The 288,358-nt window shown below is 41.2% G+C and overlaps 1 protein-coding gene and 1 non-coding gene across 2 annotated transcripts; both read right to left on the bottom strand.

The window, feature by feature from the left end:
* Window positions 1-49,657: 49,657 nt before the first annotated feature.
* FGFRL1 (fibroblast growth factor receptor like 1) lies at window positions 49,658-229,741 on the bottom strand. Its single transcript, XM_063304587.1, has 7 exons — window positions 229,661-229,741; window positions 228,256-228,361; window positions 143,750-144,022; window positions 65,953-66,033; window positions 55,406-55,690; window positions 52,942-53,295; window positions 49,658-50,478 (listed from the first exon to the last, which is right to left on the bottom strand). Exons 2-7 carry the CDS (start codon window positions 228,323-228,325, stop codon window positions 50,069-50,071), a joined length of 1,473 nt encoding a protein of 490 aa, XP_063160657.1. The 5' UTR covers window positions 228,326-228,361; window positions 229,661-229,741; the 3' UTR covers window positions 49,658-50,068.
* On the bottom strand, window positions 76,424-76,528 carry LOC134499401 (U6 spliceosomal RNA). The gene has a single exon (XR_010068125.1). It is a non-coding gene; the product is annotated as a U6 spliceosomal RNA (small nuclear RNA).
* Window positions 229,742-288,358: the final 58,617 nt, after the last annotated feature.

Below are 288,358 nucleotides of genomic sequence, written 5' to 3'. Positions count from 1 at the left end.
AATATATGACTAACAGCCGTCGATTGGCTCTGGACCATGCCCAGCATTTTATGCTTGTAGTTCGTGCCCAGCATTTTATGCTTGCTATTTCCTGGAAAGTGGTCAGTTCCACTCAATTAACAAGAGGACATCTTGTGCAAACTTCCTCTCCAAGTCCTAATGAAAGACAGCCCTGAACTGCAGATGATAGAAACCAGCGATTGAAGAAGACAGTGCCTTTCCTGGCCTGCAAGGATGTTCTCAAGAGGAAGCTGTCTGGCTGCCATGAGAAACTGGATGCCACTGTTGCAGCCAGGGTGGTGGGGTTTTTTAATGCCCTTCCTTAATAGCTCCTTGCTTCCTAGATGCCCAGACTAAAGCTCCAAGATGTGAAGATGCTGTTCTGCCATTAGCACATCCGGCGAAACTGGCTGCAGCAATGCTCATAGTCCACCTTAGCTACACCCTTGTTAGGAAGTACAGTATGTCATCTCCTTTCCTTTTATCTTCTGAAACTTGATGTCTCAAACTAGCGGTCCTGTTTGACATTATACATCCTTCCGAACCACCTGCTGGGAAATGCATCAAAGCTTTTCTTGTCAGTTTGCGTAATGCTCCAGGTCTCTGCAGCATCAAGCAAAGTTGATACCACACAGCTGTTGCAGAGTTTTATTTTTTAGTTTGCAGACATGTCACCATCTCACACTTTTACCCTTCAGTTCATCTGCAAAACTAAAGTTCACCTTTGGTTGGTCTAGAGTTTGATGTCATCAGACAGAACAATAGCATTATCTAGAAAATCTCTCCTGGAGATCATCAAACCCTATGTTAATACTGAGGAAGGGACATGGAAATGAGATGCAAAATGTCTGGAGGAAGAGACCAAGAGTTAAAACAATATATATTGTTTTATGTACCTACAGTATGTGTTTGTGTGTGTGTGTACATACATACACTTTTTAAATTACTCATACATTTTGGCAAGGAGAAAAATGATGAAACCAAGTAATTTTTTTTAAATGCATAATTTTGGATATCTAGATCGTCATTATTAAACTGCACTACCTTATACTTTTTTTCTTAAATTCTGAATTGTGCTCTAGAAGAAGGGTTATAATCATAAACTATATTAATGAATTATGCAATATATAATATTTGGCTCATTGTCAGTATTATTGTGCTTAAGAACATAACCGAAAAGCAAGTTTTGTTGTGTTTAGTGAAATTTACTTCCCAGCTGGGATAATCCAGCTGAAGTGTACATAAGTAGTAAATATAGTACTGATATTTATAGATAATAATGCAGTTACAACTTTCTTCATCTTTCTAGGCCGGGCCATCAATTAGGAAATGTACTATTTGTCAACAAACAATTTACATTTTGCAACTTTATGTACATTACCAAATACTCTTTTCACAAGCTGCTCTGTTCACACAGATTTTACTTTCCTGTTTTGTTTTTACAATGTCAGATTTTATACATTTTTATATACTGCAATCATACAACCAGGTAATAACTATTTTCTCTCTTAAGTTTATATAACAATTTCTTTTTATTCCAATAATTCTTTTTCTGCATATTATTCAAGATAGAACAAAAAAACTTTGTTTCTTGATCTTCCCCCTAGATATGAGTGTTTATGACTTAGTTCCATATTCTCAAACTCTTGTTAATCCTTTCCTTTATTGAAAATACGTAATTTGGATTTCATTTATAATTCACAACAATTCTAGTGGTTCCTCAGCAAAGCAGATATGATTTTACCATCTTCATGAAATAATTCATTCTAAAATATATTCTAAAAATACAGTGAATATAAGATTATATCCACTCCTGTCAATTAACTTTTCCAAAAATTATATTTTTCAATTCTTGGATCTAATTTTATATTTGTGTACGTAGGAATTAAGTATATACTATTCAGAAGTAATATCTTAAAAATATATCTGATGGATAATAACAATAATATTTAAATGTTAAAAGAAATGTTTTCATAATTTAAAAAGTACATATTTATATGAAAGCTCAGATACATATTTTAACTGAATGATGTTGACAGATTTGGACTAGTGAAATATTTTTAAAAACTAGAAGAAATTAAAGTTCTATAACATAACAAGTTAATATTAATTTTTTCTCTGTTCCTCATGGAAAAATATGTATTTTTTCACTGTTAGCTTAATTGCAATATTTTATTGTTTGCTTTTGAGCATGAAATATGTATTATAAAAGTATAAGTCCCAAAGGATTTAATGGAAATTAGTCTCTTCCTGATATGTGTGTATTTGTGTGTGTATGTACACGCACGCATATGTGTGTTGGTTAGGAGTAAAATTAATTGTAGTTAATATACATTAATAGATAACTCTTTAGTAGAACCAATATTTATAGTCTCTCTCTATTTAAAACTGGTAATATAAAATTTATTCAGTACTATGAACATGGAAATATCCAGAAATCCATGTCTCTCTATGGCCTCACGAAATTCTTAACGTTTCCTTATAAGCATCAGTTGTGAAGAAATAGGCTCAGAGTGCTAAACAAAAAGTGCCTTACTGGGGATATTTGCAGACCACAATCAACACTTTTCTAGCTGTTCTGCAGAGATCCTCAAAGAACTGTCTGCACAATCATGGGAGATCCACACAAGGCAACAATATCCCCAAGAAAGCAAAATTGTCTTAATCATCATCAGTCTTTCATAGTCTTGGAGGAGAGCCTTTCAAGAGAACAGTAAAAACCACTTTTCTGCCAATTGCAGGCTTGTCACAATCATGCTGTTGCTCTTTAAAGGCAAGAGATCCATGAATGTTCTGAAGATGTACTTTTGTACAAATCTGAAAGTAAAGATGATCAAGAAGTGGCTGTTCGAAGGGAAAGTTCTAGAATTTGAATGGAGAATTCTAGAATTTGAATGGACCTTTCTAGAACTCCCATGAATCTTAGACTGGAATCTTTTCTTGATATCAAATTGTTAAGGAAGAAAATATAAAATATTTTATCTGGACATACAGTAGGTCATCCTTAAACTATGAATATATCTTTTTTTTTTTAATGTGGTCCAAATATTTATGACTCTGGTCACAGATTAATGTTATCATGAGGAAGACTTCCCATATTTGTGGGGGTTCCTCTGAAATGTGTGGGAGCCATTCAGGAGCTCAGAACAGCCCATTAATTTCAGTGGAAATTTCATTAACTATCAGATAAATAGATGTCCTTTTGTTAAATTATTGTGAAGGCTTTATTTTTGCAGTTTCAGTTTTGGGATTTAAAATATATTCATAGTAGCTGAGAAGAAACATTGGGCCCCTAATATTTCTCTTCTTTCAACTCCTTAATGCCCTTTTAATTAGAAGTTATTAGAGGGTAACAAGTTACATGAAATTTTAAAACTCCTAAACAAACTTTTTGGCAAAAAACACACAATTAGTAATAAAGTATGAAAATTGTCTTAAGCTATTTAACTTTATTTTCCTTAATTAACGCTAAAATAACATTTTTTCCCTCAATAATTCATGCATATGACCCAAATGAACATATATCATAAAATGCAGTACTTATTTATCTGGGAATAAATTGAATTCACTAGATACTCTAGGTCTGCCCTATCTGACCAGATAGTTTCTTTTTTAAAAACCAGAATAAAAGGCCATAAATCATACACACTTAAACAGACACATTCTTATATAGCAACCCATCTATCAGAAATCAACAAACTTTCTATCAATTAAAGCACAGACCTCTTTGTGGATGTTCTCAAATTAATACGGGTGGGCAGGTGAATCCTATTTTGATAAGAAGTTATAAATGGATGTAACAGGGCTGTGGATTCCTTTCTCTTAATAAAGCTCAATGGGAACAATTCAGTCCAACATCTCAGATGAAGCTTCAGTTGAGGCTTTTGAAAAGTTAGTGTTCTCACACTTTTAGCATTTGAAAAAGGTAATATTTTGTTTTTTATGTTGCAGTGACCAATCCTTTCACCTTGAATAGCTGATGATATTTAAGCAAATTAACTTTATGACTAGAATTGAAAGAGATGCCAAAAAGAAACATGAATTTATATCAAAAGTGCAAATGGTATGAAAGAGAGAGATTACATATATAGATAGATTATAGATAGGTTCATTTAGAAATAACTAGTGTAATTTAAATACAAATGCACTATACACTGAAAATGGGAAAGATGTGAGCAGAGAAGCCATCAGCAAGTTGCAGATCTACATTTCTCCTTTCCTGATTGTTCCTAATTTATTTTTTAAATTGTTAGATAGTTCTTTAGTAAAACTTGGTGCTCTATAAATTGCTCACATGATCATATGATGCGCAGAGCAGAGCTTTGGAGAAGCCAGATCTGATCCGTATGGAGATGACCAGTAATCCAGACTCTACTGAAACAGGTTGCACAGTCATCAAAATGTGTAGGGATTAAAGCTAGATCTGTTAAGCCCTTCCTCACTTCCCCAGGCTTGTGAATATGACTGTAGTCTATAATGTCAATATAACTACTGAATTATTCATCTTCTGGCCGAGTTTTATTCTCATCCGTATTAAAGAGCTGCCAATCACGTTTGCATACCCACCAAATGTTTTGGATTCAGCCGGTCAAGTTGTTCCCCCAGAAATGCTTCTGGAGGAGAACTAGTTGTCTCACAATAACAGCCCAGAAGTGGAAGGAGAGAGAAAGGCACAAACATGTGCCTTCCTGCTCTTTGGATGCATTGTGCAAGTGTCTGAGGCAGAGTTGTCTGAGGTAGAAGAAGTACGAATGGCCAGGATATATAGCAGAATTTCTGGCTACAAGCCACCAGAAGCTACAACATAGTCTGAAGATTGGGTGCTAGAAGAACCGAAGAACGTTGAGGGGCCTGTCAGTCACTGAAGCCAGATGATTATTTATCTCCTTTCTCTTTTATTTAAAATAATGGCCAAAGAAAGATTTCTTGTGTACAAATTTTCCAAATCAGTTTAGAGCAGGGTTTCTCAACCAGGGTTCCATGGCACCCTGAGTTTTGTGAGAGGTCATCAGGGGATCCCTGGGAAATCATGATTTATTTAAAAAATTATTTCAAATTCGGGCAACTTCGCATTAAAGAGGTACGTTTCATTCTTTATTTTTAGTGTAAGAACACTGATAATACATATATACAGGCCTACCCATGAAACAATTATAAAAGTGTTGTAACTTCTGACCTACGTTTGAGCCTGAATGTGCAGGGGTTCCCTGAGGCCTGAAAAATATTTCAAGGGTTCCTCCAGGGTCAAAAGGTTGAGAAAGGCTGGTTTAGAGGAATGAAATGAAGGGCCTTTGCTATCCAAAATAGCCCTTTATTTGCAAGACTTGCTTCAGAGCTGAAATTAAGTCCTTTCCTATCCAAAGCAGTTTATTTTCAAAAACTGCTCTAGTGTCCAAGGCGATGCTTATTCACAACCTTATCTTACTTTCAAAATCTTACTGTTCCACTGTGCCAAAGAGAAATCCAGGCAAAAACATCATGGACCTAAATTCATATTCCATGGAGGGCAGGAGATTTATAGAGCTATCTGGAAAAGCAACAAAGCATGTTGCTTTGGCGAAACATGTTCCTGTGAATTCTCTAGGTATATTCTGTGGTACGCTTCAGGATATAAAAGGGTATATGCATCCTGACAAATCCAGAATGTCAAAAGAACATCAGTCCTTCTAAGCAGTAATAAACCCTTGGTTCATTTTATACCACCCACTGACAGCCAGTACAGGGAATGCAGAACTACATTTTCAAGGTTATCGTATGTAATTCACAATTTGCTGTGAACTAAAATTGCAGTAAATGGATATTTGCACTCAGTGAAACAGAAATATGCCTAATAAAGCCTACGCACAAAACTCAGTCATTTTATCCACTGCATTGAGAAAAACAGCATAGCTGCCATCCAGAAACATTGATCACAGCCTTGATTCTCTCCCTCTCTCTCTCTCTGTTTGAGCACTGCTGACAAAGGAAGTGCCTGTGGATCATCTCAAGGTTTCCTGAGGATTCACTTTTTGAAGATGCCCACAGAAAATCACACAGACCTGGAGGGTTTTGGAAACTAGTCCATCTCATTCAAGACTCAGGGTAGAAAACTTTTGTCTCTGACAAGGCCGCTGCAACAACGGCCAGCACCCAGAGTAGACCTCTGCAGCTTCAACCAAATTAATCAAGGGATAAGGAAATGGATTGGCCTCTCATTTTGCGTATCTACCACAACAAACAAGGCAAAGAATTTTCCTTTGATTTCTGGTAGCGATCTATTAATATTTTGAAACAGAAGTGCAAGAAGAAAATATCTCAAGAGAAGACTAGAAATCCATATAGTCAGATTTGTGGAGTAGATATTTGCCCTATTCTAAATTCCAATTGTTTTGTGAGATTGCAGTGTAAACCAACCTTCCTTCCTTCCTTCCTTCCTTCCTTCCTTCCTTCCTTCCTTCCTTCCTTCCTTCCCTCCCTCCCTCCCTCCCTCCCTTGTTAACAATAAAGCTATTTCCATCTCGTATTACCTTGAGATCAGATATTCATCAAAATAGTACGCATTTTAAAATTAAGTATCTTACATTTATTTGCTATTCGTAAATAATCCACGCTCCAAGTAAGTCTAGATGTTTTGTCTCTGACAAGGCGTCTGCAACAACGGCCAGCACACAGAAGTTCCATTGCCAGACTAGGCAACAGCTTCAGTGCAAGCACTGAAGAAGTTGCCTAATCTGGCAATGAAATGTCTGCAAGAAAACAACAAGGCTCAGAGAGCACTAAGTCTAGTATCGTACTTCTTTCACTTTGGGAGCCAATCCTAAATATTTATAGTTATGCAATTTATTACACCTCTTTTATGAATTCATATCATTTGCTTTAAGATGGGAATGGGGGATGACTACCTAGGTATTCTCCATAATAATGTTGAAACTTAGGCATGTTCAGCTGAGGAATATGCACATAACTTTCAGAATTATAATAATAATTGTGCCTATAATAATTATAGTAATAATCTATAATTACTGGGTTGATAATCAAAATGCACAAAGTATTCACTTTAGTCTTAGTATAATGAAATGAGTTTATAATAGGCATTGGATGATAAGAGCATGTCTACATTTTTATTTTGTAAATTATTTTGGAATGAATGTCAAAATATGTCTGAAATGGTCAATTGCTATTAAATGCCATTCTTTGCAATAGAAATGGTGGAACGTTAATTTGAATTTCATCAAGAATAACTAACAAACATTTCTAGAACTTATGAAAATGTCAACATTCCTTGATTTGAGTGGTAATATGTTTTGTCAAATCAAACAAGTATCAGAATTAGTCATGTTTAGGAAATTTTACAACAGTTGTTGGAAAGGAAACTTTAATTCCCTTAAAATACTGTCACTTCCATATTTTATCTGGGCGGAAATAATTTGGAAAGAATCTACTCCTAGAATTAAAATGATGTGGGGAATAGCTATAAATATATATATATAATAAAGATAAAATCTAAACAATAAGCAAAGATTGAGCAAGAAGCTTTCAAGTGGGTCATGTTTAATTTTGGATAGGAACGTGTCTCAGTATTTCAAGAAAGGCACAACAATCAATTATAAAGATAAAGACAATTTCTTTTAAATGTTTTCTTATAAAAAAGTTGGCCTCCTTTTCCAGCAGTTAAGGAACAGCAGATTCTAGTCATATAAATAAAATCTGGGGGTATCAAATATAAATAAACCATATGGCTAAATTCCTTTAGTAATTCCTGGGTATAAATATTCTTGAAATCTTATAGAAACTAAATACTTAAATTTTCTTTATAGCATAGTAACATGACACAGCATTTTAAAGTTGTAGAGCACTATTGGGCTATAACAAATACAAGATTTTACAGCAGCAATGACCTCAGATGAAGGAGTTAGGAATTCTCCTTTCAGCCAAGATAATGTCAAAAAGAACTCAAAAGATATTTTGAGGTTGAACATGAACATGACTGAGATCATTATTTAGAGTGGGGAATGAGGTAACACAGTTTCTTTGAAGCTGTACCTGGTCTGCAGTACAGAACAAGTCTAAATAAAATGAAACCAAAAAGATTTCATTGGGTGTCTCTACATGTTTCCCAAAATATAATGGTGCCAGAATTAGAGAACGTTTTTCAGAATGATCTTAGCTGGCTTTAAATGGATTGGAGGGATGAGAGAGGAGCACTAGAAAGGGAAAAGTTCGTTTCCCATTAGAGGTTCAGAATATGTCTGCTTCTCATAGCAAAATTCACCATATCTGTTAATTAAGTAATATCACATAAAATGATCAAAAGTTGAAAAAGAAGAAAAATGATGTGGAGCTCATTTGATAAACTTGTAACGATGCCACAGAAGAAAGTAATCTCTCTTGGTCCAACGTTTCAGGAAAGGAAAACAGCAATATTAATAAGGGAAAAACAATCCTTAAAAGACCATGATATTTAGATATTCTTAGGATCAAATCCTTTTGAAAAATAGATGGAAATTCTGTATGGTTAATCTTCTTCTTGATCTTGCTTCAAACATTTATTTAAATGTTGAAAAATGCAAATCAGGCTATGAAATTTCATTGAACTTGACAAACAAAAAATTCAAACCATGTATTTTTAAATTTTAATATGTTATCATAACAAACATTAGAGAAAAAAATTAGGTACAGCTTGCTCCCTTCTCACAAATAAAAATAATAATAATTACAATTACATTACATTCCTACCAATATGACTGATTGTAAGTTACTATTGTTTCTGTCTTTCTGTGTAGTTCTTTTTGGCCCATTGTAAATTAGAGGCACTAAATCTGTAACATTTATATATATATGATTAAAATAACACCCTTTCAGTTATGCTACAAATATACCAAACACCTCAAATTTAAGTAAAATAGGTTTTCAACTGTAATCAATTATTTCCTGAAGGCAAAACATAGTAATTCATGATATGGAAGAATGGTAACTATATCATTATCAGTTCCATTTAAAATCAGTCATGTTTGCCTTGGTTTTCTGTGGACTTCCTTCAAGGTTGAAGGATAGTCCCAAATTTCTAATGAACTCAGAATAAATTCTATTCTGGCCTTTTATCTGTGCTTGTGGAAAATATCTCCAGCAAGTAGTCCCTTACTCTGAACAACTCTTGAGTTCAGCAATATCTGGAATATTGCTTTCCATTTCAAATTTACCTCTCCTCTCCTGGATAAATGCAGAAAGAATAAAGTGGAAATCTTCTGGAAGATGGTCTCTACTAAAAGCTTACACTTCATATAATTCCCTAATGAAGATGAAGATGATATAAAAGAAAACTGCTCATTTTGTGATAAATTGAGATTAAAACCTTAAGAAGCGTATCTTGAAGTGCAGTTCTAGATCCTACTTACTAAGCTATAAATCACAGTTCAAAAGTAGATGCTTATAGATTAAAGCAGGGTTCTACAATCTTTATGAGTTAGGGTCGCAAATAGATCTTATGCAAGGGATCCCATGTGGATGGACAAGGAAGAGAGAAGCAGAACGCTGGTATGTCTAGAGTAAAAAAACCTTTCACATTTTGTTATTTTCTCTACACAGTTTTTCATAACTTTTTTCACCTGATGCCACCTTCAAACAAATATGTCCATTGTTAACTTATTTACTAGCAGAGGACTGGCGGAAAGAAAGAAAGAAAGAAAGAAAGAAAGAAAGAAAGAAAGAAAGAAAGAAAGAAAGAAAGAAAGAAAGAAAGCAAGCAAGCAAGCAAGCAAGCAAGCAAGCAGGAAGGAAGGAAGGAAGGAAGGAAGGAAGGAAGGAAGGAAGGAAGGAAGGAAGAGAAAGAAAGAAAGAAAGAAAGAAAGAAAGAAAGAAAGAAAGAAAGAAAGAAAGAAAGAAAGAAAGAAAGGCTTTCTAAGTGCATCATCTAGAATTTAAGATGTTTAGAATTCAGACTTGGACCTTAGCTTTATATTCACTGTGGTTTTCTCTAGAAACATGTTCCTTCCATCAATTCATTTTATGTATGTATCTGTCTGTAGTTTCTGCTTCTATGTGAATGTGTGTCTGCATATATAAAGAAGAGAAAATGCTTTTTTTAAAAAAAACATTAAAAGGTGACTTTTTATTCTGATCAATTTAGACAGAAGTAAAACTGAGTCTTAATGTTGGATCCCTTGTTGTGGAATACACTCCTGCCCACTCGGAGGTATAGCTGACATGGGCATTCTTTCAATGTCACGTTGATTGCAAGCCTTTCCCCATGTGTTTTAGGGATAGGAGCATAGTCGTCCAGTTGTTTTGTTTTGTTATTTGATCAATGTTTCTCTAAATTGATGGTATGTTGATGTATTTCAAATTAGAGAAGTTGTTTTGTCTTTAGGTTGATCTGTTTTATTAACTGTATCCTGCCATGAAATCTATTAATAAATAGCAAATTAGAAATATTTAAATAGGTAAATATATAATTCCTAAGGATAGGGGAATTTTTTTAGTCTGAATATAATTTTAACTATTTTCCTATTTTCAAAAGTAGAGCTGAGATTTACAGTTCTCTAGATTTCACAGTGCAGTTGGCCCATCAAAGAAAATGCATGCTAGGGAAAAATCAGCACAAAAATGTACATATTAGTGAATATATGCTTCTATTCTGGAAGATAGTTGCAAAACCTATGTACATTTGGCAAAATTGGAAGCCAAAGTGGAGCAATGCATATACTGTATGGTCATAGACCAAAATATCAGTTATACAAACCAATTTTTTTTTTTAAAAAAGCCCATTAAAAAAACAAACAGTGAATAAAGTGGGTAATGAATCACATTTCAATAGCGCTAAGTCAGTTGACAGACATTTCCAGTGTTAAACCAAAAGCAATCTTATGTCAATTACAATCCAAGAAAATTTGGCCATGCTCCAAGATCTTTCTATAGATTTCTATAGAAATTACTGTCCTTTTTCAGGCTAGCCCAAGCAGTTAGTTACCAAGAGTCATACTAATTCAATACAGAGGGCAGCACAGCCCCAGATGCAGTGCTTGACTCAATCGCCCCATCAAAACAAGGGAGAGAACTTTAAAAAAAACACCTTTTAAAGTTCAGCAAATGAAACTTTTCAAAAATAACAAACTGAAGGTGACAGATTCTTACATTGCTATTAACTACTACTACCAATAATAATAAATTGATATTTATTAATAGCTATGACAATATTAACTCCATGAGTTGTATTTAAAAGCATGTTATTGGAACAAATAAGGAACAAATGAAAGCATTCTTCTCTTCTCTTCATATTACTTAATATCAAAGCAGTCAGAATAGTGCTGAATATTATGGAAACAGCATCATTATATAAAAACTCTTTAACGTAACTATTCACCCTCATCTTGAACCTAAACATATAAAAGCTCTCTATGAAAGAGTGACTACATAAATCTGAGGTGCATGTGTTTTCAGGCCTTGGGGTTCTGCCTTTTTCTCAGATTTCAGTGAACAATAACTTAAAAATCCCACTGCTAAAATTTATACATAAAGAGATAAATTTGTTTTAAAGAAAACATCATCCAATAGCATATTGTACAGATTAGTAACTCCTGCAGAATTTGTAAACAGGTTAAAGAGTGTTGGTTTTGGCCCTTTGCAGGTATGAAATCATTTCTTAAAGTTTGGAAAAATAAAGAAGAGATTACGAAAGATCAATAAATATCAGTATCCACAAATTACGAAAATATCTAAGTACAGCTAAGAAAAGAACTAGTTTCTGGATGGAATTTGGTCCCAGAACATTTTCCGCTGCAAACAGGTCAATTAACTACGATTAATGTTCCACTTTATGACGTTGGGATTAGAACCAGATATTATTGGCTGAAGCATAGCATGGTAGTCATTTGTATAATCACATATAACAGACTCAACATATCTATACATGCTTTAGTTCTCAGGAACATAAATTCTTGCTTATGTAGACAGAATGGCTTGCAGCCATAATAGCCATAATAGCTTTATTAAATGACTTCCACTGAGTAAGAGCGTTTATGTAAATTATGTGTCAGTCTGACATGTCATGCTATTTTGATTTCTATTGCAAAGTTAGGAAAATTAAATAAGGAACTTAACAATTGGTTGAAATTAAATAACTAGCCTAAAAATTGGTTGCAATGAATTGAAATCTCAATTGGAGAGTTGAAACTCCTACTGGAGAGTTCTGAAATTCTGAAAAACATTTGTATTGATTGTTTTAGGGGACACGTGGAATCCTTATATACTGTTGAACCGGAGATACAAATTGCTCTGGGAAAAAAAAACCACTTTGATTTACAGTAAAATACATTGCGAGGATCGTAGCTAATCGAGGATTTAAACCTGATAAAACTCTACAACCATGTGAGAAACAAGAAAAAGAAATGGAAAATGAGATCTATGGATATTTCGAACGTTTCAGAAGATAAACATAAAAATCTGAATGTTGAGAACTGGGCACTTAGTAGCAAAACAAAAATGTATCCAAGGCAAACATAAATTTGGGAAGAAAACTGATATTAAACATGCCGTTTAGTTTTATAAATGCAGCAATCACTTTATGCAAGCAGAGGGGAAAAAAAGAGTGGGTGTGCCTTCATTTTTACCCCAGAGAGCCAGAGAAAGTAGACGAGTTCTCTGGGTAATACTGGAGCAAGATCAGTGGCAACTTTTGCCACCACCCAACACAAACATTTTGCGTTTCCAGTGCAGCCTCCAACACTCCTCTCATTTGCACACAGTAGCCCAGCCAGAATTCAGCTCCTATTCCTCGAACCAAGCCAAACTAAGAGCCCAAATGCCCTTGGGATTCTACAGAAGATCTTTCTTAGCATACCATTCAACTTACAACTCCTGGACCGTTTCTGAACTCAGACAGATCCTAACCAGCTTCTTTCCTCTTGACCTGAAGATCTTCATTTCAGTATTTCAGAATGGGGGCACGGGCATTTAGTTTACTCGTGTTGATTTGCACCTCCCAGTCCAATGCAAACTGAAATGAAGAACTGCATGGATCAGGGAATAGTGCACAAAATTAGTGAAAAATATATAACTTTATAAATGGATCTCAACACAGATAAGCAGAGAGAGATACCCACCATAGATAATTTTTAAAGTCAAGTAGCAACATAACGCAAAAATCAGATGAAATAAATGAAAGAATAGGAACGTACGCAAACTGTGAGTTTGTCAATGAGTGATAAACTGCGTATCAGAAATATTCCCTTTCTTCTTTTGATGGAGTAACAGAACTGAGCTCTTTGGTTTACAGATTCGCAGTAGTTTACAGATGACTGTCGTAGAGCTTTATCTGTGAAGGAGATTTTTCATTCCCAAAGATATTTTAGCAAGACCAGGGAGGAAGATTTCAATATGTTCTGCCTTCATTCTAAAGGAACTCTTCAAAATATAGGATTTTGAAGGGAATATTATATAGCCTTACAACATTAAGGACAAAGGTTTTTAACAAACTTCTAACTACATTTCACCCAACAATACTGACTGTTATAAAATGTTAAGTAAAAAGTAACCAAAAAAATAAAAATAACATGGAAAAGTAAATAAATAAAGTAGTGACTATATTAAAAAAGACAAGCCAATACACCAGCAGTTTGGTTTCTATACTATCTACAGAGAAATTACTGGAATAAGTTAATGGTCCAAGATCAAAATATTATGTAAACACTTAAGAACTGTAGAAGTATACAATTTGAGTATAATATAATAGATAATAGATAATTTATCTACGAGTAATATTTATTGTATATAGTAATAAGCAGTAACTTTACAGTAAACAGTGAAGAGGCTAAAATACACTACAGAATAATGTATATGATTAGATTTTATTTGGAGTAAAGAATAATTTCTGTTTTCAGAATTAATCAATTAGTCTCAAGGTGCTTGAGTCTTTTGCACATTTTTAACATATTGGAATGTGTTAATGTAAAGATTGTGACTGCATTGAATGGGATAGCAAATTAATAATAAAAATAAGGTAATAATTTAAAAAATATATAAATATGAACTGATTTTGGAATAATGCAACTTATAAATCCAAACTTATATTAGCTTATATTGGAAGTTAATATAAGTTTGTGGTAAGTGACAGGGTAAAACAATATTTGAATTTTACATGAATGAGTTATTTTTCATTAAGACTTATCGATATAAATGTGGTACTATGCTCTCTTACAGCGCACAAAATCTTAAACATTTCCAGATGATAAAAAATCTGTAAATCTTGATGCCATGTATTAACTGAGGGCTTTTTAAAAAAAAAAAATGAATATTTTCAAAGCGTTCCTGTCTTGTAATTTCTGCTAATATAAATCCTGAATTACACTAACCTCCCAGATGATTCTACAGCTTATTTAAATAAGATCTTTCATGTTTTAGAAGACAACTAAAACAAAAGCTAAAAGTGAATATTTTAAAAAATTCACTTCCTTGTCTCAATGGAATATCTCCAGTAAAAATGGATCTAAGGAATTACTTTAAAAAAGCTCAGAGAAAATTGTAACCATTTCTCTGACATAGATCTTATCATACCCATGTCATAGGATAAACGGTTTTGAAATTCTTACACTTTGTAATAAATCATAAGGTGCTGATCTTCAATAAAAACAAGCCCCTTGAATTCATATTATTCGTTTCCATGGAATCGTTGATCTTAAATATGGCCAAGTGCAATATATGAATAACATGTAACTAATGCCTGAACTTTAAAAATACTTTGTCATCATTAATAGACCCAGGAGAAAAACATGTAAACTTGCAAAGTCATTTCTTGCAATGCCTAAGTCATTGAGTCATTTAGCGTTTTGCTGAGCTGAAGAAAAGTCCCTTCACTTCAAACAACTCCATTTGAAATACCTTCCAAAAACCACGTAAAAAGCAAGATGGGAAACAACATAAGCACAACTGAGAAATTTATCTCTGTCATATCCCACTGCTGCATGGGACAGTTCAGAGTTTCCGCCTCCTTTTTCACCTTCGGGGGGGCCAAATGGTGTCATTCTTCAAGTAGAGCTAGACAGCAAAGGCCCACCTTCAAACTATGTCCTGAAGTGTTCCCTGGCTCTGCTCCATCCCAGATTAAATTTGACTCACTAAGCAGATTTCCTGTTGCTTTGTAACTCAAAGAACAAATTATAGCATAACAAGTCATGCTGTTCTCTGTATCTGCAGGCACAGGCAAGAAAGCACCAACTGCCTTCTGCAGTGGAAAACTCAAGTGGTTATGAGAAAGCTGACGAGTTTCCTCCATCTATAACGTGTGAGCATAATAATAGCAGAGAGTGACAACTTAATGAGGAACATGCGTTCAAACTCTGCTCTGGAGACTTTGATGCGGCACAATTGCTAGCACACTTTCTCTCCGACTGCAGGCCAGAACAGTGGGGGGTGGGGGATGGGGGGACAAAAACTGAAGGCGTGGAATTTTGTTTCAGGGGTTCTTAGCAAGGTCCATTCATAAATAACATTATTCCATGCTGTTACAACTGCAGTGATATATTCCATGAGAATCAAAGCTGTGAGTATAAATCCATACACAGAGTAAGTGTCAGGACAGTAAGATTCTCAATCCTAGTAAGGGTAGCCATAAAACATTGTGCGGTCTTCCCTCTTGCTGTGACAGGATCTGAAAATGAAATTGCTCTCCTTCCTCATTCTGTGGAATATTAAATTATCTGGCTTCCAGCCTTCGTCCAGGTTTTCAGGAACAGAACTCTCCAGGCTGGTTACTTAAGACTCTTGAACAAGCTTTGGACCTTGATGGTCATTCTGGCTATCAGCATGTTTGGTGACCCATGAGCATATGAGGGTCGGTGGGAAGAAAATGCATAGAAGTTCCACAGGAAACAAGATTGCCATGCAAATAACTATCACAGAAGAGATTCTGTTTTTTTACTTATCTCCATGAGAGCTTTGGAAAAATCTGAGTGTAGAAAGCCAAGGGGTAGACTTAGCTCATCTCTACGAAGGGGCTGGGGAGAGAGACGATCACAATGGGTGTCCCTGGATAAAGAAGTACAGTAGAACCGGATGTGTTCACACACGTGTACACATGCACCCACCCACCCACACAAACCTCATGATTCATTGGCCACTCTGAGTTAGATAACCATTTTGGAATGAGAACCACACAACTCGTACAAGAAAGTTCCACTCAGGCAATGCATAAGATGTACGAGAAAAGATTTCCATGCACATGATACACCCTAGAAAAGTCATACAGTATAATTGCTTTAATTGGGGGGAGGGGAGAGCGGTGGTGGAGGAGAAGCAATTTGAACAAGTCACTAGTGCTTCTTAAAGTGTCTCTGCAAAAAGAACCAGAATCTTAGTTGGCCATACTCATCGCAATACTTGGGGGTGGAGTTATGTAGCAGACCACCCTCATGGATTGAATGATAACTCAATACCATCTTATAACCAAAGACGCGGAACAGAACATGACATTTGAAGGATTCCCCCACCACCACCTTGCAAAACAGTATCTTGATTTTCAAATAACTGTGTCCAGGGATTTGGAACTGTATTGTTATTGTTTTTATTTTAAGTTGAGGTAGAAGCCTGGGAAGGTGTTCCCTTTCCTCACCTCAATGAAAATATTGCCCAGCCTCAAGACTGCTCTTAACCCTGAAAAAGAAGTTTCTGTTGACCATAACAGGAGCTTCCCTTCCCTTGAGGACTAACTGTGCATGGGCAGAAGCCAGTCATGTAGATTTCAGCAAGGAGGAAAGGGTTAAATCCCCTCTTAGGCCACCATGTGATCCCTGCAGTGCTGCCATCAATGCATGTAGGCCAATCCCAGCAAGGAAAAACAGCAATGTGACTGTAAAAGGATGAAATTGGTCCGGGGCCAGGCACAGCCCCAGAATCAGATTTCTACGTCACGACTATGTTCTGAACTTTGCAAGGAAGTAGACGCAAGAAACGTAAAGACTCCTTCAAACTGAACATAACTCCATCTCCATGTTACTTTATTGGCAGCAATGTAGCAATGGTTTGCCACTGCCTTCTTACAGAATCTTTTTCCAACTTCTCAGACTGGCCTCCAGCCCTCTCCTCAAACTGTGGTGGTCTCCCATCCTGTACTATCCAGGTTCTTAACTTCTGAGAACAGCTACAGCACTTTTTGTTAATGTTTTCCTTTCTGCTGAGCTACCAACATTGAGACTTAGGTTAGGAATGGTCTGAGCTTGCATTTCAGAAGAACTTTTGACCGATACCTCCCTTTTTACAAATCCAGAGAGTCTACATTTCAGGACAAGGAAAGCTGCCATGAAGCTCAAGAGCCTACAGAGATGCTTCTGCTTACTTGCATTCCTTACTCATGGAGGGAGCAGAATTGGTTACTCTCTTCCCTTAATCTGATTGGGAAGTACGGAGAAACACAACAGTCCTAGGACAGCCCTTGTGTCATGTCCCTAGCAAGACCTGGAATCCTTGTCTGCATCGCTAGGCGTCTGCCTCTGGAGGGCGGGGCGGGCAAGGGGCTTCCCTGGAGGGCAGAATCCTCTTTAAGCTTTGCACGAGCTGATAATGGGACAGATTAATTTCCAGCACCACTTCTCTTAGAATGTCTCCCCTGTCCTGCCATTTGTGTGCCACAAAGTCTGTGGCACCTCACAGGGTTTCTTTATGAGTGAGATTCACACTAATCAAAGCTCAGTTAATATTTTGCACCTGCCGTTATTCACCCAGAATGGGCTGTCACACAGTTATCTCTCTATCCTCTATCTAATTCAGTTTATGGGAAAGCAAGAAAAATCATAATACCTGTAGCACACCGTAGTTCTTCAGAGACTTTGAAACATAAGCCTGACACATTTCATTAAAATGTGTTACTGATTTCATGTATATACCCAAGAGAGAAGAACAGTCATCTCTGATGATCCAGCACCCGTCTAATCAGTTTGGGGATAAAATTTCCTTGACCCTTAACTCAAAAGTGTCTTATTGCCTCTGGCACCTTTAAACCAAGATGAGGCAGGACTATCTGGTTCTTTGACCACCTTTGGTGATTTCCTCTTTCACCTCTTTCTTCCTGGGAGAATGAAAATTTCTCCCTGCACAATATATTGATTGTTCCTTGCTTCAGACTCTGAGTTTGAATCTCCCTGCCCAATCTTTGGTGAGTTAAATCCCATGACAGGATTACAGCCTCAGTTTCTAAGCAACTCAGCCTCCTTCAACAGTCAACCCAAGTCCCAATCACAGTATCTTCCTGCTCAGGAAAAGCTCAAAGCTCGACTTCTAGCAAAACACACCATCCAGCCATGCTGCTCAACCTGTCTGCAAAGGGTTATTCTCAAGAAGCACAGCATGTTTAGTGTTGACCCTGACACAGAATGAGTTAGCAAGGAAATGCATAACATTAATATTTAGTAGGTGTTACATCTAAATTTGTTACATACAAATAGAAATGTAGGCAGTTGTATACTTGCATGAGCCGTACATGGATCATCTAAAGGTCTGTGGTTCTTGGGCAAACCAAATGACCTCTTTCTACAGATAGTAAGATCAAAGCACTCAGTTTAGATACTCCAGCTGTCTTTCCCATTGGCATTTGACATGTAACGGGCCATTTGAATTCAGAGGGTATGTAAACATTTTAACCCTTGGCAGTGGCATCTGAAAAACATGCAGGCAATAAATGGACGCTCAATTCCCTGGGCGGGATACCCGCTTGATGCCTCTCCTTTGAAGTCCAAGGAACGTCGCCAGCTTTTCTAAATGACTTGAATGGAAACTATCTGATAACAATGTGACTCCTTGCAGACTGAAACACTGACATTTGGAACACACGCCTACTCCTGCCTTCTCCTTGGTGTTTCAGAAAGGAGATGTACGGTTTCTGACTGAGGCTAACGGAGACCAAATGCAGTCATTCCAAAAGGTGATTTATAAAGCAAGTTAAGCAGTGTAAGCCAGATTCTTGGAGGATCTACACAAAATGAAGTCACTGTCAGTAAATAACCCATTGTTTGACAAGCCCTACTTAAAGACTAAAGTTGAATTTATTGTAGAGGAATGCTTTTGGAATGATCTGTGTGGTGGAAGACATGTCAAAGATGTTACACTGGACTGGGTCATCTGCATGGATTTTTTGTTTCCTGAAAACATCTCCAAACAGAGTAGTGTATAAATACAACAACCTAGCAATGCACACTAATTTTCCTTTTCATATCCAGCACAATTTTTATGCTTAGAATAGCAATTCCTTTCATGGTTTTATATAAGTCAAATGGGGTAAAGGTAAAGGTTTCCCTTGACGTTAAGTCCAGTCGTGTCCGACTCTAGGGGGCGGTGCTCATCTCCGTTTCAAAGCCGAAGAGCTGGCATTTGTCCATAGACACTTCCGTGGTCATGTGGCCGGCACGACTAAACGGAATGCCGTTACCTGCCCACCGAAGCGGTACCTATTAATCTACTCACATTTGCATGTTTTCGAACTGCTAGGTTGGCAGGAGCTGGGACTAACAACGGGAGCTCACCCCGCCGCGCGGTTTCGAACCGCCGACCTTCCGATCGGCAAGCTCAGCAGCTCAGCGGTTTAACCCGCAGCACCACCGCGTCCCCTCAAATGGGATAGTCCAGTCAAAAGAGAATGAACTGGGCAAACAATTGCAACGAAGAGAAACGTTCTGAATTCAGTTGCCATCTATTGTACTCAATGGTGGAGTTGAGGGACTTAAATTGTAGATTTCCAGAGTAGCCTCCGATATATGATAGACATAACTTCACTATCACCTCTTTTCACTAGGTTTCTGTCATATGCGATGTCATGCAAATTGAGCACCAGCATGGCATATTTAAAGCATTCCTCCTATGCCACATCAATAATCAATAAACAAGAGTCATCTAAAATAAGACTCATTTTATTGGCAGCTTATTGATTTGTGAACAAAGGAGTGGGGAGAAGTGTATTACTCTGAACCAGGGACACAATTGTTTCTGGAACTTGGACCATGACAGCTTATCTTCTTTATCTTCATGCTGCACTAGAAGTTCAAAATAAAAATATGACCCCTCCCCCAGAAGACTGAGTTCTAGTAACTGCCTCTTTTGGAGGGAATAAATAATGCTCTCTCCCATAATATGCATGGAGTTTGATTATATCTATTTTACTATTATTACTATTTTAATAGAGCAATTTTTTATAGAGCGAAGTTTTGACATTTATCCAAAGTCTTGTTGTTATAAACACTGGCACAGTTTCTGTAGCAACTCCCTTTTTTTTGCAGGATTTCAAAGCAGCAAATTAGCTACCAAGCTTCCTGGTCTTATACTGTTCACTTTGTAGTGATTTTACTTTGCCTTCTTAGCTAGAATTATGCCCCAAAGAGCCTGCTTCAACTTCCTGTTCAGGATTCAGCCAAATCCATGCATAACTGCATTACTACGTGTTTCATGTCTATACGCACACTCACACAGTAGCAATGTTCGCAGAATTTGTTGAACTGGTTCACCATATTTAAGACTACTGTGGTGTGTAAACAAAGCCATTGTGGTTACCTTGTGGTTCAGTGTGTGATGCAAACCCCAAAAATTGAGAAAACCATAATTAAGTGAACAGTGGGTAAGTGAATATTGCTTTCAGTCTAAAGAGGGAGGGAGGGAGTCATAGTTGCCTAGAGTTACTCCAGTAATTGAGGTGATAGATGATAGATAGATAGATAGATAGATAGATAGATAGATAGATAGATAGATAGATAGATAGATAGATAGATAGATGAGAGAGAGAGAGAGAGACTGACAGACCACAGACAGACAGACAGACATGCAGATAGGATTATGTGGCCATTACTATACAAAAGATTTGCAACTTGATCTTGGAACTAAATTCCACTTCTGCTGTGTCCAAGTAAATCCATGTGCTTTCTCATGCATCTAACTACATCTCTTGTCATCTGTTCCTGGGATGGCTATTCTTTGAGTTTCCTGTGATCATCACCAAAGACAGCTTGAGTGGTTCACAGGTCCTGGAGATCTGAGGAAGATGTATTTGAGGGAAGCTCTTGAATGTCTACCACACTCATCTGATCGGAATATAGCTTATCCTGAGTCCAATGGCTTTTAATAGAATATACCTTTAAGATGCTTGAGGTTTTCAAATAAATGCAAAATTCAGGGATTGCCTGAGGGATGCTATAAAAACACTGTGGAACTGCTGAGCTTAGAAGCACTTTTGGGTTGTATCTTGAGGTTTTCTAGTACAGTAGTGAAAGTAAAAGGGTCAAAATATGAAGACTAGGTATGTGGCAATTTTGTGACCCCACAGAGCAGCTAGACATCCAGCTACTGAAGGATTCCAGCCATCTTAGTTTACTTTTATTAATTACATTTTTTCACTCGTATCTCTTAGGATTCAAATACATCCTAGAAGATGTGTTTCTGTAGCTGAAACCTGTTACAATCTCAGATGTCAAATAGGCAGAACCTAGGAGCCAAAATTGCTTCTTCATTCTCATCAGCCACCAAAATCATTCTGTTGGTATAATTTATACATTTCTTCCAGTTTTCCAAGTTACCAATATCTTAAACTTTTTCAGCATGGGCCACACAGGACTTTAAGAATACTCCAGAACTGGATGATCTTTTACGCGTGTATGTTCATATGGGACGCCCTATGGGTAGAAAAATGTGTTATAAATCAAAATAATGAAAATAATATTTAAAAACCTGGATTTCTGTATATAGGATACAAAAGGTCAAATTTGGTTTTGACTGGTGGTAGCAGTTTGATAGGATACCTGAAGTTATGTGCACAAGTGATTCACAGATCTTTTGTTCTCATGGGAAAGAGGATCTTCACACATATCACTCTTAACAAGATGCATAGGTTCAACATAAGAAACAGTTTGTGTTCCTCCTCAGTTCTTTCTCTGAACCTTTGTATGGAGAACTTAGAATTCCACCTCCTGCTTCTTCTTTCATCCCGTTAAGGAACCATTCAAATTGACTGTATAGCAAATCACTGCTGCTTCGTCTGTGAAGGCCCTACCTTGACCTTGATCCATCCCTGATATAGAAGAAAACAGGGCCAATTAGTGTACACAGAAAAGTTTATGTCACCTTTTAATAATGTATCCTTGTGCAGCTTTCCATGGTCAGGAGAAGAGTCCAATCTCAAGAACAATCTGGAAGATCTTATCAGCCCTACATGAGGACTGTGATTGATCACGCTGGTTGGGAATGATTGGGATTACAGTACACATGGAGGGCCATTGGTTGGAAAGGCGCTATAAATAGTCTTTGAGCCCAACATGACTTCAGCCAAAGCTTGGTGTGTACTCCAAGGACCTACCCAGCAATTTTGCCATCTGGTGTGTGAGAATTTCTTTCCAGTCTGTCTATCAGACGCTCCATTATTTTTCTTTTCCTCATTTGCTGAATGAAATTAAGTGTGGTATTTTTTCCTTGTCAAGGTCATGGAGGCAATCATCCTCTCAATTACTATTACTGTCCTCACTCAGATATTTCAACAATGTTGCTTGATGCCAATCCAACTGTTCAACTTTTGTGTCTTCAAAATTGCACTCAAAGACAAGTGCATTTAATCCAAAGAGACCTCAATCAACTTTTGCTATATTTGTGTTTAAAAGGCAGTGACAGCCCCTATTAACTATAAATAAAGCTGTTACTGCTATCCTAAGTGCTGGGGAATGTATTTGCATTCAGACACTACGGTCAGTAATACAGAAGATATTTTACACTGACAAATGATCTTAGGGCAACATGATCTAAAGAGAACAGTGAATGGATGTTAATATAAAATACTACTATCATCCAAAGTGTTTTGATTTTGTTTCAGAACAATAGGAAATATAAAAATATTTTATTAAATGAGCAGTTTAAAAGTTACAGCAAATAACACTTTATCTTCAGTTTAAATATCCAGTGGCAGGCACTGGGGCATAATTTCTTATGATGTGACAGATTAAATTAAAACTAAGAAGTTATTTACAACTTTAAAAGCCACATTTAAATTTTAAAAAATATGTTTTCAAAACCTATTTTTTGAAAAAAAATAAAAAGTAAATAAAAACGATATGGCCAAAATCTCATGTTAAGATGGAGAAAGTTTGCAAGAATTGGCTCTCTCTTGTGATCCTGTTCATTTGTTCATTTTATTTTTTTATAAAATTTTGGATCTCAATGGCTGCCATCAAAAGGAGCTGCAGTACCATGATCCTCCAGCTGATCTTCTCTGCAAGAATATTTTCCAGCAATAACTTTGTTCCAATTTATAGTTATTTCAGTGTATGGAAGTTTGTGTGAGAATCTCTTGAAAATCGCCTTTAATTTGTAGCATGTTAAATTGCTTGGTGCCCAGTGTTACATTGTGGATCAAGGCCCAGGTGAGGAAAGAGAAAAAGAAAAAAAGAAAAAAAAATAACTGAGTAATTATGGAAGCTGTACATGGAGTAGAAATGTTAGATTTGAGACCCAAATCTCATTTCTTGGGACATACTTTGATCTCCCCAATCATCTCTAAATTTGAGGGTCATCCTGATAAATTTTATGTTTATTTCCTTTTAAGGGATGCTGACTCTACACTCACATGCTAGGTGGCCAAATATTTTTATCCAGTCATACAATTGCACAAAACTTTTAATCAGATATGTTGTTTCACTGTTTTATTGTTTTCCTCTTTTCCCCCAATAATGAATTGTTGTCTTAAACTCTTTCTCTTTTTCTATTGTAAAGACTGGTCAAAGACCATAATAAAGATATTTGATTTGATTTGACCCAAATGTCACTGATAATGAATTGATAAATGGAAGTGTTTTGATGTCAGAAAAAGTAAGCAGAAGAGCAGCTATTTTACTGATAGCAGGAATGAACTTACAAAGTGTAGGAAGAAGAGCAGAATTTCCAGCACTTCCATTGTAGGATTAGAGGCATTAATCCCACTGACAAAACTCTCTTAAGATGTTTTTCCAATTAGAATTTCATTCTAACTGGAAACCGTTCTTGGATTATAACGTTATATATGGATTTGTGCCATATATTTGATCTATAACTTTCAGTATTGACTTAATGTGTTGCTTATTGTTTATAGTTTGGTCAATGATTTGTACTGCATCAACTAAGTGTATTCAGCTTAAAGTTCCATAGAGATATTTGGGTTTTGTTTAGAGATAGGATAAGAAATGCTCTACAATATAAGCCCTTAACAATATACTAGAACATACTAGCCTTTATGATAACTTTGATCCATTGTTTAACCACCCATACTTTATTATTTCCACCTTATTTTCTGTTTTCTTACATGCGTTGTATTTCTTTTTACTTACAGTCCTTCTTCAAAAAATACTTAATTATAATAAAAGAGATGTTCTTCCTCATATTGAACTAACATCTGCTTTCCTGTCACTTAAGGCCATTCTTCTGTGCCCTACATTTGGAATTACAGAAAATGGGTCTTAAGTTTGTATTATATGTGTCAGAATGTACGTAATGTAGCATTCACATATTTCCATTGATTCAGTCTTTAAAAATCAGTTACAACCACTAAGGGCTGTGCAAAAATGTAACTTGAGTGCAACTGTTTCCATGAAAAATGTTATGACTAAAGCTTCTAATGTAAGACAGCTTGGCAAAGGACAGGCTTCCTGTCGATTTCCTAGATCTCAGTGAAAAGTGGGCCAATCTGGAGGGTGAGATGTAAAAGTAAGACACTTGCCCTGAATTCATTTCAATATTATGCCTTGCGTTCAAAGATCTATTCCTTTTATGTGGTAGCAAGGCGATTTTACATAATTGGACAACTGTGGGTGAAAAGTCAACTTGAATAGCGTGGGATATAAATCCAACAAATAAAAAAGTCTGTGGATAAACCTCAATATTCTTAATGCATGATCTCTTTTGTAAGCTGTTGCACAAGCCCAAAGTGAGACCTGTATCTGAACTCGTTGATGATCACATTTCATTAATCCTTGTGAACATGCATGCAAGACCTCATGCACATATTTGCAGAACAAGGCAAGCAGTTGTTTTCCTCTCAGCTCCCAGTTCTTTGGATGCAGAGCCAAGCGAGCTACCAAGACTTTGCCTTCCTTATACCATAAAATAAAGGTAAATGCTGCAATGATCAAAGAAAGCATGTAATTTTGAAGAGGAATACAGGGCAACGAAAAATAGCACAACTCTCCAAGATGGTGAAGGATGCTGCCAAGCAAATAGCTTCTGACTCTACCAATCAAAAGACATGTTCATTTCTCTTCTTCATTGATTGGCTGTGGTTAGAAGAGGCACTAGAAAATACAGGAGTATCTCAATGGAAATCTTGACATCTGAACACTCATCCCCGCATTGACATTTAGGGAAAAAGGTAGAGCAATTGAGTAATGAAAGCCTCATGAGGAAATATCCAAGGTTCCATAAACTTAAATTATTTGGCTTGGAATAGTTTCATTTCAAAAAATGTTGTCAGAGTCTGAGGAATATTTGATCTTCAGTTATGATCTATTATACTAGTGCTGCCCTCTGGAATCACATAACCCTCCCAGAATATGCTTCAGAAAGCAATCTGGCTCTCAAGTCAAAAATGTTCAAAATAAAAGAAACACTCTATGAGCCACTCAGGGAAGATGGTAAAAGGATAACAGGTGACAGAGAAAAGGCAAAAATACTCAGTTCCTATTTTGGCTTAGTCTTCTCTGAGAAGGGTGTATGCATTCCACTGGGTTGAGCTTATTGAAGGAGGAGAATTCCAGCTCATGCTTGATCACAGGGAATAGTTATTGACCCAGTTCACATCTCTGTAGGAATCTGTGGATAGTGTCTTCAAATCTCTACCCATTATACTTGAGAAATCCTGGAAAATAGATGAACTACCAGGCATCTGGCAAATGTTCTCCCTGTCCTCAGAAAGTTGGGGAACAATAACTTGGGGATTGCAGACCAGTGAACTTGCTCCCTTCCCTTCCCTTCCCTTCCCTTCCCTTCCCTTCCCTTCCCTTCCCTTCCCTTCCCTTCCCTTCCCATCCCTTCCTTCCTTCCTTCCTTCCTTCCTTCCTTCCTTCCTTCCTTTCTTTCTTTCTTTCTTTCTTTCTTTCTTTTTTTCATGTCTAGTTAGATAGAGTCAGACTTGGGTTGAAAATGATACTCAGTGGTTCCCCATTGATATGGAGTGACATATCAAGGGGAGAGTCAAGAACATGCTTCAGGGCCTTACTCATTGTCATAGATGAAGAGGTAGAGGAATAGAGAATGCCTCCTAGATTTATTGATGATACAAACTTCAGAAGATGACTCAGCAACTCCTCTGCAACTTTGGAGTGGGTCTGAGTTGACTGATTTTTGTTTTGCAGGCTTAAGAGGCAAATCTTAAGTCTTGTAAATCTGGCCACCCCCAATTAGGTCAGATTGTTTATCTGGGGAAGAGAATGTTAAAGGGTAGAGCCATGTAGAGCCATGTTTTGCCCCTTAGCTCCCTCCCAGTTCCCTAAAATAAAACAAAAAATTTCCATAACGTTACCAACACACACATGCCCTAAAAGGGAGAAACAACATCCAAATTGATTTGGGTAACATAAAGGATCATAGGGCAGCTGATCCTAGGAAAAGGCACAAGAGATTTAATGATTTATTGAGCTGCAGTCAGTGTGGTCTCTGTGGATGAAGGTAATAGAATCCTAATTCTAACCTTTATTTTTTTTATTATTCAATTTTCTGTTACCGCCCATCTCCCCCCAAAGAGGAGGACTCTGAGTGTGTGCAGGGGGAAAGTGTAAAAAAGGGTAAAAAGCCAATACATGTTTTCCTCCTTGAACAGGTTTCCTTGAAATGCCTTGCTCTTTTCTCATTGCTGGTGGTGTCTCATGCATATATACAGAATATGGAAAGAGTAGACTGGAAATGGGTAAATTTCCATCACTTGATCAGTTAGCATTTTGTTAACAAAAAGTAGGGGGAAGTAAGAAAGCCATTTTAAATCGGGGAGGGGAGGATAAAGAAGTACCCCTTGTTTTTGTACGTGTTCCACCGTTCAATTACTTCTGTTTCTTTGTGACTTTGTGATTTCATCAGGCCTGCCTGACACAGTCCCTATTTGGCACTAAGGCGCAACCATCAGCAATTGAAATATCTTTATAAAGGTTGGTGAACAGCTCTGGGTTACCATCCTTTAACTTTTCAAATTTTTGCATTCAGTTTCCAGTAAAAGCACACAACCAACTGCTATCAGAAACTTTCCTTACAATTTACGGACCCTTTGCACTTTGTAGCTGAAGATCAGACAGGAGGGATAATATAGTAAAAATGTTCATTATAAAGTCTTTTTATTTCCTGCAGACAAAAAAAATATAGATCGTACTTTACTGTTCATATTGTTTTGCTACAACAAAAATAAGTTTAGTAAGTATATACCTCTAAAATATGTATGCATTTGTCATTTTATTTGGGGGAAATAATTTAATAAGATTTGTTTAAGTGCAAGAAGATGCTGAATTTTATACACCCCCTCCTGGCCCCAGCCCCCAACTCCAAAGTATAATTTATCTCCTATAATTCCCACTGGAGATGGAAATCAGTCTAGCAGATTTTATTGAAAAGCATCCACTTTCATGAGCTTCTGATTTTTTCATTACTCCTTTACGTTTGGAGTCGGTGAAATCCTTGATTTTCTGATAAATGTGCACTGGAAGGATGCTCTACTGAGGCAGTTTACATCAGCACGGAAGCATATCTTTCATTCTCTTACCTTTCAAGTCAGCCTTGGAGAGCGGTACTGCATTCAGGGGCCCAGTGCTATTTTCCCTTAAACGTATTATTAGTTTGTACAAAGTGTTTTCAACTAGGTGTTTTCAACTAGGAATGTGCCTAGAAAATATAAATATAAACATATATATAAACATATATATAAACATATATATAAACATACATACATACATACATACATATATATATATATATATATATATATATATATATATAGTATTTTCCCTACTGTTTCTCATTTAATTGGATGAATTTGCTTTCAAAATCTATTTCAAAGCAAAAGAGAATTTTGGTGAATTTTTTCCAGTGGTGGGATGTAATATTTTTGCATTTACGCATCTGCAAGGTCATGTCCGTGTCTTGCCATTCACTGTACAATTGTCTCTCCAGAGATCTGTAGCTGCCCTGCCTTCCTATTCCTCAAATAGATCTCAAGGGATCTAATCTTATCAAATGTGAAGTGCAGCCAGCCAGAGAGGGTTCTGAGTGATGGAAAAACGGGTAACAGGAAATAGTCACCCCCTTCACCCACTGTCACAAATAGCTCCAACAAAAGCCCAGAATAATTGCAAAGAAATTCTTAAGCCTTCTGAGAATAAATCTGAGAAAGATAAGCAGGGAAAGAAAAATGTTCAGAAACTTCAAAGTACTTTATTTTGGTCAGCGATCAGACTGACATACCATAAAACTTAGAAATAAAATAAAATAAAAAGATAAAATAAGATGAATCAAAGAAAGGGGAACTTAAAAGTCTAGACTGAGCGCAGCCAACACAGATGCAGCTTTCTTAGTTCAAGTAAACCACTCTGAACACTGAGGCTACAGTATAAGGCTTTAGTGAATACATTGTTGTAAATATAGCTAGAAACAGATAGATAGGAGGGATGACGGTTATTGTTATTACTAACTTTGGAGCAAGTTTAACCAAGTCCAACAGTTCCTAGTGAGATCCTGTTGAATCTTGTTGGCCATGAAATAGAACTTGGTGGTGGTGTAAGAGAGTGCATTGGTCTGATCAACTAAAAAATAACTGAGATGAGAAGAGTCAGGACGGCCTACATATTGAGTTATTGAAGGTGTAATAAAGTTGTGTAAGACATCTTGATTGGCTTGATGCCTGGGCTGTTGCCTTAATGGTGCCTTAATTGACTTACGGTGACAAAGGTATTCCTGAATGGAATTTTCTGGAATCTCCCTTCCAGCATTGCTGTTTGGAGGGCTTTACAGCATGTGAGTGTCTGGCTCCTTCAAATTTGATGTGGTGATCAAATTAAGATATCTCACAGGCTTTGAGCTGGTAACATGGTTGCCTGAGAAGACCTCGGCAAGAACTAGGCTGTGGTCAGTTTGATGCTCCATACCAAATACTTCTTATCTGAGGTCCTTCCTGGCCAAGTCAACCCCTGCTGTAATTGGTGCATGAGGAGAGACGTCATAATGGTGCACCTTGTCTTCCAACTCTTTTTTCCCATTCCGAGATAAAGGGGTCAGCTCACACATATGGGACAAGCCTACATGGGAAATAACAAGCTTTAGCCAAAATACAGCTTTAAGTAGTCCTAGTTCTATACAAAGAGCAGCACCAAGGTACCTGAAGAATATTGCTCAGCTTTTGAGAATCTGGAATAATGTCATGTTCACCATTTCAATGTGCTTGGTACATCGTAACGTTTCGCATGTCATTAACTTGATGTGTGTTTCATCTCTGCAGGGAGGACGGTTCCTGCTTGGGGAATACTTATCTCTTGGCTGCGGGCTTGGAATGTGTTTGGGTTATCTCATGTGTTCAAGGTTGCTTTCCCAGGCTTGAGGAAAGACGGTTACAGGCACCTGGGCTGGGTGGTGGTGACTCTGCTGGTAGGGAGGCGGGGTTACGTTTGCAGCCGAGGGTTTTTAGTCTGTATTTGGCGCGCTTTCTGTCATTCTCAGCTTTCTCTGTATTTGCCTTAGTTCCTGTATAAATCAGATTTCATTTAGCAACTTCTTGTGAGACTGAGTGTTTGGGCTAGGTAACCATTACAAATAAACACTGAGTGACACTCCGTAAAAGAGATGGTAAAAAGAGTTTTACTGCAGCTGGAATGAACTGGGAACCTCAAGAACAGTAAAAGGTCTTAATATCTGACACAGATTTAGAAGCAGATTTAGATTCGCAGGCCAGTGTCCATGACTTCTTAGGGAACCCCATGATTTTGGTGAACTGGAAGATGCAACAATACAATGTTACTTTTAAGCCTCTGATAATACATTTACTTATTCAATTAAATGTCCTTGCTATGCTAGAATCAGGGCATCTGCAGGGAAGGGGGCAAAAAAGTCAAGATGGAGGTTGTGACCACATGAAGCACCACCCCTTTTTGACATGTGTTGCATGTGCACTGCAGATAAAAAGAGACAGTTTCAGCTGCCATCTTGACTTTCTTGACCACCCCAGAAAACCATGCCTGGAACCCTTTTTAGAGCATGCTGCTCACTGATTTCATCCCCACCTATAAAATGTGCATAATATGTTCCTCCTTTGCAGGAGTATGTGGCAGTGGATCAAAAAAGTCAAGATTGGCAGCTGTGACTGGGCTGTCAAGGATCTGCCCCTTTCTTACATGCATTGCATGTCTGACACACATTAAAAAGTACGGGGCTTTGTTTGCATTGCTGCAGCCACCATCTTGACTTTTTTGACACACACCCCCCCAAACGACCCTGCTCCTTTGCTTGAAAGAGGTAACATATGCAATTTCTCAGACAGCAGAATCAAGACTTTCAGCTCTTGCTGCAGTATAAATAACAGTTGGAGCTGCACTTCATCCTCACTATGGCAAATAGCTAAATTTACCCTTGATGTAATACTCTGGGCTGCAAGAAGACACCCAAGGGATGCGCTTTAGCCAGAAGTTTGTGAAAAAGGGATTTGCAAATGAATATCCCTTTTTAGTTAAGTGAAGCATCCAAAGATCACATCAGAGGTTACTTAATCATAACTTATTATTTTATTGTTCCAAAATGTTATGGTTACTGATAGGCCTTGGACAGCTCCTCGTTAGAAATTTTGGAAAGGTAGATTTGCCGCAGACCAATCTGAGCTAACTCCGGAGTTAACTTCACTGTTCACTTCTTCTGCATCTCCTCGAAAAGCCTGCCAGCTTCATTCTTTTATATAACCGAAATGTCTGGCACTTGCACGCGGTACAGAAAAAAAAGTTTTTGCACTGCCAAGAACTGACACTGGTTAGTTTTTAATGCCTTGGTTAAAAACATCTCGTTTTCTCCCTGTCTGATGAGAGAACTGAGATTAATACAAACACAAATCAACCCTGATGTAAATTAGCTCAGTGATTTCAAATGTCATCTTCCATTCTTGGAACCATAATGACCTCTCACAGAATAGCGTCTGATTGACACCAAAATGCTAAAAGGGTTTTCTTGGGATCATGTCCTGCTGGATTGCAGAGAATCTTGCTGCTTCCAGAGATGCTCTGAGCCGACGTAGATGACTATAGAGAAATATACAGTATCGACCTCCTGGATTGTTTATTTTCTTTTTTTTTTAAAATAGGACATGCAGGTCTTGGTGGAATAATTAAAATGGGACAAGTCTCAGGCACAGAATCCTGAACCTTTTCCTTGCCGGCCTTTTCCCCACTCTCAGATGGTTTTTCCTTTCTGTAATTCAAATGTTCAAAGCAAAATACAAATCCAGCTTTTGCATTACGAAGATGAATTAATCGGTCGTTTGAACAGAACTTGGATGCAGAAAAGTTTCATGGCTTCAGAACTTTCCATTCCGATATATTTCCTAGATCTGTCCCCAGGACCCACATCCAGTATTGAACTGGCATAATGTGGAAGAGGTTGTCATATACCTGAGACGGAACGAACAAATCTCTTCTGATTTGAAACCTTTTATAAAGCTCCAAGGCTAATCTGTTGCTCCAGATCTCTGGCACCCTGCCATCAGACGACCATAATTGACCCAATGGTGAGTGGTGAGACCCTGAATAGAGGGCCTCTTAAGCAGTGCAGGGCCAGTGGAGAGACCAAGGAAACGCTGGATAAGGATGGATCTCAGCCAGATTGTGAGCGTGATTATTGGGAATTTGGATGAAAACGATAGAAGTAGGGTGAGCGTGTGGTTCAGGTCCAGAGATGAAGACTAACAGTACAGTAGGGGATGGCTGCAGTAAGTCATGCTGGATTCAGGCCTAGGGCTGCAGTCTTGCTTGAGAAACACTGATATTGCTAGAACCAGAAAGGCTGACCACAGGGTCAAGGTGGTGCCTTGCAAGAGCAATGTCATCCCTCCAACCTTTAGCACAGGACTGTCCCATCCCACTCTCCAAAGAGCTAGGGCGTTGGGGTTTGCCTGATCCTATAGTGAAGGATACACATATGCATGGGCCAGTGCGCAGAGTTCTTCTAGAAGGCCTAGAGGAAGGAGGAGTCCCAGATGCATCTTGCTAGCTGTGCTCCAAGTATTCTTGCAGTGAACGAAAAGGAGAAAAAGGTCTTAAAGGGACAGGTTGCTACTAGTAGGATCAGACTCCCCCAATAGGAACAGATTCCTAAGTCTGCAGACTAAAAAAGACTGTGCTTCCCTTTTCTCTCCCCTTCTTTTGTTGTCTTCTCTGGTATTGAAATTTAGGTTTAATGAATCCCATCAATCAGAGACTTGGCTTTTTCTATTAATACTTCAAATAATGACAATACCATATAAAAACATAGCAATGTGGTGAGCATAATGTCCTCTTCTAGCAAGGGATTAATTCAGTGAAGAGAGAGAGGGAGGTGGAGAGACTGTTAAATGCATGGAAAAGGAAGTATTCCAAAATGGTAGGAAAAGAACATGTTTCAAATAACTCTGGGTATTGTTGGTAACAAAGAGTGTCGTGGCTTTATTTTAAGTACTGTAAAATAGGAAAACTATTTTTAAGCTGTTCCTTTTGAGCAACTAAGACCAAGAAGACTTTGGTTAGACTATAATTAAATCCAGACCTCTCATGAAGAATCTTCATGGTAGACCATGGAATTTGTTTTATGAGAGTCCATTGTATGTCCCTTCTAAATATAACAAACAACAGAAAAATGCTAACGAAGAACATTGTGAAGTTACAAAGCAATTATTACTGTCCATATTGTTTTATTTTGCATATCCTTCTTTGCTTAATTATTAATTATTTTTATTTTCATATGATGCATTTAACTGCAAGACTGTTCTGACACCGTTTATTCAGATTGTTACTGTATGATGTCTGCTCCCATTTTCCATCTCCATGCTTTTCTTTTACTGGAAAGAGGACAAAGTAGTCTAGCTCTGCTCAAACTGGAGCCTTCAAGATTGTGACCCTTAATGTTGCTGGCACTGTGAAGGCTGCCTGTGATGTGACAAAAAATGTGAGGCATTTTTGTGCTCTTCCTGATTCACTGTTTCATTGTTCAACCCATGAAATCTTGATGAGATAGGATGGTTTGGCCTTTGCACAACCAGTTTAAATGTGACATCTTCTCCAAGCAGATGTCGTGTGCTGGCAAATCTGTTCTGGAAACTGATCGCCTCCTGCAAAATTGGCTTCATCTGCTCATGTTGAGGTTCTGGGAAAGAACAGTGTGGGTGCCATCTTGATCTTTCTCCAGTGTGTTTGATTCATTGCCCCACTGCTGAGCACTGAAAGTTAGTGGGTGGGTGGGTGTTTTCTTTATTACTTTTTGGAAGTAAAGCAATCTATGAAATGCTGCTCAGTCCATTTTACAGTCCCTTTGACATCTGCAGTCATTTTTGGAATGTGATGCCACTAGAATTAAAATGTAACATTGAACACATTTGTGGACATCCAGTCTTCAACACTTTAGCAGCATCCTTCCAACAAATACAGAGAAAGCATTCTGAATAGATGTATAGCATAGAACCCTCTATATTATTATTTACTGGCAAGCAGCGTGCTCCCTTGCTAAGACTTTTGTAAAAGTGCACCGCTGTTCTGGCAGTGATCCTGCCTTTAACAAAGTTGTAGTGTTTAATGCCCAGTGCTCCAACCCTGCTCTGGGCACCTTAAATTGCAAAACACCATGTGTTTTCCGATATTTTCCTTGGAAGATTTTCCTTGCAGCCAGAGACTGAGCGCCTGGGTTGAATAAGCTAGGGTACTGCCATTTCAAGACATTATACAGATCCCCACATACTTTTGTGCCCTCTCCAACCCTGCCCATGAGTGCCCTACCACTTCTCTTGACTGATGGCTGCCCACCCAGCCTTCTTCTGCCAGCCACTGGCTCCAAAGAAAAGCCAAGTTTTCTGCCACTCCTGCAAAAAGACGATGAGGGAACCTGAGAGGATCCTGCAGCTCCCGTTAGAACCAAACCTTCTTAACTACACACCAAACTTCAAGAAGGTCAAAAAAGCTCTTCTTCTGTGGCAGGAAAAGCTATTTTTACATTTTTGAAAGTTTAAACCTGCTCTGAAGTTGGATTAGCAATGGCAGATCCCCCACTAAACTATAGGAATCTAAACTAAGGGTGGACAGCTGTTCTTGGCTGGGAATCCAGCTCGAAAATACACTTGATGTACATACACGGTTTCTTGGCTACTCCATGGATGCCCATCTGTTCCGATGGCCCAGTGCCTGCTTAGCTGCTGGTCAGTCTTTTGCCCTTGGGTAATATCCTAGAGTCCCGTGATGCACCGGCTGGGTCCTGTGGCAAGCAGGGTCTCCTTGGAGAGCTCTTTTCTTCTTTGCCCGGTGAACATGGCTGTAGCCCTGTCTTCTTGAACTTCAGTCCCACCTGTTCCCAGTGAATCCCCTGGTAGAAGAACAAATGAACAATAAAAGCTCTGGAATCCATGGAAACTTGTGGCTGTCAGCAATCCAGCAGGTTCTGTTACACTGCATTCTTGAAATACACATGATTACCAGTTGGGATAGTCACATGAAAGTATCCGCCTATAGTCAGGCCCCGGGACCAACAGGACAAATCAAATTTCAAAGGAGTGAATGCAGCTGACACTCAAGACCCCACTTGTAGAGGCTACTCAAGAAGAGTAAGTGAAAGCCAGCGAGGAGAGACCTATACCTAACAGGGCTTTTGGCATAGCAGAAACATGACCTTAAGTTATTGAGGCTGACATAAAAGAGAGTGAGGAGAATTAATCTACCTTTAAAGAATGAGACATGTTAAGGATGAAGCTATTTTGGCCGTTCAGGAGCAGATCCAAAGCCCATCAAAGGTAACAGAGATAGCACTAAAATGACTGGGCTTTGAAGAAACCAACAGACAACCGTGCAAATGGTCAACTTAAAATAAACACAGGACGCTTCATGAAGTCCCTTGCCACTGCTACCTCAACAAGAGAGAAACAGAACTGCCTGGCGCTTTGCGGGGCTTATGTTTACTTACAGAGCTGCCATGGATTCAGGCTTCCATTCCAGCTGGGAATTTGTTCCCTTCCCCCACCCACCCACCCACCCACCCAGCTCTCTTCTTCTGTGCCTAATGTGGCTGCTTTCCTTTGTGTTACTTCTGTATGTCCTACTGGAAACGGTGGTGGCATGGCAAGGCTGTTCCCAGCGATAACTGCAGGTGGAGGTCAAGGAAGGCAAATTATGAAGTAGCAGGGCGCTATAGTGATGCCAATTCCAACCCTTTTGTGCGTGCATTGTGATGTCACCTGGAGGTTTGAAAGGAGCAGACCTGGCATTGTGACATGCACTGCCATCTTTTCGATGAAAGCATTGGATCCTGCCAATGCTTTGGGCTGTTTCTTTGGCCAGCTGCATCCCACCATGATGACAGAAGAACTGGACATTTGTTAAACTACGTTGTGGCCCATAATAAAAAAATCAGACAATGCTTTCTTTTAACATATGCATAAACACTGCTGTATATGTGGAATTAAATTTATGTACAGGAATGCCTAGTTCAGAATTCGCAATCTATCCTGTTTGGTCTGCAGACTGCAAGAGTTGATACTGTCATTCTAAACAACCAGAGGCACCCGTTAGACAGGACTTCAACCGTGTGGTCAACTTGACTTTTTGATTCCACCACCTACCCCACCCACCCACGTAGACACCTCTTGTGAGCAACATGCCCTCCTGGAAGAGTCAAGTCACCTCCCTGGTTGTATGCATGACAGAAACCAAACACTGCATTTCACCGCAAGCAAATCTTCAGGAGAAGGGATCATGGAGAACCAGGTCCAGAAATGAACCCCATAAAAATGTAATAGCAGGACCCAAAACAAGAAGTTTGTGCTAGAACATCCTCCAGTGTTACTGAGTTGAAGCAGTTTGCCATGGAGAAATGGGCCAAATTCCTACAGACCTATTTGAGAGATTGATCACCAATTACGGGAAGTGTTTGGTTGCAGTTGTTGTTGCTAAAGGTCACTAAATCTAAGAGGTGATAACTTTTTCACACTGCGATATCATTTATAAATCTCTAATACCATGGAAAATCAAAGTTATTCAGAAATTCAAAAAAATCTGAAAGGAGGAATTGTAGCTCCTCTCACCTTCCATGATTTGGATGCCAATACTGGGGCAAGTCAGAGATGCAACATTAAGATCCACATTGCTTTCTGCTGGATGCTTTTCACCTTTTGGGTCTTGAAGATGCCCAAAGCAGCAAGGATGCCCAAAACAGCACGCATCTCTTCAGTCGCTCCTTGTCTTTTTTGGCTGATAAAATTAACCAAAGCAGGACAGATTCCTCTCTGCAGAAAGTGGATGGAGTGCTTTGAAGCCAGTAGTGGACAGCTAGGACCACTGAATGGAGCAGAGCTTAACACAGCGGAGAGGCCGTGCACAGAAAAAGAATATTATCTTAAATAGCTTTAATGAGCACATTAGGGAAACATAGATTATTGATCTTACACACTCAGCCCTCCCAAGCATAAAGAATCACATGCTTAGACAAAGTAGGTTTAAAAGTAAAACAAGTCTTACTGATTTTTTTATTCTTGGTTCAGTTACATCCATCTTCAGTGGAAAAATAAAGGTTCTTTGTTTCTTCTGCTCCCTAAACTTAATGAACTCTTAGCCCTCATAGCTGCTAAATGCTGCGTGCAGATAGGGGCAGAATCCTTCCCTAGGTCCATGCATGTGGCCAAGATGGAGGGAGCTGCAAAAGCATGCTGTCTCCTCAGACAGTGGAAGGAGGAGGAAGAGGGAGAGAGAGGAAGTGGGAGTGGCAATAAACAGCTTCCTCACACATAGAGTCTGCATTCTAGAGTAACTCATACATATGCTAATGAGGCATGCTGATTTGTTAACATCTCCAACATGCTTGGCTTAGCTACATGGCCTTAATTGTTGTTCCTTCTTGTTTGATAAGAGGTGCAATAATCTGAACAAAATTAAAGATATTTTCTTTTGTTACAGGTGGCTTGTAACTAGGCCAGGATCCTGTTTGGTAAAAGCCTGCTCTTCCTTGTTTGATTAACTTGCAGACACAGAGGTTGAAGATCTGGGGATGCAAATAAACAGGATTGACAGACAAGCACGCTGCATAACAAGTGACCCCAGTTCCAAAATGACAGAGACACTTGAATCCAAGGTCCAAAGACCTCGGGCCTAGTCCATCAACCTTAGTCCCCAAGGACAAGTTCAAAGATAAGTTTGCAACCTCATTTCCAAGCTCTTAAATGCATGCAATTCACACTTCAACAGGGACTCCTGCTTGGGATGAGCTCTAGAAGGGATGGAGTGCTTGGCTTAGGTCCATGGCCTTAATCTTTGAAGACAGACTAGTTTGCAAGAAGCCCAACTTAAGGCTTTGGTTACCAAATTATGAGGAACTTTGTTTGGAGGAAGTTGCTCAGGGCGATTGCTGATACAACAGTACTAACCGATTTTGTTACTGTCCCATAGACCAGGGCGGAGAGATCCCTTAAGATGGCAGCCGAGGGGAGGTGATTGTTGTTGGTGGGCACAGCAGGAGGCGGTGTGTGCATATCATTTTCAGTCAGCAGATGGAGAGGTTCATTGGGAGGGCTGAGTAGAATATTGGAGGTGTACGCCAATGGGGAACCAGAGATTGGCAGGGGTTGGAGTGGGGCAGCCCAGTGCAAAGAAGTACTGAGAAAGAGAAGGTGGCATTCTAGCACTACGGAGATGGGTTCTTGTGTAGGACTGCTCTCCAGGACCAGCACACTTCAGGTCCACCGTTTCTGGACAGCATAGCAGGCCAGCAGGACAACTGGTGATTGGAGTGTGTAGGTACTCTGACACTGTGATGAGGAGTGGGAACAGGATCAGGTAGAGGTGTGAATGTCAGACCAACCTGAGCTCTGCACTTCTGCACTTGTAGCCAAATGGAACTGATCATTTTGAAGGAGTAGTTTTCATCTGCTGGCTGCCAGGTTCACCTCTGAATGATCTGCTGGACTATTTGCTGGTCTGCCTGCAGGATCATTGGACCTTAGTTTGCCCTGGGTTGGGGATTGGAGATTAGGCACCTAGTCAGCTATCAGCTCCCACTGGCTTGGTGACTAGCAAGGGGAACTCAAGATAGCTGGTCCTTGGTAGTCTTTGGTATAAGCGGGAGGGAAGGAAAAATGCTGTTAGGCTATCAAGATTCTGATATTATAGCCTACTGTATATCCTGACCTGGTGTACCTCAATGGGCTGACAGGTAGGCAGAAGAATATTTGGGGTACTGCTAGAGGGATAGGTTATTGGTCCATCCCAGGTGACTAATAGACCCAGACAGATTTTAGACAGAGCTTGGCATTTTCTTGGGGATCTGGTGAGCAGTTCAACCAAGGCCTAAGGTTCTGTGTGGGTGGGTGTTGAGATCAGATTGCTCTATATGGCCTCTCCCTGTTCATTGCTCCCTAGTTTTCCAAAGAGCTCTAGGAGATGAAACAACGGAAGAGTGCTAGGTACCTATAGTACTGCTGGAGAAAGATGAACAGTAAACCTGACCAAACATGTGTAAGACCCTCTCTTAGGGAGTAGAACATGGGGCAACAAAACATACTTATTTTTCCACTCTTGTCACAACTGCAGATGCTCCAGCTAGTGGCCCTGTTTAATGTGGCGTGTTCCCTGCTGGGGAGGGAGGGATCACTAGAATATCTTCAGAGCCACTATGAAGAATGTGCTTGGTATCTGATGAATAAAGTCACTCAGATCTGCTTGGAGTTGGAGAGATCCAGTTGAGTTGACTAAGGCATAGTTTTGTCCTGTTACTTGGGAAGTGGGCTGGGTCCTTGTGACTGTTAACCTGACCACCTTTTAGGTCCATGTTTCTCCTGGCTGGCAAAGGCCTCCTTAACATGGGATTAGGGGGCCATGCAACAGAGAATTCATGTCGTCCTGAAGAAGCGTTCACTGGACCCAGCAGTCTTGGACAATTTTTATTCAATCTCTTATCTGTTTTCTTTGTGGAAGGTTGAGAAGATGGTTGAGTTGTAGCTTCAGTGTGCCCTGGAGGAATTAGATTAACTGGATATGTTTCAGTTGTTTTTTAGGCCAGCATAGATTGCACTTGTTGATGACCTCTGGTAGAACCTAGATGGGCATGGGGCAACCATCCTGGTACACCTTGATCTCTCCATGGCTTGCAATACCATCAGTGATGGTATCCTTCCAGACTGACTGTGGGGATTGGAAGTGGGAGACAGTCAGTTCTCCTTTCTCCATGGTCGGTTTCATTTGATGTTGACAGTGGGAGAGAGGTTGAGTCTGAAACCCTGGTTTGTGGGGTGATATAGGGCTCAATGCATTCTCCCCTCCAGTTCAACACCTACTGTACATGAAGGCACTGGGTGAGACCATCCAATACAGGGTCAGGAGCCATCAGTAAGCTGATGATACTCAGCTGTATATCTAAACCACTGGTGTCCAATGATGCTGTCAATCTGCCTGGGGGGTGTTGGGCTCTGAATGGGCAGGGACAGGCTTAATGAGAGTACTAAGGACTGAGTTACTAGTGCAGTCTGCAGTGTGGAAGCAACACAAGAGGTAGTTCTTTTCTGCAGATCGAACCAGTGGCCCTTAGCATGTAGCACAGCTCTACAAAATGCCTCCCTGTGGATCTAAATGCAGATTCATAAACAAATAGGTCTCCCTTAGGTAGCAAAGTTGTACAGCTTAAGTTATTTCAGGCTTTAAAAGTCAAACCAATATTGAAACTGGGTTAGAAAAATAGTTGGGATGGGGCCATTAGAAGACACTAATTTGGCCAAGTTTCACCCTTCAAGGATTCCACCACAATACGTTTTTGAAATATTCTTACTGCACCTCTTTTAAAGCAGAGCTCATGGGGATTAGAAAAAAGTCAGCAGAGCCACCTTCAAATTGTCCAGGGAAGAGCCAAAAGAGAATTTGTACTGAACCAATGCAGGCAGTGCCTTGTTCAAATTTAAAAAGTAAAAGCTACGAACACAGTTTAAAAAGTAAGTGCTTATTATACCAGAAGTAGAACCTGCACATTGGGTATTATGCCGGAAGAGAAACCTGTGTAGTGGCCCTAACACCATGGAACATGCTGCCCTGAACATCTGATTGGCCCTGTGCTCAAAATGTTGTTGTTGTTGTTGTGATGGGCCTTTGAAGGTTGAAGATAGCTAGACAGACAGTGAGACAGACAGTCATTGTCTGTAGCAACTTGAGAAGTAATAGAACAGCCATCAATCATGTGAAGCACTCTGAAAGGTTATAAAATATATTGAAACCACCATTCTCTGCTTTGAAACAGGCTCCATTTCAATTAGCAAGTCCACTTCGATAGGGCTCTTTGGTTGAACTGAAACATTCTTTCAAAGCCTTGCTGAGCCCTATAAATAACAAACTGATAGAAAGAAAAGTCATAGAATTTTCCACCTATGCTCTAATCCAATCAGTGCGGCAATTTATGCTGCATGTCAGGGTAATTGAACCCTAAGTTTGAAGTCCATGTTCTGAGACACAAGATCAAAGCAAGTCTAACCTCCCAAGTCTGGTCAAAACTGGGAATATTTGCAGGCACGTACATTCTCTCATCAGTTATGCTAGGAATGGGTGGAGGGTGGGGGTGGCAGGAATGTCACCAGCGACAGTTCCACGTTCTTTACGTTCATTCAATGAACACTTTGACCAGGCTTCAGAAGGGCATGAGACACATCTTGGCAACCTTCAGATGAAATTTTACAGTGTTCCAAATGGGATTCCACAAATCTGAGATAATTTACTGAGTAGGATTAGACTCGGCGAGGGAGCAATATCTCCCATTGTGTTGAACTGTAAGAACTGTCACTCCCTGGGCAGATTTTATGATTTTTTTTAATCTATGGGTGGGGGGTGGGGGGGAATCTTATATCTATCAGTAGTCTAGGTTCTGAATATCTTCAGGTGCAGTTCCATTCATAAAAACCCCACACCACATCCACCACTTGCTTGGACTGTCAAATTCAATTCGGTTCAGAGTTGGAAATTTTCCAAGGAAAGGGCAAAATAAAGCAATGTCCATAAGGAATTGTGCCTGTGGATTGCAAATGGGAAAACATCACACATCCTTCTATTTTTTCTTGAGAGTGGAACAAACACTGTCACACTAATAAACATCTTGGAATGATGATGATTAATATTAATTGATTATGGGCTTTTAAAAACTTTCAGGCATGCTAATGGATTTCAGTTGTGGCTTAATTTGTACAGTGCTCTGTGTCTTTTGATGCCACTTGACATCTTTAGAAATGGATTGTTTTTTTCAATTTCAATATTCATTATTGATTGATGATGTGCCATCAAGTCGGTATTGACTCTAAGTGACCACATAGATATTCCCCATGATGATCTGTCTCTGTCCTGATCTTTCAGGCCTTCCAATGGTGCAATTTCAATATGCATTTCATTATAAATTTGGTTTCTGCTTCATGTGAATAATTCACTTATGTGCAAAAACAACAGCAAAATTTAAATTCCTGGGATTGATTTATTTAAGATGTAGTTGATATTCTATTCAATAGGTCAGATTCCATTCTCTTCAAAATTATTCTCTCAATTCTCAAATCTACTCTGAATTTTACTAACAAGTTTTCGTTGAACAAGGAAGCTACTCTGTATTTGATACAAAACACCCAATGATGTTTTAATAGTAATCAAAATATATGATAAAATATGCATTTTAAAAGAAAACGTATTTGAGAGAAATGTATATTAAAAACACATCATTATGCAATTAAATATTTACTTAATTGCACTGTTGTTGATTTTTTTTAAAAAAAATCATAGAGCAGTCAGGATGAAGCCAACAAATGGATGTTCACATGAAAAAGCGACATAGATTCAGCCCAGGATCAGCAGCATCCTGCTTGTGTGTGTGTGTGTGTATCAAAACTGGGAGTTGCATCTTCCCAACTAAAGCCCTGGCCCTTTGTATCTGCATGTGGCATTCATGCACACAGAGAAGGGGCAGGGCATGGATCATGATGCCGAGACTTGTCACCTTTCAGGCCCAAACCACTCAGGGCCACCTACACAGTGCTGGTGAGCAGAAAGATTCTCAAAGATTTAATGCCACAAACCACCTTTGACTTTTAGGTTATTTAGTTGAATAGATGCCCCATCTTGCTTTCCACCATAACTTGCTGGCGTTGTGTATGTGCTCTGCTCTGGAATGTCCCAGTTGTCTTCTGAAATCCTGTAGAGATTAACACCGGCTTCTGCCCTTGCTCTTTCTAGATAGGTAGTTGGACAGATTGAGAGCAAGCTCATTGACTAACCAGCACTGCCTGTCCTCCAGCTCATTGGGGCAGCTTTATGTTTGATGCAAAGAGATGGAAGGATGGCAAATTCATTTTCAACCTCTCCCAATCTATGAAGTTGTCTTTGATTACTCTCAAGCCTACCAAGGAAATGGATTAAAAACAGGGAAAGAGAGCTCTTTATAAGGTCTTCCTTGGCCCTGCAACCTATAAATCTTTAAATGCTCCCTCCAGAGAAAGAGATTGGCATCTCGATTATGAAAAATAGATTTTCTGGCCTGAGATGCTGGGGAGAGAGAATACTGTGTTGGAGTAAGTCTCATTCCATTCCCCAATCTACAATTTACAGATGTTGGTAAGTGTTTGGGTTTGTATCACAAGCAGGTTAGGTCTTTCAGAAATATTTTCCAGAATGACTATCAGCCATCCTCCTCCATCCATATTTTATATTTTATATACAGGTAGTCCTCACTTACTGACAGTAATTGGGACTGGGAACTCTGTTACTAAGTGATGTGGTTGTAAGGCATAATGTCATGTGACCACGCCAACTTATGATGGCAGTTCCGGCAGCCCCAGTTGCCATCGTTAGGCGAATCCCACACAGTCACAGGGTCCCACAGTCGCGTCACCATGTGGACATTGCAATGGCTGCAACTGCAAGAACCTGTCATAAGTCCCCCTTGTTCAGCACCGTCATAACTTCGAATGTCACTGAATGAGTGGACATTAAGGGAGGATTACCTGTATTTTATATTTCTATATATTTTATCAGATTATAGATTTGTTGATGTAACAAAGCGAATAGTAACATCCTCAGAGTTCTATCACTGAACAACTGGATTGTTTATACATATATGATTTTGTAATATAAAATTGCAACTACAACAAAACTCCACTAGACAAATAAGTCTATTGCTGGATGCTATTGGCATGCCTTGTGGCATGCTTTCTGAAATGTCACCTAGTGCCAACTGATTTATTTTCTCTGAATTCATCTGAATCCTAAATGAAATTGTCTGATTTGGCCTAATTAGAGAGATGCCCAAAATTAAGCATTGCGTAGCCTTAGAAAGTAGCTTCAGACCCAGTAGAGAGGGCATGCAGAGCATCAGAACCACACTTCTTTAAGGGAATCACAGGCATGTAAAAAGGGGAAGGGGCTTCGATCTTGCAGTTATGGCCTTGAATTTTTGTCCTCCCCCAGAACATTCCTGTCCAGTGGCTTCATTTCCAATAGCTGTAAGAGGATCTGCCTGCACAGAAGCCTCTCCTGGCACTTCCGGTGGGGTATTGGAAGCATTGATCCTGGAAAGTAAGAAGCCATTGGCATAATGGAAAATACCACAATGGAGAAAGTGACATCTTTTCTGTAGATTGCTGTCCAGTTCCTTTAAAAGCTAATCCTGCTTTTCCTGCATGTCGCAAAGGGTTGGAGAAGACCCTTGTGATCCCTCCCACAATTCTGAGTCACAGTTCAGGGTGAGATAACATACATGTCTTTTGAATAAACAAACATGTTTTGGATATGTCAAAAGAGGACATGGAGTGAGGCATGTGGTGCTTGCCCAGCCAAGTAAACATTATTATAGGAGTTTTTCTGGTTAGTATGGATGTGAAACAGATGCCATAACCCTGGTTTTTGGACTGCACCTTGTAATTAACTGAAAACCAGTCATTATTAATCAGCTGTCCTTACTTACAGTTCTTCTGCAGCCTTTGTAATATTAAATTCATGGACCAAGGTTGGCAGATGGGCAAAGCAGCTCAGGAGCTGTTGGTGTCTGTGTGTATTACCAAACCTAACCAAGACTGAGCTGAAAATGATGCTTGTTAGTGGTGGGGGATGAAACGTAGGAATCTACCAATGCATGCCCTGAAATTTCTGTTCAGCTTTGTCAGTCAGTGCTTGTTATCTAGCATCACCTTTTATCTTTCTAATGGGCTTGTTTCACTCTTACTTCCAAAGCAGGTGGCAGCAGATGACCAGTCTTGTTTGGGCTTAGAAGCTACACGGGGTCAGCCTTGGATAGGAGATGACTTGGAACGGTAGGAAATAATATCCTAAATGAGGCATGGGCAAACCATTTCCATGTTGTTGCCAGTAACCCAAGCTGGATTAAAAGTTCTTCATACATCCAAAACAAGAAGTAGCACCAGTATTTGGTTTAAGGTGAAAAAGGAATGAAGAAATTGTTTCTAGAGTGGAAGCCTCTTCCTTCACTCTTCCCACCCCCACCCCACATTTAAAAAAAGACTCTGAGTATCCATTACCAGCCAAAGTTATACCCACATCCCATTTGTGTGAATTTCCAAAATGAAACAAGATTTTTCTGTCCCAGAAGACTTTATTTTCCTCCACACAATGAATAACGTAGTTGATTCTAAATCTGTGGATTCTCCGCTTTGTTTATCCACATAGCAGAAGATTACTTGTGTGATGATGTAAAACAGTGGTAGGGGATCCATTGCAAAGTTGCAGCTGCCATTTTGGCTTTCCTTGACAACCCCGCCCCTCAGAAGCCCTTGATTCTAGTCATTATTTTTACATGGTGCCGTTGTAACATTTTATAATGGTTTAAACAGAACAAGAAGAAGGGGCAGGCCAAGAATACGCTGGCTCGACACCATCGAAACAGATACCAAGGTGAACACCCAGCAGTTGAAAGAAGCCGTGCTTGGAAGGGCTGCATGGAGAGCTCTCGTCCGTAAAGTCGCCAAGAGCCGGACACAACTGGATGGTGAAAGCAGCAGCAATGGTTTAAAAGGCATACGTAAATCAGCACCATCTCTTTTATACACATATTTCCATTCCTTCTGGTTTTCTATTATTACTTTAATACATTGTATTAACTGCACAATTCAGTTATTTCACATATTCTTTTAATTTTCAACTTTTCAATAAAGCTCTCACCTTGAGAATGCTGAGAAATACAAGATTGTCAAAACAAACCTAAGAGACACCTCAAACATAGACACCAAGTTCATTTTTACCATCCAGACCCTACTGACAAGGAATTTAGGATTGAAGTTCGACCTGAGGGATACCCTAATGCCCCTTCTGGGCCTCGAGCCCCAATGTAACTCATGTTCGGATCTCCATTACGGATGCCGGCGGCTTTCAGCAGTTTCCTGGGTCTGTAAAACAGTTGTGTTGTGTTAAAACAAAGGATGGTGCACCTGTTGCCTTGCTTTGTCACTTTGGGTGAATGGCAGACTATGCCAATTATGTTATTATGCCATGAAAGGAAGGGCGGGACTCCTGCTCAGTTGTACACAGGTTCTTGGCATCTCTGGAGCCAAACAACATCTCAGAAGAGAAAAGACCAACAATGTCAAGGAACACAATCTATGTGCAGGGAAGAGCCGTTCTAATCGTGCATTTTAGCTTAGTTCAATGAAATGCACTCCCTGGTAGCTGAGAGCTAGGGACAGAGCACTTAATATCGACAAACCAAATTATAAATTCACTTGCTTTTTCACTTAGAACAGTGGGGTTATTTCTGAGTAACATACAGGCTACCAAGCTCCACGTGAGCTGGCAGGATGAATCTCTGAGAGCCAACTTAGGAATATTTCCTGCCCCGTTGGCCAAATTGGAAGTGATGCAAAACATATGTCCTTCCACAAAAGCTTGATGGAATTAGGATTACTATGGAATTATTAAAACAGAACAGCCAGTTTGTTATGTACTGGAACTCTTCCCCATGATGCTTATTAGAGCTGCTCATTTTAGAATAAGACATATCCACAGCAGATTTACCTCAGAGGTGCAAATAAAAACTGAATGGGCACACCAATATATTTATACAGGCTGTGTTCCTACAACATGCCTAACCTGATTGGCTACTAAATTCAACCATTTTCTCAATTTGCACAATAGTTTGAACCATATGCTAAAAATAGGTTGGGTTAGTCACCAAACAAATACTTAACCGAGGGCAACAATAACCAAGCCTATATTTCTTACGTACAGTAAATGGAGGGCAATCATATCCAAGCTGCAAAAATCTAAATGAGCACAAGATGGCAGGAAAGAGGTAAGAATTTTATATGCATGCCTCCTGCCATCTAGTGGCCAGTTTGATCTTTGCAGCCCAGAAATTAAGTTATGACACCGCAAGAATAAGATTCTCAGAGTGGTTTCTCTATCCAGATTTTTTTTAAAGGAAAAAGAGATCAGGTGATAGAAACATGAACAACTGGATTGTTGTCACTTTCAGAAGATATTTTATCTCCCAGGCTCTTATGGAGGGAGCATTTCCAGCCTCTCAACCATGGCTTCTGTGTGAACTGGCAAACAGGTCATTATTTCCGCTAGACATGAGAGGAACATCCATTCCTCCCAGAATGGGAATCTCTCTCAAGCTCTAAATACCAATAAAATAAATATGGTACTTCTATGCAAGTGTATCTCCCAGATCTTTAACCAGGTTACACGTGTTGGGGGAATACACCAGTGAGTTCTTACAATGGTTCCCCCCTCCTCCTCTTCCTCTTCCTCCTCCTGCTCCTTTCTCCTTCTCCTTCCTCTTCTTCCCTACTGCCAAAATCTTGCCAAGTTCTCCAACAGCCTTTCCTTTTTTGTAAGCTATAAGATTCTCAGTGGCAAGAACATGCAAATAAATCTCTGTGTGCAGATCAAAACCATCCAATCTGGATAATCAAGAGTCTAGTGGACTGATTAAATATTAGATCAGTGCAGACTTCTCAGGTGTGATTGCACTGGTGACCCTTCAGGTAAGCAGACAATTTGTAGGCTTCTGGGTAGACAGGCAACCAACAGAAGTAGCAACCCAACAGCCGCTTGGAGGTCCCACTGGATTTCACTGGATCTTCTCCCTTTCAAAGTAGAATGGTTGATTTTTGTTCAAAATGCTTTGGTCAGTGCTATTGGACTGAGGTTCCAATTTAGACTATCCTTAGAACTAAGAAAAGTGGAAAAATGTCCACAAATTACTGTCCGGAAAAAGTTCAGCAGTAATTCAGAAGAGGCTGATTATTCAAGCCACCATTGTTAACTCAGGCAATCACTTTAGGCATGAAGACTTGATAAGGCAGTGTGTGAATAAAATTTATTTACTTATTCAATCAATCACACCTTCATCAGGGTTCCGTATAAGCTAACAAAAATTGCATAGTTGTTACTTTAATTAGTTTTTGTGGATTGCTCTGAACACCTACAATTCAATGCTCATTTATTCTTGTATTTCTGACCTTGCTATTACCATCTGGATTCACCTCTGTTCTTCCATGTACTTTGGTGCTTTCTAAACCTATAAACTGATTAACAGAGCAAGAAAAGCTGCGCTTTGTCCATTAACTTTTACTTTAAATTTCACTGGGAGTCCACCCTAACAGCATTTCAAAGACTTTCAGGATGTGTGTATGCAAAATATAATGGTACATTTCAGTCATAGCCCCTAACCCACTGCCTTGTTCCTCTGCTGCAGGAGGTGAATGGTCAGGGTGACTTGGCCACTTATTCATTGGCAAGCCAATGAGTAAAGCTCTCCAGGTATGGGTCTGCAAAGGACTCTGGGAAATTCACTTAGAAGCAGACTCTGACTGAAATTCCATCTGGAGGAAATCGCATTTCCCCAGCAATAAAACACTGCTGAAATCCTGGAAAAAGGCAGCCTAAGTGCTACTTTGAAAAGATGAGAATTGGATGGCTGTTTTGCCTCCCTGCATATCTATCAGGGAAGAGGGGATCTTCTAGGAATCCTGTAGCACAGCAGTATTCAGTTTAATGGAAGATGCATTCTTTAGGCATCACCATAAAATTTAGCTTTCCCAAGCAGAGTAGTAATAGACTGTGAAGAAAGTAGTAATCTGTAGTAGTATTCTTAATCTCTGTGGAATATTTAATAGCTGCAATCTCATGAGTGAAATCCTTAGGCATCGGTTATTACATTACCTCTGCAATTCTCATTTATGTCTGGTTCTGCCATATGCAACCATAAGGCTATTTTATTTAAAGGCCCCTCTTGTTACAGTGACAGAGCCCTGCTTGCTTGTTTATCACACTAGAAAACAAACAATGGCTTCTTTGAACAACACAACAGCAGCAACAACCCCACCAAGTTGTGTTGGACAAATTTTCCTTTGGACCATGGTAGCCTAAGAAATGATGAGAAATAATCTACAGGTGCCCATTTCTAATCCTGATGATCTCAAAATGATAAACTAGGTACTGTGACGTCATGAAGCAAGCTCCCCCTTTTTGTACTTGTCTCACAATAATGCATGCAAATATATAAGGGGTGGAGCTTGCATCAAAATGTCACAAGTTGGTTCACCACCCTAAGGATGCCGACGTCACAGACCCCATTATAATTATGGCCGCAAACAGGACATTTGAGATGCTAAATAAAGCCCTGTTACGAATTACTTTCCGCATATTTTAGAGCCTGCTATTGACAGCAACCTGGGGAAAAAATCATGATCAAAGTTATGGATAGATATGCTTACTTTTGAAGAAAATATACATTTTACAAAATAAATTAAATATACACGACTTTTGCTTAAACTCTATATAGAATTTTTTAAAGTTTAGGTTCTTTTTTTTTTACTGAATTTACCTTTACTCCATTTTAATACGGTCCATTTTTGCCCATTTCTCCCCTTAGAATTTAAATGAAATATGCATGAATTAGCAAGCTGGATTTCCTCTCTCATCTTTCTCTGGATCTGCAAGTGCCTATTAAGGAAATTCATTCTTCCCTGAAGACAGATGATATTCTTTTGCTTTCAAACACTTCAGCTGATTTGTGCTGTCATGAAGAGGTTTTCTGCTATAATCCATGAAAATCTGAAGATGAGGTTTACACCTCAGAGAAGGGAAGCATACTAGGCAGGGGTGACGCGGGGGTGTGTGTGTAAAAAAATTAAGATGGTGGCCTTAAGCAGACAATCAAAGCCCCACCCTTTTCAAGGCCACCATCTTGGCCACTATCTTGACTTTTGTGACCACCACCCCCCGACATCCCTGACACTAGATTCTAAAAAAATCAGGAGTTCCAATTCTTTTCATCATTATCATAATTAAATATAAATATAAAAGTGAGCTGTACATTGTTCTTTGTTTCGGGGGCAGCCGGGGAAAAGGGAAGCTAAGCCCTTCCAAGGTTTGCAGGAAGGCTCTCTAATGAGAGAGTCTTGAAGAGCTTGGTTATTGCTAACTATAAGGCAGCATTTCTCTGCTTCACAACTTGAAACGCACCTACGCACACGCACGCACCCCCACAAACCCACCCACCCACCCATCCATCCATCCATCCATCCATCCATCTTCTCTGTAAGGCCACTCAAATGCTCCCCTTTTCGCTGGCACTTTGGCATTGTGCTGCTTGCTTTGAGTCCCTCAGAAGGAGACGGGGTTGGGATGAACCCTCTTGGCCTTGCACCTGAGCAGGGATCAGAGGCAGTTTCCCCCCTCTTCCTCTTGGGGTGACAACCAGATGAACTGGCTTCTAAAGGAGCGTCTTTGCCATTTGGGAATTCCTTCATTACTCCTGGTCACAGTAACCACACACCCTGACACCACATTCCTCTCCAAATTACTGGTTTGTTGGGCTGGGTCGGGATGGATTATCTTCCCACACCCTGGCAGTCTAAGCTGATGCAAAGCGATCTGGATGCGGTATCACAACATTCGAAAATGGTGGCCTTTTAACATGGGTAATGAATGTGCTGGTGCTGGTGTACTTTGCCTTCCACGTGTGAATGGGTGTGAGTGTGGATGTCTGTATAAATCTTTGGATACATTTTGGAAGCTGTGTTTGGAGCCAGGACTGGCCCTTGGGTCAGCAAGTGCTGCTGCTGGGCTACATATTCCTCATAGTTTATGGAAGACAAACAGTCTTTATCGGAGACCTGGGCCGTGCAGACCCGGTCCCGTGGCTGGGTCCTATGTCCTGGAGTTGCAGCTGGAGGCGAACATGGCTTCTTCTTGGCTTGGCAAAGCCAGAGGACGATTGTCCCAAAGATGAAAACAGCTCCAGCCGGGATTCCAATGATCACGGGCCATGGTAGACTGCTGGCAGAAGAAGGAGCCATCGGGTGGCTGGGGGGCTTGGGATCTGCATGACATAAAGAACAAAAAAAAGGAAAAAAAAGAGGAGAGGAATTAGAACCAGGTCAGGAAATTTCAGAACAGCAAGCTGGGTTTGGCATCCACTACCCTGAATTATTTGACATATTTCTTTCAACCATTTCAAATCAGACACTGAAATGGAACTGAAGAACTTGGAAGAAGGACTGAGAAGCCAGACAGCTGAAATAGAATTATGTGATCTCATTATGCAGGACAGCAACTCAGCTTAGATGTGTCACCAGGTTTTTGTCATGGCCAGATTGTGCAGACAAAACTGCCAAAGGTTCTGGGGAGGTTGTGGAGACCCCAGGATGTGCAAAAGGTTTCACACACAAAGGGCTGTTTCATGTGTTCTGAACTCAAGAGAAACTGCCTGGGTTCAGAGAGTTTTGTTTCAAAGTCAGAACCAAACATGCTCCCTCTTACATGCAGACAGGGGTACTAAATCTACAATAGTGATTTTCTGCTTTGGGGTTGAGAAGGGAGGTGCCCTTACCCCTTTCTTTGCCTTACAGTTCTCATCACTAAATACACTCAAGGGTATTCCAAAAGTTTTGCATGTCACAACTATGCCTTTGGAATCCTACGGAGGAAAACCATCTGGTTGAGTTACTGAGAGCAAGGAAGAGGTGAGGAAAAGAGAGTTAAGTATGCTTCTCTTCTTTGGTCCAAACAATCCATCTTCAAGCTTCTTTTCACCAAAAGATGTGATTGTTCAAGGTCAGTGGCAGGTGCTTGCATATAATGTGTAGTTCGTCCCTAGAGCCTTTGCCTCCAGTCAGAGCAGAAGCAGAATCCAATGTTACCAGGTTTGTATATACAATCCATCTTCCCTTCCGCTCATATGTCATGCCCCCATGTATGGGGTTTTACATGAACTTCTTGGAGGGGAGGGAAATTTCTCTATATTTATGCAGTGTCCCCACAGGTGGGTAGCCAGAGGTTCAAACCCTTTGCCAAGAATTGATCCAAGGATATTGATAGCTCCTAAAGCTGATGCACCGTATATAGTCACTTGAAGTGTGAAGGTTCATGAGTTCAATTTCTGGTAGAGGTTTGAACCCCACAGAAGAACATCTGGCTACCCACCTCTGAGGAGTCCCAGTAAGGATGAACTGGTCATGTGGTGCCTCCTGGTGGTCACTGTAATGGAGCATCCATTGCTAAAACCTTCCAAATGACCTTCTTTGGTCTGGGTAGAAGGCTAAACAATTTTGAGGACAACAAACTTAATTTCCACTCCTAAACATTGCTTTTTCCAGGTTTTGAATAAAAGCAATGCCTTTGTTTTCACATACCAAGCTCATGGGACAGATCTAGGATCAGATCTGTTCCACTAACAAGAGCCATTTTTACAGTAATGCTTTTAAGTTCTGAAATTTAGGAGGGCTGCTTTATTATCACAGATTCCTGTTACCGGAAACAAAATTGAAATGCGGGAGACAAAAAGCCAACTAAGAGACATAAGAGAATGGCATAAGAAAATAAGCAAGGCCTTAACTTCTCTCACTTACTCTTCCATTTCTGGCAATTTTGTGTTTTAAGGCACTAAGATATGCTATTCCGTTCCGTTCCATTATTTCTACTGTAAACTTTTTTTTAACCTGTTCAATCGTGTCCGATTTTCAGTGACTGTCTGGACACATCCCTGCAGTTTTCTTGGCAAGGTTTTTCCAAAGTGGTTTGCCATTGCCTCCTTCCTAGAGCTGAGAGAAAGTGACTGGCCCAAGGTCACCCAGCTGGCTTTGTGCCCAAGGCAGGACTAGAACTCACCGTCTCCCAGTTTCTAGCCTGTTGCCTTAACCACTAGACCAAACTGTAGTCTACTGAAGGGTGAAATACTAGGGATGTCAAAGAAATCCAGACAGATATTAATCTCTGGGGCCAATACGGGGATTGAAGCCCAAGGCAATTAAAGTACAAAGTCTGCAAATTTTAGCTTGAAATTAGTTTTAAAATGTGTGTATTTCAAATGCAAAAAGGCATACATTTCAGACAGCTATTTAAGCATATATTTTAAAAAGTTGCATGCAAAACTGATAATGACTGGGCATGCCAACCCATACATAGTTCCCTTTTTAAGCTGCACCACAAGTAGATGCTGACATGGACCAGATTTAGCTTGATCTGCTCACCGCAAATGTTGATGAGTTTCTAATTTCTGTTCTGCAGAAGACGAATAATTACCTTCCATTTTCCAGTCTAAGTTTTTTGTAAGAAGCATCTTTCGGAATAATTGTGGTACCTGAAAACTGTTGTTCTCCACGTTAGCTAGTGGAAATGTTAGCCAGTGTTAGTTTGAGTGAAGTTGATTGGATACGGGTGATACAGGCTCAGAGCACAAAATCCAGTTACAAAGGCCATGGCCATAAAGTTAGGAAAACGAAATTAACAAATAAACACATCGAAGAAAGACTGAATGGTTAATAGATTGAAACGAACATCTCACCTGGCAACACGGTGAGAAATGCACTTCGGAAGCTGTATCCCATAGTGTTTGCACCTAGGCAGATGTACATGCCAGCATCCTCTTCCTTGGCTCGCGTGATCATAAGTTTGTTCAGATAGGAGCCATCAGGACGAGACCAAACGTCCCCGGTGGGCAGTACTACAAACTTCTGCCCGCCGACATCAATGGTGGAATTGTATCTGTTCTCTGTGCCATACTCCACTCTCTTGAGCCACTGGATCACAGGTTTCACATCACTCCTCACCTTACACTGGAATGAGGTTGTTCCTCCGTAGTCTACGGTTGTGTTCACAGGGTGTGTTCCAGTAAGAATTGGCTTGGATCGTGTTCTCTCTAGAAACAAGTACCAGCAATCACTTTCTCTTCCTTATGGGTTGTCTAAACCTGCCATGTGAGGGAGCATTTAGTCCTTCTCTCAGTGCTAAAGAAATCAGATCCATCCAGAAATTAAGTTTCAGAAGAATCCACAAAGTTTGTTAACCTTCTGTAGGAACTGTAATCAATCCATCAATTAATTGATTGAATTAATTCAGTCCTTTCTAAATTAGAAGCTAGTATCGCTCAGTGGCTTTTTAACACATTACAAATGTTAACCAGCATCTGTATAACCAACCTCTCTTCCCTCCCCCTGTCCCATCAGTTTAACAACTCCATGCATCTGATGAAGGTTGCTGTGCTTCACAAAAGTTTAGGCCTCTTAATAAAAATACATTAGTCTGAAAAGGTCCCACTGACTCCTACTTCACAGCAATAATGATGGCAAATTCAAGTTGGATTTATATTTTGCTGGCAAAAGTGGTTCCATTTCCTATATCCTGTATCTGGTAGGACAATTCCCTCATGGACCATAGCTTTGCTGATCTTTGAAATGAAAGCTAAAAAAGATGTACCAATTTAACAAGGATTGCAGGGCCATTCTAGCAAAGAATGCAGATTGTAAGATGTGAGCCTGCCAATTGCATCAGAATGGTCGTGGAAATTGTGAGGATTAAAGCTGGAAAGAGCCACATTTTGACAGGCAGAGGAGCCAGACAACAGCCCAGGAGCTCAGACAGAATAGCCAGAACATTTGAGAATAAATCTCTTATGTATCCCTCTGGAAGTTGTTGTTTGTAATAACCTGTCAGTTCTTTTTAATAGCCAAAATCTGGCAATTTATGCCCGTTTCGCAAAGGTTAACAAAAAGATGCTATTTTTCTTTATCTTGATGAGAACCAAGAGAAATCGCAAGAGCAGAACTGTTACAAACACTGCCTGGTTTTGATGAAAGGAAAATGCTACATCATACGTGAAGCTGAGACTTGATTCATTTCCCTATTTCTGCTCCTGGTTTTAATGTAAACACATGTTTTTACTGCTCCACACAGCTGTATCTTTATCAGTCCCAGATGTCTGACAGGCTTGTATCATCTACTCTCAACAGGATTCCTCCACATGTGCTTTTCATTCACATTTTTATGTAACTGAAAAAGTTATCATTAACGGGCTGTTTCAAGTACTCTGATTGGATATTGGCTTGTGCGTAGAAAGTTTTTTTTTCCTCCCCAGCTTAGCCAGTGCAGTTCTGGGAACCCAGCACATCCCTCTTGACTTAGACTGGACTGGGGGGGCAGGGGGGGGCAAGGTAGCAGTTACTTAAGCACAGATCAGGAATGCCTGCAGGGGGATTTAAAAAATGCCAAAATGGCAGTCCTGCTTCTTTGTTACAAGCACTGCACATGCCACTTATGGCACCTGTAAAGAACAGAGGTGGTGCTTTGTCACATGGTCCCAGCTGACCTCTAGACTTTTTTTTCACCCTCTCCCCACACACACCCCTGCTCAGGACTGAGCAGCCATAATAGGTCCTGCTCTCCTGCTGCAGAGACACAACTGAAACTGACCAATCAACTGTGAAGGCTGTTGAGGTTCTAAGTCACTCCAAGTTCCTTGTGTGTCTTGGCTGGATCATTCAAATCTTTCGCATGTTTTTTTTCTGTTGAATTGCAGCCAGTTGAGGGCCCTCTGACAAATGTTTTAAATGAGCCTATTTCGTTCCAACCTTCTTCCCATTTTGTACATTATTGATTAAGCATGTATGCTGCCTCTTATCTTATCAATTGTTGACCCTCTTTCCACAGGCATACCTGATCAGAAAGCAAAGGCTTTGATATCTGTTATATTGTAATTCTGGCCCAAGAGACAGCTGTTTCTACAAAGCTTGCCCACCTTTTCATATCACGCAGTATCCACTATGCTATTTACATCTCAGAGTTGGGCAGAGTTTAAAATCATTGGTTCAGGTTGACTTCTGATCCCTCAACATGTTTCCTCAGAAGCAGCTCCCCTCCCCTGCAGATAAAATGGTATGAGTCTTGATGCCAGACAAATATGTCCAGGACCAGAGGTTTTGTCAGCCTGTTGGGCAAAACCCTTTCTTGCTCAGCTGTTGTTCAATACTTACGGATCACTTCAACTTTGTAGGTGGCGTTGATTTCCCCCATTCTGTTGAAAACACGACAGGTGTATTTCCCACTGTCCTCGGGCTTCAGGTTCTTCAAATTTAGCGTCCATCTCTTCCTTTTGTTCTCGCCAATCTCCTGCGACGTGAGAGGCTTGCTGTCTTTCAGCCAGCTGATGTCTGGCCGTGGGTTCCCACTGGCAACGCATTTCAGGCGGATTGAACTCCCCACCGGACGGGCTATCACACGTTGCCTCATCTTAGCAGGCTGAGTAAATCTTGGTCGAGCTGTCAAGGAGGGCATTGGGGAAAAGATTCACTAAGAAATATGCCGTAAGCAGAAAATCTAATAGTGAAGTTTTGTCTAGTCCTTAAGGCAACAGGCTAGAAACCAGGAGACTGAGAGTTCTAGTCCCACCTTAGGCATGGAAGCCAGCTGGGTGACCTTGGCCCAGTCCCTCTTGCTCTGCCCAACTCACCTCGCAGGGTTGTTGTTGTGGGGAAAATAGGAGGAGGAGGGAGTATTAGGTATGTTTGCCACCTTGAGTTATTTATAAAAATGATAAAGGCGGGATAGAAAATAAATAAATACCAGCCATTTGCCTACTGTATAACATGGGACAGAGTTTTAGAATACAAAGCCAACATCTTTCTATTATAGCTGAATATACATCACACAGTACACACATACACAAACCCCTTTCTTCTAATAGAAAAAACAGAAGGTTACACCAAACACTGCCTCGTATCTTCTGCTGTGTTGTTGTTGTGGTGGTGTACTATGATTTCCTCCTTATTACAAATTTCCTTCAAAAAATTATGGCCCAACTTCACCCAATTCCTTTTAGGGAAGGGAGAAATCTAGATCTTTTGCTTAAATGTAGTTGCACCTTTTGAATAAACTGCTGTTTAATATCCATGCTGAAATAAATTATCTTTATATGAATTTAAAAAGTTCAATAATATTAATTGGGCTTAACTTGATGAAAACGCCATGCAGGCCCAGCTTTATTAAAATAGATGAAATGAAGTTTTAACATGCAGCTGAACAGTTCTGTCTTCAGTAGTTTCACTCTAAGGAAATAAAATAAAAATGTCCATTGCCAACATTTCTTTACTTGCTGACTTTAAAACCAGCATCGAATAGCTATAACGTTGAAACATTAAAGGAATGTGATTTTAAAACAAAACAAAACACAAGGCTTACACAAATATTTGTAAATACAGTGGTTCTTGGTCGATACCTATATTTCTAAATTCTACAAGAAAATGGACATAAATAATTTGCTTCATTGTACCTATAAATGAACACAGCTTAAATAAAGGTATATTGGGGATATTAAATGTATGGGTTAAAAATATTAAAATGTTATCTACAGATTTGAGATTAAGGTTGATTCATCCAAAATTGTATTTAGGCATATATTGGACTCCCCAAAGAAACAACATATTTGAAAGGATGGACAGCAGATTTTTTTATGCTGGAAGTGTAGAATTTTGAGGGCTCACTGATCTATATGATATGTATCTTTTTGGGATGGTGTATTAATGTATATAAGCAGCTTTACAGGAAAATCTCTAAATGTTAAAGGTGTTAATCTATTGTTGAATTATATACCAAGCTTTGGAGTTTGACTGTTTATCAGAAATTGTAGTTTTATTGAGCATGGGGGTTGGCTAAAAGAATTGTATTAAGAAATCGGAAAAGTGATATTATTCCAGATGTCAAGGAACGGTTGTCGGAAATGTGTGATCTATCTGTTTTAGAAAAGGCAATTATTTTCTACTAATCAAAGAATGCAGCCATATGTGTTACTATGGCAGAGATTCAATGATATCTTACAATCTTATCTTCTATTGTTCATATTATAGAAATGAATTTATTGGTAAACCAGTGGCTATCGATAAGCATAAAATATAAGATAGGTATTTTTTTTCTTTTCCTCCCTAGTTGGCATTTTTAGTTTGTACTTTTAATTTTTTTTTAAAATTATCTTTTTCTTTAAGGCTAAATATTGTTTTGTTAAAAAAAAATAATGAATGAATGAATGAATGAATGAATGAATGAATGAATGAATAGACATTAAATGTGTGAGTACATGTGACAAAAAATATTCACTCATTGGAAATATTCCCAAAAGGTATTAAGCGATTTAGAGAGAAATTGTATATATTTGGAAATAGGTTCCCCTGAGATCTGTGGCATCTGTGGGAAACTGCAGTGTCACCAAGATGAGTCACAGTGACATCATCAGGTAAAAGCCATGATTATGTACCTGCATCACAATGTCTGATGCAAGTAGGCAAGTTGTGGCATTTATGTGACATCATTGTCCATCCCTGTAGACCTCCTTGAGTACACTCTATGAGTTCTGCCATCTTTTATATGCATTTAGCCTCACATGAACACAATGATCATTCTTGAACACAACAGGCCCTTTTTCTGAGTAGACAGACATAGAGTGATCCTTTAACAACAGACATTCTGTTCAAGAAGACCAAGTACTAGGCAATTAGCTTAGGCCTCAATGAATAAAGTACAACCTGACTCAAGTCATTGCTTTGAATTGTTGATCTGATTCATAAATTAACTTGATTCAGACGTTCAAGCTGAATCAGAAAAAAGCAATTTCTGGGCCATCAATCTGTAGACATCCAATCCAACAATACAGATCAACTCTCCAGTTCAGAAGGTCAATGTGTTTCACAGATCCAATCAAATGAAAAAAAAATGTGCCTTATTCCAAAACTGCTGTATCTTTCCTGTAACTTGGCAGGTTTCTTACCAAATGACAGCCCTATAAGATCTACGAGCAATAACCAGGATTAGGGAACATTTTTTTTAAAAAAGCTTCAGAAGATTCCAGTCTCTTAGATATGAAATTTGGCAAGCTTTATCCTTGCAGAAGGTGCCTACATCTATCATCTATTTCTGTCCAAAGGATGGTAGGGAAGCAAATGGTATTCAGTAGATCCTAGATTTTCTTTCTCAAGAGGGCCAAATTTAAATTCTTCCTATTTTGGAGGCAAAGAATAATTTTTATTCAATGCAGCGGACAGAAGATTAGCCCATGTTGGTCCAGTGTTCTACCACTTTCCACTTCTCAGCATCTGTTAGCTGGAGTGACTGTTTCATTCATTTAACAGTAAGGCCATCTGTGTCTCCAGTCTTCCAAGCAACCCTTATGATCTTGTTCTGTCAGGTTTCTAGCCTGTTCACTGAGCTGAGATGGCTTGGATTATTTTGAAGAAAACAAGGGAAATCCATCTGTATTGGATTTATTAAACCTATCATCATCTTTCAGCATGGCGGGCCATGTTATCTCACTGTGGTACTTGTAGAAGCTATTTTCCCTAAGTGGCACCACAGATTGTGATGATGGAGGATCATCTCAGATTGTGATGTTGGAACTGATCTGCAGGAGGCCATTAAGAGAGATGGTTTGATATGCTGGAGTTAAGGTGTCAACTATATGGTGATGGCTGTTTTCATCAGGTTCAAGAGCAGCAGCCTCATCTCAGCCCCACTGTCTGACAGCTGTGATGGGCCAGATAAGAGCAATTCTTCTGGATGAAAAAAGATGGAATTAATGGAGGGGTCTAAGATTTGGAGGAGAAAAAGAAATGCAGAACTATCTTTAGGCCCTGTCCTAGATCTCAAAAGAAACGGTAGACAAGAATCACCACTAGTCAAGGAGTTTGAACTGAAGCAACTATTGAATTTGCTTTTGAAACCTGTACTGTGTAATTATTTTGACCTTTAAAAGTTACATATTTATTACAGTATATGCTTTGATAGCCTAAGAGCCTTTTCAACACCTGTGCAAGTTGCTATAAAGGTAGGAGTTGGAGCTAAAAGTAGAAAGGTCAGAAGGAAATTAACATGTAAAATAAATGCAACTTGCATTTGTCACTACTGCTTACAATTACAAAGGGCAGATATGTCTGCCAATTTAGAACAATGCTTTATGTATCCAATGATAATAATTAACTGAAATAGTTACCAAATGAAACTTAGTTTTGAATATAACTTGAACCAAGCAAATTAAATTTTAGGAGGTTACTTTCTCATGCACAGATATATCTTCAAGCTATAGCCTGCATGGATATGATATCTTAAAGTTATAGAAAAGCAGGGAACTTTCATCACATTCTAAACAATTTAGTCTTCCATATTACATCTATACACTTCAGCAATCCTATATGTTTTGTTAGAAAACCTAACCTTCAATTCAAGCTTGAAGACCTAGATTTATCTGCTAATATTCCTCTAGGAAGGAGGCAATGGCAAACCACTTCTGAAGAACTTGCCAAGAAAACTTCAGGGACTTGTCCAGGCAGTCTCCGAGAATTGGACACAATTGAATGAACCAAAAGAAAAAAAAATCCCCAAGTAACTACACCGTGCAATTTGCTCACCTGGACAATACTTATATTGATGTCAGTTAATTACTCCTATGCATCTATGCATGTTAGCCAACACAACTGAGAACAACTGTAAAACTCCTGAAGAGGTGCCTCAGAAGACTTCTTCCTTTTAAGCCCCCCTTAAGGAAACTATCCAAGATAATGCAAGAAACTGTAATGGTCCGAAGTCTCAGTTTATTACCTTTAATAACTGAGATGCAGTGAAGTATCTCTGTATTGTCTATCTCCCAAGCAGTGTTTTTCAGCAAAATGGGCTGAAATGCTTGGAATAAATAGATGAATAAATTATTTTGGAATTAATGCAATGATTGACAGTGCAAAGGGCTCAGAGGGCTGCTGTCATGAGTGCCGTTGAGCTAAAGTCATCAGCGCCATCTCCCCTTGGGGTTGGAGCTGAGGCTCGGGTCGGGTGGGGTGGGCGTCCATGGCTCCGGGAGTCCGCGGTGCCTCTGGCCTTGGTCGGTCCTCCTCTGTCTCTTGCCGCGCGGCTCGCCCTCCTTGCCCGCGCCGCTCCGGCCTCATCTTGCTGGTCTTCTCGCCGTCTACTCCTCCCGCGGCTCGTTGTCGTCCGGTGGGGCTCGGCGAGGCTGAGTTTATGACTCTCAGCTTTATGTCATGCGCTGCCTACCTCTGAATAACACTCAGACACTGGTTCGCGGATCAGGCTCTGGTTTATTTGCAGGGCAGGTACAGCGTTGGTAGAAAAAAGCTGAGAGTGACAGGAGCGCGCCGGTGCGGGGTTTAAATACCCCGCGCCGGTCAGCGCCCCCTTGCTCACGGTCACGTCACCCCCCTTTGTCCAATACGTTGCCCTGCCGGTGGGTGAGGGTTTCCGGGATCGCCCATCATCAGGTTTCCCATTCCTCTGCTGATTGCTTTCAGCTGGGCGATCCCCGTTGTATTGCCGCTGATGGCTTGGGTGTGCTCCGTGATCCGTTTAGCTATTGTTTGTTGGCCGTTAGTCGTTGTGGGTTGATGGCCACTTATCTTGTACCCCTTCACCTATTTCCTTGCCATTGTCATGTGTGCCATTGCGCTGATGACTTTAGCTCAACGGCACTCATGACAGCTGCTGAGTTTTTCCTAGATAGAGTGGCCTGGCAAATACCGTCTGCAAATGGGTGATTGCATTCAGAGCATTTGCAAGCAATGGGTTGGCAGATTTGGCCTATCTTGGCCCTCAGATAACTGTGTAAGACTGATGCTCCTTCCCCAGAAACAATGTGGAAGTGGGAAAGGATACATGTACCTCTCACTGTGTGAGTCGGTTTTAAAGCAGAGACTTTTACTCTTAGCTCACCCCCATTCCCCTCCTGATCAGCTCATCCCAATCTTCTCACACACTGACCTCATATTTCAGATGCATTCAAGGGGGAATCCAGCTCAACGTCTCCCTCTGTTATAGCGTGCACCCAGAAACGCTTTGAGCCCAAGCGAGAACAAATGCCCCATCTCCACCCCACCCCAACATTCTGGGTGTCAGCCACATCAGGAGATTTTATTTCAATCTCTTCTTATGCTTTGCACAGAAATGCTTTGCTCTTTGCTCAGGGGCTTTCATGTGTAACCTAATGAACAACTTAGTGGACAGCTGGAGCGACAAGTGTGACATCCTACCTCTTTCTATAGGGATTGGTGTGCAAAAGGGTAGGTCTTCCCCTGATGATCTTGAAAGGGGAGGCAGCAGAAACACTCCACTCCAAGACGGTTTGTCAGAACCCTGCAGTGTTTCAGCGTCCATCAATTTGCCAGCTCATGTGACCTCTGAATACCAGCACCCAGATTTGCAGCACGTGCATTTACAAAAGTAAAAATCCAGTCTACATTAAATAATCTTATTAGAAGACTGCAATTAAGATTGCTGAATTATAAAGGATATAACCACAGGGAGACAGTCAAGAGGAGCTTCTAAAGCAGTGTTTCTCAAACTTGGCAACTTTAAGATGTGTGGCCTTCAACTCCTAGAATCCCCCAGCCAGCATTGCCAGCTGGAGAATTCTAAGAGTTGAAGTCCACACATCTTCAGGCAGGCCCCATTTTTGAAGCATCCTATATGGATGACCTCAAAAATCTGCAGAAAATGATGTCAGGAAAAGAACTGGCAATCAGATTCCATGAACAGCCTCACTTGTTTTACACTCACAACTGATCCCTGTTGATTTCCTGTGAAAGAATCTGCTATCCCATTTAACATCCAAAGTTGAACAAAATGAGCTTCATGCCAAAGGGAATTTCTGAAGCAGACAGACTGCTTGCCCCACTATTAAGACTTAACATGTGTCTGTGACACTGTTTAGCATGAAGATTAATCAAAAGCATTTATTTATATTGTAGTTATTTCTTTACTCATATAAAAAGGCATGTATTCCCATCCTTAAAATAGACACATACTAAATTTAGCATCTTACTGAAATTAAGGTAATTAGATCCCAGGACAGGTAAACCAATGAATCATATTCTTCAGATCTAATTACTGGTCAGGAAACAAGTTAGCTAGCCCAAAGCCAGCAACAATGACATCTTCAACAGGTAAAAACTCACCTGACGTCATTGGGCAAGATAATCCAAAATTTTGGTACAGCCTCTGAGAAAGCCCTATCTCACTAACTTGACCATGCCTTCGTCATAACTAGCCAGTCTGCATCCTACACAATAATTTCTAATGCTACTTTCCTTTCATATAAAATGACTATAATTTTCACATAATCATTACTCCAGAATCACAACCCACATAATCATAATCCATTCAGAAATGAATCTATAAGAATAAATACGGTTAGCACAAGAACATTAAGAGCCCCTTAATTTTCTGCTCCCAGTATATCATCCATCTCCCTTATTATTAACCCATTGCCTCGGCAGCTGGTAGCCTGTAATCAACCTTGCTGCTAATGTAATGCCAAGTGGGGGAAAATCTTGGTAATGCTTGGACAAGAGACCAACAAATCCGAAGACAATAAACTAGACTAGAAACTGGAAAAGACATCTTGGTAGAAGGCGATGGCAAAACATTTCTGTACTGTTGCCAAGAAAACTATATGTCCATGTCTATGAAGTCACAAGAAAATGAAGTAGTAAATTCTCTCAAAGGAGAATTTACTACTACATCTGAATGTAGTGATCTTCAGCAAAAGTGGTCTACAGCACACATGGAGTGTTGGATTTGAACTGGGAAAACCCAATTTGAAAAATTTCATCGCAAATTTTTGAAAGTCTGTGAGATACTGTAGATGTGTGCCTTCTCAAAAACTCTCAGTGCTATCCTACCATGTCAGGCTCCTGTGAGACTAAATTAAGTTAATCATCCATTTATGTGCGTCCCACACAGACCTTTTGGTAGGCTGGAACGCAAGCAAGCAAGCCGACTCCTACTTCTGAATGGATATAAAAGGTCTCAGGTTTCCTTTTGCTCCATAAGAACGGAACACAAGCTTTTCTTGCTCCTGTGAGAAGAAGCATAGTTCAGCAGTGCCCTCTGAGCTCCCTCTGTCTTCCTTTCTCTCTCAAGCACTTAGTTTAGTCATTGTCTCTCTCACTGACACATAAGAATCAGGAGGTAAAGCTATACCTCTGAAGCTGCCTTCTTTCCTTTCTTTCTCTCTTTGAAATAGGCTAAGCGATTACCATTGAAAGCTGGTCTCCATTCTTTGGTGTGATACACTGAAACCAGATCTCCACTTAAACAGTTGTGAAATCTCTCTCTCTTAATAATAAAAAAGGAGGTAAGAAATGAGGGGAAAGAAAGCACAGGGAAGGAGGGAGGGAGGGAGGGAGGGAGGGAAGGAAGGAAGGAAGGAAGGAAGGAAGGAAGAAAGGAAGGAAGAAAGGAAGAAAGGAAGAAAGGAAGAAAGGAAGAAAGGAAGAGAAAGAAAGAAAGAAAAGCATTTGCAGGGGAGGGGGTCTGTTTTCAGCAAATGCCTGTTCCTCCATTTATGCCTTCTATTAAAGCTTTGCCAGATCATCTGAAAATTAAGAGGGACTCTGGTACAAAGCACCTCTGTTGGTTCTTGGCTGAGGAGTTCCCTTACATGTCCTCAGGAGCTTGCTTTGTGAATATAGACAGCTTACGTAAGTAATATCAACTGTGCCTTATACCAAGGCTTGGAAAAATGTAAGGCAGCCAAGGGAGCGTGTGCTAACTTTGCTCACTGCAACGCACATAAAAAGAGGTGGAGCTTTGGTCATGTGGTCACAGTTGCTTTTAAAAAAAACAATCTGCTTGGGCTTCTGCAAGCAAAGTGGGCAAGGGGCAGTTTCTGACCCACAAAATTTGAGAAGCCCTGGTGATACGCAGATTAGAATTTAACCATTAAAAGTAAGTGGCCATATTCAATTCCTTGCCCTACCCGACCTCCAATGGCGTCATTTTTTTCCTTCATGGGGAATGGCTCACCCAACTTTATTTATTATTTTGGGGTGCTGCAACACCATCATGTTTGAGAATTCCTACATTACGAAAGTGTTTTGGGGTTTCCCTTAATTTTTTTCCATAAATTCTTTTGGAACATCAGAAAAACTCAAATGAATCTGGTGCTCCTTCTTTCTTCTGGGTAAATGCCCCATTTTGGTGTCTACAAGCATGGGAAGATTCAGTTTAAATATAGACAGAAGGAGACTGCAGTTGCGTTCTGATTGAATGTTGGTCATTTTACTTCTGGACTTGAAATATTTTATAAGAAAAATATCATTTTAAGCAGGGAATGTGAATGTGTTTATGTGCATGTCTGCCGGTTATACTAGACAGCTTCAGAAGCAGAGAGAGAATAGGGATTTTTAAAAGTCTCATCCACTCTGGATTACTTCTCAATCAAAAACCTCCTTTAGTTGGATTTTTTTTTGGAGGTCCCATAAGAGATGGACTAAACACCAGTTTCCTTGCACCAGATTCAGACACAATCCTGTTGTCTAAAATGACAGAGTGAAGTCTTAGACTGAGATCCCCAGTTATGCAGGAAGGACACACTAGGGACAGTGAAGGTCTGAAGGAATCAGGACTCTCTTCTTCATTTGTAGGAACCATCACTGGCAGGAGATACATAAATCAATCACCACCATAGCCTGGTGGGACCCATAATCTCTGATTAGTGAGCCGATTCATAGATGACTGGCTTAATTAGTTAACAAGAATAAAAGATGTACTGTAGTCCGCTTAAGTAGCTACAAGAGACATGATGTAACAGCTCAGTTCATTTTAGAAGGTTAACCTCATGAGAAGCCAAGAAGGCTAGGCTATAAAAAGGATGCAGCACATTAACAAAGCATGCCACATGGATTCGATAATGAGCCATTAATTTCCTGCATTAAGGGAGCCGTTCAGACTAAAGGAAGGTAACACGCTGAAAAGAAGAGGTAGTATTGCGCATTTTTACTTCTTTGAGCAACAAAATAATTTTGGTGCTTATCTACACTATTACTGCTATGCCCACCAAACAATTCACACAATTCTTGGTTTCATGAAACCCATGGTTTAACTTAAAATTGCTGTTCTGAAGGTTTGCTGAAAAGCACGCAAGGTATATGCAAAAGAAACTTGAGGAAGTTCACTTTGAGTATGGCTTCTCAGTCTTCAGCAGCAGAGAGAGTCTGTGGAGAAATTCAGTCAATCTTCCTGTTTCATGAATGCCCCAGATTTCTTTGCACATATCTGGTCACTGCCCTGCGCAGCCAATGGTTTGTTTAGTTCAAGCTTCTTAAGCAGGCATTCTCACACATACAGGAACAGAGGCAAACTGGTGTTAAAATGCCACAAAAATACAGTTGCTCTGACTCAGGAAGATGAAGGTATCCCAAGAATGCCAAACTTCTGCATTGAGAATGTGAAATACATCAATACAGATACAGCAGAAGATATACGGCATACCTAGCACACAGTCTTTCCCTCACAGTAACAGACAGAGCAACTACCTAAGGATGCAAGGAATTCAGCTAGCTTCCCTCCATCTCTGGGAAAGCACCACAGAAGGAAGGACATGGGAAGTCATCTGCAAGGAGGTGACAGGCAGGCTGAACTCAGCCCATGGGCTGGTGGGTCCTCATCCCGGCACAGGCAAAATCCCAGTTCATCGGGCTCTTTCATGCTCAACAGTGGCAGAGCTGGTAAAAGGCAAAACATCCATGCTTACCCCAGAGCTTCCCAGAATGATCTTCTGATTCACTGTTAGGATTTTCAGGTCCCGAACTCTCCCTTCCTGAGCTGGCATCATCTGAAAAAGAAGGAAGGAAGGAAGGAAGGAAGGAAGGAAGGAAGGAAGGAAGGAAGGAAGGAAGGAAGGAAGGAAGGAAGGAAGGAAGGAAGGGAAGCCGTGGAGAGAGAGGGGGGAGGGAGGGAGGAAGGAAGGAAGGAAAGGGATGGAAAGGAAGGGAGGGAGGGAGGGGAGGGGAGGGGAGGGGAGGTGGAAAGAAAGGGAGGGAGGGGAGGGGAGGGGAAAGAAGGAAGGAAGGAAGGGGAAGGAAAGGAGGGAGGGAGAAAGGGGAGGATGCCGAGGGGAGGGAGGAAGGAAGATATATTAGTTTTTAAAACTTCGTAAAGTAGTGTTTGGGGCCAGTAATAAGAACATATTTTATTCCATTCCAACAGAGTTAATATGTTCCTTGCCTGTGCAGTTTATTTCCTGTTTTATTTTTGTTTTTTATTTTTCAGCTGGCTTCTAACATGATGGGAGATTAATTAATGCTTCCATTAATAGCAAACTGAAGCCCTTTTGTTTATGTTTGTGGCTTCGTGTTCCCAGGGAGAAGATGGAACTGTTTTACACTCCTTACAAACGATGGCATAAATCAAAATTACAGCAGAAAAGGTAATAGAAACTTCTGGGAATCAGTCATACTTCTCCACTTTAAAAAAAAAGTCAAGGAATTGAAAAAGTTGTTTATTTTGAAACAAATATTGCCACTTTACAGATGTTTGCTTATTTGGGTTAAGGATGGGTCAAAATGGAACCATTGCAGCAGAGCAACGAAGGGAAATGAAGCATTAGTAATGAATGTCACTTAAGGAATGACGGATAAGTACAACACCAGGGTGGGACCGCAGATGTATGGCTGGACTGCAAAGAGAGGCCCAAATTCAGGTAATCTCAAGCCCACCCTTGCCTAATCTACTTCACAGAGTTTCAGAGAGCTACTTGCTAAAATAAAATGGGGAACGGATTCTACCGTCTTGAGCTCCCTAAAGGAAACAACAAGAGACCCATACATTAAGTTTTGCTTTCCTATTCCGTACCTCTTTCCCCTCCTGGTTCCAAATTAACCACATTTCTAAATTATGTTCTGAAACGGACCACTGAAAAATCTAGTACCAAAAAAGACCACTGTATTCCTTGTCTTGAGTGTTTGATGAAGAGGAGTCTCCATCCAACCTGGCACAGGACTGATATTTCTTCCTATAGGTAACTCCAGAAGTGTGGTTTCCTGGCCGCACTGATGTTCTCTGTTCAAATGCTAAGTTCCTTCTGAAAACTTGGTTTCTAGAATGCAAGCAGATGGTTTTCCTTCTTCTTTTGAAATACTCTTCAAGTTGTGCAAGAGCTTTGTCTCACTGTCCTGGCTGGGGCCTGCTTGCTTGTTTATTTATTTATTTGATTTCTATAGCCGCCCATCTCAACAAGTGACTCTGGGCAGCTTACAATCATAAAAACCATAAAACAGTTAAAATAATTAAAAACAATTGAACAGTACAAAATAAATATATATGGTCACCAAGTAAACAATGCATAGATGTTAGTATAGCCAAGAAATGGGGCCCTTTCCCCCCCCCAAATCTCTCTTATGAGCTACAAAGTAAAGTTGATATTAAAACTTATCCATCCATCCATCCATCCATCCATCTATCTATCTAAACTCCACCCACCCACCCATCTATACTGTTCATAATTCATGGGCTGCTGAGGCATATGTAAGACCTGGATTTCCATCTTACAGTGTATCTTTGTTGGACTCAACTGGTTCCTAGTCCAACAGTAAAAAGCCATATATTTCACTTGTTTGTAAAAAGTGCATACAAGTGTCTGCGCACAAGTTCTTCTTGCTTCTGGGAACTTTAACTATAGAAATTCTCAATTGCATTGAGAATTTCCTCTTATCCAATGTTACGCCTGTAAGGCCCCTTTTACAGACATTTCCTTGAGTTTCCAAACCTTGGTTTGGGATCTGTTCCCATTATGGCTTCTATATGAAAAAATAAAAGGTTGAGAAGTGGCAGAAATTTGCGTACAATAAATGAATATTAAAGCCATATCACCTATCATGGAAACAGCTATTTATTTTATTCAAAGTTAATCCATAGCCAATCATTCTGACATCTAGTAATTGAAATGCAGGACATGGTCCTATCCAAGCTTTAGCGTTCAAAATTCCAACAAAAGACAAACCGAGACATTGATGGATACAAGAGACAGTCGTGCTGCAGAAAGAGCATAGGACTTGAAATCTGGCTTCCAAACCCCAACTGGCCACAAAGCCCACGTGATGATCTTTGGCCCATCTTACCTCTTAGCTTATGCTATCTTACAGGATGCTTGCAAGGATAAAAGAAAAGGACTACGTTCTTCTGGAAGCAGCTTGAAGCAGAAGCTTTCAAAAGCAGCAATTACTATCAATGTGGATCCTATAATAAACATACCACAACATCTTCTTCTTAGGAGTAACTGACAAAAGATGCTTCAGTGCACCACAGCATCAAATTTCAGCTTCCTACCCAGGACATATCTGGACTGTAGTTTGTAGCAAAAGGACACATGGTAATAACATGGGAAATGATGCTTATGAATTTAGAGCCAAGCCCTAATTTTTTTACAGGGATTGCTATCGAACCGATGCTAAATGCTCTCAGACTTCCTTGCACATTTTCAGCAGAGGGTTTGTCAATCACTACTTAATCCTCCACAGGCAGGTCTTTTAAGACTGGCCTCCCTTCCTTTGTCTACAGTCTCAAGTTACAGTGTGTCCACCAAGCATCCACACCCCCCACCTGAAATTCCACTCATGCACGCCACCTAATTGGCATTCTCAGCCATACTTGAGAGGTTGCCAAGCCTTTCATGTGAAGCTAAGTGCGGCAAATGCACCAGATCCTTTGAAGATGCATCTCTGCTTGTTACCCAGCCAATTCTTCAAACTGCATACAAGACTAGTGAAAACTCCACTCCTTGCATTCCCTCCCCCCAAAATATGAAGGGGAGTGGCTGAATTAAAGAGAGAGAGAGAGAGAGAAAGTAACTTCATCGGACTTTTAAAATGTCTTGACTGAGAAAACGCATCAGCCTCCCAAGGCCAAAGACATTAACTGTAGCAGACATAGATAGTGAAATAGAACAGCTGATCTTTCTTCCTCATTCAACAATAGCAAAAGAATGGGCAGGGTCTACTCTTGATCTTCATACTTCCTTTATGCATTGCAGTAAATACTAACTGCTCTATCAACCTCCTAAATTAATATCTGCTTACATTCACTTCCTAATTTTGCAATCCATATATATAAATAGGCATAGTATTCAGCTATTGATCACTGATAGAGCTATCATCCATTAGTCTAACGTCTTTTAAAGGCATCAATACAAGAGCTTAGCCTGCGTGCTAACTACCTATTGACTGAGTCCACACATTGCACTGAGGCATTCTTTGATTAATCATGGTTTATTGAGTTTATTGGTTTTTATACATTTATATTTATTAATTTTTTATCTTCCCTATCAGCACCGGCATGCCAAAGAATTAACCAGAAATTACAAGTCACCATGGTTGGTTTCACACAACACAAAAAGCCAAAACTCTCACTCTTTCCCTCATATCCCCTCACTAGTCATAATGTTATAAACTTCTGTCCTTGTTTTGGGTTGCTTCCACTGGGCTAGTTTCCTTTCTCCCAAGGAAATGCCAGCTGGCGGCTTGGATCATGCCCAGATCTGGTGTTTTTGCCACCCAATCCTATCCATACCACATTCACATTTCATTTGGTCTACACATTCAAGGCATCTTCATATCAGCTATACTTCTCTAGTCAGGCAAAAGAGTAGAGGTTATCTTTTTTCTTAATGACTGAGCTGACATATTGCATTGCTAAGCTAAATTGTGCCCGTTCCTCTTGGCTTAATGCAATGTATGCATCTAGTCCTTACAGTTCATTTTTCATTTGCCATTGTGTGTAAACTAGGCTACGGACTGTAGCTTAAATGGCCACAGATTACCAGTTTTAGGGTTCTGTTCTTGTTGTTGCTATTGCATCTTCTTTTCCCTTGTAGAAAATCTACTAGTAATTTGTTACTGCTTTTATGCTTTTTGTAGGGACGCGGTGGCGCTGCGGGTTAAACCGCTGAGCTGTCGATCGGAAGGTCGGCAGTTCGAAACCGCGCGGCGGGGTGAGCTCCCGTTGCTAGTCCCAGCTCCTGCTCACCTAGCAGTTCGAAAACATGCAAATGTGAGATTAATAGGTACCGCTTCGGCGGGAAGGTAACGGCGTTCCGAGTCGTCATGCTGGCCACATGACCCGGAAGTGTCTATGACAACGCCGGCTCCAAGGCTTAGAAATGGAGATGAGCACCGCCCCCTAGAGTCGGATTTGACTGGACTTTACGTCAAGGGAAACCTTTACCTTTACCTTATGCTTTTTAAATATCTTGTAAGCTTTTCTGAATTCTTTGAGGATGGGAAAATCAGAAGAGAAATAATTTTTGAAAATAGAGATGAGACAAGACCAGGAAATTTGATGTCTCTTTTGCCAATTCTAGGACCTAGCAGCAGAAAGGGGAAATAAATCTTACTGAATAATTAAAAGTGATCCCATGAAGATCAGTAAGAGGCAGAACATCCTGTCTGAAGAATCCTGCTACAAATGAATCTGTGCAAACGTGACAGAGACATGCTCTGTCTTGAGACAATGAAGAAGGAAATGGGTTTGCCAGCTCTCCCACCTATACTCATGGTGTTGTTGTTGTTTATTCGTTTAGTCACTTCCGACTCTTCGTGACTTCATGGACCAGCCCACGCCAGAGCTTCCTGTCGGCCGTCAACACCCCCAGCTCCCCCAGGGACAAGTCCGTCACCTCTAGAATATCATCCATCCACCTTGCCCTTGGTCGACCCCTCTTCCTCTTGCCCTCCACTCTCCCTAGCATCAGCATCTTCTCCAGGGTGTCCTGTCTTCTCATTATGCGGCCAAAGTATTTCAGTTTTGCCTTTAATATCGTTCCCTCAAGTGAGCGGTCTGGCTTTATTTCCTGGAGGATGGACTGGTTTGATCTTCTTGCAGTCCAAGGCACTCTCAGAATTTTCCTCCAACACCACAGTTCCAAAGCATCTATCTTCCTTCTCTCAGCCTTCCTTATGGTCCAGCTCTCACAGCCATATGTTAGTACGGGGAACACCATTGCTTTCCAAATGTCCACCACTCATGGTGGCAACAATTCCTGTAAATTCCTTACATAATTAGAAATAAGAAAAGCTGACAATCAGTGCAACAAATAGAATCTAGAATAAACATCCAGGACCTGGATCATTTGGACCTTCTCGTAGGATCTCCTTGGTCCTGATGTGAAGTATAGTGCCTAAACTGATGGGACTCCAGCAAGTTGTATCACGTAACACGTCCTGTTACAGTTTCTCTTCGGAATGTGAAGATGGGGGGAAAGTTGAGTAAGATTTTTTTGTCTTTTGCAATAAAAATAAATTTACTTTGAAAAAGAAAGCTAGGTTGATCCACAAGGTAACTTGCTGGAAAGTCTGGATGAAAGAGTATATCCTGCTTCTTTTGGAAGATGTAAGAATTATCAGGAAAAACACCTTGGTTTTCTGAGAGACCTTAGTTCTGACACTCACAAGAAGGGTTAGTTAACTGGTTAATCCAGTATCTGCAAGAGAAATGAAACCTCTTAAAAGATCTGAAAGTTGGTAAGCCAGAAACTTCTAATATATTTGCTGTAAGCAGGGAACGTCAAATGTCCAGACTTTGTATTTTACAGTACCAGACTAAGGTTCCTGATTTAAGCTTGCCTGGTAGAAAATCCAAAGTTCAGTGACTGCACTAAAGGACCTGAGGGCAAACTCCCCTCTCTTCCCATATTAAATGTATTTTGCTGTATGAATGGCTCCATTCATTCCAGTGGAGAGGACTGGGTGGTCCACTGACAAGAACCTTGGAAGGCAATCTCCGATGAATTTGTTTCCAGAGATCCTTGAAACATTGCCCTAGAGATCCATGTAGACCCTCCTCAGAAAGCAGAGTTACAACCCTAATCCCTCCCTAACAGACATTTCTATTCCAAACAGCAGAACAAATTCCACATGGGTGTAAAATATCTGGTCTTAAGTAAATCTAAATGAACATATTTACTAGGTATGTTTGAGCCTGGTTCAGAAAGAATTTGCATTTGACTTTCTGAGCCTGTTGTGCTTCAGCAAGGAGTGGTTTAAGCCAGTGGCAGGTTCCAATCAGGGCTCTGAACAATAGTCCAGTTTATTTAGCTAAAAATGTAACCACAGCATTTCTCTGTGGTCCGCAGCAGCATTTTTCTTTTGTAGAGCATTGAGGCTTATCATGGCCCTAACTCCCTACATCTGGTTTGGGAGCATTTGATGTCAGGGGTCCTGAAAGCTCCATTTCAGAGATGGACCAACTTTGCATAAATAAACTGAGTGACCTTTGAACAGAAGCCCAAGAGCTGAGCACACTTCAAAGCCAGTGGAGGAGGCTGAATGGAGAATGAAGCGATCATCAACCCCATCCATACATCATTATGCAGCTCAGAGGAGATCTCTTTGGAAGAACAAGGGACGAGAATGAATGAAGAAATGAATGAGAATGAAAGGGTGGGCAGAATGTGAGATAGGAGAGAAAGTGATGTGACCTGGCCAGGCTTGAAACATTATAGTGAGCATTTCATGCAAGGACAAAAGAAAGATGGAAGCAACTCCACTTTCAAGATCTCTTATCAAATTCCCAAGAAAACCCAGCTTCCAGTCCAGAGTCAGATTGTTTATAGGCAGTCACCATTAGACATACATTAAGCCAAGATTTTCAGAATCCTTAGGAGACAAAGGAACCTAAGAGAATATACCTCTCCAGTACATGCTTTTGAAAACTTGAACTTGTTTTAAATTTGCCTACACAAAAAAAACATGCACCTCTGTTTATGCAGCTGTCATTTTTAAAAATCTCTGCATCAATAGCTTATTTCAGAATATTCACAGAGACAAAAACATCCCTCTGCTGGAAGAAAGGTAAATGGCCTATATATCCAGAGTGAGGCAGAAATAAAGTGAATCATTCAACTAAGAAAGTCACTGAAGACAAACCAAGCTAACTGACTTCTCATTCTTGCTTTTTCTAAAGCCATTCAGAATAATACAACAAATGCTACAAACCAGTTTTTGGCACCTGATGGATCAGCTTCTTTTTACAAATTGAACAAAGCAAGTAATTGCCTATGCTTAGGATACTGATTAGCTAGCTATTATAAGATTGTGCTGGAGTTCAAAGGGACATAAAAAACAACCAGGTAACTGCCAATTAATGCATGATTGTTAAGTCAACGGAGGACAAAAAGAAAGCGTAATAAAGGCTAGAAATTCAAAAGGGTGAATTTAAATCATACAAACAGCTTTGGTACTTCTCTATCTTGGAGTTTAAAAATTGCAGTACAGTGGCAGCATTTCCCCCTTAAGGCAAGGAAGGACCAAAGCAGTAGGCGTCATTCTCTTAGGAAAATGATGGAATTTTATTTAACGTCCCATATCATAAGGATGGAGAAAGAACAAACTCTTGAACAATAGGTACAAAATACACCAGAGCAGTCAGGAGCTCTGCATTTCGGTAGATTGAAATGAAGTGGACAAGCTTCTCAAATCTTCTTCTAGTCACTGTGGTCAACCTGGGGAGTCCACAAGATGGTTAGGCTAATGGGCACATTTGGACCTTTTAAACATCCAGCATGAGCTCTTTCAGAAAATGGTCACCGTGGAGAGGCTTGCTGATTCACAAAACGGCTGTCAGGATTGCCACAGCTAATCACAAAGCATTTATCAGTCCTCAAACCTGATGAGGATATTCCTTGCTACCCCTTTCAACTCCCTTTCTGGATCCCATTAATCATCTCTCAAGCTTCGGTCCCTCCCAACTCTATGACTCTACTTTGGTCATTTTGAACGGGCCACTGGGCACATTTCCAAAGAAAGCACAGAGGAGCAGCTAACCATTTTGTTTCCTTTCTAAGAATGCCCGAGGAGCTGACGTTCAGCACGCCAGATTCCAGTTAATTTTTTATTATTAAAGTAATTTATTTTTTGGAAAAAAAAATCAGATATGGCAGAGACCTTGATGCATGTCAAGCAAGGTGGCCATTAAGTTAACTGGTCTGTGACTTCACCACGTTAAAAACTCCAGGCGGACACTGATTGAAAGCAATTCTCCAGGATTTCAGAAAGTGATCTTTTGGGGACCCAAACATAGCACGCCAGCGATTGAACATGCAAAGGACATACCACTGAGAAACTGGAGAAGGGATTTCCATGTACACTGCTTTAAAATAAAAATATGGCCCACTTATACACACACATACATGTAGAGTTGTGCTGGCAATATGGCGTCTAAAACTGATGTATATCTCTTTAGTTAGGTGTGGACAGATTTCAGACTGAGAGTACATGCCAAATCTGAGATCTATCAGAAGGTCTAGATCTACTGCAGGTCATGATTCCTTCACGATGCTGTGGACTTCTGTAATAAGGAGACTCGTGACGTTTTGGAGTATCCAAACCTCTTCAATGTACTGAAGTAGAGATTGGGGTTGCAGGGGAGATGCTCCTTAAGTAAACTGCCATAAAACCAGAAAAAAAATAACTTTCCCTGAATTTAACTTTGCAGTTAACTGATGCCTCTTTCATCATTAAAATGTTGGAAATATATTGAGCAAAATGTTCTGTGATTTACTTAGACAAAGACCCAAGCAGCATCTTTTCAGTATGAAGTTTCACATGAAGCAGCAGATGAATATTTTTAAAATCCTAATAATGCCACTCTTTTTCTTTATTAGTATCACATTTCTTGCTTCTGGGATAGTCATCAGTTTCACTAAACATTAAAAAAAAAAACTTTTCTCCTAAGAGACAGTGATGACTACAGCTCAGGATTATATTTTAACTGCTGAACTTGATTAAAATGGATATGGCATCGGTATCCAAAAACAGCCATTTGCAAAGCATAATCTCACACCAGTCTGACGAACAATGATATCTGAGACGTATCTTCTAGTGAGGCACAGAGAACATGGGCTACAAGTGCCAGAAATGCTCAGAGGTGAAGCTGGGGGTGAAGAATTGTTAACATCATTTTGAAAAAGACAAACACTATTGTTACAGATATAATTTCACTGGCAACAACATGAGAAAAATTCTTAGCTAAATGTCTCCACTACAAATCCTCAATTCCTGTTCAGTAGAACTTTGATTACTAAATTTGAACAAAAATAATGGCTTTCCTGATCACTTATCAGTTTTACAGTTCCTATGGCTTATTCTTTTGATCATTAATATTGCTGTTTCTCTGCAGGGAATGCTTGCATTCTAATTATCCTTTTGTTTGCAATGTCCCACTCATTTACACAGCAATGGCAAAGGACATTATCACCACAGAAAAACAACAGAATGTCTGCATGAAAGAATTATTTTTTTTGACTGTGACACATTTTTTTAGGGTGGTAGTAAAGCTTGGTCCTCTGAAATTCCAAATCAAGCTTCTTAGAAATAGATAAAGAATAGGTTAAAACAAGGGTTGTTCAGGGACAACTCTGTTCTCTCTCTGTTGGCCCAGGTGTTGTTTTCTTTCCAATTCTGGAGCATTATTTGGAAAAACTGGGGCTTCGCTTACCCATTGTCTAATAGGTTCATGAGAATCAGGCAAAATCTAATTCAGATTGTCAAGTCAATTTGGAAAGTCAGTCTGATTCTGACAGTTGGGAAAAGCCTATTCAATTTGGATATTCAAACAGAATTTGGTGGCTTTGATTCAGATTTCTGAACTGATTTAGAAAAAGCCTTCAGAGACATCTGATTCAATGATCTGAACTGGCATTCCAATTCATTCTGGAAAGAAAAATTGATATGGAGGTTTAATTGTACTCCCTTCCAATAGCATGCATAAATGGAATATATACACCACTCTATTATCTACTATGGGAAAAACATACCTGTCCATTGGTAGCTATAACTTTAGTTTTTATCAGACTAATACACAATTTTCTAGGAAGTAAGACCCTTACGAATGAACGCTCACTGACTGCAACCAAAATTGGAGCTTGGCTTTTCCGTTACATTTGTTTACAAACCAAGTGCTTAAAGTGCCTATAACTTTTTTGCTTCTTATCAAAACTGAATGGAAGGTTCAGAAAATTTAGGCCACTATGGGTGACATGTGCCAACTTTCATAGGCATCAGCACACAAGTTAAACAGTCTCTTGACCACAGTGTTTCCTTGTTCCCACCACTTCTGCAGCACACCCAGTAATCCTGTCTCTGGTGTCGCTGCCAAATACACACAGACACACACCTATCAGTAAGAACAAAATGAGCCAGGGGATGGATATGGCTTATAAGGAAAAAAGGCAGAATGACATATTATTTACAATTATTTATGCAGCCATCGTTGCCCAGGGCTCATGCTAATCTTCCCTGTATCGTTCTAATCTGAGCGTATGTGCTGTTGAAGCAAACCTGATTTATCCATTAAAAATCCATGAATGAATTAATTGTAGGAGGGATCATTAATGAGGAAGGAGTAAGTAAAAAATAGAAGCAAAACACCAGTACAATTGAAAAAAAAATACTAACCTTAAATAGTAAAATAACAAACTTGGAAGGGAGGGAAAGAAAGATGGGATGGAATGGGAAAAGATAGTAAGAATATAAAACAAGGTTACTGACTCAAGAATGGGAGTAAGGGGGATGAAAGAATAAAGCACTCATTCACATGAGAAACTCTGGTGCATTCTCAGTAATGTTACATTCTAAGTAAAATGTAGATTATAATTATCAGAGGTTGTCACTAAGCCAATGGCACAATTGTTTCTCTAGGAATTCAGTGCTCTTATGGGAAGTCAAGTACTAGGTAGGATTAGATAAGACACTTCATACAAGATACAAACAGCTTGAGTTATGATAAAAATCTACCAAGACTAAGAATCTAGCTCTTTATCCATATAAGGCCCAAAGTTTACATCCTGAGTTTCTCTCTCCTGTCATTTTTCTGTAATGGATGGCTTCCAGTCTATTTCTCATGCTGGGTGATAGGCTGAACCTGCCTGTATTTACAAAATGTTCTTCATAGTCCCAGACTCCATGGGACTATGGTCCCATGCCTTGCCATCTCCAGGATTCAAAATAATCTCTCAAGGGGAAATATAATCTCATAGAGGGACTAGGAGGGACTTTGGAGACCATGGTAGTCCAATTACCTTCCCACTGCAGGAATCCACTGCTATAGCATTCTTGATTCTGTTTCAACATCTTCAGTAAATGAGGGCCCATCTTCTCATTTGACAGTCTGTTCCATTGTGAACAGCTTTACGGTTAGGAATGTTTTCCTTATGTTTAACTGAAATCTACTCTGTTGTAATTTAAACCCACTGTTCTTGTCCAGTTTTCTGGAATAATTCGGAACAATTCCACCCCATCTTCTACATGCCAGCCCTTCAGATCCATGAAGACAACTATTACGTCTCCCCGCAGAGTTCTAAACATACCCCTCCGACTATTTCTCACACGTTAATCCTTCCAGGTTTCTTATCTTGGCTGCTGGACCATATAAACTAACATTAATGAATAGTCATGGAAAAAAAATCTCTCCTTTGGTTCAGTATAGAAAGGTCATAAAAATATACAGTGAAGTACTAGTTCTCCAAACCATACATACAAATCCTTTGAACTAGAAGTTCAAAGTAGTGTCCATTAACTGTTGGCACTGACTAGAAATACATCTAAATAAAGTATTTCTCAGTGTAACAGAAACTTACATAATTACATTCAGTCAAGTTCTAAGTGTACTGGTTTAAATAAATCATATGTATTTAAAGAATGAAAATGTGGAAATATGTTGTGTGTGTTTGTGAACCGCTCAACAATTGACTGGAGGTGGGTCCAAGCTGGAAAGATTTCAAATCTTTTCTGCCACGGGATAAGATGCAGAGGAAGGAACCCCTTCTCCAAGGAAGCATTTCCATTGGCTACAGGCAGTTGGATGCACGGTTCTTTTGCAGCAAACCTCTAACCCAAACCAAGAGTTTTATCGGACTCATGTCCAAATTAAATCACCCTCCCCATTTGCTAAAGCTGCCTAAACTATGCTCGGCCAGTCACTTTTCTTCTCTTTCTCCCATTCTCCCCTGGCTGCTTCTCAAATGTCTCTCCTGGAGACATTCTGGATTAGACAGCCTCGTATTCTACTGCTCATATCTTTAGAGAACTTAAAAAGATGCAGCAGCTGCTGATGCAGAGAGGGACAAAGAGCTATTTAGAGTAGATGTTATACCCACATATACTGTACAAGCATAAAGAAAAGAAAAGGGAATGTAAGGGAACGTAAGTATAAGGGGCTGGAAGGAAAGAGATAAACAAAAGAGAAATGCATTTTAAAACTATGTAAAAAAGTAAAAGAAACCCCCTTTAGCTTGGCCTCAGGGAGAAAAAGGTTGCTCACTCCTGAAATTGGGGACGAATCTAAATAGAAATATAAAACTTAAATGGAAAATCTTCTGTTGAGCTATCAAACAGAGGAATTTAATTGCAAGGTAACCCAGATGTCCTCTTTATCTCTCATATGTTCCTCAACCTTAAGAACTTTAAGATGTGTGGACTTCAACATGCTGGCTGGGGAATTCTGGGAGGTGAAGTCCACACATCGTAAAGTTCTCAAGGTTGAGAAACACTGTGTTAGACAGAATACCCTGAAGTAACAGGAAGGTGACTAAAGAAGGCCTTTCTGGATTTGAGGGATGGGGGAAGGGAGAGGGCTCATAAATGACATAAACTCTACTTAGATATTTACTCTATGATTCTTCTCCTATGAATGCTGAGCGCATGATGGAAATGGCTAATTAAAAATGGATACTACAGAATAACAAAGGGTGATTGATGTGAAAGGTCAACCCTTGGAGAACATGTTTAGAAGAAGGATTGAAAAGAGCTTCCCACATGGTATAAAATAACCAGTTTGAATTTTGAGCTATAAAAATGAGAATTCCACCTGGTTATACATTAATATTTTATAAAGTCCAAGACTTTAAATTGTATCTCAAAATGCATAGGGTAGCAAAAGGGTTGCATATCTGTAAACTCCCTTGATGGAGTTGTCCATGCATGAATTCTCAATGCCAATTAATAAAGATTGGGGCAAAGCACTTCTGTGAAACAACATACTGCAAAATGCCAGGGGTTTTGCAAAAAAAGATTGAGAAGACAAAGTTAAAACATTGCTTGCATATTTCAATTAACAGAATAAAACTCATCTATCATCAGATCACCATCAGTTTTTGCCTTTAGTTGTGTCAAGTCTTTATTTATCCTCTAGAGCAGTATTTCTCAACCTTGGCAGCTTGAAGATGTGTGGACTTCAACTCCTAGAATTCCCCAGCCAGCAAGGCTGGCTGGGGAATTCTGGGAGTTCAAGTCCACACATCTTCAAGCCGTCGAGGTTGAGAAACACTACTATGGAGGAGCATAGACTTTAAACATACACACACACACACACAATTTTGAGCCCACCCAAAATAGAAAAGGGAACTTTCATCTAATTTTAAGGATATAGGAAGGGGTTTGTTTTGTTTTGTTTTGCTCAGCGGTGAGGAATCAGGCACAGTTGCTGGTCTATACCCATGCCAAGTTCTGATTTGCCTTTGCGCACTCTGACACTACCAAAACACACAGCCCACACACTTTTCAACAATTGCTTGGCATGACAGACCAAGGTAAGGTAAGCAATGCCTGGTACAAACTGATTATTAAAAGCTGAGATTTATGGCTATGAGAATAAGAGGAAGGACACAGCAGCTTCTTCAGTTCCTTATACTAATTCTCTTCTACATCTGCTGGCCGTAACTTTAGCAAACATCAAGGAGAGGAGGAGGCTTTACTGAATTAAAATATTTAGCATACTGGCTAGTCATCATTCCCTTTGAAACCAATATCCATCTGGGATTTGACGGGCTGGAGCTGTGGCAGTCTTCCAAACCAGGTCCCAAAACAGTCCGGAGGGGAACCAGATTTGCTGCAGGTGGATGCCACGAATGAGGGGGTCAAGCACTTCATCTCTTAGGACATAACCTCTGACAGCTATCAAGCAAGATCTGTTGCTCATTTAAGTAGCCCCAAGCAATAACAACAACAATGACCTTAATACAATTCTTGGTGTTGAAATCAATAACTGTTCTATGGTCGTATTCATTTTTTTAAAGAGTAGCACACTGATTCAGATTCAGACCACTGGGTGCCTTCAGAAACAAAGAAATTAGATCTGAGTTTCACGTAGGAATTTATAGTCTCATTTCGGCTGGAAAAATAGCCTCAAAATAAATTCTTAACTATATTGGGGCGTTCGGAGAGCAGGATGTAAAGATAGAATGTATCTTTACAAGAATGTAAAGATAGAAACCCCAGCTGTGTAATCAAAGCCCCACCCATTTTATATGTATTACAACAAAAACTGGACCGGGCTTCCAGCAGGAAGTCACATCTGCCATGATGACTTTGTTACCCTTTCTGCAGATGCACCTGTATCTGATCATTGTTCCATGCCTATAATTCTGTGGCACTGCACCTCAAATGGGAACATAACTACACATGGGAAAATCATATTTTCTAAGGGACGCGGTGGCGCTGCAGGTTAAACCGCTGAGCTGTCGATCGGAAGGTCGGCGGTTCAAAACCGCGCGGCGGGGTGAGCTCCCATTGTTAATCCCAGCTCCTGCTCACCTAGCAGTTCGAAAACATGCAAATGTGAGTAGATCAATATGTACCGCTTCGGCGGGAAGGTAACGGCGTTCCGTGAGTCATGCTGGCCACATGACCCAGAAGTGTCTATGACAACGCCGGCTCCAAGGCTTAGAAACGGAGATGAGCACCGCCCCCTAGAGTCGGACTCGACTGGACTTTACGTCAAGGGAAACCTTTACCTTTACCTTAAGATGTGTCCCCTGACCTTAGCAACAGATACTTCAGTACACAATATCAAGGAAGCATCCCTTTAAGAACTCTGATGCCGCCTATGTTATTGCTTTGTTTGAGAAAGGAAAGGTGTATCAATAATCTGCCTAAATAATTTTATATCTTGACATCTTCATTTCTTAATTTTGTTTTACTCCTCTGTTAGTTTTAACATGAGGAGCTCTGGTCTGAGGTCATCTAGGCTCAAAGCACTTGTCCCTTATTGAATGTAAATGCAGGCTTTATGTATGCAATTTACCCACCACCACTGCTACCTCATGGACTCTAGACAGTTTACAGTTGTTAAAATTGTACATATTTGTTAATTTAGTAAGAAACACCTTCCCTCCAAAAACTGTACACAGTGTACAAAATAAAGTTGTAGAACAATGCAAACTAAAACACCCTAATATATATATAAAAGATAACACAGTAACAGTATCTGTTTTGTAAGATCTGATTTGGTGCAGATCTTATTCCAGCTACTTAATCTCCAGAGAGAGAGAGAGAGAGAGAGAGAGAAACAGGTTCTTGACCATTCTCTGGAAGGCTGTAAGAGTGTCGACCATTCTTGATTCAGGGGATAAGCTGTTCCAAAGAAGGTGAGCATCCCCAAACAATGCCCAATTCCATGTCTCTTCCCATCGTACCCCTGATAGAAGATCTTCAACAGGTGTGCTCTATTCACATGGTCACCAGCATATCCAGGACCTGGGCCATACAGGGATTTCAGGTGATAACCAGTAATCAATACAGCTTTCATAGGAATCGTGTCATGGGGCAAAACCATGACTGTCCGGGGAATACAGAGGCGGTAGATTTTTGACCAGCTGAAATTTCCAGATGATCTTCAATGGAAGCCCCATGTAGAGCAAATTGCAGTAATCCAACCATAACCATAAACTCCAATATCTTGCATGGCCTATTTTAAATATGACTATTGCTAACCAGACTCCAGAAAGTGGAGTCCAGTGTCTAGAACTTGTATAAAAATTGTGGGTGAGCATTACTAATGATCAAGGCTGGCATTGATAAAACTCACAGTCATATTTAAGAAGCTAAGAAAAATTACCTTGGGGAGGGCCAGCAATGGATAATCTCCTGGTCAGTCCCTAAAACCTTTACTGTCCTTAAGTCCTTTAGTAAATTGTCCTTTACCAGTAAATTGTCCTTTACTGACAATTCTACTTTAAATGTATTTGAGAAAAACTTGAGTGACATTTCAGCCTCACTAGAATGAGAGCACATCAAATGTACATTAAGTACATTAGCATCTGTCCAAGACAATAAAACGTAAATCTGAAAATAATGCTTGATAATTTAAACACAGTGACAAAGGCCTTCTTGCCCCAGCATTTTCCAGAAAGAGAAGCCATTTAATTTCCATTCCAGCCACAGTATAACAGGTAATTGAAGCATCAAAGTATTTTAGCTTAATAGAATTACACCTGGCAAAGGGGAAAAAAACCCTCCTTCCCTTTCTCTTAATTTATTTACATGCCTGAACTTTTTATACTTTCAACTTCTGTGCAAATTAAAGACAAACATACCATCTAGCTCTTTTTCTACTTCTAGATTATTTTTGTGATAGGAGCATGGACTGCAGAAAATTCAGAAACAATGGAAGTTAAAACTGTGAAGGAATTTGTGAACCATTTCCTAACTATCAAACTGAAAAAAGGCGATCATCAAATTTTGCAAACAGCAGGAAGAAATACATTCTGTGGGTTTATAGTCATAACTGTATTTCAGACCACAAAATGAAAAGAAGAGTTTCCACTGGTAAGGATAAAAATGATATTTGGAGTTTAGTTTTTATTTTAAAAGGAACCTATGACATCCAGAACACAAAAATGGGAGGGAGGGAGGGTTTAAAACTTCATAAAAAAGGGAAGGATGGAGAGAAGTTAAAATGGCAGACTTTAACATGTTAGTTCTGGTGTCCTTGTATAGAGGCAAACCTTATTTTCATTTATTTATTATTCACATTTCTATCACCGCCCATCTCCCCCTAAAATACATTCAAACCTTATATCTACTATATGCACCCAAGAATGCCCAGTTGTTCTCAGTCTAAAGCCTACAAATGCAAGCTTTAAAGTAAGTCTTTCTGTTCAGATCTGGAACTACACAAAAGTGTCACATTGCAAGAATATTAAGAAGTAACAAGCAAGTGACGTTGCTACAAATGCTGGAATTCTAAAGCTAATCTGGAGATGTAAACCCACTGTGACGTCACCAAGTGTTCTTTAATACTGTGTTCTAGGGCAGGGTTCCTCAACCTTGGCAACTTTAAGCTGTGAGGACTTCAACTCCCAGAATTCCCCAGCACAGCTTAGAGTTGCCAAGGTTGAGGAACCCTATTCTAGGGCACCCAAAACAATAACGTTACTCTGGAGTGAGGACGTCTGCAATAATCACAATTGTGACAGATCAACAAAAGTGTCCAAAGCACTTCTTAGGTTTCCAGGGCATCTTCAAGTAATCCTTAAATCATGAAAAAACTGGAATTCTTAGAATATAAAACTGAGGGAACTAACACAGAACCACAACAGTAACAACAAGAATTAACAATAAGGAAGCTACACAAAATGGAATAGAAATACCAGGTTCAAAATCAGGATAAATTTTGGATAGGATAATAAAAAGTAGATGATTCTTTGAGGATTAAGGCTGGATTAAATTCCCCTGACTGTCCTAAACAATGTCTAAAAGTTTCCTAACAAGAACCCAGTTCAACAGTGAAAGCAGAGGAATCAAGCAGAAGCTCCTGAACCAAGAAGAATCAATTTGATATCTGACATCCCAGTCCCATACAGCCATGCATGCAAATAAGATCTGTGACACTTCCAAGACCCAATTGCTGGAGCATTCTTGGATGGACTTTTTAATCATGGCACTCAAAGTTTCATTGAACTTCTCCAATAAGCTATTGGTTTGGCAGTGGTAGAGGACTGGTATAAGATGCTGAACATCACAGGCAATCCATAACTGCTCCATTACTCTGATAAGAAGTTTGCTACTGTATCAGTCTGGATCTCCAGGAGCTACACTATCTGGTAAAAATGTCAATTAAGTCCTGACTAACACTCCGAGTATTTATCCAGCTTCACAATATTGCCTTGGGCTATCCAGTAGCATAGTCCACATCAGTAAATCCATACTGCTCTCCTCAAGATGTTTTGGGCTATATAAGCCCATGATGTCTACTGCCATTCTCTGGAATGTAATGGTGCCTTGCTGTTTACCACCTTCTGGCAAGCATCACTCGGATCTCTTGGATCTTGAATTGGTTCTAGTTTTCCTCTTCTTCTTGCTTGACTCCTCTGTATTGCTCCTGAGGACTGCTCCTGGTATCTCTGTAGGTCTCTTCCTTCCTGTGGGTCTATTTCTGTCTATCCAACTACACTAGGGACTCTGGATGGGCAGGTTCATCATTTGCTTCCAGAAGTACTTGCCCTTTCATCTTGACAAGTCACTCAGAGCCTGGACCTGAACTTGGTCTCCTTGGCTCATCCCTTTGTCTCCTGTAGGTACAGTATATTCCTGGTTTCTAAGGGAAGCTCTGAGCAATGCCTTCCTGTCAGGATCAGGAAGACCATCTTGGCTGACTCTTGATCCTTCTCTCATGCTAGAATGGTCTCCATATGTGTTCTGTTAATTCTCCTCCTCACAGGCATGGCATAGGGATGGTCTTCCATCACTGAAATGCCCACTTCCCTTTCCAGCCTTTGCATTGAAAAGGAGAAAAATAATTTCTCCCCCATCTCTAGCAAACAGCTTTTCTCCATCTTTGGCAAACAGCATTTGCACTCATGGTCCTTTGACCATGTGTTGATTCTGACAAGCAAAGCCTATACAATGGAGATCATGGCTCCAATAACTCTCTAGTCATTAAAGAAGCACCATCCACTATTACTTCCACTCACTTCATGGGTGGAACATCGTCCACAGAGAATTTAGGAAAGTATGTATGTATCTACAGTATGTATGTATGTATCTATACTGTATATATAGTATACACATATATAGTATTTATAGGCTGCTAACTCCCAATGACTCTGGATGGTTTACAATGAAAAATAAAAAATGCAAAGCACAAAATACAAAAAGTAATCATGAACAGCCTCAAAAACAACATGTAATCAAAAAGAACCCATCCAGCACCCTTCATCTGCCTCAGACCCTGGGAGAATAGCCAGACCTTCAATAGCTTTCTGAACATCATAAGAGTGGGAGCCATCTGGATTTCTGGGGAGATGTCATTTCAGAACGTAGGTGCTATGACAGCAAAGGCACGCTTCCTTCCAGAAGGTCCCTCAAATAACCAGGCCCTATTATGGGGGGGCTTAGTCTTGTCCATGAGTTTAACACTCAACCTGATTTACTTGGACCTTCACTTGTCAGGGAATCTGCCCCCAGTGATGGGTTGAGAGGTGCTTGACATAAGATAACTTAACTGGTGCTTGGTGTGCGGTAGGCATTGAGTTAACCCTGGCTGGGCAGGGGTCCTCTCACCTCAAGAATTCCCTGCATTATGTGTCTCAATTATATCTTGAACAATTCCTAATTAATTTAAAAAAGCAAAAAAAAAAAAGAATTCCCTCGGAAGGGTTGGGGCAAATCCTACATTTCAAAGTGAGCATCTCTCATATAAGAAGTGGATTCCAACTTGTGTGTGTCTGACTCTGGCATGAAAGGCTGGAATGTGTCAGGATGGTGAATGCAGGCTGGCTTTTACAACTCCTGGTGTAAATAGAGCAGAGGGGTTTCCACCAGTGTTGAAAAAGACCAGGTTTTAAAGCCTCCTCACCCTATCTCGATAACTGCAATACGAGGTCAAGACTTATATAAGTGTTTCTAACAAACTCTTAGATTAAGAATTACTAAGGCCACACCAGGCACTAACAAGGAAAGCAGGGTTAGATTTGCAGGCTAAATTTCACCAGCCTTTGCTTCTTTCACAATTGTCCTTCACAGTTGGTCCAGAGAAGACACACCCAGCCACAGGATAAAGGGTCTTAATGTCTCTGTTTGACCTCTCTCCATCCCAAGGGACAGCACCAAGAAGATCAACCACATCGAGCTACTTTATGGTCTTTATTTTCCTTAAGAACATTGCAGCATGAAGAATGCTTCTACTTTGTTCATTTGTTTTGTTTTCCTTTGCTTTCCTCATTCCTTTTAAATTCTGCAACATGTATTTTGAACTGTAAATCTGACACCAGCAAGGCTCTTCTCTTCACTAATAGTAAGCCAAACAGTGTGAATATCTGGCTGAAAAAGAGGCATATTAGAAAGGCGGAAGGAATACAAACAAAACACTTAAACCTTCCCATCAGTAACAAATCCTCTACTTGTTAGTGTCTGTAAATGCTATTAAACAAAATAAAAAAGCTTACGGAGGTTGGTTGCAAGGGTGAAGCAATCAAACATCCAAAGTGGATGGGGTCACAGGCGGATTCACCGAATGAGTAGTTGGGATGATGACTTGTTCTGTAGAGAGTCACACTTCCCTGTACAAGGATCAGGTTGTCAAATGGTTGCAGCTTGTTCCTGGATTCCCAGGGGTTGGCTATCGACTAAAGTGCCTATTATCAGCTTTGAACAAAACCCCAGCTAGGCCCATTGCAGAAAACAAGGAACTTGACACCATGTTGTCTGTGATCACACTACTAAAGCGTACTCCAGGTGGAGCTTTTAACAGGTGTTCGCCCATATTCTTGACCACTTGTTCTGAAAGCTCTGCATTTCATTTCCAGGTTCAGTTCAAAGTGCTAATCCTTGTATTAAAATCTGGCTTCACTTGGCTCCTGCAGTAGGCAGGGAGGGAGGTGATTCTCCTTCATCCCACCTGGCATGCTGCTCTTCCAGCTTTCATCTCAGACGTGTAGTGTGACATACCCTTTCTCAGACCCCTTTACCTGCCCATCACCTAAAAACACAACATGCAAATTGTTTCTTTCTTATTGCTCAGAATGAACATCAGAATTCATCTTCAATACTCTGGTTTGAGTTACCTACTGGACATGACTATCCTAATAGTGCCATTTTGCTGTTAACCAATTTAATTTTAATGTTGACATTTATTTATAAAAACAACCCCAAACTCCAGATTCATGGGAAAAAAAACCTATCCATGTGGTCACTGACATGATTGCACATAATCAGTCCATCAAGACTCCAGATCCACTTGCTATGAGAAAATTGGAAGAGATGACACTGCTGAATGTGTGTGTGTGTGAATTAAATCCAGAATTAATTAACCCTAACCTTTCCCACTTCCTATTCTAGCCAAACCATACTACACTTTTACAGAATGTGCTATTCCTCAGAAAGAGGCCTGATCTGGAAAATTTCTCAGGAGACTAATTCTTATCACACTGGTCAGACTGATATCTGGGGAACACACACACACACACACACACACCCTCACTCCTGACCGCTTGGTTTTGAACTCAGTTCCTACAAAGGTCTAAAACCTTAAAAGGGCAAAGAAAGAAACTCACAGAGAAAGGCAAAGCTGGAACGTTAAAATCAAAGCCCTGCAATTTCAGATTGCAGCAGGAACCTGAAAGAAAGCATTGCCAAAGGCCTGCCTTTTTCGATTTCTTTTCTTCCCTTGTTCTTCTCCTGGTGTTCTGTCTCAAGAGGGTTACATTCTCAGACCTGAATACTTCTAAATTAATTGGCTGAGAGAGTTTTCCCTCCTCCCTTCCTTTCTTCTTCTTCAGCTGAGATAGAAACTTGTAAGCCACTCCATAATGAGTCACTGTGGGCTTGTAAGGCAGGAGGGGGACCAACTACAGAAGAGCAGAGGACGGGAACCCCAAGAAGAAGAAAAGAAGCTTGTACTTACCACAAACACTCCATGGGGAAGCCATGAAAAGCCCACCAAAGAGAAGAGAAAGTGCTTAAAGAGACAACCCCCCTTCCCGCACCGTCCAGCACCTTTTTCCAGCTGGGTCGGTCTTCCACCAAACTTCTTTGCTGCCACTTAATGAGCTACAAGTTTTCTTTTCTCCTGGACAAAAAAGACTTTTTTTCTCTTTCTTGAGCCTAATCGCAGGCAAACAAACCCCAGCCATGAGGTCAATTCAAATCCCGTTCCTCGTGTTTGATGCTAAGAAGCAGGAGAAATGCTACCAGCCAACAAAATGCCCTCTTGATGTGAATTACATCATGATATCAGCTCCTTGAGGCCACATCTGCTGCCTTATTCTCTGCACTGCCATTGTGATTTCTACAGTACGTTGAAAAGGCATTTTAACGTTGTTTAGGTCCTCATCCTGTCAATGTGATAAAACAGGGTCTTCACTCTCAACAGACTACCTCCATTAGCAGGGTGTCTAGGGTGGGGGGTGGGCACAGCTACAGCTTTGTGCCTTCAAGTCAGTCTTGACTCCTGGTGACTGCCTGGACAAGTCCATACAGTTTTCTTGGCAACATTTTTGAAAGTGGTTTGCTCTTACCTTCTTCTTCCTGGGGCTGAGAGAGAGGACTGGCCCAAGGTCACCCAGCTGGTGTCATGCCTAAGGTGGGACAAGAACTCAGTCTTCTGGTTGCTAGCCTGGTGCCTTAACCTCTGTGGGGGAGGGGGTAACAAAAATCAAGATGGCATCCATGCCCATGTGATTGAAGATCTGCAAGGTGAGGCCTTGACTGCACGGTTGCACTTACCAACTTGACATTTTTCATTCCCCACTCCCTGGAGACAACCCTGGGAGGCAGCTAGTAAATGCAAAATGCCTCATCAAAACCAGTCCTGTCTCCTCTTTGCCTTAACTAGCAAATCCATGGATTCTCTGCTGCAACTATTGCACAGCCCTTGAAAATGCCCACTGCTCTTGGAATTAGCTGGGCTTCTAAGGAAATGAGCCCGTGAGAAAAAGGCACCATAAGCTGCATTTTCTATCCTTGCAGGGAGCATGAAAAGCAATTAATGAGCAACCGCAAGACAAAAGCCGTTCTGAAAGCAACACATGACACTTTTGTGCCTTCTGCATAATTGTGTTCATTTCCGTGACATGGAATACCTTTCTGTAGCAATGGGTAAACAAGACAAAGCGGAGAATGGAGCCATGTTTTGGTTGGAGCCAAAAGAAAAGCAGAAATCAAAAGGCAATGTCCTTTTGGTAATAGGATACAAGGGACAGCCAGCCAGGCACTTTCTCAGGTTGCCTGAGAGGACAATAGGCTTCTCTCCTGAGTCTTCCCTTTAACCGTTCCAATTCAATATGGAGCAGCATGATTTTCACAGCTTTTTTCCATTTGTGCTGGAATTACATTGAAGTATGCAGCCATTGTGAATAGTTAAGAGCTATAGGATCTTTTGTTGCCTTTGCTACAAGGAACTAACATAGCTACTCTCTCTAGATGTGCAAACCTTGCCATATTAAAGAATAAAATAACAGAGACCATATTTTGCTGTGCAAACTGGAAAACCAATACAAAATGCAAAACTGTGCCTTAAAGAAGTGAATTGCAATTTACATCCCATGACCCAGATTTATTTATTTATTTGTTTGTTTGTTTGTTTGGTGCCTTCGAGTCAACATTGACTCCTGGCAACTGCCTGGATGAGTCCCTGCAGTTTTCTTGGCAAGATTTCAGAAGTGGGTTGCCCTTGCCTGCTTCCTAGAGCTGAGAGAAAGTGACTGGCCCAAGGTCCCCCAGCTGGTTTAACATGCCTAAGGTGGGACTAGAACTCATGGTCTCCTGGTTCCTAGCCTGGTGCCTTCACCACTACACCAAACTGGCTCTCCAGACTCACGCAATGTAGCTCAAATACAACAGATTACTTATCATCCATTGGAAGCTGAATAATCCATAGCATACAGTCCACACACTCTGGCCCTTTTTATAAAAGAAACATCAAGCTTAACCTCAAGTTCTGTATAATAGCCAGGAAAGCAAAGGAAGGGCTCTCAAAAGTGCAGGAGATAGGAACCAATTTATAAGGATCTTTATTGAACTTCTAGTTCAATAAAAAGGCTATAAAATAACCTCAAACAGCATATTTATTCCTGAATCATACTGATAAATTATGGGCATGTGATGGAACTTTGAAAAGTAAACAAGAACAAAATCAGCAGGATTGACGATAGGCTTACTTCTGTATTGTCCTAGATACGAACGGAAAGTATTCCTTAGGCAGAAAACAATACTCTAATCAATACTCAACAATCTAATCTAACAATACTCTAATCAGGCAGAAAACAATACTCTAATCAAGGAAACACCAAGGAGGAAACCACACCCCCACCAAAACTGGCAGGGAAGCTACTGTATATAAACAGGCAGCAAACCCCACACTCACTCGCACTGATGATGTTCCCTACTTGGGTCATGAAATGTCTGCAAGCCAACAACCAAGCTCAGAGAGCACCAAAACTCCATAGTTCAACCCTGAGCTACAGATATTCTCTTCCATGAGAGTCTTCCTTAGGTCAAGCTCTATTCCAGGTAGACATATCCATGTGGTTTTCTTGGAAACCATACAGAAATGCTTTCCCACTGCCTTCTTCTGAGATATATTTTGTGATTTCCCAGGCCTGTCTGCAACCACAAGATTTCTATGTAGACACTCATCTGACGCTACTTAGCTTCTTTTGAGGGCAGCTAAGGCCAGGTTGGAGCTGGCACCTGCAACCTTCAACATTAAGTCTCAGTCAAGCTCCATTTCCAGTGACTTCATGGAACTGTTTTTTCAACTTCTAAGTTTATCCCTAGGATTTCCTGGTCATTTCCCATCCAAATAGTAACCAGACCTAGATCACCAAGGTATCATTAATTTTATTTTGTGCAGCATTGGTATGATTTGATTCTTTGATATCTTTATAGGAGATACAGTAGGAAAGAAATATATATATACCAGAACTTTCAGACTGAGGGAAAACAGAAGACAACACTGAGCATAATCATGTAAAGATGGGAGATATGGGTACTCTATAGGAAAAGAATTGGAATAGGTACTGTAAAAGCAGAGGGATACTTTTGAGCATCAAAGTTCGGTGTTATTTTTTAATTAATTAATTAAAATTAATTTTAATCCATTTTTTTTAAATTGGTAAGATCCATTCTGATAACATCCAGTGGCAAAGATATGCAAAGATTTGGAAAGGAGGCAAATATTGTTTCAAAGACCTGTACCTGCCCATCTTGCAGTTTCTCAGATGAGAATAATGATATTCCAGACTGTAAGGAACCCTGTGGGACCAAGAGAGGAACTGGTGAAGCCAGGGGTTAGACCCAGAGCTAAAACCAGAGAGCTCCTGTTAATCGGGGCAGAGGGCAATACAACCTTAAGTGGAAGAAAGAGGCAAAGTGTTAGCAGAAACACTGTTTTATCGGTGTTCTCACTATGTGTTTTTGGAACTAAGGAGCAAGAGATCCCCAGCAGATCCCCCAGACCAATCAGGCTTGTATCTTGCAGGAGCTTCATTTTTTCCTCTCACTCTTACACATATCTGGTCCACGTATCTTGTGCAAAGCCTACTCCCAATGTTCCTTGTGACTGGGCTTCCCTGAGATCTGTTTCAAAAGAGTTTTTCACAACTTCCTTTTGTTGCACTGGCAAAGCCAATGCTTTCAAGCAAAGTTCCTGGAATGTATGTTCAATCCATGAGTTTCTTCAGAGCCTTCTGCTCTGTTTCGAAAAATGCACTCCTGGCATTCCTTTTGCTTCTTTTCATTCCTGCAAACTTTTGTTCAATCGGTCCCCATTCTGGGAAGGACACTTTAAGAAACAGGAGCAACAAGAAGGGAAGTGGGGAAGCTCAGCAAGGCTACAAAACATCTTGAGGCAAAGTTCTCAGCCCAGAGCAAGAACAGCCCAGTGAAAACAGTGTTGTGTGTGGCCCAAATACAACGGGTGACTTGGCCCAGTGTGAAAGCAATCTGCAATCTGGTTTTCTATAGCAAATGAGCCTGAGGTTAATGGAAGGAACTTCACCCTTAAATGCCCTATCCCCCATTTCAGCTCTTGTCCTTTTGAAAAGGAAAAAAAATAATCTCACTAGCACGGGGGGCGGCCCTAGCTAACCATGGCTGATCTTAAAAATGCTAAGCAGCCTTGGGCCTAGCATTAGCAGCTGTTTACCAGAGCTAGAGTCTAGCCAGGAAGTTGAAAAACCTCTTAGAAGGTAGCAATGGCAAAACCACTTGTCCTGCCAAGAAAACTGCATTGACATCTCCAAACCACCAAACATGGACTGCAGAAAACCTGATGACAGCAAATAGTGGCCATCTGGACTTCTGCAGCCCAGATCTGGCAGAGCTTTAAGACTCAGCAACTCACTCTGCATACAGAAGTGATTAGGTAGGTCCCCCTTGGGGTACATTTGCAGATTGCCCTCTTTTTTTTTAACTTATGCAGTCATCATGTTTTGGCAGAGCTAAAGTTATCTTTTTGCTGCAAACTGAATACTTCTCAAGGATGGAAAATTCACTAGCTGCCATCTTATTTAAAAACTAATAAAAACTGGGGCACCCAGGAGAAACTGTCTTACTTTTTGCAGGGAATGAACCTGCTTATCACTAGTAAGACTGCACTCTTTATATCAAAGGCCATTTCAAAGAGGACAGACTATCTAGATCAGATTGGGGTTAACTGTACAGGTGACGACTTATTATGAATAGCTTTATTGTAGACCGCCCAGAGTCCCTCTTCTGGGAAGAGATGGGTGGTGGCAAAATTTGATAGATAGATAGATAGATAGATAGATAGATAGATAGATAGATAGATAGATAGAATGTGTCCTACTGTTTTCTTTGTATTTACTTGTATATTTGTATTGATTTTATACTTTTGATATGGTCAGATGACTAAATCAATAAAGCTTCTATGCTAGATTCTAGATTCACTAGCTGCCATGAGTGCATGAGGATGGTCCCCTAAAGAATATTGTTCAAGCAGAAAAAAAATGGTGATCCAGACAGTGAAGGTGAAAAGTAGAAGCAGAATGCTGAAGCAGGAGAAGAGGGTTCAGCAGACATCTGCTGCACTTTGAGGTTTTTATTTTTCAGGGCAGAAAATGGGTGCTCCAACCACATTTATCATACTTAGAAATCTGTAAATCTGTCTTTACCCTCACATCTGGCTCAGCATTTCTCATCCATCAAGAGCATTGAAAAAGCTCAGCCACCACCACAAACTTTACTGCGGCAACCCCCAGGAGCTCTGAATGGAACATTAACCAAGATTGTTATTTTATTATTCACACCAGCGGTTTGAAAGCTGAAGCTTTAGGAACAAAACCCTTTTCTTGCCTGCTGCCTTGAGTTGTCTTCTTCCTAAAAGCATTGTCAACTCAGAAGGAGCTTGTCTTTTTTCCAGTAATCATAAAACAAAACTTTCCATCTGCCCTAAATCCTGTGGTTACGTTCCTTGCAGAATAGCTGCTCTCAACTGAGATGGATACAGGATTAACTCCTTCGGAATAGGTCATATAATTTTAGCTTAAAATCAGATGCAGTTCTAAACAGTGTAATCAACTGTATCAGTCTTTTAAATCAAAGTGAAAAGGGATGGTACTAAGGACACCTTATCTGTGGGATTTTTACTGGATAAGAAGCATCAATCTTATGGCTCACTCAATCCATCCTTCTAGGACTGGATTTGAACCAAAATGGCACCTGAGAACTGTGAACTCAAAAGTCCACACTCAGCTCCTTAAACTGTAGCCATCAGTAGTAATACTTGGCCTAGTGAAGGTAGGGCCTGTTGGTTTCTTCACATATTTTTCAGTTTATATGAAAACCAAGGTTCTCCAGGAACAACACTTTGGTCTTCGTTATCCATTTGAAGACTTTGTTTGAAGACTTTGAAGACTTCGTTTCTTTCACATCCGGCACCAGTACAATCACTGAATGTTGTTAAAACTTTGACCATTTATGCCCTCTTCTGCATTACATAGAATCTCAGCTTCTTCTGACAACGTAATTTTCTCATGAGTACACAATTTGAGATGGAAGGTATGACTCACAAACATATACTCAGCATACCAGTTCTGGAAGAAGTTGGTTCCTTGCAATGGAAACTTGCTTTTATTTAAACACCAATGGGGGGGGGGGTTAAATTACCACACCTATTTAAGAACATCAAAAGAAACCATAGTAGAGTTCTTTGTTTCATTCACAATAAAGGCAAATTATTTTTAGCAAATACAAATTAAATATTACCCCTCTGAAGTGACAGAAAGGGTGAGGTTTCTCTCACCTGCTGCACTGGGAACTTATGTTCGTCTTCCTTCATGTAATTTTATCCTCCTCTCCCATCAAAGCTATGTGGGTAAACCTTGAATCACTGCCCTTGCTTGCTTGACTTACAAGAATGTCTTTTGAGCAGACAAGTTGCCGTCTTCAGATTTATTTTCCCTTCAAATCCCTATTTTTAGTGTCAAGTCAAGATGACACAATAATAAAAGGCATTATTAATGGGAAAATGACAACAACCCACAACTGTTAGCTCAACGCAATCCTATCACAGATTAATGTTTTCTCTAACACACACACAGGTGTGGAAGAATTTATCTCTCTACCTAAAGGATGGAATATAATTCTCCTTAGAATTTTTATGTTATAAGCTACCCTGAATAAATAATTCTCACATTCTAATAGACCACTAAGTCAAAGTGTGCCTTTTCCAAAGCTGTACAAAAGCAACACTTGGGACCAGGTTATTTTACAGATCATTTTTGTTCCCCCTATGAGCTTGCCAGCTTTTGAGATCTTCAGGAGTTGCCCTTTATTCTGTCTCACTCCACTCTGGTGAGCAGGAATTTAAGATATAGCCTTCTTGCTAGTCTCCTCAAATTCTGGATCTCTTTCCCAAGGTTATTTTATTTATGTACTGTATTTTCAGATGGATGTCTCACCTTTCCTTCAGCAGCTCAAGGCAACACGCACATTTCTACCCTCCAATTTCCCCAACAACAGTGAGGGAGATCAGGCTGAGACAAGTGACCAGGCCGAAGTCTCCATAGCTGAGGGCAGACTTGAATCTGGGTAGCCCCAATCCTAGTCCAACACTATAACCCTTACCCCACACTTTACTTTAGCTTGTTCTGCTATCTACAGATAGGCAGAATACACATAAAACTTTATCACTACAACTGTTTTTATTTTTCTCTCCTTGGGTTTCCACTGCATCTAGTCTAAAACATCAACCTACAGAGATGGCAAAGTTGTTGATTCATACTAGATCTGGAAGCATCGCAGAGCAGTACCTCAGTTGGCCTCATGGGAAGTCACTGCATAGCTGTGTCCTTGTGTAAGCATATTGACTTGGAAGGTAATTTCTGCTGCTCGATGAATATTAAAATGGAGGGCAGGAAAATGGCATGATAAATAATCCATAATTTTTGGTTTGGGCCTACATTCCCAGCTTCAAAAATCATGGATTATTAAATTGGGAATGAATGGTGAGGCTGCATATTCCTTCCTCACTTCTCTGAGGATTTAAATCAAACTTCTTTGCTCCTGACATAACAAAGAGCTTGAGCTTCAATAGGGAGAAGAGGATGGAGGAAAACCCTTTGACCGCTACCTTTATTCCCAGCTTCATAAATCAGGCAGAGGAAACACCAAATAGGCTAAAAGGCAATGATGGATTGGTCCAAACTTGGTGGAAAAGTTGGATCCAGGACATTGTTCAGTCAGCTTTCCTGAATGCAATCCTTTCACCACTCCACCACGTGAATCTGCAAGCTGGTCTTGTTTTAAATTGCTCCTGCTAATGTTTATGTGTCCAGTTCTATTATTTTTGTCTGGTTCCTTGAGAAAGTGCTACTTATTCACAGTATGAAAACAGCCATCATATGCTTGCTGAGAACTTGCACCTGGCTGAAACATGGCACTCATTAAACTGAACTTGTATATTATTTTGTTTTCATTAACTTTTACACCCTCTGTAACATGTAACATGATGACTCTTGGCATACCTACTGGCAACTTCAGGGATAGGTCATATTGGCTACATGGCTGCTAAACAATTAGAGCATGACTCTCAAAGCAAAACTCATTAATTTTGGGCCCTTTTATCTTTTCACAAGGCATGCTTAATGAAACCATAAGCACACCATACTCACATACTCATTAAGGCAAGATTAAGAATTTCCCCCCCTCCCTCTAGCTGCACTAAACAAAGCAACTTTATGTTGTGAAAGGGCAAGTGTACACTGACTTGAAACTACATTTTATATACAGCTTTGGTGTCAGAGTCTTTATACAAATTTAAATGGTGCTACAAGAGCGTCCTTCCCCCAACAGAAAATTTCTCAGAGGTGTTGTCCCAGAAACCTGGTTTCAAAAGGTTTTAAAATACATAACAAATCAGATTTAACGACAGTTTGTAATCAGGAGCTAATTGACACATGAAATGCTGAATTGGGCAGATTTTTACCAACTGAGAAAATGTCCAAATGAAAGTAGGACTCAGCCCAAATTAAAATTTGGACCCATCTGAGTCTTGATTAGTGATTTTGCATTTGGAAGGACACTGGGACTAGTGCATAAGATCTGAGTGAAGTTTGAATCTCAGGTGGACTGAAGCAGTTTGCATCTGATGGGTCCAACTCCTGGAATCAGATCACCATTGGTACCCCAATCATAGTGTCTTGGGGTAGGTAGAATAAACTTATTAATAAATTCCATGTTATTGCTGTCCAGTCTCTTTCTTTATGTCCTGCGATGTTTAACCAGATGACTGGCTTATCAACAGACTGATTTTGTAGAAAAAATGGTTAATTTCTTACATTTCTGCTTCTCCCCAACAACCTTCCATTGCATTCATGCAGGGGACATTATTATTCCTTACAATCACCTGTTCCCTTTGCACAAAACTCCAGCATGCCATCACACTTTGTCCCCAAAGCAACAAGCAAAATAATATATTGAAGGCATGTAGCTCAGAACCCCTTGCTTTAATCTTTAGGAAAGGTGGTGGACTTCACCTTCTCATAATAAAGTAGTATCCTTTAAAAAGTAGGTCTGTTCAGATTATTCAGAGAACTCTCTGAATTTTCTCCATGGAACTGCAAAGCAACTGCAACCACTTGGAAATTTGCTATGGTCCTTTTGCAGGCCTCCCAAGGTCCCCTGGGCCGATATGTGCACACACTGTGAAGTGCAATGGACTATTAAACAGAAAAGTAAAATATTACTCCCACCTGCCTGAAATCTGATTTTCTCAACTTAAAGCCCTCCATAAGACTTCAGACTATAACTCACAGAATTTCTAGCCAGCATGGTCATTTCATGCATCAGCCTGGTTACTGAAGAGCAAGCACAGACTAGGAACCAGTATCTGTTCTTCTAATGGAGGCACGGACATAAGATGGTCCTCAAAGGATCTATACTGGGGCTAAAGTTTTTCCATTGGTCCATAAAGGATATGGTGTTAGGGGTAAGAAGTAGCACGCAATGTCACCAAATTATTTAGAGCAGTTAAAACAAAAAGGGAGTAGTGAAGAGTTGCCAAAGGATTTCTCCCAAACAGGGAAATGGGCATTCATTCACTAAGGCAGTTCCAAAGGAAGTGCAGCACAGGGAGATCCATCTGAAATTGTCTAAGAAATGCATTCATTTGAATATACAGTACATAGTTTTAACACTCATCTGACTTTATTTCTTTGTACTTTATCTTACACTATTTTATCTCACTGTTTTATCTCTTCCATTTTATCTTATCTTACTCTACTTTATCCTATCTTTTTCCATTTTATTTTATCTTATTCTACTTTATCTTTTTCCATTTTATCTTATTTTTATGCTGTCTTATTTTTTTGTGGCTGTTTCTTGATATGGTCAACTAATGAATCAATGAAAGTTACTTAATTACTACCTAGAAAATAGTTCCTGGGGCAGCTTTAAAAGGCCATTAGACATATTAATCAAGTATCAAAGGCCTCTACTCACAGTGGCTATATTTTGCCCACAATAATAGTTGTGATAGGCCTCTCAGAACCAACTGTTAGAGAAAGTGAGTGGGAAACTACTGTATATTGCACTCCCATATAGTTGTTGTGCTTTTCACAGACATCTTGTGGTCACCAAGAGAGCAGAGTTCTGGACTGGACTAGTCTTTTGTTTGAATGGAGCCTAGCTCTTTATATTTTTGTATGTAGAGCATTCTAGATGAGGGAGGCCAATAGTCTAATAGATATTATTCTCAACTCCAACACTGGCAGCCGCTCAAAAGCACACAAAGATAGTGCCCCATTCTAGCACAAAACCACCCACAGTCCTTTCCTGATAGTACTTTCATCCTCCCATTCCAACTCCCTCTAAACTTAGATGAGCTAAGAGATACTGTGATTGGAATAAACTAAAAGGTGAACTGAATCAAAGAATAAATGGAAGAGAGAGAGAGAGAATGAGTGTGTTAAAACGTTGGGTGGCAACTCTAAGTCGCTTGTGTGAGATGGGCGACCATATAAATCAAACAGCCAACATGATTTTAATACAACAAACCAAAAATAAACTTGGTTTATTTTTTTTCTTGGTTAAATGGTGACAATTATATTATATGCAAAATGATAGTTATGATGTATGTAAAAGAATAAAAAATAAAGATGACTCAGTTGATAAAGCTGCAAAAAACACCATTAACCTCTCTTGGAAGACTGCGAGGATTGGCAAGAATTGTGGATGATACCTTCATTCCTGTCACCTCTTTGGGGATGGACTTTGATGCAGATTTGCTAGTCTTTATCATTCACCAGTCTTCTAGTTGCTTCATTGGAAGTCTTATATATGAAACTGGTCAAAAGCTAAGAACAAAGACAGAAAGGGTAAAACAACCCCATAACATTTGTAGGACCTCGAAGACTTGTTGCTACATGTTAGTGATGCTAACATAAAGCTATTTATGGGCACTATTTGAAATCACTAAAGATATTTCATAAGCCTTGCCCAAAACAGAGACATTTTTGCCTGGGCAGCCATCTCTGTTGCTGTCTAATATAAAGTATTTAGTCTGCATTAAATAGGTTTATGTATAATAATATTAAACAACAGTAAAACCTGTTTGGTAGAATAGTTACAAAGAAAGAAGCTTCTAGTAATTACAGTAACTAAAGTTAGTGTATTGTTCTTGCCAAACAATGAAATCCTGAACAAACACAACCAAGGACTAAACACGTCATGCAGTCATGTCTGTCTTAGCTAAATAATGCCTAGCTTACTTGTAGTATCTTAAACAAAGATGAAAATAGTTTTAAAAGGTATTTAATGGAATTAAAAAGAAAAAGCAGTTCAGCAGAAGGGATGTCTGCTCCTAAATCAAGGAGTGGTTTCAGATGGTAGAAATAAAATGCCCATGTATACGGGGTAACCTTGGCTTCCTGGAATCATGGTCAAATATTGGAAAGAAGTGGGGTAAATAAACTAGCCCACCATCCCTGTTGCCTGAGCAGGGGAAATCTCGCTGGATCAGCCTCTTCTATCTGATGGTTGCTTTGGTGAGGCAGAAACCACACAGGTTTAAGCAAGAAGTCATTACTGTTAGACCAAAACCCTAGAAATATTCAAACCCAATGATTATGAGCATTCTGTCTTAAAAGAGCTAATGGTAGAGATAAAAAGTGGTTAATGGTTTTATGTTGGGTGCAATACCCCATAATCATGGGCATCTGCAGAGGGAATAAGTGATGTTGTGCATGTGATGTCAATGTGACAGCATCAGAGCTTCTACTGGATGTGTATGCTTAGAGTTAATAGTAAGTAAGCACCATATCACATGAAATCTTTTCTGGTGCAACAGATTCATTTTCACAACATGTCACATCCCTGTTCCTGTAAACTGAGCACCAAAAAAGTTTACCTCAGGTGTGAACCCTGAAAACTGGTCCAGTGATGTTTCTTATGTTTCCAGCATCTTTGTCAGCCTTCTTCAAGAGCTAGTACATGTAACGTATTCACACAAGAAGAGGAGACAAGCATGCTGTTCTGTACCCCTACTCTTATGACTGCAGTAGGAAGCCACCTCCTTTTCACATAATTCAGAATCCTGAAAAATCTGGGTTCTAACTTTTGGAAAGAGGGTCTACAGATGGGGAGGGTACTACTGATGCTTATTTTTCCTTGGGAGACATTTCCGTATTGTTACATTCAGTAGTAATATTGGGTGGATGCCCAAAATATTGGACAAAGTTGACATTTTGAAAATTGCACTTATTGCTTTTGCTCATGACTATCCCTAGCAAGTATCTGAAATACTACATATATAAGCATCACTTATCTGGAAGCAAGTGGGGGAAATAAAAATAACAAATACACAATTCTAAAAGAATTTGTATTTTGTAACAAACAATTGATTGGGGGGGGTTAACTAAAGCATTATCGAATACTATTCAGAACGCCTGTTCTGCACAAGGGCTGAAGACCTGATCAATATCAACACTATTCAACTAATATTTTGAGATAATCTCTTGGGGGAAAAAAAGAGATTGAATTAAGCAAGCATAGCACCTGTTCATTCAAAAATGCTGCAAGAACTTTGGACTAAGCCTGAGATTTGGGTTCACTGCAGGTACACACAATAGTTTTCTTCCAGCCATTCATTTGTCTAATCACACACCTGCTCTCTGTCCTATCTGCCTTTGCTCTGCAGCCTCAGGAGTGAGTTTACATCATAGCTCTCTTGACACAGGTCAGGGGTCAAGGAAGCTAGTAAATCACAAGTAAATAATATGGGGCAAGAGATTTGAAGAGGGAAGAGAAGAATCCTGGTAATATGACTATTTCTTTGATGATGAACAAAGGTGCTTACTTACCACCTTCTTCTGCTGAAATCCTATTTAAACTCTGTTTTGCTCATCTGCATCCTAAAAGGTCTCTCTGAATAGTAGGCATCTCCTACTTACTTTGGTGAATTTTTAAGTAAGCTTAAACCTAGTCTATGGGGGGTGGGGTGGGGTGGGGTGGGGTGGGGGGGGGGGAGGCCTGCTAAATTCAAATGTACAGTGATTTAAAAAAAGGGGGCTAAGTTTAATTGGGTTTTCCCAATTTCTTCTTCACAGCATGGAAGCAGAGCTTATTTTTTTTCTGAAGGAGATATAAAGGTACCCTGAATTCATGAGCTCGTTCCTGAGCATCTTCAAACCAGCAACTTCAAAGTTAATCTACCTATTCTGTGTGTTGATCTGGGAATGGATGCTTCAGATTCAACTCCCCTAGCTTTTTAAAAGAAACTAGAAATTTAGTCATATTACATGGCAATTAGCTTTAAGTGGCTAACATTTCAGTATCAATGAACATCCCATCATTCCCAGACTTAACAGCAGAAAGTCTTAAGTTAGTAGAGACTGTCTTGTTTTTTAAAATGAGATCAAACCAGCTAAAAGTACTTAGAATTTCTTGGACTCCAAGGGCCTGCTTGGCATCACTACAAGCTCTACTGACAACTATTAGGTAGCCTTGACAGGGAAAAGGAGATAAAGACAGGAATAAAAGGTGTCAGCCCAAATTCAGATGCAAGACATTAACTTGGCAAAAAGCCGTCCTTCCCAAGTTTGACTGATCTCTATAAAGTGACAACTAATCTCCTATTACAAATGTTCAACTTTTGCTGTTTTAAAAAGTATTAACGTTTAAAAAGAAGGTTCAAGAAATATGAACAAACATGCACCCTCAGCTGTATGAAACAGAATGAATTTGATACAGTTGCTTTACAAAAGCATTTTTTGTCATTTTTCTCATAACAGCAAAGTAGCCCATGCTGGGCCTTCATTTTTCTGATCAGCTGGCCAAGGTACTGATGTCTCTGAAAATAACATAATGTTCTAAAGCCCAGAAGAACCTATTCTTGTGTTTCTCAACCTGGGCTACTTCTAGATGTGGATGGCAACTCCCAGAATTCTCATCAACGGTTATGCTGAAGTCCAAATACGTCAAATTTGCTAAGGCTGGGAAAGGATGACCTATTCAAAATTAGTGAAAAGCAGAACAAGACTCCATAATTTCTGGAACTTTAAAATTTTGATGAAGAGAGGAAGCGGTCAGAAAGCTTGGGAGAAAACTGAAATGTTCCACAACTAATTTATTTACCAAACCTAAACTTTATTTAAGGACATTAATGCATAATATATAATTTAGTTTATAATGCAGTCACTATGAAATATTAATATGGGTTCCTACAACAAAAAGTAATGTTGATATTGCTTAAACATAACAATTATTCTTAAAATATTCACCCCTCCACTAGTAATGTTTAGGATATTTAACCTTACAATATATCCTGTTGCATTTATTAGCTGCAACTGTCAAAATACATGCAGTCATAGAGGGTTGGTACAAGCCATGATGACATCCCATGTGTCATGGCATAATTGCAGGAATGGTGCAAACTCTAATTTGCACCAAGTCGCATCACTCCTTGAAGAAGCCCATGCTTGCGCTAATATTTACTAGCAATATAAATGTTTTTCTGTCTACCAAGGAAATGGTGTGGATTGGGAGAAATGGGACTTTACACAAGGGGAAGGGAGAGGTAGTACAACCAAGTGAGTTTCACTCTATGGTTGTCTCTTTAATGGACATTCCTTTTGCTCTTCAGCTTAAGTTGGACTTGCAGAAACACACTGGAATGGCAGCTCTGTTCTGATTACACATTTGCATTTGGAAAAGGGAGGACCCCAGAACTTGCTGACTGATATTTGCTTAGCTGGTCTACTCTCTTGATGAAATGTATTTGTTGTTAGTTCATTTATTCAGTTATTCATTCATTTTTTTATTACCACTCAACTTACAGGGTGACTCTGGGTAGCTAATGTCTTGTTAAAGGCAACAGAGAAAACATCAGAACAAAAATGAAAAACCACATCTGAGGCCATTCACATATCTATCCAGTGAAACCCTTAAAAACAGGCTCACTTAACACCCTGGATGGAGTTTGCATCCTTTGATATTATGCAGTTTTTGTCATTTACTCCCTTAGACATACAGTACCTAGGGTTCTAGATTTGCGAAACACCACTGACGACTTGCTACTTCTGCGTTAAGCAGACATCCTCAAAGAACCTGTGCAAGACAGCTGTTTTTGCCCTTCCCAGAAACAATATAAGGTTCAGGCATTGCTGGTGATAATTGTTTTCATTTGCTTTTATTGATACTCAGCAAAGAATGGGACACAGTGGCAAACAGAAGAACGTTCTCTGTAAACCACAGCATGAAAAAGAGGGCCTATCAGCAGAAGGATCAGCTTGAGTTCTCCAGCAATGACCAGCTGAATCCCCAGCTGTCAGGTTGCACAGCACTATAGCCTGCCAATGCCATCAGTAACATCTGTTTGCACTGCACTGCACTAGCCACAACTCTGGGTTCTGGTAAGCTCCATCTTGTCTGAATATTGCAGCAGTGAGCTTCAGAATTCTCACTGTAAGATCGATTTTGGAGCAGGGGAAAAACAAGGAGATTTTGAAGCCAACAGACATTTATCACCCACACAGCTGATACTATAACACTTATAGTAAATATTGTAATTTAACTGTCTCAGGAGATCCTGACACAGGAGTCCGAATGTGCCCAAACATGGAACATACACTCTTTGTCCAAAGGTAAGTTAAAGCTGAGTGAACCAGCTCAACTCAGCTGTAGGATGATGCTAGATAACTTGCAATGGTTGCCTCTGTATTGAATCTTACTATCTTGTGGCTTATAAATATGGGGGAAATGGAGGTGATGTTTACACCGTGCATTCCTGGAGAGGAAAATCCCATGGTGCCTTTTCTGTAGCACGCAATGACTGATCCGTTAGTGGGGTACAAAATATATTGCGTTTCTTTGCTCTTTGGAGCCTCATGGAGAAACACAAGGATAGAAGTCTAAATAATAATATGTATCTACATTCCGTATGCACCCCTTTGAGATTTGTTTTAATGGGAAGCAATACAAAAACATTCTAAATAAATAAAAACATCTTTGTACTTAAAGGTTCAAGTCAAATTTTAAAAACCATCTTAAAAAACATAAACAACAAACACATTAATAAAAACAGCGCTTCTTTAATGAAAATGTTCTTGCTTGTTTCTATATACTGTAATACGTACTGAAGCATGACAAGATTCCACACGGTGCCTGCAGTTGCCATCAGGTGGGAGTTAAACTAAAACCACAAAGGATACATGGAGAGCATGTGAAGGAACAAATGCAAGGAAGACTTTCTCCCTAAGAAGCAAGAAGTACCAAATAATTAAAATTATTAATGTTCAAATGTAAGGTCCCTGCAGAAGTTCCTTGGCATATTTCAAATGGCTATTAATGTTGGAGCTTCTTAAACTAACCTTTAATTTGGCAAAGCGAAACAGGCTTTCCCTTGCACTGGAATATGCGCAACATGGTCTCCTTTACTTTGGTCTTGTGCTACTTCCACATAAACTCTAGGCCTGTGTCAGCTATTGTTCCAAAGCATCACAGTTTTTCCTTGTATATAAGGGTAATAAGTTTGTGTGCTTTCCGACACCTCTGTTATTGCCTTAGCAATGTGCAAGCAATAGGTGTTCTCTTCTGCATGTAGTCTGCAGATGGGTACCGTCTGCACAGGCAGTCCTGTGAATACGGGTCTCAGGATGGGGTTTGCTTCCATGAATTGCCAGATAAACTGTTCCGTCAAAGCCTTTATACTTTAAAGAGGTAACAAAAAATATGTTCTATTATTTATTATTATTCTGGAGTGGTAATTAAACAGTGGTTGGTTAGAAGCTCAACGCAGTAGTTGCTTCAAAAGCTGCAGCAAGCTAGGTGGGATGCCATTCCAGCTACAAAGTTATTTGCTTATTAAAACCATTACACATCAGGATAATAGAAACAGTCCCGTTGTGTCAGTCCAGTTGCTCATTCACCTTGTGCCCCATTAGCAGCAACGCTCAATCCTAATGAATGTTTTTGAAATGAGATGAACTGCCTATAGCTGATTCAGCACTTGCAGGAGGATCAGAATGCCACAGCCATTTTACACATCTTTTCTTAGCGCATAGATGTTTACTTAAATGTTGAGTGGGAAGGAGTCAGCGAGGGGAGGTTGGGTTATTTAATGGAAAGGGAACTACCCCCAAATTCTCTGTGATTAAAATGCTATCTTTGTCACAGGGACTCAGGGCTTGTTTTTCAATCCACGTTGTAAAAACCAACGTAGTATTTTCCTGGCACCACACACAGAAATGGCTGACGGTGCGGTTGTTATCTTGCAAAATACACAAACCAGGAATTTCTCTCTTAACTGGCAAAATACAGTGTAAGGTTGGCCTGAATCGGCAGTACTTTCTACCTTTTCACAACACCCCCACGCCAACAAAAAAGGGGGGAATTTTCCCTTTTATTCCTTGGGGAACATATTTGAATCAAAAAAAGAGAACCATGGCCAATAAGAAACAAAAAAGGACAGAAAATGTATATTCAAATCTTCCAACTTTGGCAGGATTTATTATCCATGTGCTGCTTATTGTTGGGAATTGATTAGTTATCCTATTCCTTAATGTTTTTTTCTATCCTACTTCTTTGAGCCATTAGTCTTTTGGATGGAAAATTAAACCAAAGCACCATTCATACTCAAAAATATCCCCAGCACCATTTTTCATAAAAAATTCAGAAATGAAGTTCTAGATCTAATTTATGGTCCCCTCTTCTTATTAAAAGCTACATATATTCTTCCTTCCAAAAATCCATCTGAACCTTCAGTTTGAATCACAATTTATTCATTCAATTTATATGGACATTTATCTCAAATACATGACTCTGGGTTGCTAACAAAGAATAAAAACAAGGTAAAAACAAGATAACCTAACTAATAAATAACAGTGCTGGATTAGTTACTCTAGTTTCTTTCTGAGTGACAGTCAGTATCTCTACCTGCTCGGAAAGAGAAAAAAAATCTTACATTTACTATAATAGAGATGAAAGAACAACAACTATACAACTGAGCAAATTTCCAATTCAGATTGTAAAGTCGAAACCTCTGAACTGAGGAATAGAAAGATGATATGAAAACTTAGTTCACTGTTTTGACTTTTAAGCATTTTTTCAGTGCTGGCATTCAACATTCTTTAGGAAGAAGAAGATCCTCAACAAGACGAGGCAGAAGATAAAACTCCAGGTGGTTAGCAGACAGCAATGATGGGTGAACACTCCACAGCTTGGTTTACAGTTTAAACTAGTAACAAAGAAGTATTTTTCCCCCAAGAATCCCATACTGACTCACACTGTTGGCTACATCTGCTTGGATGCAGTTTTAATTCTCACATTTCACACTGCCTCTGAGCACAGGAGCGTATTTATTTTCTTCTGCAGAACACTGAAGGTTAGGTATAAATTATTGGAGTTCTTCAAAATACAGCTTTAGAATAATCTGGTATTTGTTGAGGCTTTGGGGAAGCAGTGCAATAGATGAAAACATTCCACTGAGTTCTATCACGTTTACTTCCCCGTAACAGCATGTATGGTTATAGACTTAATTGTATCAAGACCAATACGCTTGATACTCCCTGAGCTTTGCTTACAAGTATTTTCAGCAGACTGAAGGAGCTAAACACCAAGTACCTGGAGAATCAAAAAGTTAAGGAATCTCACTGAATAAAACAACTGACTAGAAGGAGGGCACTGTTAAAGCTCACAATAGGAATGCAGAGAACTGCTACAGGTGTAGTCTTCTTTATATAGTAATGGTGCATTTCAACTGTGTGTCTATTCAAAAGCAAATCCCAGTGAGAGTAAGGAGGACTTACTCTCAGGTAAGACCTACTGTGCCAAAAGGCATCAGGCTATTGTCTATTGTGAACACCACTGCAAGTTGTCACATGATCCTGCCTTTTGTTTTGAGAGGAAAAGCAAATGTTTGCAAAAGGGTGCACTGTGACATTCGCAAGCCAAGCTGTTCCTGCTTGATTTTTGCATTTCTCTTGGAAAAGTCTCTTCAAAAACCGCTCTTAAACTGCTTTTTATCTGCAATGCATGGTAGAAAGGCATGCAATCAATCTTTAAGGTCAGACATGCTTGTATGACAGCAGCAAGAACACCTGTATCCATCTCATGTCAAGAGCATACCTCCAGCTTTGTCTTTTTCTATTCACCTCTGCCAGCTCAACCTGTCAGAACTAGCAACTCATTCACTGGGTTTTGGAAGCCTTTTGCACATCCCTTTCCATTATCTGCCATAAGGAAATATGCAATGCAAAAGTTCCTTGCTTACAACTAAATGGATTTGCTGGTAAGTCATGTGTAGATGAGGAATCTGCGTAACCCTCAAAAAGATAGGTGGTGGAATGAGGAATGCATGCTTACCATGAAGTACTTACACCACACTTTATCATGCAAGTGTGGTTGTGGCAGGCCATTTGCTTTACACAATGTTTAACAATCCACCAAAGTGCATCTCGCTCCCTAATTCCACAGACTGCTGGGAAAGTTCTTTGCAAATAGGTGACTAGGCCCATTTCTGTTCATTCGGTCCATCACTGCAAGAGAAGCTTCACATCCTTCCTCAAAAAAGGTAGCCAAGAAGTAGCCAGAATCATAACAGGTTGGGGTGGGCTATAAAGCTCATAAATAATAAATTAATAAAGTCAGGAATTTATAGAAATGCCATATAGAGTTTGAGAGTTGATAGAATCCAGATAGCTAGGAATTAGGGACATTCCACGGAGCAGAGTGAGAAATTGGTTGCAAAGAAGCATTTGGACTCCACTGTAAGGCCAGGCCAGGAATATGGCCAAGGGACCAAGGGACTAATCCACTATCTTTTTAGAAAAGCAACATCAGTGTTTATGAATGAAAGCCTGACTCTTGCTGTGAGTTACATTTTTACAGTCTGTAAAACAGGACTATGTACAGTCAGGCAAATGTTTTATCTCTTGCTAGATGTACATAATAGATGGCGCCACAACATTCTTCTCTACTAGGGACTGGTGGGAGATATCTGTATATAACCAAAATAGTCAGTAAATATTTACTTTCCAATTAACTCCCTTATATTTCCATTTTTCAACACTATCAGGTCTCCTTGAAAGTCACTTGTAGTTTTTCCCAAGGACTGTTCATTATATGTAACATGAGCATCTGCAGCAGTTGAAGGAACTATTCCTCATCAATCATCCTAAGAACCAAAGTTCAGTGACAAGATGTAGATCAGTGTGTTGAAAGTTTAGACAATTATGGGATGGATATAAAAAGCCCAAGAGTTGTGCTGGATTAGACCAAAGGTTTGTCTAGCCCAGCATTCAGTTCCACAATGGCCAACCACAAGTTGGATGATGATGGTGGTGGTGATCCTCAGTCACCATATCAGATGCTGGAGAAAATATCTTTTTGTCTATGATGCCAAAGCAGCTATTATCCTTCAAGGTAGAGAACACTGAGGTTAATATGGAATACTAGGGTTGTAAAGTGGCTTGATGAATTCATATGGGTTGCAAAAACGGAACAGAATATGTGAGGGAATTTAGCTCTGCCTATATATCAGTCTAGTGCAGGCCGAGTGGCTATTTCACATTTTGAGAGATGTCCTGCATATTTCAAAAAATGGCTGCCATGGTGGAGATGCCCAGCCACCCAAAACAAAAAACCCAGAACCTTTTATTGGAAGGCACTCCAGTGAAGTAGTTCTGAAATCTTCTCTCCTCAGTTCTCATGTCAGTAATCTGGCAAGCATGGCATTTTGTCATCAGTGTGAATTGAGAAAACAAGTCTAGATACAGTTACGTGAAAAAGTATTCATCCTTTTTTTTGGATTTTCTGAATTTTTGCATATTTTTGTCATTAAATACTACCAGAGTTTCATGTGGTCCTATTACATATAAAGGGAGAACAAAGAACACTATAGTTTGCTGCTTGCTTTAGACTCTTCCAACATGCTATGTGCAAGCATGAAAAAGTAATCACCTCTACCCCCAAGCTCAATCAGTTCAAATAAAGGACCAGTTGTTTCATTAAACCATGAAGGCTGATTTGGGCGAGCCTTGCCCTATTGCCTCCCCTCATCTCAGTGAAATTCTTCCCATATACTGTAGATTCTAGAGGCACATTGTGTCCCATACAAAAAAATAAAATGGAGAAGATCTGGGAGAATAGTGTATTTTCCTAACCTACCATTAAAATCACTCCAAGACCATAGCACAAAATCATGCAAGAAGTTACAAAGAATCCCAGATCAATATCCAGGGATTGCTAATCTCTCTCACCTTGGGTAAAGTCAGTGATGCTTATCTCAAATTATAGTTTGGAGATACTTTGCTGCATTTGGACCTGAATGGTGTATCCTCAATGAAGGAAGCATGACTTCTGTTTTGTATTAGACAATTCTACAGAAAATACCAGGCCATCTGGTAATCAGCTGAATCTAAAGCACAAATGAGTCATGCACTAAGACAAGGTTCCCAAACACACAAACAAATCTACAAGACCAGGGATGAACTACATGTTTTGGAATGGCCAAGTCAAAGTCCAGCCTAAACCTAAAAGTATTTTGTTGTTGTTTATTCGTTTAGTCGCTTCTGACTCTTCATGACTTCATGGATCAGCCCACGCCAGAGCTTCCTGTCGGTCGTCACCATCCCCATTCTGATGGTATACCGACATATCTCTGGTTGTACTGATCCATTTAGTTTTCACGGCAAGAATACTGGGGTGGGTTGCCATTACCTTCCCCAGGGATTGCATTTAGTCTGACCTCTCTGTCATGACCTTCCCATCTTGGGTGGCCCTTCACAGTTTAGCTCATGGCATCATTGAGGTGCTCAAGCTCCAGCACCACGACAAGGTAACAATCCTTTGCTGAAGCTTAGAAGTATTGGCAGGACCTAAAACAAGAAGTTGATGGTAGAAAACCCTCAGATGTTACTGAGTTGAACCAGTTTGCCAGGGAGAACTGGGCAAAACTTCCCACACAGTGATGTGAAAGACTGATCACCAGTTAGGGAAAGTACTTGACTGAAGTTGTAGTTAAATATGAAGTATTAAGTTATTGAATCTAAGGGGACATTACTTTTTTACCCAAGGAAAGAAATAATATTCAAATGAGTATTCTTAAAGAACCCAAATGTTTCCAAGATAGTCTCCTTACCAAAGGCCAAGCAAGTGACCAACTGAATGAAAATTCTTTACAAAACAGTCCTGATCTTTGGGAATTAATTGAATATGAATTACATGTATATTGGTAGAAATATTATCAAATATAAAACTATTAAGGTTATAGAAGGCAGGAATGGAACAGAATGGAACAACCAAAATAATCAAAGGAATAAAGGACACCTCCAACCCCCAAATATTGTTTGGAATCTTTTATCTGAAGAAAAAGGGAAAATGATAAATGTGTATAAAATTCTGGTGTTGAAATATGGATAAAGAGTGATTATTTCTTTCTCATAATAGGAGAACCCAGGGCCATCTGGTGAAACTGGATAGTGTGTGGTTTTCACCCAACTATTTAATTGAAACTGGGGACGTGGTGGCGCTGCGGGTTAAACCGCTGAGCTGTCGATCGGAAGGTCGGCGGTTCGAAACCGCGCGGCGGGGTGAGCTCCCGTTGTTAATCCCAGCTCCTGCTCACCTAGCAGTTCGAAAACATGCAAATGTGAGTAGATCAATAGGTACCGCTTCGGCGGGAAGGTAACGGCGTTCCAAGTCGTCATGCTGGCCACATGACCCGGAAGTGTCTATGACAACGCCGGCTCCAAGGCTTAGAAACGGAGATGAGCACCGCCCCCTAGAGTCGGATTCGACTGGACTTTACGTCAAGGAAACCTATTTAATTGAAACTATGAAACTTGCTCTTACAAGAAATGATAATCACTATCTTTGGCAACTTAAAGTGACCATTCATGGTAATTATGGCTGCTGGAAAAGAAGGCAACACTGTCAGCAGTGCATTCAGTTTAATAAATGGATGAATGAATGAATACCAGAGTCAATATGCCTCTTGATACACATTGGTGAGGAACATCAACAAGAAGGGGCTGCAGCGCTCAGTAGCTATGGCCTGCTGGTGGCCTTTCCACTATCTGGTCATTGGCAGGAAAGAATGTTGGACTAGATGGTGCTTGGATAGATTCAGCACAGGTCTCTGGATGCTCAGATAATCAGAGACATTTATCTAACCATCTTGTAATTCTATTCTTCCACAGTACTGGAATACCAACATCAATGCTCCTGTCGACAAGAAGAAAAAACTAATAGCTAACCAATCAGTCATCACCATTACTAGGCCTTGAATGTAGAATTCCTCTTATGAATTCCAGTTTGTTACACTCATATACATGAATGAATACACTTGGCGCAGAACTGAATGGAGCTTGCTTGCAGCCACTTCAGGAAGCATACCAGATATACTGGAACTATCAAGGAAGAAACAACACCCCAACCAAGGCTAGTAGGACAAGCTTTCATATTCAACAGCCAGCAAACTCCATTCCCCCATGCACTGATGATGTTGCCTAGCCTGGTAATGAAATGTCTGCAAAAAGGAATGCAAGCTCAAAGAACACCAAGAATGCAACATCCACACATACATACAGGTAGTCCTCGACTTACAACCATTCATTTTGCGACCGTTTGAAATTATGATGGTGCTGAAAAAAGCGACTTACGACTGGTCCTCGCACTTATGACCGTCACAGCGTCCCTGCGGTCACATGATCAAAATCTAGGCGATTGGTAAACAGCATGTATTTACAACAGTTGCAGCATTCCAGGGTCATGTGATCTCCATTTGCGACCTTCCCAGCCAGCTTCCAACAAGCAAAGTCAATGGGGGAAGCCAAATTCACTTAGTGACCACATGACTCGCTTAACAGCCGTGGCAAAAAAGGTCATGAAATCGGGTATGACTCACTTAACAGCCACCTTGCTTAGCAACATAGCTTCCAGTCCCAATTGGGGTCTTAAGTCGAGGACTTCCTGTATTCCAATCAGTCATGAATATAGTAATTCTGAGACTGAGGTATTTTACCAATCCATTCATAGCTCGTGAAACATTGATTTTTATTTTTTATTTTATTTTATTTATCTTCTATCCCACCTTTATTATTTTTATAAATAACTCAAGGCGGCAAACATATCCAGTACTCCTTCCTCCTCCTATTTTCCCCACAACAACAGCCCTGTGAGGTGAGTTGGGCTGAGAGAGAAGGACTCACCCAAGGTCACCCAGCCGGCTTTCATGCCCAAGGCGGGATTAGAACTCCCAAGTCTCCTGGCTCTCTGATGCCCCAAATCCATACTCCACACATGAATTCTTCTGCTGGCCACCAGATTCTACTGTTATTTTCAAATGAGAAGACCACAGAACATTACACCCTGAAATTTCTCAGCCTACATTCATGATATAATAGTCCTTTGTTCCAGTGCTCCAAATCCCACAGCTTTGTCTTTCTGACAGATGCTATATTTTTGTGGCTTCTTTTCATATCTAAGTGACAGCTAACGAGTTGGAAACCATGGCAGGGCAAAGGTCTCTTGCGTGGTGTTGAGCTTCATTCCCTCTGCTGTCTTTCCTCTCAAGAGGAGGAAAGCAGCAGCAGACTTGTGAAGTGGGTCTCCAGGCCCCCCAAATTAGCCAAGGAACTGAGTGCAGAGAAGGGGCTGTTCCTTGAGAAAATCTGCTCTTTTTCTCTTTTTTAACAATTGCTCTAAAAAAAAAATCCCACACGTGCCCTTTGGTCATCCATGGACAGAGGCTCCAAATGTTGCCCAGCACACTGCATTACTGCTGGCTTCTTGGGACAACAATGTAATCTCCAGACCCCAGCTGATCAAAACATTAGTGCTCCCTTAATACCAATGCTCAAATTAGACTGCCGAAGGCCAAAATTGGATGTGACATGATCAGAATTCTCATGTCTTATTCTCTAATGAAAAGCTGGTAGGGAGAGTTGTGGGTCTCAGAAGGGAGCTAATCCTCCTCACATGCCACTGGCTGAAATTGTACACATCCAAAATATGGAGGGAGAAAAAAGAGGCAGGCATCTACTTCATCTGTTCTCTTTCCTCTCCCTAACTAACCACAACTTCACTGGAGAAGACATGCACATTGGCTCAGGGAGTCCCACAGTTATATTGAAGCTCTCATGTCATCTCTAAAGATGGACTTCCAATGTGTTCTGGGCACCTCAGAAGCACAGGGTCAAAACTGATCGGGCCCAGACTTCCTTTCCAATTTTGGTGGAGAATGTCATTTTGGCGCAAAGCCCAAACCATTCCAGTTCTCTTCCCTAGAACTATGGAGGAGTCAAGGATTGTTCCCAACGATCATTCTTCTGAATCCCAACACAACTGTGGGAAAGTTCACCCCATGTTCCTCAACTCCAAGCTGGACAGGAGCATTGCTCAAAAACAACAACAACAACACATACCTGATTGAAGGAATAAGTCTGGTTTGCTATCTTGAAAGCCAAATGTATGAAGGGAACCACGTTTTGTGTATTGTGTATCTTAAATAGTACCTCAACTTGCATTCTTAAGGAAGTGAACATTCTGAAAAAGCTCATTTTTGTGCTCTGTACTACATTTCTAGGCTTTTTTATGCACTCCTGCAGAATTGTGACCGAGACACTACCCTAACTATAAACACACCAGAGCTAGAAATTAGCTAGTGGATTCCCAACACAGCTGGTGTAAATGAGACAACTTTTGCAAAAGTCTAGTAAGATGCACTGCATCCCAGAGCAAAGCTGGTGTTTGGGAGAGCGGTGGCAGGAACAATCCCATAGCACAAAGAGCTCAGACTATCTGCTGTTTCATCCACCCTCTCACCATGGGAAGGCTGGTGGGCAGGCAGCCAAGACCCCCAGATGCACCAGACACCAACACATGGTTTCAGTTTTATTCAGCATTTGCATTAAATAAACACAAGAACACAGATTTGGGTTGTCAGACAGAAACCTAAATATACAGACCTGAATTGTGGAATATTGGGGATGTGGCTTTGGGGCAAGAGGAGGATTTGTTTTCCCAAATGAGATTTGCTTAAAAGGATAGTGAGCAGAGCCAAACACTGCCCTGCGATAACAACACAGCAAATTAATTCAACACTTTGTTATGCCCCTTTGTCTGCTCTGTTACGCAGAGCAGCTGCAGCTGGGATAATTTAAGGATCCTAGATATATTTCCCCCTACACATGTGTATATGCACAGATGTACACACACATGCACGCACACAGCAATTGCCAGATGCCACATCTCCTGCTGGACGTCTGAAAAAGATGTCCCTTTCTGAGTAGCTGTAACAGAAGTGCACAAATGTCTGTGAAAACCATGGGGGTGTCCTTTTGATGGAAACACCCAATTCGCCCAATTTATAGATCACAAGAATCAGGACTTTCACTGACTTGCCCTCCCATAACTACTCCAAGGGCTTCCAACAGTTAAATCAAAAATGCAAAACCTAACATTAAATCAATAACAGTTGAAATCAAGTAGCACTTAAAGGCTTGGCAAAAGACATAGATGAGCATCTCGCTGCAGGGGCCTCTCCAAGAGGTCTTCTTCTGCCAATCTAAGTAACTGGGCAAGTTCATAGCAGGAGAGGTGGTCTCTCAAGCCCTAAGAAGCTATTTCCCAGGCAGGGTGCTTCCCAGGGTCAAAGAGGTTCAATTTATTCTCTATACCTGCCAGCTCTTTTCTCACAAGGCTAACGTTGAGCCTCTGGCCATTTTTAAAGCCAATGACCCTCACAAGTCTCTGACATGCATTCATGGATTGCATGGTGAAAGTACTTTTGGGTAGCTGCCTTTACAACAACTGTAATGCACAACTGAGCTTATGTGGAATGTAGGAGGTAGAGTGCTGGTCCAGGAATATCCATGTAGGAATCATGGTGACTAACTTCTAGTATATAATATAATGCACCACCTTGCTTTTTAAGGGTTAAGGTGCTGGACTGGGGGCAGAAAGACCCTGGTTTAAGTCCAACCCTGCCACTGAAGCTCTTCAGGGACCACTGGGCCAATAAGTTTCTCTTAGTCCAATTCATCAGGGAATAGTGGTAGGACAACTCTACTTACAGTCTTGAACTCCCCAAGGAAAGGTGGGACATGATATAAATGAAATAAACAAATCCATTGCAGATCCCTCTCACTTTAAGTGGCTGCATACTTTATGAGAATGATTCATGATAAGCCATTACATATATGTTTTAAATGTCCCCATTCAAATCAGTGAAAGCAAGAAAAACTTATATTTGGCTGAACTGTGTGCCCTGCGTATTCAGTTTATATATCACGGCCCTGTTTATAGGAGGGAGGGACCAGTCTGTGTGAGCTACAAGTATAGAACAAGGCCTAGGCATCTGTTTCAGATGCATTCAGCTAGCACTGGCCCTTAACAGACTTTATACGACCAGGATAAGATAAGGTTATTTTATGACAGTCAATGACTAGGATACAAGTAAAATAAAACATGAATACTCTACTCAACGATATAATAAAATTCTATTATAGTATTGTGCAGTCTAATGAGCAGTGCATGGCAAACACGGAGACACAAAATTTAGCAACTCTTTATAGGTAGGATCAGAATCATGATCAGCTAATAGATAACACAGATAGTAATCAGACTCCTTGCTCGGAATTATCTGAAGGAGCGACTTCCAGGGAAGAAATGGCAAACTGAAGATGGATCTGCAAAATGCAGAGCCAACAACCATGGTGGAATGAAGAGATGGCAAGTAGACCAGCTCTTTGTAATTCCTGTCTGGACTAGGAGAGGACTTGAGATCGCCCACAAGTGTTCTAGACAGCTGCTCCTCAGTGGTCTCTGGTGGATTTAGAGATCTGGGAGATGAGGGAACAGCCATCTTGCTCAAATCACAGTCAGCGCCTTTGAAAGGACACTAAGTTCGTATACTTCCTTAATCGCTTTCAGAAATTGCTTGTTAACTGCTTTTCAGCTATTAGAAATTTTTGGATTGACAAGTTTGACTGCACCGGGTAAGTTTCCTCCAATATTTAGTGAAATAAAAGTTTTAACTACAAATTTAAGAACTTTAAAAAAAATTATTTTTTGGAATGAACAACAAAAGGGTGATTAAAATTTTGATTTTAGAAAGTTACAAATGGACTAAGGGTCCAGATAAATTTGAAAGATTTTGGAATTAATTATAAAGAATCCTTCCTGTGGGAAACGCTTCTGTTTTGAATTAAAAAAAAACATATTATGATAAGATTTTAAAAATCAGACACTAGAGGGAACTAAAGATTATAATTAAAGGTGAGGAGCACATAAACCCAACTTACAATTACAGAATGAAGCAAAATATTCTAACATTGGATAAACTGAAGGATATTTTTGAAAAATAGACTCAGAAATAAACTTTAATAGTGTCGACAAAAAATGTTATGGAACGAGCTTTACCTGACAAGACCAAGACTGAGTTGAGAGTGGATTTACAAATGACAGGCTACAAGAATGACATGGAAAAAAATGCTATATTGGACATACAAAAGAAACCAGCTGATGGTTTAATAATTAAAAGGGATATATAAGCAATAAACCAAGAGATTGACCTGAATAATTTTCCTATATCGGATTTACAAAAGAGGCTTGTTAAAATTTTGAAGAATCTGATGAGAAGGGACAAAGAAAAAATGAAAAGAAATCAAGTTCTAAGACATAATTTGAATGGACTAGAAATTAAGATTGTTAGAAGTAAAAGGAAGGAAAATAAAGTTGGTTTATTTGATCAAGGTTAAAATAGACATGTTGTTATGGACTTTGTTGTTCTGGATAACCCTTAACGGACTTTTGCTGATACCAGGACTGAAATGATGATGTTTTATGGATTTATTTATAGATAAGAGATGGGATATGGGAAGAAGAGATCATTTGTTGTATTTTAAGAGGAGGTGATAAGTTACTGAAATTGTAGTAAAATCAGTGTCCTTTTCTCTACCCACCTGGGAGACAGATGCATTATCTGCGTACAATAAAATAGGGCTCTCTTTATGTGCCAGGAAAGGAGGATGAAGATTTGGGTCACAAAGGACCAGAAAAACACATGGGATTATATACTATTTGGTATCTGGGCTGGAGGGACATGAAGCGTATCTGTTTTAACATGTATTCCATTAGTTTCCATGAGTATATATAGAAAGTAGCTTGAATAGTACTTCTGCTGGCAGAACCATACATATTAAAAAGTAACTTAAATGGATAAATAATTGATTGGAGTTTTTCAAACTGGAATGTAATTTTATAGATGCATTTTAGCTGCACTCTGAAAGTATCTATATGATATCCATCTAATGTCAGAGTCATGCATGTGAGATGGGTGGCTATATAAATTTACCAAATAAATTAGGAAATAATGGTTTGATAAAAACCTCAGTTTCCTGATCATCGAGGAAACTAAGCCCATAGCTTGAGTTAAACCTCAGCTTAAACTAAATATTTTTTGCGTTTACTCCCTTGGAAACATTTGACAAGGACAAAAATTATACCAGTAATTCATAGGAAAAACATGATAGGCATTTTAATAACATGATCCAGCACTTGTGATTAGAAAGTCGTATCCATCATCAGCCAGCATTAGTCCTCTCTTCTTATTTGAGTTGAGTTGCTCTTCTTGTAAAATACATAGAAAGAAATGCCCCCTCCCATTGACTTTTTAAAAATTAGAACCGCTAATGAGATCAAAAGCATTCTGTGCTCATGACCAACCAGCTATAAATGGACAAGCTATATAGCAGGTAGGAACATACCCTCCTGCTTATGACAGCCCCACTGCTTAGATCAGACCAGGAAATCGTATTTTGCAGACGTATGGAGATCAAAGATACTTCTGATCTCCGATGCTGCATGTAATTTAAGGGATACCTCACAGAAAATAAGACAACTATCCAAGTGCTGCTCCTGGGCAAAAAAAAAAAAAAAAAACTAGGACAAAAGCCACCCCTAGACTAAAGAATTAATTCTCAGTTCTCTTTATGACAGACTGACTCAAATATTTCATTTATTTGAAGAAGAAAATCAGTCCTTTTAGTTTCGTTGTGGATGTTATATGATGGACATACTAGACATCCTATCCGTGTAGAGAAACAAAAAGATGACCCTTCAGTTCAAGATGTCTTCTCACCTCTCGAGTCGAATTATCCATTCGGTCGTATCCCACCCTTGGAGATTCCATAAGCCATCTCTCTCCATGATTTCCGATCGTGTACAGCTTCTTTCAGTTGCTTTATATTTTGTCTGCTTTGCTTACATCCAACCAGCGCATTCTTTGGCGCCCTCATCGTCTTTTGCCACTGACCGTTCCAAGCGTAACGTCTTTCTCCAACGATGTTGATCTCATGACATGACCAAAGTAACTAAGTCTAAGTTTTGTTATTTTTCCTTCTTGTGACATGACCGGTTTTATGCGCTTCAACACTTCTTTATTTGTTATCTTTGCAGTCCAAGGGATGCGCAAGAGCCTCCTCCAATACCATAGTTCAAAAGAATCAATTTTCCTTCTATCCAACTTTTTCATCGTGCAACTTCCACAGCGATATGTAGTTATGGGGAACACGGTAGTGGGGACTAGTCTACACTTAGTCGTCAGGCTGACATCCTTGCTTTTCCAAATTTGATCCATACTCATCCTTGCTGTGAGACCCAGCATGATTCAGCGTTTAATTTCTTGGCTGCATTTGCCATTTTGATTGACCAGTGATCCTAAAAAAGTGAGTTCTTCCAGGCATTCCACCTCCTCTCCATCAATTACTATTTTGATGTTTCCATTCCTTGCAGTTGTCATGAGTTGGTCTTTTTGACATTCAGAAAGAGGCCAAACTTCTCACTTCCCTTCTTCTCCTCACATCTACTACCCTGCATGCTCACTTCAAATCTATTGGTACGTGAGTTCACATTTGCCTTCGTTCAAGTCCTGTTGTTCTCCACACACTTCAGAAGGTAAAATGGTACGTCATTTCTCTTCAGAAAAGGGAACCTTCTCAGTAGGACTTCCTAGGAAACAAGCCCTGCAGGCGTGGTGAAAGTTAAAATGGAAAACTTGACAGCTTTTACAATTTCCTGCTTAATATATAACTGTCAACCATGCCTAGCAAGTTATTACAGTGTGGAATGCCCGTGTAGTTTCCTATCTTTGCAGTATCATGGCAGCTGAAAAAAAGGGTGATAGGCTTTACCTCCATCCTCTTCCTTTCCCACAACATTTACTCAGCAAATCTCTGCAAGCAGGCCCTCATTACAAGGTTCCCAGCACTCTTCCATACCTATTGCTAAGCCAATAGTTAAAGACCTTTCTCTCCTTCCTTTGGAAAATACAAATCCAGAAGGTTTGAGAGAAAGCATCTGCCTGGATATTCCTTCTGCAGAATACATTCGAAGCACGTCGAATAAACATCCTCTGGAGAGCAAAGATTGAATGTAAGCTTTTAATTTGGTCTGGTAGCCCCTCAGTTCTGTCCCAGGAGAAGCAATGAATGTCTTTCCTCACTGAGGCTTTCCTGTTGTCAGTTCAGTAGTGGGGATGGCGGTGGTTCCGCCTCGATATATTTCCGTGAAATATACTTTTGAAGACAAACGGAACATCTACTAGGATGCATCCTAAGTGTGTTCCTAGGTATATACTTTCCAACAGAATAGCACAAGTACAACTGCACAACAGGTACAGTTTTATAAGTGGAGGGAGGAGGACAGAGAGAGGAAATAACATCCACAGGTTTGAGATGTGAAGATGGCAAGTTAAGACAGCTTTAAGCCTCAGGTTTTAGGCAGTGGTAGTACAGAGGAATAATTTTGAGATGCCATAACTCACATGGCTAAGTTGCCAACATTCCCCTCCGGAAGACTCCAGGCCAGCCTTTCAACTTGCCCCTCCACCAGAAGGAAGAATGACATCACTGCCACTTGCAAGGATTGATGGGCCAATCAAAATAACAGTTACTAACCAACGGTGCTATTGCGGGGAATATTTTTGGAACCATTGCCTACATTCCTGAAAGTCCCTTGCTCCCTTGTCCAAACATATCATAGCCTAAAAATTCCTCACATTTTCTTCAGCGGTGTTTCTTTGGGGCCTGTACAATGGAGCAGTTCTTTCTCTGAGTCGTGCTTGCACTGAAAACATCCAGGCCAACGACAGGAGGCAGCAGTGAATATAGTGAGCAAGAAGAAATCCGTCCTACTGTATTTCAGACTTTGGAGAAGAAGAATAGGAAGCGCTAAGCATCTGGTATCTCTTGAGTTCCACATCACATGCTGTAAACTTCCCTTCTTCAACTAGCTCCCTAAATTGCTGAAAATGATACAGATGAGAAAATTCCTGACTTGGATGAAGCAGAAATACGATGAGCAGAAAGCACAAGGCATTTGCACTAATTCCCATCAGAATTCAATGGCATCTGAAAAGTACACGGAAAAGGGGTTGCTGACTATAAACAGAATTCTATTCTATTTTACTTTTTCCATTTAGGTGCTGCCCAACTCTAAACCAACTCTGGGCAGAACGTATCCAAGCCCCCTTGGGGAACAGGAAACCCTTCAGGATGGACCAGTACATCGTGCACCATCAGCCTAGAAGCAAAGATCCTAGTGATTTACATGTTGGTTTGATATTCACAAAATTGTGAACATGGAATTATAAAGAGTGTTATGTGTGAATGTGCTTTTGAGTTAAACAGTCCTAATTTGGAAGTCATCACTATATGAAGAACTATGGAGGTTTTGTGCATGGGTACAGCAAAGGAGATAATCATTCAGTCTTGGAAAAAATGGATTTATTACAGATGCATATTCTTGCGTTCCAAATATAATCTTGGCTTCCCTCTGGATAATGAATTGATACGCTATCATTATAGCAGAAAGACTGATGGAGATACGGAATATTATATGAACTGTTTTTCTTTTCTTTTTTGTGTGTATTGTCCTCTTTTCTTCTTTTTTTCCTTTTTTCTCTTTTCTTTTTTGCATCAAAAGAAACTACTGTTTTCAGAAGGCGTGTGATACGGTTCTATAAAAATACTTTATTGATATTTTCCTGTCGTAAAATATTACATTTTCTAAAAAAGAAAAACGATCCCAGTGATCAAATAACAAATGAAGTAACTGGGGTCAAGTAAAGTTAGCGCAGTCCACCCCAACAACAGAGGGTTATTGTCATTCCAGAAGAAACACCCAGCCCTTAAACCAAGTCTGTGCAATTTCCTGGGCCATCCTTAAATGTTTTTCAGTTCATCATCTAGTCCTCCATGTTCTCTCACTTTAGTTCCAGCGCCCGGGTTTTTGCATTTAGTGATGCTCTGGCATCTGTCTGGTGTTACCATGCCCCATTCATTTCCAGCATTTGCAAACTGGAGCGATGCCTGTTGCACGATGGAGCGTTAAGAGACCGAACTTTCGGACCGCATCTCAGAACCAGAAAGCAACAATGGCTGGACAAAACCATAACTATCGTTTCCTCTTGTAAAAAATAAAAGTGGATTTTATTACAAAGTTGTCAGGTCAAAGTGTAACTGCCGAAAGGGGGTGCAGCTCTGCAAAGTCCTCTGGAGCATCTTGGAAAGAAAATATAGCGTAAGCCAAGTGGAAATTAAACTAGATTTCCAATCCTAGAGGTTTAAGGCCAGATTAAACTGACACACCCTGGCTGTTATAGTTCTGGCTTTGAGTGTGGTGGGTAAGGGTGGTACAACCTTTTTTCTCACATCTGCACTCAAGTACAGTACCTGCTTTGGTAACACTAATTCCAAGCATGGAAAGAAAGCAGAAGCTGAACGAGGACCACAGCAAAGGGTTAAAGTTCACTACACTCCATGCTGGGACCCCAGTTCACACAAGATGTTAGCCAGGTCGGGTCACAGCACCAAGCTGACCTTGGCTGATCTCAGAAAGAGAGGCAGGGTCCATTCTGATTAGTATGTGGATAGGAATTTATTAGGAAATCCCTGGATCATATGTAGCCCAAGAAGTCAAAACCACATCCTAGAAAAAGAGGTTTGCGAATCACTAACATCCTGCTGCCAGGAAAACTGTGTGGACATGTTCATGTGATCATCAGAAATTGATTTAGGCTCAAAAGGAATCTTTTCCCCTTTAAGGGACTAGTCACTGCATTTACACACAGGTAGTCCTCGTTTAGCAACCACAATTGGGACCAGCAACTTGGTCGTTAAGTGAAGCAGTCACTAAGTGAAAAATCACATGACCGTGATTGTGCTTACAATTTTACACAGGACAACACATACTGACTGACTGTAATGACAAACATGGGACTGAGAGATAAATGTTGTGAAGGTCATAAATGCAAGCATTGTTGCAAAGTTACTTTTTCATCACTGTCATAAATGTGAACAGTTGCTGTCTGAGGCAGTCGCTAAATGAGGACTGCCTTTATCTTTGGTTTGGTTAACCATGGTTGAGGATTCTGTGTTTGTGTGTGTGTGTGTGTGAGAGAGAGAGAGAGAGAGAGGGAGCCACAGAGAGAGAGATCACTCTGCAAACCCACTCTATTTGGCTAGTTTAGGGTCCAAGGCACAGCGCAAACTTGATTAGTTTAGCAACTGAGTTAAGTATGTTCGACAAACCCCCTTAGTTTGAATCAGTTTGGGTCTTAAGTCATAATCATAAAAAGTCATAATCAGCTGTGAGAGGAAGTGGGAACATACTAGTCTTTGTAATCACATCCACCTTGTCTGGATCAGGAAACTCAAAGCCCATCCTGACAAAATACTGAGCTAATCCAATGACCCATAAAAGGGGTGACTTCCCCTCCATTGATGGAGATGTTCAAGTTAAGGCTAGACAACCATCTGTCATTTAGACGTAGATTGCTTTAATTTAGATTCCTACATTAAGCAAGGAGTTGGACTCACAGTCAACTGCTTTGTCCTTTGTTAAAAATAACAAGCAAAAACCATAATCAAAAGCAGTAAAACCCTTTTTATTTCCAACCATATCATAAAAAATAGAGGAGAAACTGAAATACAGTTAAAAGCTACTTAGAAGCTGTCTGAAATAAAAACAGCTTAATGGCCCCCAGAAGAAAAGTAAGGAGGGAACTAATCTAATCTCTCAGTAAACAATGTTCCAGGGACAATCACCAAAGCTGAACCTGGCAGGCGTGCAAACAAGGCCTGGCGCTGAGGACCTGGAAGGCATTTGACCCCAGATTATCAAGGACTTTAAAGATCACTGTTAGCACTTGGAACTGTACTTTGCAAAGAATATGGAGTCACAGCAGCAGACCTAGGAGTGGTGTCAGATGGTTAAGGCAATCGATGGTACAGTATCTCCACACGGAGCACATGACAATCATCTTGTCTGGATCAGGGAACAAGATCAGCCCCACATTAGGATAAGGCCACAGCTGCCAATTTGGCCAACATGAGAAAAAGCCATACATAGCCTGCACCACTGCCTGTCCTTTTGCAGTGTTCAGGAGGGTTCCAAGCTATGACCCCGGCCTCCCAGAGGAAAAGCAACCAATGCAGGACCAGCTGAAACCCCCTCTTCAGAACCATCAGCTTCTACAGCTTGCAATTTCTTCAAAAGAGGTACTTCGGAATGCACAGGAGTGCACACACCGTGCTTCTTTTTATTAAAGCAGCCATGCCTTTTCCAAGTGAGCAGAGCTTCTACATCTCTGAGCACGTGCCAAGGCATCACTGCACAATTTTCCCAGGGCCTCTTTCAAAGGCTTTGCATGGTCCTATCAGTTTCCCCACCTCCAGGAACTCCACCTTTTCTGGATTACAGTTCAATTGTCTATCCTCATCCATCACAAACCTGATCCCAAATTCCTGTTCCAGCTCCTTGGAATGGAAATGAGAAGCCTTTTCTGTAAGCAGCATTCACGTGGAGAAGTTTAACACTGGCATCTTATACCCTGCCCTGAAATCTGATTTGATGATGGATGGAACAAAAATAATAAATAATAAATAATATAATAATAAATCTATAATAATCAACCAGTCAAACATTTAATTAATCAATTCAATAATTACATGAATAAAGGCCATTTGTGCAATCTGACACTTGCAGAAATTCTATGCTTACAGATCACTGACACAGGAAACAATTATGTGCATATTTCTTCATCAGGAACCATTCCAACATCTCATACAGTAAATATTATCTTGGGTCAAAGATGATGGGGGGGAAGGGAGGGTTAAAATGCATGCAAAACAGGGGCAGGGCTTCAGTTGCATTGTGGACTGCATCTTGACTTTTCTGATGCCCTGGTCTTGGGTCTAATTCTTTTTCAGACAAAAACTGAGAACTTATCTGTACAGCCAAGTCAGAAAGAGCCTAGCAAGCCTTACTAGTCTCAAGTAAGAACTCAGAGCAATACCATTCTGAACAAGGGGCCATCCATCTTGGCCGGAACATACAGACACTGGAGAGTGTTCTGTTTTCCCAGCAGTTTTTTTTTAAGCTGCTCTAATTTTTTTTCTTAAGTGTAAGCATAAGATGCTCTTGAACTTTATCCCATGAAATCTAATGCTGCCTCTGCCTTCTTTCTCATCTTCTATTTGAAGAATAGATGATCTGAATGATCATGCCATCCCCTGATTTCCAGCCAGTCACTAGGTAAAACATACTCAAATCTTTGCTGTTTCTTTGCTTTCTCTGCACTGATTCTAGTTTATTTGCATGCCCCAAACTGGGGACAGTCCCCACATGAGCTCTGACCAGTGCAGACTAAAGTAGAATTATTAAAGTGTCATGACCAACTCAGGCTGCACTGAGGAAGTGGTAGTGAAAAGTGCAGAAGCAGAGTCCACAGCATCTTCCTTACAAGTAGTCCCCGCTTAACAACCATTTGTTTAGTGACAGTGCTGAAAAAACTGACTTGTGATTGGTCCTCACACTGTCGCAACATCCCCAAGGTCACATGATCACCATTATCGACCTTCCTGGCTGGCTTCTGGCAAGCAAAATCAATGGGGAACTGCATGAATCACTTAACAACTGCCACAAAAAAGGTTGTAAAATCAGGTCAGATTTGCTTAACGACCGCTTTGCTTAGCAACCAAAATTCTGGTCCCAATTGTGGTAGTTAAGTGAGGACTACCTGTATTCTGGGAGCTGGGCCCTAGCTTCAGGCCTAGACTTGGCGCTGCATATTCCACCTCTACAGACTAGATGGTAGCAAAGTGATTCAGAAACATATAACCCTTTGCTGCCATCTGGTGGTCATCTGGATTTTGCAGTCCTCATATTGTAAGAAACATAATTTGCTTGAAGTCAGAGGTGTCTATGGGTGTGGGTGTGTGTCAGAAAGTCAAGAAAGCAGCCACCACCATGCAATCAAAGCTCCACCCTTTGTTTGTGTGTGTAAAAAGGGGTGAGGTTTTGATCGCATGGTTGTGTTCACCATCTTGATTTTTTGACACACAATACTCTCCCTGCTTGAAGAAAGGTAAGGTAAAAATGCAACAGCTCTCGTTTATCAAAGTTATTTGTAAAGAATGCATGCCCGAACGCCTTGTGTCTCTTGTACACTGCCTTATAGTATCAAGAGTCCTTCTAAAAAGTTTAGACATGGCCAATACCTTTACATTCAAACTGTGCACCAGAGGAAAGGAAAAAGAAATAATTCTCTGCAATTTTATCAATGGCCTTTTACTCACTGCACCTACTAAATTAATCTTTTAAATACAAAGCTGTTTTGGGTTTTCATCATAAGCTTATCTTTTCAGCAAGATATATAGACCAAAAAAATCATTTAGACTAAACTGAGCTTTGTAAAAACAAGCTTATCTGTGACCTTGCATTCCTTTTCCTTTGCCCCCTTCCCCCATCCTCCTGGTTTTTAATGAAAGCAATAATTTGCCTGTATGTTTCATCATCCATTCGAAAAGGATCAAAAAGCTTCTGAAAGCTAGGCCGTTACAGTGTCCTCCAGGACTTCTCTTTTCACAGGTCCAGTTTACTTGTCTGAGTAGGTGTGAGGTTCAATTTCATAACTATCTACTATGCCTTGAACTTTGTCAGTCAGGAATATGTCTTCCCTTGTCCTCTGTTCACACCAGTTCTTCATGAACCCTTGGAGGATGTCACCTGTCTCCTCAACCATGTACTTGCAGGACCTTCTCCAACCTGGGTAACCAGATTCTTCAGGAGTGAAGAAGTTCTCTGTCCTGAGGTAGACAACATCTGGGAAACCTTCTGTCAACGTTAGCAGGACCATAACCAACTGAGAAAGGCCACCCTACCTTCTCACTTTTACACAGTATTCCTCACTGGATGTATTACAACAACAACAAAATGAACACACACATGCTGACACAGTAATCATCTATTCAATCATGCACTCACAAACACACACAAATTCAAATGTCACATGCACGTTCAGCTGCATATACACAATAGACACTGAAGATTCTCTTCCTCCCAACCTAATTATGGTACAGTGACAATTTTGGGAGATTGTCACAACATGCAGATTATAGCAACCCACCCTCAAATAAATGCCCTCTGTCCAGTTACAAAATATTTTAAAGCTCTTCATTGACATCCATGGAAAATTATTAAAAGTTTTATTACTGTGCAGGGTGAAGAAAAGAGTAGAAGCCTAATAGGCTGTTAAAAGGTACACTGCATCAGATCTAGTCCAAAGACCAGATGTTCCCCAATGCTGCTCCAGAACTACTTAATGGTGGAAAGATGAAGCTGGTGGACCACATAGCAAAAAGTACTTGATTTCATGTTTAAAGTACCATCCAAAGTACCACCAACATCTCTTTAGCAGCAAATTTGGTAAGTTAGTAATGACTGATGGATTGATTATGTTGACTCACTGTTGAGTCTTAGCAACTAAATAGATGGATTTCTCCATGAGGATCTGTCCGTAATCTGTTCCTTCAGATCTGCCAATGGTAGGCTCATCACCACTGTAACTGAGTCCATCCACCTTGCTGCTGGTTGTCCTGTTCTCTTTCCTTCCACCTTTCCCAGCATTATAGACTTCTCCAGAGAGCTAAGTCTTCACATAATGTGTCCAAAGTAGGATAATTTGTGCCTTGAATGAGAACTCTGGGTTTATTTGTTCCATGATGCATTGGTTTGTTTTCTTGGTTGTCCACAGTATTCTCAGGAGCCTTCTCTAACACCAAAGTTCAAAAGCATCAATACTCTTTCTATCCTACTTCTCCAAAGTTACTAATAAAGGTAAAGGTAAAGGTTACCGTCTAGCTGTATCCGACACTAGGGGGCGGTGCTCATCTCCGTTTCATGGCCGAAGAGCCAGCATTGTCCGAAGACACTTCCACGATCATGTGGCCAGCATGACAGTCATGGAATGCTGTTACCTTCCTGCCGAAGCAGTACCTATTACTCTACTCGCATTTGCATGTTTTTGAATTGCAATTCTAAAGTTACTAATAGGTTCCATTAATTTTTTTATTTTTATTTTAACCCAGAATATGTACATTCCTTAGTCCAGACAGGTTCAAACAATTCCTATAAATTAAAAATCAGAAAACCAGAACCACTAAATACATTTCTATTTCTAGAGAGCCAACACAAAGATGGGAGGCTTTCTTTCATGAAAGATTAAAGCTGGGCTTGCCATCTTGCCCCCACCTGCTGTGAGCAATGCAGAGCAGGCACTTTTCCTATCTGAACCTCTGCCTGAAGCAGGCCATTCCTCTTTTCAAATGGTAGTTGCGCTCACTGAAAACAGCCCATCAGCTACCATCTCTCCAAACTAAGAGCATAGGATAGGAAAGTACCTGACAATTTCTCCTCTCATTCTCCCATCAGCACAAGCAGAAGTTTGACCTCCACAGGAGGAAGACAACATGTAGCCATTCATCACTGAAAGAATGTGGGGTTTCATCCCAGTGCTTAGACCCAACACCGTTTGGAAAATGGTGCATGGGACAGGCAGGATCATGTGGGAAATGACCACACCAGGGCTGCATCTCCAAAGAGGAAGACTTCAGCATTGCCATGGGAACTGGCCTTCAAGTCTATCATTCAAATATAGTAAGTGTTATAAGGTTCAGCCATAGAGAATCCACTATGCCAAAAGGGGCAGAGCTCCTATACCACAGACCCTGTGGTAGAAATGGGAATGTCAGCAGACATTGCTTATAATACAAATTTTACCTTTTCTGTATAAAGGGAAGAGACTTGCCTTCTTTTGTTTTTGCCACTTTACATGCTAGTCTTCTAACATGTGTTACAACATACAAGAACAGGTCTATGTTCACTCCTCTGGACAGCCGTATCTGGTAGAAGACCACTTGGGGACTTAAATTAGTCCAGAATGCAGCAGCTTGATTGTGGGCCAGGCACACAGTAGCATGAGCAAGTGATACCAGTGTTGGTGCCAACCTTCACTGGTTGCCTGTCAGCTTTCATGTGCAATTCAAAGTAACAGTTTTAGTAAAAGGCAAAAGATCTATATGATCTGGAGAGAAATCAGAGTACTGGTTTGGACCTTCATGGCCTAGCACCAGGGAGAACCATCTCCTTCTTCCAATTTCAACCTACCCATTGTGAAGTTCCTGTGAGAACCTCTTATTAATTCCCCACTTTTGGGAAATGAAAGCCCAAAGACCTTGTTTCTCTGTCATGATTTACTTATTTATTTTTATTTATTTATTTTTCAAATTTCTATCACCGCCAATCTCTCCCAAAAAGGGGACTCTGGGCGGTTGGTGATGGCAGAACCATGGAATTTGAGAAGTCTCTACCTTATCAGATTTAAGGAGATTATTAAAAACAGAACTACTTAAGAGGGCTGTTGATGCTGGAATGCAACCATCTAGCTATTTACTGTATTTCTTGTCATTTGCTTCCCATTTTTAGAACATGCATTTTTTAATGTTATGGTGTGATTTTTTATTTTTGTGTGTACAGTGGACATTTCATTGCAAATTGCTGACTGTAACCCAGTAAGAATCAACTTTAGCAGCATCAAACAAACAAATGAATAAAACTGACTGATTGATTCACTGATAAAGATATGGGCAAATATATGTCACCCTTTCTGCAAAAAGGAGGAGGAGGAGAAGGGAGGAAGAGGCACTGAAGGCTAAAAGATGATGGAGCAAATAAATCTGGACTGAACCTTCTATATTTGCTGTGATTTTATCATTAGTTCTATCCTAAATATGACAACATTAGTTAAGCTTGGTAGCATGAAGAAACCCAGTATTGAGGAAATCAACATTCACATAAAATTTACTTAGAATCAGCTCGTTCAATGTATTCCAGATGCTGCCTTTCATTGTCACATTCTAGTGCGCTAGGGCAGCACAAATCTGAAAGGATGCTTCATAAATCAATCTGCCAAATGCACATTAAACCTTACACTCAACTAGCTATTTTATGGGGGAAAAGAGAGAGATGTTCCTAAAATACTAAACACACAGTGACTTTTACTGGTATCTTAATTTGGACCAACAGCATTTTTAGCTTCAATAATACATTACTAAAAGGGATTATTAAATGTTATTAGACCAAAAGACCCACAATCATTCTTTATAAATATATGTTATTAATAAATCAATCTGAGATGCCAACTTTAAAAACTGAATGGAATAAGAAACTGGAGAGTCCCATTTTGTCTAATGGGAAAATGTTTTCATCTCAATACCAAAAGTCTCACTACAATACAGCAAAAATAATATTTTAGATTTACTGGACCCGTGTTTATATAGAAAAGAAATCACCGTGTTGCTGGAGATGCAATCAGAAAAGCACTTCATTAAAATCCATGTTTTTGCAATGTCCTAAAGTTACTATGTTCGGGGAAGAAGAAATTGCATACATGGATTTGATTTTGAGACAGTATCTAATATGTTTAAAAGCATGTTTTCTGAACTACTCTCCTACTACACAGAAATCAACAGCTGGACAAAGGAAACAGATTCTCCATGTCCTCATTATTGCTAAGAGATTAGTTCTTCAACATTGGAATGACAAATTTATGGCCCCAATTACCCAGTGGATTGACGACATGATATTCCCTGTGATTTATGAACAAACTGACTATAGACATAGACTATCAATGATTACAATGAAATACAATAATCTTTTATTGAAATTGTTCTGTAAAATTTCATACACACACACAAACACACAAGAAGCCTTTATATGTACAATTTCTTTTTCTTACTGCATTGGTTTTTTCTTGTTATCTTTTTTGTTATTCTTTTATCTTTTTTTCTTTCATTTTTTCCCCCTTTCTGTTCTGTTTTGTTGCACAAATAAAGAAAAACTTGAAGGACGGGACCTGATGCAAAATGTTATGAAGATTTTCTTCGTAGTATAATTATTATAGGGAAATAATAGCTAGGACATATTTCCCTGAATAATTAGGAACCTATTTAATTTCCTAATATGGAAATTAAAAGCATTGTTGGGGGTATCCAAACCACCCACAAAGGACAACCCACCATGTAAAAGGGAATATTCTAAGCATCACTCCTGCATAGAGACTTGCCCAGTTCTCACTGAATATAGTCATGAAGAATTCACTCAACAGTTCATTACAAAATATGTCTGTATTTCATACAGCTTGCTGCAGCTATGCCAATAAAAATAAAGAAAAATACAATCCAGTTTGAAACCATCCCAGAAGAAATTGTAGCTGGGGCAAAACCCAGACTAGAGTAAGAAGAAATATACTGTACACAGTATTCAAAACTAGATCCTCATTGGTGATCATTAATTTTTTAAAAACTCCTATTCTATTTAACTTAAGAGTATGCTGTACACATCAAGCAGTACTGAGAACGTAACTACGTTGCTATTGAAAAGGGACTCCAATAACAGTTATCTCGGCTGCTAAGACAGAGGGCATAAATGTTCTGAACCGTCTGAATGCTGAAGATGCTAAGAGCTGGAGAAGACTTCAAAGGGCTTGCATCTTCTGCTCTGTATCGGAGACAGGTTTCTGCTGATGCACCATCCACCCATGCTCATTACCATTCCTTCCTACCTGAACTGAGTAAGGTGATCTTAGATTATGTTCAGAAGTTCCAAGATGCTGGTTCAAGGGGAGATCTCAGCTTCCATGCCAAGACCAACTAGACAGTAAGATCTGTGATCTAATGGTGAAGGAATAAACATCTGCTGTATTCTTCTCTCATAGGCATTGTATGTTAAGGTTAGAGTTTTCCAACAGGCTAGAGCAGCCTTTCTCAACCCTGGTTGAGAAACCCTGTGCTACAGGAATGGGAGATCTATTAAAATGAACAGAGGGCAATGGATTGTGAATAGCTTCTAGAGAGCTGTAGATTTTCCGGCTAATACAGTTGGTGGTCCTGCTGAAATGCTTGTCACTCTCTAAATATAGAGATAAGTCAGGCAATTGATGTATCGCAAACACATATTTCATCTCCCTGACCAAAATTTGGACAGTTCTTTGGTGTACACAATGGAAAAACTGTTAAAAGTCCAGGAAGAGATAGATTTCTGTTGAATTTGACAAGGGCAACAAGAAGATCAAAATTCATTACTGACCTAGTCTATGGAGGTGATGGTGACAAAAGAAAAATATTTTGCCTTTGCATCTCTCAACTGCAGAGTTGAGAGTCATTCAACTCTGAAAGGTTGATAGAACCATTTTCTGAATGTTTTATAGCCTGCAGCCAAACTGGGGGAACCTTCAGTAGCACAGCCTGACAAATTTCTAAAGCAGTTTGAAGTTAAAATTCCTCACATCCATCACAAACTGTGACTCCAGAGTTAATACTCTCTGATTAATAGATGTGATCAAATCAAATCAAATTAAAACTTTATTTCAGCCAAAAGATTAATAGAAGTGTCAGAGCATCTTGGATGATGCTCAAGCACTGGGAGAAAGTGTTTAAATAAATTCATTCAAAAACTGATCTGTATGCCCAAGGTGGACTGAAATGAGTTCAAGATTGAGTAAAAGCAGTCAACTCCAGGCATTCTGAAAAGGAAAGAGGATATACAGTATGTAGCTCAGGGTTGAACTGTGGAGTCCTTGGTGCTCTCTGAGTAGTAGAGCCCAAATAACACACAGGCTATTGGACTGCATTTCTTCCAGTAGCCTGTGTGTTATTTGGGCTCTACTATTGTCATTGGAGGCAGAATTTATCAGTTTAGGCTGATAGCCCTACTATCACCCCATCTGGACTGAGATAACATAGATTGTTGTTTTCTTGCAAACGTTTCATTACCTGACTAGGTAACAACATCAGTGCTAGTGAGTGTGGGGTTTGCTCCCTGTTTATAAAGGGAAATTATTGTTGGATCCATTTCAATATGGTTTCAGGGGTGGATTTGGTATTTGCCCTTGTCATCCTATGAGTAGAGAAGGACAAGCACAACAATAAATTCTTTTGAGCCTCTTAATGATTTTCAATACTGCTGGCCATCCTTTCATTCTGGACTGGGTTTTGAAGGCACTTTTTTGAGTGGTGGTTCTGTTCCACCGTGGTTGACTGATTCCATAAGGTACTACTGAGGGTTATTGTTGTGCCTTTGTAGTTCTGCTGTAGGGTTCTAGGGAAGATCTCAGTTTCCATGCCAAGACCATATTCTATTTATCCTCCATGTAACATGTAGCTGTTAAACTACATGAAACAACTGGAGAGAGCTTAACCAGAGATATGGCTTTAGGTGTCACCAATACATAGATGACTCATTTTGTTTTAATTCTGCTCTTCATCCAAGGACGGCAAGTTAGAGTTGAGGCAAGTTAAAGTCCAGAATCAGTACCTGGGTATATTAAAAACAGTGAGAGCTAATAGACATAGGATTTTGGAGAAGACAGAGATCTATTAGAATGTGTAATTGGCCATTGAGTTGAGTTCAACCTGTTCTAGAGTGGACGGCATTTCTTCCAGTAGCCTGTGTGTTATTTGGGCTCTACTATTGTCAATGGAGGCAGAATTTATCAGTTTAGGCTGATAGCCCTACTATCACCCCATCTGGACTGAGATAACATAGATGGCTGCAATTAGCCACTTCCTATTAACCTTTAATTTGAACTACTGCCTTGTTGCATTTGGAGCTGCCTTTGATGTTACAGAAACTTCAGATGTCCCACAATAAGATAAGTACATCTGTTAAGAAGGATAGGCTGATATTATAGCAGTATTTTATAATCAGCTTCCAAGCCTAAGTCAAAAATCCACAGCCAAGTGACATTTCATTAGGGTTTCCTAGAAAATGCTACAGCTCCCTTTTCTTACCCATAAATATTATTTAGAATTGGCAAGGGCTAAGCTTCATCTTGAAAACTGATGTCCTAGAAGACAATGTTATACAAAAAGCTGTTGAATGATTTCATCATGGAATGGACTAGTTTGCCACAGAGATCCCCAGACAACAATTTGGCACAGTGTAGGAGAAAATGCATACTGTATGGAAAGGTGGAAAGGCTGGTTGTTTTTAAATCTGCAAGGTCAGGTGAAGTCCTTGCTTGCACTGTATGGGTTGCACACTCAAATAAGTCAGGGGATCAGTCGGCATTACTGTAAAGTTGACATTAAAATCCCACGTGTTCCAGGTTGTTCCTGGAATATACTGTGAGATCCTGGAGTGGCTGCACCTTCATGGATGGAGTGGCAGTTTTCCTTGCTGGAGAGACAGCAAGGTAATGTTTCTGACACAGATGACTGGACATTTAAAAAATGGGCAGCATTCCTCTTGTAATCTGAGGATAAAGCGAAAAGGATGGGTATCACCTGAGAGATCCAACAATGAAGAAGCCACTTCAGACAGAGCAGCACCCGAAATCAAAAGGCCAAGAGTGCCTTAACACGTTCCCACTCCCGCTAAAAATACAAGGAGTAGTGCCAAGATATTGGCCCTGTCCCACAACACACTTACCCCAGTCAGATCTTCTGGCCACAGACCACTACACCACCTGTGTCAAAATCCCCATTTGAAGAAGACAGAGTCTCACCCACTTTCTTTAGAAAACGCGCAGTATCACGTGATCCCTGCAACAGGAAAATCCTAGCAAGGCTTCATGGCAACACTGGTTCCTTCTCCATTGGCCAGGCATAGGCATGGCTTGCTTGTGCACCCAAGGGCTTTAAAACCCCAGCAGGTTGCTAGGAAAGAAGACCACCCTCTTCCCTACAGTAGAAGGCCAGCGGCTGGCCCAGAGCAGTAGCAGTTGTGTGGGTTCTTGCCAGCTCTTTAAAAAGTGCTTAGGAATGGAAGGGTAGTTACAGAGACAGCCACAGTCATGACACAAGCTCCACCCCTTTTGTGCATGCATGCAACATCACAAGATGTGCCCAAAAGGAGCAGTGCTGCTTTCATTATTGGATACCACCCTACCGATGCCTTTGAGTAGCTGTTGGAATTCCTTCCACAGAACCTTGGTCAAGAGTCCTTCTGGACCAGCTGATGCAGAAGCCCAGATGCTAAAGGGAAGGTTTCTGCTACCCTTCAAGGGCTGCTGCTAGGAACTGGTAGAGCTGTGTGTCTCAACCGTGGCAACTAGAAGATGTGTGGACTTCAACTCCCAGAATTCCCCAGCCAGCCAAGGTTGAGGAACACTGCTCTAGGCTCTGCAAGCTCTTTGCTCTAGGCCACAACAAGCCACAGCAGAAGACATTATGCAGTTTCCCCAAAATATGCAGTGGTGGAAATAAATCTCCCCAAATGCACAAGCACGCCCTCCCTCCCTCCCTCCCTCCTACACACACACACGGAAATTGCATTTACAGCTCACATCATTCTGGAGTAGGAGGAGGAGTATACCATCAGTAATGAACAATTTGAAATGGAGAATTCATCCTCAAAGATTCTTTTCGATTCAATTCAACCTTCCCATCCAAAACACGGTTTTTTATGTTCAGGGTTTGTGATCACCTCTTCTGCAGAGCAGACCTCCCACCCCACCCGTTGTTCTTACTTTCCCCTGGAAATTCTTGGCATTCCTTAGCCCAGAATGGTAAACCAGGTTTATTCCAGACAGCCATTTACTGGCCAAAGGGCATCATGGCTACCAGAAAAAGCCAATGCCAGCCTGCAGTTGTCAGGAGACAGAGCAAACAAATAAAGCATAAAGACTAGCCTGGGCTAGGGATTGTGACGGCGCCGTTCCTCTCCTCTGAAAGATTCCTGGGATTTCTCTGGAGGGAAAAGGCAAAAGGCACGTCAGGGTGGGAATTCCACCCTGTAGTCAAAGAAGCAGAGCTTGTTCCTCTCTCTCGTCTGCCAGTCAAGCAAAGACTTGTCTTGTCTCCTTTTTAGTTAGAGATGGTTAGTTGAATGCAAAAGCACAAAAATATAACACAAAGAGAATAAAATGATTCCTGATGAAAGGGAGTCTCATAACAATGGACAGAAGAAAAATGCAGCCTTTTTGGTTTTTAGTGTACTGGAGGCCAAATGATGATCTTCCAGATAGGAAGACAAAGCACACCCATCTGTGCAGACCTACAGTGTTTCTTGGGACTTAATGAATGTATTTCCAGTCAGGCCCTTAGCAATATGTTTTACAAGAACGGAATCCTTTAATTCCAATAACTGATGCAAATGACTTTATTACAAGGAGCACTCCATGACTTCCCTTATATAAAATAGACCACGTATAATATATCTTCATCAGAGGTATCCTTAAGAAACCACAATGACGTCAAAAGGGCAACGCATGTGTGACGATCTGATCACACAAGACCACAATTACGTATTTGTGTCGTGACATCTGATGCAAGTACTTAAGTCGTAGCATTCGCCTGGTGATGCCATCATGCCCGTGCCATCATTTGTACCCCTTTATCCCCCTCCGGATGACCATGATCTTCTTGTAGAATGGTTACAGGCCCCAACTAAGTTAATAAAAGCTGTAATCTTTTACAAGTGCTTTTCCTCCAGCCTTATATGAGAAAACCCGCCATGTGTGCTCACCTTCCTGTCTACGTTCCTGGATTCTCTGAAAAGATTCACTGTGTCATTTGCCCTTCAAATTTCCAAATCCATAAAGAAAACAAATGTTTAAAAGGGAGGGGGGGGGATCAGAGTCATTACATTCACACTATGAAAGAAACTGGAATCCACAAATATTTGTAAATCACGCTTTTCCCAGTCATGGAAGCGTATTTCCAAAAGAAGAAACAAAAAAACCTCTCAAAATCTGCATTGACGGCAGAAGTGGGAAAATAGAAAGGTATCGTCTCAATCATACGTCTTGTAGAATGGAAGAATGCTGCCATCCTTTTCTATTACTTAGTTTTTTTCAGATTGCTGGCCATGAAGTGAAAGTACACACAACCGCACAGCTCTACTCTGTTTGCCTTCTTATTGTACCACAGGGCTGTGTCGCAACATCCAAACAAGAATCAAGACTGTGGCGTTCAAATAAAAGAAAGCGCCGGCTTCATTCTCTAATAGCATAGATGTCTCTCATTCCAATCTTCTCTAGAAATGCCTCTTTACAGAATCAGTGGTTCAAAGGTTTACTCTGACAGAGGCGTAAAGCCTTGGAAGGAATTGGATACATTTCATGTTATTCATCTCCTACGCCACAAGTTATTATATTATTTTGCTTACTTTGAAGGGGAGAATGGATGGGTGACCATCTTCTTGTATCCAATGCAGATGAAAGAAATGCGTTTTATTTGTTTGTTTGTTTTGTTTTATTTGCTCCCGCCCATCTCCTCTCATCGGGGGACTCTGGGCGGTTACGGATGATGCAGTTTGACAGACGATGCTCCACGCGTTAAACATTTCGACTTCTCGGCCTCTGAGTTGTACAGTTGCTCAGTTTTATGCAGAAATCAAAACAGAAGGGCACTGAAAAGCTATGAAGCTGACAAGAGAAATAAACTACAATCATGGCATGGTGGAGCGTGGCTGACATGATGAACACCGCACAATCTCAATGTTAATCTATAATAAATCTGTCATAATTAGTAGGCTAAAAGGTCATACTCTTATTTAAAGAAAGAAGATGACGCTTCGGTTGTAAGATGGAGTGTTTGGAACGAAGTAATATTTTTACATGCTTTGAGCTGCTGACACCTTCATACGGAACTGAAGATTTTGATAAGAAAAGCCCGTGTGACCTTTTGGAGGCTGTTAGTTGCAAGGATGCAATGTAAACATTCACAGCATATTTAATAATGTGGATTAATATAAAATAAGTAGGCTGGGCAAAGCTGTTCTTTACATAAACACATCATTTTATTGGGCTGAATACAAACCGAATACTGAAATCCACTTTTTAGAAAGAGGATTCAAAGTATTTTTTTTTTTCACATGCTGTTGAAACTTTCAGAAGCCGGAATCTCCATGCAATTACTTGGTTGAAATCTGATGACACTACCCTGATAGCTGGAAATGCAAAGGATCTGCAAGCCCTAGTAATAAAAGTCAAGGAGCACAGTGAAAATATGGGACTAAAATTAAATATAAAGAAGATCAAACTAATGCCAACAGGTAGAAAAACCAGCCTGAGAATTTGCAAAGAAGATATCTACAAGATAGCTTCTGCCTTTTACGATCAACCATCAACAGTAAAGGAACAAGCAATCAATAAATATGCTGCAGAGTAAAGCAGCCACAAAGGCCCTGGAAAAGATATTCAAATGCCGTGACGTGTCTATACCTACAAAGATCAGAACTGTACAAGCCAGGGTATTCCCTGTGACACTCCAGGAAGCAAAAGTTGGGCTTTGAAGAAGTACGATAGGAAGAGTATTGATGCTTTTGGACTTGGGGGTTCTAGAAGACTTCTGAGAATACCATGAATAGCCAAGGAAACAAACAAATGGATCATCGGACAGAACAACCCAGAGTTCTCACTCAAGGCATAAACGATCAGATTCAAATTATCCAACTTTATGTGACACATTATGTGAAGACCCAGCTCTCTGGAGAAGGCTCTCATGCTGGGAAAGGTGGAAAGAAAGAGAGGACGATGGCCAGCAGCAAGGTGGAGGGATTCAGTTACAGTGGCGATGGGGGCACTGTTGGAAGAGCTGAAAGACCAAGTTAGGGACAGATCATCATGGAGAAAATCTATCTATGTGGCTGTTAAGCATCCATGACTTGATGGTACATAATCTATTCATCAATCTACAACATAGATGAATGTGAATATCAGAGAAACTATTCCAGGTTTGCAAACTCTAACCAGGCAGAGAAGGGTAATATTTACAGAGTAACAACATTTTATTTCATTTCAATGGGTGGTATTGGAATATATCAAAGGAGCAGTATGAAAGGAGAGGGGGTAACTTATGGAGAAGACCTGTGGCTCTAACATGATTCACTCAATTCATTCCATATTCATTCCCATCAAATTGTGCTGTATTCCTCAAGGTGATGTACAGGCAGGAAGCACCTCCAAAGATAGCTATCACTATAGCACTAAGCTATAGCAGCTTAGAGGTGCAAATAGCTGTGCTTTCCCGGTTCTGCCTGAATTGCTGAATCCTCAGTCTGAAACGCAGCCACTAAGAAATATCAGCAGGAAATGGATGTCTTAACAGAGATGATTCTACGATGTGGGGAGTGAGAGAGATGAGCATTTCCCACATTCCCATTTACCAAGTGGAATTTACAGCAAGTGTTAGACAATTCAGCCAGAGTATATTATTGGGCCGGTTGTTAAATTAATTATATTTTAAAAGATTTTGTTTTTGTAAGGCGTCGGCTGCACTTGCTCCTTAAAAACGAAAGACAGTATAACCATAGGTAGGTGAGGTCTCTTGGTGCCCTTCCTGATCTGGGATCCAGTCTGTTCTTTCAGGCAGTTGCACTTCCTGCCCAAGATGTATGGACTTCATGCTGGCTGGAGAATTCTGGGAGCTGAAGTCCACATCTTAAGGTTGAGGTTGAGATACAGACCATCATCACAACCAGAAGTACAAGGCAAGAACTTTTCTGCATTTCAAAAACCAATTTCGTCGACAACATCTGTTTTGACTGATTGACTAGCTGACATGGGGGTGATCTGATCAACTGATTCAGAAAGTAGTTCAGCTTAGACAGTGATTTAATTCCTATCACTAAATGAAAAGGAATCCATTGTATGGACTCAATCCAAATACTCCTTGGATGTCAAGACCAGTTGAGACTCTGTTTTCCTTTCTTTTAAAGTAATGCTAATAATAAATATAATTATGCACGCATAGATGTAATGGCAGTCATATACTCTGAAACATCTGCAAGGAATTGTGGATTAAACATCTCCATATGTCTTCCAGGGTTTAAATTTACACTGGCAGCAATTCTGCTTTGCATTTGTCTACCACAGGATAGAATATACTGGTGAAACTGTATACATCTACATATATGTATGAATTTCATGCTTATATCCATGGAAAAAAAAACTTCTCATTTCCTTTAAATTGTGAACAGGTGTTATCACCTTCTTAACTTAACTCCCATATAAAAACTGTACGGAAGGGATCAAAAAAATCTATTCAAACTAAAGGGTTTTTGTTGGCCAACAAATGAAGTGTTGGTAAGCTGCACTGTGAAACAAGTCAGAAAATCAAATAACCCTAATAAACATGAGAAAAAGGATTTGTTAGGGAAATGATGAAAGGGAAAGAAACGATACATGAATGGAAGCTTTATTTTAACACTAGAACAAACAAAGGAAGTTCATATTGCCAGCGACTACGTCTGAGATGTTCCTTATTTTATTTATTTATTTTATTTCTCCCTGCCCATCTCCTCCCATCAGGGGACTCCCATCGATGTTCCTTACCTACTAAATGAAAGACAGAAAGTTTGCCACAGGCAGTTACCTCAATTTCCCCATTACAGAAATGGGGTAACATTGACACTGTGCCCTGGTTTCCTTTCTACATTCAAGAGCAGGGCTCCCCAACCTTGGCAACTCTAAGCTGTGCGGACTTCAACTCCCAGAATTCCCCAGCCAACTGGCTGGGGAATTCTGGGAGTTGAAGTCCGCACAGCTTAGAGTTGCCAAGGTTGAGGAGCCCTGTTCAAGAGTACGTCATACCTCACATAAGATCTGTCTACCCACCTGTGGAATCTCTTCCATGAAAGGGAGACAGGAGGTCCTTCAGGACATTCCTCCCACCTCCCTTTTTATGTCGTTGGGCATCAGAAGTGTGACAGAGGTATGGTGAAGAGTTATTAAATTTATTTACACTTGTTGCGATGAAGGTTAGAAGTCACTTGTTTATATATTTCTTTTCTTTTTCTTTATTACATTCTTTTCTTTTTCTTTTTTTTCCTGCACTTTTTATTCTTTCCTTCTGTTCTCTTTATTAGTTTTTACTACTGTAATTAAAATTCTTAAGTATTATGATGATTATGATAATGATGATGATGAAGAGGAGGAGGAGGAGGAGGAGGAGGAGACAAATGTATGAGAAAACTGGAAAATCTGACCTGCTAGTCACATCTTTAAAGACACATGCAAATAAATGGGGCCTGTGCAAGAAAACTATGGTTTATACTGTAGCACTTCTTCCTTTCATTAAGTTCACAGTGCATTTTAATATTTTCAAACTTCTATTACTGCCTATCTCCCCCAAGAAAGGGGGACTCTGGGCAGTTTACAATAAAACCAGAATTAAAATCGTAAAATATAAATTACAATAAATACACCAATAAATAAGAATAAGATAAATACCAAACCCAAGGGGCAATGTCCTTATTCGGTGGGAAGGAGAAGACATCCCAAAGTTGACTTTTGACTATGTATTTTAACTATCTTGACCTAGTTCTACTTTGTGCTACTTTTGAAAACAAGGTCGATTTCCTGGCTCCATTTAAATGCCAAGGAAGACACCATGAAGGAACTCTTCCTGTGGAGACTTTTCGGAGAGCAAAGTGAAGGTGGTCGTAGTCGTTGCAGAGTTACAGAAAGATCTATAGCAATGAACAACAACTTAAGCAGCTTTGGCTCTGCCACCTGCATTAAGAAAGTCCACACCAAGAGGACACCAACAAGATCAATTATAAAGGAATTCTGGCACCCCTGAGAATAAAAGAGAAAGACATAGGTGGCCTATGTCAAATTTTGCCATCACCCATCTCACCTGAGAAGAGGGACTCTGGGCGGTTTTTATTCACAGAGAAGAACGCTTCTAGAAAATTAAAGAATAAATGTTGGCACCTCCCCCACCCCTGCTTTTCAAATTTTCTACATTAGTTTAAGTATTAGAAACAAAACAAAAGCAAAAATTGTCTTGGTTGTTTTGTTGTTCTCTAACGTTTGGATTTATCAATTACCATAAATGGATCCACATTTATGGCGCCAATTTGCCTTTGATGTGCCATTGCTGAAAGACCAGTGGTAAAAGACTGTGATAGCAAAAGGGAATTCAGTACTTGCCAGAGAAAAGGACTTAAGTGGATTATTTTAAATATAAGTTGCACATTTTTGTACACGTTCGTTTTTGGGGAAGATGGGTAATTTTGTAGGATAACAGGCTCTTGTGCTTAATCCATGGAATGTTAATTCTGATTAAATAGGAGACCCGTCCCTCCACTGTAATTAGTATCTTGATTCTTGTGGTAAACCACAAAGCCTATTAAGCTCAACGATGAGAAGAAATTCTGCTTTCTTTTTAGCCTAGTTAACGGTTTCGCTTGCAGATCATGCCACCCCCATCCTCCTAAGCGGAACAGCGCAAGGTTTCTGGGATTTAAGTCCAAGACCTAAAATCATAACAGAAAAAATCGAAGCAGAAGCAGAAGAATGAATACCAGCTTTGCCACAGAAGGCCATTGTGCACAATCAAAATGTTGAAGGAAACTTGAGTCAGAGAACTTACCACAAAAGCTATTGCAGCTGCTATGGGTGTTGGGGAAAAGGAAAGAGAGGGCTCTCTTTAGTGATTTGTTTTATGTGCTCCAAGAAAAAAGTGGTAAGCAGAATTCCCTCCCCCCCCTTGTGTAAATCACGTACATGAAGAGACAACTCTGCCCTTACAACATGGTTGACTGCCATGAGGAACCTTCACCACTTCTCCATGAGCAACAGCCTTCCAACCCCGTTGCAAATAGTCCGCACAGCTTAGAGTTGAAGATCCTTTGCTGCAAACAACTGCTGTGTAAGAATGGAGACCAACTGTTCCCTTACACAGCCAATACTATTAGGAGAAAAGAGGACCAGATCACCACGCTTCATGAGATGAGATGAATGCCCCGTTATAGGGCCTGAAGAGGACTACTTTTGCCAGCGTATAAAAGGAAGGAATCACCTACCTCAAAACCATATGGGCCATATTGATTTTCCTTCTAATCTACTGAATCCTACCAGTTCTGAAATTTAAGATTTAAGAAAACTCAGTTTGTTGCTCCACCATCCTGTTTATTATATAATTAATATTCTAGAATCTTGCACAACACAGAGGCAAAAACCAGGAGCTTTGAAAAAGGGATGGTCACCATGGTTCCATCCTTTCTTTTCCTCCTCAATGTCTATTTGCAACCTCTTCCTCCTCGTATGCAAAGATATTTTTATTCTGACACAAAACAAAAACTGGCTTCTTCACTGAAGTAAACGGTGTTGTTGTTATTTCCTTCGCTGTTTGGGTTTTTCGTTAAATTATTTGCTGTGTAAAAAGGCGTGCTTCAAATTCTCTCTTCTAAGTCCCTGAAAGTGTTCATGGCCTCTAAAAGAGGTTTCTGTTTTACAGTCTCAGCCAGTTTTCGGATTTCCTCCGCACTTTTTTTGGTAGTGTTTCCGAGCTCACCTTTCCATTGCAGAGTGACCACCTGTGCAGCTGCTGGGGTTGTGTTGTTCTTGTTGTTGCTTTCTGTTACACAACTTTCTATAACTCAGAAACTTTCCTGGCCACCTACATTTCCTCAGCTGCAAAAGCACCATGGAAGGGTTCCTCTCAGCAACATGCTTCACTGGGACTTAATTAAAGCAGGAAAAAAAAACCCAGGGAGGCTGTAAATTGTGGACTAGATGAGTGTTCAGTGGGTAAGATCAATCCCTCAACCATCCTGCCGCTGACTTCACCCAAATGTCCTCCCTTTTTAAGAAAAAGGAGCGAAAGGGAAAGCCATTTCTTTCCAACAAAGGAAAATGGTTGGAGGGAGAAACACACAGGCTATATAAAGCAATAATTTCGTTTGCATGTTATTCTTGACTACTTTAGGCCCTGCAGTTCACAGAAACTCCATGCTACATATTAAATAATATATATTTATGCCAGGCCTTTAAGATTTTCTGCACAGTAGTGTGAGCAGAAGGTTGTGCAATCCTTTGTAGTGCAAGACAATCCCCACCACCACTTTTTTATTTATTTATATTTATATTTATATTTATATTTATATTTATATTTATATTTATATTTATATTTATATTTATATTTATATTTATATTTATATTTATATTTATATTTATATTCATGCACATCTTATGGCAGGACACAGAATGCATTCTCCTGAGTCTCCATTTTTAAACTGTGATGGGAACAGAAAACATTTAGGCCTCATGCCAGGTTGGTGAATAATTCCAGCACCTACTGTTATTCCTGATGATAACAGGAGTCATGTGTCCTTGCTGTGGAGACTGAAACACATGTTTAGTAAAGAGGCTCTATGTTCCCGCCGAGACCACAAAGATCAGGGTGACCTCTCCTTATCACCCAACTTTTCCGGCATGGAACTCTCTGAGATCTGTGTCTCAGTGATTATTAGATCACGCCTGTTTATTCATAACCTTTGGCCCCAGCCTTGACTAATCTTATCTCGACGCTGCTGACTGCTGTACAGAGATGTGCAATGCCCCCACTGCCTTGGCCATCCTCAAACATTGGGACAAACTAGTTTGACTAGAGGCTGGTAGATTATTTACAGAGTGGATATATCAGAGGCAGATCTCACCCCGCATGGAACACGGTGAACTTTTGCTGTACTCACCGATCACAATGAGGGTATAGTTCACATTCGTGCTGCCAAAACCATTGGTGGCTTTGCAGATGTATGTTCCTGCATCTTCACTTTCCACTTCCTTGATTTTCAGGCCTTGCTGGAGGACACGGAACCTTGTCCACCCACTGTGAATGGTCCGTCCATCTTTCGTCCACATCGTAAGAGGCGGCGGATCACCTTCTACTGGGCAGAGAAGCTTGATTGTTCTTCCTAATCTTACAGATTGCCGGTGGATTACTTTATCAGCAATTCTGGGCGGGCCTAGAAAAGAAATGATGAAATTCAAATGTTATTTGGTGATGTGCCTGAAAGTGTAAGATACAATAATGTAATACTTTATACGGATCACATAAACATGGAAACTAGTCATTTCTGGTTGGGACTTTGACGCTATGGACCTGAAGTAGATCTGTAACTGTAATGGTCTGTGGGAATGACCTTGGGGGATGGGGCAAAGAGATGCTACCTATGGAACAGTCAGATAAGAGACAGCATAGTCTGCAGCTGCATAGTGGGCAGAGCAAGAGGCTCAGAAGGGACTCTCCCTAAGTAAAGGGCTATAAAGGTGATGGCAGGAGAATTGTACTTTCAGACTTGCAAGATACTGTTAATGCAGCTTTATAATAAAGTACAATTAGCTTATCTGGCCATGTTTCCTGTCTGGTCTGACATCAATCCTGCAAGTCTGAAAATATAGTTTTCTTGCCCCTCCCACTATGCAGCTGTGGGCTACGCTCCTTATCTGACCATTCCCTAGGCAACATCTCTTCACTCCGTCTCCCAAGGCTAGTCCCACATACCATTACAGTAACCTTAAGAGGTCCTATGGATAGTTTGGCAATTGCAGAGAAGGAAACAGCTGGCTCACAGGATGGCATGTCTGGATTAGGCAACTTGGTATAAATGCCAGAAGCCTGGATTTGGGTGGACAGCAAAGCATCTCCTTCTTTTGGCTGAAATGCCAGCTCCAGCACCAGCTCTGGAAAGCTGAGGTCTAGATGAGATTATAGGAATGCCCCAACCTATTCCAAGCCTATTGTCAACATTCACATCCTCACACAACAGCAGCCACATTGATAAATGGATTCAAATCCCATATGGCCACTTAGGAGCACCAATCATATTGGCCAAGTTACAAATGGAAGTTGAAGGGACTTCCTCAGCCTTACTTCCTGCCCAAACATCAGAGGAAACAGACACCTTCACGGCCACATACTACCCATTGTTTTGGAACCAAAATTTGCAATGGTACTAATAGCAAAACAATATATTTTCCTTCACTGTTTGCATGCACAGCATCTAGATGGGGTTGATGAACAAAGACACTCTTATAAAAGTACATCAGAATGACTGCAATCACAGAGAAAGTGTTGGAGAGCATATTCATTTCACTTAAAAGCATCCAGAATAGGCTGATGAAATATTAACTGGCAGTTTATATCTTTCTAATAGAAAATAAATCATCTGCCTCTAAGCATTAATAACTGCATAGCACTGTCTTCCTACTGTAAGGATAGACTATAATAAAGGACAGGCATTGCCCATTTAAAGAATATATGTGCGTGGAAAGATCTAGCCAGACAGAAACTCATTTTCTACATCCTGAGCATTTTAAAATTTGAGGATTATTTTATGCTAATTTTTACCATTTTTATGTGTCTGATTTCATCGTTGACCAAAATAACATGAGACAATGAAATGATATTGGTACACTGAATGTATGAGAAAGCTCAAGTGTTTCTCCCACCCTATCAAGTCCTACCCCCTTGGGAGGCCCACAAAATGTGATTTTCCTAAATTCAACAATTGAGCCAACTGAAGAAAAGTAAAAAGCTAAAGTTTGATCAAACATTAGAAATCAACACTGCCTTTCTAAAGGACACTAAATATTAGGGCACTGAAAAATTACTATGGGGGGAAAACTTCACCAATTAATGTTGGACTGAATTATTTACAGTATCTCATTACCATCCCTAGTAACTCAATCAGCAGACACATTGCCATAAGAAATTTTAATAACAATATATAATCAAGAATATTTTCAAGCAAACTGGGGGTCTCCACTTCAGCAAAGGATCGTTACCTTGTCGTGGTGCTGGAGCTTGAGCACCTCAATGATGCCATGAGCTAAACCGTGAAGGGCCACCCAAGACGGGAAGGTCATGACAGAGAGCTCAGACTAAATGCGATCCCTGGGGAAGGTAATGGCAACCCACCCCAGTATTCTTGCCGTGAAAACTAAATGGATCAGTACAACCAGAGATATGTCGGTATACCATCGGAAGGTGAGACCCCCAGGTCGGAAGATGGTCAAAATGCTACTGGGGAGGAACAGAGGATGAGTTCAACTAGCCCCAGACGTGATGACGCAGCTAGCTCAAAGCCGAAAGGACGGCTAGCGGCCGACGGTGCTGGTGGTGAACGGCGAATCCGATGTTCTAAGGATCAACACACCATTGGAACCTGGAATGTAAGATCTATGAGCCAGGGCAAATTGGATGTGGTTATTGGTGAGATGTCAAGATTAAAGATAGACATTCTGGGCGTCAGTGAACTGAAATGGACTGGAATGGGCCACTTCACATCAAATGACCACCAGATCTACTACTGTGGACAAGAGGACCACAGAAGAAATGGAGTAGCCTTCATAATTAATAGTAAAGTGGCTAAAGCAGTGCTTGGATACAACCCAAAAAATGACAGAATGATCTCAATTCGAATTCAGGGCAAGCCATCTAACATCACAGTGATCCAAATATACGCCCCAACCACAAATGCTGAAGAAGCTGAAGTAGAGCAGTTCTATGAGGATCTGCAGCACCTACTGGACAACACGCCTAAAAGAGATGTTATTTTCATCACAGGAGACTGGAATGCTAAGGTGGGCAGTCAAATGACACCTCGAATTACAGGTAAGTATGGCCTGGGAGAACAAAATGAAGCAGGACATAGGCTGATAGAATTTTGCCAAGACAATTCACTCTGCATAACAAACACTCTCTTCCAACAACCTAAGAGACGGCTTTATACATGGACTTCACCAGATGGACAACACCGAAATCAGATTGATTACATCCTTTGCAGCCAAAGGTGGCGGACATCTGTACAGTCGGTAAAAACAAGGCCTGGAGCTGACTGTAGTTCAGATCACGAACTTCTTCTTGCACAACTTAGGATCAGACTCAAGAGATTAGGGAAGACCCACAGATCAGCTAGATATGAGCTCACTAATATTCCTAAGGAATATGCAGTGGAGGTGAAGAATAGATTTAAGGGACTGGACTTAGTAGATAGGGTCCCGGAAGAACTCTGGACAGAAGTTGGCAGCATTGTTCAGGAGGCAGCAACAAAATACATCCCAAAGAAAGAGAAAACCAAGAAGGCAAAATGGCTGTCTGCTGAGACACTAGAAGTAGCCCAAGAAAGAAGGAAAGCAAAAGGCAACAGCGATAGGGGGAGATATGCCCAATTAAATGCAAAATTCCAGAGGTTAGCCAGAAGAGATAAGGAATTATTTTTAAACAAGCAATGCGCGGAAGTGGAAGAAGACAATAGAATAGGAAGGACAAGAGACCTCTTCCAGAAAATTAGAACCATCAGAGGTAAATTCCAGGCAAAAATGGGTATGATCAAAAACAAAGATGGCAAGGACCTAACAGAAGAAGAAGAGATCAAGAAAAGGTGGCAAGAATATACAGAAGACCTGTATAGGAAGGATAACAATATCGGGGATAGCTTTGACGGTGTGGTCAGTGAGCTAGAGCCAGACATCCTGAAGAGTGAGGTTGAATGGGCCTTAAGAAGCATTGCTAATAACAAGGCAACAGGAGACGACGGCATCCCAGCTGAACTGTTCAAAATCTTGCAAGATGATGCTGTCAAGGTAATGCATGCTATATGCCAGCAAATTTGGAAAACACAAGAATGGCCATCAGACTGGAAAAAATCAACTTATATCCCCATACCAAAAAAGGGAAACACTAAAGAATGTTCAAACTATCGAACAGTGGCACTCATTTCACATGCCAGTAAGGTAATGCTCAAGATCCTGCAAGGTAGACTTCAGCAGTTCATGGAGCGAGAATTGCCAGATGTACAAGCTGGGTTTAGAAAAGGCAGAGGAACTAGAGACCAAATTGCCAATATCCGCTGGATAATGGAAAAAGCCAGGGAGTTTCAGAAAAACATCTATTTCTGTTTTATTGACTATTCTAAAGCCTTTGACTGTGTGGACCATAACAAATTGTGGCAAGTTCTTAGTGGTATGGGGATACCAAGTCATCTTGTATGCCTCCTGAAGAATCTGTATAACGACCAAGTAGCAACAGTAAGAACAGACCACGGAACAACAGACTGGTTTAAGATTGGGAAAGGAGTACGGCAGGGCTGTATCCTCTCACCCTACCTATTCAACTTGTACGCAGAACACATCATGCGACAAGCTGGCCTTGAGGAATCCAAGGCTGGAGTTAAAATCTCTGGAAGAAACATTAACAATCTCAGATATGCAGATGATACCACTTTGATGGCTGAAAGCGAAGAGGAACTGAGGAGCCTTATGATGAAGGTGAAAGAAGAAAGTGCAAAAGCTGGTTTGCAGCTAAACCTCAAAAAAACCAAGATTATGGCAACCAGCTTGATTGATAACTGGCAAATAGAGGGAGAAAATGTAGAAGCAGTGAAAGACTTTGTATTCCTAGGTGCGAAGATTACTGCAGATGCTGACTGCAGTCAGGAAATCAGAAGACGCTTAATCCTTGGGAGAAGAGCAATGACAAATCTCGATAAAATAGTTAAGAGCAGAGACATCACACTGACAACAAAGGTCCGCATAGTTAAAGCAATGGTGTTCCCCGTAGTAACATATGGCTGCGAGAGCTGGACCATAAGGAAGGCTGAGCGAAGGAAGATAGATGCTTTTGAACTGTGGTGTTGGAGGAAAATTCTGAGAGTCCCTTGGACTGCAAGAAGATCCAACCAGTCCATCCTCCAGGAAATAAAGCCAGACTGCTCACTTGAGGGAATGATATTAAAGGCCAAACTGAAATACTTTGGCCGCATAATGAGAAGACAGGACACCCTGGAGAAGATGCTGATGCTAGGGAGAGTGGAAGGCAAAAGGAAGAGGGGCCGACCACGGGCAAGGTGGATGGATGATATTCTAGAGGTGACGGACTCGTCCCTGGGGGAGCTGGGGGTGTTGACGACCGACAGGAAGCTCTGGCGTGGGCTGGTCCATGAATTCACAAAGAGTCGGAAGCGACTAAACGAATAAACAACAACAACGGGGGTCTCCAATCAGTCCAATTTCATCCATAGAGGTCCCTGAATTTTTAAATTTTATTTTGTTTTGTTTTGTTGATTTTTGAGTCAGCACTTCCGAAAGCTGCTGCCTTCAGCACATGGGATTCTAATGGCATTTGTTACTACCTCAAGCTTCCTAACATTAAACCTCAAATATTCATTATATTCATATAGTGACATATGCTTTACATTTTGCCTTATGAAACTAGCCCAGCAGTTCTCAACTTTTCTCTCTCTCCTTTTTGTTTTTTTTTGGCTGGAAGACCACTTAAAAATCGCTGAAGGTCTTGATAGACCACTTAACACACTTGTATTACAATTACCGTTTTCTGCCATGCCTGCATTATTGCTAAACCAGCCCTGTATTATGAAAAGCATGGGCCCCTGGGCCTTTCTTGGTGAACTCGGATCAGAATGGCATTGATCTCTGTTACTGGAGAATAACAAAAGTCATATGCAGACCAAGTACACATAATCTCTACTATGTGAATGGAGCTCGCAAATCACAGTTTGAGAATCTCGCCCCAACCATCTACAGTAGTTTTCTGTTGCTTTTCTCATACAATTTTGGTCTCACAAAAACAAGCAGTGTAAAATATTACTGGAACAAGCTAATCCTATCAATTGTACTGGCAGCAAAACCGTGTATTTTGAGAACAGCATAAAAGAGGTCAGGTCTCAGAAATGCAGAGGAAGTTTTCACACCCTTGCTCATTCTCACATACACGCACAACAGAAAATCAAAGACAGGATAAAATATACAGACAGTATGATGTGACAGAGTGCAGGTGTGTTTATCTGTGAGAAGGAGTTTATTCCTAGTATAGCTTAGCACAGAACTTCAACTCCCAGAATTCCCCAGTACAAGACAACCAGAAATATACTACCTCTCTTTTAATTCTTTCCTCTTCATACCCATTGCTCTACCTGGAATCTCTACTACAGTGTTTCTCAACTTTGGGAACTTAAAGAGGTGTGGACTTCAACTCCCAGAATTCCCCAGCCAGCCATTATGGCTGTGGAATTCTGGGAGTTGAAGTCCACATGTCTTAAAGTTGCCAAGGTTGAGAAACACTGGCTTAGCAGCATCTATATGACACCACCGTGAAGCCAAAATAACAACATACATGCAATTTTGTCTTCACACCAACACAATTACGGACTTGCGTTGCAATGCAGTGTTTACAAGATGCCATCTTCAAAGTCACGTTATCATTTCTCCTCCCCCATTATGAACACAAAAGCACTCTAATTGTGACTCCCTCGTTAATCGCCTGGCGAATTTCCATATTAACACTGGAAATATCCTTTCACTGTTTTATTGTAAATTATTAGTTTCAAGGAGCAACTGAAACCTATGTAAGAAATCTGAGATTGTGCTGTATCTCCAATCCCGCCTTTTCTGACTCAAATACAGATTACTGTATATTCAAAATGACAATAATGAGCAAAACTACTTTGGTTCCAATTTCATACCCATCAATAGGCTTGTGCAACAGAACTTCCTGCTTGGTTGGTCTTGGGAAATGTGACAACGCAGGAGGGTAAGCAACTTGCAAGCTAATACACATTTGACGGAACACAATAAGCATACATTTAGGATAATTTCGTTTGTTTCAATGCCTCAGCTTAAAGAGAAGCAGACAAATGGGCTGATTTATTTCCCTTACTTGGAACTACAAGCAACTGGAATACTTGCATAGCCTAGTTATTTAAAAAGCGGAAAAAAATCCCACCTGTCACAAGAAACAGCTGACCCATTTTCAGCTGAGATTCTGCTCCTCTTGCACCAGATACCAGAGATGGGGGAATTTAGTTTGGTTCTATGCTGAAACATTAAAAACATACAGATGTCTTTTCCTTCTTCCCCCTGCCTGTTTCTGACCCACTGAATCTAGCCACTTCATTTAGGGCACCATACTTTAAAAATGCATTTGAAAAATAAAAATCTTCTGAAGGATTCCGAAAGCAAATGAGAACAGTGCTTGGTCAATACCAGAAGAATATTTCCCAGCTGTCAGGATCAAAACTCATTTAGTATTTCAGAGGAAAGTCTGATTATTTACTTAATCCATGTTCCCCATCTATACTTCAGAAGTTCTGCACAGAAATACATACTGCTGTATATACCAACTGAAATGTATTTACAAACAAATAAAGCTTATTGTAGTGACTTCCTGATCCCATCCTGAAAGCGAGTGACGGCCTACAAAATTACATCAGTCACATTTATTTATATACACTTTAATTAGTTCTATGAGGAAGTCAGTATTTTAAACAATAGTGTCACACACACAAAAAGGATACAGGATACATCACACTTTTTCATTTCTTTCATATTTGGAGACTCCAAAAAGTAAGAAAAAGAAAAAAATATGATGTCACATAAAAATAAAATGAAGCATTAAAAAGCTCCAAACAGATCAAACAGAACATTTTTTTAAAAAATAGGTCTTAATGCAAATCATCTCTGAACTTGAGATCAGACCAAATGACCATCCTGTTCACACGTAAACACACCTGTACTCACGACTTTGAAAGCCAATAAAAGGAAAGTATCTTTGGAAGTGAAATTAGGGATTATTATTCAATGTATGGAAGACCTAATGGCAAAGTTTATCCAAAGAACAAAATTTTTGCCATGAGTTGAAGACTCAATGCTTTTGGTAGGAACAGGTCTCTGAAAAATAATTCCTTCTCTTTCAGACTTTCGGATTTTGTGTATCATTGCAACTGAATGTGTTGAGAGTTTCTTGCAGGTCCTAGTGATATCTAAAAAGACTCTGAGGAACAAGTAACTGGGGGAGTCCATGGTGGGGAGGTCAAAAAAGTCAGGATGGAGGTTGCAATTGTGTGATTGAAGCCCCATTTTTTTTTACATGCATTGCAAGTAACCTGCCACTAAAGGGGGAAAATGTTTTTAAAACTGCAGATTCTAAAATTGGGAAAGACAATGGAGTAAATTACAGAATTTAGGTGCTTTCACATCACCAATCTTTCCATCTCCCAATACTCACAAGTTAGCGAAACAGTACTGCAGTTTCCCCAGCTTGTCATCTCTATTGACAGATCCTTCTTACAGGAAGTCCTCACTTAACAACCATTCGTTTAGTAATGGAAAAAATAAACTTATGACCAGTCCTCACACTTACGACTGCCACAGCATCCCTGCAGTCATGTGATCACAGTTTGGGCGCTCTGCAACCAATTCGCATTTATAACCATCGCAGAGTCCTGTGGTCATGTGATCGCCATTTTCAACCTTCACAGCCGGCTTCTTGCAAGCAAAATCAATGGGGAACTGCATGATTTGCTTAACTACCATGTGGTTCGCTTAACACCCACATTGACTCGCTTAACAACCGCCACAAAAAAGGTTGTAAAATCGGGTCAGATTCACTTAATGATCACTTCGTTTAGCAACTGAAATTCTGGTCCCAATTGTAGTCATTAATTGAGGACTACCTATATACTGAAATATATTGAACTGTCACATCTAATTGTAGGCTTCTGCAGATTATCACAACAATGAAGAAATTACAGGAACGTGTAATTTTCCTAGTATGGATCCAAGCTTGTCTTTTCATACCAGTGTCCCAACATCAGATGCCTGTATGGAAGTCATGGGATTTGCATTGTATCATTAGAATGTTCCCCATAAATACTTACTGTACGTGTCTAAGTGTGAATCTACAGTTCACGAACAACATCAGGAACCGGTCAATGCTCAACCTGTCTCCAACCAGGCTGATCAACAGGTACATAGGCAAAGAACATCAATCATCAGTGCTCTTTCCTCCTCACTCAATGCTGTTCATTAGCTGAGTGTCTTCTCCTTGTGTTACCACCACTCATTAGCAACAAAAATCTCATTCCCACTCCACACAAAACTAAAATAAATCCTTAGTCCCCCCCACACCTCCATTTTTACAAATTCAATTGTAAAGACATGTAAACAAATGCCCTGAAATTCTCTAAAGTTTCCTGGTTACCACAATGCCAGATCTCCACTGCATTCTTTGACTTATGACAATAGCATGGCACCCTGCCAGACATTCTGAGACTAGGAACTATTTCCAAGACTAAGGACCATCCCTGCAGGTTGCTCTATCAGGCAGAAGGGAAAAAAAACTCTAGTGAAGGAAGACAAGATGCTGAACTCCTGTGGCAAGTTAAGGGAGAAATGATGGACTTGGACCAGATTGCTCATAAGGGCTGCAGAACCACAGCACAGAAGTTTCCAGACAAAAAAATGGAAAGAATGTGATTCAAAGGAAAAGTCAGCTTTTTCTCCAGCTGCCAGGAAGGAAGGAAGGAAGGAAGGAAGGAAGGAAGGAAGGAAGGAAGGAAGGGAGGGAGGGAGGGAGGGAGGGGAAAGCATATCAGTCCCCCCTTGGGATCACGAGAATAACTCATAGGTAGCATGTTGTTTGGTTGGATTAATAGAGGCGGTTGGATTAACAGAACAGAGGTTTAAAGGTGCTTAATTTGCAAATTAAGAGATCATCCAGAAAGCTTCAGCAGAGCAATCAGGCACATTTAAAGTGCTTTCCACTGAAATCAATGCTTAAGATGACTTGACAGTCCCTGACCTTCTGTTTCCAGACTACACCACACACAGTGTACATAGAATTCTCTGTTGTCCCATATTTATAATGGATTGCTTACAAAAGGCCTTCACCCTATTCTCTCATGGCTCACACAAAATGCTGCCAGTTGTTCTTCTCTAGTTTCTTTCAAGTAAACCTCATAAGATGAGTTAGCCTCTTTTCAGACCTATGTGAGACAAAATTATAGCAGAAACTGGAGATGAATTCTAGGAACCCAGAATACCACTAAGAAAGCAGCAGACCGTAGCAAGGGATTGGATAAAATAGTAGCAATTGTGGATTAGCTTTCCAAACAATCTATTCCATGCTTCTACTCCTCCCCATTTTCCTTTTCTTCTCCAATCCTCAGCATGTTTTTTTGCTCAATGACCATGCTCAAACTATTATTTATCTCCATTTGTGCATTTTTATTCCTTTTACTGGGGAGACTAAGGAATGTACAGAAGCACAAGTGCTTATGCTACATTAAAAGCTCAAGATTTCTCCACTGAACCTCATCATGACCTTCTTGCTACTACAGGCACTCAGTTCTGGATGAAGTGGACTTTTTAGATCCATTTTTAGCTGGCTTCAGGCACAGGTGGAAACAGAAGTTATTCTGGTTGTTCACAGGGTGAATCTTGGTAGAAAGAGAGGAGAGTACAGCTCTTAATTCTCTTGGATTTACCAGTCATGGAACCCTGACAAGGTTCTTCAGATGCTGCCCTGTAGCACGGTTGGGATTCCTCTGGGCTCAAATTTATCCCTCATTTATTTAACACCTACCTGGAAGTGCTGTGAGATGTGAGAAGGGGCTTCATCCATATGAGACAGTACTTTCTAGAGCAGGGATGGGCCTTTGGAGGCACAGTTAGAACACAGGTAGCTTGTTCTGGGCACTTTCATAAAATCATTCCGGTCAGGACTTTGCCTAGTCACTCATTTATCAAAGAGAAAACTGGTTCTTTCCTGCAACACATTTTAGTTCTAACCTCTGTTTTTCTAAGAGTTTCTACAAGACCCATTCTTGAGTTCTTGGAAAGAAAGAGGTGCACCACCAAATCATGTCATGTCAGACCCGGAAGTCCACATCTTACAGTGTAGAGGAACGGCTCCTTCTCTCTTGCATTAATTTCTCCCCTAACATTTAATACTACTGGATGAATGTTCTGGAACGATTAATCTTCTTGCCCTACTTACCATTTGTCTAGAATGCCTCTGAAAATGATTCAGAAGCTTCAACTGGTAAAAAATGTGGCAGCCAGACTGCTATGTGAGTATTGTACCCATTCTCCAGTCATTATATTGGTTGCCAACAGACTTCTGGGTCCTATACAAAGGGCTGGTTTTTTAAAAAGCCCTTTGTAGTTTGCCTTCCCCAGGTGGAATTTGCCCAGCCCATGTAGGTGCGTACAAGGAGGGGTTGCTGAGTGTCCAATCTTCCATGTGTTAATATAAAGGAATGTTGGTTTGGAGGCCAACATTCAAAGGAATGTTGGTCCTCTGTGGTGGCCCCCATGCCTTGGAGTACCTTATACCCAGGGTTTCATCTGGCACTCTGATTTATCTTCTGCAAACAGTATTAGGTGGTTTAGTTGAATGTGTGAGTGATCCTTGTATTGTGCTATCAAGCTTCATTGTTGTTGTTCTTCATGTTTACTCATGTTAAATCATGTTTACACCAATCAAGCTGGATTATATACAAGTACTGTAAACAAACAAACAGAGCCAGTTTGGTGCAGTGGTTAAGGCACCAGGCTAGAAACCGGGAGACTGTGAGTTCTAGTTCCGCCTCAGGCACAAGCCCAACTGGGTGACCGGGGGCCAGTCACTCCCCCTCAGCCCTGAGAAGGAAGCAATGGCAAACCACTTTCGAAAAATCTTGCCAAGAAAACCACAGGGACTAGTCAAGACAGACACCAGGAATCAAAAACTGACTTGAAGGTACACATGCATGCACACACACACACACACACACACACACTAAATAAAATCCTAAGGCTCCCACTACTTCCTTAGGTTCTAGAGGAGAATCCTGCAATACTCAATGATGCTCCTCCAGTATTGCCAAAGGGCCCTCAAGCCCAAACGACATGGTGTTTCCTCCCACACACTTCCATTGTTAATTGCAAGCAGCACCTGTTGACTGCAAACCCTTTCTTGGAAGCCTTCATTCAAATATTCTGTGCCATTCAAGAACAGGTCTGGGAACAGAAGGGTGGCCTTCCCTCACCAAAGGATCAGTAAATTTTATTTAAATGCATTGAAGAATAAATTAGAATCCAGCGGGGCAGAGAACATGGGGTTCCAGAGCAGGTGTCTTTGGCAAACTGACACCTGGAGGAAGCCTCTTGTCCACTTGTTCCAGAGACTAGCACAGCTGAGACCCTGTTGCTCTGAAGTTACAACTTTCTGCTCCTTCTGTGAATGCTGGGTGGAAAGAGATTTCTGTCGGCCCTTTCAGGAAGGCTGGGTCAAGACTATTGGAACTCTACTTTATTATTGCAGGATAAAGTAACAGGATCTTGAAAGGCCAACCAAGTTTCTCTCTCCTGACTCATATCGAAGAGAATACAAATTTTATAGTTGAAAAAAATACACTCTTTTTTTCCCTCTTCTTCCTTACCATTGGGGATGGGCTGCTCTTTCTCAAAAACCCCGCCAGAGAGAGACCTGCAAACTGCAAGATCTGCTTTCCACCTTAGAACTCTGATTCAGAGAGAGTTCTCTTTTCCCACAGACACCCCTGGATTATTTGCAAGGACCAAGAGAGCCACCCTAAAGTGGATTATTCCCAAGTTTATGGCTCAGTCCTGAAGTAAGGTGAGGAGAAGGAGGAGGAGGAGGAGAGGAGGAGGAGAAGAGCAGCAGCTTGTAACCTTCTTCTGGCTGAGTCTGAACATGAGACTGTCAGAAGACGCTTTCCCAGGGACTTTGTGAAAGAGCTTCCTGAGAAGAACATTCCTCATCCTGGAACTGGGACAGAGACCCACTCATGCAGATCAACAGTCTGCTTACGGTTGTATTTTTGAAAACATCACCACTTCAGTTTAAATGGCAAGTGCAAAACCTGGCTGTGTAACCACAAAAGAGAAAAACCAGCTATGCTAGACTTTTTTCAAAAAAGAAAAACTCCTTTAAATCAGTTTTATCTGCTTTAGTATCTGCCCCCTTCTTATTTAAGAAAAGCCACAACGTCTTACACATCCTCTGAACCTAATTCTTGAGTTCACGCAGCCATGCAGAGTGCAAGGATATAAAATGCAATTTACGATTCTGCAGGAAATGCCTTCAGATCTATGATGTTTGATAGTGACTTGAACAGAGTGATACAGTTTAGTAACACCCTAAAATTGAAGGTTAAGTACTTTCCCACCCCACACATTCCAGAGGGCACACAGACCTCTTTTTATTGTTCAGCCTCGGCAGGCAGGAGGACCCTGTCAACAATTGCTTCAATTCAGCCTTGTTATTTTTACGCAAAGGAGCTATTATCTTGCAGGAGGTTCACACAGGACCTTCGCACAATTACTGAACCACAACCTAGAAGACCATTTGGCCATGATTGAGTTCCAAGTGATTTTTATAAAAACACTAAACTTAACAAGAGTGGAAATTCCAAAGAAAGGTACCTAGCCTGGATAATCTCTTGAAGTGAAAAAAAGTAGATAAATTAATTTATGACTATTACTATAATTACAATAATATGCTGGGCTAAACTAATTATTTTATACAAACTTTTTTTTTCATTTTGGTGAGACCTTGTTGTTGTTTATTCGTTCAGTCGCTTCCGACTCCTTGTGACTTCATGGACCAGCCCACGCCAGAGCTTCCTGTTGGTCGTCAACACCCCCAGCTCCCCCAGGGACGAGTCCATCACCTCTAGAATATCATCCATCCATCTTGCCCTTGGTCGGCCCCTCTTCCTTTTGCCTTCCACTCTCCCTAGCATCAGCATCTTCTCTAGGGTGTCCTGTATTCTCATTATGTGGCCAAAGTATTTCAGTTTTGCCTTTAATATCGTTCCCTCAAGTGAGCAGTCTGGCTTTATTTCCCAGAGTATGGATTGGTTTCATCTTCTTGCAGTCCAAGGCACTCTCAGAATTTTCCTCCAGCACCACAGTTCCAAAGCATCGATCTTCCTTCTCTCAGCCCTCCTTATGGTCCAGCTCTCGCAGCCATATGTTACTACAGGGAACACCATTGCTTTAACTATGCGGACCTTTGTTGTCAGTGTGATGTCTCTGCTCTTAACTATTTTATTGAGCTTTGTCATTGCTCTTCTCCCAAGGATTAAGCGTCTTCTGATTTCCTGACTGCAGTCAGCATCTGCAGTAATCTTCGCACCTAGAAATACAAAGTCTTTCACTGCCTCTACATTTTCTCCCTCTATTTGCCAGTTATCAATCAAGCTGGTTGCCATAATCTTGGGTTTTTTTGGGGTTTAGCTGCAGGCCAGCTTTTGCACTTTCTTCTTTCACCTTCATCATAAGGCTCCTCAGTTCCTCTTCGCTTTCAGCCATCAAAGTGGTATCATCTGCATATCTGAGATTGTTAATGTTTCTTCCAGAGATTTTAACTCCAGCCTTGGATTCCTCAAGCCCAGCATGTCACATGATGTGTTCTGCATACAAGTTGAATAGGTAGGGTGAGAGTATACAGCCCTGCCGTACTCCTTTCCCAATCTTAAACCAGTCCGTTGTTCCGTGGTCTGTTCTTACCATTGCTACTTGGTCGTTATACAGATTCCTCAGGAGACAGACAAGATGACTGGATGCAGACCTTGTATGCAACCAGAAATTTGCAAAGGGGACGTCCATTTTGAGTTGAAATTTTGAAAAGGTTTAGGAGGAAATGCTTCAGAGCTCACAACGGAGTATCACGTTGTTCTTCATCAAAGTAGCCCAGATAGCAGAAAGGTGCTGTGCTTGTGCAAAGCCTGAAGCGTGGAAGTATCTAATTAGGTAAGAGTTTTAATTATTCAACAGCTGACTCTAGACCTTCACAAGCATGTATTCTGCATAGAGCTATGTTCCCCACCATTGCATGACTTGATTAAACTTTAATTCGACAATTGTGGGTAGATAAAACGCTTCAGGAGCTAAGGCTGGCCACAAGGGACAATGAGCCACTGGAACTGGTTGGCTGCATTGAGATGGCTTGCTAAACCGAAGTCTTCTGAATTCTCTTTGTATCGATGGTCGATCACGTTTGCTCAATTCTCCCAGCAGCAGGGATGGCTAAACATTAAGCCACAGAAGCTCCTTCCAGTTTCTTTAGCATGACATCCAAGCCAAGATCTCTGATTTGATCCCATCCAAACAAACAAGATTTAGAAGCCATTAGGCAATCCTGCCAGGTCTTCCTTTAAGAGAAAGCTACTGCAGTCTGGTATGATCAGAATGAACATTAAATTTCAGGCTGACCTTTTTTTTTTTTTTACCCCAATGACGGACAGTCCCGTGATCATCTCAGAAGAGTATATATCATAAATAGAAAAATAATTGCAGTGGCAAACGAAGTTCAATAATAAGTCAATATTTCCTTACCTAAACAGAGAAACAGAATGACCACAGGCAGGCAAAGAAGCAGTGGGAGCGGGAGCGACTTCCAACTTCCTGCCGGCTTTCCCATTGACTTTGCTTCTGGGAAGCCAGCAGGGAACGTCAGAAATCAGAATCATGTGACTGTGGGGACTCTGCAATGGCCACAGCTTTGCAAATAAAACTGGTCTGAACATTGTGGAAATTTCAATTCCACAGGAGTAACGGGTCCTGGATTTATTACACATTCTTTAAATTAGCCCATTTGAGGTACCTTCATTCAAAAATTGTTGCGGTATAATGCACCGTTTGGGCTAACTTGAGGGTACAAACAGACAAACACAATGAGAGTTTTAGTAGGTTATAGACTGTTCGCTCTTGGCTTCCAATTCAAGCTTATTAGGGCCAGAACAAGCAGTGATGTTCAAGTGCTTTGCAGCACACCAGCTTGCCGTATCACAGTTCTCACTTCAAAGGGAAAAGAAGCGGATTATATATATGAGCAGAGCTGTGATTCCAGTTAGTTTTTTTATGTTGTTAATGTGTTTCAAATTCCCATGCAGTAACAAGATCTGCAGCAAATAAACAGGAACCAGATCATAAGATCCCCCTAAAGGCTTCTAGTACCTCCTACATGAGGAGCAGTTGAACACAGTAGAGCGTATTTTATTGTTGACTGTTGTATTTGCTCTACTCGCAAACTTAAGCAAGGTCACTGAAGGGGAGATGTTCTTCCTGGCCTGCTCCACAACAGTTGTTCTTAGCCTCCAAGAAATCGGGATCTATCCCCTGCTATCTAGCTACTGTATGATCAGCTGTGATGTAGGAAAGAGAGAGAGGCTTAACAGTCTGCTGAAAGCACTCTAGTATGACAGTGCAAGAATGTGACACGTTGGGGAACGCTGGGAACGGGGAGGCCCACCAACGTTTCTCATCCAATCTCAGAGGTGTCTGAGAAACAGCACCGTTTGTTTGAATGCTGGTCCAAAACACAACTCCATGATGTCACTGCACTGGCAAAACACACTGCAGGACATGCCTACCTGATGAATGTGGAGACACAGGCAAACTGGAATACCATTTAACAGAGCTCAGTTACCTCACAGTCTAGCAATGTGAAATCCCTGGAGCTCCTTCCAAAGGAGGCACAGGAAGTTTGTAACAAAGAACTTTAAAAAAAACCCCTCCATCTGGAAATCTCAGAATGAATTGAAACTTGCCTTCTACTCCTTCGCTGACGAAGCTTGACCCAAGGCAAAGTAGCACGCGCTTCCACCCACTCACTGGCCTGGCAGGATTGGTCATGAAAGGAGCAGCTGCCTCAGCCTCTTACTTGTTCTCTTGAGTTACTACGGGATCTACCCAGAGAACCAGACCCTCCCAACAGTGTGAGGGAGGGGAGGGCCTACTCAGAGGCCTGGCTAATCCCCCCATTTCTCAGCAAGCAGGAGTATCCAAGAGGAAGCTGCCTCAGCCTTACATTGCTCACCTGCTCATCTCTTCTTCAGCACTCCTTTCATTTCAGGGAAAGTGTTCAAAGCTACCGTTTGCATGAACTGGAAAATTAGTTTGCTGAAGAGTTTCAAGCTGGCTGCCCACAGATGGAACAGAACATAAGCCTGTTTAAATATTCTGTGTGTCTTTGAAACAAGATTTCAGAACGGGGCTTCTTTCGAAAATGCTCCTAAATAAACCTCTTCTTAATCTAAGTTGCACATGCCTAAACCTAATCTTGCAGACGGTCAGGAACGTGGACTGCTGCCTCTGTCCACTCCAGTATACAAGGATTCACCTGCACATTTATCTCTCTTTTGTTGTTGTTGTTGTTGGCAACCTGGTAGTGGTACTGGCTGACTGCCACATCAAACCTCCAACCAGTAGTTTCTGTTTGGTACATTGAGAACATGTGGGGGAGAGAAAAAGGGAGTGGGAGAAACAGAGAAAGGAAAGGAAAAAGAGAGAGAGAACAAGGGAAGGAAGGTGACCTGGAATCTACAGTGCTCCGGTTAAGCTCTAAGTGACATTGGGTACATTTTGCTTGTGATTCTGTGTCGAGAATCAAGCTACCATTACTTGATCTTGTCCCACGTGCATCACCATCTTAATGGAGAACCCCAATTTATGTAATTTGTCGTTTATTTGAAGTGCGAAAAAGAAGAATTATCTGACAGGATTTTTTCTCCAAGGTCACCTCTGGGCTGCTCCACACAAATTCACAAAACACATGTGTTTTTTGTTTCAGTAACCATCCACTTGAAATGTTGTGAGCCCAACCCATTTTCCACATCCCTTTTCAAAACCCAGTCTTCTTTATAAAGCGGTCATATAACATTAAGCCAGCATTTTGAGAAAAGACCAAATCAGAACTGTGCTGTACGGGGACATGATTTAATTGTTTGCTCTCTGCAACTTCTTCCTTGCTGCAAATGTCCCCCCAACCAGAACTTCCTCTGTACAGACACTATTGCCATTGAAATGCTTCTTCAAGGGATACAGGAGCAAATAGCAGAAGAATTAAGCCTCCTCCCTCTCAATGCGTACTTACAGTCACAATTAAAACCAGGATACTCTTGGGGCTACTTTTTCTCAAAACAAAGAAACAAAAGCAAGTTTTCTTTTTAAAAATGCATTTTTAGGGCAACATGCAATTTGACCTTCAGACCAGAAATGTGCAGTCTGCTTGTTGACCTATTGGCTGGGAATGCTTTTTCTAAAATTATAATGTTTTTAAGGAGGGCAATTTAAATCCTCTACTCAAAATAGCAGGTTGCAACCGCTGAAAAGCCCTCTCCCACTCTGAACGGTGGCCATTTAGTAAGGAGAAGGCCTCTGGATGAGTTATACTTTAATGTCAGTTTGTGGGAAGAGAAAACAACACACACACCACCTCCAAAAAGAAAAAATTGTGAAGTTGGCTCCTGCAAGTTCCTCTGAAATCAGAAGCCTGTTTATTTTAGCACTTTTGCTTGCTCGCTGAGCTAGGTGTAGAACAATGCAAGAAGATCAAAGTTGAGGTTTCATTTAGACATGTCCAAGTACACAATCTTCCAATCTGTTTATGTTGGATGCCAAAGTACCAGGCATGTTATTTTGTGTCAGCTCTGTCGACTCCAACTCATTCTTCCCAGAGTATGTGAAGAGGAAAATGTGAATAAGCAAGAACTTTTAATACTGTTGCACTCGACTCTATCCTTCCTCCTCCAGATGCAGCTGGCTTACCTTTTACTACTGGAGGAAAAATAAATCTTACCCTTTCAAAAATTACTTTGGAGAAAGAAAGAAAGAAAGGAAGAAAGAAAGAAAGAAAGAAAGAAAGAAAGAAAGAAAGAAAGAAAGGAAGGAAGGAAGAAAGGAAGGAAGGAAGGAAGGAAGGAAGGAAGGAAGAAAGGAAGGAAGAAAGAAAGAAAGGAAGGAAGGAAGAAAGGAAGAAAGAAAGAAAGAAAGAAAGAAAGAAAGAAAGGAAGGAAGGAAGGAAGGAAGGAAGGAAGAAAGGAAGAAAGAAAAAAAGAAAGAAAGAAAGAAAGAAAGGAAGGAAGGAAGGAAGGAAGGAAGGAAGGAAGGAAGAAAGGAAGAAAGAAAAAAAGAAAGAAAGAAAGAAAGAAAGGAAGGAAGGAAGGAAGGAAGGAAGGAAGGAAGGAAGGAAGGAAGGAAGGAAGGAAGGAAGGAAGGAAGGAAGGAAGGCAGGCAGGCAGGCAGGCAGGCCCAGGGTATGTACCTTGGAAGGAAGTCAGGAAACAAATTTCTTTTTGCTTTGTTTTTTTATTCCTTTTCATGGTTGACTGTGCAATTCCCATGAAAGACCTACAGGTTGTTTAATATCGGCATATCATTTATGAGTCATCGGAGTCATTAGAGATATTCTAGAAGTATAGGAAACGTGGCACAGAGGTTAAGCTGGTGAAATTGCCCTTCGCACCATCTTTGTTTACTTGGGCAAAAGGAAAAGGATTTTATCACCTTTCTTGAGAACATATGCTTCCATCAAATCCTACAGAACGTAGGCTCAAAAACAATAAAAATAGTGACAGTTGTTATTATTGCGGTTGTTACCACCTGACCACTTTTTCACCCTTGCACCACTTTCCGTGCTGTTCCAGAGCAAACAGAAGCCCTTTTTGAAAAGTTGAAGTAGCTTTTCCAGTTAATAAAATACAGCTCTCCCAAGCTGTGGGCATGAACAGGGGTTGCCTAAAACAGCAGAGGCCTGGTTGTGTGGAAGCAAGCAGCAGCTGGATTTCCCCACAGCTGGAGATCAGAGTTCTATTTCCTCAATACGCCGACTGCTCTCATATGGGTTGGAAGATCTGCCCCCCACCAGTGTTGATTGCTAGCACAGCCAGCTTCTATAATTTTATTTATTTTACTTATTTGTCAAATTTGTATAGCCACCCATCTCACAAACAAATGACCCTGGGCGGCGTGCAACAAGACTAAAAATAATTTGTTAATAAATACCAAACCACTAATATTAGTAGTAGTATTAAAAAGAATTAAAATTGTAAAAAACAAGCCAAAAGTGAAGAAATATTGGGCTGAGATGTTAATAATAGTGTAGCCACCTCAATAATTCACTGGTCCCCTGGGGTCCCCGGGCCTGATGGCATGACAAGGTTTTGAAGGACCTTCAGAAAGTCAGAGGTGATGAAGACAGCCCAACTTCAGGGGGAGGATATTCCACAACGCAGGTGCCATAGCAGAAAAAGCCCACCACCTAAGAGCCTTAAATGTAGCTCGCAAGGAGATGGGACCCACAGCATGCCCTCTCTGCTGGATCTGGTGGGAAGGCAGATATGATTGGGGAGAGGCGGTAATTTGGGAAGGACATTCATCTCATGTACAGGTAGTCCTCGCTTAATGACCACAATTGGGACCAGAATTTCAGTTGCTAAGCAAAGCAGTCATTAAGTGAATCTGACCCAATTTTACGACCTTTTTTGCTGTGGTCATTAAGCGAACCATGTGGTCATTAAGCAAATCACATGGTTCCCCATTAGTTTTGCTTGTCAGAAGTCAGCTGGGAAGGTTGAAAATGGTGATCACGGGACACTGCGACTGTCATAAATGCAAACTGGTTGCCAAGCACCCAAATCATGATCATATGACCATGGGGATGCTGCAACGGTCCTAAGTGTGAGAACCAGTCATAAGTCAGTTCTTTCAGCACCGTTGTAAAAACTGTCACTAAATGAATGGTTGTTAAATGAGGACTACCTGTAGCCAAATGCCTTAGCTGGTCCCAGCCACATTAAGCACTGATATTTGGGACCAAGGCTAGCTCCTAACCCAAAAGGACTGACCCCTAGATGGAAGAGGGGAATCCAACAAGTGATGATGGATCATGATTTCAGAGGCAGAGGAAGGCCATTTGTAGGGGTGTCCACAAGGAAGCAGTCAAAACAGTCAAGATGGTACCATGACTGTGCAATCAAAGCCCCCCTCTTGCACATAAAAAAGAGGCAGGGCTTTGCTTACACAGTCATGGCCACCAACTTGACTTTTTTTGACTGCCCCCTTGAGGACACCTCTGCCGAGGAGCATCTTCAATGCTCAGTGCAACAGAAATGAGAAAGGAATTTAAAGTCAAAGGGGCTGCAAAGGTAAGGAGCATCCTTTCATTTCAGATATGGAGACCCCCCCAAATAACAAACAAATGTCCCGCAGCAAAATCACTGTATGCAAAAATCTGGAAAAGCACTGAAATGCCTAGAGTAGAAGACTGGATTATGACATTAACTGAACTTGCAGAAATGGCGAAGCTGACCATTTGGTTAGAGAAAAAAATGATAAAAACTTTTTAAAAGACTGGAAACCTTACATGGACATTTTGCTGAAAGAAGAAAAAATCGGATCGATGGTTTTGGGATTTGGGGATTAAAAAGGAGACGAAGAGGTTGGGGAAAAGTTTTAAGATGAGAATTACTCAATAGAAAGAAGGGCAGAAGGCACAACTGTATTTTTCTTTCTTTAATTTCTTCTTGTTTCTTGTTTCTCTGCTTATTTTCTTTGTTGTTTGTTTTGTATATTTCACTACATTGAAAACTTCTAATAGAGTAAATAAATAAACAAATAACAAATGAATGTCTAGCAACAGACTTACCCCTTACTAAACATTAAATTGGATCTGGAAATAACAGCTTTGCCACTACAGAGTATGTCAAGAAAGACACTAATTCAATGCTTCTCAAACTTTTTCCTTCGTTACCCAAAACCGCTTATCAGAAAGTCCTTTTTACCCCATGGAGGCAAAACACTTTAAGTCAATTTAATGGGTTTGTGTGTCATTACCCAAAGAAAAACCACTTTTACCCAAGTTTCGGTAAATTACCCCGGTTTGGGAAGCACTGTACTAATGTTACAAGCGACTGCATGGAATTTCCAGCAGGCTCACTCGCAACATGGCTGAGTAGCATTCCTAACTGCCATTGTTCCTTCTCCATTGTTTACATTGCACTACATTTGGAAACTACAGCTTTAATTCAAATATCAGTGGAGATAATAAATATCAAGGGTTGTAATCTAGACTGGGAAGACAAAAAATTCCCAAAAGTGCAAAGCCGCTTCTGTGCTGTGGCCAAGAACACTGCACTGTTGGATCCACTTAATTGCCTGTTGTCAAGCCCGACTCAAGGACACATTTATCCTTAATAAATATAAATTGTTTCAAGAGCCCAGTAGGGATATGTATTTTTTTTTAAGATTAGTAATATGTTTCTATTATCTATAGCAATTGTGTATACAGAAACAGGAGAGATAAAAATAGCTAATAATATTACAGAGGATGTTACAGTTTTGGAAAACAGCATAGTTTATGCACATTTGGAGTGGCATAAAATTATTGCAAAAAAAAATGTTGCTAAAAGTTACGACCATCTATGATGGGGGATAAGGACCTGCCACCCCCATTTTGTGGCTTCTACCACAGCCCAGACTGTACTGCCAAAATTCAGCAGCACAAGAGCTGATTTTCAAGGATTATTTTTATTGTTACTGTTAGCAATAAGAATGGTGGAAATGAACATGCATAGCCCCTGTGAGGCACCCTTGCATCTTCCTTATACTCCTAAAAATAGGCAAAACTGGCCCAAAATATTCCCTGCCCCAAAAGGCTGGAAAAGGTTGCCACCAGATGTGTCTTCAGTGCTGACCCATGGGCACTGGAGAAAGGAAAAGATGGTGGGAAGATGAAGAGTGAAGCTGCTGGGGACCTCCAGAAGAATCTGAGAAGATCCAAGCCCATTTCCTTCCTCCAACAAGGAGCTGCTTTGGGATCCTGATTTTGTTTGCAAAGGAAAAAAGGTCCTTCTGTTTGCTGAGAGGTAACACTGGATGTCACCACATCACTATGCCAGTTGCTGAGGCTCCAAATCTATGCGCACACAGTGGAAATAGGTCCCCCTTATTTCAGCCAAAAATACACACATAGGATTGGACCAAATGTGAACCTTTTGCTGTCATCAGCATTCTTTCTAGCCAGTTCTGCAGCTAGGATTCCCTTCTTGTTCCACAGAGAGAAATTCAGGAGCTGGAAAGAAGCCAGCAGATCATTCATCTTAACCATTACTCTGAAATTGGGTATTATAACAGAATGCATTCTTTTCTAGTAGTTTAGCATGGATTAGTCCTCCCTCCTTCCCTTCCCTCACTGATTTTTGCAAGACTGTCAGAAAGAATCTCCTTGCTTGCTTGAGCACCAGTCAGCGGACTCCACAGACTTTAAAAGAAATTTCATTATAGCGAGCGACCTTTTCTGATCATCCAACTCGCAAGTTCACAAACATTGCCAGGTTTTTGCTGAAGGACTGGAGGCAGTGACAGATGACTGCAACTTCTCATTCAGAGTTGTTTTTTAGATTCATGATAGAGCTGACATGGGGGCTAAATTCAGATTACATACTAAACTAGGCTAAAATAAAACTAGTTTGTGGCCACCTTGTGGTTCAGTGCTTTGGGGAAACTCAGCTATTGCCTCAGCACGAAGCGAGTTATCATGTGAAGCCATAAGAGTTTTAACTCTATGGGCATTCTATGTTATATGAAAAGAGCAAGTGTGTTTTGGCAGTGTGGGTACAGGGTTTAACATGCTGGGATAGGCAAATAGTTGTTTAACAGGGCAAACAAGAGCAGGGTGCAGAAGAAACCCTTCAGATTTCAGCAAAGCATCTCTTCGGAACCAGCAAAGCAAAATAGTGGCTCCCTCTAAAACATGCTCTTCCTAATTCATGCAGAGTGCGCACAGAGGCCCCCCTGCAAAGCCAAGTGGCCAAAGGAGGGAAATTAATCCACCTTGATGCTTCCTGCAAGTTGAGCAACTCACCTATGGGAGGGGCTTCACCTCTGTTAACACAGGCCCATCAGAGATTTTACAAAAATTACTTACAGATAGTCCTCAACTTACAACCATCATTTAGCAACCGTTCAAAGTTATGACTGCACTAAAAAAAGTTACTTATGACCGGTCCTCACACTTACAACCATTGCAGAATCCCCCAGGGTCACATGATCACCATTTGCAACCTTCCCAGCCACCTTCCAACAAGCTGAATCAATGGAGAACTGCACGATTCACTTAACAACTGTGATGATTTGCTTAACAACCATTGCAAAAAATGTCATAAAATTGGGTGCAGTCATGTGATGCCTTGCTTAATGACTGCACTGCTTAATGATGAATTTTCCTGTCCCTGTTGTGGTCGTAAGTCGAGGACTACCTGTATTTTTTGCAACTGTGCTTGATCTGTGTGTCCACTTACGATTTAGGCCGACACAGGTTCTCCATTTCTTCATGTTAAGGTGTCCATTCATCTATTATTTCAGAACCACCAACAATCTGGTTTAAAATATTTCTTCCCGCCACCAACCACCACCAGTATGAATTTACAGTAAATGTGTTTTAATACATCCTGGAAGTGGCACCTTTAAAAAAAGTAAATTAAACCCACCTCTAGGGAGTGTTGTAAAAATATTCTTGGGAAGAACTGGAACACAAGGAGCAACTGGTTTTATTTATCTCACACCAGCCCTAAATATCCAAGTGGGATTTTAAGGATTTTGCACATGCATTTGGGGTCTTACAGACCATAAAGTTCAAGATACTTAAGTCCGCTCATAAGCATTTTGCGCAACCTATTGTCCGAGAAAATTCAGAGCCACCCAGCCAATTCGAACACAATATCCAGTTTGTTACAACAGTTTGTAACCCCGCCACACAAAGAGGAGGGACCGCTGAGAATCCTTGCCACCGGATGTCAACCTAGAAGCCTTTGGGGCCCCCAAGAAGGCTGCCTGAGTAAGAATGGAAATACCTCTACCAGGGCGTCTGCAGGGGGAGTAAAAAATGTCAAAATGGCAGCCATGCCTGCATGACCCATACAGAAAGAAGTGGGGCTTCAACTGCACGGTCATCACTGCCCTCTTGACTTTGACTCCTTCCTGAAGATGCCCTTTGACTTAAGAATGGATGGGGGAAAGAAAAGGCAAAGTGTATGCCAGTTCCCACCCTAGGAAGTTAAGTTACATTACAGGTAGTCCTTGCTTAACAACCATTCATTTAGTGATGGTTCGGACTTATGACAGTGCTGAGAAAACCGACTTATAACTGGTCTTCACACTTATGACCGTCACAGCATCCCGCACAGTCATGCAATCACGATTTGGTCACTTGGCAACCGGCTCACATTTATGACCAGTGCAGCGTCCATGATCGCCACTTTCGACCTTCCCAGCCAGCTTCTGACAAGGAAAATCAATGGGGATCCACATGATTTGCTCAACAACTACATGATTCGCTTTACGACTGCAGTGATTCACTTAACAAGTGACGCAAAAAAGGTCATAAAATTGGGTCAAATTCGCTTAGCATCTGAAAATTCCAGTCCCAACTGTGGTCGTTAAGTGAAGACTACCTGTACACAGCCTTTTTTTCTGGGAAAAAAAACCCTCCCCAAATAGATTGCACAACCGCTCCAAAAAGTGTTATCATTCTACTGTTCCCACTAGTAGGCATGGGATGAAGCAACAGAAAGACTGTGCAACTGAAGAACAAGGGATTGGGGATATCACAAATGTAACTATTCAAATAAAGCACAGGTCTCATACTCAGAGGCAACCAAAAAGAAGATACAACTGGACAACCCCATTCATTCATTTCTGGACTGAAGTTCTAAGAAGTTGCAGACAACCCTCAAAACCCTGTCAGGTTTCCTAAATTTCTAACAACCAACACACTCAAGACCTTCTTCATGGAGGTTTAGACTCCCAAAGGCCTTTCAGGCAATACGCAGATTCACCTCTCTATTTACTTCATTCTAACAAAAGGGTTTAGGCTCTGTGTTTTTAGTCATTCCTTTACAATCCGAAAAGGGTTTTGTTCCTAAAGCTATGAATCAAATCTTTCAGTTGTTATACATCTTCACAGTCTTTTTACTCTGGGGAAAAAAAAGAGGGTGGGGGAGGGAACCTGGAAAGAGCTAAAAGTTTTCAAGAAGTAGCCTCAGGGCCCAAACAGATGTCATGAGCCACTTCCTACAAATTAGAAAAGGAAAGCAAGTAACCCCTCAGGTTGATCACGAGGAACAGGCCACACAGGGAGCAAGCCAGGAGTCATGCCTGACACATGGAAAACAAGGGCCTGACACGGTATTTTGAGAGAGGAAGAGTGAAACTTGTCACTACAATTTCCAAGCTTTCTCTTTTCAGGGAAAACTCAGTTGACCGTCTCTTTTCAATCACAGCAGGAGCATAATGACAGGCTTCACTTAATTTCAGGAACACCGGCAAACATTTACCAAGGGTTCCTTCCTGCAGTTTTTCCCATCGTTTTCAAGCGTTCTGAGGCCACTGAGCTTTAACCTCTGGTGTGAGATGTTAATACTGCTACACACAGAAAAATGATGCATCGGCTACACTAGAAGAGAGGGCCCTGGTTGTCAGGCGTGGTCTGTTCCTGTAATCCCAATGAAACAAGAAGGATTCAATTACTTCCCCAGGATTCACAGAATTTAGTGATAGGAGAGCCTTAATGGCAGTTGGTGTGGTGCGGTAGCTAAGGTGCTAGATTAGGAGAGATGGAAGCATAGGACTGGATGGCTTGGTGAAAAGGGGCCAGGTCGTGCCATTCCATAGCAAGCTCCTCCCTTTTGTACATGATGATGCAGTATGATGTACAGGTGGTCCTCACTTAACAGCCATTCATTTAGTGATGATTTGGACTTACAACGGTGCTGGAAAAAACCAATTTGTGACCGGTCCTCATGCTTACAACTGTTGCAGAATTCCCCCAGTCACATGATCGCAATTTGGGTGCTTGGCAACTGGTTCGCATTTATGACCATAGCAGCGGCCTATGGTCACATGACCACCATTTTTGACCTTCCAGGCTAGCTTCTGGCAAGCAAAATCAATGGAGAACTGTGTGATTCGCTTAAGGACCACATGGTTTGTTTAATGCCTGTGGTGATTCACTTAATGACCACTGCAAAAAAGCTTGTAAAATTGGGTCAGATTTGCTTAATAACCACTTCATTTAGCAGCCAAACTTCAGGTCCCAATTGTGGTCGTTAAGCGAGGACTACCAGCATATACAGGGGGGTGGAGCTTGCAGATGATGGATGACACCACTCTCATCACTTGTCTCCACTTCATCCCACAGATGCCTCCGAAGAGGAAATCCAGGTTCACATTCATCTCCACCCCTGGAAGTCCACTCGGTGACTTTGGGCCAGTCATTCTCCCTCAGTTCAACATACCTCACAGGGTTGTTGATCTGTGGGAAAACAGGAGGATGGACAGCTATGTATACCCTGGGCTTTTGAATGAAAGGCGGGATATAAATCTAATAACTGGTGAGAAAATCCAACAAATAGACAGTAGGACAGCTCATGACTTTACAACAATTTCTTCTGACCATCAGGCTTCCATTAAAAATCATAGCTTGCTAGAGAAGTAACTTAGGAAATGAGCTCATAATTTTGTAACAGCCATTTTGTTCCTCCTCTTCTCAGTGACCCTTTTGCCACCTCTTTCCAAGATGGAGGTAGCTAAGAAGGGGACAATAGCTTTGAAGTGTTTAGTGGCTAATGGAATTGCTGTCTGGAACAGCTCAACATTTAGAGGCATTTGTATAGGATGACTGAGTTCCTATCTTGTATTAAACCGTAGTATTGTTTGTTTTATTTTGGATTAGACTGTTGTGGGAATGCAGCCACTGAGGTTTGTAAATTATGCTTAATGGCTTTGGATGTTGAATGAGCCCAGACAATTGTGGTTTATGCAATAAAACATGGTTAAAACTATGCCTCAGTTACCACAGATGACAAACTCTTCTATGTTTGAAGGACACATTTTAAGTATATTCTAAATGCCTTCAGCTTTATTTTCTAACTAGAAACAATAAATACTCAGAAATTCTCAACCTTTACTTTTATTTCTCTGGGAGAAAACACCATATTGGTTTGTCTTTGTGTTCTGGAATGGAATTATTATTATTTTGCTTTTGCTTTGCATACAGAAAGCTGCCAGACAATCCTGTTCAGACGGTTGCCTGAATGAGTGGAAAACTCAATGTGGAAAGAGAACAGAGTCTGGCACATAACTCCCTCTCCTCTTTCCAGCTCCCACATGTTCAGGTGAGTATCAGAATGGGAGTATAACTCTCCACCTGGGCCAGGAACCAAAGTGGACTACAAGCCATGCTCCTCTTGTATGAATAAAGCTCTTTGTTTCTTCTCTGTGCTGAACACTGAATGCAGGAAGGTAGAGAGAGAAGGAGGCAAAGCAACATATACAGCCTTCCTCAATCCCCACTTTGAACTCTCCATGTAGCCAGGTGAAGGTGTATACATGGACACATACATGAAGTCACCATACAGAGGTACTGCAGCAGGCTTGATGAAACAGAACATGAATTCAATTTCCATCTCATCATTAATAGTACCCTTTCCCCCTCCCCTCCAAATATCTTTACCATCTGTATGGTGTTTACTTGCACAAGAACAAGCCAGGGCCACTTCTATTTTACAACAAGGGAATTAAGACTACACAGCAGTATTATTTATTGGTTTCCTTGGCCTTTCTCAAAGACCACAGCCTTCCCAGGCAGATCACCAAGCAAAAAGTGCCTAAGCTGTACAGAGCAAATGAAGTAAAAAGCAGGATATAGAAACTGCAGTGAGCCATTGGATCACAAGCAAATCTGTTCTCCATCTACAAGCAACATATTCCTATTTGGCTTTTATTCTACACAAAAGCAATTAGGAACTGAAAGAAGGAGAGACAAGGAGAACTGGAGAATACAAGGGTAAATGGCCTGCGACTTCTTTTTTTTTCCCAGAGCAGTGAAGAGAACTGTGCAATCTGAACTAAAGAAACCTAATCTCTCCTTGCTGGTTTCCTACCCTTTGAAGACAATGCATTTCGTATTCTCTGCAATTACCATTTGAATCAATAAAAATCCAGCATCCTGATAAAGGGCCAGGTATGCTTTCCGAGACCTCCATCCCAGAAGGTAACTGGAGGAGCTAATTTTGCATTAGCCATTGTGGCTGCTCAGATTAGGTTCTTCAAAGAGCGTCTCTCTTGTTCAAAGACAAGGTCCATATCTTGGCTGAACATTAGTGTTACTTGATAGGGCTCCCATACAGTTCCACCTCGCCCTTCCTGGTGAATTGGGTTTTACAATAATCAGCAACGGAATAAAGGTCTTTTTGTCATGGGTTGGGTCCATCCTGAGAAACTGATCAGGGCCCAGGACCGACTACCTCTGGGGAAGTCAACAATTGATAAACTGCAGTGTCTATATGGAGAATCCTTTCTAACTTGCCCATTTGCAATTCTGAGTACGGGCTCTCTCCATCTGTAAGACCGTCTTATCAATGCACCATTCGAACAATGAAGCAAACAAGGAATGAAATATTAGTTAAGTATCCCATACCCTCCCCCCACACACAGTGGTACTATTTCCTATGAGTCTGTTAACATTTTGTTCTGAGCAATTCATCATTTTTTTTAAACTACCAGCAATAGCAGTTCTTACAATGTATGAAAAGTTGCAACTTCTGTGTAAGATTTCATATGGGAAGCCCTTAGATATGTAATGTATGTTGTTATTTTCTTTTCTTTCACTATTTTGTATTTTTCTTTACATTCTGCTTTATTAAACAAATAAAGGCCAAGAAATACAGTATATGAAAAGTGGTTTTGCATATAAAGCCAAGGGGGAAAAGGCCATCTATATTTCAGTGAGAACCAGTTTGGGGTAGTGGTTAAAGGCACCAGGCTAGAAGCTGAGAGATTGTGAGTTCAAGTCCTGACTTGGGCACAAAGCCAGCTGGGGGACCGTGGGCCAGTCACTCTCTCTCAGCTCTAGGAAGAAGGCAATGGCAAGCCACTTCTGAAAAACCTTGCCAAGAAAGCTGCAGGGACTTGTCCAGGCAGTCACCAGGAGTCAAGACTGACTGGAAGGCACACACACACACAAAATGCAGTAGAAAGATAGCAACAGAATAATTAGCAATTGTCATTTTTACCCAGAACCATCAATTTTGGGTTTGCAGCAAATCATGGTTGTTGTTTCACTGAAGCCCAGAAAAATATAATTTATTACAATTATACTCATGGTCTCCCAGTTTCTAGCCTGGTGCCTTAACCACTATGCCAAACTGGCTCTCATCATACACCTATACTGTATGTCCTTTTAAAATATTCAGAGAGAGAAATGTAAACAATTCAGTATGCGGGGCCAGAAATAGCAAGGGTTTACGAAATTGGTGATAATATAATCAGTATTTCGAGTCCACAGAAAAGACACCGTAAGGCATTCTTTGCAGTGCTAAAACTACACTAAGCCATGTTAGTGCAGCTCTCCTTCCTTTAAAAAGATTATTGTACTTCTTTTCATGGTTAATACTGTATCCTGCGTGGAAGCTCCTCTGAAGATGGTTCAGAAACCCCAGCTGGTGCCAATTACAACACCAGGAATTGGGCAATCAACTCATGTGATATTGACACGGCTCCAAATATACAAATTCTCCATGTGTTTTTGAGATCAGTGTAAGCTTTTTAACATTCAGAAGTTAAACAGTTTGGGCCCAAAGCATTTGAAGGACTAGTTTCATCCACACTAGTCTTCTCCTCTTTGGGATCATTGACAGAGGGTTTTTCTGCTTGATTGCCACCAACAGCATTAAGTTGGAGAGGAAAAAGAACCTAGAAATTCCATTCCCCAACCAGATAGTAGAAGTTTATGCCTATCAATAAGTAGTCTGTTGATTAATCAGACTTTGGGCCAGCTACTCAATCTCAGTCCAACCTACTTCGAAAGATTGTAGTTGTGGGAAAAATCAGTACTGTACTGTGCTTAGATATAAGTGACCACCAAATAAAAATAAACAGGATTACAGATTAAGGAAAGCATGTTATTTGAAAACAGCTGAAATCATTTTAGAACAACTGTTAAGAGTTCTTGACTGAAGAATAATCACCTTGTTTAAAACCTGCACGCTATTTCTCTGTTGCTTTTTACACGAAGTCAAGTAAATCATTATCTTTTCAAATAGAGCTTGCTAGGTGTCTAGGTGTATAATTCACACACTCGTTTCTAAGATTTCTTGTATCTTAACGACAGAATTCTGAAAATAGGAAGAATCCTACATCCTCTTACAACACAGGAGAGTGAAGAACACTAGCCAAGGCTTAGAGCCAATATCATGGAAAGTCAGATTAGGACATTTTGCTTCCTCAGTCAAAGAGGAAGAAACAGAAAACAAAACACCAGACATTTTGGCTTGAAATTATATTGAAAGTGCTCACCCGTAACACTGAAAAATTTAATATAGGCAATGCAACTGAACTGTATTTACAAACAGTCTGGCTTGACATAGAGATGTTGCCTTTAACTGAATTGAAGACTAGGATATCAAGTTGTATACTAATCTATTTATTAAAATATTTCTGAATTGCTTTCTGTCCCAAAGGCCTCTGAGGCATTACAGAACTTTCAATCAACGTCGCATGAAAACAACCAAACAAAACAAATAACTTTTAAAAGTATTGGAGAATGGAATAAGATGGTCTAAACCCATCTAAAAGCAGCTTCCATTTTTCCATCCTTAAATCTTACCTGAGAATAGCCAAAATCATAGGCGAAAAACATTTGGCTATGTTTGTTCTGCTCTGCTTTTAACTGGTGCTTCTTACATTTATTCTTATTTTTAAAATTGCAGGTTGCCTCCTATGAGGCTTCAGTGACTCTGTTTTCTCTTCCTCTTCTACTTGAGACCATCCAGTACACCTGAAAGGGGTTTTGTATCTCCCTGTACAGGATACTACTTGAAAATCTAGGTTGATAAGCATGCACATCCAGGCACCAGTGGCTGGGGTGCATACACTTGAAGAACAAAGAGTCAGTTTACTGGGATGCAAAAAAAAAAAAAAAAGCCACATCTGTCAAGAAGGCAGAGTTTTGGATTCAAAGGCCAAAAGATACTTTGGGGCACATGCTGCACCTTCTGCAATGCCTAAATCTGCTGAGTCTTTTCCCAGAATCAAACAGCTGATGCTGTAGAGATTTTTGTCTTAAGGGAATTCAATGATGCTTTTGAATCTGAGTTGCTGCACAGACATCTGGATAAGGCAACCATTCCAGATGTGCAATTGCCATCTTTCTTAAACCAAACTCTAACCCATCCATCCATCATTATTCCAACCCAAGATCATTGCCAAATCTGGACAGGAAGAGGGAAATGTTTTTGATTGTCACTTCAGGACACAGCATCCCTCTAAAGCAGTGTTTCTCAACCTTGGGAACATTAAGATGCGTGGACTTCAACTCCCAGAATTCTCCAGCCAGCAAGGGGTGGGGGGGGGGCCTATTCAGCACTTCCCACTAACTGTTTACACAATTATGTCTACTGGAAAAAAAAAATCTACCTACTTCTTCCAATCTGTATCTCCCTCACAGTCTACATAATTTGTGGGCTAATTGTTTCCCTGAAACAGGGAAACCTTCGTCACAGAACAGAAACCAGAGTTTCACATTTTTCTTTAGGTTTAAATTGACCAATAATGCAAATCTATGGTAGCTGAATTCTTGGTGGCTTTCTGTTGGTACTATATTACAACTGGGTAAGAAGAATCAAGGTAATGTTAAACTGAAAGAGATCTGATTAATACAATAACAAGGAACATGCTTAATCAAGCTGAACTGCATGGAATTAATACGAGGGATGAAGAATCAAAATCAGTTAGAGTTTGGAACGAAAGGTTTGTGTGACTGGCCCTTCTTGCCTGCTTTCTGAGTTAACACTTCCACAGTCACACAACATCACATGAGAGGAACCATCAAGAGAAAGACATTTGCCTGTGGTTGAGTGAGTGTGTGAACAAACCACACACATTTCTAAAGAGGTTTCTGTTCCCATTCCTATGCTGTGCTGTAACTTGAATAGATTCCAATACAAGTGTCTAACCATAAGAGAAACACTAAAATGTTTTTTTTTTATTCGGCAGAAATGTTTTGATTGATAAAACAGGACTTCACACCGGTCCCATCATCTTATAACAGCCTGACAACTAGATACAGTTCTTCTGTTTTTAACGTTCTCTAGTTTTTTGGGAAATAGAGTAAAAGGAGAAATGGAGCGTTCCAAATAAGAAGCCATAGCATTTCTTCGCATTCAAGAAAATGCTGAAAATAACCTGTTACCCTCAGAAGACTAAGCAAGGGTTCTTACATCATTTCTACAAGGTTGCTAATCTTAAAAGTTAATCCTTTCGTTTTTAAGGAATGTTGATATATTTACATTTAGATATTTAAAAGGTGTGTGTCCTGGAGATACTTCTAAAGTGCTAGATATTACTTGTTGGATTTTAGAGGGTATGCATGCAAATTAACTGAGGTGTTTTTTATAACTAATTGAGACACCCAATACTATAGCAAGCTCTTTTTAATATACTTTGCTGAATGCACACTGCCTGCTTTTTACAGTTCTTGTAGAAATCTGCCTTGAGGCCACTTCCTTTTCCTAAAACCACATTTGCATCTCACACACACACTCATCTTCATCTGTTCTTCCGAGAACCCATCCACTATCCTGGTCAACTGCATTTTAGAGTCAACGCCATGGAAAACGGTTCCAGTCACTTCCAGAGCACAAATCAGCTTTTCCATTTGCCACCTAGCATGATGCCCCAGGAATCATGGGAATTAGACAATAAACGACCCCAGGCTGATTTCAAGCAGCAGTGTAGAACAGGGGAGAGGAATATTGTGCATGTGTATCTCAACAGTTGCAGAAGACCTCCCCCAGCAGAACGTTCAGTTATGAATTTCTGCAATTACCTTCCTCTTCTGCATGTGCACTCACATATTCCAACACAGCAATGAACCAACTACAGGTAAAGATTCCGAGTCAAGCTCAACTCCTGGCGATACAGAAGTGGATGATCACTGCCTTCTTCTGAGATGCTCGTTTTCAACCTCCCAGTCTGGCCAACAGCTGATAGATTCCTTGGTGGCATCCCTTATATATAAATCAAGTCTGACTCTGCTTAGTTTCTCAAGATTGGCCAGCACTGGCCACTTGCTGTAGACTACTTGGTAGTTAATTAACAACACCTCCCAGCTTCCTCAGTTCCTTATGATTTCATTTATTTAGTTATTTATACCACTTCAGTCTGATTAGTCTCTAAGTGGTGTACATAAAAATGCATAATAAAACAGAATCAAATAATAAAACTATAGGGTAGATTTTCTTCCTTCCTTCCTTCTTTTCTTTTTTACTTTGTATTCTTAATTCGTTTGGGGTTGTCTTTTTCCTAATTTTTTAAAAGTTTTTTTTTAAGTATAAAGATGATTTTGTTATTTGTATATCCACAAATTAAATATATATTTTTTTTAAAAGTAAAATAATCAGCAATAAGGCACAGTAGTAATAAAATTAAGTCTCATAGTACAAAATTCATGGTATTACATATCTTTCAGATGTACCTTCTTAACATTCTTCTGTTCTTCTTGTCCTGTATTTCTTAAGTGTTTTCTAAACATGTTTCTAATTTTCAAAGAACAACGATGTATTTTAGGCCCTGGGAGACCCATCAACATTCAGGCCACTTTAAAAACTAACAAGCTCCTCAGCACATCATTGCAAAGATGCTCAGTTATCTTTTACAAACAATGTAGATATATTTAAATTTCCTTGCCACCCATGGAAGCATGTTATGTATCCCCGACATCTAAATTGCCACTGATAGGGACTCTAAACCATGGCCATTATCTTGCTATATTTCAGTTGATAGCTAAACTATGCAAAGCAGACTTGCTGGAATCCAAGCAATGACAAAGTTATCAGGCGCAAGAGTGCACCGAGGGTTGGGAATTCAGTGGAGACCTTCAGATGAGATTAAGCAGGGCTCATGGAAGCTCCAAGAATGCCAGTGATTCAGGAATTACATACAAAGCCCCTTTGCGGCATACAATGGCCATCTCTTTCAGAAACCTGCGATGACTAAGAAGGGCCCTTTGTTTTTCTGAAACTTTCCCCAAACTGTAACAACATGTTTTATTTTCCAATAAATCCATCAGACAGAGAAACAAGGAACAGGTTCCAAGAATGGCTGTTCTGCATCATACAATATAATTTCACTTAAAGATCGTCTCCTTTAGCTGTAGTGGTGCACAGTGCTGGCTTCTGCTTACTAAACCTAGCATCCTGGGCTGATGGAGACCAGGATGCTGCAAGAAACAGCAGTGGTTTCGCATCAGCAACTAGGCTGTACCTGGAGATCTTTCAGCTGCAGTGTTTCCAAAGGCCAGGACAAGCCACAAGCTTCAAATTTATCAACCCCCACCCAGTGGGGGAGAACAGCGGAATGCCCCCCATCAATTATGGACAGAGCAAGGGAACCCATTCCATTCTTTTGCAACAAATGCAGTCAGGGACAGTACTTGTATCTGTTTGGGCCCATTCAAACATGCACCTTCCTTCCCAACCATACCCCAAAATCTTTACCACTTTGATTCTGTTGAATATATAATGCTTAATGTATCAGTCAGAAGCCCAGCAAATAATTTATAATTTTGGTTACTGGTTTTTTTTTTTATTCTGCTTTTAATTCTTAGCCACCCAGAGTCATGTATTTGAGATGTGCGGCCATATACAATCCATCCATCCATCCATCCATCAATCGCAGTTCAATGGTGGGCAGGAGACTAAAAGTGAAAGTGCTTACTTAAAGAACGATACGTTCATTTCCTTTTAATACTGCAGACAGCGAGCATGTAATATCTCTCAGGACAAACATTTGAATTGTAGCAGCATATAGTATTCATCATTTAAATAGGAGCCAATAAACACATTTAACTTCTCCCGCCCCCTTTTAGGGGCAGGGAGGTGACTTTTAAATTAGACAGTCAAAATAAGGAGTGGCACTAAACTCTGAATGAGCATTATTTGCATAAAATGCAGCAAGCTTCAGGTTGAGGGACACCCTCTTCCTTCTCTTCCTCTAGCGAAGTATATTGAAAATATCCACTTCTGTTTCTAAACTAACTCCACGGTGTCCAAAGGGCAGCCATATTAGTCTTCTGCAGAAGAAACAACAATAGACTTTTGCCACCTTAAAAGGATCTAGCAAATAAATATTCAAAGGTGGGACTTAATTACAGTAACTTGGGAAGGGATTTCATTGGCCGCTACATTAAGGTGAAGACCTAACACTGCAAGGAAAGAAATGGTATTGTATCATAAAATGTTGAGTATCTGACTTTTTCTCTACCTTAAACAAAGACCATTCCTGTTCTGCCTGCTCTCTTGACTACTTATAAACAGGCAGGTATACACTTTGGGGTTGTATCTACAGTAAGGTTGGCATGTTTCAAACTTTCTTGAGATGCCAGACATCACTGCCATCTTAAGATGTTAGGATAGCACGCTTAAGAGCCACCACTAGCAAAATGATCCTTTGCGTATACAACACCAGAGTCAACATGCCACAACAGCTGAACAAACAAAAGTTAATGTAATTACTCTAACATTGCTTCTTTCCACCACGTTTCTGGCACCATGGTTCCATCCACAACCACAATGTTGGATTCAAAGGAACAAGCCAATTTCAATGGAGCAGAATGAAGGCCACACAGGCAAGAAGAACCGTGAGCATATAGAAGGCAACACCACAGCCACCCTGTATGGTATGAATATACTTGAAAGGTGAGATAATTATTCTGAATGAATGGATGAGCCGGGCTTTAACTCACTGTGAAAGGACAATTTCATAATAAAAACTGGAGAGATCAGAAGATATGCTTGGGGGATTATTCTGGAAATAAGGATCTTGGAAAGTCTAAGAGAAAACGCAACAGGACTTCAATTCTGCCTGTTCTGCTACAGAAGGCAGTATTTTAACTCCATAGCCATGGGACCTATCTAAATGGAAGATTCATATAGGAGTGTCTTGTCCTGACTGTGAGCAGGAGAGGAAGAACAGAACCTTGAGAAGGGTTGTTCAAGGAAGGATTAGATTGGAGTTACAGGACCTTGGATAGCTCCAATCAGAGCCCTATTCAAGTGTTCGATTGAATACAAGCAAGGCAAGACTGGGTAGGGAGTGTGGGAATGCATACAAGCTCCGCCTCCCAATATTCCAGACCATCCAGCCTGCAGCATGAAAATCTGCAAAGAAGTGTTCATTATTCCCCTGAATGCATTCCCGAACAGAAAGCTTACCTTATCAGCTCAGTATTTGTACACAGGTGAACATCCACACAAGGCTAAGGTCAAGACCTTAGTTACGTTCCTTTATCTCTCTTGGGTCATACTTCCCTTCCTTGTCCCAGCTAGGTGGTATCACATCGTTGACTCTGGATCTGATTAATACGTGGACAGGGAACACCAGAAAATCAAACCTACAACTATAGGCTTAAAGGGGAAGTCAAAAAGCATCCTGGAAAAGCACTTCTGTATTGTTAACAGTGATACTGTACGTATTCATGAAGTCACCTCCAGGAGCTGAGTCAATGGAGACTTTACTTTTACTACAGGATTTGCCCCTTAAATGAACAGGAGAATGAATGGGAGAATTAAAATGGGAGCCTAGCTTTCCATCTCCTCCTCTGCCTGTTTCCTGCACTGGAAAGCAAGTACAGAAGGAGGTTCTCTGGCATCTCTGATGCATAGACTTATGGGTCTCTAATGTTCCAGAACAGCACTTCTTAACCTGTGAGTCTGGACATGTGGGCCAGGATTAGTATCACTCCTGCTTGACTTATCTCCAACTGGAGGATAAGAAAGCAGATGTGATGGTAAATCGAAAGAGATAGAGATTAAAATAAGGATCATTACAGGTAGTCCTCAACTTACGACCTTTCATTTAACAATGGCCTGAAGTTACAGTGGCCTTGGAATGGATGTTCTATGGCCTGTAAAGCACTTCCAAGCATTGCAAAATGTCACACCACCACTCCACAGTCACATGATCACATTTTGGTGCTTGGCAACCAGCATGCATTTATGACCAGCTGCAGTGTCCCACAGTCACATGACTGTGTTTTGCAATGTTTTTTGCTGTTTTCCCTTGGGGAAGCTGGATCTGCTTAATGACCACAGTGATTCACTTAACGGCCACTGTAAAAATGGTCATAAAACCAGGTTCAGTCATGTGGTGACTCGACTTACAACCGCAACAGCTTACAATGGAAATTCCGGTTCCAATTGTGGTCATAATTCAAGGACTACCCGAATTATTATTTTTCTTATTACCATCAATGCTGTCTTTGTATCTGATTTTGTTTTGCTCCAGCTGTAATTGTCCTCTGCCCGCATCTACTGCTATTTGGGGGACGGCTGATCTTGATGACTCTCAGCACAAATCGGTGGAGCTATTCTGGTCTGGAACAACATTGACTATCTAAGCCACAAACTTGGTTTATGCTTTCCTAACTGCCATTACTTCTATCTGTAGCAGTATGCTTAAACATTCTGGGACACATGTAAACAGCTCTTGTTTGTAAATAAAATATGGGCAGAACCAGCATTTTCTTCAACTTTATTTTCTGTTACTGAAGAAAACTTTGGGTTTTCTCCAGGCATGATCAGGGCACAGGATTATAACCTAACAGTGAAATTCTATGCAGGCCTACCTAGAAGAAATCATTGATAAGTATCTCATGAGTTTTTAATTAAGAGAATCATTCTTTACTGATTTTCTAAGTAAGCTTTCTTTCAACTGTGTCATCTTTTGATTTTTTTTAAGCAGAGCTCTCTATGTTTTATTGGTTTTCAGCTTTATTTCTTCTTCTTAGAATTAAGTGGTAACATCCACATGTAATTGCTAAGATTTCAGAGCAGAGATTCCTAATCTAGTTTTTCCTTTTCAGTTTTTACACTTAGCTTTGGTAGGGATACATATTAACTCCCAAGAACCAATTTAAATACCTCCTGTACCCTATCTAAAAAAAACTCTGCTGTTAAGACTGTGGTTTTCTAAGCATTCATTGATCTCGGTGCTAAATTCATCTCAACTAACACAAGTGGTTAATTGTCGAGTCAAAACCATTACTACCTGTTTCCTGGAAACTACTGTGAATGAAAAATCTCTCTGTTTGTACTCATTTCTACACACTGCTCACAATTCCTGGGATAAGAGCCAAAGGCAGCCTTTCTAATTTTGTTTAAGCGTGATTCAATTTATGAACAAGTTGGTTTCTGTTGAAACAGTGATGGAAGATCATGCCACAAAGATATGAACGAAAGATTAAGTTCTTCCTAAAATTAAAATGTACAGTAATAAGGGTCTCTCAGAATGCAAACCTAATTTATTACCTTCTCTGCTTACATACTATTTAACAATGAACTGGAGCCCTGGATTATTTCAGCTTTTAAGCTGTACAAAATTTGCCTGATTTTCTTCTCTCAAAGTTATCCCTACCTGTTCTTCCTTGAACTTTAAATTCATTTAGTTTGTTTTACTTCCTAACTAGTATCGTGTTGCCAAGTTTTAACTAACCAGATTCAGTCTTTGTATTCAGAGATGCTCTAACTCAATGTTTCTCAACCTGGGCAACTTCACGCTGTGTGGACTTCAACTCCCAGAATTCCCCAGCCAGCCAAGCTGTTGCCCAGGTTGAGAAACACTGTTCTAACCATTCAATATCTGATTTACAACCTGGTTATAATACAAATTGCTTAATAAAAACCCTTCACCAAGTTTTGAATTTTTGCTAGCGCTAACGCAAATTTCAGATACAGTGAGCAAATACAGCAGTAATCATCTCCCTACCCTCCAACATTAATTTTAAATATCTATCATCAACTTGTTTTTGTAGCCTGGATTTAAAGGGAAACATTCTTCGAAAGGGCAAGTAGATGTTCCTACTGAACAAGTAGACACAGCATTTTGACTACTGAAATTTCAGAGTGGCAGAACATTCAACTTCCCTTCGGGATGGTGTCTGGTGTAACTCATTCTTCGTTAACACAGATGGACTAAAACACAGTTGCTAACAATTGTTTGGGCTTGGAATTCTATGACACAACATTAAACCAGGGACTGATGGTGACAACTAATCATGAATCAAAAACAGCATGTGGCAACAAGCCATAGATAAGTATGAGACCTGCTAACAGCCTCCTAGGTAATCAGTCTAAGCAAAATAAGATAATGACTTAAGAAAGCCTGTTCCTGTTACTGCTTACATTCCAGATATACAAACAATGCACTCTGCTTTCCCCAGGGAGAAATTCACATGAGAAAGGCATGCAGCTTCAGCAGCAATTTCCACAGGAACAATTTCTGGATAGTGATAGCATCCATAAGCGGTCTGGATGACACATTGGCTCGTTTCAAACGGAACAAGAAACTGCTAAGAACCACTTCTATTTTTAGACTAACCAAAATTCCCTCTTATGTCCTCACTTAGGAAACGCCGGTGAGTGAGCAAGCCAGGATCATAAGCTATAGTTTAATTCTTGCTTAGCTGCCCCAGCCACAATAGGGATGAACAATCTGCAGCTCTCAGTGGAATTTCACACAGATGATGGTAAGATCCTAAAAGGGGAGAAAAGGAGGCGGAAAAAGCAGGAGGGGAAATGAAACAATGGGAGGGGAAAAGCTCTCACAATCACCCTCATTCATAGGGGAGAACGTAGAAGGACAAAAATAGATGGACCCCTGGAAGAAGATGAAGAGAAGCCTGCCAGATCCATGGTCCATGCATGGGACTTTTTCTCCACCCCTAGAGATGAAATTGTACTTTGATGTTAATGGGGTTAAATATTGAGAGCAGCTTGTCTTAATATAAACTCCCATCTCCCTTGATCGACATGATGCACAAGCGAAGTCTGCCAGATCAGCACAGACCTGATAAGGGCTGGAGAAACAGAAGGGACCAGAAGATCTCAGACTGGAAGAAGATCCCTGCATGATTCTGACCTGGATCCCTTGCCACCCTTAACTGATGACTCTTCAGGGAATTCAAGTGTCAACAACTTGCCACTTTGCTACCAGCTCACCAGACTGACTCAAATCCAGATATTACAAGCAAATCTGGCTAGTTGAAAAGTGGAAGCTAAAGCTGTTTTTGACTTTATAGACGCACCAGAGAAGTGAAGAGGGGGAAGCTAAATGCTCTGTGCCAATTTTCTCTTCAGGAGAGTGCATCTTTCCGCCCTCTGTAATTTCTCCATGCCTTCCCTGTTAGAATAGTAGCTCCATTGTGGATTTCCCTCCCTCCTTTTAGGCTTTCAGTGTCCCAAGTCTGTCTTTGCTTTAACGTGGTGGTGGTAGCAGCAGGAGCCCACATGCCTAGATTCTGTTCTCATTAGTCAGGTGACCTTTGTGTTGGTTTAATTTTTTTTACGGTCTCCCAAGATTGATCTTTCTAACACAGGGCCCATTCACATTTAATCACAGCCTCTGTTTAACTTGTCATGGCTTCTGGGATATCCAGAAAGCTTGAGCAGTGTCTTTACAGTATGTTACTCTTGTTTAAAGTTACTTCTCTTTGGCACTGAAACATGGGCTCAAGGCGGAGTGAATATAGGGTGCGTAGTCAGATGTTCCCTATGAAATAACGAATGAGTTCCAACTGCAACATACAAGGAACTTTTCCATTAACACAAAGGAACTGTGTGGAGATCTCCCTCACGAGTCATGAGTTGTTCGTGCAACAAAAACCGTGAGTTTGCTTTAGTATCTGTCAGAGCTGATAGTCTTCACTGCAACTATAAAAACGCCAGCAACGGTATGCTAGAAGAAGTGAGAAAACAAGAATAAAACAAGTGTGCATCACATCGATCAAGGGAGACTGGGCCTTATATTAAGACAGTCCGATGTCAATCACAATATTTAATCCCATCAACACAAAACTACAATTTCATCTCTAGGGGTGGAGAAAATGTTCCACACAGGAATGTCCCATGCATGAGCCATGGAACAATGAGTTTCATGTTGCCTGTGCCTGAACTCAAACACAGTTTTGGATTTTTTTTGTCTGTCTACAGCAGGGTTCCTCAACCTTAGCAACATTAAGCTGTGTGGACTTCAACTCCCAGAATTCCTGGGCATTGAAGTCCACACAGCTTAAGAGTTGCCAAGGTTGAGGAACCCTGCTCTAGAGGACAGACATGGTTTTGACGGGGGCAGAGGTAGTGGGAGAGAGCTGGGGGAAAGCCAGAATTGTTGGGGAGGTGGAGTGATGAGGGAGAGAAGGGAGGTTGCTAGGAGAAGCAAGGGAGGAGGGCTGGTGGGATACAGTGTGCTGTTGGCAGTGGTGGTAGTAACTAAGAGGGAGGGAGGAAATGCAGTGGGAAGGTTAGGGACAGACAGGATAACCACATTGGACAGGACTGGACACTGGTGGCAGTAACTGAGGGAGGGAGAGAATGGAAGACACAAGGAAGGGGACTGGTGGACAGGCCAATGGGTGTTCTAGCGACTATGACCTACTTGCCCAATCTGGATTTTGTTTCATCCAGAACCCAGAGCAACCAAAGCTTTCTGGGTTTCAGTTCTTCAACTGTATCTGACCCAACATAATGTCTTTGTCTGAAGTTCAAACCAAAACTTTTTCCCCATTTTGCATTCCTTTATTTGTCTCTCTCTAGAGCATTTCCATTTTGCTGTGCACTGATATATCTACTGTATCCTGGGCACAAAGCAGAATGAGAGCTGATGCATCAATTGCTCTACCAAGTTTTCTTAATAACTCGTACTTCCAAAGACATGGGCTGCAGAAGTGGAGAATCAACTCAGGCCCTCCAGATACTGCTGAGATGTCAAAAAGTCCCACTAAGCATGGCCCATGATGAAGAATTCTGGGAGATGTACTTCAATATACCTGGATAGGGACAAATTCCCCACCCTTGTTCCAAATGATATTTCTATGTAACCTGGTGTGGTGCCATTACCTCTTGATCTCCATGGAGGCCCAAGTAGAAGAGTGAATTCATTCATTCATTCATTCATTCATTCATTCTTCTAAGCAGTGCATTCTAAAGGCAACTTCAGACACTGGGCTGGGATTAGGAACTTGGCCAAAAAGGCCCCCTCGGTACATACTTCTTCCCCCACCACCATTTTTACCTTCAATTAAACAAGTGTTTATCCTGCTGACTGGGGAGGGGGGAGTCACCCATAAAACTGTAAGATCAAGCAATTTGGAATTATCTGTGAAAAGGAGAGCTACATTTCTTGAAAGCTGCTTTGTCCTGAGCTACACAGCGATGCTGGCAACTAAAATTACCTCCTTCCTCATATCCTCAAACACGTTTCTCTTCCTGGCTTTTTTTAATGATCCAACCTTGGAATATTAAAATTTCAGATTAAAAGCCTGGATCTAGATGCAACAGTAAGCAGCCCTCAAGTTCTGCTGAGGGAAAGGGGGTCCTTGGGATAGTTCAATTAGGCTGGGACAAATCTCCTTCCACAACATCTTCCATGAAACCCACTTGCAACTGAGCAGCCTACTTATTACACAGTGCAGAGGAGCTGAAAAGACTTTTCTGGACAAAACACCTTCCAGAATAGCTAGGCCAGCATCTGTGGTCTCACAGAATCCCCACATATCATGAAAAGAGAAAGAACCAGGGAGGCACCTGTATTCTGATGTGTCATGTCCCCCGTTGCGATGTATACATACATCACAACGGGGAACATGCCTTTCCGGGGAAGGGGAGGAAGGAGGAAAGAATCAGTGCTAATCCTATAAGCACTGAAAGACAAATACAAATAAAGGACAAAGGAGCCATACCTTTGCCCTGACCTGAGAAGCCATCATCCTATCTCCCTGACATCTCTGCATTACCACAGGGGACACACCTGCTCCGGACACAGGAAGAGGACAGAGGTAATCAGCGTTAATCCCCCTGATCACCCATCGAGACTCCAGAATCGCCCCCTGATCGCCCATCAAGACTCCGGATCAGGACTTTGGGACAATGGGGCGTGGGGAAGGATCAGGTCCGCACCGCGGGTATTTACCGGCTACCTCGCACGCCATGTGCTCATTCCCGTCTTTCTGCGTGTATGCATTCTATTCCTAATAAACCAGAAATCCTTAGCCCTGGCTAGTGAGTCTGTGTTCTTTGGGGAATAAGGCAACCATCACATGATGTCTCTTTCTTCAGCCTACTGAATGTCCATACAATGAAAAATGTCCTCACTGTCCTTGGTTTCCCAAACTTAAATAACAGAGACAGGGCTGTATTCAGAGGCATTCAGGCCACCTGTGGGGGTTCAAAGATTGCTTCTAGAGATACCTCTGGCACTATCTCCCTAGAAATGTAGCAGACACAACCATTTCCTTGTCCAAACCATCTCTTTGGGGGTCACGAAGCTGGGGGAATACTTGGCAAATCCAAAGATGGGGGAGAGACAGGTGGGTGGGGGGAACTGGAAGCAGTCCCTTACCTTACTGAGGCTCGGGGCTGGGAGGGACCAAGCCCAGAATGGTTTGGATTGAGGGTGGGTCCTCAGCTAACAACCAGTGAAATTTGCTTAATGACAGCAATGGGGAATGCCAGCATCACCGTCACTAAGCAATGTAGTCAAGTGATGTTTTACCTAATGACTGCATCGCTTAGCAATGGAAATTCCAGGCCCAATTGTGGTTGTAAGTCAAGGACTACCTGTACCATTATATGCACATTTGTAACAGATAGACTCAAATACTGAACTGCCAACATGGAGTTCCTTCCTTCATATGGCATTAGGACATTTGAATGATTACTGTCATTGGAATTATATGCACATGATTAATTATGATGATCAAAGTTCATATCCAAGTGAGATAGTAGGACATAGCACCTTTAATTATCAAACCAATCTTTCCAAATATGATAAACTTCCTATCTTAAGAACACAGCAGAAAGCATTTCTTCTGAACCTCCAGCATGGTCTTCCTATTGTACAAAACAACTACTGTACAACACCTTGATTCAGTTTCTAGTACAACATTCAATGCTTCCAGATGCCCAGGTACAAGAAATGCAGGCCCAGAGGTTGATGGACTGCTTAGGACATGGACAATTGAAGGTCCAAAGGGAAAAATAAAATATCAAACTGATGTTTTGAAATCCTACTGCTAGGATCAAAAACACAACACATCTGTTCCAAATTTACTATTGTGTGTTCTCATACCCTACCACTGTCCTTACTTAATCAGCTGAAGAAACCTTGGTCCTTTTATATGAACTGAGCTATACATGCAAAGTTTTCCAAGCTAATGTTTCTGTCCTGCACACTTTGTAATTACAGAAAGTAGTTTGCAAGGTCTAACATTAGAGAGGAACCACAAGATTACAGAGGGATTGTGGGCAACCAAAGATGAGCCCACCAAAGCTGAAACCATGGTAGGTCAGAACAGTAGAAGAAATCTGAGGAACTCAAAGCCTATCAGCCAAGTTGTAAAATGTAGCAGTGTTTTTATCCCATTTCATTCCATCAGATCTGTAGGCAAAGTCAGTGATGGTTTTTCTTGCTGAGTCAGCAGCTGAGAACAGAAGGGTGCCATTCTTGGCACCAATGACTACACAATCGTTTTTTGCCTGCTTTCAGGACTCTCATTTTAAACAAACTTCTTTTGAAGGACATCTTGTTGATTTCAGTAGAACTCACGTCCAAGTAATGTGTTTAGGTTTCCAGGTAGTACATGTTTCAGCGATTTCCCTCTGTTGAGTCGCACCAAATTACCAGCTGGGGAACAAAAAAGGAAATCCAATTTCCTTAATTCCCATGAGAGGAGGAACCAGGTTTGCCATCTAGAATTTCTGAGAGTGAATTTTCAGCCTTTGGGAATCCCACTTAAAAGACATCATTTATCATGGCTGCAGCTGGGCAGAGACCAACTGCCAACACCTGTCTCTACAACAGCCACCCTCATCTCCGGAATGAACAACATTCTTGGAAAGTGGCTTAGAACAACTTCTGATAACAAAGATCACCTTCACAGGCACAGGAATTACATACATTTTAGAACAAATACTGTATGTAAAGTAGACTAAAGCTTATTGCTAGGAACTTCAGAGTGCTTGCAAGCAGTGTTAACATTTCTTTTCATTTCCCACACAATTGCAGATGGTATTCGGGCAAGACAAGAAGCCCATTTGGGTCAACTGTATAACAATGCTACTGACTTAAAGGCTGCCAATGAAAATGATATGCTGTGTATCATGAGTTCCAAACTGAAATAAATCAAGTGACCTTCCACATAACAATAGGGGGAAAAAGTATGGGAGAAAATCAGCAGATCGGCACAAAATCCTGTTCTAATGCCTTTTGCTTCCCATATGGGAACATGGCGTATTTATATGTGACATCTCACAGCTGGGCTCAAGTGTACAACCATCCAAACCAAGAAAAAAAACCCAACAAACATTCTAGATGATCTTAGTGGCATTATCTACTATGCTGAAGGAAGTATGGAAGAAGAACAGATAGATGGTTAAAGGATGATTAATGGCCAGAAATAACATTAGCCATTCTGATAGGATGAATTTCTGCCCAGCAATATTTTATTAATATTGCTTATTTAAAAGTACCCCCAAATCACAGAATTCCAGTCAATATGTAACAGGGACCACCTCTATGTTCACTGATAAGCCAGTTGTTAATAGACAATCAGAACGGAGCTGTTCTCATCCTGCTGCACCAAGGCCAGGGGTTAATAAAAAATGGGCAGGCAACGGGGAATGATGGAAGCATGCACAGAGCAATCCACTTGCCTCTGGAAAACCAGAGGATGCTCTTGGAGAATTGCTGGAAAAGGTGATCTTGTACCCTGCTTTCCTTTCAAGAGCTCATGGTAGCATCCTCAGGGCTCTGTCCTCCCATTTTTTCCCCACAACAACCCTGTCAAGTAGGTTGCACTGTGACTGGCCCGAAGTTACCCAGTGAATCTCCCCAGCTGAGGCTAGACCAGACCCTGGGTCTCCCAATTCTTAGTCACCAAATCAGTATATCAGAGAGGGTCTCAGCTGAGAAGGACTGGCCCAAAGTCCCCAGTCAACTTCTGTGGCAGAGGGGGGACTGGATTCTGGATCTCCACAATGACTGACCAACACCTTCACTGCTGCACCACTCTGGCTCTCTTGTAGAATCGAGAGGGGATTCTTTATAGCAATAACAGCTCCAAACTCTCAAGCATTATTTAAAAAACAGGCTGCACTTGTTTAGTCTTCCACTATGTTAGCTCATTGTGTTTAGAGGCTGGCAAACTTAAGACCTAATTGTGCAAATCATTATCTCTCAGCCTGAGTTTCTTATGGTAACAGCACAAGATAAATGCCTCCTGTAAACTTCACAAGGTCCTTGAAACGTTTTTACATCTATGAAACTGTCTCAGATCATCGGATCAGCCGACCAGTCTTACCACCGTCTTCCTTTAAGTTGTTCTTACACCCATCCAGAGCCTTTCCTTACCCCTATATCTGAGACCTATTGTGTCAGGAAGAGAAATCTGGGAGTTTCTAACAGCGTTTGTGTTCTACCTCTGAGCCACTTGATGAAATATGAGTTAAGAAATTGCTCCACATCTGCTGACATTTGGGGGAGGAAATGCACTGCAATTTAAATTGCTAGCCTGCCCCACCATTAAGCTTCCTAGTATTTTGTGACAAATACATGCTAGATATTATAGTGAAAGCAGTCAAGGCAACATGAGCAGCCAGTGCGAAACATCAAAATAATATAAAGGAGAAAAATGAGCCTCAGAGGTACATTGTACTATTTTGTTTTTCCTTTTGGATAAATACCCACTTAGCTAGTCTGCAAGCACTAGGCAGCCAAATGCAAACATTTTCAATTAAACATATGTAAATTCCAAGGGAGTAGATCCATCTGTAGCCTGAAAATCAGAGAATGTAACTTGATTATCTTGTGCAACATTCGCTCCTACTTCACCCTTAGAGACACGCACACTAAGGGTTTATACAGAGCCATGCACATCACATTAATTTTCCTGATGACCAATTTACTATCACTTGGAAAAAGGAAGGGTGGTCAGTTGCTGTAACTTGCTAATCCTTAATGCTCCAGCACAATAACTCTGGAGTTTATAATCGCAACAACAACAGTACAATAGCAGCAGCAGCATTTCCATTTAACATGGTGAGCATCTCCCCTTGTCTTCTTTCATTCATAAAACCACCTGAGAGCGAGCGAGAAGAGAAGAGACACCAGCAAGTGGTTCCAAAGGACATGAAAATTCAGGCCAAGCAACTGGAACAGGTTTGCAGGCCGAGAGTGAAGATCCAAAGAGAAGTACAAAGAAGAATGGTCACCCTGTTGGTGTTAATACACAGTGGCATCATTTGCAGGATTAGAAGGAGACAACCTCTACATGGGTAAGTATAGGAGACCTTATTTCCACCTTGCTCTCTTCCCAAGCCATGGCAAATTATAAACCAGTCTGCAGCTACCACTTAAAATGCCTTTGCTGCCGGGGTGCTTCACCCCCAGTCTTCTGGCTCTGGAAAGCTTTCCTCAAGGCCACGGCTCTGTGCCTTCCTCCCAGAGGGCTTCAATGCCACCCAGTCCCTGTGGTTGTGTCCCTCTCCCTGCATGGCACGCTTGGACTAAGACCGTGCGAAGGAGGCATATCTGGTTCCTCCCCCAACTGCTGATTGCGAGGACACGGTGCTTTGCACGGTCTTTCACCGACTTATCTTGGGAAAGGGGGGGAGCCAAAGCCCAAGGACACCCCCAACTAAGCAGAACAGTCTGCTCCTCCAGCCTCCCCTTCAGATATTCAGCACAAAGGCAGGCAACCCAACCCAACGGTGGTGGAGAAATAGGAGGCCGAGGCAAAGGTTGGCATGACCCGTCACACCAGACAGATGGGGAACCGGGGAGGTTTCCTTCTTTAAACAATGTCTCTGAACTTAGATTTCCTTGAACGTTAACCCTTACTCTGCCTCTCCAGGAGGTGGCTAGAGAAGCAGCCAGTTTATTGCAGCTGATAGTAACAGATTTTTCATGTATAGCTAAAGTGCCAGTAAGCATCTCTTTTTTTTCTGTTAAAAAAAAAAGTAAAAATAGGGCTGCTGATGCATGATCATCATCATCATCATCATCATCATCATCATCATCATCATAACACAGCAGCAATATTGGCTTGGGTTTATTCTGAAGGCAGGCAGAGGCTACCAACCACAGTGGAAGGTGAAGGGTCTTTAATGTGGCAAACCACAGTGCAGGAAGAAGGACTGTGTTTGCAGGCTCCCTCCTCCCCTCTCCATTTAGTCTGTTGCCTTCTGGCTTGCCCTTGTGCTCCAAAGCAGCAAACTATTGTTTGCACAAGCCCTTCCAACCAAGTCTTGCAAAAGAGGACCAACTTCGGGTAGCTAATTCTGGTTTAAAAGATCAGAGTCTGCTTTATTCAAAGACAGGAATGATCCAGGCAGAAGGTTACACTGTAAGCCAAAAAGAGAAGAAACAGTGAGGCTGGATGCAAGCCCCCTATTCATTCCTAACACATGAGACAAGCCAAACATCAGTTCCCATGTCCCCTTCTCTCAGCTCATGTAAAAACCCCACTGTAGGGAGCCTGTGAATGCTACTGCTGGGACACAGGTGAGCAATTAACTTCCTTGTAAAATCATTCTTGGACATTACTACACCAGAATATAGGGGGATCATATGATGGAATGTTCCCCACATTTGGAAATGGAGACCCATGGGAAGGGAGGTTAACTAGAGAGAAAGGGAAGGGGACTGGATTCAATAACCCCTTCTAATTTAAGGACAAGTCTTCAAAGGGGCATGATGGGTAGAGTTTGAGGCCCTGCACCTAGTGGGGTCAGGCTTCCTGGAGATTTGGAAGCAATTCAAGTCTATTTAAACCCAGAAAACCTGGCTGCAATTCAATCTTTTCCCACAAAATGTTAGCAACTTAATCTTGGGGTACTTTGAGGGCTCCAAAAATGGGGCTGCGTGTTGAGGTTTTCCTACTAACGATTAAGACTGCTATTGTACCTAATCATTTTGGCCTGGTGAAGAGGTTGTATTTGATTGTCTCCTTGCAGTGCTTCATGCAAATTGCCTGGGGGGAGGAAACCTGCCAGGACTTGTTCTTACTTCCTCTTTTTTCTCTCTCTGCCGATATGTAGCAAGCCAGGCTTGCTCTCAATGAGAGCTAAGTCCTTTAAATATGTTTTGCTTTTGTTTTGCTTTTTGTAAATAAATTATTTTTATAGAAATGCCTGGTGTATGACTTTTCTGATCTCTCCTGGGCTAAAGGCTTTCCCAGCATTCTGCCAACACTGCGTCTGCAGGTGCCCACCCCTGTCCTAAGCAAACCACTGTTTTGAGAAACAAAAAAAGTGGTGGTGTCCACTGTGCTCTAAAAAACTGTGGGTCCAAGGGGGGGTTGGAATCCAAAATTCATAGCCAATTTGTACTGTTATTGGGACCAGTGAAAAGAATTCAAGAAGACATGCTAGCTTTTAGATGTTACCAAGAGAGAAGGCAGAACTTAGGATAGATACACCTGTCCAGATTTCTAAGTCTCAGGCTGGCTTTTGAGGATCAGCAAAAATCATTACTCCAAGAAAATACAAGGCATGATGGATTTAGTGCCAAAGGCACATCCGAATATCCAATCAGGTATCACATTTCTACCCATGGCTTAACAAACAAATAGCTCATTTTTTCACACTGCAAGGTTCAGTATTCACAGCTCTTTTGCGCATCTACTTGTTCCAGAAGAAAAGATAAACTTCTGGTCCTGGAACACAACAGTTAATTTGAAATGACCATATATCACATCACTTGTTTTTTGGAAGGAGGCTGAGATCATTCAGTGGGCTAACCCAGGCCAGGCCAGAGCCTGTGCTCCTGTGGGGAACCTCATCAGTTGGAAACGAAATCTAGGTGAATTGGGTTGCAGCCACACTGGGCTGAAATAGAACACAAGTGTGACAGTCACATTCTGCCATGCAGTGACCTCTGCCAGGCCATATATACAGCTTCCGAGGAAACACATTTGCATATTCAAAAGACACCTTATTATCTATTGCTGGGAGAGCAGAACAAAGTCTTAGAACTTGAAGGAAACATGTATAGCATGAACAGTTCTGGAAGCTTGACTGGCAGAAGGGTATCTGGGGTTTTATTCAGACCTCTTCAAAACCCTGCTTGATTTCAATTTTTCAAAGTGAAAGGTGTGTCTCACAAAGGAAATCCAGACCTATGAAGAATGGCAGTGAAGCAGAAAATGAGGCAAAAATGAGAAGGCTGGTATGAAAGAAAGAGAGGTGAAGAACTGTCTCTTAAGATTCAGGAAGATGAGAGAACATTGCCTCTGCATCAGATGCATCAAGGCATCTGAGATGCATACCAAAGTAGGAAGATTGCTTTATTTTTTCAATCCGTTCAATTGTGTCCAATTCTCAGAGACTGCCTGGACAAGTCCCTGCAGTTTTCTTGGCAGGGTTTTTCAGAAGTGGTTTGCCATTGCCTCCTTCCCAGGGCTGAGAGAGAGTGACTGGCCCAGGGTCACCCAGCTGGCTTTGTGCCTAAGGCAGGACTAGAACTCCCGGTCTTCTGGTTTCTAGCCTGGTGCCTTCACCACTACACCAAACTGGCTCTGCAGGGAGATTGCTTAACAGAGGACAAACATCACAATTCAAAATGACCTCAACAGGCTTGAATGCTAGCTTAAATCTCACAGGCTGATGTGCTGCTCTGACAAGTGCCATGTCCTCTATCTGAGTAGGGGGGAAAAAGTATGGCTTGGGGACAGTGAATGTGAGAATACTAATGGACCACCAGTTGAACATGACAAGACAGCGTAATGCAGCAGTTTGAAAGGCTAACGCAAACCTGAGTTATATTAACAGAAGCAATGTGGCCAGATCATTGGAAGATAAGAGCTCCATTGTATTCAGCACTGGTTGGAACATGCTTGGAGTACTGTATCCACTTCTGGGCTCTTCATTCTGAAAGAAACATGGAGGTGCTGGAGAAGGTTCAGAGTAGAGCTATCAGAATGATAAGCGATCTGGAAATCTAGCCCTATGAAGAATGGTTATAGGAGCTGGGCATGTTTATTTTGCAAAAGAGAAAATGGAGGGTAGACAGGATAGTGATCTACAAATATTTAAAAGACTGTCAGACACAAAATGGCAGGGGGCCTACTTTTTAATTCATTCTGAAGGGAGAAGAAGAGCCAAAATTGAAAGAAAGGAGATTCAGGCTGAGTGTCATAATGGTAAGCACTGTTAAGCAATAGACCAATTTCCCTGGAACAGGGGTAGATTCCTCCTCATGGGAGATTTTGAAATGCAATTAACTATCCTGTTGGGGTGGTTTAGGAAGCCCATTCACAGAGCAGTGGTTGAATCAGAAAACCTAGAAGGTCCCGTCCAAATTGAGCATTCTATTATTCTGTTCTGCGATTTGTACACCTTGCCCTAGGACACTTATTTCCTTCATATGAGGATCTTGTCTTCGTAACAATTCTCTGAGACTATTCAGACACGGCTGGAGCGAAGGAAAGAAAGCAGCCCTGGACGCCTGGCACGTGGCTTATTCTGAAGAGCGCAGCTAAAGCACACTATGTCCCTCAAATTTGCTACCCAAGTCCTGATGGTTTCTCTTTCTCTAAAACAGATTTAAATTCTTCCCCCTTTCTTTCCTCTGCAGCATCACTCACATTCTTGGGTCTAAAAAGTCAACTTCCCATTATCAATGTCTGTTAGACTATTAGTAAGCAAGCCACACCAAAACTAAAGGTTGGCCACTTGGCTATCCAAGGAGAAAAGTAGAAAATAATTCTCAAATAAAGGCAACCAAGGGTCTTGTTATTTTGAAGAGATATGCTTCAACCAAAGCCTTAGATACCAAGAACATGGGTTCCATTAGCTACTGCATATAATGCGTGAATCTGTGGCTGTACCAAATATGGAAATCAAACACTTCCATACATGGAAAACACACAGAAGGCAGAGTCACAGAGCAAACCTGTGCACAGCTGTAGTTTTGCTACCAACACGCCAGGAATTAAAACAAGAGGTAGGGACAACATCTGGATCAAGTAATCATAGCTTTGTAACTGCAGGAGCATTCTGCCTATTTTTACATGCCCAACTTTGCCTTGAAGATTAAGCACAATGAAGAGACATTACATGCTCAAATTTCTAATTTCATGGTCATGTTCCCTACAAGTGGGAAGGTCTGTTCATGGAAAGTAGGATCTTCTTATATAAATTAGACTTTGCTATATAAGCAAGCCTTGACTAATTTAGACCTTAGAAATAGCTTGCTTAAATCAGAATGGGGACCTTAGAGTTACACCCAGTTCTTTCAGTTCAATTTATTTTATTATAGCCTTAGACCAGTTCAGAATAAATTCAAAATTAAAACATACAACTCCCAAGAGTGAGTAGTGAAAATAAACAATAGGATATGAAACTGTGAAACTTATGACTAATTGAAAATAAAGCAGAATAAACTAAACTAAGTAATCAGCTTGTTTGGCCAAAAAGACATTTAAAAGATGCTTATGGATATGTAATGGAAAATACTGCAGACAAAAAACAGTATTTAGCAACATTTGGTGAGACAGCAAAAGATAATGAATCTGAGCTAAAAGGCTGTTTGACTAACAGTGGGGCTAAAAGCTCCTGGCATGAAACAGTTTAATAGGAATAGGACAATGCAACATGGGTCAATGTCTTGATTGCTCCTGTGCCATCAGTCTTTTCAAAAACTGATGGTTGGTTCTGATTTTTCAAACTGTTGTGAAGTGAATCTCACAAAAAAAAAACACAGGTTGTCAGTAGGAGAGTGGGAGTGATGCAGAAAACAAGGCAGAGATGGAAAAGTATTGTAAGAAACCAAAAGGGAAGGAGAATTTTTTTCTAAAAATATAGGAATCTGATGTAAACACACTCAAAAACATTCCATAAAATCATACACTAAGTGTTTGCAGAAATTATATTTCTTTTTTAAAAGAAATACTCATTCATTTAAGGAATATATCTCCTGCACTTTATACTGAAAAAGCAATTAATTAAAATTAATCTGTTAGAACAAGAATGATCAATATAAAATATACAAAACATGTCATATACACACACATATTGCTGAAAAACCTCAGAGCCAAGAGAATAAAAGTAAATGTTGAGGCGGGGGAGGGAGGAGTCTGGACAGCAAAATAAGATTTTTTTTTTTTTTAAAAAGCAATCCCTGCTCCCAGATAAACCTCTTAAACCTTTCAGAATTTTTTTTTTTTAAAAAAATCACAAAACATTTTGGACTGGCCAAACCTCAGACTGGAAGCCTATGCAATTGTTTAATACTAAAGTCAATACTACTGCAGTTATTGCAATCAATAAGTCAGCCACAGTATGTTGCAGGAGCTAAAGCAGTGTTTTTCAACCTTGGCAACTTTTAAGATGTGTGGACTTCAACTCCCAGAATTCCCCAGCCAGCCATGCTCCAAAGAAGAGCAGAAGGGGGAGGGGTAGCACCCCAGATCAGAGTGTTGAGCAGTCAACACAAGCACAAGTGCTTGAGGGCTTGAGAGGCTGCCGTGGATCCTGAAAGCAGACCTTGGTGAAGTTGAGAGACTGCGGCAGGGATGTTGATTTGAACCCCCTGCACATCCTGATGTTCCTGAGGGTTCCAAAGACAACATTGCCCTGGATTGGAGATAAGGACTGGTGGTGGTGGCTCGTGCCCGGAGTGGGAGAACGGAGGGCAGCTCAGACCCATTTCTGCCTCAGTGAGAGTAGGTGGGTCGGAAGGCCATGCAAAGCTGGAAGACGGAAGAAAAGATGGAGGTAAAGTGGATGGAGACCAGAACTGGCTGGGCCAGATACTGCTTTGGACATTTTTATAGATGGTGAATGGAAAGAGAGAGTAGGTGGGGCAGGCGTGAATGGAGGTTCTGTGAGGACTGGTTGGGCCTGCCGAGGTTGGGGAACCCATCCAGTTTATTTGGCCCAGAGGGTATGCTGAGAGCCCACCCCCAAATTAGATTAAAAGTGGAGTGCTAGACTAAATTGCTTTAAAAGTTACATCCCTGCTTTATTAAAAAACAAAACAAAACTTAGCTCCGAGGATTTGAATGGAGGCCCCCTTATAGCCTTCTGGGGGGCAGTCAAGACAGACCTCTCCCCAGTGCCTTTACTGAAAAGGAACGCAGACTGCCCTTGGTGTTAAACTTGGCTTTCCAGGGAAAATGATTTTATTATTTTGATGGCTTTTATACAAGCATAAACTATCAGGAGTCCGTATGGAGCCGATGGTACAAAAATAGATGGATAAACCTATGTCTGTAATAAGGACCTCAGACTAAGTTTGTGAAAAATGTTTCATGCTGCTAAAATCCACTTTGTGCCTCTAAAGGTAAAGCTGGATCTGACAGGATCTCCAGACTGTGACCCTGATCCTTAAGTGGATGCTGAAACTCATCCACAGCCAGTTCTGTTTAGGAAATGCCTAAATCAAGTTGTCTAGACCAGAGTTTCTCAACCTTGGCAACTTTAAGACATGTGGACTTCAACTCCCAGAATTCCCTGGCCAGCTGGAGAACTCTGGGAGTTGAAGTCCACACGTCTTAAAGTTGCCGAGGTTGAGAAACTCCGGTCTAGAATAAATAAGCTTGAATTTTCTGTCCCCACTCCACTTACTAGGTTAACACTCCAGTGCCTCCACTAACTTAGAAGAGAATATGAAGTAGAGATGTGCATTCACCACATCCCAGAATTCCCAAAGGACTTCACTTAGTCAGTTTCATATTTACATTAAACAATATGGCTGGGACTAGACAGTTGTCACCCAGTTCCATGATCTAGAAATGGATGTCCAAGCAGGAATGCTCGTGTTTGGCACAGCCCCTTGGTCTCGGAACCACCATGTTTGGCACAGCTCATGTTTGGAACAGCCCACACAGCCTCGGAGCACCATCTGAGAGTAGCAACTGTGACACCATTTCCCTTAACTCACTTGGGGACTAGGAGCAATTACTCAACTTCTTCAGGTATCAAGCTACCTCCTGATCTGGAAGCCATCTTAGTGATAGAAATGGAAGTCTGAGAGACCACTGAGATTGCTCCTTGGCTACTACAGATATGTTACTGCATACTAAGAGACACACCTCGGCTGGTTCACCTATTCCAGCTCGCTGACCCAGGTCCATATGCTATTAGTAAATTAGTAACTTCATACATGATTAAGTATGGATGATTGATGTGTTAATCTGACATTCACTGTCATCAGTAGGTGTGATGGCAACTTTGTACTACAGATCCCCTTGACTAGGAAAGAGCAAGAAGGCAGCATAACTCTATATTTCTAAGCCCACTCCCTTCAGCTAACCCCTTTAATCCCCACCACCACATCTCCCCTACTTAGAATTCCCCCATTCCCCCAAGCTAGAGATCTCAACACTGTGAGACACACTTAATTCACTGGGAGTAAACTGTGTATTTAAAAGATACAAATACCAGCAATTAAAGCAATCAGGGTTACAAAATGCCAAGGAAAATCTATGAAACTACCTCATAAATGGTTCCAGAAAAAAAATAGAAATGTTGAGTTAAAATAAAAGCTGCGTGGTTGCCTGAAAAGCAAGAATTAGACGAGAAAATGTTCCCTGAATAAAATGTCTTGCTGATTGATGCAGATCAAGCAAGTGCCAAAGGCACAGAATTAAAAGGCTATTTCAAAAGTCCTGCCCTGCAAATGTCTACATCATTACCAGCAGAAATCAAAGATGGCATTAATGTTTCCATGCTTTTGCAAAAAAAAAAAAAAAAAAAAAAAAACCTGGGGGGGGTCCCCATGTTAAAAGATACCAAAAGCACCTAGACAAAGATTCCCTTGCTGCTAATAATTCTAATGGGAGATAATGAACGCTTCTCTCTTTCAAACGAAAATGTCTCAAAGGATGCAGAGATTGTTTTTTCCAAACCCAGCCAGGCATTACTGCTGCCACCCTCACTTTCCATCAAGCTTTTACTGGGAAACAAAACAAAGGAAGAAGTTAAATCCATGGGAGATTTCCAATGAATACTTAACAATCCTTTCTAGGGAAGGACAAGCGGGTGACAAAAGAGGTGGTTTCAAAAAGCTGGTTTCCTTCTAGCCTTTAATCAATTAAACTCTGGTTCCGCAGGGAGGGGAGGGGAGCCTCAGCAGGAAAAAAAATAGTTTTTGTCCATTCTGTGCCAAGAGTTCAATGCATAAATACTCCGCATCTTCAGAGGACAGTGAGTACCATTCATACATCAATCTATAACTAAGCCACAGAGTATAGAGCCTGGATGTGTCTGGATGCATGTGAATCCAGAGCAAAGCTACACCTTTCAGTGTGCAAGCACATATATCTTCAATTTTCACTATCCAGCTTTCAGAGTCAGTAGAGAAGCTGCTAAACTGACAGGGACTGGATCACTCATATTGCCCTAAGCACAATTCGGTTGACCGAACTGGTTGGATTCGCACAATGCAAGGATCTATAGTCATGTTCCATATACCACAATGGCTGAGTTCTCACAGCATTCTGAGCCAAACCACAGGCAAACCACATTTTGGCTTGGCACGTTGTCTGAACCCAGTCAGTGTTTCTGTACAGTCATAAGTCAGTAAGGAAGAGGGGTATTCCTGCCTTACTTTATTCTTTCTCTTGGGGAGGGCTGACACTCTTTCCCAAATCATTTAGCAAGAGGTCTTTCGTCTCCAAATTGTATACCCAAGCTTACCCTTTATTTACAGGTATGTTAACTACAATGTTTAATCCCATGACCTACTCCCACAATTGTGTTATTAGAGTAAGGAAGAAGGTGATGTGAAATAAATGTACCCCAACTTCTAATGTAGGCTTATAATCAAAGCTATTCACATAGACAAGAGGAAAATATAAATTATACCTTTTAGTGACATTTAGATTTAACACTCTCAAGTTTCCCCTAAGCTGTCACTTTATGGATGATGGAAATAATATTTTATCTTTAGCACCACCTGTTAGGGAGATAGAAACATTTGTATTGGGGCATGTGGGGGAAATCAAAAAATGGTGGCAACAACTACAGGTAGTCCTTGCTTAACAACCACAATTGGGACCAGAATTTCAGTTGCTAAACAAAGAGGTCATTAAGCAAATACAACCCGATTTTACAACCTTGTTTGCAGCAGTCATTAAGTGAATCATTGTGGGCATTAAGCAAACCATGTGGTCATTAAGCAAATCACATGGTTTCCCATTGATTTTCCTTGCTGGAAGCTGGCCAGGAAGGTTGAAAATCATGACCAGGAAGGTGACTGTGTGACACTGTGATAGTCATAAATGCAAACCAGTTGTCAAGTGCCAAAATTGTGATCATGTGGCCGCAAAGACACTGCAATGGTCATAAGTGTGAGGACCAGTCATAAGTCATTTTTTCAGCACTGTCGTAAGTTTGAACTATCACTAAACAAATGGTTGTTAAGCGAAGACTACCTGTATGTAATCAAAGCCCCACTCCTTTCTAGGGAGCATCCGACATCACAAAATGTGTAAAAAGGGGGCAGGGCTTCAGTTGAGTGGCTATAACTCCCAATGCCCCATAGATGCCCCAAATTGTATCTTCTTAATTTATATGTAACTGAAGAACATATTCTCAGAAATTAAGTGAAATAATTTCTCCTCCTAACTCTTATTCCAAACTGTAGCTAGGTTTTAGTATGATTCAGCCCAAATCAATCCACTGTAGATAAAACCCTCTTCACTGAGGTTATGGACCATACTTATCAACCATACTGGTCCAGTGTGGGTTGGTAGATAGATGTTTTTTGACCTCCCAGTCTAAGGCTGAGGATGACTGGCCAAAGTCACTCAGCTGGTTCCATGCCTAAGGGAGGACTAGAACCTGGGTCTCCCCACTGATAGATAGGTGACTAGGAGGCCATTGGGGTGCCCTTGTTTCTTCTTCTTAGCAACAGAAGGGGAAAGAATGAGACTGAGGAATTCCTGTATCAATCACATCCCCCATTCTCCATTACTAGAAAGACTAAATGTCTCCCCCCAAAACAAAGAGGGTTTCCAAATGGCTGTGTTCCTCTCTGTCCTACATTTCCTTGAGAATCTGCATAAAGTTCCTCCTTGCAAGTCTGAATCCTCCAGTTCAAGGAGCCTTTTATTCAGAACATGTCAAATCAATCCTGCTGCAATAATATGCAATTATTTGTGGAGTCCTTGGTGCTCTCTGAGCCTTGTTGTTTTCTTGCAGATGTTTCATTGCCAGACTAGGCAACATCTTCAGTGCAATTACTTCTCTTACAGCTCCCAGATCTTTTTCTCAAGAAATACGCCGCAGACCAGTACTCAGTAGCAAAGCCGCGAAGGCCTCGGGGAAGCTATTCAAATGCCTTGATGTATCTATACCTACAAAGATCAGAACTGTGCAAGCCAGGGTGTTCCCTGTGACACTCAATGGAAGTGAAAGTTGGACTTTGAAGTGGCCTCATAGAAAGAATATTGACGCTTTTGAGCTTTGGTGTTGGAGAAGACTCCTGAGAACACCATGGGCAGCCAATAAAACACACCAATGGCACATCGAACAATGCCAGTCTTGCTTTCTTTTCAGTAACAAATCCAAACATTTTACTCTGACCAGACTTTGTAAATGTAGTGGTTCAAAGATTATTGATTCACTTCATTGCTTACTAGATGGTTGGATAATTTCTGTGTCTCCTGTCATGTAATTGCTGTTTTTATAAGGTATTTGCCCTTTCATCACATCATGAGCAGCACCCAGAAAAATAAGGACTGTAAACACTTGAGAAGAAGTTCCACAAATAATGTGTCTTCTCTCCAGAGAACTGCCCTCCATGCATGTATAAACAACAAAAGAGCAGTGTGATTGAGCAAAAGATCACTTCTTTTCCAGGTTTATTAAAGCAATAAAAATATAGAAATACGCTCGGAGTCAAGCGTGTCTCCTAGTGGCTACATCCATGCCTTCTTCTGGGTTTGTTGGTTGACTTCTCAATCTACCTGAGAGCCCTGGTGGTTCCCCCTCCAAATATTAACCAGGCCCGATGCTGCTTAGCTTCAAGATCAGCGAAGTGTTGCCCTGGGCTCAGGCATTCCACCAAGACATGATGAATTAAAAGCCAGCCATTAAGATCTCTGTTGCCTCATGAGCTCAGAGCTTAGTAAAGAGCATTTACAGGCAAATGCTTACAGAACACAACGTCCTTCTTTTCACCCTCATCTTCCCACCCAGAGCAACGTTTCTTTTCCTGATGCATAAAAACACAACTTAGCGGGGATACAACCCCCATGAGAAAAGGCTTATTGCAAAGATTTTCTCCGCCTGGGAGCCCACAATGCAAAATCCCTCCTTTCTGTTCGAAGCTCTGGTAGAATCTTTTCCACTAATCTTTTTCCATTTCGTTAAAATAACACAGGCTGCCTGTCTCCTGGGAAACACTAACACGGGATACAGAGAAGCTTCCAACATTAGTAATACATGGAAGGATAATTTATATATGTGTCAAAGCCATTTTGGGAAGGAAAAAACGGAAGGCTGGACTCCCACTTTATGGTTTCATGCGACAGCAATCAGTCAGACATAACCCAATTAACTTGATTTGGAGATCTCAAAGATTAGCAGTGGGCTCCGAATGAAAACCTCAAAGAGAACGTTCTTTTGTTTGTAATTTGGCCAGCCTAGTACTCTGTCACTAGCAAACCCAGTGGCAACCACATTAATCCCTCCCTAGAATATACAAAATAATCTCCTTGTTTGCATCTCTTATCCAAGAATCTTAGAGTAAGCTTAATAGTGCTTACTGCTTTTTGCATCCTGATGAAGAGGATGAATTGTACCCTTTTTTCAGGGGGAAAAAAAAAAGAATTGCAGACAGATTGAAGATTACATTCACATCTGCTCTTATCCTAACAAGCCATCTTTATCTCAGCATCACCACGGATGCTCCTACTTCCACCAGCTGGGTGGATTTAATTCTCTGACTCCATCAGGACGTTCCTGTAAATTCAGTTACTAAGACAGAAGGAAAGATGCTTCAAAAAGAAGAAAGCAAAAGTACTGCAAAAAGAGAATTTGCCTGTTTTAGGAGCATAAAAGTATTCCTTGTCAGTGCTTGTAAATTCCTCCTGTTCCAAGATGCCTAAAAATGCACACCAAATAGTTGTTTCACCAACGTATGGTTGCGAGAGAGGCCCAAGTTCTGGGTTACTTGGGGCCTCAGATATTTTATTTATAATGTCAGTAATGTTTACTTCCTTTTGAAACAAAAGTAATTTTTGTTGTATGAACTAGAAAGTTTCAAAAGGTCAAAGTAGCAGCAATAGTTGGGAATTAGTGACAGGGAATTATGCTCTGCTAATCTTAAAAATGCATGTTATGAAAGAATAATTCTGGTGATAACAGCTAAATTACTATATTTCTTTTTAAAAACCTATCCTTTCAATGTAAGTATATAGAATTTTGCAGCCATAATGATACTTTAATAGACAGTTTGCTTTAAATGCAGACATATGGCACTCACTTTTCCATTCCTCCTTTTTCCCATTAGAATATACTGTTGTCAATCAATTTACCTCTGTTAAAAGTGTGATCTTGAAGTAAATTCCATGAGCTAACACTGGTGGTGAAAAATATATACAGTATATAATGGAAGGTCAAGATCTAAAAAAGAGGAAAGTGGGGGAAATAAACAGACTCAAAGATAACAGGATGGAGTTAAACCCACGATTATTAGAATGTCCTCAAATTGCTGGGATGGTTGAATTGCAAGATAAAACCTTCTTTAGCACAGATAGCAGGAATGAATAAAAACCTTTATACCTCAACTGCATGTTATATTCAGGGATGTTTGGGAACTGGTTTTATTAGAGACAAAGAGTTGGGGGGAGATTTAAGCTAGAGGTGGAAGAAAAAGGCTTTCTCTTCTCCCCAACCACCACTTTGTTGCTCCAGATGGTGTTCTTCTCCATAAATGTCCAGATATGCGCTCACTCCTCCAACTTCATGTTTGGAGAGAAAAGCCTGGATAGACAATTTTGAGCTGAGAAGTGGGGGTGGGTGGGTTAAAGGGTTAAGACCTCACTCATCTCTTCCTGTCATTTTCTCACTTCAACTCCCCTAACAAAAACAGCCATCAGGGTTTTTTGTCATACATGGTATGTGCTGCACCTTAATCCAATCTGTTGAGGCTTCAAGCTGTACTTCTTATTCAGTGACATTTTTGAAACCTGTCAATGGGGCTACAGCAGAGTTCCAACAGGCCATGCTCACTTGAGTTAATAGGATCAATCTGTCAAGAATCTTACCAGTCAAGGTGGACTGAAAAGTAGAATCAGGGCCTGTTTGAATGAACAGTGAATGAACAATTGTTAGGGAACATGGGCAAGAAGGCAGGAATCTCGTAGAATTCATGGGATGTATGAGTGGGGAACGACGCATATGCTAATAATCAGGCAAAGTTTGTTTTAGTGAGGCCCTACCCACTAATAGCACATTCATTCTGCAAGTGTACATCTGTATGTTGCCAAAAAAACATGCATCTGAGCAAAAAGGGAGGCAACAAAATAAAGTTTGGGAAAGTCTAAACATCTGCAGAAGAACAGAAGCAGCAAGATACGGACTGAGCATGGGAGGGCATGGAACAGGAAGACAGAAATGGAATGGGGTATTCTGAAAATATATTACTGTACTGATGGCCTAACTAGAATTCTCAAGAAGAGCATTCCATGTTTTATTGAAGATCCCATTTATGAAATCCAAGTCTTCACCCTTGCTCAAAGTATGCCACATTCTGTGGCTATAACAGCTGTATTTCCTTTAACAATATTTCTCTGCATACCTCTCCTATCGAATTCTCAAAAGGATATTTGGAAACAGGTCTCTAGTTCCTTCAGGAAATACATATTATCTTTAAAAATAAGCTTTACACTGAGGCTACATGAACTCACAACGATAATTTGCTTGAAAGTCACCTTTCTCACTTCCAAGGAAAGCTCAAAAATAAGTTCTTTAAAGGCTGATATTAAAAGTAATAGAAATATGCATCTCTTATATACATGATGTACATCTTTTTATGGAAAAGGGGCAGGCAATTCTTGTCAGCTCCAATCAGCGTGCCAAACCAAGAGTCTCTCAAATTTTAGAGGATCAGAAGTACAATTCAGGCACCACTTTCTAAAATCAAATTACATGGTTTTTTTTAGAACCCCATAGATAAAGAATTGCTTTTCAAATATTTATTTATGCTTTTATTTATTAATTAATAAAAGTAATTAACGTTTACACTGCTGGAGACTTCATGGACCTTCATATAGTTGCCTTGGGATCAATACCATATGTATATTTCAATACATAAATTCAAATAAATAGATAGATAGATAGATAGATAGATAGATAGATAGATAGATAGATAGAATTCCACTGCTATCTCCCAGGAATTTTTATGATGGCTTCCCATTCCCTGTTCTAGCCTTTTGAAATCATCTAAGACCAGTTAGTTGCTGCCACTTAGCCAGTCTTAAATAATTGCATCTTCTCACTATTCATAGCAGTTTACATTGCTTTTTAATGAGCATATTGCAAAGTGCAGTAAAATATATTAAAAATAAAACAGATGCTAAGATCACTAAGAAGCTACGCTCTCTATAGAAAAGAGCAGATTCCTAGCAGACAAGCTTGCACCAGCATAAAAATACCTTTACTAATTCAGTGAAAAATAGCCAAAGAAGGGTCCATCAGAGAAGGCTTCACTGACAAAATGTCCAATAATGATGATGCAGCCTTGGAGAAGGTCCTGTTTCTTGCTGCAATCCACTGTATCACCACTCTAGGTGGGACACAGGTCCAAAAGTAGGCCAATGTTAATTATAGTCAATGCCGCTGAAAAATCCTGTAGAAACAATAGGAATGTATTTCCCTGTTTGCTGCTTAGTGGCCAGGGAAAAATAAAGTAGTCAAAGCAATCTCAGTCCAAGAATCAAGTCTGAATCCTCATTAAAATGGATCCAAATTAATCCATTAGTCCAAAACCATCTGGAGTTGAGATTACATGACACATGAGAAAACCTTCCCCAAGTGAGATATTTAAGAGCAATCCATCTTTTTTTCCCCTTTCTTTGTGAAGGCTTATTGCAAGCATATCAGCATGAATGAATACCTTTATTACGGTCTTTGACCAGCCTTTACAATAAAAAAAAATAGTTTACTCCAACAAATCGTTGTCACGAAAAAGGAAAACAATAAAACAGTGAAACAAGATATCTAATTAAAAGTTTTGCCTAATTGTATAACTTGATAGAAATATTCGGCATGTGTGAATGTAGCATCAGCATCCCTTAGAAAGAAATAAAAATCTATCAGTATGACCCTCAAATTTAAAAAGGATTGGGGAGATCAGAGCACGTCTCGGGGCATCATAAAAAGGACACTGTATGAGGACATGGACAAGAGTTTCTACCTCCCTGGATCCACAGGGGCAAAGTCTCTGTGAATAAGGAGTCCCATGAAATCTTCCTGCCAGCCATGCTGAAGGAAAGGCATCAAAGAGGGCTGTGGAAAAGGCCCATCTCCATTTGCTTAAGGAGAGATTATGTAGATAACCTACAGTAGAGAGTTTGCAGCTATCTAGGATTTGAAGACAGAATTCATGCATGTCATATTTATTTACATCCTAAGTAAACCTTAATAATTTAGGTTTTAGCAGAGCATGAGGTGTAAATCCCAGCCATTCCATTCATACCACATGGGTTATGCTTTGCATGTCATGTGAAATGAGTCAGTTGTGGTTTATTCAATAAATCACAGTTAAGCAAACCACAGTTAAGGCTTTGTGCAACTCTAGCCATATTGCACTGCAGCCACAATGATCCACAGAGGGTGAGTTCAACAATTTGGGTGGGGGAAAGACCTAATTAATTCATTTTTGGGTGGTCATAAATATTTTCTTTACCAGGTAATATTTACGGGATAAGCAGAGAGATCATTTTACAGACAAAGATTTGCTTCCAACTGCCGACATCCTGAGAATCCCATTTAGTTATCACACATACCCTCTTGCTCAACTCTTCTCCTCCATGAATCTATCTAATCCCTTTTAAAACTCATCTAAGCTACCTCCCAGCACTCCAACTTCTAAAAGTGAATTCCATATGTTTTCCACCTGTATCGTATCTTTCTTTAGTCATCTTGAATCTATTTCCCATCAATTTCAGGGGATAATCCCCTCTTCCAGAAACAGAGAAAGGTTTCGACTCGTATCATATTCTTTATCCCACATGATTTTACATATCTTCATCTTCTCCAACAATACAGCATGTGTGTATTTATTTAAAAGGAAAAATCCCAAAAGGGCCATCTTACCAGGAAGGATGTGTAACATTATATCCTTACACACCTGTACATGTTTATTAGCGTTATGGAGTACTTGTGCAGAAGTCCTGCAAAGTGTGCAGAAGTCTACAAGTCTTTAAAACAGCCTCACCTTTTCCCAGAATTGTGCACTCAAAGCACCTGTCTGCAGTCTAATTAAGCTTATTCAGAAATAACCGTCATTAAGAATGTTAAATACATTCCTTTATGACTTAAGGATGAAGTTAAAGTTCCCTTTGGGGGGAAACGTAGTAGTTAAAGATGTAAATGTGAGGCTGAATTATACCCAAAAATATGGAAGTAGATGTTTTATGAAGAACTCTAGCTCTCTGGAGCCAGTAAAATAATTATCCTTTTAGGTGGAAACAAAGCCTGTCAAGAGAGCAGATTTAGGAGATGATTTCTTTGTCAATTTTTGAAATTGTTTTCTTTTTCTTTTCCTTAAGTTTCAGTACATTTTATTACTATTGTATAATTGTACCATGACTTATTATTTTTATCTGTGTTAAATTTCACTACTGAAATATTTTAAAAATTAGAAATAAACCTAATTTTAGTAATTGCTGCCTGTCAAGTACAATTCTAAAATTACCATCCTATATTTATTTATCAGAGATAAAATTCCATTAAACTCAAAAGGACAATTTCTCTGTAGATGGGAACAGAATTGCACTGTAAATCTTTTGTCTAAATTACAAAGCTGCAAATGCTCAGGACCTTTCTCTTAAGAAACAAACCAAGCACCATATTCATTTGGTTTGTTGATGTTACTTTATTTTGAGCTGTATCTGTGTCACTTTTATACCATATTCCAAAGTAGCCATATCATAGATTTATATTAAGATACTGTTCTACTGTCATTTATTTTCAACCCTTTTCTTATATACACTTATTTTAAATTTATAGAAATATTTTGACCCTCAAAAGCCCTCAGAAAGCAACCTGAGTTTAATAATTCCCTCGATTTTTTTTCTTTTCAAGTTTTTAAAAGGAAATGCTATTTCTCAAGGGACACTAATATACTATTAATAAAAATCCCTTGTTGTTATGCCTACTTAAAGAAACAGAATTCTTTTGGCATACGTTTAACAGCTGTTTCGGTTCTGTTTGGTTTAACATCCCCCAAAAAGACATACAAGATGCTTTAGCAAACTAAAATAAAATAAAATAAACTGAACCACTAAAACAAACAATAACAGGATTTAAACAAAGCATTAAAACCACATTTAAACGCCACAACCTCAAGTAAATGATTTAAAAATGAAAAATCATTTAAAACAGGCCACATTAAAATGCCCAGCAAGCATTCGCTTTGTCACAGCTGCTAGCCACAGAGTTGCTTTCACTGAGCCATCCGCCACGATCTCAGGATTTCTTCTTGTCCTCACCCCTGAGTTTATATGTGAAATTAAAAAGTGTTTTGCTCCAGTGCAAGGCCACTTTATGCTTCCAAACTACAATGTGTGGGCCATTTTTTTTTACCAGTTCTCTCAGTCTGGAACGGTCCTTCTGAAGATCTTCTCAGACGGATCCAGGTCTCACCATCCTGATGGCAGGGATGTTCATGAAGAAACCATACCAGCTCCTTGGAAGGACTCCCGGCTTGCTCAATTCTACTGCTATTTAGTCCTGCCCTCTGCCTCCTGTTACCAACCTTTTTATGCCACAGCTATTAAGTTTATGGAAGACACTTTAGCAGAAGCTTTTCGGAAGCCCAAGAATCAAACTTCTGTAGTAGAGTTTCCCAACCTTTGCAACTTCAAGATGTGTGGACCTCAACGCCCAGAAATTCAGTCACCACTATCCACAAGTCTGGTATCATTCTTGAGAATTTCTGAATGTTCACACTGCAAGATTTTTCTTTCTGGAATTTTGCAAAATTATAAAAGTATACAGGTTTTCAGAAGGAGGATAAAACCAGCTGACCTTCCTTCACTTTTCCTTACATACACAATGTCCTGCTATTCTTTCCTGAACAGCTGCCCCCATAGAAGCACAGTTTTTCTTCAGTGATGGCTTACACTTTAGAAACATAAAAAGGTTATAAAACATTCTTGTTTGACAGTAATTGACAAGTAGAATGAAATGGACAGAGAAAAGCTGTCTGAAGTCCCAGAACTGCCTTTCAACATCTCATTTGTAATGTGACAGAAGGAACAGCTGGGGGCAGGCAATCTGCTTTTTGTCACTAGGAAAATGACCAAGAGAAGTTCTGGTCAAGGGTGACTGGCCATCTACCTCTGACCTAACCTCTGGCCCTCAAAAACCTCAAACTCTACCTCCACAACTTCAAAAGATCACCTCACCACTGCTGTATCCCAAGAGAGGAATGGTCTATCCCCTCACATGCAGATGTTCTTTTACTTCCATGACTTACACCACTGACTGCCCCAAGCACCTGAGATACATTACCAACTCTTGATCTGCTGTGAGAAATCTATAGCATGCAGGCATGTTGAGGATAGTTTGATGGTTCCATGTGTGGTGGGCAAACTTTTAGTATGTGCTTAAGATTGCGCATAATACTGGGAGGGGCTGAAGGCTGTAAAATCAGAAAGCCACAACACAAACACAAAGCTGGCTTGGGAATAAATTTGGAGGGTTTTCACTGGGGTTTAGGACCACAGGTTGTCCGCCCGTTAGGACTCAGTGTGCTGAAGTTCTAGACCACCTGATGAGAACAATCCCAGGATACATATTCGTATTTCCATTGTTTCCGAATGCCACCAATGCCATACAGTAGACATCCATTTCACCCAGAGGTTAGCTACTGTATGTTACCCTTTTGTAGCAAAACCCACAAAGCATCAGGAGGCACCTTAAAGTTCAAAACCAATATACACTTTTGCAGATGACTTTACTGGATGATGAAGGAGCATTTGATCTACAGTGTCACAAAACTCTGAATTGCTTTTATTTTCACTCATGCGTGGGCATGGCAATGCACAGTAAACGGAGCAAAGCTTCTATCACACAGCCCCAACTGTCATTATGACTTTTTCACACACACACACACACACACACACACTGTGTGGATGACCTTGTATTCATCTCTTTTATTGCTCTTCACTTCAGTGTCAAATAAGATCCAGGCTACATACGCACTATGGAAACAAGAGGCCACTGATTACACTGGAAATCTTCCCTTTCTGCCTTTATTTTTCATTCAAGCTCATACAGGGAGCAGAATTACCCCAAGCACATCCATCTCTTGCACACTAACTAGATTCTCCAATAGCTCGCAAGTTTCAAAGAATCCTGGCAAACCTAGGCTTTTGATTCTACATTTTTATCTTTGATGACGAGAAGGAAAATGCAGAGGCCACATTATTTTCTTTAGAAGAATGTGTAACCTTTCACTGTTATATCACAGCAAGTGAAAGGTAAATTATCAATTTATCTTCAAACGTGAAACTTCACTGCAAAGAGACTTTAGGGTGGACTTTGAAGAAGATCCCAAAACATACAGTACGTCTACCCCTCACAACTGTGAGATTCTTCCATTCTATAGAAAACAGGGTCCCAATATTATGAAACCCAGCAGTTTTGTCTATGAGTGAAAATTCTGTTTTGAATAATAAAAGCAAAGAAACAAATTTGAAAGGAAAAAATGTAGCACCTCAGGGACAAATTATAATAAACCTTTTACTGCACATGCTACTTTTCTACATGCAGGAATTTTTTTATATATGTAGGGGGAATGCTTTAAAATATAATATGGTTGAGTGCCATATCAATCTATCCAACAATTCCACCACCCCCCTTTTTTTTTTACTGTAAGTCACTTTGTGTCAATAGAAAAGTGGGACTAATAGACTAACCGACTAAACAAACATCTCACTCTGCATGCTATGCAGAAGTTCTGTTGATTTATTTTGGAACACTATAGAGATTTTCTTGGGCAGACTAGAAACTCCTGCAGACTGAATCACTAACAAACAGATGGAAAGACAAGGGGCAGACCAAACTATTTGTGTCCATTCATTCACTCTCTGCCACATCTACAAAGTGGGAGGTGGATGACCCACGTTTAACAACAAAAAGGTTCAGGCAGGTGAGGTATCTGACTTCTCCTTGCCTTACCTTTCTCTTCCCCGGCACCAAAAATGATCTGGGTGAGGAGGAAAGTGTCCAGAGTTGCAAGAAGACTGAAAAAGGAGAAGATTTGCTATAAAACTTAATCCCTTACCCTTCTGCTGATATGGAGGAAGCAGATGCACAAACAAGAATGTGGTTGGCTTGAACCTGCCCTGCAGAGCTCCAAAACTAAGTCTCTGCATCAGTGTTTCTCAGCCTTGGCAACTTCAAGATGGGTGGACTTCAACTCCCAGAATTCGCCAGCCAGCATGTCCACCCATCTTGAAGTTGCCAAGGCTGAGAAACACTGCTCTGCATTATAACCTTCTAAGAATCCAATTCTGTTTGTAGGAAGCAGGAAGCTTTTGGGTTTCTCTTCAAGACAGGATGAAATTAATGAGGCTAATCACATGATAGGAGCTGTTGCAGTTATTAAAGCGACATGGGAAACGGCTGTTTTTAAGAGGTTTTCCGTACCCATTCCATTCCACCGCGTTTGCTCCTACTTGGCCAACCTTGTCCTGTTGCTGCTTCTATCTCCAAGCCACCCTCTTTTTAGCAACTATTTCTGAGACTCCAGAATGAGAGCGTAAGTTGTGACAAGACTTGGCACTTGGCTTCAATCTCTAAAATCAACTTCCACCAAGAACAATGCCTGCCGTTCAGTGTCAACAGCGGTTGGGGTTTTTACAGCTCATGGACACAGACCTTACAAAAGGGCCGTAGCTCCTTCTAAAGCGGCGATGGAGGGCATGAACAGAAGACTGCATTCCATAATCAGGACATTGTTCTCTTTAAATGGACCCACAAAGAGTGCCAGGGAAGGGTGTGTGTCTTGTTTTTAAAGCAGTAAATTATGTTAATTCATTTCCTCTGGCCAAACAGCAGTAATAAACTTGGGGAAAGAGGGGAGCAGAAAGTAAACAAGAGTCTATTACAAGGAAGTGGGAGGGGAGGTAACGGAAGAATGTAGCCAAATACCTCTTTAGGCGAAGGCATTGGTTTCAGAGTTGGTAAGTATCTGCTGCACTTGAGTTCTCTGGAAGCATAAATGGAACCATTTTCCTAGTTCTCAACTTGATGGACAGCTGGAAAATTCAGGGGATCCAGGAAATAAAGAGTGCATTACCCAGAAGCCTTATCTATCATCTCAGAAGCTTTCAGCCACATGCTATTGGAAGCAAATGTCAACTTCAACCAGTATCCAAACAAGGAGCCAGTTTGTTGTTTCTATCATGAAAATCATTCCTCCATGAACTATCTAGACCAGATCCAATACATGATCTTTCCAAAAAGGGCCGTGTGTTGTTCAAGGAAAGAGCTTATCCAACTCCTGCTTTGGAGAAGGAAGGAAGGAAGGAAGGAAGGAAGGAAGGAAGGAAGGAAGGAAGGAAGGAAGGAAGGAAGGAAGGAAGGAAGGAGATGGCTGTAGAAGGTTTAAAGAAACATCTCCCCTGATTCCACTTATGGAGCTGATATTCTTTAAAGTAGAAATGTCCCCCTGGATACTGAATCAGCATATTCTGAGTAGCATATCTGCACTTTGGTTCCCCATCCCCAAATGAAGTTAATTATCAATGAAGAGTACAAAATTGTATAGGCAAAATGCTATCTTAATTCTCTATATGGGTCTACAAACAGTTTTGATGTTCTCATTTATAGCTAGCTAATGACCACAAACAAATCTACCCCCTTGCCTTTTCATACAACCAACAGTGTTTCAAAGCTGGTCATTTGTTACTCTGTAGCAACAAGCAACAATCAAATATTCTAATGGGAAAGTGTAGGCGACCTGAGTTTACCATTGGCCTGTGTTTCAAAATTATTGTTTATCCCAGGACAGAAATACAGTAAGCTTGAAGTGAAATACGGTCTCCTCTACTCAGTTACTGGGCTAAAATAGGTGCAGCCAGAACCTGTTCAGCCAGATACCTTGTGCAAATGTAATATATTAATATATTGATGTGATTACAGCACGTGGGTGGGCCAGAAGCAAAGTAGCCAACATAAGTTACTGATCGCCTTTAAAAGTGGGCCGACATTAAGCATTTGCAACATTCGGGTCACATCAACTGACACCGTAACTCAACTACAGGGCAGGTGTAGAGTCACTTGTTGAGATGGGTGGCTACAGAAATCAAATTAATTAATTAACACAACACACATACCATGAGGCTATCACATAAATGATGTCCGTTATGCAATTTTCAAATGAGATCAGGTGTCATTTGCACAATGATACTGCAATGCGCACGATGTCATCAGGGTTTGTAGTGGACAGCTATGACTGGGTAAATAGTAAAAAGATGCCTATTTAAGGCAAGTGGGCTTAAGCATTTTTTGGTATTCTTGGCATCTTGGCTTCAGTGCCCTTTTTAAGAGAAAGAAAGCAAATGGTGATTTGTGCATAGAGTCATGGACATTGCATAGCTCACAGCCATCCAACGTATGCACTAAGATCATCTGGGGAAGCCCTCCATGGGGTTCCATGGGAGAATGCTCCATCCTGGCTGGCCCCTTTCTTTTAGACAACGGTTGAAGATACTCTGTTCCACCAACCAAGAGTTGCCAACAACTCCCAACCAGATTGTCTCTTTAGATTCCCTATTATAAATTCCCTATCTTCTTCTTGAGAAGAAACCTTCTTCAGAGGCTCAGCATTGATCATTTTAAGGGTTGTTGATTTGTTATTGATGGTTTTATTTAAGGTTGCTTTTACCACCCTTTGGGAGGAAGAACAACAGAAATGCAACAAAGGGATAAGTAATAACAATTGCATTTATATCAAGCAATGGGTCTGAAATGCCCCCAACCCAAAGGATGAAGGCAAACTAAGGTCATTAGGCACATGACTTGATTCAATTAGATGTACTCCAGATACCTCTTCCATGCACCCTTATAGCTTTTTTTCCTCTAAAAGTGATCTGTGTGCATTTTAACCCAATAGTCAATTCTCACGTTACATGTTTCTGCATGAAGATCCAATGTTGCATGAAATATCCTACACATTTCACCATGTAAGAATGGTCCAAAAGTGCATTCCATCTGGACCAGAAATAGGAACCAGCTTTGTTACAAGTTTGGATCTCTGTACATAAACCTTCAGTGTGAGAGCCGGTTTGGTCTAGTGGTTAAGGTGCTGGGCTAGAAACCAGGAGTCAGTGAGTTCTAGTCCCACCTTAGGCACGAAAGCCGACTGGGTGACCTTGGGCCAGTCACTCCCTCTCAGCCCAAGAGCCAATCAGGCGTGGTATGAGAGTTCTAGTCCCGACTTAGACATGAAGCCGGCTGGGTGACCTTGGGCCAGTCACTTTCTCTCAGCCCAACTCGCTGCAATGCAGACTAGCCTCCTTGTGGTGCACCCCAGGCAACGTGACTTGTCACACCTAAATAGTCCACACATCTGACTGCTGGACCTCACAAGGATTTCCCAGCAAGAAAAAAGCAGCATGAACACCGAACTGCTACGCCATATGATTAAAAAAAAAAACCTTCAGTGTAAAAAGAAGCAATCATACACTGGTAATTTTAAAATGGGATCTAAAGAGTCCTTGCAGTTGTTTAAAACAACTCCCTTGCAATAAAGGAAAGAACTTCCAAGAATGTAAGGTTAGAATCACAGCCTCTCAGCTAGAATCATCATACTTCTTTGCCTCCTTAGGGTAAGGAAAGCATAAATACTGAACGTTAAACAGATACTATTAGCCAACATGCAACACTCCCAGATGAGCCATACCAAGGAACTGATTCAATTCTTCTGAGCCAATTTCCACCCATTCGGGGAAAAACAAACCTTTTTCTGTGGCTTATATTAGCAGGAAGCCCCAATCTCATTAATCCCTGACAAAATTAGCACGGACAGTGCAGTGTTTCCGATTGACTCAATTACTTCTATTGACAATAAGCACAGACATGTTATTGCAAGTCTTCATTATTATTTCTACTGTGTCTATTTTCTTTCTCTGGAGCCAATGAATGGAAAGTTGAAAAAAAGACATTGCTTAGATGACCTAAGTTAGCTGTCTTGCACATTTCTGAAGCCAACATCACAGAAATCCGCAATACAGAGCTTGGTTTGGGCAGCCAACCTTACCACAAATTCTAGCGATGTAACACTCCAAATGCTATCATCCCCATTGGTATGGTCACATGTAGAGGACTGGTTTGGGATAGAATTTAAAAACACACGTTCTGTTCATAAAACCCTCCATGTGAACTAAAAGAGTTTCTTGGTTCAATGCTACCGAGCATGCAAATTTTCAAGAATTTAATTCATATATAACCTATTTAAATACTTTTGACACCTACCCAACATTTTTCTTCTATTTCAGTTGTGCTGGGAAGGAGAATTGCGTGATTGCAATGGGATACTTTCAATGGGACCATCATAAGTCAAGGTTTACTCAGCTATTTTTTAAAAAATCCAAAATGAGTCTTGCATGAATCAATAAATGATGGAACACGAAGTACAAATTTGCTAAGCTTTCCAAAGCTAACCTTTTATATTAATTGCCCAAAAGATCCGCAAACCTGGCCAAAAGGTTAATAGTGGTGCGATCCTGCCATGGTTTAAACAAAATAAGGTTTCCCAAATTGTATCTGGAACTATTAGTGATCTGACCTCTCATATTCAAATATTGAGAGTTCCAAAAATGCAAACTAAAAAGAATGAAAACCTGATTGTTTTATAGCACGTCTTCCATCATTCCCTCCACAGCCATATGACCAAATGCCTAAGACTGTGTAAATCTTTCATAAAATAAATTTACCAGGCACGGAGAAAAATTGTTTTCTTTCCAACCAAGAATGAACCTTGTCTTCAGCAATTAGGAAAGGAAGCGAGAGAGAAAGAGAAAGATTGGGGACTAAAAAAAGGGCAGAAATGAAGACAAATCCAAGTTTTTTCCAAGAGGTCTCTGTTCCCAATTTACATTTTTCTTCCTTTCCTGACGCTCAAAATTAAGTTTGAGCACTTAATGTAAGAAGTAGCCTGGAGTTATTGGCTGGATTTCTTCCTGAAAATTGGATGGATTTTGATGAAATGAAACCGTTAGATTAGTCAAAGCACTCCTGGATGCCATGTTTACAAAATTACAATGAGGAGACTGTGTAATCAGGGCAACAAACCAAATGTAAGACAGCCGATGTTTATCTGACTTATGAACCAGGAGGGGAGGGACCTGGATTTGGAGAAGACTGTTTGCGCAAACACCGGCAAACTTTAGACCTGCACAGTAACATATATTCACAGCCCTCACTTCTGAATAAAGCAATGATTCATAGAATTCTGTTCCAGGGCTCCAAATGAAATCACAGCTTTCGGGGCACACAAATGTTTTCTCTATTCATACTGTATCTCTATGTCCCCATGCAGTTAAATGCCAAGTCTAAGGCCTATTCACACATGGTGTCTCTCTCTCTCTTTTTTTAAGTGCAGATCTAGCATTTAAAGAGTAAATGTGACAAACTGATGTCTGGAAATGCAGATGAGATCAGGACAGCCAATGTAACTTCAATTCTATCTTGAGCACATTATGAAAGACAAAACCACGTTGGTTGCTGTGCTCTAGCTAAAGCAGCTATAAGATCGGTAAGACTTCATTGCAAGCAAAGCTTGAGCGATGTGAACGTCTGTTGAATATGGAAGCTAAGGATGCTCTTATTTTTGGTACACGTGACAGGCAAGTAAAAAGAGGTGGAGCTTGGAGAATTGCTGGCGGGGCCTCACTTTCATAAAAGCCCTGTGAAAAAAAGTTGAGTACATGTGTTGAGGGACATGTTGGCCAAATTAAATTGTTGTGCCCATCACCCGTGATCCCACTTCTCTGATGAAGAGTCCGAAAATACCTGATTTTAAGCATGTATTTAAGTGATACTAGTATTTTAATTATTTTTATTTTAATTTATTAATTAAATTTTAATTAATAAATTAAATTAAAATATTAATATAATTAAAATAATTAGTGTTTTTACAATTCAACCAATGAATAATCCTTTTATTAAAAATTAATAGAGAATCACAGTCATCAAATCCAAGCAAGCTGAAATTGAAGCACCCCTGAACAGTCTCTGTTTGAACATGCCCAGTTAAGGGAAGGCTACCACCTGAACTGAAAGAACCAGTTAGGGATAGGTTATCATGGAGAAAATCCATCTATGGGGTCACTAGGCCTCGAAAATGACCGGATGGCACATAACCAATCAATCAACCATTTGAGCACTGTCTCCACGGTCAGGTTCCTCAGACAATTACAGGTAGTCCTCGACTTACGACCAGAATTGGGACCAGAATTTCCATTGTAAGTCACTGCAGTTGTAAGTCGAGTCACCACGTGGCCAGACCCATTTTACGACCATTTTTACACCAGTCATTAAGCGAACCCAGCTTCCCCAATGGATTTTTTGCCAGAAAACAGCAAAAAAGTCACAAACCATGATCATGTGACTGCAAGATGCTGCAACCGGTCATAAATGCAAGCCGGTTGCCAAAAACCTGAAATGTGATCATGTGACCGCGGGGGTGTGTGTGACATTTTGTCACTCTTGGAAGTGCTTTACAGGCCGTAAAGCACCTATTCCAAGGCTGCCATAACTTTGGACCATCGTTAAACGAATGGTCGTAAGTCAAGGACTACCTGTAACACATTTTTCTAAGCATTCAATTGGAATCTGCTTTCTTGCAATTTAAGACCAATATTCAGTATCCTTCACTCTGAGATGATAGAGGACAGATCTTGGTCCTCTTCAACGTGAATCCTTTCGGGTATTTGAAGAGTACTCTTGTGTCCTTCCTCAAGATTCAATCTCATCTTTCTCAAGATTTAATTTTCAAGATCCCTCACTCACATCTTCACCTCTGGAACACTCATTGTTCTTTTTTTGCACCTGTTCCATGTAGAATACCTGGATGAAAAAGGAAATTTTGATCTGCAGTCAAAAGCATGGTCACTGGCCATTAGGTCATTCTCAGAAGATCATTTCAAATTCTGGCCTCCAACACAAGAAGGGGGTCACTTCTCTAAAGGCTTACAACAGTTTGCCTGCTCATCCTCCTCTGACAGAGTTAATGCATGACTGGTATGACATCAAAAGTGGCCCTCCTTTTCCCAGAGCAATCCCAATCTTTCACCTGTTGGCTCAGTTAAGGCTGCAGACAACACTGCTACAACACAGTAACAATGTTGTTGGCAATACTCCATTGATACACTCTGGGAAAGCTAAACAATAAACAAGAGAATGTAGCTTTTTGTTTAAATACAAATATAGATTCTTCTCTCTAGACAATTTCCAAATCAAAATCTGTAGTAATAAGCTGAGAAAAATGAATAAGCCTGCTGATGCTCCCCAGATGTGATGGGAGAACTGTTGGGGGACACCAACTCAGAACTGACTGGCATTATTTGGGCAAATTTTAAATGACAAATCCATTATTACATTATCATCATCATCATCATCGCTGTTGTTGTTATTATATTAGAATCCTTCCCTGAATACACTAAGTATCAGCTAAAATTAGAAAGCTTTTGATCACATTTCATATCAACTTAAAAGGATGCTCACAGAATGATTATCAGCAACCATCTTAAGAAGATCTTTAGACACCCCCATCTCAGACCTGATAGTCTTTCAGTTCCAAGCTGTTACACTAAAATCTTTTATCATGTAATGCTATAGCTACTCAGAAAGAAATCAACTATGACCCAAAGTCCTACTAACCTGCATTTTGTTTTGTACACAGAACCTGAGATTTGTATGGTACTAGGTTCTTGTCAAGTAATTGACAATTAGGATACCCTCTCAAAAAGTACAACGAAAATTTGGGCCACTGAAAGTAGACTCATCCATGGACATACAAATATACACATTTAACATTAAGCTGTGTGGTATGTCTATTTGTGACAGAACCTACTCCCTTCTGCAACAATATATATATATCTATATACACACACACACACACTCCCTCCCTCTCTCTCTCTCTCTCTCTTAAAAAGAAGTTTACCCCATTCTTTAACCAAAAATCCTTTGTTTACAAAAGTAATCAACGATTATTTAGTGTTTAAAGTCCCTCCAATAAATTTTTATTTCATCTGGACAATCCATGGTACTGTTTAGTTTTTAAAGCACATGTTTTTTCAAAGCCTCCAGAATAGTTGCAGGCAAATCCAAAGGCATGAAATAAAACCTGGTTAAAAAGGATTTTAATGCTAGGAATGGAACTAAGTATTAAAAATACTCCAGATGAGGCCAAATGTATTTCAGTGAACACTTCTTAATGCAGCATGAAACAGAAGGGAAACATTTTGGCATGAAATAAAACCTTTGTTTTTAGTAAAAGCAGGGGGAAAGCAAGTTTCTTCTAAAGTGCTTCAACACTGGGATTAATTTAAAAGTAGTTTCTCTGAAAAACAAAATGATTTTACAAGGCACTGCAGTTTCAGCTGGGGTATTACACATCTATGGAAAAAATAGAGCTATGTTGATACTCTCAAACTGTGTAAATAAAACAAGGACTTTGGAATATCCTTTTCTCAGGATGAATCCAAGGAAAAATTCTGCGGGTCTTTCTAGCAGTTTGCAAAGAGTACACAGAAACTTCAAAACAGATAGTTCATCAGCTTTACTTATTTCGTTCTGCTGTAATTTTGATACACTGACTGAGCCCGCAGTACTTGCTTAGATGGGAGTAAACCTCAATAAATTTAGCTGGACCTCCTTCTCAGTTGGTAAGTATGCTGTAGGATCTGCCTTACACACACAGGTGTGTTCCAGCACCTGGCCAAAATTCAATAAAGGTTAACTATCCCTAAAAAAAATTTCAACATGCCCAAATGCAGTGGGTCACCCATGTTGTTGTTTGACATCCAATACCAATGCTGATGTGCACATCTGTTCACTGAAATTGTCAGCATCCACAGATTTTGGTCCAGTAATTTAAATTAAATATTATGAATCTTGTCCAAGCACAGACAGCTCAACCCCGTTCCCGACTCTGATTCCTGATTTGTAAAAGGCACTGAGACATTTCTGGAGATTCATTTTGGTCAGCAAATGAAATTAAATGCCTGTTAGATGTGTTATTAATTGCAAGCGATGAAAGATTTTCTTCAATCTGTTATCTGCTGTCCTCACTAAGACAGGTCACGGGCAATACAGATTTCTGTCTAGTAAGTAAGTGAAAGTCAGAAAAGATAAACAAGCCTAAGGGAAAATCAATGACAGCGAATCAACTCCAACAATTTAGTCTGACATATAATTTTTAATTTGATATCAGTAAAGCCAAAATCAAAATACTGTACAAGTGGCCCTCATAGTCCAGAATGACTGAGTACCTAACAGTCATTACGCAAATCCTTTCTAAGTCTCTGTTATCTGAAAAAACTCAATTGTATTAACAGCAATATAATAGAAATTAAACAGCCTAATTGAGCAAACTAAATAATCAGTATTTTGTTTCCAACCAATAGTGTTTTTAGGGTGTTTTCAAAACCATGTGGCAACTATCAGTAACTTCTCACCACAATGAAAATAGCACCCAAAACCACTGGTTTCAGGAACAGATCAACAGGGAAACTGATACGTCTTTCCCAAAACTTCTAAACACCCTGTATGATACCTTATACAGATCACTTGGCCCAGCCAGGTGCACCCTACTCTGACCATATACGGCCCCCAAGGTGAAATGATGTCAATCTGACAGACCCAGAGCAACCTCTAGGCTGCTCAGCCCCAAGAGACCATGTGTGAAAAACATTAGGCTGGATTACAGACGCTGAAGAAACATGACTAAACAGGATGTCTAACCTAAGTGGGCGACATGCTATGAACTTCCCCTACTAGGTACTGTGGTTCTCTTATGCAAGGTAAGGATTTTATGGGACTAGTCCTGCTTTAACAGGTTTAAAAGAGAGTAGATACTCAAAAGGTATCTTTTTCAGTGCCTGAACATATGCTTGGTAGGGGAAGTTATAAAATCTCTCTGTCAACATCATAGTATTACTGAAATGCCATCATACTCCGAGGATGGAGCTAGTATCTCCTCTAATCATAAATTATCCAGACCAGTCCCAAAAGGCAATTGCGTGCTTCCTATTAAATAACCAGAGGTGCAAAATCTTCAGAAGAACAGCCAAATTCTGGGCTATAGAAAAAGCTAGAAAATTAAGTTCATTAAGGAGGACATGGAATGTGTGAACGCCACCCCTGAAGATGCCTTGGACCAAGCCAAATGGAGACGGATATGCCGACAAGCGGACCCTGCCATAGCGTGGGAAAAATGTTAAGAAGAAGAAGAAAAAGCTAGAAAATACAGCCATTTCCATTAAAGCATAGCAACATACTCACTAGATACTGATTTTTTTAATCTCCATATATTGCAATAAATATTTAGTTTCTGTACTTCTAAAGCATATTTGGAATTGGCTTAGAGGTTATAGTGGTTTTAGTAAATGTTCAAGAAAGACTATACCATGCTGATGCTGTAGCTTAAAGGCCATATAAAAGATTTTCCATTCAGCTCTTATTGTTAAACCCACTTCAGAAGCTACTACAGTGGTGTGGTAAATGTCACAGAACTGAAACGTGGGTCCTTTTTTCTGACCTGCCATCATATCCCATAGAATATTCTTATGAATAGAATATTCATAGAATAATGTCCTTAGGTCGATGGAAGAGTTCGATGAATTTAAAAGCAGAGTGGACCTATGGAAAGCTACAAAGGACCAGCACTGGATGGAACCAGCAGAGGAGTTGGCACCTGGGTTTGGCAAAAGTTGGGAAGTATGGAAATCACTGAACAGACTATACACAGGCGTAACAAGATCCAGAGATACTCTGAACAAACGGGGCTATCCGGTGGCCTCTGCCCTTTGTGAATCTGGAGACATGCAGACAACACCACATATGTACACCTCTCCTCTCTGCCCTGATCAATGCACATCTGAGGATCTCACGACAGTGCGACAGATCGCAATTAATGTTGCCAGTTTTGGGGCAAGATCTGTTTAACGTTTTATATATTTTAACTGTTATATTTTAAATTCTATGTTTTACAGTATGCCTTATTTTAACTGTGATGCTTCTGACACGAATAAATAAATAAAATCCCACAGAAATCAGACAATAACCTAAACAATATTTCACTAGGTTGAACATAAAGTCATACTTTAAAGGCTGAAATTTAAACTTAGGTGGTTCTGACCAAAACAAATGACCAGTTATGGAACTGGAGGGCTGATATCTCCATTAAAGATAATAAGCAATGACGGGATGGGATGGGATGGTCAACTTAGAGCCACCAAAAACTCTGTCCACCCTCTAGTGACAAGGAGGAGTATCTGCCTGAGATGGAAGCAAAATGCAAAACTAGTAATCCAATCTGAAGGGTGGTGCGCTTGAAGGTGGAGATGGGAACCAGAAGTTCTCAGGCCTATATAAACATGTAACACCCACTCAGCTTCCAGAACACCAAGCACCCTGCCAAGATTCTTCTAATTTGTAGGAAGGCTGGGAGTTCAAAACAACCAAGTTTAAGCTACAAAAGGCCTAAAAGCATTTGCAAACTCTCACTAGTAGGGGGAAGTCAACTGCTCTCTGTGGGTTTGTGCTTATCTGCAGTGGGGATTCTTATCTAGCAAAGCAGGGTCTAGTGTCAAGTCCTAAGTCAAGAGATTTGGAAATTACTCTTGAGCCTTGGTGTGGGAAGCCTGACAGCTTGGCTACCTACCCATAATCCCATCCCTACAAGAGGAGAGAGGAAAGTTATCAGCTAGAGCTCGAAGAATGGCGTGATGGCTTTAACCCACTGGTGATTCTGCACATATTGATGAGGCCGCGATGCCTTGCTCCAGGATCTGAGCAAAGCAGCTGCCCAGGTGAACTTGGCAGCCTGCATGATGAACTGCTGGCTCCCATCTCAACCCTCAGAGAGCATCTTTCCCGTGCAACCTCAGGAGCCCTGCAGAAGAGACGGTCTTGGTAAGAGTACGTGCTCTGTATGTAGTCCTTGGTTAATGACAGTAATTGGGACCAGAATTTCCATCACTAAGCAACACGGTTGTGAAGCGTGATGTCATGTGACCGCATCACTTAGCATCGGCAATCCTGGCAGTCCCCGTTGCCCTTAACTGAATCCCACTGGTTGTTAGGCAAGGACCCACCTCGAACCAAGCCACTCCCAGCTTGGTCCCTCTCAGCCCCAAGCCTTGGTAAGGTAAGGGACGTCCTCCACTTCAGCGCCCCTCACCTGCCTATCTCCCCCCCATCTCTGCCCTTTTGGCCACCCGCCTACCCACTGCCACCAGCTGCCTCCACTGCCCATCCCTGCCTGCCACCGCTGAGGTGAAAGAAGGCCCAAATTTTGTTCACGTGACCGCAGAGACACTGCAGTGGCCAGAACTTCAAGGACCGGTCATAAGTCCCTTCATTCAGCACCGTTGTAACACTCACTGAACGAATGGATGATAAGCAAGGACTTCCTGTATTAATTAATTGGACGTGCATATAATTTGGAATTTCCACCTCAGGCAATAAAACAATTTGGGTTTTGATCATTTCTACCAGACATGGGCTCAACTTCAGCCTAGGAGATGCCCAATGATTAGAATTAGGGTTACTCCTCAGCAGTCTTCCCCCAATATGGCATCCAGAGGTATGGATTTCAACTTCCAGGATTCTCAGCAGTATGGGCCCTCACAAGAAAGATTCCTTGTAAGGGCAACCCATTCTGTACCACTTATAAGAATTATTGTATTATTATTATTAGTTGTATTATGTTTTTGTTTTGGTTATTTCTTGTTTACTGTTTTTAACCCATCCAGTCTGCAAGCGAGGCAGCCCTAACCATATGATTCACTTAACAACCACATGGTTCGCTTAAGGCCCATGGTGATTCACTTAACGACTGCTGCAAAACAGGTTGTAAAATCATGTCAAATTCGCTTAATGACCACTTCACTTAGCAACTGAAATTCCTGTCCCAATTGTGGTCATTAAGTGAGGACTACCTGTATACTCCTTCTTTTCCTCACATTTTACAGTAGAGGAAACTACAACTTGATTAAAGTTTGGTAGGAACCATGTGAAAATGCAAGGGAGGTCAAAGACCAATGAGATGTCAGTTCAGTTTCCTGCTCTACTTTGTCTAGTTTCAACCCAAATTATTGCTTGGGCTAATAAGATGGACAACCTTTCTAGTTAAATTACCATATGGAGAAGGACAGAATAACAATCTACAGCTACATTTTAGAAACTAACACTTAAAAGTGCATTGGTTGAATTCAACTCAAATGATATATTATAACACACTACATGGTTCTCACACTCATCTGGTTGCCCTTTCAGACGTTGGCAAAATCTCTGGGTTTAAATGGAAAGGCCCGGAGTGTCACTTACTGTCTCTACTTTTCAGAACCATGTTAGATTCTCTTGATTCCTCTGAAGAACATTCCGAATTCTTTTATGCAGCCCTAATTATGAAGGAACTTATTCTATGTCTCTTTTGTCTATCTTGAGCAATCCAAACTTCTCTCTAATGTTGATTTCCTCTGCAGACATTATGAAATCCAAAATAATAACCGTGGCCTTTTTAATCTGAGTGCCACATTTCAGACATGCAATAAAGAACCCAAGACAAAGGCAGTAAAAATGTAGCAATTAAAACTAGTTTTCTCCCCAGACTTTACTGAATACCCTTCTTGTCTCTAAGTCTTTCTAGATTCTTCACTGAGCTCCAAATGATGCATTAATTTATAAAGTTAATAATTTATAGCAGCATTTAATAAATTCAGCTACTGCCCCATCATGTTGAGAATAGGACTCCCTTCAGGCTTTGGGGTGTTTTAGGTCTTTCCTCTTCATCCAGTGTGTAAACAGGGGCAGCTTACTCTACTACTGCTTCAATCAAAGATTTGCTAGGGGGTAAGCACAATGGGGGAACCAGACAATAAGCACACACCCATTGTTTTTGCAAATTTTGGAGTCTCTTCATCTTGGATTGACCTACCGAGATATGTGTGACAACGTCCCAGGCTAATATCAGATTTAAATGGTAAAGACTGCTTCTGAAACAGTCTTCAAGCAAGTCAGATATGGTCCCTCTAGTTGAGTGTTGTCTCTATAGATTGCCAGTATACGACCAACAGGAGCTTCTCTGATTCCTAGGAATGAATCTGGGCCTGTTCTATGGAAAACTCATTCAGTTACGTCCTTCCCTCTTCTCTCTAATCCACAAGTGGGCTCCAGAACCTGAACAACATTAGCATCCCCAGACCAATGAAAATATTCTGTGTTGCCTGAAGAATGGTCAAGCGTCAGTGGAAAGTACATACTTCAAAATAACTTTAACTAGACAGTTGGGTAAACAGGGCCTGTTTGTACGTCAAAGGAGAAGAAGGGTTTCTTATTAGGAAAACATTCTTCATGCCAGCTTCATTCAAACTCTAAAAGGGGCTGCTCCGGTTTTCTGATAAGAAAGGGACGGTAACACCTCCCAGGCTTGTGTGGTTCTTTAATCCTTGGTTAGTTTATTCTTGATAAAGAATCCCACATTTGCCCCCCACCCTGCCACCCCCACCTTGCTGTTTCTCTGCCTTCTCCCTGATAAAGGCCAACCTGTTTAGGGGAATCTGATCGTATGTTGGAGCCACTGGGCTAAAGTATGTGCTAGCTGTTGAGAACTGTCATTTGTCTGTCATTTACGGGAAGTTAATGGATTCATTTGTTTAGTTAGTGCAATTGGGAATACGCAGAGCAGAGCTGCGCTGGAAGAGATTAGAGGAGGGGAGAGGCTCCCCTGATCCACCCAGGAATGCAATTGTTTTCTTTTTCCTCCAGACTGAAAACTGGAAGCCAACTGGGTATTTTCACACCTAAAATTCAACAGCTATGGAAAGCCCCAGAGCACACCTGCATGGGCAGGATAAAAGTACCAGATGAGCACAGAATAGGTGTTGGAGATGCAACACTTCAATTGGGGGGGGGGGGGGAAGGAAGGAAGGAAGGAGGGAGGGAGGGAGGGAAGGAAGGGAGGAAGGAAGGAAGGAAATTGCATGCCTCAAGCACCACTATTACAGTTCCTGGAAAGAAGTCAACCGGAATAAAAAATAAACAAATTTATCCGCTCCCAGACAGCCTCATCTCTGTCTCCTTACCTCTTGCTGAATCAGCAAATGCAAGGATCCCCAGAATAAGGAGCACAACTGGGATTTCCATTCTGAACATCAGAGGGCTCGCAGTCCCCAGTTTACTCTCTAAAACCTGAAAATGAGAGAAAGGGTAAAGGGCCCAGTGAACACAACACACCAAATCCTGATCAAGCCTTATCAGCCAAGAACAGAACAGAAAAAAAAGTCTGCAGCTCAACTTTTAACCCAGCCGATCAAGGAAGTTATTTGTTAAAAACCTTTTCCACTCTGTGCAAGTCTTAACCGACACTTTGAACCACTTCTAGGTGAAACAGTAACAGGTTTTCACCTGGTGCTGAACTAAAATACAGAAACGCATGGGGGAGGGGGGACTAAGAATGGATCAGGCCCTACATGGATTTTCTTCTTTGGAAACTTCTATTAGCTAAAGCGCTTCCCCGGCACAGATTGGCAACACACAGGTGCAGAGCATTCACCAGATAGACTGCGCCAACCTGTAAATCTCTTCACCGCACTCTTTAAACGCCGTCTGAATTCCTCTCTCTTGTAAACTCTCCGGTTTAAATGTTCTCTGCCCTCGGGATACACAACAGTCCATGTCAACCACCAGGCAAAGCAAATAGTAATTACACCACGCCATTAGCTTACAAATTTGAGCCATCGCTTCTGGGATGGGGGGCGGGCGGCGGGGCGTGGGACGGGCGGAGAGAGGGAGGACGAGCTCGAGAAACGGACGGAGGCGAAGCCCTGGGTGCCGCTTCGCCCCGATCCACGCGAACCGATGGCGGCCCGAGCGGAGCTATCCCAAAAGACAAGGTTCCCGGGGGGGGGGGGGCAGGTGGGGAGAGAGCGAGGGGGACCCTTTGTTTGGAAAGCCTTTGCTCTCCGCGCCACCTGAGCGGCAGCCGGATCGAAGGCGCCCGCCTGTCCGCCCGCCCTGTCACCGCTCAGCCGCGCCAGCTCGGCGCAGGGCGCCCGCGGAGCGCAAGAGCGCAGCGACCAGGATCCGGCTCCGCGCCCGCCTCTAGCGCCTCCGCTCCCAAACTTCGGCGCGCCGCTCTTCCCTGGCGGGAGCCGAAGCACCCGACTCCGCGCCCGCCCGAGCAAAGGCCGCCCGGCGCTCTTCCCCGCGGCTGGCCGGCACGCCGGCCGCGGCAGCCGCCGAGCCTAAGCGGCGGCCGGCCGGCCCAGAGATCGCCCGTCTTGCAGTCCCGTGGAGGAGCGTCCCCGAACGGGATGCGGGGCGGAAGGAAGGAAGGAAGGAGGCAGGCACCTGGTAGAGCTGCCCATCACCGGGCAAACGGGCGCCGCCACGGCAGCAGCCACGTGGGAGCCGCCCGTTCCGGCGGCAGGATCGCGCGGACAAGTCGCCGGCGGCTCGGTGGGGCAGAGGGAGCGCCGCGCTGCCTACCTGCCGCCTCCTTGGAGTCCCGCGCCGGCCCGGCTCAAGCTGCCTCCCGCGCCGGACGCGTCCCCGGGGCCGGGCCGCCGCCGCCGCCGCCGCGTCCGGGGCGCCCCATGTGCCGGGCGCTCTCACCGCAACCGGCGTGGCTCGGCCGCTCGGCGCGGGACCGCTGACAAGCGCCCCGCGCCCCGCGGGCTCTGCCCTGGGGCCGCCCGCCAAGTCCCCGCCGCGGGCGTCGCGACTGGGACCTGCCGCGCCTCCAGCACGCTCGCCTCTCACCGCCGGGCTCGGCGCGCCCCGGGGCCGAGCGCCGCGCCCCGCGCCACCATCGCTCGCCACCACAAAGGAGCCGGGCGGCGGCGGCGGCGGCGGCGCCCCCAGCCCCGACGGCTGGCTCCCGGAGTGCTGCGGCAGAGCCGCCTGCCGGAGCGTCGCCGGCGAGCGCCTGACACCAAGCGGCGGGGATCGCTCCAGCGCCGGAGCCGCGGCGGGATGCCGGGGAGCGCGAGGGGGCGGGATGCCGTCCGCCGGAGCCCGAGGCGAGGCGACGAGGCGGGCCTGGCGGGCGCGGAGGGGAGGGGAGGCGGCGGCGGCGGCGGCCGGAGCTCCGAGCGGAGGCGAGGACGACTGACCCCCCCGCCCCGCTCGGGGATCCTGGGGCGCTCGGAACTCGGCGAGCGCCGCCCGGCCCCGCCCCGGCTCAACTTCCCACCAATCGGCTCCCGCCCTCCCTCCGCCCGGCTCGCTTCCCGGCCTTAACCCTTTGCTTCGCCGCCCGCAGACTGGGCGGCCGCGCGGCATCGGGAGCGGCTGCCCGTCGCAGGGACCCGGGGGGAGGAGGGCGCCAGCCGCCCCGGCCTCGTCGGCGCCTTCAGCCTGGGCGCTGCCACGGCCGGAGCCAGTTCCCCCGCCCCGGGACCAGGCTCGGGGGACCGCCGCGGGCTGCGAACGCCGGGACGGAGAGCCGCGGCGAACAGCCAAGGCGATCCCGTGGCGCTGCCGGAGCTCCCTTCTCCGAACACCCTAACCCTGCACGGTGGGGTCGCGCGAGTTGGGGGGGATCTCTCCCCGCCCCCACCCCCGCAATCAGCCGGGCTGACTTTCGGCGCTGTAGACTTTCCGCCCCCTGCGGCCGTCCCGTCGCGCCCCCCGCCACGCACCCGATTTCACGCCGCTTCGCTTCCAGTTGCAGCAGGACCGTCTGTTGCGACCCGGAGCAGAAGTTCCGGAGGCGCCACAGCATCCCCCCGCCCCTTTCGACAGAGAGACCCCCCTCTGACCCTCTCTCAAAAGGCGAGCCCTTCGAAACGCAGCCCGGGCAGAGAGAGGCGAGGAGAGAACGAAGGAGAGCACCTGAGGTTTCTTGCCCCGGGGCTCAGTCACAGGTAGATTGCAATAAGAAGGGGAGGCTCGGCAGAAAGCAAGAACCGGTTCCTCGCGGGGTCCGTTTTCATTTGCAGTGGGGAGGAATTGGTGGACGCCAGCAGCTCGACCGTAACTTGCCGATGCCCCCGCTGGTTCTCCAAAGTTAGTAGCGCAGTTAGAGTTGTCTCCTCCTCCTCTCCTCCTCCTCCTCCTCTTTTGTGACACATCTTGGACGGGTGGAAGTGAGACAGTCGCTGCTTTCTCCCGCGTTCTTCAGGAATGGAGAGCACGTGTTTCTTTTCAGGAACGGATTCAGGCTCTTTTTCATCCCTAGAGAACGGCCCGTTCGTCACGTTGACTGCTCACCCGAAGACCGCGTTGTTCATTTTGTGTCTCTCCAAAGCAGTGCAGTCTCTAGACTCTTCAAGGCCAAAATCCAAGGCATTTAATACAAATTGCAGTATAACCTGCGCATTGTTCCTGTCTTGCTCGGATGGAATTACAGGATCACTGTGTGGTAATGTAGTATTTGCGATTATTCAGCACCAAGCTTTTTTGCACAGAAACAAATTCAGCCTAATATTCTCTCCTCTTCTAAGTCTATTGGAATTACAGCCTAATATTGCCTACACAACATGGTTATTTCATGTGTGCAATATTTGAGCATTTATGTATCTGGCCATTTGCATTCAAGCTCCTCACTTACAACTAGGCCTGTTTAAGGCAGTGTCAATATCATGGATCAATCACCACATTATATTGATTGATTGATTGATTATTAGATTTATAACCTCAAGGTGGTATACATAATACTCCCACCTCCTATTTTCCCTACAACAACCACCCTGTGAGGTGGGTTGGGCTGAGGCAAGGGATTGGCCCAGCTAGTTTTTGTGTCTAACGGAGGACGAGCATCCACGGGCTCCCAGTTTCTCCCAGCACCTTAACCTCTCTACCAAACTGGCTCTCCAGTTTAATATGTGCAAGGTAGTATCCATTAGCTCTAACCTAAAATCAAAACCAACCTAGCCATAGAGTTAAAAGAAATTTGGAGCACTGCTTTGTGCCAATCAAGGTGGGACAATGCAGTTTTCTTCTTTAATCCTACAGGCCACTGTAGAAAATTGGGTCCAAATTAGCAAGCAAAATGTGACTTGTGGCATAGCTTGAAACACATAATATGGAGACTGAGGATTCTCCTCCTCAAGCAAGTTCTTCATGTCATCTCAAGGCCTTCTCCAGCCTTGAAAGCAGTGTTTCTCAACCTTGGCAACTTTAAGCTGTGTGGACTTCAACTCCCAGAATTCCCCAGCCAGTTTGGTCTAGTGGTTAAGGCAACCAGGAGACTGAGAAAGCCGGCAGGGTGGCCTTCGGCCAGTCCCTCTCTCTCAGCCCAACTCACCTCACAGGGTTGTTGTTATCAGGAAAATAGGAGGAGGAGGGAGTACTAGGTATGTTCCCTGCCTTGAGTTATTTATAAAAATAATAAAGGCGGGATAGAAAATAAATTTTTAAAAAACCCTGTCCTCATCAGAATCTCAGCACCATTTTTGCTAAGAAGTGTGAATCTATCACCTACAATTCCGAAACCAGGTTTCACCAATTTCAGGGTTTGTCTGGAGCCATTAGTCCCCATTCCATGTTCTTCCTCTCTCCTGGTCTCTGATGGTGAAGTCCATAGGGAGAATCCTCAACCTCCTGCAGATGGCAGGTCGAATTTCCTTTCCTATGGTGTTATCTGGGGAGTGTTGAAAGAAAAGAGAAGGGGTGGCATTGGAAGGAAGCTAATGCACACTCACCTTAGACATCCCCTGGGAGGTGTTCGAATTCCCCGCATGCGTCATGCCTTCTTAGACACTTCCCAATGTGGTAAATCGGTTCCCATTAAAGGTGCAATAAGTTGCAAATGTCTTTTTCCAAGGAAGAGAATTCCCATATGCCAGGTGTGCAGTACAGTTGACTATATCAGGCCTGCAAAAAACATTTTCCAGGGCTCACATATACTCTGCTAGCGCCCCCCTCCCCCCTGCCAAGTGGACTGGGTCAAAACATTCAACCCACTTTCTTTATTTTGGAGGTTTAAAGGATAAAATTGGTACATTCCCTTTGAAAGGCAGGCTTGTTCATGTTCTGCCCATGCATCCAACTTAAATTCTTAAGTAGTGTCCTACTTCCGTTCATTCTACAAATGAAAAAATAATAACCATACATCAAACTTCTTGCATACTCTGTTGTAAAGAAAGAATTTCTTTCTTCTTTCTCATATCATGGTTTGCAAGCAGACCCTGAAAAGTGAGACGAATTCTTCAGTGAGTTGCTTTCCAGAATATTAAGGTGCAACGCTGAGCAGTATAACCAGGCAGATGGAGCCCACTACAAACATTCTCTGCTTCTCTGGATTAGTTTTCAATTTATCATTTCCATGCAGCTCCTCTGATCCTAAGTTAGCTCTTCTGCCTCTTCCCTTGAATCAAAAGAAAAAGAGAATTGGAATTGGGTGTCTTCTGCATTAGTGATCCCACTTTGCTTCATTACTTACTTATTTATTTATTCAATTTATATGGCCGCCCAACTCAAACTTGTAACTCTGGGTGGTTAACGGAGAATTAAAAAAAACCGATTAAAAACATCATAAAAAACAATAAGTAACAAATATAGGAGCCAAGGTAAAACCAACCAAAACCATCAATCCCATACAAGGGGGTCTGCAGGGGGAGCAGAAGACAGTTATGTACATAAAAAGGGGCAGGAGCTTCAATTACTATTATTTATTAAATTTGTATATCACCCAACTCCCAAGAACTCTTAATTACACAGTCAGAGCCACCTCCTTAACATTTTAACCCCCCCCCCAACACCCCTGAGTCTGCATCACCTCACTTATCTAAATGTACACTAGCAAAGAGAGAATCCTGCAAGAGCCAAACATAGATTTATTTAGAGGGGCATCTTTGGGAATCTGCTATCCAGGTGGGAATGGACTGTCTTGGTCCCACTGCAGAAGCATACTATGAAGAATGGTATCAAAACTGTCTGCAAGATCCAGAAGAATTTACAGGGGCCACTCTCCCACTTTGGACTTTGAAGAAGCAAGATAGGAAGATTATTGACATTTTTTAACTTTGGTGTTAGGGAAGACTCCTGAGAATACTGTGGACAGCCAAGAAAACACACAAATGGATCATCAAACAAATCAATCCAGAGTTTTCACTCAAGGCACAAATGACCAGACTCAAATTATCCTACTTCGGACACATTATGCAAAGACCCAGCATTCTGGAGAAGACTCTAATGCTGGGAATGGTGGAAGGAAAGAGAAGAGGATGATCAGCAGCAAGGTAGATAGATGCAGTTACAGTGGTGATGAGTATCCTGTTGGAAACCCTGAAAAAACAGGTTAGGGACAGATCATCATGGAGAAAATCTATGGGGTTGCTAAGAGTCAACAATGACTTGGCACGTAATCAATCATTCAATCAATCAATCACCCCCCCCCCTCGTTCTTCTGGCATAGAAATAGATCTATGCAGGTTCAAGCACCAATCCCAGATGGGTCATAAGTGTAGTGAATTAAGGACTATCCAAAGACAAAGGCCTTCTGGATGGACATTACATCATTCTCTTTGGCCGGAATATTTGGCCCACAGTAGCATTTCAGTAGTTGTAAAGGGAAAGGACAAAGATGGAGTTTTGGAGAGAAGCTTTCTTAGAACTGAAGTGCTACCATCTTAACCTTGCCCATAGAAGATAGGTTTCATGGGAGCTGGAGTTTGAGAATGTGGGGAAGCCCATGCAATATCCACCCCTGTTTTAGAGGTTGTTAACAGCAATTCTAGAATGATTCTGACAACATCTTTTTAAAACAAGGATACAAATCATGGGGGGTTAGAGGGTGACCACCTCCCATGCTATCTATGCAAGTACCATTTTCCCACTTCCTAACTTTGTTTTTGGTTCTTTCCATCAGAAATATTTTTTTAAAGTTGTAATTGCCCCAAAATTTGCTTTGCCGCATCTGGGTCATATTCTTCCTGCTTCTGACACCAGTGAGGAGGGGACCATATCAACAAATTGACATTCACCAAAGATGGCAAAGTTTGGATCACTTACAGGAAAAAATTATTTAAGAATGAGGTAAAGTATCTGTTGGAGAAGAAATGCATGTGTGTGTATATGTGTTGTGTGTAGGAATGAAGTATCATCTAATATTCCATGTTAATGTGGTGTCACGTACCATTGTATGGAAATGTTCCATCTGAATACGAATAACATAAACCAATCTAAAGACACTCACAAAATAGACTAAATACAAGCAAAAGGGACATTTTAAGTCATAAAAATAACTTATTGTTGTTGCTTCAAGCTGATACAAAGCATCTGATGAAATATTCCCCCGCTAGGCAAATGCATTTTGTTTTTGTTGTTTTACTAGTGCCACATGCCCACACACAGACACACGTGTGTGATTTAAGCCTCCAAAGTTGTACTATTGCTACAGTTGCTATGAGTAAGAAGTCTCTTACACATTGTTGTTTATTCATTTAGTCGCTTCCGACTCTTCGTGACTTCATGGACCAGCCCACGCCAGAGCTTCCTGTCGGTCGTCAACACCCCCAGCTCCCCCAGGGACGAGTCCGTCACCTCTAGAATATCATCCATCCACCTTGCCCTTGGTCGACCCCTCTTCCTCTTGCCCTCCACTCTCCCTAGCATCAGCATCTTCTCCAGGGTGTCCCGTCTTCTCATTACGCGGCCAAAGTATTTCAGTTTTGCCTTTAATATCGTTCCCTCAAGTGAGCGGTCTGGCTTTATTTCCTGGAGGATGGACTGGTTTGATCTTCTTGCAATCCAAGGCACTCTCAGAATTTTCCTCCAACACCACAGTTCCAAAGCATCTATCTTCCTTCGCTCAGCCTTCCTTATGGTCCAGCTCTCACAGCCATTTGTTACTACGGGGAACACCATTGCTTTAACTATGCGGACCTTTGTTGTCAGTGTGAGGTCTCTGCTCTTCACTATTTTATCGAGATTTGTCATTGCTCTTCTCCCAAGGATTAAGCGTCTTCTGATTTCCTGACCGCAGTCAGCATCTGCAGTAATCTTCGCACCTAGAAATACAAAGTCTTTCACTGCTTCTACATTTTCTCCCTCTATTTGCCAATTATCAATCAAGCTGGTTGCCATAATCTTGGTTTTTTTGAGGTGTTGCTGCAAGCCAGCTTTTGCACTTTCTTCTTTCACCTTCATCATAAGGCTCCTCAGTTCCTCTTCGCTTTCAGCCATCAAAGAGGTATCATCTGCATATCTGAGACTGTTAATGTTTCCTCCAGCAATTTTAACTCCAGCCTTGGATTCCTGAAGCCCAGCATGTCGCATGATGTGTTCTGCATACAAGTTGAATAGGTAGGGTGAGAGTATACAGCCCTGCCGTACTCCTTTCCCAATCTTAAACCAGTCTGTTGTTCCATGGTCTTTTCTTACTGTTCCTACTTGGTCGTTATACAGATTCTTCAGGAGGCATACAAGATGACTTGGTATCCCCATACCACTAAGAACTTGCCACAATTTGTTATGGTCCACACAGTCAAAGGCTTTAGAATAGTCAATAAAACAGAAATAGATGTTTTTCTGAAACTCCCTGGCTTTTTCCATTATCCATCGGATATTGGCAATTTGGTCCCTAGTTCCTCTGCCTTTTCTAAACCCATATAGCATGCATTACCTTGACAGCATCATCTTGCAAGATTTTGAACAGTTCAGCTGGGATGCTGTCATCTCCTGCTGCCTTGTTATTAGCAATGCTTCTTAAGGCCCATTCAACCTCACTCTTCAGGATGTATGGCTCTAGCTCCCTGACCATCAAAGCTATCCCCGATATTGTTATCCTTCCTATACAGGTCTTCCGTATATTCTTGCCACCTTTTCTTGATCTCTTCTTCTTCTGATAGGTCCTTGCCATCTTTGTTTTTGATCATGCCCATTTTTGCCTGGGATTTACCTCCAATGTTTCTAATTTTTTGGAAGAGGTCTCTTGTCCTTCCTATTCTATTGTCTTCTTCCACTTCCGCGCATTGCTTGTTTAAAAATAATTCCTTCTCTCTTCTGGCTAACCTCTGGAATTTTGCATTTAATTGGGCATATCTCCCCCTATCACTGTTGCCTTTTGCTTTCCTTCTTTCTTGGGCTACTTCTAGTTTCTCAACAGACAGCCATTTTGCCTTCTTGGTTTTCTCTTTCTTTGGGATGTATTTTGTTGCCACCTCCTGAACAATGTTGCAAACTTCTGTCCAGAGTTCTTCTGGGACCCTATCTACTAAGTCCAGTCCCTTAAATCGATTCTTCACCTCCACTGCATATTCCTTAGGAATATTAGTGAGCTCATATCTAGCTGATCTGTGGGTCTTCCCTAATCTCTTTAGTCTGTTCCTAAACTGTGCAAGAAGAAGTTCGTGATCTGAACTACAGTCAGCTCCAGGTCTTGTTTTTACCGACTGTATAGAGGTCTGCCACCTTTGGCTGCAAAGCTTGTAGTCAATCTGATTTCGGTGTTGTCCGTCTGGTGAAGTCCATGTATAAAGACGTCTCTTAGGTTGTTGGAAGAGAGTGTTTGTTATGCAGAGTGAGTTGTCTTGGCAAAATTCTATCAGCCTATGTCCTGCTTCGTTTTGTTCTCCCAGGCCATGCTTACCTGTAATTCGAGGTGTCATTTGACTGCCCACCTTAGCATTCCAGTTTCCTGTGATGAAAATAACGTCTCTTTTAGGCATGTTGTCCAGTAGGTGCTGCAGATCCTCATAGAACTGCTCTACTTCAGCTTCTTCAGCATCTGTGGTTGGGGCGTATATTTGGATCACTGTGATGTTAGATGGCTTGCCCTGAATTCGAATTGAGATCATTCTGTCATTTTTTGGATTGTATCCAAGCACTGCTTTATCCACTTTACTATTAATTATGAAGGCTACTCCATTTCTTCTGTGGCCCTTTTGTCCACAGAAGTAGATCTGGTGGTCATTTGATGTGAAGTGGCCCATTCCAGTCCATTTCAGTTCACTGATGCCCAAAATGTCTATCTGTAATCTTGACATCTCACCAATAACCACATCCAATTTGCCCTGGCTCATAGATCTTACATTCCAGGGTCCAATGGTGTGTTGATCCTTAGAACATCGGATTCGCCGTTCACCACCAGCACCGTCGGCCGCTAGCCGTCCTTTCGGCTTTGAGCTAGCTGCGTCATCACGTCTGGGGCTAGTTGAACTCATCCTGTGTTCCTCCCCAGTAGCATTTTGACCATCTTCCGATCTGGGGGTCTCATCTTCCAATGGTATACCGACATATCTCTGGTTGTACTGATCCATTTAGCTTTCACGGCAAGAATACTGGGGTGGGTTGCCATTACCTTCCCCAGGGATCGCATTTAATCTGACCTCTCTGTCATGACCTTCCCGTCTTGGGTGGCCCTTCACGGTTTAGCTCATGGCATCATTGAGGTGCTCAAGCTCCAGCACCACGACAAGGTAACGATCTTTTGCTGAAGCTCTTACACATACTATTTATTTATTTGCTTTGTTTTGTTTGTTTATTACTAAGATTTCTAAGCAGCCCCATTCTAACCTGGTTCTTACTCAGCTCATCAGTTTTTCACATCTCAAATTTTTTTATAAACACGATTCAGGGAGGAGGAGGATTTACAGTCTCATTTTTAATTCATTCTACTGTTGTCATTATTTCAAAGTTAATTTCAGTTAAGCGTGCATAGTCCTAGGGATAACTACAATGCTGGCCTTAGAGTTTGGGTAACTTGGTTTGAGAGTATAAACTGGGGTCTCCCTGGAGGACTGATTTTTATAATCCATCTGGATGATGCATCTAACTTCGTTCTCAGATTTCTTGGCTTACAATGCACAGCTGAAAGTACAGTTCTTATCATTCATAAACAAAAGCAAGTAACAAGTGGTTATATTTGGTTTTTCATCATCTGCATCCAACAGTACCGGAGGACTGTCACCAAATCCCTCCACTGGGTCTTCCAACTCTTCATGCAGCTTTTCAGAAGTGGCAAGAACTTGCAGGAAAAGAGCTAAAGATTGCAAGGCAGGATTCAAGAGTTCCCATGTTAAAGATAGCTAAACCCCCAAGTATCTACTACTGTAATTCAGAAGGACAGAAGGGAGAGGTCTAGAGTTTAAATCAGAAAGGAAGGCAGAAGTCTTCTGCCAATCAAGCTGAGATGCTGAAATGTGTGGAGATTGGTGAGTTACTGCCCAGCCCACCTATGAAACCTGACAAGATGGGAATATCACCCTTTTCTTCCAGCTAAGTCAGAACTACAGGAAGCACTATTTTTCATTCTGATTTAGTGGTTGCTATTATTTTGTCATTTACATTGCTTTTCACTTTTATTGATACATTTATCATTTTAAGCATTTAATTAACCCTGAGCAGTGGATCACTCAGAAGCGAATTAAGGACCTGACCTATGTACAAAAACCAACAAAAACCAGCACTGGCCATCAGCACAGTTTCAAGGTCTGATGTCAACGTAGACTTCTTCTTCATGAAACATTTCATTCCCATCTTGCTTCCTCTTCTATACACATTTAGGAAGTCACCAAAGATTGCACATTCTTTTATTTGAAATGTCTTGTCCTTCCTCCCTTTTTAAGCATCTGATCACTCATGACATGGCAGGGATTTTATCCCTTATAGCTAAAGAAAGCTTACCGTCCCAGCCTTCATACTCAAGGATTGTTCTGATGCGTTTTGCACTCAAGCAACCACTTGCTTCAGTCAGTCTGAACTCATTATTCTCTATCCCCATCACAATAAGAATTCTTTCCTTGCACTGCAGCAAAAGCATGTTCCTTAGACAACCCGACAAGCAAAACGTAGCCCTGAGCATTATTCTCTATCGTGAATACATCAGACCAGTCCCGGCATGCTCATCAACTTGCAGTTGCTTTGTTCGTTTATTGTCACTCTTGGAAGGCCGAACCCCACTCTCAAGACCACCGGAATGGCTTTCTAACATGTGAATGGTACGAAGGACCAACACGGTAACCCAATATTAGTTAGAACTAGCTGCAAGGAAGGAGACAGCCTGCGAGTAAGGGGAAACAAACAATCTGGAAAAATCTACCTTAATTTTCAGTTTGGACTAGGAACAGTTTCGTACCTGGGAAAAGGCCTTCTGTGTGATGATTTGCCTCCTCAGCCAAAACTGGTATGCAGGCCCATTTCAAGGCCAAAATCCTCAGCAGCATTCCAGTGGTTTCCACAGGCAAATTTTAACCTTGTTTGGGACAAGGAACCTATGAGACAAATTGTAGCAATAGTGTTTTCCCCTTCCCCTTTTAAAAAAATCCTCTGCAACTAACAATGAAGCAGTATTTGGTCTCTCAGAAGCCTCTTGGTTGGAATGCTGCTATTTTGTAATTCAGCCCATTTTCCAGAAGGCTGTTGGGTGTCACTTAAAGGAAAAGATTGTCTCCTTGAGCAAAGTTCATGCTGTTTTCTTGTAACTACAGAAGTTATTTGCAATTGCCTTGTCCAAGGATGGGTTTCGGAGCACTCTAGCCTGCAGTCCTGGGATTTTCCACCCAAATATTAAACAAGTGCAAATCTGCTTATACAGGTAGTCCTGTATAAGGACTATTTGTTTAGTGACAGTTCAGACTTACAACAGTGCTGGAAAAACTGACTTGCTGCTGGTCCTCACTCTTACAACATGGTCACGTGATCACCATTTTCAACCTTCCTGATCAGCTTCTGGCAAGTAAATTCAATGGGGAACTGTGTGATTCGCTAATGACCATGTACTCTGCTTAATGACCACCACAAAAAAGGTCGTAAAATTGGGTCATATTTGCTTAATGACAGCTTCACTTAGCAACTGAAATTCGGGTCCCAATTGTGGCCACTAAGCAAGGACTACCTGTATTTTTGAGATCAGCCAAGGTTGGCTAGATGCTACCACCCAATCAGGCTGCATGTTGGTGGTAGGAGAGAAAAGAGGAAGATTTCCATTTGCTGCTTGTACCACTGCATTGTCTGTTCAGGCTGCAGGGGGGCTTTACTTGAAAAAGCAAAAGCCCATCACCCCAAACAAGGGTGCTTCCCACATGCCCTCCCCAGAACATCTTTTCTTCCTTTGCCTCTTTTGTCTCTTTTCCATTTTGATAAAGAAAAAAAAACATTTCAGCTCAGCCTTATTTTTCCCTGCTGTTCTCGTATTTTTTGAAATTCCTAATTGCTCGTTAATGTAAGAACTTTAAAAGGGAAGCCAGAATAAAAACATTAAAATTAAAATTAAAAGAAGTATGGTATTTTAATGAAAGCTACATGGCACAGGGTGAAAAGGTGAAAAGGTGAAAGGTCCCCTGTGCAAGCACCGGGTCATGTCTGACCCTTTGGGGGGATGCCCCTTTTGCAACGTTTTCTTGGCAGACTAGAGCGGGGTGGTTGGCCACTGCCTCCCCCAGTTGTCACCTTCCCCAGCAAGCTGGGTGCTCATTTTACTGACCTCGGGAGGGTGGAAGGCTGAATTGACATTATAAAATATTATGTGCTGTCAAATATGAAATAACCAAACTTGGGACTTGTAATTATGAGGCTGTACAGCATGGTTTCTCAACCTTGGCAAGTTTAAGACGGGTGGACTTCAACTCCCAGAATTCCCCAGCCAGTATGGAGGATATGCTGGCTTGGGGATTCTGGGAGTTGAAGTCCACCCGTCTTAAACTTGCCAAGGTTGAGAAACCCTGCTATGCAGTATCTCTGAACCTCGATGTAAAGTCACATTTATGTAGGATTCTGAATGTTTCTTGTTGGATGCCATCTAGTGGATATGGAGAAAAACATTCCTAAAACTACATGTCAAATTTGGGCCTTTTCTAAGATGGGTACCAGGCTGAGGACTGTATAGATTAAGTAGATGGATGGATGGAGAGAGAGAGAGAAATCAGCTTTAGTGTGTTAACGTTTATACAATAAATTTTGAAACTATTTGACTGTTTAATCATAAAGGGCTTCTACTTGTGTTTCTCATTTGCACTTATAATCAGTCTTTCCCCTCCAGGCACCTGATGAAGTGAGCTGCGGCTTCCAAACGTTTAAGCCTTTTAATAAAATGTGTTAGATGGAAACGATGCTACCAAATTCTCTGATTTCTGTTTGCGTGCATATATTTCATATACAATCATAACCATCACACAGTTTCCGTCTGGGAAAGCAACATTATATACAGTGCAGAAAAGGAATAAGGAATGGTAACCAAATGAAATGGAAGCAAAAGTTGGACTTCGAAGAAGCAGGACACAAAGAGCATTGATGCTTTTGAACTTTGGTGTTGGAGAAGAATCCTAAGAATACCGTGGACAGCCAAGAAAACAAACCGATGGATCATTGAAGAAATCAACCCGAAGTTCTCCCTCGAGGCACAAATGACCAGGCTCAGATTATCCTACTTCGGACACCCTATGCGAAGACCCAGCTCTCTGCAGAAGACTCTGATCCTGGGAAAGTGGAAGGAAAGAGAAGAAGATCAGCAGCAAGGTGGGTGGACTCAGTTACTGCAGCATTGGGTGCACCATTGGAAACCCTGAAGGACCAGACTGGAGGCAGGTAGTCATGGAGAAAATCTATCTGTGTGGTCGCTAAGAGTTGAAAATGACTTGATGGCACATAATCAGAAAAATCAAAACCCAAATGAAAATAACCACAGAAGACCAAAAAAAAGAGGAATGCAACTAAATCTAGTTTAAATCACCAACATTCATTATACCTTTCCATTCCTTTCTGTTCTTGCAAACAGTCCTGGCTTCCATCATATCTCTAAGCCATTTCAAACCTTGCCTTTGGTTTTATATATATACTGTGTATGTGTGTATATATATATACACACACACACAGTGTGTGTGTGTGTGTGTATACATTTATTATAAATTAAGTTATTCTTAAATAATGAAGAGCCCACATTTTCCCACAAGGGTTGGGTGCATTATCCCTACTCACAGATCTAGACAATTTTTTATCCATCGAACAGTTAACATTTGTAACAATAGTCAGCTTCTGCCAGTGTTTTGATTCAAAATGTAAAAGTGCAAATAAAGTTTCCCAATTTCATCAGAAATGTTAATAATGTGAGAGAAGGGAGGAGAATTAAGAAGATCAACAAAAATGGAACTATATCCCAAAGGAATGTCATCGAGTAAAGTTCTGTAGAGGTGGGTAGGTTTGGGTTTTTCATATTTCATTCACATTTTTTTTCAGCCTAAATTTAGCAAATCAAGTTTGCTTGCATTCACTTGCCTGCACCTGATACCATGCATGGTCCAATGTCTAGAATTTATAAAATGTTACATAGTTGTAAGAGAGTCTTTTTCTTCCAGAGGAATGAAAATCTCCTACTGCAGATGAGATTCCTCCTCCATAGAAAATACAGCTAGGATTTTGGCAGGATTTTACGCTTCTGCTGCTATCTTCTAACTAGAGAAGATAGCCATAAACAAACACACTGAAAACCACGGCTATCTTCTCTAGGTAAGCAAGAGTGGAAATAGTGTGCATCCTGTGTGCACACTAAGTATCCTTTGTACACACTAAGATCTAATCACTGTAATCTCTTTTCCAGCCAGATCAGCCCACAACCTAAGTGATTAGGTTGACTTAGCGTGGTGTCCAAATGTACTTAACGGTGTGAAAAATTGAACATTGCTTCCATTTGGAATGGGCAAATAATAAATGCACAGACTTGCTTCCTTTTATCTAAACAATCTGAAAACAGTTTAAAATATTCTGTTTTCCATGCTATCAATAAAAATCTTCCAGGCACAAATGACCTAAGCTAAATATTTTTGTTTTATTTTGTTTTAAGAAAAAAATGAACACCCAACTACAGAGATATTTTTTACCAAACATTTAAAACATTGCATTTTTTCCTAACATAAATCTCTAAGCACTTTCTTGCATCCCGTTCAGCATCTGCTACATTGTTCTTGTTTGTGACAGTTAATCATGGCAAGGCTTATTTTTTAACCAAATGGTCTGTGTTTACCTCTTTCCTGCCTCTAGATTTGAAAAGCGTGACCTTGACATCTAGCTTGTAAGGAAGTATCTTAATAAGAACTCAGGATTTTGAGAATCTGCTTTGCTTTTTATTGTTTCTACCAGCTGTTTCTCTCTTTTATTACTTTTGCAGATTTTCTTTAAGAAATAGAATTTTTAAAACTCCCTCACCCCATCGGTTATTTCATCATACTGCCATGATTTTTGCACTGAGAATGAAAGGGTGGGATTTTCTTAAATAGGGAAATGAAGAAAAGATTCAATACTTTTTTTGTTCCCATTCCTGACTTTGATTCTTGAAGCTCCTGACCTCTCTGTAAGTGCTACAGGTGAAGCTTCCCCTTGAAGGGGGGCAGGATATAGAATCATAGAATTATGGACCACAAGATTCCCCACCCTCCAACCCTTTCCTCTACAAGTGTAGAAAAACCAATTAAACCATCCTTGAGAGGTGATGTCTAGCTTCTTCTTAGAGACCTCCAGAGATGGAAAACCCACAAACTCCATCCATTGTTATAGACATCTTATGGTCAGTAAGCTTTTCCTTCCATGGATGCCCGAGCCTTCTTGAGGTTATATGTATTTGACCAAACTGGGCAGAAGTAAAATGTTCTCCACATCTTCTCCATACGTGGGCAAACTGTTGTGGATTTTTTGGGGTTGCCTTCCAGTCAGCCTGGACTCCTGACAACTGCCTGGACAAATCCCTGCAGTTTTCTTGGCAAGATTTCAGAAGTAGTTTGCCATTGCCTTATTCCTAGGGCTGAGAGAGAAGGACTGGCTCAAGGTCACCCAAAGGGCTTTGCACCTAAGGCAAGACTAGAACTCACCGTCTCTTGTCTGATGCCTTCACCATACACCAAAATGGCTCTCATTTTAGTAAAATGAGTACTATATCTCAGTATTAGTAAAATGCAATTTCTGTGGGAGATTAACTGAAGCTGTTATTACATGCCTGTTGTGGAATAATTTAAGCCATCTGAATATTAATAAATGTGGTAAGCAATTATTCAGCAAGCACTAGAAGCAAGTAGACACGTAAGAAAATTGTCTATATTGTATTTGTGGTTAGGCTACAAGAAGAAGTTATTCAGAGCACCTAGAGGTAGGTGAAGCTGTGGTTTGATATTTAGCAGGTACCTTTAGTGGGCACAACTTAGCGACTCGGGTCAATTTTAAAACTTTGTCCATTTATAATTAATTTGTAACCCAGCACATTAATAATCTTGTGTTCCCTTCTCACTTGATTATAAATACACCCTGTTTCCTGTGTATCAGGGTCTGGCCCGTGGCATATTGCTAAACATGTCCATGGGTGCTTGACCTGGCTTTGCAAACCCATAATAAATTTTGGAGACCAAAGAACTCTTGTGTCCTGCTCAAGAAGACGAAACAAACCTCATCTTGAGAAGGGAGAGAAAATGGAACAGGAATTCCCTCCGACAGATTTTTCTTTCTCCAAGACTATCTACAGTATCTGGGAGTAAGCCCTGTTGAATACAATAGGACTGATTTCCAAATAATGAATAATTATTCAATAAACAAGGACTATATGAACTATGGCTTAGCACAAGGTATGAATCCAGTCTTAGCATATGGGTGCCTTTTTGAACAAAATAATAATTTGCATCTTTAGACGTAGGAACTGTTGCAATAGATATAGCTGAGGAAACTCTCAAGCCTGAAAATTATTGATTTGTTCTTTATACCTATCATTTCTGTACCCTATGCACCACAGCAAAACTGGGAGTTCTTTTCCCTCTTCAAAACAATGGTATTTCTCAGTTTTAATGAAACACTGTCATTGAAAACCACGATGATCAGTCCTTGCAAACAGAATTATTGTACGGATGTAATTCAGTGGAAAGAAAAAGAATGGATTAGTGCACTGTCTAGAGACCTAAATAAAAAGGGCTGTGTTTAAAAAATAAAGAAACATGTTTGGACAGAATGGAATAATTTTGGCAAAGCTCAAGCAGAATGAGAAAATAATTCCCTTTACTACAACAGGACGTAGATGTTTTTTCTTGTGGTTAAAAGCAACACTTTTCAAAGAAGAATGGGGCTCCACTTGAAGAAGGCTATGAGCCTTCTTCAATTTTCATCCAGTCTCCCACCTCCCCTTTTTGGGGAAAGTGGTTGAGAAAGTGGTGGCACTGCAGCTCAGGTTTGAGACCCGGTTATGGCATTGGTTGCACTTATGCATGACCTCTGGCGGGAGCAGGATGGAGGGAGTGCATCCATCCTGGCCCTTCTTGACCTCTCAGTGGCTTTCAATACCATCAACCATGGTACCCTTTTGGGGTGGCCCAGGGAGTTGGGGGTGGGCGGTGTGGTTCTGCGCTGGTTCACCTCCTTCCTCCAGGGCCAGTCCCAATCGGTGGTGATAGGGAGCAAGAGATCCAACCCTTGGCCCCTCCATTGTGGGGTGCTGCAGGGCTCGGTTCTCTCCCCTCTCCTATTTAACGTCTACATGAAACCACTGGGTGAGATCATCCATCACCATGGGATGAGGTATCATCAGTATGCTGATGATACCCAATTGTACATCTCCATCCTGGGTGAGGTAAGTGATGCTGTGACCACCCTCTCTGAGTGTCTGGGGGCTGTGAGGGTCTGGATGGGGAACAACAGGCTTCAGCTGAACCCTGGCAAGAAAGAGTGGCTGTGGATTAATGGCTCTTCTGTATCCGGGACTTTGTCATCTTTGGCTCTGGATGGGGTTGCACTGCCCCAGACAGACGCGGTGCATAACTTGGGGGTCCTTCTGGACTCACATCTCCTGCTCAAGGAGCAGGTGGCAGCCGTGGCCAGGAGGGCCTTTGCACAGCTCCGTGTTGTGTGGATTGGGAAGCCCTTCGAACAGTCACTCATGCCCTTGTTATCTCCCATACTGACTATTGCAATGCGCTCTACATGGGACTACCCTTGAAGAATATCCAGAAGCTTCAGCTGGTCCAGAACGCAGCTGTGTGGGGTATTTGTGGCACCCCCAGAAGGGCGCATATAACACCTTTGCTACGCGAGCTATATTGGGCACCAGTTTGCTTCTGGGTCCAATTCAAGGTATTGGTTATCACCTTGAAAGCCCTACATGGCATGGGGCCAGGCTACCTGAGGGACCGCCTGCTCCCCATTACATCAACCCGCCCCACCCAATCCTGCAGAGAGGGCATGCTACAGACCCCGTCAATAAGAGAATTCCATCTGGCGGGGTCCAGGAAGCGGGCCTTCTCTGCAGTGGTGCCCGCCCTTTGGAACATCTTGCTCCCGGAGGTGAGGCTAGCCTCATCACTCCTGGCCTTTCGGAGGAACTTGAAGACCTGGCTCTGCCAGCTGGCCTGGGGCGGGGAGGAGAACAGTCATGCCTGGGGTTGGCTAGTGCCTTGAAGTACCCCTTCCATGCAAAGACTGAACGAGATCACAGCCATCCGGACTTTACTCTTATTTCTATTTATTAATGATATGTAATTTTATAAGGCATTTTTATATATTTATTCTTTTAGTGAGTATTTTTGTTCTAAACTGCCCAGAGTCCCCCTGGTGGGAGGAGATGGGCGGTGACAAATGTGATAGATAGATAAATAGATAAATAAATAAATAAATGATGCTTCCAAGAATAAATCCTATATTGAAAATAAACTTATGAAAGTACTTTAAAAGCATTGAAATGGCAAGTCTTTTATTCAGTGTGATTAAGGAGAGAATATTCCGAGTACGTCAGACTAAGTTCATATTTTAAAAATATTTTTATCAAACCAGAAAAAAGAAAACAAATAGAATTCATGGCCATAAAAACAAATGTCATTTAAAAGTCCAGATAGTCATGATTGTTAATCCCATTTGATAGTATTTTTCTAATTCTTATATTCAACAGGCACATCCCCAAAAGGGAGAGATTATAGGCAGGAAGAAAACTGATGAAAGTTAGCAGTGGCTCAAATATGTCAACATAAGCTATGAACTTTTCTTAAAATAAATGGATTATACTCTCAGACTGCTCCAAAGGAAATGAAGGCATAATTTGATTTCTAAAAATTAACAGAAATCTTGTGAGAGTCTTCCTGTGTGCCTAAAAGAAAGTATGTGGAGAAATGGTACCACAAGATCATTTCTTCAGTACCACCATCTTTGTTTTCAAGACAGGACATGTTGAGAAGAAAGAGATACTTTTCAGAACGGTTTTCATAGTCTCCAGATTTGAATATTATTGAAAATATGTTGGGAGATCTCAAACGTGCAGTGAATTCAAAGAGGCCTAAGAATATTTCTGAGCTAAAGTTCTGCAAGGAAAAGTGGGAGAAAAATTCTGACACAAGAATAGGAAGACTTTCAGCCAGACATAGGAAATACTTAGAAGTTGTTATTTCTGCCGAGGGTGGTGTCACAAAGTCCTACTGAAAAGGTGTCCACACTTTTGCACCTGCCATTTTACTGTTTCCCTTTTTCTAATCTATATACAAAAACCCTACATTCAGTATACATTCACATCTGTAGAAAGAGGTTGTATTTAATTTCAGACCACGTAGAAATTATGTCAGTTTTGGTTCACTTAGGGATTCATTGAATGATACAGATTGACCGGCTTTTGCATACAACTTTTTCATTCAATTATAAGTAAGGTTAAACAAGAAAAGGTGTCTTGACCTACCACTGACCTTCATAATTCCATTGAAAAACAGTTGCTCCAAACTCAACACATTGTACATGAGGCTATCTCTACTTACTCCATTTCTACTTATTTGTCAGGCAGGTCCAGCTGTGAGGACCATTGTCCTTCATCTTGGCATATGAAGGGCCAAGAAATGTTGTGAGTCATTTCTCAGAGAAGGGCATTTATCAGGCAGTATAATTGGGGTCATGCCATGACATCATTACTGATCATGAGGCATATCTGTGAAGGTGTTATGTCTCCTGGGTGAGTCAACAGAAGATAAGCACAGCCAGATGTTGGGTTTGGATTTGTTGTTTTTGTTTCTTAATCCCTCAATTTCACAGATTCTTTTTTTAATGGACATTTATCATCTTGGCAATCTCACCTTTCCCCCTATGTTTGGATCTTTCTTTTTTAGAAATCAGGACGCTTCAGTAACTCTTTCCCATGGCAGTGATTCCCAAAAGAATAGCATAGATGCCACAGTACGAGGGTATACTGGGAAGTCAGAATGGCATGGAGGTTAAAGTTGTTGGACTCCCTTGTGGCAGGGAAACACAAGTTTGTTTGTTTATTTATTTAATTTATGTATTTATCTATCATGTTTCTATCACCGCCCATCTCCCGCACATGGGGGAGTTCACTTCTGATATGGCAACCTATTAGTGACTTGGGCCAGCCACTCTTGCTCAGTCCAACCAATCAGACAGAGTTGCTGAGTGGAAAAGTTGAAGAAGGAGGGCTACCGTATGTCCTTCACTTTGGCTCCAAGGGAGGGAGGACTTCTAACAAACAATTAAGACTACAGACCTCATTGTTTAGGGTACTACCCCTTAGGCCATATGGGGCAATAATCCTAATAGACTAAACAGAGGGAAATAATACTGTTGTATTCAGTAGGGTGGTTATAACCATGAAGAAATTTTTTTTTAAAAACTATCCTTATCATCCAACATCTGCTGGGAGTTCAGTCAGGGTGTTACAGGAGATGAACTCATCCTGTAATGGTTCAGGAGAATGATTGTGTCATGAGTAAGGATGGCGAGCAGGGGGCTCCCACCCAGACTGTCAAGCGCATGCGTAGTACTGAGGAACTGTTCAGCCATTCAAAGAGACACAGATCGGGACCGCCTTAACCTTTGGGGTTTATATGGCTGGGTTTTTCCCACGCTTCCTCAGTTTGTTAGGATTCTTGTTAAGTACTACTAATAAATATTAGAGACCAAGTCATTGTCTCAGTGTGTTTCCTGGTAGTCAGGACAGATTGTGGTTGACCTCAGATGTATTTTTTAATTTAAGAGTCTCTTTGGCAAGATGGGTGGTGAAGAAATGTGAGGAATAAATAAATAAAATTTAAAAATTGTTGTTTTTATTGTTGTTTGGTTATTTTTTGCTTACCTGTTTTAACATGGGGTTAGCTGCCCAGAGTCGCGCTTTGCAAACGGGGTGGCTGTGGGGATTGATTAAATAAATAAATAGTTTCTGTGGATTCCTTTATCCTGGTATTCCTCAGTTCATTGCCTGCCAGATGTTAGGGAGACGAGAGCTTGCAGATTCGGGAACAGGGCTTTACACACTTGAAATGTGCTGTAATTAGGTGTAAGAATATTTATATATTCCTGTAAGTTGTGTAATCACATGGAGCTTATGATTAGAGAGGTGGTGATGTACAAACTATGTCAGCCCTCCCCAGCCTGGGTCCTTCCAGGTTTATTACAGTTTAGTTCCCATCATCCGTAATGCGATGGCCATCTGGAGTTCAATGGGCTGGCAAGGCCAGACTGGGCACATGAATATGCACAGCATCAAAAGCATTTCAACATTTCAGGCCTTCAATTCAACCTAGGAAGCGTGCCTTCTCCATCGCGGCGCCTGCTCTCTGGAACAGCATCCTTCCAGAAATCCATACAGCTCCTGCCCTGATGTCCTTGAAAATCTGGCCATTCTCCCAGGCCTTGGCGTAGGGTGGTAGTTGAGCCTCGGTCAGTTTCTTATTGGCTTGCTATGTGGGGGAATTTTTGGATGAACACAATTGTTTTCCTCTATTTTATTGTTTTTCACTTGTTAAAGCGAAAGCCACCCAGAGTTGTTTGGGGCTGGGTGGCCTCTAAATTTAATAAAATCAATTAATGCATCTCCATCTCTGGGAAGCGGATGAAAGAATTTTCAACAGCATTTGCGTAGGATCACCAGCACAAGGCTTGGAACTGAGTTCTCTGCTCTGCACATCAAATGTGTTTTCAGTCACACTCAACCCAATCTTACATCCATTTCCTCAAAAGTAATACGCGCTGATCTGAACATGACCTATTTTTTAGGTAGTGTTCTTCAGACTGCAGACTCCTTCTCTGAAGGATCCAGTTTTCCCCTGACCTTCACCATTCCACTGAAAAACAGCTGCTCTTGTTACCTTTCCTGAAAACAGTGTATATTCTGGCCACTGTTTAAAACTAAAACGGAAAACCGTTGGAACACAGGAGTTGCTGGGATGTGAGAAAAATGTGGCTTCTATTTATGTAACAGAAGGAGTGAAATTCAAAAGTTATGCATGTGCTTCCTGCACCGTATTACAACAGGCAGGTTCTCAGCACATCTTGGCATATTAAGAAAATGTGAAAAAGATCTTTTAAATATGCAATTTGCAATGTCGGCACTGAAGGAGCTGTTTTTTATAAACAACACATATCCATGTTTTCCCCTTTGGTTCATGTTGCATGCAGATTGCCCTCTCCATGTATCGTATATTCTAGGGCTAACAGGTCTGGGCTGCAAAGTATTTTGATGGTCACTAGATGGCAGCAAATAGGTAGGGTTTTCTATATCTATTTGCTGCCATCTAGAGGTCCTCTGGAGTTTTGCAGACCAGATCTGGTATGATTGCTACAGAAATCGCTAGGTTCATATGTGGCAAATACTAATGGAAAATTGATTCAAAGTTTCTGATTTAAGGATTTGTAAGATCTAAAAATAGTCTTCAATGTTCTGTCCTGGAACATTTATACTACCACATGTTCAAAGAGATGTGAAGTTATGAAGCTCATATTCATGAAGAGTCACCAAGAGCCAATGAGGTACAGTGGTTAAGATGTTGGATTGGAACCATAGGGAACCCAGGTTCAAGACCCCCTTCCCCATGGATGACTTTGGGCCAACTATTGCCTCTCAGCTCAACCTACCTCAAAGGATTACTGTCATGGGGATCAAATGAAGGAAAACCTCTTGCAAGTCACCTTGAGCTCTTGGACAAAAGGCAAGATACAAATCAAATCAATCAATCAATCTATCACAAAATCATTAGAACATCAGAATTGTCCTGAAGTGGAATTAAGCTAAGGGCCCAGCTGATCTGCATGTTTGGTGAACTGGAAGATCATAACCAGAAATACTTTTGCTCCTAAGGTAGCCCAGGTAACAAGAGAGCTACTGGTATTCCTAGAGGTAGGAAACAGCCATCAAGGTGAGTAAGCTGTGATAACACTAACCTTCATGACTTTGTCTAGTCTTTTTCAAAAATGGTCTAAAGTGGCACCTGATGGCTTCAAATTCTTCAAAAAAAGAGGTCCTTTTATTTGTTTACAATTTGCCAGCAAAAGATGAAAAAGGGAATAAAGTAATCTGTCCACATTTTCCACACTATGCATGATTCTCTTTGCCTTTATTATATCTCTGTAACTGGCCTTTGCCCCAAACGTTGAAGTCCCAAATGTCCATTTTATAATGTTATTTTTCTTCCTTGCTCCTTTTCTACTTTTACAATATTCTGTTCAAGATGTGATGGCCAGAACACTATATGGTGTTCCAAATGTGTACGTACCAAAGATTTATATATTTGACCGTTTCATTTTCAATTTCCTCATAATGATTCCTAGCATGGAAATTGCTTTTCCACAGTCGTTCTACACTACATTGACCTTTTGCTGCATTGCTCTGTGCATTTTCATAACGTTACCCTGATCGCTCCCTGCCAACTTGTACTCCATTAATGTAGATGTGAAATTTGGTTCTTTTAGAGCACAAATGTGTTTCCTTTTACACTGCACCACAAATGCCATTTTAATGCCTATTTGCTCAGTTTGGAAAAATCCTTTGGCAGCTCTTCACAATTTCTTTTTTTATTTTATTACCATGAGCAGTAAAATCATCAGTAAGCTTGGCTACCTCACTGCTCTCCCTTAATCCTCAATCATTTATAAACAAGTTTAAAAATATATCGAACCCTGCAGGGCCCCACTTCATACAACTTTCCAATGTGAGAATTGTTCATTTCTTTGTATTCTCTCCTTCTTTTGCCTTTCAAACAAGTAATGAATCTATGGCTGATTGTCATTTTATTCCATGGCTGATGAATTTGTTCAGGAAGTTCAGGTGAGGGGGCTGAAAGTCTACGTATTCAAGATCTGTTGGTCATCCCTGTCCACCTATTCCTTGACATTAAACAAGTCTTGAGGTTTACTGAGTTAAAATGTACCTTTACAGAAGCAGTAATGGTAAGGCGGGTTTTCTGAATATCTTCTCTTTATTAAGTTTTTCATTTTAGACGAGACTGAATTTCAAGCCAAGTGTCCCAGAATTTCCTGCGTGAATTCTTGAGGCCCTATTAAAAATTAGTGCAGTGCTTACTACTTCTCAATTCTTGGATTAGAAATCTTGAGGGACAGTTGCATACTGCATTTTTGATAGAAGAACATCAAATTTGTATTTGAGTGCTGGGGAGGGGCTGCCTTCCACACAGCCTTGACTCCTGGTGAGTGCCCGGATGAGTCTCTGCTGGTTCTTTTACAAGATTTTTGGAAGTGGCTTGCCCTTGCCTTCTTCCCAGGGCTGAGAGAGAGGTACTGGCCCAAAATCACCCAGCTAGCTTTGTGCCCAAGGCAGGATGAAAACTGCTCATTTCTAGTCTGGAACACATAACACTACATCAAACTGAATCTACTAAGTGCTTTAAGAACTCTCAATCAGAGTTGTCCGAACCTCAGATTGTGCTTATTTTAATATGGCAATTAGACTTACATCTTTATATCGTATTATGTACACTTATTATTATGTACACTCGTCATTCTCTCTGAGCCTTTTCCTGAAAAAAATAAAATCTCTCTTAATACCTCAGCAGTGAGGTTAGACCCAAATAATTCTTCCTCTTCCTCTGCAATTTCCTTATCCTAGTTTAGCATACCTTTAACACTCAATGCCCAACAGCCTCCTTAATCAAGACATTGTCCGGGTTTTGTAAATGCTTTTCACCTTTTTGGGTGATTTGTTTTTTATAGGAAGCTCTGGCGTGGGCTGGTCCATGAAGTCACAAAGGGTCGGAAGCGACTGAATGAATAAACAACAACAAATTTATTTTTTAAAAGTGCATTTCCTACAGAAGTAAGTCAGGCAACCAAGATACCTGTGAATTACATCTTTCCAAAGAAAATTAGAATGCGTGGTCAGCTTTGGAGCAACACCTTCAATGAAAATGCCATTTCCTGTCCTAGTTGAATTGCAATTTGCCATCAAAATAAATAAAAATCATCTGAGAATGAAGCACTTGGATGTATCCACTTTGTGTCTGCCTTTGAAGTGTGGGGAAGTATTCTAAGTGGAAAGAGCCGGTGGTATTTGGTAGGGTTTAGAAGTTTTTCCTAGGAAGGACAAAGCAAAACACCCCCACAAACACATACAAAAAACCCCTACTTGGGCTAAATGTCAGTCATACTTCTGTGCCAGTTCAAATGTCAGCCCTGAGCATGATCCATATTTATAGCCTGCAATTCCAGAGATGAAAGTGGAAATGCAGGGTGGCCAAGATCAAAACGCAAGACAAATATGGTGTGAAGTACTCCTTGACAATGCAAAAGAATGAAGATGCCACCTACAACATTAGCAGATTTTTTTTCTCCCCCAGGGATAAGTAAAGGTTCAGCTAAGCCTCCCAGTTTCATAACAGTGGTGGGCCACAAACATACAGCTTGGCTCTAGATCTGAACTGTTCCAAAGCTCAGAGATCAAGGGAGGCTCTAGCAGTCTTCAGATGCATATCCTAAGCCAACATTTCTTGGTGCTTAAATTCCTGGTCTAGTTTCAGAGGATCCCTCTTCAGTCTACATCAGAACCTTTTGAAGTCCACCTCACACACGAGCGCTATTAAAATATTTCAGTTTATCCTTCTAGGTACAATCTTTTGTGAAGTACAAACCCCCAGCAAGCCAATGCCCATCTCATCTCAGCCAGAAAACAAAAGCAGAACATGTCCACCCTACAGCTATTTATCTTGCCAGAACAGACCCAATATGGGAGAGTGACTGCAGTGTCAAACTAACCTGAGAACATCCCACATCCTAATTCTGCAGCCAGGAAGTCACACGCATGAAGCATCGTTATTTTTCTGCTTAGCGTGACTGAGAAGATATTTTCCTTATCTTATGCCAAAGTTTAAGAGAGTCTTCATTATACTAACGGGTATGGTTACAACGATGGTGGGTATTCAGAACACAGTAGAAGAGGGGAAGACATTTTGCATCCCCACGTATGCCAAGTTCCCGCCATCAGCTTCGTAGTCAATAGGCCAGCGCCAAACATGGTAAGTAATATCTGTAACCTTTGTGATGAGGAGCCTGGCTTGGGGAGAGGGGGATATGGGGATAGGGCGTAGCAAACCTCCAGAGCTGAGGTCTCTCTGTCAACACCACCTCTGAACACTCACGTCTGTGCTTGGACCCAGCTTGCTCTAACTCCAATCACCAAACGTTGTGTAATAGGGAAATTTCTTCTGGAAGCAGCGATTGTGTCCTAACAACCAGGAAACACACTGAGACAATGAACTGGTCTCTAATATTTATTGCTAGTACTTAACAGGAATCCTAACAAACTGAGGAAGCGTGGGAAAAACCCAGCCATATAAACCCCAAAGGTTAAGGCGGTCCCGATCTGTGTCTCTTTGAATGGCTGACCAGTTCCTCAGTGCTACGCATGCGCTTGACAGTCTGGGTGGGAGCCCCCTGCTCGCCATCCTTACTCATGACAGATTGTTTCTGCAGAAGGGTCAGTAATCTAGGTTGTTGCCTGTCAGAGGGTGACTCACACACACTTGCATGCCCCACCCCCCAGTTCTTGCATTCCCAGCAAAGCGGCAGAACAGCAAGACACAAAGCACTGAGGTGCACAAATGGCATGCCAGGGGAGGCCGCAGGGTCAGCTGGCGAGAAAGAAAAGAAAGAAGATGGAAGGGAATTCTTTTTCAGCATAAATACACGGAGGCAGGTCAGAGCCAACAGCTGAGCATAGATTGGCTGAGACAAGAAAGGTGACTTCTGCTTGGTTGCCATTTTATCTGCAAGAGGCTCAGACATGGACAGAAATAAAGAAGCCACTTCCCTTAGCATCCTTCTTAGGTTTCTCCCAGGATCAAGTGAATATCCTGGCCCTTTATACCTGGACGCCTTGCTCAGAAATTGACTTTCACTCATAGACTTACCTACATGACTTGTTGGATTTGTTACTGAACTGCAGTCCCAAGAGAAGAGAACGAATGTAGCTCAGGATTGAACCGTGGAGTTCTTGGTGCTCTCTGAGCTTGACTGTTGGCTTGCAGACCTTTCATTACCATTATCACTCAGTGATGATGCTATCTAGTTGGGTAGAAACTTTCATTAGCTGGAAAAATAACAGCTGCTGGACTTTATCACCCTTCAAGCAAAAGTTCTAGCACGATGTTCAACTGCTCTTAGTTCAACCACTGGTGGTCATGAACCATATAAATACATGTTCAGTTTATTCTTTCTCTTTTTAATGTAGCCCTATAAATATTTATGCAAGCTGTCAGAATGCTGTATGCCAGTTCTTCACGAATTAGCACGTTATTTTCCATCAGAAGATAAAGTGGAAAGATAAAGAAGGAAGAACTTTCTTGGCTAGCTTGATTAAACCAAAGTTTCACTCAATGGATGATTATTTTCTGTGTGTGTGCATAATCTGATCATGGGTATTTTGCAGCAAATACTCCATGATTCCTTACTGGTTACTGGGAACGAATCTATTGCCATGGTTTTGTAAAACTGAAGCCAGAGGGTGTGTCTGTGTGTGTCTGTGTGTGTGTGTCTGTGTGTGTGTGTCTGTGTTTTATTGGTGAACAGTTTTCTCCAGAGGACAATTTTGTGCTATACTTGGAAGTCTGCATATGGGAAATAGAACTATTTTTAAGTATGTGTTTTAACATGCACTAAATAATCAAACACGGAAAATAAAAGCAAGGGGAAAAAATTGAAAAGAACACAAAAAGAAGCCACATAAATGTAGTTGGAGTACCTGAGAACCATCAGTTTAAACATCTTATTCAATATTCCTACTGAAATAGATCTCAGCCGGAAGCAGTAGATTAGGAATTACTTTGTCTGTGTAACTAAAAATGGAGAGTAAATATAAATAAAACAATCATTCATTAGAAGATTCTTCAAGACTCCTTGTGGCTGAGTTAATTTTTCATTCAATCCTTTTCCCCACACTTTTAAAGACCATTGATTCAGAAGAAGAGGTACTTTACTTGTCTAAAGCTGGCAGCTATAAACCACAAGTTTGTGGTTTTAATTCAAAGGATCAAAATAATATTTCAGGTTTCATGTACATAACCTTCATCACTCTTCTGCTTGTATGACACAGCTTGCCTGATTCTAGTATTTAATTAATTAAGTAATCATGTAGAAATTAAATGGTCTTTTTCCAATCCAGAATACCAGAACTGAACGGGTTTTCAAGCAGAGTAACATTTTATTTATTTCTTATATATATGGATCATATAGGCCAGTGAATCATAATAAATTCATGGTGGCTTTCAGCAAAATAAAAGAACTAAAGCCATTATAGTATCAGCTTTGTAATTCTTTGTTTTAGGAAAAATAGTTATTTTGATTGTGACCACACCATCAAGCAATGACAAAGGTGATGTTGTGACATAAGTCCTTTCACAAGAGAGGATCAAAATTACATCTTTTTAATTGCTGCCAATCCCATGTAATACTTACTTCTCAATATTTGTTTGTTTTATTAGGTTCATATTGGGGCATCTGCAGGAGGACTTTAAAAAAAAACTGAAATAGTTGTCGGGACCACATAATGGAAGCCCCATCCCTTTTTAATGTGCAGTTATAAACAGAGGTAGTGCTTAGATCTGCCATCTTGAATGCTTTGACCTTACCCCAACCCCAGCCTTGTAGATGCCCCTGACATTGTCACTTCAATCATTACTCACTCTGAACAAAAATCTATTTGGACTAAAATGATGTTCCATAGTTTCTTCAAGGTTTTTCTCTGGGTGAGTGATTCTTTATCATTGCTGATTAACCTAGCAAAAAGTGATTTTTAGTCACGCTAAAAACTAAATCTGCTCAGTTCAGGTTGAAAGTGAGTTAGAACTCTTACGTTTTTGAACAAAGTTGTCACCTGCCAACATATTTATTCTATGTTTTTACATTAAGAGCATGAATGTTTTTATAGTTACTGATACTCTGTGTTGATACTTCTGTGATTAGATGAAGCAGAATAAGGGAAAAATACCCCCCCCATCTTTATTTCCCTTATTTATATGAAAGAACTCTGTATCTGCTCCATTAATGCTGATAATTCCTTCTTCTGATGAATGCAGTTGATAGTCTGATGGCAATTAAATTTGGTCTAGATCCCATTTCCAAAAACAAACTGTTCAGAAATGTGGATTCCACTCTATCAAATGCTTTGAAGATACCCCAAAACGGTGGATATGGTATGAAGGGAAGAACTCATACTAAACAAAATGGAAGAGAGATGGATAATGTGGCAAGAGATGAAACAAGATGGGGGGTGTGGGTTTTTTTGGGTTTTTTTGGGTTTTTTTTTGCAAATATGTAGTAGCATAGTGAAGATGGAAGTAAATCTTGTATATTGGTAAGTAGCACCAATATACTAACACCAGATCTTCAGTGCTCTTTCACTGCAAAGTAAAAGAGATACTTTCAGTCATCATCATTCTGTTGGCAGTCTATTCAATTGTATGATTCTTTCAACAAGTCTGGAAGATATGTTGATGTAATTAACCCCATATTGCAGATGGAAGGGTTGGGTCTTGGGCAGAAAGGAGTATAGTAAGTTCATGGCAGAAGTTAAGATTTGCCTCAAAGTCTTCCTGGTACATGCTCAATCTCTCAATCATTATGCTAAATCAATATATATTAATCTTGACTGTTCATACTCAGATTTTTCTGTTCTTTTTTGGAAGCATATTTTGACATAACCTTGTACTTCTGAAAGTTATAACCAGTGTGTTTGGCATGACTGACCACCTAAACACTATCCCTATTCATTTTAAAGGACCCAGACAGATTTTATTTATCTGTTTGTCTTCAGATACATCTTGGCAAGCAATTTTCAGGACATGTTACCTCAGTGTGACTTTAGAAGGGATGATTCTTCTTGGAAATAGTTTCCATCTTTCCTCATCCTTATTGGCAAGGTCATGTGTAGACCTTTCTGGATGGATGAGGAAAAGCTTTCACAGATGGCAAATCAAACTTTGTGGGAGTGAAAATGAGTTGGATGATGTTGCAACCTGAACAGTGTTCATCCTTGTTTTCTTTCATTATGTCATTTTTCCCTTTTTCAGCAGAACGTTGAAGCTTCCCAGCCCTTAAATGCATAGAATTTGGTTTTGAGACATAATGATAGTGAAGTCACAGGAAGAAACAAGTGTTCAAGTTCTGTTCTTCTGCTCAATAAGTGGAAGATGGTAGTGTGGGTGTGTGTCTCAAGGTTTGCAGAAGTGCCAGAACGAAGTGTGGGAGAGGAGACTAAGTGGGAAGATGCTCCAAAAGCTTAATAGTGGACATCTTTTGAAGCTATGAAGTCTTGGCTTGGGGGCGGTGGGGGGAATAGAGAAAATCAGCTCAGTGAGGCCATATAACAGGAAAGGGAAGGGAAGGGAAGGGAAGGGAAGGGAAGGGAAGGGAAGGGAAGGGAAGGGAAGGGAAGGGCTATGCCCACACAGATCTGTTTGGAAGAGAGAGTGATCTACCATTTCACACACTTACACAAAGTCTCACAGTTACGTTGCTAGTAATATTTTATATGAAGAAACAGTTTGCTATGCTTGAGGTTTTTAAACAAATTTCCATTTCACTGGACACATTCTAGTGTCTCTCCACATGTAGAATGCTTCTTAACTGCCCTCCATCAAAAGTCTCACATTCAAAAACATACAATGGATACATCAAACCCTAAAACTCAAGGCAAAACAAAATCAACCAGCTGAGTTGGACTGTGTAAGACTGTTACTCTGCCCCACCTCTTCCTTGTCTAAAAAGCCTGAAATGGTTTGCTCTTCCTTTGAAGGGAAGATGCATCCAGGAGTTGATAATCTTTTTCTGCATCCTTTACAGGTCCTTTGAGTTGTGACAACCAGACCTGAACGTGGTACTTCAAATGTGGCTGTACCACAGACACATATAAAAATATCCTTGCAATGTTCTTTTTAATCCCTTTCCAATATTCTTGGCATGGAATGTGCTATTTTACCCTTATATTCTATATGTAAATAAACTTTATATTCTTGGTGAAATATCATTCTCCAAGATCTTTTTAATGATTGGTTGCTGTTAATTCAAACCTGATGAGGAGAAACAAGAAACAAAATTAAATGAAGACAAAAACCATAAGAAGTGACAAGAGAGCTAAAGCAAAAAGAAAAATGGGAAAGAGAATAATATGTTGTAATAAATCTACACAGAACCAAACTCAGATCTTAACCCAAACCAAATCAACTCTTGACTATAGGGAATGGTGCTGATGAGATTTTCTGGGAGGTCAGAAAAAAAAAATCAGGGCATAAAAGATGAGATGTGTCTATTCCAGGGTTTTAAACCAGGTATACTAAAATCTTTTCACTGGAGTAAAACATTTTTCTTAGTTGGTGTCTACACACCAAAGCATTTCATACTTCAATAGGAACCACATTTTGGAGATTCTGCTTTCAGGCTTACAATCTTGAACAATTTGGTCCCATCTCCAGATGTGGCCACCTCAATACTCAGTCATATTGTCATTTACAATCCAGTTAAATAGCACAGGTCTCAGTACATTTTCTTTCCCCCATCCAGAACATGTCCTCTGGTTCCTGTTGTTTCATCAGCTAGTAATTCATTGGAAGATCTATATATTTCCACTCCATGCTTGCTAAGCTTTCTTGGCAGTCATTAATGAGAAAAAAATATTGATGGCTTTTTGGACATGCGAATATACAATGCTTTTTGCACCACTCCACCCACTCCAAAAATCTGAGCAGCCAGAACATCTCTCAACAAATTTTGTTCTCCTCCACCACACTTTCATACAGGGCCAAATGTATAAAAGATAAGAATGAGCTGAGTGATTCACAGACATTTCTGGAGATACTACTGTTGTTTAGATCTTCTCTTGACATTTGAAGGACTCTTGATTTCGCCAGATGGTACATGACAACCCCACCCCCAAGCCCCAGCCAACGCTTGTGATATCACTGCTGAGATGTAAGCCAAACTCTGCATTCTAGATCAGAAGAGACTTCCCTCGGATGCAGGGCCTATATAGAGAGTTGCCTTTTTCACACTTCCCAGAACTGTCTCCACATCAAGTATAAATTAATTTGCATAACAAACTCCATACTGTGAAGCGGTCAACCATCTTGATATTTTTTCAGCCAGTTATGGTGTGTGGGAAGTGGTGGTGGGTGGAATCAAGCTCCCTCTGTGCTCAGAATAGATGTCAAACTATGGAATAGCAGATAAATATGCTTGGTGCAGAATAACCTTCCATCACTGAGGTCCTTCGCTGGGCTAGGCACTTGGGTTCACCTTGGCAAAGAGTTTCACATCACGGAGGGGACAAGATCCTTGTTCCTGATGCTTCACTTTGCTTTCAGAAGAGAGACCGTGTTGTGTTGTAAAGAACCCTTGTTAAGTACACCGCACAACTGTAGTAGGTTTAAGCCCTTGAACCTTGCAACCATATAAGACCAGTTGAATGGTGCCAATCAGCAGCCACCCTTCAGTCAAAGCAGCTACAATATTTTTTTTAAAGACTACATAAAACCACAATTAGCCACTATTGCCTTCTTGGCCATATGATGGAACACACATATAAAGCTACCCAAAATTGGTTCTTTCTGTCAGTGTGAAGGTGCTGGCGATTTTAATTCAGCAGGACACCTTGATAGAGGATGTTTCTGAGTAAACAGAGTGTTAAAAACATTCCAAATCATTAAGTAAATTTTATTTACAGCCAAAAGGCCCAAATAGCAAATTACAAATATAATTTAAAATTTGGCATGAGATCAAACAGTTATCAAATGAAATAATTGATAAATATTACATAAAACTTTTAAAACTCTAGCTTTTTGATGTGTTACTAAAGATCTTGTTTTTATAGCCATAGTTAAAAATCTGGCTGTTGCCTCTATAATTTTAGGATTTTCATCTGCAAGTAAAAATTTAACATGCTCGGAAATATCTCTTCCTGGTCTTGATTTTAAAATAGGCCAGATAATATCCTGCCGAAAACTTGTAAACTTCACAATACAATAAAATATAACCCACCATTTCAAGATCAATATCAGAGACAAACCTTTAAGAGATGGGAATTTTTTTTAAATTACCATATAGCATATTTGATGGCAACACATTTAATCTGGACTTTGAAAAGGCTATTCTGTATTTACTATGTATCTAATATTAATATGTAAACTATTAAGATAAATAGGGAGCTGAAAACTGTATTTGTAATTAAGCCACAGTGGAACATGGAACTTTGGCTTTTGCCATTAATTCCTGTACTGAATTATCCCATAATCTTTAAATTATTAAGCAGCAGAAAGTCCACTTGAAAAGAAAAATATTGCCCTAGATGCAGCATATGGGTTTAGCCCAGCTATTAACGAAAGCCAGCAGACATCTACGATACATGAAGCAAAAGTTAGATTTATTCAGAAATAAGAAAAGGAAAGTCTTGTTTCTACCTAAACTCCCGACATCTTGAAGGGAGGGAAGGAGAGAGAGAGAAGAGGAGACATGAAGTCCCCTTGTCTCTTAAACACAGAGACTCGTTTAACAGCAGGTAAGAAAGAGACCGGAGGGACACAGTGGTGCTGCGGGTTAAACCGCTGAGCTGCTGAGCTTGCCGATCGGAAGGTCGGCAGTTCAGATCTGCGTGACGGGGCGAGCTCCCGTTGCTAGTCCCAGCTCCTGCCAACCTAGCAGTTCAAAAACATGCAAATGTGAGTAGATTAATAGGTACCGCTTTGGCAGGCAGGTAATGCCGTTCCGTGTAATCATGCCAGCCACATGACCACGGAAGTGTCTACGGACAAACGCCGGCTCTTCGGCTTTGAAACGGAGATGAGCACCGCCCCCTAGAGTCAGACACAACTGGACTTAATGTCAAGGGAAACCTTTACCTTTACCTAAGAAAGAGACCACAGAGAGCAGGTGAAGACCCTCCCCATCATCTATCTCTGGCCATCTGCCCTAGTGGTCCAGACAGCTCATAAGTTCAAAAAGATGCTGGTGCTGTCCTTGTGAGTACCAATGCTCTAGTATTGTGCTCTTCTCTGTAATGAGTAATTGGTGTCCTGTGAATCCAGAATGAGATGCTGAACACCCAACTGACCTGGGTACCTGGAGATCTGGAAGATATGGTGTGATACTGCAATTAAAGCAGGTATTTTTTAACAGATCTACTAGCACTTAGGGTTAAGTATCGTTCACCACGTGCTTCTATTTTTAACCTGGAAAGACATCTATCAGAAGAGCTTAAGGAATAACATTCCTGAGCTCATGTTGGGTTATCATGAACAGTCAGCAACAAGTTATTTATTTTCATTGCATTTTTAAAAAAATTCTCAAGGAGAGAACAACGTTGACTTTCCTGGTTTAGGATGTAAAATGAATCAGGTTGGCCACCCTGTTCCTACTAATTGCATCCAGTGTTAAATAGTACCTACTCAACAGACCCCATGAAGTATAGCGTTATGGAACATGTTAGGGTTCATGATTAAGAGACACGCAGCCTGATGTTATCCTGTGGTAGATAAACCTTCTCTGGGTTGAATTCCTGGACAACACATGGAGGATTTGGCTTCTCTTGAGGCTGCAGTTCTGGACTCCAGCAAGTAACCGGAGGGTTCTTGGTCTGGTCAGTGAGTCTGTTTGCTTTGGCCTAGAAGAGAATCACTTCTCAATGGTAAGAAAGAGATCCTGAAGGTAACACAATCATACCTTTTTGTCCAGGAAAATAGCTTATTTGATTTGGAGGGCTTTGTTTTGTTTTACCTGCCCCCTTAATGTTCCTGGATATATAGAAGAAGCCAAAATAAATGACTTGCCTGTCAAAAATGTGGTTTGCTACTGCCAGCTTGCTTCTGATCTGTACAGACTGCAAAAGGAAGTGAGAGATCACTTTAGCACTCATAATATTGCTACAGAATGTGGTTAAAAAGTTAAATGGCAGCATTTAAACTAGCAGAGGTAAGTACGTATCATTCAAAGTCATGATTCCACCCATAATCTAGGGGGTCATGATCAAAGTTAGGCAATAACTGGTTCTGATGGCAACAGTCAGAACTGGTTGCTGCCCAACAAACACACTCCAGGTCCAAATTTGACTTACTTTTGGCTAATCCAAAAGTACATCTCTGACAATCTTCTAAGGATCAATTATAAAATGAATATAGGCAGATAAGGTTGCCATCTGGTGGCTGCAGAATTAGACAAAGAAGAAGATGCCTTTTACATCTTTAATCCTTACCACAAGCAGCATTCTTGATATATTTCTCATTGATCTTAGTACCTGTTTTGATGCCTTTCCTACACACACCTATTTCTTCCTTCTGGAAGTGCAGCTTCCTTTTCATTTCATAGAAACTTCCGTGGTCTCTCTTATGGCGGTCATCTAAATCAGCTCAAACATGACCTCGTTCAAGAAGCCCAAGGCAATAGGTGGGGTTCCTCTCATCCCACTGAGTGCTGCAACAATCAATATACTGTAGATGTAGTGATTGTGCTAGGATTGTCCAAATGATTTTATGTTGTTGTTTATTCATTCAGTCGCTTCTGACTCTTCGTGACTTCATGGACCAGCCCAGGCCATAGCTTCCTGTCGGTCATCAACACCGAAATCAGATTGACTACATCCTTTGCAGCCAAAGGTGGTGGACATCTATACAGTCAGTAAAAACAAGACCTGGAGCTGACTGTAGTTCAGATCACGAACTTCTTATTGCACAATTTAGGATCAGACTAAAGAGATTAGGGAAGACCCACAGATCAGCTAGATATGTTGTTGTTTATTCGTTCAGTCGCTTCTGACTCTTCGTGACTTCATGGACCAGCCCACACCAGAGCTTCCTGTCGGCCGTCAACACCCCCAGCTCCCCCAGGGATGAGTCCGTCACCTCTAGAATATCATCTATCCATCTTGCCCTTGGTCGGCCCCTCTTCCTTTTGCCTTCCACTCTCCCTAGCACCAGCATCTTCTCCAGGGTGTCCTGTCTTCTCATTATGTGGCCAAAGTATTTCAGTTTTGCCTTTAATATCATTCCCTCAAGTGAGCAGTCTGGCTTTATTTCCTGGAGGATGGACCGGTTTGATCTTCTTGCAATCCAAGGCACTCTCAGAATTTTCCTCCAACACCACAGTTCCAAAGCATCGATCTTCCTTCTCTCAGCCTTCCTTATGGTCCAGCTCTCACAGCCATATGTTACTTCAGGGAACACCATTGCTTTAGCTATGCGGAACTTTGTTGTCAGTGTGATTTTATAGCCAAGGAATAATTTGAAACTTAGTATCCCCAAGACAAGAAATTTCATTAGTTCAACATCAGCAGTAATGGAAGCCCAAAAAATAATTCAAAATCCATGTGAGAAAAAAGGGTAACAAATACAGGAGATAGATCATGAAATGAAACAATCACAAATTTTATTTCTTCTCCTTTTTTCTTACAGTCTTCAGTTTGAGAACTGCCTTGGAGGATTCAAACCTGCTCAGTTCCAGCTTTTTCTAAAGAAACAGTTCTGTCCTTTAAAAAGCAAGCATAACCATGCTGGTTCATAAGGGGAAAAAATCCAAAATGCATAGGTTGGACCAGCTACCAGTTTATTAGGACCCACCAAAATCCCACCAAAGAGCAGGGCAGCTTTTCTGTTCTCCAGGACAGAATTTCAAGGAGTTATAACAAGCAGGGTATGGGATGAAAGTCCAAATACTTTGTCCACATGCTTCAACCCATGAGGTCTGCAATTCAAAGTCAGTCTGGAATAGAGCTTACAAAATGAATGCATTTGCTAGGGAAAAAGTGTTAATTTACCTTGAATACCTTGCATTCAAGGTCAAAGAAAAGGGTGGGTCCTTCTTACTGTATTTCCTGCCTAAGCAAGGTGACAGTAATAGACATCTATATGAAGTCCATTATGGTTTTAATTCTGCCATGTAGCACATTTGCTGAAGAATATAACAAAACTTTTGCCTCCACCTGCACAGCCTCTACTCTTACCCATTCAGCCAGAAGATCTAGAGTAGGTAGAGTCACACCTGCTTGAGCGCAACTACAGCTCTCCAAGCAAACTGGACTTAGGACTGTCCAAGAGAACGTGAACACAGCTCTTCCTAAGACCTTCCAGTTGAATGAATGAAGACTGGAGAAGGACATGACTGGGACCAATGTATTTGCCCAGCCTTGACCACTTTCAACCCCTTCCTCATTGGAAGAAATACCCAAAGAGAGCTCAAATGTCCATCTCTGTGGCACATTTCCAGTGGTGTTCAGTGGGGGAATGTGAGGTTTGAATGATCATCCCATCTTGTCCTTCCAATTAAAAAAAAAAGTCTTGGAAGCATTTTTGAAAAGTACTAGAAACCATGTTTAAATCTTTAAATGTTAAAGATGTTAATGAGATGTTGAATTATATACCAAAGCTTCGGAATCTGACTGTTTATCAGGAATTATGGTTATATCAGGCATGGGGAGGGGGTCGCTAAAAGAATTCTATTGAGAAATTGGAAAAGTGATATTATTCCAGATGTTAAGGAATGGCTTTTAGAAATGCGTGATTTATCAGTCTTGGAAAAGGTGATATTTTCTACTAATCAAAGGACAGAGCAATATGTACTACATTTACAGAGATTTGGGGATATTATTTACATTAATATTTTGTACTGGTTATACAATAGTACTATGTGGTATTTATTAATAAACTAGTAACTATTGGTGGGTTTAATACAGAAGATTTAATATAGATTTAAGATTTAATATAGAAGGTATTTTTCTCTTTTCATAGTTTATTTGAGTTTTTTCTCCTTTTCTTTTTTTGATTGTTATTTTTTAAGCTTAAGGATTGTTCCATTTAATTGTAATTTTAGTGTATTTAGGTGTTTTCTTAATACTTGTATTTTGTATTTTGAAATAAAATATTTTTAAAAACCAAGCATTTGTAGAAACTGAGGAAGACAAAAACTGTTTAGCAGACAACCAGAATGCAAAAATATTAATAGCTTGCAAAAAATACTTAGCAGGACAGAAAAAAAAATGGTGAGAAATGACTTCCTAGCCTTTATCTCTCTAACAAACTCTTTAGTATACGGATTAGTTTTTCTTTCCATTATCATCATCATCATCATGACTACCATCAACACTGAATTCTTTCTAATTTCTTTTGTTCAGATTGAAAGTAGAAAATATTTCTACTTCTCCATGCCATCCAAAAGAACCCTTCCTTTGGAGCAAAGATTCATAGTTTCTTCGACCTTTTTTATTATACAGGTAGTCCTCACTTAATGACCATTCATTTAGTGATGGTTCAGACTTGCGATGCTGAAAAAGCCAACTTACAACCAGTACCCACACTTATGACTGTTGCAGCATCCCCATGGTCACGTTATCATGATTTGGGCACTTGGCAACCAGTTCACATTTATGACCATCACAGCATCCCGTGGTCACACGATTGCCATCTTCAACCTTCCCAGACAGCTTCTGGCAAGCAAAATCAATGAGGAACCATGTGATTCACTTAACAACCGCAGCAATTCACTTAATGACTGCCACAAAAAGGTCGTAAAATCATGTCAGATTCACTTAATGACCGCTTTGCTTAGCAACCAAGATTCTGGTCTCAATTGTGGTTGTTAAGCAAGGACTACCTGTACCTGTTTTCATGACAAACATGCTGTGTGTTTCCTATTGGCTGCTTCTATCATCTTCTTCCCTGGCAATCAGCAATTGTATATTGAAGAAAATGACATCATGAAGTTATATAGCCAATCAGATTTTATTAATATGGGATGATACCCTGAGGGCAAATGAGGACAAGAAGGATTAATCCTGAGTGATCTCATCCACCCTTATCCCTCGGTCAACTGGATATCACAATAGTATGTGCTGATGTCAGTGAGGATCAGTGGGACACCAAAATATTTTCACAAGGAGTTTGGAAGATTTTTAAAACTGCCTCCAGCATTGCTGCTGGTATAGTTTTGTATGGTATTCATGACCTCTTGGCATGCGCAACCAAATCCTGAGAGCAATCTGAACACAAACATTAAATTCGGGGCATCAGCTGCCCTGACAACTGCGGAGCGGATAGGGAGAAGGGAGGCTGAACTTAAATCAATGAGATAAACTTGAAAAAAATAGGCAAGATTCAGCCCAAGTTATATAACATGTTTGGAGATGCAAGGAACACTTTGTGTGGTCATGTGTCATATGTTATTTACTTCTGGAATTATAAGCCAGCTGGTGCTGTGTTTGACTCCATGTTCTTTTGAATAGGACCCTGAATTTCTGCCCCAAAGAACTGCCCTAATAAAACTATTATCCACTCAGGGGCCACTGTGGAAGGGGAGCTCAAAAAGTCAAGATAGTGGGTGCACCCAGGTGATCACAGCCACAGCCCTTTCTAAGGTATGGGTGATACATGCACTAAGAGAGGAACGGGCTTTGAAGACATGGGCACAACTGCGATCTTGATTCTTCTGTGATATTCCATGATACCCCTGAGTCCACCAGTCCTAAATAGGCTACAGTGATAGACCACATCATTTAAAAAATATTCAGCTCCAAGATACTCAAAGGCATACCACCAAGGTTTCTAACTTCCCAGTCACATCTTTCAATAATTCCTCAGCAAACCACTAGCGGAGGGACCGAATGAAGTGTAAAAATATATTTAGAAATCTGACTAAATATTGGAAAGAGTTTACGTCAACGCACACAGTTTTGTCTTGAAATAAATTTAGACTACACACCTGTGGATACTTCAAATATATCTGACCCTGCCAAAGGGTGACATAGTTTCCAGGGAGCATCCTAATCTCAAATAGTTTCTCTGATTGCCAGTAATGCTGTAAAAGGGAGGGAGGAGGGAAGCGGAGAGAGAGAGAGAGAGAGAGAGAGAGAGAGAGAAGGAAGGAAGGAAGGAAGGAAGGAAGGAAGGAAGGAAGGAAGGAAGGAAGGAAGGAAGGAAGGCAGGCAGGCAGGCAGGCAGGCAGGCAGGCAGGCAGGCAGGCAGGCAGGCAGGCAGGCAGGCAGGCAGGAAACCCTGAGGGTTTTAAAAGCCAGATCTGGTTTACTGATTCATTTTCAAACCTCTGCTGGCCAGATTAAGATCTCCATATTCTAAGAGAGGTTGAGGTACAATTCTAGTTTCTAAAAAAACTTCTCTTTACGGACATTTATTTAAAACAAGCCTATATCACTCTTCAATTCCAAAGGCACAGGATGACTAGAGGAACTAATAAAAGTGACTCACCACCTGTTTCTGTGGGCTAGATCACTCCAAAGCTAAAACTGAGTGTAGCTGAAGACATATCTTGGACTTTTTAAAAAGCAGATTTTCATAAATTCAGAACAATTGAATCTACAGTATGATGGAACAGCGGAATCTCACGCCAGGAGAAGCTGTTTGGAAAAGAGCTCAAGATGGTGGGAGTTCCTGTTAACACAATTGCAAGCAATTCCAGTGATGGGGGGAAAGGAGAGGAGAACAAAAAAGCCCATGTGGCTGCACAAACATCTGGTAAAGATCTGAATACAAAAACAGAACATATAAAGGATCTGGGAAAACGGATATATTTTACTGTACCTTGGCTATTTTGGTATCCAAATAATAATAATTACTAATACTAATAACTATTTATTAGATTTGTTAAGGCTGCTCAACTCCAAAAAGACTCATTGCCCTAAGCTGGTAAGAGTTACCTCGTGCCGCCTTGTCCTCCAGTGACAGAGATGGAGTTAAAAGCACCCCTAGCTACAAACTTTATCTCATTATTTTATATTTATTCATATTGAAATGTATAGGCATTCTTCAACCTAATCCTTTCTTGAAGTGGTGGCATACAACCTTGGAATGCATTGTTTACATTTGTTAAATTTAGCTATTTTTTCCCAGACACTTTTTTCCCCCCAAATTTATAAGTTTTTGTCTTTAATCTTTATAGTTTATCATCATAGTTGGTCATGATGGTCTCACCACTACAGATACAACTCTGAGAGGTAGATCATTCGCTCATGTTGTTTGGAATTACACAACCACTGTCACATTTTTGACTTGATATCAACAGGATTGTTAATATGATTCTGAATCGATCTCTCTGCATTAAGGAGATCTACTTTCTTCTTGGATATATCTTCAGTATTTTAAATCTGTCAAGATATCCAGAATGACTGAATGATCTTACAACATTGGAAGGAGAAATCCAAAGATTTGCAACAATGGGGAGTCTAATGGATGTCAACATTTGCGTTGGATTTTTTTTTTCAGCAAGAGGCACAGAAGACTTGAGCAATATGGTCAAAGTTTTAGGAGTTTTGTGTATAACATTATATTTAGGGTGCTTTTCTCCATTCTTTCTTTTTTCATTATTAAAGCTATTATTGCATTAATGCTGTACCTGTGTTATACTTTCCTTTTGTTAATTTATCTAGCACAACAGAACTATTTTAAAATGTTCCATAACAATAGCCATGATTAAAATTGTCCAACTTCCACACACATGAGCATCAACTTCTCAGAACTTAAATTAGCTAAGCCACCAATACCTGTACCGATATTTCTTCTAACCATGCTTCCCTTACTTGATCTTCTCATAAAACGAAATATTAAACCAAAATACAACTTTTCCAATGTAAAATACGTCATTCTGACACACTGAAAATGGAATTTTAGAACAAGTAAGAGTGTTACCCTCACCGGATGAGTCACTTTCCAAAGTATGTCTCCTGGTTGGAAGCAGGCTGTCCCAGAACAACAATTTGGTAACCTCCTAGACGTGGGGGAGTGTTTTGAACATTAATTATTGAACTAATTTATTTCTGAAGCCACGCTGGGCAAATGTTTAAGCTTCTGTTCCGCACTAAATTTCTGTTCCTCCTCTGAAATTTCCAGCAATTCAGGAATGGGCTAGAACAGCCACAACTGAGCTAAGAAATGCAATGCAAAATCCTTCCTGCAAAAATCAAATGCTTTGCAACTCCAACAACGTGCCTGACAGGAGTACAAATAATTAAATGCATTTGGCATCCTGAAGGAAATCATCTGCAAGACAGGTGGGTCTTCACAGCCTGTGGAACCACCTATAAAACTCCTGTGTTATTTTTACAACAAAGACCAAATATGACACGAATGATATATTAACGGCAGGGATTTCTCCTCCATGACTCGTTACAAGCTGGAATGCACCTCTTCCCATTCACATGTTGCAAAGATGTACCTCTTTTAAATGTTACTGTCTATGCATCTAAAGTAGTCATCCAAGGTAAAACAACCTAAATGCTGGTACCAACAAGCTTTCATTCTGAATGCTGTACTTGCATTAATTAATGGATATTCTTGGACCAAATCTTGATCAAATTAATATTTTCAGGGGAATCTTAACAAACTTAGACATATGTTAAATGTTAATTAATGTTAATTAAGTGTATTCACCAGACTGTATGCAAAGATTGACAATTTTCATATTTCATTCATTCATGTGTTCACCATAGCACATGTGTTATTTGCACTATTGTAAGTTAAGTGTCTATGCTTTAAACAGCATTTGTTATTTATTCGTTTAGTCGCTTCCGACTCTTCGTGACTTCGTGGACGAGCCCACGCCAGAGCTTCCTGTCGGTCGTCAACACCCCCAGCTCCCCCAGGGACGAGTCCGTCACCTCTAGAATATCATCCATCCACCTTGCCCTTGGTCAGGCCCTCTTCCTTTTGCCTTCCACTCTCCCTAGCATCAGCATCTTCCCCAGGGTGTCCTGTCTTCTCATTATGTGGCCAAAGTATTTCAGTTTTGCCTTTAATATCATTCCCTCAAGCGAGCAGTCTGGCCTTATTTCCTGGAGTACAGACTGGTTTGATCTTCTTGCAGTCCAAGGCACTCTCAGAATTTTCCTCCAACACCACAGTTCAAAAGCATCGATCTTCCTTCGCTCAGCCTTCCTTATGGTCCAGCTCTCGCAGCCATATGTTACTACAGGGAACACCATTGCCTTAACTATGAGGACCTTTGTTGTCAGTGTGAGGTCTCTGCTCTTAACTATTTTATTGAGATTTGTCATTGCTCTTCTCCCAAGGATTAAGCGTCTTCTGATTTCCTGACTGCAGTCAGCATCTGCAGTAATCTTTGCACCTAGAAATACAAAGTCTTTCACTGCTTCTACATTTTCTCCCTCTATTTGCCAGTTATCAATCAAGCTGGTTGCCATAATCTTGGTTTTTTTGAGGTGTACCTGCAAGCCAGCTTTTGCACTTTCTTCTTTCACCTTCATCATAAGGTTCCTCAGTTCCTCTTCGCTTTCAGCCATCAAAGAGGTATCATCTGCATATCTGAGACTGTTAATGTTTCCTCCAGCGATTTTAACTCCAGCCTTGGATTCCTCAAGCCCAGCATGTTGCATGATGTGTTCTGCATACAAGTTGAATAGGTAGGGTGAGAGTACACAGCCCTGCCATACTCCTTTCCCAATCTTAAACCAGTCCGTTGTTCCGTAGTCTTTTCTTACTGTTGCTACGTGGTCGTTATACAGATTCTTCAGGAGGCAGACAAGATGACTTGGTATCCCCATACCACTAAGAACTTGCCACAGTTTGTTATGGTCCACACAGTCAAAGGCTTTAGAATAGTCAATAAAACAGAAATAGATGTTTTTCTGAAACTCCCTGGCTTTTTCCATTATCCAGCGGATATTGGCAATTTGGTCCCTAGTTCCTCTGCCTTTTCTAAACCCAGCTTGTACATCTGGCAATTCTCGCTCCATGAATTGCTGAAGTCTTCCTTGCAGGATCTTGAGCATTACCTTACTGGCATGTGAAATGAGTGCCACTGTTCGATAGTTTGAACATTCTTTAGTGTTTCCCTTTTTTGGTATGGGGATATAAGTTGATTTTTTCCAGTCTGATGGCCATTCTTGTGTTTTCCAAATTTGCTGGCATATAGCATGCATTACTTTGACAGCATCATCTTGCAAGATTTTGAACAGTTCAGCTGGGATGCCGTCGTCTCCTGCTGCCTTGTTATTAGCAATGCTTCTTAAGGCCCATTCAACCTCACTCTTCAGGATGTCTGGCTCTAGCTCACTGACCACACCGTCAAAGCTATCCCCGATATTGTTATCCTTCCTATACAGGTCTTCCGTATATTCTTGCCACCTTTTCATGATCTCTTCTTCTTCTGATAGGTCCTTGCCATTTTTGTTTTTGATCATGCCCATTTTTGCCTGGGATTTACCTCCAATGTTTCTAATTTTCTGGAAGAGGTCTCTTCTCCTTCCTATTCTATTGTCTTCTTCCACTTCCGCGCATTGCTTGTTTAAAAATAATTCCTTATCTCTTCTGGCTAACCTCTGGAATTTTGCATTTAATTGGGCATATCTCCCCCTATCACTGTTGCCTTTTGCTTGCCTTCTTTCTTGGGCTACTTCTAGTGTCTCAGCAGACAGCCATTTTGCCTTCTTGGTTTTCTCTTTCTTTGGGATGTATTTTGTTGCCACCTCCTGAACAATGTTGCAAACTTCTGTCCAGAGTTCTTCTGGGACCCTATCTACTAAGTCCAGTCCCTTAAATCGATTCTTCACCTCCACTGCATATTCCTTAGGAATATTAATGAGCTCATATCTAGCTGATCTGTGGGTCTTCCCTAAGCTCTTTAGTCTGATCCTAAATTGTGCAAGAAGAAGTTCGTGATCTGAACTACAGTCAGCTCCAGGTCTTGTTTTTACCAACTGTATAGATGTCCGCCACCTTTGGCTGCAAAGCTTATAGTCAATCTGGTTTCGGTGTTGTCCATCCGGGGAAGTCCATGTATAAAGCCGTCTCTTAGGTTGCTGGAAGAGAGTGTTTGTTATGCAGAGTGAGTTGTCTTGGCAAAATTCTATCAGCCTATGTCCTGCTTCATTTTGTTCTCCCAGGCCATGCTTACCTGTAATTCCAGGTGTCATTTGACTGCCCACCTTAGCATTCCAGTCTCCTGTGATGAAAATACCATCTCTTTTAGGCGTGTTGTCCAGTACGTGCTGCAGATCCTCATAGAAATGCTCTACTTCAGCTTCTTCAGCATCTGTGGTTGGGGCGTATATTTGGATCACTGTGATGTTAGATGGCTTGCCCTGAATTCGAATTGAGATCATTCTGTCATTTTTTGGATTGTATCCAAGCACTGCTTTAGCCACTTTACTATTAATTATGAAGGCTACTCCATTTCTTCTGTGGTCCTCTTGTCCACAGTAGTAGATCTGATGGTCATTTGATGTGAAGTGGCCCATTCCAGTCCATTTCAGTTCACTGACGCCCAAAATGTCTATCTGTAATCTTGACATCTCACCAATAACCACATCCAATTTGCCCTGGCTCATAAATCTTACATTCCAGGGTCCAATGGTGTGTTGATCCTTAGAACATCGGATTCGCCGTTCACCACCAGCACCGTCGGCCGCTAGCCGTCCTTTCGGCTTTGAGCTAGCTGCGTCATCACGTCTGGGGCTAGTTGAACTCATCCTCTGTTCCTCCCCAGTAGCATTTTGACCATCTTCCGACCTGGGGATCTCATCTTCCGATGGTATACCGACATATCTCTGGTTGTACTGATCCATTTAGTTTTCACGGCAAGAATACTGGGGTGGGTTGCCATTTAGACATTTAGTCTGACATTTAGTCTGACCTCTCTGTCATGACCTTCCCGTCTTGGGTGGCCCTTCATGGTTTAGCTCATGGCATCATTGAGGTGCTCAAGCTCCAGCACCACGACAAGGTAACGATCCTTTGCTGAAGTTAAACAGCATTAGACTAATGTTAATAATCTAATTAGCTGAGTAAGTTATGATGTGAATTGCTTTTCCATCATCTGCAATAGCCCTCTTCATTGATGAGGGAAGCTCATACAGCCTTGTTAAGTCTTGGAAGACAGTTATGGAACTTCAGCTGGAGCACAACAAAGATTCCTAGATGAGCGGTCTTGGGATTCAGGCCTCTCATTCTAATATTTCACCAACCACATATGGACATCCTCTTTTCCAACCCAGTTCAAAGTGTTAGTTAAACCTTTAAGCCTTCATGAGACTGGATGATGGCCATTCATTCACATGTTGTTTTTAAATTAGACATACGCTTATCAATGACCACAAATCCAATCTCCCTCTAAAAACAGAGCATCCAACACGGGAAAACTCAAAATACATCATGCAGATTGGCCGGTTTCCAATTTTAATCTTATGTGATAGGATGTTTCTCAGGTTCTTATCTCTGAACTGGGGATTTTTAAACTGGGGATTAAGCATAGATGTGAATGAGGGAGAAGTTCAACTGCTAACCTGTGAACCATGAAAAGCAAATGGAAGTAAAAGTATAAATAAAATGGATTTGTGGTTAAATGTGTGGACTTTTAAAGATATTCAGCAGATTTCAGTATGATCCAAGCCTTCTGATGACGATGTATGACAATATTAAGAAATGCAAGCAAAATCGTGTGAATTTTCTTCGGGGAAATTTTTAAACAGCTGCAGTTATACTGATGGTACATCGCAAGTGTGGTCTTGCCATTGGAAAAGGAATAATTCGGCAATAATTTTAATATGTTCAATTGTCCCTCTTTCTATAATGCCTACTATTCAGTAAATATCTTCAGTAAATGCATAATAAATATAAATATATTGCCTAGTTTAATGATTTCAGATCAATAATTTGGAATCCTGGCTTAAGGTAAGAACTCTATTGGCTTCAGAGTACAACTTTTGTGCTAAAGATATCTTTCCTTTCTCCCTCCCTCCCTCCATTTCCTATATAAATGAAGGTTCATTCAGATTAATTTTATGACAAAGTGACCCCTAACCTCTGGATTCTCAGAAGACTTCAACAGGTGCTTGCTAAGGAATGTGCAGCCAAACTGTTGAACAAGCTTCCATCTGTTGCACACTGAAGTTTAAGGAAATTGATTCCAAATGTGCTCTAGCAATTCAAGGATTTCTTATCCATTAGTTTCATATTTAACTTCTGAATACCATACATCTTTGTCTCAGCTGTGATTAGCTGGCTCCACAGTATTAGCACCTGGTGAGAAAGACCAACTCAGGAAAATATTTCTGTTTTCAGTTCAGGAACCTGGGCCATACAAGAGAACGATATACGGTCAACAGTAGCATGCTACATCCCAATCCAGCTGTTAAACAATTGTATGTGCATGGCTTGCATATAATTTAATTTCCTAGGGAACTGAAACTGTGGTACACAACTCTGGAAGTAACTAAAAATGTAGATCAAGCACTTTGTAACTAAATGATGCCTGGAGGAATATATATTTTATGTAAAATAAAAAAATAACAGTGAAAAGAATGATAATACATGTAAGCTTTGGAAACAAACATGCAACAAGAGAAAGAGAGTACAATTCGAATTTACAAAACTTACAAGCCAGAATGAAAAAGAAGACAGTAATAGGTGGTTCACAATTCTTGGCTTGCTTGCAAGTGGCTTGGAGCCTGGTTCAGACAATGCAGTACTACGTTCTCTGTTTCTGGTTAGCTTAGCCACAGCTGCGAGCAGGTGGAAACAAGTGGACATTAAATAAAGAGGTGTTTCTCAAACTGGGCGACTTTAAGATATGTGGACTTCAACTCCCAGAACTCCCCAGCCAGCATCTTAAAGTTCCCCAGTTTGAGAAACACTGAGTTACACTCAAGAAATGAAGCTGATAGACCCCATCGGTTTCTGTCATGGGCCGTTTCCTCCTGAAAGTAATTAAACTCTGTGGAGTCATGTCCTGTGCGTACGATGCTATATAGATGATGCCGAAATGCTGTAAAAGAATTTAGACCTGACTGTGGGGAAGGTATGAAAGAGTCATTAAGTGGAAAAGGAAGAAGCAAGCCATTAAGGGGGGACTTGGAGAAGAGAGTACACGGGGATAGAAGGAAGCATGACAAAGAAACTCAAAATAATCCTGCCTTGATTTTGTTTAATATAAGATGGGACAGAGAGAAACTTGGACAGGCTTTCGAGATTCTATTGTTCTACTTTACTACATAAAGAGCATTCCTGTGAGTGTTTCTTGACCTGGCCTACCTTGACAGACTGATAGCCATTTTGAAAGCCACATTACTCCCTCACCAAACCTGGCTTTTAGAACTTGAATATGGTGACAGATCCTCAGCTCTCCCTATTATCCACAGAACAGGTTGCCAAGGCATTGTTACAGCATCAACCGCAAGTGGGTATACAAACACATTAACAAACCTGAACAATGCCATGATAACAATCAACATAGCAACTGAGGCAAGACTTGCCTCATCCAGGAGTAGCTCTACAACTTGCTGACCAGCCAGTCTTGCTTCATTCTTGTGGAAATCTACCCAAGAATTTTGGGGGGTGGTAGGCTCAAGATCAAGATCAAAGGCATAATCCAGATGTCCACTTGGAGCAAGGGACAATTTCTTTTCCATTTCAAAGGTGTCAACAGCACTGTTTGCGGGGATCCTCCTCTCTTCCCTCTCTCTCCTGCACCACTGCCTGAATCTCCTTCCTTGCCATCCATAGAACCCAATCTTGTGTACCACTAAGCGCTACACAAGAACAAAACACAGAAACAATGCAGCAAAATCTTGATTCCCAACCTCATGGAACGATTAACCTCAGCCTCACTAACTACTTTCAGTTGAACAACTGCAAATACCAACAGGTCACAGGGACACTTATGTGATCCTCCATCTCAGGAGTATAGTAGAAGCAGCCATGCCATACCTAGAAAGCATCACTTTTGCCCTGTTTCTTTTCACTCTCCTTTTCTCTTCAGAAGCTGGTGAGCTTAAGTCCCCCAGTTTAGGGGAAAGTGAGCTTCACTTCCCCATCTATCATTTTAAGAAGTGGGATCATCCATGAGACTTTGCAACCAAAGCCCTCTGGGTTTGCAGAGATATCTATGAAAAATGACTTCATCATTGTGGATTTCCGATGCAAGTACTTTATTTAAGCTTTTCCTTGGTCTCCCCCAGACCCCCCAACATTTGTTCAAAGCTTATGCCTTAACCAGCAGCAAATCCAGAGAGAACTGGGGTTAGGTGGTTCCATGGGCCATGATCAGAGATCCCTCTGCTTCCTGTTGGCCAACTCAGCAAGAAGATTTTATGAAGGCATCTTGGTGCACTTGATGGTACAAGCTTGGTGAATATTAGCATGTGGTTGGCATCATTTTCTGGAATCTATTTTCCCTGGTGTCCTATGATAAAAGGTCAGTTAAAATGCCTTTTTAATACAGTTTTTAAGACTCTTGTCTAAGAGAAGACGCATATACACAACACTCCTTGTTTGGCATTCCTACCCTTCTGCTCCAAGGGAAGATGAGAGACTGTCATGCAGGAGAGAATAGCCAGGAATAGCTGTGCACAAGTGTTGCAGACCTGCTTTAACATTACCCATAATTTCTCCCTCTTCGTTCCTCTTTTGATTTGGGTCCAGATAAGGTAAGTGTAATGTTTGCCTACCCTAACAAAACCAGACTCACAAGTAGAAGCTTAATGATATCTGATTTATTAAAGAATAGTATGCAAATACAGAGAAAGCTGAGAATGAGCAAAAGCGCCCCAAATACAAACTAAAAACCCTCGGCTCAAACGTAAACCCTCCCCTCACCCTGCCGTTGCAAACTCCCCACTCCAGGTGCCGGTAACAGTTTCTGCTGATGTCCTGGGAAGGAAACCTTGAACACACGAGATAACCCAAACACATTCCAATCCAGCTGCATACAGATAACAAGCCCAGGAGACAGAATCCTCCTCCCTTCCCAAATGAAACACGCATCAGCAAAATGACATGTGAAACGTTACGATGCACCGTTAACATTGGAACGATGAACATGACATACCGCCCCCCCAAAAAGAAGTGAAACACTAAGGAGAAGGTTTCAGAGGATAAGCTAGATGAAAGCGTCTAACTAAAACAGGAGATCGAACATCACGGGCAGCCACCCACTCAGGGTGGGGGAAGTGCTTCCAACGAATCAGGTATTGCAGGGTGCCTTGACTCCTGCAAGAATCAAGAACCTCCTTCACCTCAAAATGTTGCTGTCCGTCAATCATGATCGGAGCAGGAGGCGGAGGCTGAGGATGCCAATGATCGGAGTGGTTGACAGGCTTGAGCAAGCTGCAATGAAAAACAGGATGCAAACGTTTCAGATTGTGAGGCAAATCTAGTTTAAACGTGACAGGGTTCACCACTCCCACAATGGGAAAAGGACCCACAAATTTAGGAGCCAATTTTTTGGATGGTTGTGGGGACTTTATGAACTTGGTGGAAAGGTAGACCTGATCATCAACTTTAAAAGCAGGTTGAAGGGCTCTCCGCTTATCAGCGTGTAGCTTATAAGCAGCCTGGGCATCAGCCAACGCCTGCTGAATTACCGGCCACGAATCAGCCAGTTGAGCAGCCCAATCAGAAGCAGAGCAGGGCTGCGTGGGAGGTTGAGGCAAGTCAGGAATGGGGACAAAATCCCGGCCAAAAATGACATGGAAGGGGGTGTGCCCTGTGCTCTGATGAACAGCGTTGTTGTAAGCCACCTCAGCAAAAGGCAGCAGATCAACCCAATTATCCTGCTGATAGTTGACAAATGCCCTCAAAAATTGCTCCAGGGTCGAATTTAAAACCTCTGTAGATCCATGTCATGTTCACCGTTCCAATGTTGCCGGTACATCGTAACGTTTCGCATGTCATTTGGCTGATGCGTGTTTCGTCTGGGAGGGGAGGAAGATTCCATCTCATGGGATTGTTATATGTTAGCAGCTGGATTGGAATGTGTTTGGGTTATCTTGTGTGTTCAAGGTTCCTTTCCCAGGACATCAGCAGAAACGGTTACCAGCACCTGGGGGGGGGGGGGGAGTTTGCAACGGCAGGGCGAGGGGAGGGATTACGTTTGAGCCGAGGGTTTTTAGTTTGTATTTGGGGTGCTTTTGCTCATTCTCAGCTTTCTCTGTATTTGCATACTATTCTTTAATAAATCAGATATCATTAAGTTCCTGCTTGTGAGTCTGAGTCTATTAAGTTAGGCAATCCTTACATAAAGCTGAGAATCTAAAAAAAATTTCCGTTAGCCCCTTTCCAGATTTATTTTGTGAGGGAGAAGTGCTAGCGATGAGCAAACCAAATCCCCAAACCACGGAAAGCAAGGAATCGAGCGAGGGGGAACCCGACTCCATGGTGATAAGAACAGAGAGGGTCCCTACTCAGGAGCTCTCAGAAATTCAGGAGGTGTCGAGCTCCGGCCTGGGAGAAGAGGAGGTTGGAGGTAAAAGAGCCCCTGAACTGACCGGCGAGTCACCAGGTGAACTGGTCACCTGGAATGAAACACAGGGACCCCTACCAGGGACGTCCAAAATGTCTTGGAAACAGCGGTACCCGAGTTCCCCAACTGTGGTGAGGCAGAAGGGAAAGGAGGATTCCCAAACCCCTGACTGTATAAGACTGGTGGAGGCCAAATTGGAGTCACTAGAATTTATGTTTCAGAAAATGTCAATGGACTGAGGTCCCCGGGAGAGGAGGAGAGAGGAGTCTAGTAATAGGCATTCGTCTCCTTCTTTGCCCCCACCTTCTTCGGAGGAAAGGAGTAGGACCCGGCGCAGAGAGGGGGCAAGGGCACCGAGGGTGAGAATTTCAAGGTCCCCTCCTCAAGAGCGGAGATCCTTGGGAGCTAAAAGAAAGTCCGACCGCCCAGCTGTGGTGAAGGGACCGCCCGGAGTGGGGGTTAAGGACTTTACAGTTAAATTTGATGGACATCCAACTAAGCTATCATTCTTCCTTACCAATGCAAGGAGTTATATGGATGAATGGGAATCAGAAAGAGCCAAGATTAATGCCATTGCCACTAAGCTCAAGGGGCGGGCTGCCAATTAGTATGTGCAGTTATGTCAATCGGATGCCCCTGAGCTGGAGGAGTTCGAAGAATTCCTGTGGGTGTTGAAGCTACACTTTGAAGACCCGTTAGCTAAAGAAAGGGCAAAACGGGCGCTGAGGGAGCTTAGCCAGGGGCCACGATCGGTAGCAGACTATGCTCTGGAATTTAAGGCTCTGGCTGGGAAGGTTGAGGATTGGTCCCAATCTACCTTAATAGAACTTTTTAAGGACAGTCTGAACACGGAGGTCCTGAGGTGGTCGCTCGGTAGGGACGACCCAGACACCCTGTATGAATGGATACAGTTGGCAGGGAAGGCTGAGCATGCCCATGAAACCTTCGCTCACAGGAAGGTGATGAGATATTCCGGGCTCAGCAAGGGTTCCCGCCCTGCTGCGCCTACTGGAAAGTCCAGTCAACGTGCCTGGGAGGAGGAGAGGGAGCGCCGCTATGCGAAAGGGCAGTGCCTCCGATGTGGAAAGGAAGGTCACCAAGTGGTGGCGTGCCTGAAGGGCAAGACCGATGAACATTCGGGGAAGCCGATGGGGAAATCTCCCTCCCTACCCAGGAAAATGAAGGCAGCCATGGCTGAAACTGAAGTGGAGGAGGTTCCTTACTTCGGGGGCGAGGGGGAGCCCGATCTACACCAGCCGGCGGGAAACGCCAGCCACCTGCTCTAAGGAGCGCCTGTGGGCAGGTGGTGCAGGATGGGCGCAAACATGTTTCGGTGAGTGCCAACTATCCCACACTGAACGTGAAAGTGAAGTTAGGCTCCCGCACAAGAACTGTTGAAGTTTGGGCATTGATCGACTCGGGGTGTTCGCGTTGCTTGATGCACCCTGATGTGGTGGCTGCTTTGGAGTTACCCAGCTTTCCACTGCAACGTCCCATGATTTTCACCCAGCTGGATGGTTCTACAGCGGGGAGGAAACCGGTCACCCATTACATGGGCATGGTGGCGTTGCAAATGGGCAGCCACCGTGAGGGGCTGCCGTTTGTGGTGGCACCTGTGGGGCATCCCTTAGTCATTCTGGGGATTCCTTGGTTGGTCCAACAAAACCCCTATATAAATTAGGTACACAGGACTTTGACTTTTGGGGATGGTTTCTATCAAGCCCCTGGGGAGGACGACGCTCCGGAGGCTGCAGTGGGGAGGGCAGCAGCAGCAACCCCGCATTTCACTGTCACACCACTGGAGGGCTTGCCGGAGCAATACCAAGGCTTTGCGGATGTGTTTGGTGAGAAAGAAGCGGACCAACTCCCACCCCATCGAAAAACTGACTGTGTGATAGAGTTGGTCCCCGATGCTCAACTGCCCAAACCAAAAATTTATGCCATGACTCAAAAGGAACTGGCAGCGTTGAGGGAGTTTGTGGACAAACACTTGGCCAGGGGTTTTATTGAACCAGCAAATTCGCCAGTGGGCGCCCCCGTCTTGTTTTGAGCGAAGAAGGATGGGACATTGAGACTTTGTACAGATTATCGCAGATTAAATGTGGTCTCGATATTAAACAAATATCCTCTGCCATTAATAAAAGACATGTTAGCACATCTGGCTAAGGGGAAAATCTTCTCTAAGCTGGATTTGCGGGAAGCCTATTTTCGCATCCGCATACGGGAGGGGGATGAATGGAAGACTGCTTTCAGTTGTCCACTGGGTTCTTTTCAATATAAAGTTTTGCCTTTTGGGTTGGCGGGGGCACCAGGGGTGTTCATGCAATTGATCAATGAAGTGTTACATGAACATTTGTTCAAGGGTGTACTGGTCTGTTTGGATGATGTTTTGATTTATACTGAAACGGAAGAGGAACATGAGCACAAGAGAAACAGGTGCTTAGCAAACTGAGAAAGGCTGAGCTCTATGCTAAGCTTTCTAAGTGTGAATTTCATCAGACTCAGCTTGACTACCTGGGGTACAGGATCTCTGACAAGGGCATTGAGATGGATCCTGCGAAGATTCAAGCTATTTTGGAGTGGGAGCACCCGTGCACCCAAAGGCAGCTCCAAAGTTTTCTTGGGTTTTCCAACTATTACCACCAATTCATCCAGGGGTTTGCCGAAATTGCGTTGCCTCTCACTGACTTGTTATGTACAAAGGGGTTGGGGGACACACGCAAGGTAAAGAACCCAGGGGCATTGCTCAATTGGACACCTGACTGCCAGTTAGCTTTTGACAAACTCAAAAGCCTGTTCACCGCTGAACCCATTCTTCAACACCCTGATCCCACTAAACCCTTTGTGGTTCAAGTGGATGCTTCCGATTTCTCAACTGGAGCGCTCTTGCTGCAAGCGGATGCTGACAACCGCCTGAAGCCGTGTGCGTATCTATCCCAGAAATTTTCCAAGACAAAAAGGCGGTGGCATGTTTGGGAGAAAGAAGCTTTTGCAGTCAAGGCTGCTTTGGAAGCATGGCGCCACCTATTAGAGGGGGCTAAATGTCCTTTTGAGGTTTGGACTGACCATAAAAATTTGGAAGCGCTCAGCACACCCCGTAAGCTCAGTCCTAAGCAGATCCACTGGGCTCAATTTTTCAGTCACTTTGACTTTAAGTTGAAATTCATTCCAGGCAAGAAAAACTTCCTGGCTGATGCGCTTTCCCGCCTGCCCCAGGATTCGGTCCAGGCACCTGACATTGTGGGTACACTGTGCACAGAACCCCAATTGGGTTTGCAAGCTGTCACACACAGTCAAACTCGTGCACAGCTGCCCCCAGCTTCAGTTTCACCGGCTGGGGGAAGGACGCCAATTCCCTCGCAATTGCAACAACAGTTTCTGCTAGAGGTGCAATCTGATACTTGGTTGCAAGCAAATAGAGACAATGTTACATTTGACAGAGGCTTAGCTTGGAAGCAAAACCACCTCTATGTCCCTGACAGTTTGCAAAGGGAAATTTTGATTAGGTCTCATGATGATAAAGTGGCTGGTCATTTTGGGTTTGTCAAAACCTTGCATCTGGTACGCCACCAATTTTGGTGGCCCACATTGAGACGTGATGTAAAAAGTTATGTTGCTTCTTGTCCTGTCTGTGCCATGTCAAAATGGAAGGGGGGTAAGCCGCACGGGCTGCTGCAGCCAGTGGCCAGCCCCTCCCGTCCTTGGGAGGAGGTTTCCATGGATTTCATTGTGGATTTGCCTCCTAGTCAGAGAAAGACTGTGATTTGGGTGGTAAAGGACTACTTTTCCAAGCAAGCCCATTTCATTCCATGTGCTTCCATTCCGTCTGCTCAGCAATTGGCCTGCCTTTTTCTAATCCACATCTACCGGATTCACGGTAGCCCCTCCCACTTGGTCACGGACCGTGGGACACAATTCACTTCCCAATTTTGGAAGGCATTTTTGAAGCTGGTGGGCACCAAGCAGGCGTTGTCCACTACGTCGCATCCAGAGACTGACGGATCTACGGAGGTTCTTAATTCCACCCTGGAACAATTTTTGAGGGCATTTGTCAACGATCAGCAGGATAATTGGGTTGATCTGCTACCTTTTGCTGAGGTGGCTTATAACAACGCCGTCCATCAGAGCACAGGGCACACCCCTTTCCATATTGTTTTTGGATGGGATTTTGTCCCATTCCTGAGTTGCCTCAACCCCCCGCACAGCCCTGCTCTGCTTCTGATTGGGCTGCTCAACTGGCAGATTCGTGGCCAGTGATTCAGCAGGTGTTGGCTGATGCCCAATCTGCCTATAAACTGCACACTGATAAGTGATGAGCCCTTCAACCTGCTTTTAAAGTTGGTGATCAGGTCTACCTTTCCACCAAGTTCATTAGGTCCCCTCAGCCCTTGAAGAAGTTGGCTCCTAAGTTTGTTGGTCCTTTTCCCATTGTGGGAGTTGTGTACCCTGTCACGTTTAAACTGGATTTGCCACACCATCTGAAACGTTTGAATCCTGTTTTTCATTGCAGTTTGCTCAAGCCTGTCAACAACTCCGATCATTGGCATCCGCAACCCCCACCTCCTGCTCCGATCATGATTGACGGACAGCAACATTTTGAGGTGAAGGAGGTCCTTGATTCTCGCCGACTTCATGGCACCCTGCAGTACCTCATTGGGTGGAAACACTTTCCCCACCCTGAGTGGGTGTCTGCCCGTGATGTTCATTCTCCTGTTTTAGTTAGACGCTTTCATCTAGCTTATCCTCTGAAACCTGCTCCTTAGTGTTTTGGGGGGGGGGGCGGTATGTCATATTCACCGTTCCAATGTTGCCGTTACATCGTAACGTTTCGCATGTCATTTGGCTGATGCGTGTTTCGTCTGGGAGGGGAGGAGGATTCCATCTCGTGGGATTGTTATATGTTAGCAGCTGGATTGGAATGTGTTTGGGTTATCTTGTGTGTTCAAGGTTCCTTTCCCAGGACATCAGCAGAAACGGTTACCAGCACCTGGGGGGGGGGGGGAGTTTGCAATGGCAGGGCGAGGGGAGGGTTTACGTTTGAGCCGAGGGTTTTTAGTTTGTATTTGGTGCGCTTTTGCTCGTTCTCAGCTTTCTCTGTATTTGCATACTATTCTTTAATAAATCAGATATCATTAAGTTCCTGCTTGTGAGTCTGAGTCTATTAGGGTAGGCAATCCTTACGATCCGTCAGTCTCCGGATGCGACACAGTGGACAACACTTGCTTGGTGCCAACCAACTTCAAAAATGACTTCCAAAATTGGGAAGTGAACTGTGTCCCGTGGTCCGTGAGCAAGTGGGAGGGGCTACCGTGAATCTGGTAGATGTGAATTAGAAAAAGGCAGGCCAATTGCAGAGCAGACAGAATAGAAGCACATGGAATGAAATGGGCTTGCTTGGAAAAGTAGTCCTTCACCACCCAAATCACAGTCTTTCTCTGACTAGGAGGCAAATCCACAATGAAATCCATGGAAACCTCCTCCCAAGGATGGGATGGGCTTGCAACGGGCTGCAGCAGCCCTTGCGGCTTACCCCCCTTCCGTTTTGACATAGCACAGACAGGATAAGAAGCAACATAAGTTTTTACATCACGTCTTAGGGTAGGCCACCAAAACTGGCGCCGTACCAGGTGCAATGTTTTAAAAAAACCCAAAATGACCAGCCACCTTATCACCATGAGATCTATTTTAAATTTCCCTTCGCAAATTGTCAGGCACGTAGAGGCGGTTTTGCTTCCAAGCGAACCCCTTGTCAAATGTAACAGTGTCTCTATTCGCCTGCAACCAAGTATCAGATTTCAGCTCCTGCAGAAACTGTTGCTGTGATTGAGAGGGAACTGGTGTCCTCCCCCCAGCCAGAGAAACTGAAGCTGGGGGCAGCTGCGCACGAGTTTGACTGCGTGTGACAGCCTGCAAACCCAACTGGGGTTCTGTGCACAGTGTACCCACAATGTCAGGTGCCTGGACCGTATCCTGGGGCAGGCGGGAAAGCGCATCAGCCAGGAAGTTCTTCTTGCCCAGAATGAATTTCAATTTAAAGTCAAAGCGACTAAAAAATTGAGCCCAGCGGATCTGTTTAGGACTGAGCTTACGGGGCATGCTGAGAGCTTCCTTCTCACCAAACACATCCTCATGGTGGCTGCCTAATTGTAATGCCACCATTCCCGTAAAATGGGTGACCGGTTTCCCTCCCACAGTAGAACCATCCAGCTGGGTGAAAATCATGGGACGCTGCAATGGAAAGCTGGGTAACTCCAGAGCAGCCACCACATCAGGGTGCATCAAGCAACGCGAACACCCCGAGTCGATTAACACCCAAACTTTGACAGTCTTCGTGCGGGAGCCTAACTTCACTTTCATGTTCAGCATGGGACAGTTAGCACTCACCAAAATATCTTCGCGCCCATCCACCACCTGCCCACAGGCGCTTTTCAGAGCAGGTGGCTGGCATTTCCCACCGGCTGCTGTGGATCGGTCTCCCCCTCATCCCCGAAGTAAGAAACCTCCTCCACTTCGGTTTCTCCCTTGGCTGCCTTCATCTTCCTGGGTAGAGAGGGTGATTTGGCCGCCGACTTCCCAGCACGATCATCTGTCTTGCCCTTCGGGCACACCGCCGTGCAGTGACCCTCTTTCCCACAACAGAGGCACTGCCCTTTAGCATAGCGGCGCTCCCTCTCCTCCTCCCAGGTACGTTGGCCAGACTTTCCAGTTGTTGCCCTAAAGTGGGATCCCTTGCTGAGCGCTAAGCGCTTCCTGCTGTGAGCGAAAGTCTCATGGGCATGTTCAGCCTTCCCTGCCAACAGTATCCATTCAGACAAAGTATTTGGGTCGTCTCTACCCAATGACCACCGCAGGACCTCCGTGTTCAGCCCGACCTTAAACAACTCTATTAAGGTGGCCTGGGACCAGTCCTCAACCTTTCCAGCCAAAGCCTTGAATTCCAGAGCGAATACCTGGTGCTTGATTCTCCTCTCCCCCTCTCCTGAGGACCCCAGTCCATTGAAAGTTTCTTTAACATATACTCCATTGACTCAAATTTGGCCTCCAATAGTCTTATCCTGTCAGGGGTTTGAGAATCCTCTTTCCCTCCCCCGTCCTGCCTCCCAACGACTGGGGACGTTGGATACCGCTGCTTCCAAGACGTCTTTGACGTCCCTGGTAGGGGTCCCCGTGCTTCATCCCAAGTTATCAGCTCGCCCGGTGATCCTTCGGTAGGCTCAGAGGCTCCTTTTCCTCCAGCCGACTCTTCCTCCAAACTGGAACACAACATCTCCTGTATCTCCGATAATTCTCGAGGGGGGACCCTCTCCGTTCTCCTCACCGTGGAGCCGGGTTCTCCATCGCTCGGGTCCTCGTGTTCCCTGGTTTGGGGTTTTGGTTCAGTCATCACTAGCACTACTCCCTCGCGAGACAAATCCGGAAAGGGGCTAACGGTAATTTTTTTTTTTTTAAGTTTCTCAGCTTTATGTAATGTTTGCCTACCCTAACAAAACCAGACTCACAAGTAGAAGCTTAATGATATCTGATTTATTAAAGAATAGTATGCAAATACAGAGAAAGCTGAGAATGAGCAAAAGCACCCCAAATACAAACTAAAAACCCTCGGCTCAAACGTAATCCCTCCCCTCGCCCTGCCGTTGCAAACTCCCCACTCCAGGTGCCGGTAACAGTTTCTGCTGATGTCCTGGGAAGGAAACCTTGAACACACGAGATAACCCAAACACATTCCAATCCAGCTGCATACAGATAACAAGCCCAGGAGACAGGATCCTCCTCCCTTCCCAAACGAAACACGCATCAGCAAAATGACATGCGAAACGTTACGATGCACCGTTAACATTG

The sequence above is a fragment of the Candoia aspera genome, chromosome 5 (genome assembly GCF_035149785.1).
Source record: "Candoia aspera isolate rCanAsp1 chromosome 5, rCanAsp1.hap2, whole genome shotgun sequence".
NCBI classification, from domain to species: domain Eukaryota; kingdom Metazoa; phylum Chordata; class Lepidosauria; order Squamata; family Boidae; genus Candoia; species Candoia aspera.
Note: the sequence above shows the minus strand (reverse complement) of the source record. Positions and strands in the feature narration are given on the sequence as shown.

Excerpts from the sequence above, each read along its gene's own strand:
- FGFRL1 (XM_063304587.1), bottom strand. The coding sequence starts at position 228,325 with ATGTTCAGAATGGAAATCCCAGTTGTGCTCCTTATTCTGGGGATCCTT. Across the intron at positions 144,023-228,255 it reads ATTTGCTGATTCAGCAAGAG|GCCCGCCCAGAATTGCTGAT; the intron begins GTAAGGAGACAG and ends TTTCTTTTCTAG. Across the intron at positions 66,034-143,749 it reads CTATACCCTCATTGTGATCG|ATGATGCCAGCTCAGGAAGG; the intron begins GTGAGTACAGCA and ends CTTCTTTTTCAG.